General features: G+C 29.5%; 9 protein-coding genes across 11 annotated transcripts; 3 read left to right on the forward strand and 6 right to left on the reverse strand.

The window, feature by feature from the left end:
- The first annotated feature begins 637 nt into the window (after positions 1 to 637).
- Positions 638 to 14,740, forward strand: LOC126737204 (TBC1 domain family member 23). Its single transcript, XM_050441981.1, has 8 exons — positions 638 to 762; positions 828 to 936; positions 2,902 to 3,625; positions 3,686 to 3,797; positions 3,885 to 4,054; positions 4,112 to 4,387; positions 8,168 to 8,361; positions 9,408 to 14,740. Exons 1-8 carry the CDS (start codon positions 734 to 736, stop codon positions 9,795 to 9,797), a joined length of 2,004 nt encoding a protein of 667 aa, XP_050297938.1. The 5' UTR covers positions 638 to 733; the 3' UTR covers positions 9,798 to 14,740.
- Positions 14,741 to 15,134: 394 nt separating this feature from the next.
- Positions 15,135 to 15,351, reverse strand: LOC126737363 (uncharacterized). Its single transcript, XM_050442230.1, has one exon. It carries the CDS (start codon positions 15,349 to 15,351, stop codon positions 15,169 to 15,171), a length of 183 nt encoding a protein of 60 aa, XP_050298187.1. The 3' UTR covers positions 15,135 to 15,168.
- LOC126737362 (39S ribosomal protein L53, mitochondrial) lies at positions 15,135 to 18,321 on the reverse strand. Its single transcript, XM_050442229.1, has 3 exons — positions 18,084 to 18,321; positions 17,877 to 17,999; positions 15,135 to 15,506 (listed from the first exon to the last, which is right to left on the reverse strand). The coding sequence occupies exons 1-3, from the start codon at positions 18,227 to 18,229 to the stop codon at positions 15,353 to 15,355; spliced, it is 423 nt and encodes a 140-aa protein (XP_050298186.1). The 5' UTR covers positions 18,230 to 18,321; the 3' UTR covers positions 15,135 to 15,352.
- A 1,270-nt stretch (positions 18,322 to 19,591) lies between these two features.
- Positions 19,592 to 121,357, forward strand: LOC126737469 (dynein axonemal heavy chain 1-like). The gene is made up of 66 exons (XM_050442380.1): positions 19,592 to 19,901; positions 19,963 to 20,070; positions 20,235 to 20,404; positions 20,464 to 20,787; positions 21,153 to 21,288; positions 21,340 to 21,466; positions 22,597 to 22,817; positions 23,575 to 23,742; positions 23,890 to 24,105; positions 24,165 to 24,424; positions 26,263 to 26,488; positions 26,543 to 26,686; positions 26,745 to 26,987; positions 27,093 to 27,273; positions 29,919 to 30,058; positions 33,551 to 33,671; positions 37,865 to 38,056; positions 38,110 to 38,287; positions 40,694 to 40,826; positions 40,877 to 41,104; positions 44,323 to 44,515; positions 44,566 to 44,857; positions 44,916 to 45,094; positions 48,212 to 48,384; positions 48,439 to 48,571; positions 48,920 to 49,107; positions 49,194 to 49,356; positions 49,969 to 50,079; positions 51,044 to 51,135; positions 86,434 to 86,588; positions 87,682 to 87,921; positions 88,658 to 88,736; positions 88,789 to 89,002; positions 94,720 to 94,882; positions 95,826 to 95,944; positions 97,861 to 98,066; positions 98,128 to 98,290; positions 99,562 to 99,722; positions 99,813 to 100,028; positions 103,232 to 103,628; positions 103,680 to 103,849; positions 103,900 to 104,108; positions 104,185 to 104,287; positions 105,993 to 106,242; positions 107,066 to 107,196; positions 107,255 to 107,360; positions 107,973 to 108,127; positions 108,184 to 108,372; positions 108,454 to 108,764; positions 110,335 to 110,482; positions 110,541 to 110,738; positions 110,796 to 110,961; positions 111,051 to 111,195; positions 111,250 to 111,475; positions 111,772 to 111,967; positions 112,346 to 112,539; positions 112,599 to 112,753; positions 113,461 to 113,827; positions 114,530 to 114,701; positions 114,755 to 115,014; positions 115,070 to 115,222; positions 117,735 to 118,003; positions 118,067 to 118,293; positions 119,031 to 119,212; positions 119,735 to 119,864; positions 121,071 to 121,357. The coding sequence occupies exons 1-66, from the start codon at positions 19,629 to 19,631 to the stop codon at positions 121,283 to 121,285; spliced, it is 12,453 nt and encodes a 4,150-aa protein (XP_050298337.1). The 5' UTR covers positions 19,592 to 19,628; the 3' UTR covers positions 121,286 to 121,357.
- A 1,824-nt stretch (positions 121,358 to 123,181) lies between these two features.
- Positions 123,182 to 129,480, reverse strand: LOC126737832 (apoptosis inhibitor 5). Its single transcript, XM_050442890.1, has 7 exons — positions 129,250 to 129,480; positions 128,682 to 129,179; positions 127,028 to 127,231; positions 126,782 to 126,976; positions 126,329 to 126,721; positions 125,990 to 126,158; positions 123,182 to 123,692 (listed from the first exon to the last, which is right to left on the reverse strand). The coding sequence occupies exons 1-7, from the start codon at positions 129,319 to 129,321 to the stop codon at positions 123,595 to 123,597; spliced, it is 1,629 nt and encodes a 542-aa protein (XP_050298847.1). The 5' UTR covers positions 129,322 to 129,480; the 3' UTR covers positions 123,182 to 123,594.
- Positions 129,481 to 130,932: 1,452 nt separating this feature from the next.
- Positions 130,933 to 136,383, reverse strand: LOC126737662 (spondin-1). Its single transcript, XM_050442650.1, has 12 exons — positions 136,141 to 136,383; positions 133,925 to 134,177; positions 133,741 to 133,876; positions 133,541 to 133,685; positions 133,298 to 133,483; positions 133,115 to 133,245; positions 132,840 to 133,059; positions 132,604 to 132,778; positions 132,351 to 132,547; positions 131,744 to 131,998; positions 131,471 to 131,641; positions 130,933 to 131,404 (listed from the first exon to the last, which is right to left on the reverse strand). The coding sequence occupies exons 1-12, from the start codon at positions 136,310 to 136,312 to the stop codon at positions 131,136 to 131,138; spliced, it is 2,310 nt and encodes a 769-aa protein (XP_050298607.1). The 5' UTR covers positions 136,313 to 136,383; the 3' UTR covers positions 130,933 to 131,135.
- A 183-nt stretch (positions 136,384 to 136,566) lies between these two features.
- Positions 136,567 to 150,966, reverse strand: LOC126737663 (uncharacterized protein KIAA0930 homolog). Of its 2 annotated transcripts, XM_050442651.1 has the most exons (9): positions 150,705 to 150,966; positions 146,975 to 147,135; positions 146,738 to 146,917; positions 146,439 to 146,681; positions 145,204 to 145,419; positions 142,347 to 142,530; positions 141,181 to 141,993; positions 136,930 to 137,079; positions 136,567 to 136,810 (listed from the first exon to the last, which is right to left on the reverse strand). In XM_050442651.1, exons 1-9 carry the CDS (start codon positions 150,811 to 150,813, stop codon positions 136,770 to 136,772), a joined length of 2,097 nt encoding a protein of 698 aa, XP_050298608.1. In that variant the 5' UTR covers positions 150,814 to 150,966; the 3' UTR covers positions 136,567 to 136,769. The 2 variants fall into 2 exon arrangements, with proteins under 2 accessions (XP_050298608.1, XP_050298609.1); XM_050442652.1 differs by lacking the exon at positions 141,181 to 141,993.
- LOC126737664 (uncharacterized) lies at positions 137,512 to 139,827 on the forward strand. The gene is made up of 5 exons (XM_050442653.1): positions 137,512 to 137,685; positions 137,749 to 137,838; positions 138,666 to 138,806; positions 139,443 to 139,569; positions 139,630 to 139,827. Exons 1-5 carry the CDS (start codon positions 137,680 to 137,682, stop codon positions 139,773 to 139,775), a joined length of 510 nt encoding a protein of 169 aa, XP_050298610.1. The 5' UTR covers positions 137,512 to 137,679; the 3' UTR covers positions 139,776 to 139,827.
- Positions 150,967 to 158,115: 7,149 nt separating the features above from the next.
- On the reverse strand, positions 158,116 to 184,496 carry LOC126737817 (homeobox protein CHOX-CAD). 2 transcript variants are annotated; one of them, XM_050442876.1, is made up of 3 exons: positions 184,244 to 184,496; positions 181,279 to 181,730; positions 158,116 to 159,438 (listed from the first exon to the last, which is right to left on the reverse strand). In XM_050442876.1, exons 1-3 carry the CDS (start codon positions 184,264 to 184,266, stop codon positions 158,984 to 158,986), a joined length of 930 nt encoding a protein of 309 aa, XP_050298833.1. In that variant the 5' UTR covers positions 184,267 to 184,496; the 3' UTR covers positions 158,116 to 158,983. The 2 variants fall into 2 exon arrangements, with proteins under 2 accessions (XP_050298833.1, XP_050298834.1); XM_050442877.1 differs by having other exon boundaries at positions 181,279 to 181,765.
- Between the last annotated feature and the right edge of the window lie 19,452 nt (positions 184,497 to 203,948).

Here is a 203,948-nt window from a genome sequence, read left to right on the forward strand (position 1 = left end):
GATAAGTACCTACCTTAAATATTTAGGTATTGCGACATTAACCTTATTTTGTAATATAAGGCTATATTACAAAATAAGTTTTCTCTAAAGCCAAAATTTAGTATCGTCAATTGGTCTTACTCTAATAAATATCTAAATTAACTGTCGAAGTAATTTATGAAACTTTATTTTTATGCAATATTTATGATTTAAAATAAGTTCTCTAAATAAAAAGGCTTTGCTCTAAGCCAACCGTCTTTTTTTATTTATTTTTACTTAAACGTTCCACAAAATTAACTTAAATTAAAGAGTTGCGCATGTTTTACTTTTTAACTTGCGTTAGATTTATTATTACACGTTAATACATTGAGTTTCGCTCAAGACCTTAGTTACCCGAACAGGTATAGGGCTTTAAAATCTTATATCTCCTTTATAATTTAATCGAAATTTTGTGCTTTAAAGAATGGATAATAAAAAATAAAGCCATAAATCCGATTATTGCAAAAGTAATTTCTTATACCTGTATACCTCCCTTATTTTATCAGTTTTTGCGGATCTCAATTCGACAACAAAATCGTGTACGGGTTAGCGATTATATCAAGAGCGTGAAAATCCACCCTTAGAAGTGACAAGCAGCCATCTTGTCGTATTCGTCAACGAAATTTGCACCATGTCAAAAACAGCTGATGACACAATCAAAACACGAATTACCAAGAAAGTATAATTGTATTTATTTTTTAATTAATGGAAAAATATGTCTCTAAATGACGATGACAACCAGTGGTATGTAAATCAATTTACCTTTCTACGCAAGTGTTCTAACATATTTTTTTTTCATCCGAATTTAGGGTCAGTGACTTGGAAAATGCTCTGCTGGAAGAGTGTTCAGCCACTGACATTTATTGTATTTGTAAAGGAAAACCTTTGCCAGAGTCTCTTAGACCTGAAGTTTGGCAGGTAATTTTATAACCGAATATTAAAATAGTTAAGAGCTAGCTGCATATCCATATGATGTGCAATAAGCAAGAAAGTACAAAGCCCGGAAGGTATGAATGACTGTCTGATGAGTAGTCCTTGCTGACCTTGTCGATTAGTCATGATATTAAGGATGGGCAAGGAGGACCTACCAATTTTTTTTTGTGTATTTTACAAATTATATAAATTCTGGACTGATTTCTTAAAAATGTTAAATCCTCCTTTACATGATGTTGGGCCCCTATAATTTCAGAGAGCATGCTAATGACACAGTAATTTGCTTGGTAATGTGAAATATAATTTTTGTTATCTCAAAAATTTTCAGGATTAACGTTTTTTTAAAGTAAAATTTATATTTGCACAATAAACATATTCAGTTCTTTTTTCTCTTAATAAGTTTTTTCTTATGTAAGAAAATCTTGCTACAATTCTTACAGAAATTGACTTTTTTAAGAAATTTGATATGAAACTCTTCTACCTCTAAACAGCTATTGCTAATATCAGGATACATTCTACATTCCAGTATTAAGATAAGCTAAAGCAATAACAATAAACTAGGACTAGAGACTACATAGAATACAACTAGCATAACACAACAAGAGGTACAGAAAATAACTGCTCTGAAAAAAAGAATATAATTAATTAACACCTCTTTATCTTTAACAGATTTTTGTAAATAATTTGTAAGGGAGCTGCTTCATTTTAAGTGGAAATTAATTAAAATTCTAAATTGATTTTGATCTGGTTTTTTATAAATTCGAAATTTATTCTTACATTTAAGGGATGTATGTTGGAGTTACTTATAGAGTTATAATTGTATTTTGTACTGCAACATTTTTGATTAATTGAATAATTAGACTGCTAGAGTTTTATTGTAAAAAATAATCTACAAATGAATGCCCCTCTACCCTCCCCCTCATCATTCCATTTATTTTCCATTGACTAAACATTGTTGGAAAGTTTTCTTTTGTAAGAGCATTTAACAGCTCCACTGATTTTCCATAGATTCGAAATGGGCTTCTTGCAAGGTAAATTAATATTTGGAAACAGGAAGAAGATCATAGAGAGATAAACTAGGCAAGTACAGTGGAACATCAATTTAAAATATGCAAGTCTTATAGCAAGTGATGTTTTTGTTAATTGAGGCCCTTCATCAAACCTCTCATACAAAACAGAGGTAAAATTTTTCTGGTAATTTATTTATCCTTGTTCACAAGTTCAGCTGAACAATCATTTTAACATTAATCACTATTTGCGGAGTTGAAGCAGAAACATGTCGATCTGGACGTTCATCATCTTAAGTGCTGTGTTGGTCTGCTGAAAAATGTTTATACTATTCAAAAATCTGCACACAAGATAGAGAATTCTGTCTATAGGTCTGTTTAAGTATGTTATGTCACTTACTTACACTTACCTAATTCTGCATACCTTAACCTTTGCCTACCAACATAGGATTCCTTAATGCATAAAGAAGCTCTTGTTAATAATTATAGACCTCATAGAGTTTAATACTGTTGATTATAATTTATACACTTGGTTAAATTATTGAAATTTTAAAATTTATGCAATAGAATCATAAGATAGCTATGTGAGTTATATCACAAAGTGTATGCTGCACCTTTATAACTTTATTTTGAGTTTTTTAAAGTTTGTAGACTTGATTGTCCTCCAAATTGTTATCAAATATTTATTATTTGATTGAATATATGAATTTAATACATTTTCCCTTAGATGTTAAAAAGCCTTAAATTTTGACTTATGAAAATGTTGTATACTTTTCAGTATTCTATTCTTTTCATTCAGTAGGAGCATTCTGCAAAATATTGTACTCTACATTTAATTATTAAAATTGTCTACCATTAACACTTAGTTACTTTTAATTATCTGGGAGAAGGTTATAATCACAATATTTATCACCTTTATAAAATTTCTGAACTTTAATTTCAGATATGTCTTGATGTGAGAGATAAGGAGAACCAACTGGAACATTTTAATGAGGTCTACGACTTACCCAACCAAGCCTTATTGAGGGAGGATTGCAAAAATTTTGTCTCCAATTTAGGAAACGATGAAGAAGACAAAATACAAGTCATATCTGACTTAGAGTCAATTATAACATATTATTGCAAAAGTAGAAACATCACATATTCAAGAAACAATGGCTGGATTGAGATACTTCTTCCCCTTCTCACTCTTAAAGTTCCCAAGTCTGTTACTTACAACCTTTTTGAGGCTATTCGCGATACTTTTGTACCCCAGATATCCGGGAAAGATGGAAATGCTTTTCATATTTTAAGGCTTTTACTATTGTATCACGATCCTGAATTATGTTCTTTTCTGGATACTAAAAGGATAACCCCAGAAGATTACTGTCTATCATGGTTCCAGTCATTATTTGCAGCTACATGTAGTTTGCCAGTGACAATAAACATGTGGGACTTTTATTTTCAGCAGTCGGATCCCTTTTTTATCTTTTTTCTTTCCCTTATAATGATTGTAAATGCTAGAGATAAAATTATAGCGATGAAAACTGAAAGCAGAGAAAAAATAATTAGCTGTTTGTCTAATATGCCTTGTGGACTTGAGACTGATGATGTGGTTGATTTTTCATCTTTGGCACAGTATTACGCCCTAAAGACTCCGGTATCATTCAGAAATGACTTTTTGTTGAGTAAGTACAGTGGTGAATTCTGTAGGATGTAACATGATAAAATATTTATTATCTTTACAGGTCGTAGTGATTCGGGTATATCTATGGCACAAGCTTTATGCCTTCCTGTGTCCGTTCATGAACTCGTCGAAAATATTGCTAAAGAGTCGACAAATAAAGTAGATACAGTCAGGTAAAAAGTATAAACTTATCTTAACTACAAAATATACTATTTTTCTGTTTGTAATATATTTTACTATTAAGGTACGTTTTATTTTAGATTCTTTTTAGTAGATTGCCGCCCAGTCGAACACTACAACGCTGGCCATTTACCTACAGCATTTCATTTGGACTGCAATTTAATGTTACAAGAGCCCAGTTCCTTCTTGACTGCCGTACAAGGCCTTTTAAGTGCCCAAAAGCAGGCATTAGCACATAATTCGGCAGCAGGTAAATTAGTAAATAGATTCGAAGGCCTTAAATGTTATTTTAATTTTTTTGATAAAGGTGGTGAACATCTTTGTTTTCTCGGAACCGGCCGGAGCGAAGAGGATCAGTACACGCACATGATCGTGTCCTCTTTCCTACAAAAGCATACCCAGTATGTTTCGCTATTATCGGGTGGTTACATCGCTTTGCACGATTATTTATCGGAGAATTTAAACTATTTACAAGACCATCATCCGCGGGAGTGTATTGTCTGTGCACCTACTTGCGCTAAGATTGAGAGTCAAGCTAGTCAGGCCACACAAATTAAATCCACACATTCAGGCGATATTTTTGGTAAGCTGTATATTATGACTATTATCAAGACATTTTTTGATATAAACTGTACGTACGTACGAGAAACAGATACTAAAATAAGATGATTGATTGGGTTTTTTGTTGTTCTAACTAAGAATGTAATATTAGACAAATAATTCTTTCTTTATGTCAGTAAAATCACAATAAAGCTAAGTAAGCTAAAAATCGCAATAAAGCTAAGGTAGCATTTAATTTCAACTAAATTCTCTTATTTGTCTGTGTTTGCATAATAAATTAAAAATATACTTTATAAATCTATATCCCTTTAACAAATAGAATATCAAATTCTTAATAAATGAATATAGAGTTTTTGATTTTATGTTTACATATTATGATTTTGTTAAAGTCTAATGGGTGTACAATGCACTTTGCTGGAATTAACGGAAAAATCAATTTATAGTCTTTAATATCCTTATAGGTATAGAAATAGGTTTTAATATGAGGTCTATAGATGTAAAATTACCGGTAATATTACGGTAATATTGGTAATTTATTAAAAAAACAGCTTTTTAACTAATACTAGTTTTTTAATTCAAAACTGTAAAAACATTAGGAAACACAAAAAAAACGAGTCAAAATGAACTACGAAATAGAGTGGATAATGGTAAATCATCCTCATCATCCCCAACGTCTTCATCTGATTCTTCTTTCTCCTTGGTTAATTCAGTCAAGTCTATAATTTCGAAACCGAGATCTTCTTTTTCAATTTCTTCCTCAGAATCCTCAGTAGCTTTTTCTCTTCTTGAATGATCTTCGTTTAGTAAATTATAATTATGGGCAAAATAGGTTAGTTTTCCGGCTCTTTCCACGGTAAGCCTGTTTCTTCTTTGCCGATGAATAAATCCATAAGTACTAAACGTTCTTTCGGTTACGGCTGTTGACGATGGTAAATTTAAAATGTCTACAGCCAATCTACTTATTTTAGAACTGGAGCAAATTCCTGCCCACCAAACATGCCCGGACATAGATTTTTCGCTGGAAATAACGAATTCCTTAGCAAAAAGATTACCACCTCTAATTTTGTACTGTGCAAGTGCTTCCATAATAAAACCTACTTCTGAAGAATATTTTGGATGACGCCTTGCAGTTTCATAGAAGAACTCCGTCGCAGCTAAATGTTCAGCTTCAGTTAAATTGTTGCGTACGGCACGATCGTCTTTCGTCCTTGCGCCTCGCGCCAGTAAAGCCAAGTAGAGCTGGGCGAATAGCGAATAAATGAGAGTATATGTATAGAGTGAAAAAAAACCCAACATTACCAATGTTACCGGTCTTGCAGTAATATTACCAAAATTACCGGTAATATTACCCTTTACATCACTAATGAGGTCTAAAAATTATAAATCCTGTTCTAGGGTAATTCTTGAATGAATTTAATCCTTACAGGTAAGTTTTTTTCAAAAACTGCTGTTTTCTATAAAAAGTTGCAAACAATAATAATATAATGGTAACATGCAACTCGCTTCCTTGACACGTTAAAAGTAATATTGCCTGGAAAATTTGTATTAATGTTTATTAATATTATTTTGTATTAAAAATTCTTCAAAATCATTGGTCTTGATAGTCGACTGAGGTTTATTATGACGGAATTGAATTCGGCTTATTAGATTCTAAGATTCACTAGTGTTATCACAATTTAACCTTTGCGGTTCAATGTATGGCCATTGTTTTAATGGTTAATGCATATGAAAAGTAGAATTCGAAAAAAAGTTCTTAGCTACACTTAATTTTTGGGATCAAATAGAATTTCTCATAGTCCTAAATATGATGCGTAGCTTAATATAGCCAACGGAAGAAAACTCCACTTTACCTGTGTATGCTTATGTTATAGAATGAGCATTAAAAAATTTGAAATTATGTATATGCATAGAAACACTGTAATTTATGTAGTTCTGGTTATATTTAAAATGTGTGTTAAACGATGCAATTTTCTTAATTGTACTGCCTTCATGACCCATAGTCTGACCGTCTGAAAAGATAATGCCTTTTATTATTTCCCGTAAATACTTTTTTTTTCTTGTTCTTATTTGCGAAAAATCTATATTTGAATTAATACATGATGTAATAACTTATTTTTTTAGGCTTTTTATATCATATCGTCCTAGTTATATGCCACATTCAGGAATCCTCTCCTTAAGCTACAAAATGCTATATTTCATTGCAAATATCTGAAAATTTCAGCAGTGTTTTAAATAGCAATGTTAAAATGGGTTATTTTTCAATATCTATTTTTGTCTTGCATATTTGTTGACCTTCTCGTGCTCTGGATTTTTGCCAAATCGATTTTATTCACATTTAGCGAAGATTTTTTAATTAACATCTAGGTGGGGTCTTTTGTTAATTTCACTTCACATGGATTTATGTATTATTCAGAATATACGCTGTATAGATTTTTTTAACTTATAATAATGGTTCAACATTTAGGAATTCTGTTGCCATAAATATGTTACTGCTTCAAAGCTTTAGAAAAAACCTCGTTAGTTTAAAAAACTATTCCTGGATAATCCTTATATTCAATTTTCCAATAGCTCCTTAAATTTAGATTACGAAACTTACAAACGGCGATTTGTTTAACCTCTAAGGGTCAAAAGATTTAATTTCCAATATAAACAATTACAAAACATGAGGGTATGATGTAAGGAAAGTTAAGAAATAGGAATGCTTATACAAACCTAATTATATAGAGACTTACAAAATTACTTAAAAGACACTATGTCTCCAAATATAGATACCTAAACGATACCTATAATAAAAATAATAATAATAATTTATTTAGCAGATACTGCTAAAAATACCCAATGCACAATGGTATTTTAAAAATACTATGTATGCATTTCTTATCTATCCAAATTAATTAAAAAAAAAACAATTTTCAAGAAAACAATATATAAATAAAAGTGATTCAAATTAACAATAAAATAGAATTAAATTAAATTAGTGAAAAAAACAGTATGAAGAAGAAACAGTACTATATATATATCATACTAACCAAGTGACGTTATTATCGAATATACAGTCGTGTATTTTACGTTTAATTTTGTTATAGGGTTTATTTCTGAGATTTTTGTTAGGGTATATGTTAAAGTTTTTTTAACATTTAGTCTGTGTGGCCTTTGGAATAATTACATTTTTATTTAAGGCTTGCCTAGTGTTCTGATTGTGAAATATGAAATACGCAGAACCCTAACCACGGCTTTCAAGTGAATTTGATTTCCTTACGATAATTTAGCTTCTCTAAATATACCTGGCAGATAATTCCTAATAAAATATTGCTAACAAAAATGTACTACATTAACATAGGATAAATAAAAACTTAAAGCAAATTACCTTTTAGAAATGCTCCTAGGAAAAAGCATACCTCATGGAAGAACTAATTAATTCACTGATCAATCAATCAATTGATGAAGGAATCGGTATTATACTGTAAATAGAATTTGTTAAAATCTTGCATTATTTCTTTATCTGTTCTGTTATCTTCGAAAGACTGCAAGAGCTCTAATTTCTTAAAAATTTAATTAATTTGTAAAACTGAGTTAGTGCTTTGTCTTTCTTATTGGGCTAAACAGTTAGTTCTTCTTCTTAAGTAGTTTATTTTAATTTAAAACTTATTCAAACGTTTAAAATTAATTAACGAATACTTCTAGAACAAAGCATTCTTCGGAAACACTGTGGTTAGAAAGGGCAATTTACCATTACTTGAGTTAGGATTTACCTATCTGGATAGAGTTTAGATCCCTTTGAATAATAAGTCAACATTTTTAGGCAAAATATCTGCAGCAATGAAATCGAAATCAGCCGAGGTAACAGGCAAACTGATCGAATACATCGTAAACCCAAATAACAGTCCTGTACAGGAAAGGCATGTGAACAGCAACGATAAGTTAGGCAAAAGGTATAGAGATATCGCACCAGTATTTAGTATTGACGATGACCACGACAATGTGGCCAGTATTGAGGTAAGAATTCTAATTTGAGGTTTAGTAATCAAAGTTGTTAACTGCATTTTTCCATATTATTAAAACTTCCGCGACTAAATTCACATTTTAGTATATATAAGCGTGAGGTACCGCCAAGTGTATATCAATTACAACCACAATACATTAAATATCTTTAAGAAGGTATAAAATAATTGTAAAATTAAAATAAAATGCTATAATAAAAAACACACTCATATTATTTGATTATCAGTCTCAAATAACTTCTTTACACTAAAGGTCTATACCCAAATCCTTAATTTTTACGGATAATCTATTGTTGAAACAAACAGTAGATTATACATATTAATCCTTAGGGGATTTTAAGAAGAAAACTTTAAATAAAGCTATGTCTTAAACCCCTTTAAGCTACACATTTTTTCATGCAGATTTTTTTAAGTTTAACCAGTGGCGCCCTTAACTTTAAGCTACACATCACGTCCGTAAAGGAACTTAGACTAACTATTTTTTTTAAATATTTTGTACGTCACTGCTTTTCCGTAAAATAAAAACTATTTTTATAATCCCCTTTCATTTTAGGGCAAATTTGATTTTTTGTCTTTTTTTCGTCCGACTTGCGATTACCGCGGAAAAGAAATAAAAAAAATTGATGCATGGTCAATTACTATTGAATTAAAAGAACAATATGTGAACAAAAATTAAAATAGTTTAGATTAGCTGTTGAAAGTGGCCACTACAACACTCTGTAGTTTTTTTAACAGTCTGTAGCTCAATAGTTTAGAACATAGCTTTATTTGAGCATTTCTTCTTAAAAACACCCTTAAGGATCAGCACCTTATTTTATATACAAACGAATCTTTCAGAAATTTACCTCTATACTAAGGTACAGTTAAGGTTTATTTATTTACCTATTTCTTCTAAATTCTACAAACATACTAGTATGTCCGTTTACAAAATAACTTAATGTATGAAATTAATAATATGAAAATTAACCTTGTTATTTCAGTTATATATTTAATAATGGTTTTTTCAAAACCTCTTAAAAAAAAGAATTGTTATTATTATAGGAAGTAGAAAAGGACAGCGGCCACGAACTAGTCCAAATAAACGCCTACCTAAAAAAACCGGAAATAATCCAACATTTTCCTTGCCAAGAAGTGAGAATGAGTGGTTCGATGTTCAAAAGTCATCTTATGGTTACAGACAACGAATTAATTGTACTTAGAGAAATGGCCGGTAAAAAAGGAATGGCCGAGGTCATAGTAAAACGTCCTCTGTCAGCTATTGTAAAAATCACCGCAAGAAAAAGACATCCGGAGTTGATAACGTTTAAATATGGCGTGTCCGAGGGTGAAAATTTAAAAATCTCCGATATGGATAAGTTTTTGATACCGCAAGCGGATTTAGCTACGAAGGTTATTTCTGATCAGATTTTAAAGCAGTTAAAAGGGAAATAGGCGTGTTTTATATCTAGATTCTTTGTAGGCTGTATTTATTTCGAAAAGTATTTCTATTTTAAGGTTCTTTTACCATTAGGGAAATAAAGGTACCTTTAAGCTATTGCGGGCTTTACTTTAGCATCTGGAGAAACGTTCAATGAGATATATTATTGAAAGGCAAAAGATCATAAGCGCTATAATATAGTTATAGCAACTTTACTAGAGCAATTTACAATTTGATTTTAGAAAAATATCACAATATTTCTAGCAGCCATTTTAAAGAAATGTGTGAAGCATTTGGAACGATTGTCGACATTTTCTTTAGAATATGGTAGATATTTATTTATTTAAATTTAGATTTTTATATTTTGGTTGGTAATAGAGAAAATGGCAAACCATTTAAATAAAGGGCTATATTCTTAATATTTATATTATTGAGGTGTTTTATAGAAATTAATAGCAACTAATCTGTTAAAGATTTTTGCCGTTTATACCAATAAAAGTAATTAACTTCAAGGTAGTTTCAAACACCATAAAAACGTTAAAACACTTATGCATGTGAATTTATTTTTCTGAAGTAAAATACAACAAGCTCCAAGTTTTATATCTTTAAGTTAGGTAACGAGATTTGAAAATAGCTTTCTTAGACTACTTATTCTCGTATTTAAAATGCCAACGTTTCAACGCAATTTGACATCATCAACATTGCTAAAACATACATGTTAAGAAAGACAGGCAAATTATAGAACTTTTATAATTCAGTTATAACACAAGTTTGTTTAAAACGATAGAATTATATATGAAGGGTACAGGGAAAAAACCAGATATGTCATTTCTTCTCACATTAGAGTAAGTATTATGACTATGGTTTTTTGGTTTAGAAAAACTAAATACGGCTTTATTGCAAAAAAATCTGCATCACTCAGGGTTTTGCAGGAACAAAAGCAGCAATGTCACCTGAAACCGACAAAAACCAGCTGCTTTTATTTTTGAAATAAAAAAGATTTAATTTTTTGGAATTTTTAATGTTTATTTATCAACATATTATTATAAAAATGTCACGGCTTTTGGATTGCAAAATCTCAAGAGGCTCATTAGGTCGTTAAACTTAGCCTTTGGAATTGGTAATGGACCTGTACAAAAATTACAAAAATTAATACATTTCATTTTTATTTAAAACTTTCTTATAACTTACTATCGTATACCGGAACGGGCAGCAAAAATTCTCCGCATCTTAAAGCTGAATTTCGGTCAAAGCCTTTTCGTATTAATCCAGACAAAACTGGTCCATTATATGTTGAACGGTAGTAGGTAAGGCAGCTATGATCAGATGATGCCACTATTTCCTTCAAAATCTGGATTTTAAATGGGCATTTTTGTAAATAAATTGTGTCTAAAAATGATTTCCAATCCAGTATCATATTTTGTGACACACTCACTACAACAAACGGCGATGGTTTGGAGCGGGAATGCTTAATGACTTCGAACTCTTCCGGGACCTCAAAGGGGCTCTTTAAATCCCACAATCCTACATTTTTGTCACATTCCAAATAGGAGTGTCCTCTTATAGGGAATGTGATTTTTATTTCATTCAGATTATGAATTTTGTTGTTTACTGCAAAATGAATAAATCGAAAAATGGTAGTTTCTATTTTGTCCTCCGGCAGTCACAGAAGATTTGCAGTTCTTCAACATCGTCGTCTAAATAATTATTGATAAAGTGGAGAAGAAAAGATGCAACTTCGTTTGATTCTTTTTTAGCCTCTCCTTCATGATAGGTATAAAAAATAGATTGACCCGAAGAGAGGACATGTACATTAAAGGCGTACATAGACAATTGGCGTTTTAATACAGGTCGTTAGTGGCAATTTTAGGAATTAAAATATTTTTTGCAAAATCAATGCAGATGGCTTCCTTTTTGTTGCTTTTTTTGCAGCTTTTTTGGCTTGCCTTTTCCTTGACTAAAACGCCTCAGCCTTTCTTTTATGCAACTCGTTCATAACGGTTAATTCTATAATTTCATCAGTAACAGTCAAACTTTTAAACTTAATTTGAAATTCATCACACGTTGCACACGTGTCACTAGGGTATCCAAAAGCAATATTGAATTCTTTATTAAACATTGTTCTGTACGTTTCATACGAGACTTTAGCATTTAGATGCTTTTCCTTAAAGAGGTTAAACATTTTTGATTGTAAGTTCTTCTGGTAAATAGGTCTTTTTTGTATCTTTTAGATTATAGTGGCTCTGACGACCCTTAAAGCTTTTGATGTGGTCACATACCAAACCTTTTGTCAAGTCGTCCTTTCTATGAGTTGCACTATGCTTTCCACGTCTGTCCTTAGGAGCTGCACCACTTCGTTTGAGGCTTTCTTTTATATAATTTAATTTATTTTTTGTAATCCCATGAATGGAACAAAAAGCTTTGCCACACACCAATATCACGCAATATCACCATCGCGAACTCGAACCGAATACGCATAACTTGCATCATGGAAACTGGCAGTATTCTCGTTTTGACGAGGTCTTCTATGCTGGACAGGTATGACTGTAATTAAACCAGCTAAATAATAATTTTGCTCATCGTGCTCAGAGCATTAAAATGTCTCAATATTTCTGCTCTTTGCGCCTCATTAAGTACCTCAAAGCACTTTAATCTTGAGCCATCTTGAAATCCAGCTTCATGAGTGGATAACTTCAACATTTTAGAGGCCTCTGACATCCGACCTATTAACCATAATGGTTTATTATTAATCACACAGACAAACAAGAAGTCACACTTTTGCAGTTACAATAATACTGGCACGTTTTTTAAAAATGAATATTGCATCAGCCGGTTTGTTTACATGACATCGCTGGTTTTTTCCCTGGGCGTTTGGACTAAGCTGGTTTTTATTCGGTACGCTATATTTTAGATACTAATTTATGCAAGACTACGGTGGTTGTTTCCCGGTTTTAGTACTCTAAAATAAGCGTCTTCATTCGAAGAATTCAATGGCGCCTCTACCGAGATTTTCAATAAAAAGTGACATATCTGGTTTTTTCCCTGCACCCTTCATATAATGAAATGTTTGAATATACATATGCTTTACAATAAACAACAAGTAATTTATGATATGATTTATGTAAAATATTAATCTAAAAACTAATTAAAAGTTGGCTGCAATCAAAAGTTAAATAATTTAAAAACATGTAACATATGTTAATAATCCAAGGGTGCTATAATTTGCCTTTGTTAGGTTTGTTTCCCAGCAAAAATGAAAAATGAATTGTCAATTGTTGCCTAAACATGTTAGTTAAAAGAAAAAAAAATTAGGTAATCTTTTACTCAAAGGATAAATCGTAAGCGTAGTTCTTTAGACAATTCATATAAAGCAAAAAATGCATGTGGAAAATGCAGACATATATTGAAGTCTCTCTTCTCATTAACTCTCTCTTTACACACCAGATTTGAAACACAAGAAAATGGATTAATTTAATGGAGTGATCCTACTTATTGAAATATAAAGACTGACACTTCTATATAAGTATACATTCATATTGTATTGAACTATAAATGTTAGGACATAACCCATTTTGACTATAACTGGAAATTTTATTAGAACCTAGCTAACGTTATGCCCTTTTGTCTTTTTGCCATCGATATGTTAAACTAAAAAAAAATATTTTTGGTTCAGATGCTAAATATATGCCATTTGGTACAACATTAAAAATAACTTTGTCTTTATATTATTATATTGGATAAACATTTTATTGTAAAAAGTCTTTATAATTAAAATTTTATAGCTAAAGAAATACGAAACTTTTGAGATTGAGTTTCTTTACTTGAAAATTAGAAATATTTTTATATAGGTAATAATAAATGTAGTATTCATATAAGTTTTTATTTCCATCACTTCAAACAATCTATTTTATTGCCTAGCTAATTTTATTTTGATGCTTTTTACTCCAAAGAAACAATAAAAGTAATTAGATGATATAATAAAAACTTGTATTAATATAATTTAAATTTTTTAATAAACGTCATTAATTTGTGTAAAATAAGAGTAGATCATAAAAAGAGTGGTGGTTAAGAATGATATTTAATACTTTCATCCTTACATGTGAATGATTCTCGCTTCTACAAAAAAAAACTTCGGTATTTATATCGGTCATGGTAAATAAAATTATATATCAGGGACATTGGTCTCTAACGTACAATTTAATATCTATTTAGAAGATATTCGTTAAAAATCTAACCTTTATGTCTCGAAATATCAGTAAATATCTTTTTTCACACAGAGAATTTGCCTTTTTTGACTTACTGTAATCACGGTTCACTCAAGAATGGTCACAGATTAATTTAATACCTTGTTATATTTTAGGCGAATTAATGGCGTAACATGCTTAGTTATACCCTTTTTTGTAATATTTTACAAATCACTTCTCATGTATTAATCATAGAAAGATTTTTTTGAAAAAATAAATAAAAGCTTACACTTTTGGCTAACATATGATGGAGGCAAGTACATTAAATTTATCGAAGATATTCCTTAATAATAAGTAGATTATATGTCAAAATATTAAAAATGAGAAGCGCGTAAGTACATATTATTTAGTATAGGTAATTGCCAAATGAAACATCACCGTAACTTGAACCTAAAAAGAACCTGATGAAACTCCATAAATTCTAATGTTCAGTGTTCATTCATGTAGGTATAAAAATACGCATTTAAAAACACACACAATAAAAAATGTTTGTAGATAAAATTAAAATAATTTAATTAAATAAAAATCAGTTATATTTCACATATTCACTCTTTATATGAACTCATAATTTCTTAAAATTGATGACGTCTAGCTACGTTTATATAAAAAATTGCTATATTTATTATGTGTTTCATAAAATCATTTATTTTTTGCTGTAGTAATTTTAGTAGAGTACATAGATATATATGACTTGTTAATAAAATATGTTTATAGATTAGTTTTTTATTTAAAAACCTTCCCTTTCATTATGCTTATTTCATTGAAGAATAATTGCATTGTTAATATCATTTATATTATTGCTATTTAAACGGTATAAACAATTTCATTAAACTTGGTTTTTATAACCTATGCTATTTACTTACCTACCATACTTATCACCATTGCTGAAAGATTTGGAAAGTAAATTCTTGGAATTTTATATTCTGTTTCTTCTTCTAGGTAACTTTCATACTTTTACTACAAATTATTTATTAAAAATAGTGCAAAATCATAACGTACTGGACCACGCAAATTTACCATTTCAATATCTAATAAGTGATCTGCTACCATTGCTTTCATTGTCAAGTTCTTGATAAAAGGGATTAATAAATAATACTCTAAAACCTATTGACTTTACATTTTATATTAAACTTAACAAATATTATTCTACAGCTTTAATGGTTATGAATCTTGACAGAATAAAGACCACCACAATTGTTGAGCAAACAAAACAAGCCACAAAAATATAAAATGTCTCCTCATCAAATATATCTGTAAAGGCCGGTATCTGCTCATAAATTGAATGTACAATCTCTACTCTAGCTTCTCCCGACTTTTTTACCATTTTATCGTCTCGTCTTTTTGCCTCCCGCGCTACTCTTCGCTGATTTAGTTTGCAGTACTTGAACCTCTTCAACTTTCACTTTTGAACTGATGTGCTTATTTATTTGTTGTAATATCTCTAGTACTGTCAAGTTATTTGCTAAGATTTTAATGGTCCTAAAAATAAAAAAATTAAAAGTATTACGAATAGTAATTACGCACCTCTAAAAGATTCTAATCATTCTTTGTCATTCAGTTCATGTAATTATTTTGAAAATGAATTTGTAAGGGTCAGAATTACTAACATTCAAGTCCAAACTAAAAAATTTGTTGAGCCTAAGAGTTAAATGAAACAAGTCAAATGTGAATTTTGAATAATGGCGTTGTTATTATAGGGTGTCCCAATCAGAACGCACATTTTAAATTTTGAAATAAACAAATATAATTTATTTTAAACTGAGCGTTCTTTGTATTTTAATATAAAGCTACTACACTGTAATTAAACGTGAAGAATAATATCTGGCAAATGCCGCCTCTACTTTAGTGACAGACTTATTCATTTTAAAACATTTTTAATTATATTTTAACACAATTGTGGCTCCAGTAGAATTGTTGGGTTATTAGCATATAAGAGAGATGTTAAAAAATCCCAACAAAAGAAATCGCACGATCTTGCAGGCCAGTTCTGGTCTCCAATCAACAACTGAATAGCTTCGGAGCTCCTCCATGCCTCTGCTGATCTAATGAAAACTGCCCAGCATTGATTAATAAAAAATAGTTTAATTTTTAACATTGAGAAAACTAATTTTATGTGCTTTTGCACAAAACAGTAGCATCCCAGAGAAAGTATTGATTGCTGATCAAACTGTAAAATTATGAAAAAACACCAGATTTTCTGGAGTAGAAGCATAGATGCATATCAAGCCTTTATTTCAGTGGAAAAAGCAATATGAACTATGTCTAAATAACATATTTAGACAATTGGGTTTACTGGCATTAACTGAGCTCTATATATGTGAATGCTTACCATATTTGTTTCAAAACAGAAAAGTTCCAGCAATTTGAGCCATTTCACAATATTTTAACAAGATATACAGCCATCAATTTTCCCATTCATAGGCTAGTAGCTACAGAAAGTTTTGTTTTAGTGCTGCATTTTATTCTTTGTATAAGATTTAATAGATTTTAAGTGTGTTTTAGTCTTTTTCCTTTTTAATATGAAAAGTGTAATTTTTTTCCTATGTATAATATGTACACAATTAATTAATTAATAAAAGATGTTTTGATTTATCACATTGTGTCGACCAAAACTGCCATGTAATTTAAGAACTGTTCTCATAAAACATTGGACTTAGCACAACTATTTACATAATTCTTTTAATTTTTTTTTGACCTACTGAAATAAAAAAAGTGCAATTTAAAATGTGCATTCCTATTGGAACACCCTTTATAATTCTAAGTCAATCATTGGGGCAAAGATGTACTAAATCAAAAAATATATTTTTTTTAATTCAGAAATAATTAGGCACAAACTTCAAAAGCTTGAAAAACATTAAAAAAGATTATCCGAGTAGCTGAAAAACTTAAAAAATAGTTACTTTTTACCCCATAATCCAAAAAATAACTAACTATCAAAATAACATTAAAGGCATTAACAAATATTCTAAAATCTGGGTAAGTCTATAAAAGAATAAATTACTTTGCAGACATAGATAAAACACAATCCTTTTTATTACAGTTTTCCCTGTGATATCTCTATCTTAGAATTATAATATGCAAGTATTGCTGGTCGTCATTCTAAACATCTAAAATCTCACATTATGGATGTTTTCCTTAATATTCTTATACCAGGGCTAACATGTTTTTTGTGTTAAAAGAATTAATTTCCTCCTTTTATTTTTAAATTAAAATAGACCCAAATTGGTTATTGAAAGTCACCCAATGAAATAAATTTTTGGACAAACTTAACGGCTAGCCTTGTATTTCCCACTATCCTTTTTTGTTTATATGTCCTTTTTATGGAAAATCCTATTTTTCAAATGTATGAAAATCAGCATTTTCACATGTAAACCTTAAGTTGCCACTGAGAAATAATATTTTAGACTATATACTGGATCATAACCTACATTACTAAATACACAGGCAGATAATTTATAATTTATTGGGTCTATACAAGTTCACAATTCATAGCTTTGTTTGCGACTATCATAATACTTCAATGTTTATTTGTATCTTCTCTAGATCAGAGAACAAATGAACAGAAATTTTTTCTGTGTACTATAGCTAAGAATCAATCAAATTGGAGAAATACACAAAGAAAAATTGCAATATTGCAGATGTGAAGATAATGAGTTCAATTACTAACACATAAACATTCAGCAATTCGAGAGCAACTCTCTGCTAGTTTTTACAAACTAGAAATAGCTATGCATTAATGGAAGTTGTATAAACCTGGCATGAGATTCATTTAAAAGATACAATAAAAAGGAAAATCTCACACAAGCCAACTATTAGTGTAAGTACCAATAAAAATTAGTTAAAACTAACCCTGAATCCAACAAATCAATCTTGATCTCAGGTTCACTCCGGTCACAAACTACATTGGCCTTAATAAGGCAATTTAAGTTGGTGTCTTGTACGTACGGCGTGTTAATATGGTAAAGAAACTCCCTAAAATTGAGAAAAATTATAAATAGCCACAAATGAGATGGGTGGTGCCCGAAAATAGCTCAGCAGAAAAATCAATAAGCTAACCTGGCTGTAACTGCTTGAGGATGGAAAGGATCAAATTGAACTTGAATTTTTTTCACTGGTTTTAAATTGACTTGCTTCAGCTGCTTGTATAAAGCACTTATAATACCGGCAGACCTAGTAAAGGTTCCGCTGTAAGAAATCGACATGTTTTCAAATTTAAATAGGGTTTTTAAATATTTTTTAGCATGGAAACGTTTAAATATTTGTAATATTTTGATTTTTCAGTTGACATTGACAGATTCATTTGGCACTAAAATGTCAAAGTCACAATAAGAAAACCAAGGGATCCTGCTATTGTTAAGGCGCATTCAGACATAAACATGTATGCGGTAGCCATTTTACGTAAATGTTTCAGGTTAAATTAAGTCATTCTCAGGAAGAAACAGAAAGGATTTTACCTGAAAATATGATAGCTAAAAAGTAAGACTAAAATAATGTTAATGGATGATTCAAAAATTACCACTGTTATAATCGTTTCATATATACTCGTAGACTATACTGGCTAAAATTGATCAAATGAGAAACAAATTAAACGATAATTAAATTTGGAATTCCATACTTTATATACTGCCCCATTTTACATACAAAATCTCTTAAGGACTAGAGGCAAGTTAAAATATTTTTCTGTTCTAATTACATCTTTACTAGATAATTACACTTTATTAGATCCTACTGATAATCACAAGGATATTATTTCATAGAATCTATTTATAACTCGTACTTACTACCCTGTACTCTCCTTAGCTCATAATCTGATCAAAAGGAATAAGTGATAGACAGTCGAATTACTTTATCTTGAGGCTCTTTCTCTTTACCCTATATGTAAAAGACTTATCAGAACCATTTCCATTGAAACTTGATTGCCAACGATACCTCGCTTTTTTAAGTAAGGACAAAATTGGTGACTTATTTGCGCGTTCAGAAAAGTGACTGTATATAATATTGTTTTTAGGTTCCCACTAAGCAATTAATTGCTGATAATCTGAACCATTGCTCTGATAATCTTTTTATAATTTTGGCTGACAATAAATAAATATTTATTTTATTTATGTATTATTATTATTATTATTACTCTTTGTAATATGTATGATTTGTGGGATCTTTTGGTGTTACCTTCATCTTCTCTGATATTTTTTTTTTCATAAAAGTACTGTAATACAAAAGCTCGAACTTAAAAAAAAACTAGCCAATATTGCATTAGCCTAAAAAACTTTCAAAAATATCTGATAATTTCGATTTTCGAATCGTACACGGAGAACCTAGATCTATATGATGTCTAGATATATCTAGATATAACTATATCTAGATAGAAGCTATGTTTGCCTTCAGATACAGCTATGAAGTTCGCCGAAGTACGTATCAAAAATTGGGGATTTGCTAAACAGCAAAACAAAGATAACAACGGAAAAAAAAGCTTTTGTAACAAATACATGTAGTTCATTTGTGAACTTTCTTGTCATATATATTTTCACCTGAAATTCTGACATTGTCAGTTAAGACATAATTTACCAAATAATTGCCTAATTGATGACTTGCTCATGAAACATGACTAGTAATAATAAGCTTACCAAAGATCCGTCTTTTCTAAGCAAGAAAGGTAAACGAGGACGAGGTTATTACGCTGAATTGCCAACAAATTTAAATTACGTTGATCCGCTTAAGAAAGTAGTTCCGGGGGTTAACAGAAAAACATGTTTGATATGGCAAGTCAAAACGGAGCGGTATGCTCCAGTTTTAGTGGAAATGGCGCAGCCGCAAAAAAAAGTTGAATTAGCACCAGCACAAAGGTGGACAGCGTTCGATGAGGAGAAAGATATAGTAAGATTATTTTATAGTTAAACAAAAAATAGTTTTAAAAATCTTAAGTTATCTCTAACAGGTCTTCCCAGTAGATACATTTAAGCCAAAAGTACAACACCAGCATGAAGTTAATCCTAGAACACTACCTAGAAACGTTGCTATCGAAAGGCGAAGAAGACAATATCAGGTAGTTAGTTATATTATTTTATTAGTGTATCTTCATGTGATTCAACGACGTTTTAATGTTGTTTCATGCCTTAATTCAACATTTATCTTCCCATGATCTTTGAGAAAATTAAAGTTTATTATTCTATTAATTATTATTAACTGCTAAAATGTATGGATTCCCAGGGTGAAGATATTGCATCGCGATTGGAACGGATGAATATACGGCCTAGAGACCTCTTGCCTATTCCTGTGTTGTTTGAAGAAATTACTTCTAATATTGAGAGATATGGATTACAATCATGGATCCCATTTCTTCCATTAGAAATTTTTGATGATGAAGACTATGATATTAGGTATAAGCCATCATAAAACGATGTTGTTCAATTACAACATTGAAAGTATCTTTATGTAGATCACCGGAAAACTGGATAGAACATGGAATAATCGAAGGCATTCGACATCCTTTACCTGCTACAGCATTTTTACCCAACATCAACGTCACTAAAGGAAACCGATCTAGTTATACCTTAGATGAAATCTATCACTGGATAAATGTCGCCGCCCTAGATTACATACCCGAGACTAAGCTCTGGAAAGTAATGACGTTAGACGGATTGAAAAGATTGTTTTTCTTACCCAAGTTATTCTTGATGATGAAAGCAGAGGATCCAGTTAACTTCGGAAATCGAATAATAGCTGCTCTCAACCTGAGAAGATCTTCTGAAGAGTGCATAAGGTATAAAAACATTTTACATGGTTGCTAGCAAAGATACTTCAGGGAATATACCACCAAAGTTGTATTAATGTTTAAATATTCCCAAACTGAAGGTAATTCTCGCGAAACTGTCAATTTTATTTTAAAACTTTCCAAACAATAAGTTCTTGACTGTCTTATGTTTTATTATAACTAATAGTTTGGAATTTGGCTACTTTCATTTGATTATTCATATATTGGAAGAAATTTGTAAAGTGAATACATGATGACGATTTAAAATCGATGATGCCATGTTTCATTACTTGGGAGACCATGTATTCAACATACATGAACATGCATTCAACAATTTACGGAAACTCGAAATAAAACACTCTTTGCTTTTTTAGAAGCGAATTTTTTATGGACTGTATGAGTCTAACTGGCACACCGACAATGTCTGACGAGATGTTTGAAACGATACTTGCCCCTATAAGAAATACGAAAGTTGGAAAACTGATGAAGTATTCTGATTATTTTGAAAAGGTACTTTATAAGAAACTAGTTAATACATTTTACACAATTTTATATTTTCAGCTTAAGCACGAAATTTTGTTAAACCATCAAAGGACCATCGGCGAATTAGAATTTAAAAGAATACAAGCCAAGACAGATTTTAATATACTTTCTCTACAGAAGGCACCGCCAGCTCCCGTAGCGAAAAGCAAGTTGATGCTTACGTTTATTTAAAAAAAAATATAAGTAATAGTAAAGTTGGTAGTTCACAAAAAAAATTGCAAATTAAAAACGTTTTCATTTGTCAACGTTTTATTAGATCTTTTTTAGGAAGAAATTAAATTCTCTTAACTGTACATAGGCTTGCGAATTTTCTCCTTTGGGTGCTGAAATACCTATGCACTGGCATGCAACAGAACCTCACAGGCAAATGCTTAAGTTAAAGAAGATCCTCGACTTTTCGCTAAGAGGGTGAATGCAATACGCTCATATTAGTCTTGCAAGATTGTATTTAAGCTGAAATTTCTTCCGTCCACTCATTTTGCTGAAGTGAACAATATGCCAACGTGGCGACGATTCATGGAGAATCTAGGAATCAGACTTATTAATGATTATCTGTCCCTTACAGTTTATTAATAGGTCAGCTTCAGATATGATAGCTACTAATTCATTACTGCTTTGTGCTAATAGCAAAACTGCAAAATTAGAGCAAGAAACGACCAATTTAACGTACGACCAACCACTCTGCTTGAAGTGTCATGTTTGCGTTGTTCCGATTTTATAAGTTTATGTCTTTTATGTCACTAGGTTTTACAATGAAAGGTCTGTCAAAAAAATGTTGGTGAGTCACGCTTTCTCAAGGGCATTGATAGTTGATCTTTTGACTTTTACAGCTCTAGACATAAGTTGGTGATACTTTTTAAAAGAAGGAGGACGTAATTAAACAATTCATGAAGAACTGAGATGGGGAATATAATATCGGTGATTTTGACGGAAGATCTAAGAAAAAAAGAGTCAAATTGCTAAGGCCAAGCCTTGAACGATCCCTAATCCTTATTTTGGCATGATGCGCACTCATGCGACCATTTTCTACTATGAGATAAATTTAGGCTAAATTTACAATATTACATTACTTTTTAGCATGTGACTTACATAATATGTTTATTCATTAATATCCATAGCAAAACGCTCGTTACCCAGGCTTGTATCCAAAGAAAATCTAATAAAATGTTAATAAATTAACACGTTTATCATCTTCGGTTCTTTTTGCCATTACCAATTTACAATTTTGCGTAAAGTCATAACGTAACAGCATTTAATTAATGTTTTTCTTTTCAGAAAAAGTTGACACCGGTATAACTACTGATGAATTTGAAAAGAAAAAGAAATATTTCGCTTGGTATAACATTTACGTGATTCCCGAAACGTATCTGGCGATGTCGTACGTTGTTGGAGAATGTTTAAAAGTTGGTCAATTATCGCTATTTACAGCCAGTTATGGAGCGAAATATGTTACTCTTGAGGAATTTAATACCATTCAGACGCAAACTTCCACGATAGTAAGCTATTTTTATTAATAATTTAGTTTTGTTTTTTTAATTAAATTCGACTTAATTCCTGTGGAGCGTAAATTAAAGAAAAATAATAATTTAATATTGTAATTAATATTATTATTGCTGCATGGCCTGGAATCCATGAAAGTCGAATGTTATATCCGTTTTTATTAGCCATATCTATAGGGTGTCGTGTACTGCGATTACTTCTGCTTTGTAAATACTTAGCCAGTCAGGCAGCCTGGATGAAAATTTATAATCTAATTCTTTACCCTTATACTAATATGACCCTTTAAACTTATTATCAACTCTCCCTTTATTATTCCTTTTTTTCTAGAATAAATTATAATTTAATAAATAAAGGATTTCCTAGTAAAGAAGGGAATCGACAGACTTCATCGTTTTCTAGAAAAGCACAAAAGCCCTAATATTTAAACTAGCTCATAACAGCTATTCCAGGAAACTGAATTATAATTTTCATAAAGTTTACGATTGAGAAACTTCAAGAAATATTATTCATCTTAAAATTAAGGATGCTTAAAGTTAATAAAATAAAGTTATTGGATGCAATTTCTTAAACTTAGTTGGATTTCATTATTTTTTTATTTGAATTTGTACAAAAGTACGTCAAATGGATAAAATTTGAAATAAATACACGTCCAGAAAAATGTTTTTGAGAACTTGCTTTCCTCAAAAAAAAATCGAGTTTTAGATATTTTTTTTTTAAATTGATTAATTTAAAAACTTTTATTTATATTATCAGATCCTAAAGCAGTTGAGAACAAGCCACTTGGAAACGTTGGTATTTAATATCAGAATGTGTATTGGCGATTTGGGCAAAGGCTGGTTCGATATTAACGAGAGATTATTTGAAATTTACGAAATATCGAAACTTAAAAGGCTTATGGAGCTTGTGAAACATCGAATGCAGGTACGATAAAATTTTATAAAAGGTGTGAATTTTAATTTGCAATATGATACCAACAAAATTTTTGAGAAATATTAATTTGAAATAAAAAACTACTCCATGCCCTCTTTTTTTTAAACCCTACATTTAAATTTATTTACTGATTTGTAGCACACACTTAGACTACTGGTAGAAAATACTTTGCAAGTTTTTATAAATTTGGTCGAAACGCCTTGCCTACCTTGCCTTTCGGTTGAAGAAGGTTTTGCTTGGGGTGAAGACCTAATCAACAGCCCATTCATATCAGCAGTTGCGCCAATTTTTAGTTTGCAACTAAAAATGGATGAAACTGGCGCATTTTATAGCACAACACCGGAAACGTTTGCGGTACTTAATTGATTGACTTATAAAAACACTAGAGTATATAGTTTGTTTTTTTATTTTAGACGGTTTTACTTAAATTATTTGACGAAGCACTCAGGCAGACGCACCAAATCAGGCAGGTGCATCCATTACTTTTAACAAATCTAAGGTTTCCTGCGGACCTTTACTTATCGTCAGTAGGGCTGTTGGCCGATGAAGTTTGTAGAATTCGAGACAGATTTTTATTGGCATATGAAAAAGCGATAATTCCATTAAAAGCTTATGCCAAGGAGTTTGACGTGCATGTTAACTTATATACCTTGAACATATCGGATTATATCAAGTATGTTTACTTACAACATTAAAACCAGATGAATATATTCATTTTTTATGAATTACTAAAAGTAATTTATTGATTTATTGACTTGAGTATATACATATTTTCCTATACAATACTTTTCATGATGAAATGCAGATATTTACTTTATAAAGACGATAAATAGTAACTCAAGTAAAGGAGAGCTCAATAGTCACTCAGATTTTGATAATACTATTTTGAATAGAAACGATAGTTAAAAAATCGTATCGTACCAGAAGAACAACTGTGATCCATTGTAAAAATTAAATATTTTAAATTTCATTGTAGTTTTTTAGCCTCTTAAATTTAACCATTTAATTTCATAAATTTATCATTTGAGCTAAAATGTCTGGTAATAATGAATATTTTATCGACGTCATACTTTGGCATTCCACGCAACGGTGTATAAAAAATGTAAGTTCATAGACTTATAAACGGTAAGAGTGTAAAAAGGTATTTGAAAAATAAACAATTTAATGAGTTTACAGAATTTATTTTCCAAAGGAAAAAATCTAGTGGTGTTAAGTCTGGCGACCGTGCGGGCCCTTTAATTGCACTGCGCCTTCCAATTCTTGTTGATTAATTCTATGAACAGTTTATTCATGTTTATTTCCATATATTTTTACTGATAAATCGCTTCAGCCTGCATTAATTTTGTTGGCGAAATAAGATCGAAAATTGTTTTCAATTTAAAATAATGTGTTACTATATAAGGCAACCATTTGTACTAGCAAAGTTTAAGTTGATAAAATGATTTTTATTATCACACATTTTTGCGTATTATTTTCTTATACATCAACCGATTTAAATTTTTTTAGCACATTAACTCTGGTTATATGCGTCTAAGGAGTCTGCATTATCTAAAGTATTCTAAAACGTCACTACAACTAATTATTCAGCTAAAACTCAATATTTCTTATATATTAGATTAATACTATCTTGACTATACACGATGTGGTAAAAACTGAAAAAATCATGTAAGAGGTTTCTTATACAAAAGTCGTAAGAATTCACTCTATTTCTCCCTTATTTAATGAAAAAGAGGCGAAAATATAATTAATGCTGTTTCATTTATCGCATATACAAACCTAGACAACTGGCGATAAAAGAGCTATTTAATATTTATGATCAAATCAAATCAAAATAATCTTAGTTGCCTCATTTAATTTTTATAGTTTTCCAGAATATTCCATAATATACAGGATGTTATGTTAAAAAACAATAACTTGTCAGTATTTTCGTATCTAACAGTAAAATCCCAAATTTAAAGCAACCAAGGCGAATCGAGTGTTTTCCTCCAAAAAATCCAATTTAAAATTAATACTGAAGATATTAAAGGTTCTCGTAAGACCTATATCCTGGACGCAGCTTAAAACTAACGGAAGAATTATTATAAATTGTGTGTTTTCATACGTAGTTGGATAAGCCACAACAGAAAAGGACAAGTTTAGAATAATACCGAGGATATTATTGAACTGAGACAGGGATAAAAAAATTTCAGAAAAACCTCAACTCGAAAATCCACAATAAACAACAATATCATAAACTCTTTTAAGAGTACCTATCACACTCAGAATTTAAAATTCTTATAAATGTAGATAAATTTAAAAAAGATTTAATTAGAGTTACAAGTAATTACTTATGTTGCCAAATCGTCAAAAAAATATTCCGTTTTCCATAAGCATCTAACCTCCCATTAACTGTAATAAATCCTATACATATATTATTATTTCAAATTTCAAGATACATATAATCATAATCGAAATACTAATACTAATAAAGCTGTATCATAGACATTACCTAGTAGTTTTGTCGGTTTTTAGGAGTTATGAAATCGATCAAAAAACCGCAGCCGAAGTCAAAGAAGATATATCGCAGCATTTCCGTCTCAAAAGAAGTCTCGAAGAAACATTGCCAAATTTAATTTATATAGGCCCCTTTTATGTCCAAATTGAACACTTGAGAATGTTTTTAATAAATAAGCGACAAGAAATCATAAACAAGATGCTGGATCTGTTTTGTGGAAGGATGAAAATATCCATCGAGGATGTAAGTGAACTCATACATTTTTTTTGGTCACTATTAACCTTATTGGTATTTTAGCTCCTACAGGAGTATAAAAACATAATGATTAAACTGGCAATCAAACCAGAAAATATCGAACATATTTTCGAAATAAGAGATTGGATGGAGACTATTCCCATGTCTGTTAAATCATTGGACGAAACCTGTAAACGATATGTTTTGGTATAATTTAATTTCAAAAATGTTATTTTTCAAAGTTTTGACCGATTTATCGTTTCAGGAGTATGAAGTTCTTGATCATTTCTGGTACGCGTTGCCTAATGAGGACTTCGAAAATAAGTGGGAGGCAATTGGGTGGCCCTTACGGATTTATAAGCAAGTAGAGGAATCTGAAAAGTTTCTTAAAGATGAGGAGGATAAATTTTTCAAACTTCAGCTTAATGACGAGTTCACTCTTAATGATCGGATAGAGACTTTAACAACTCAGGTTGTCAATATGTCTGGTTACAGGGATATAGAAAAGGTGCTACTCTCTTATACACCGATCACAAAAAGTATTTTCGTATTAAAATAGAAATTAAGAAAAAAGTCAAAATTTTTTATTAAACTTACTGAATCTTTTTTGTAGACTCAAGAATATGCCTTGGAAATTAGAAAAGTTTGGAAAGCCATGAAGGAGGCTCAAGAGTTTGGTCAACTTTTAAACCAGAGACAAAAGTTGTTTGGTGCCCCTGTTGTACCTTTTGATACCCTTACAAGACTCATTAAGGAATTTGAACCACATAAAAATCTATGGACCACTGCGTCTGGTAAGCTTAACTAAGGAGTAATATAATTTTAATTAAATTGTAAATATTTATTTTTTTAAATTATATTTGTTTATTTAAAGCAATAAACAATAACGGAATCTTTCCTATCATCAAGCTTCTTTCTATTTAAAAATTGCGAATTATTTTCTTTCTTTGGTTTAATATTTCTTTTAATTCCTTTTTGAATTATTAAACAGTATTATAATTTTATTTATATAATTTAGAATACTGTGTTCTTTGTTACTGTACACTTTCTTTTAATTCATCTTAAAACAAAACAAAAATATTTAATTACTTCTTTACAAATAAACCTAGTTAGTTCAAGATTTAAAATTAAATATAATAAAGTGCACTCTATACCCATTTAGGTTATGCGTGTATAAGAATTATATAATACCATTTTTAAGATACTTTATGCTTTGCTGTATTTTTCTAAGATTATTTTGGATAGAGGCAAATAATGGTGTCAATTGTAAAAAAAATATTGTTGTTTTTATTTTATTTATCCATAAATATAAATATAACAAATAAATATCAAAAAACAAACTTTGTTTTACGATATTCTTTGAATTTGTATTATTATTTGACTTTTTTGAAATCAAAATAACAAATTTTTTGTATGAAAAATATTTAAGTATTAAATAAATTTTAATTACTTAATTTTTTTATTTCTATTTCTATATATTTTGTAAATTAATATTCTATATACGCTAATTAAAACTATTTTTATTTTGTATTTAATTTGAGTAAATATATTGATCCTATTTTAAATTAGTAATATTATGATGACAAGTTTCCGAATATTAATTTTTTTTTTAATTTCTTTTAAAATAATGCAGTACTTTAACAGGTAATAAATTAATAATACACCTACGACAATATAGTAATTATATTACTTTAGTACATATTAAACATACTAAAACAATTGAATATTCGTTAGAGTTAGACTATAAATTTATTTTAACAAAAACACTGTATGTTTGTCGAAAAAATTATAATTTTCAAAAAGCAATTCTATCCCATTAAAATAAATTAAAATCTTAGTACAAAATATATTTTTATTCTATTAAAATGATTTAAATATAATCTTTGGCAATAATGGAAATTACAAGCTTTTATTAGTTATTTTCATAATATTATATTTGTTTTTTCAGGTTTGTTCTTTACACTGATTTCGTTCCTTTAATTTTGGGCTATATGCCTGAAAGATTATTCGCCTGGAATTATTTTAATTTAGAATTCGTTTCCTACTTCAGTAAGTTACTCATAAGAAGATGTTTACTTCTTTCAGATAATTGCATTTAAATCTGTAAATCCGTAATCGACATTGCCTACTCGCTTAAGAAAATAAGAAATGCTTGATTTTCGAAATAGTGGCATTTTATGAGTACATTGATAAAATGCATTTCATATTTTTTTCCCTTCATAGAATGCCTTGCATATTCTCCTTCATATGCTTCCAATTTATTTATAGAACTTGCTTATAATGTCCAGGACTCTACACTGTAGAAAAAAACTGACTAAATGTAACATTTTACGGTTATTATCTCTTATTATCTGAGAAATTTTTTGAATTTAAGGAAGGTTCCGCTTGGTTGTTTGATTTTACACCCAATCTCTTGTTCTGGGTCTCAATTTTGGTTTAACGTACATCCCAGATATTTAAGTAGCATCACTTGCTAGCATCTTTTCTTTTAATTTTAAAATAATTTACTATAACTCGAAATTATTACCAACACGTAAATTAATAAAACTTTTAAATTTGTAAGAAATCTGCAAGGAAATTCTATCCTTGAGTTTTATCTCCAAAAATCATATTTTTGATTCACTCGTGTACTAATTCATTTATATTTAATATAATAAAGTTCCCTCAGTAACCAATTAAATTATGCATTAATTTATTTATTCAATATTTTATTTTTCATTAAATTCATATCAAACGAGTGTGACTTTTCGGAAATAAATGTCTCCAATTTAAAATATAATTTTTATTTATTTATTGTAATTCATAATTTTTAGACTTAATCTATGATAATTAAAGTAAACTCTTAAAAACTCTTAAGATCAATGAATAGAATAGTTATCGTTTACCCTTTTGCTAAGTCTGTATGCTTTTTAACAATTAATATAATAAAATGAGCTTCATTTCCACTTAAGTTATGCATTAATATAAGTATTTATTACAACACAATAATAGAATTACAAGCTTTGTGTTTTCACTTTTTATAAAATTAAATCTGAAAAACGTAGATATAAGGTAAACTAAGAAATTTTGTAAAAAATACTAGAACTAATAAAAAAAAATTATTTTAATTATGCATAGTTATAGTATTAATTATTTAATTAAATATGAGAATGAAATGACAGCAAAAGGTTTGCCATAGTGAAATTATTAAGACAATTTAAGAATAATAAATAAATGTTGTACAAAATATATTTTTGTATTTAATAGTGTACGCAAATTTCATAAACATATCTAAGAAGTGATTAAAGTTATGATGAGGAAACGATTTTAACACCCTATAGCTCAAAAATTAACACATAGCTTTATTCAAACTTTCTTCTTAAAATTACCTAATGATACCCCTTAGGGATAAGAATCTTTTTCTGTAAACCTTGTATATTATTAAAATATATTTTCTTAGATTGGGAACGTTCACATGAGATGTGGATGGATAATCCAATACTAAATATTGATGCAGATGCGATTGAGGGAACCGTTACTGATATATACAAAATGATGGTGCGTTTGGCAAGGGTTTTTGCAGATATAGAAGCTGTACAGGTAAAATACATTTTACAGGTTTTTTAATAGAAATATTAATAATAATTACAATTTTTAATCTAAAATCAAAAAGCAAAGAACGAATAATTTAAAAGAATGCATGAGTCAAAAACATATAAAAAAAATTAGAACCAATATTTTGTGTAACAGAACTTATGTAGGTATTTTAATATATTCATCGATTAAAGCCTTGTTAATATTTAAGAGTAAGGCGATTTTACTACAAGTATTATTGTGTAGTCTGATAATGTTGAATTGTTTTAACGTGTAATTTTTATTTTCTTTTTAATCAATTGAATTTCTTTAAAATAGTTAAGACCTTTACTTGTAGAACGTGTAAATGATGCTTGATATCTTTTAAAAGCTACCAAATTTCATTATGCACTCAGTATCTCGAAAAATTAGGCATTTGCGTACATAGGTTTATTTAGTAAACTGCTTTCATGCAGAATTCCCTTTAAAGATTGTTGCACTCATTCATCAAAAGCCTATATAAGATAGATACTTAGATATGATCCTGCTTATCGATTTTTTAGTTATTAGTTATTGTGTTCCAAGAGTAGAATGCAGTGGTGCAGATAATTTTGGTTATATATTGATGATTTTTGAGTTATAAATTAAAATTTGTTTTCTTTTTTAAACGGTACACTCTGTATATTTATAAACCGAAAACTTTTTTTTCATCGTTTCAAAAATGTATAAAGTATGCACTTTTTCTCATAAATACGCAAATAAATGACAATTTTAAAATGCATAATTTAATAGTACGTTATAAATAATACTAATAAATAATAGATTGTTAGATATTACTAATGGAGAATTGAATACCTTGTAAATAGGTATTCAATTTCAAATTATTTAAAGAGTTTGATTTATAAAAGCAACAACTGTTTTGAGGCATAAAGTAACAATATAACAAATACAAAACAATAACTTTCATTTTAAAAGATTTTTAAAGGCTCTGCTTAATATGACGACTATTTTTTTTAACACAAAATTGGCACATTTTTATAAGTCCTTGAATAGCATTAAAAAAGCATAATTAAAACTCTCTAAATAATTAAGTTCTGCCATCGTATTCTATTTTAAATATTTCATTCTGTAAATAGCCACATGAAAAAAACTAAAATTACGTTAACTGGATGCTGATTTTTTGTAAGCCAGTTTCTGAAATTGTGACAATTAAAAATGCTTGCACTTGAGAAAAAAGCATTCGTCTAATCATATAACAAGTCTTCTAAAGAAATCATTAGTTAGTACACTGTTCAAACACTATCATATAATTGCACTATCTGAAGTTTGTCTGGATGATACTTACATTTCTTTAAGATAAATGTCAGTTTTTGGCATACCAATTTCCACGTTAATTTTTCTATATGATGACGAAGGTGTCACTTCCATGTATCTCAAAACATCTATTTTTATTCTTTACCTGTTCTCTTTGTTGTACGTTTTAAGATATGGGTGAACGGTGAAAAGACTCGTGCTTAACCCAATTTTGATTCCAAAAATAAGTTTCTTTCTTTTTAGGTATCTAACAAGCATAAACTTACAATGATATTAGATATTTTCATAGTTATAATAGTTCACTTTACTTTGAAAATATAATTCTAAATCTTCTTCAATATTTTCGCTATTTCGTATAAAATATACTAGCGTATCATATTTTTCGTAAAAGAACAAAAATAAACTGGTTCTGGAAAATAGACTAATGGCCTACTATTAAGTTATGCATTTATTTTTAGAAAATTGTCATTTATTTGCGCGTTTATGAAAAAAAAAGTATCACTATTATACGTTTTTAAAATTATAAAAAAGACAGATACCCTGTATATGAAAAATACTCAAAATAATACGCCATTATTGTTTTCCTACAAAAGCAAATAATAACTCTTATGGATTCTTTAGAACTCCTCTATATTTTACAATTCCAATTGTAATAAGATATAAATTTAAAAATAAAGCGTAAACAACCAGAATCTAATAAAAAATAAAGCTTCAATGCTGCAGCTGAAGGGTTGCATTTTTGTTGACGAACAGGGATAAAGCGATAATTAGGAATAGCTCAAAAAATGTCAGTAAACGCGTGAAGGAAAAAAATGAAACACGTGTCGCTTCCACGTGCCTCACTTTAACTTACTGTGTAAGGGTCCGAATGTAAACAAATTTATTCAAAGTTAAATCTTTTGGCTCGAATGAGATTATGCGGACCTTGAAATTGCTTTAGGGTTAATTGGTATCCTAATTATTAACAAGTTAGTCGTTGACTTAAACGAACCAAAAAAATAACTTATCTGATGCTAAAATCAGAAATTAAACTTAGTAAAAGTTTTACTCTCCATAATATTAAGTATGAACTTTAATAAGGTAAAGTAAATGGTTGGTAATTCAGCACTCTTACTATATACCCATATTGGCTAAAAATATCTTGTAGACTTTCAAATGAAATTTAAAGGTCATCTATTTTAATGTTGCACTTTGGAAATTTTATATGGAGTCAGTGCTTTTAATCATATTGGTGGTTTTGTAGGTGTTAAGTTATTTAAAATTAATTTAGCCCTCTGTCAATTTTTGACTTTTTTTGACTTTCTGTTTGTTTAACATAGTAAAATTAATGCATTAAGCAAATTAAGTCTTTTTATTATTAAAATAAATAGTGATATTGGCAATTTAAAACTTATGATCGAGACGACCGGAAGACAAAGCTACGATAATGGGCTACTAGCACTGGTCTAACTCAATTCCTGTGTCACATTTTACGCTTTTATGTTTCCTTAAGTGCTTTTTAAAAGTTTTATTCATTATAAAATCCTATAAAATTAAGTTTGCATTTCCTGTTAACGAAGTATATTACGAATTTACTAGAAACGTTATTGTTTATAAGTTCTTGTAATTGAACTTTTGTGTGGCTTTACGTAAGGTATACATTTCATAATGGAAACCTATATTTTAAAAGTTGTTTAATGAGTGTTTTCCTCGTAACTTCTACAGTTTACAGTTACAGTTTGTAATTAGGAGAATCTTTGTACTAATAGAAATATTATTGGGTTATATTATAAGTAATAAATAAGCTTAATTAAATCCAAATACACTTTTTAAAATATTACTTAAAAGAGTCGATAAACCCAGATTCTAAAGTTAAATTAAAAATTGATATTTATTAATTCATCTTCTTTTCTCATTTTTCAATTTGCTATTCAACCATACCAAAAAATGTCAAACGTGAGTGAGAAGAAAATGTGTGTTATAGAATTTATCGATCTCAAATTATTTATTTTAACCAATGCTTAAAATGTGCGCCGAAATAAAAAAAAAATATAATACACAAATCTGTACATCCGCTTTCAATTAACCCTCAGAGAAAAAATAAATATAATAAGTTAAATCTGGAGATGCCCATTAAGATGCACTTAATTGTTAAAAATAGTCGTTGATTTTGACCTTAGCATATAATTAAACGCAATTTAACCAAATTAAAATATTTATTTCTAGAATGTGGCCATTACAGTTCGAAATCAAATTGACGAGTTTAAGCCACTGATTCCTCTGCTTCAGTGTATTCGAAATCCTGGAATGAGAGCCAGACATTGGGAGAAACTTGAGGAAGAAACAGGTGACTTTTAATTTATGTTTTTTGCAAAGTAATTTATTGCAGTGTAATAATAAATTAAAATATTAGAAAGTACGTATAAAGTGATAAGAAAAACTTTTCAAATGAATACTTAATGTATTTTATTTTACTTATAAATAACACAAATTCTATAGAAAAAAAATTATTTCATTAATTTGCTCCAATTTGGCACAACTACTTTAAGCAAGCATTGACAATCGCAGAAGGTGCCTTATTAAGAGTTTCTCAATAGACATCAAAGTAACTCATCTAATGTAAATTAATATCGTTCTGTTACATTAAAAAGCTTCGCCCACCTTTATTTCAACCTTGATCTTTGATCCGAAAATACATGATGTGTGCGTTGGCTGTTTACGAGGATTTTTATACCTGGTTCTAGTACTCCAAAAATAAATTTTAATAAAGGACTATGAATTTGTTAAAAGGCATTTGTCAGCCTTAATAAAGGTGACATAATAAAGTGTGGTAGTGTAAACAATTTTTTTAGTAAGATGTTAAGCAGAATATAATTAGCAAAATCATAAAATAACTACAAAAGAAATTCTGTGGTAAGAAGAATTTCGATGATGCTAGCGACAAGTTCTTAACTAATTTTACTAAAGTTGAAATAAGCAATATGGTTTAAATGCGTATACTATATTTTCACTAAATATTAACTAGCAATTTAATTAACTATTACAAGGCATTTATTAATCTTAATTTATCTTTGCTTTGTTTATGAATTCGTGTGATGAATCGGTCCGTATAATATTGTAGACAGTAATATTGTAACACTAATTAAATTCTTACAACTTAATAGAAATAAAATTGAATCAATATTTATCTTAAGAAAATTATGTCTTTTATTAATTTGTTTTCGATGCTTGTATTAAAATAATTTTTAGGTAATTTGTTATTTAACAATAAATTTCCATTATGTATTCTTTTTCTTGAAAAATTGATTCCAATTTTTGTGGTTTTAAATTTCGTTTTTCGTGCATGATAATTGTGATTTTATGCTAAAATAAACCAAAGTTTCATTGAGAGATAAGTTTGATTTGCAAGTGTTTATTTGTAACTTTTTTATGCATTTTTTTACATTTAAAATCCCTAAATATAAAAAAAATATGAACAACAAAGCAACCTAATTAAAGTAAATTATAATTTAAAATTATGATTCGTTGTTTAAATAAATTAGTAGTCATATCACATGTCTTTTATAAATCTAGTCATGAATTTTTTTTCCAATTCAGTATTTTTTTATGTGATATTTAAAGAAATTGCCACACTTAAAAGAATAAAATAAACTTTTTATTTGAAAGACCAGCTGGTCTGATGACGCTCTAATACACAAAATACGTAACCAAGAAAGTGTGTTTGGAATGTGTTGTGCCTGGAATAAGGAAATAATTTTTTATCCTAACTGCCTGGATTAATAAAGCAACTCTAGAAGCTGAAATGCAGATAGTTTAATCCAGGATTCACCTGCCTAAAAATCTATTCATAACTGTTTGGAATTAGGGAATAAATTATTGGCCCAATTGCCTAGAATAATGAAATAAGAAATGACTAAAAAAAGACTGACGCTACCCTAAAATATGAGTTGCGAGGACATTTTCTTTGAAGAGTATGACTCATGTGTCATAAGTGAAATAAAGAAATAAATTCTTAGCTTAAAATAATAAAACAACTTAATAAACTAAAATTTGGAAACGAATCCATGATTCGACTGCATAGAATTGATGATTTAACTCCCTAAAATTCACAAATGATTTTATAAATTAACGACCCGGAATTAGGACATGAATTCATAACTAAACTGCCTGGAATTAACAAATAATCCCGTAACTCAACTGCCTGCATCTCGTTAGGATACAGTCAAAATACTTAAAATTTTATCTCAACTGAGGATTAAGATAGTGAAGAGGCTTAAATGCGGAAAAATAATCTAAGCATGTATGATAAATTTATGACTTAACTTAGATCCAAGAAATCATTTATTTTCCCCAAAGTACTGGCAAAATTATTACTAAAAATCTACAGTATAATGATTCGTTAATTGGTTACGTGTTTTGTCTAGTAGAACCATAATTAAACCAGCGAAAAATTGTTATGACAACAAGTTCTTCGCTGATCTGACGACACCCTAACAGATGAAACACTTAACCAAGAAAATTTCACGCTACTGTAAATTTCAAATATGCCTCATATGCCTGAAATAAATGAATGAATTCTTTGCCTAACTGCCTGGTATAATAAAGCAACTCAATAAACAGGAATTCGGACACAAATTCATAATTATACTGCCTGGAAATAGAAAATAAATTCACAGTTCAACCGCCTGAAATTAAGGAATTAATTGTTGGCTCAATTGCCCAGAATTAAAAACACACTTTATTGTTTAAGTGCCTGGAATAATAAAACAACTCAATAAACCGGAATTTAGACATGAATCCATGATTCGACTGCATGGAATTGATGGTTCAACTGCCTGTAATTCATAATTCATTTCGTAATTTAGCGACCTAGAATTGAGACATGAATTCATAACTAAACTGCCTAAAATTGAGAAATAAATCCACAATTTAACTGCTTGGAATTAACAAACGAACAAAATCATTAAAAATGTGATCTTATTTAAGGAAGATGTACCTGAGGATTTGCGAAAGATAAGTTTAAAATAGTGTCTGATAATAAATAGTGTACGAAAAATATTATATTTATTGTTCAACTGCCTGGAATGATAAATCTACTGCTGAATTTGCTGAAAAATAAAAAACATTTATTTTTCGCAAATTACTGGTAAAATTATAATAGAATATCTACAATAGCGTAATTTTTTATATTGGTCTATTAGTACCATCATCAGACCAGCAAAAAATTGGTATGACAACAAGTTTTTCACTGCTCTGATGACACCCCAATAGACGAAACACGGAACCAAGAAAAGATTCTATAGATTTGAAATAAATAAATGAATTCTTGGCCTAACTGTCTGGAATAATTAAGCAACTCAACAAACCGGAATTTAGAGATGAATCTATGGTCTGGAATTGAGAAACATATAAACATTTTATAATTAATTAATTTATATTAAGTTGTTTATTTTTCGGATATCTTGTATTACAATTTAAACGAACAAGTATTTCGATTACTTTTATTTTATTTTCTTGTTTTTTTTTAAGGTTTTTATCTATCCAATAAAACTTCTCATTTACCTCAATCGTCCATTATTTCTGTACACTTCATACTTTTAAGGCAATATATATATTTTATTATAAAGTGTTCCGTACATTTTTCCTTCTCCAGATTGTACCTCTAATATATTTTGTCGACGAAAGTAATAAAAGAAATCGAAACCCATTGACATTTTTCTCGGGTTTGTAGTAACTTCTGCAATGACAGAAAAATACATCGGCAGCAAAAAGAAGTACATCCGTAAAGCCTTATTTGAAAAGGATAGACCTGTCCTACGACTTTGCCAATTCCTGAACAGATAACACCTCTATCCTTTTATATCTTATAGGATTTTTCAGTCTGAAAATGTTTTATTTTAGTTGATGTGACCGTAGTTATATTAAATAATCTTAGTCATCTTTTTATTTTGTTGTCTAGTCTTAAATTAATTTTTTATTATTGTTATCATAGTCAATTGATAAATTTGTAAATCTAAAGATTCTATCAAAGGAAAATTAGAAAATCTTGTAACTATATATACTTATTTGTCTTTATTGTTTAGCTTAAAAAAAGATAGATTATAATATGCTTTTTTACAATAATATATCGAATGTTGAATATCATTTATGTAGAACTAAGTCGACTGATCCACTCTTAATCAATCTACTAAAAAATACTTAAAGTGTTTTCAGTAAAATGGATTATTGTCTAGATATTTTTAATACTTTAAAACTACTAACACTATCTTATTAATTATTACTATTATCTGATTCTATCAACCACTTTTCTTAAATAACCTAATTTAATTAATTTTTGTTTTGATTTGAGGTAAATATTATTTTTCTTAAGTCTATACAATTTTTCATTTGCCCATTTTCCTATCCTATTATTATGAATGGCAATTAATTATCAATTTAGTCAATAAAAAAATTAAATTCTATTAAAAGACCTATCCAGTTAAAAATTACCATCCTATAAATCTTAAACCAAAAAATCGTTAAATATTCCACAAATTTCAGGGATTGATTTTTCATGGGGTGCCACAACTACGTTCAAGGAATTGCTGAATTTAGGAGTAGAAAACTTCGCTGAACAAATAAAAACGGTAGCGGAAATGTGTAGCAAAGAATACACAATTGAACAGACGCTAGATAAAATGATGGCCGAGTGGGCTGAAAATAAACTGGATATTCAATCCTATAAAAATACAGGTTTGTACGTTTCTAAAATAAACGTATTCCTAATAGTTGAAATATTAAATTAGGCACGTATATTATGAAAATATCCGAAGAGCAGCAACAAATGTTGGACGACCACATCGTTTTGACTCAACAAATATCGTTCAGTCCATTTAAGGGGCCGTTTGAGGAAAAGATTGACCAATGGGAAGATAAATTGAAGACTACGTCTGAGGTTATTGAAGAATGGATGGATGTTCAAAAGTATGTAACGTTAAGAATGTTCCTTAAAGATATGCTTATATTTAAAAGGGCTCACATTTTAAGCACTTCACACAAAAACAATTCTTGCACACATTTTAAGAAAACAGTTCCTTATGAGTCAATTAATTTTTAAGATTTTAATTCAGTCGTTCCATCCAGCCAGTTCTTTTAAGTCAGCTGCAAATTAGGGAAACTGGGTGTTGTACAAAAAAACTGTTATAACTTTATTATATTTTCTTTATTATATTATATTTATATACTTTATTAATATTCATTGTATGACAATGGACAATAGTAATAATAGTAGATATAGTTTTCTTACAGATGATCGATGCGTTTTCTAGAGACTCATCCTGTCTACTATACTGCATTTAAAAATGCGGTAGCCTATAGTTTTATATCTACATGCACTCAATGTTTTTTAAATTAGTGTCAAAACTCCTTTTTTATAAACCTTTAAACTTGGTTCGTCCAATGGACTGTGAGTGCTTTTTTTCCTACTATGAATATTTAAATACAGTCCAATTTTTCTTCCTGACATATGCATCGAATATAATCACAATGAATTACTGGTCCTTTGAACCGGTTTATTTTAGTTCTCACATTATACGCGTACACCATTCAAGAGTATTTTACCACATTTAAAAGTATTACTTACCAGATAATTTGTAAAGCGTGTAAAGTTCTCAGTGAATTCGAAATTTGATTGACGACTATCTATTAGGCCAATTTTATCTACCAGGATGCATTGACAGTCACTGTTTAAGCTTTTCTGAAAAAAAAAACCTACCTGAGTTGCTTGAAGATGAGTCAATTGCCTTTAGGAATGAAATGTGGCACATTTACGACAGAACTTCTGTTTATCCTGTCGTTAACACCTTTGATGTGATATTTAAATCACAAAATAGTTTTACGAACTAAAACTGGTAGTATATTGGCGAATACTGTTGACACTGTAGCTATATTTTAAGGTAAAACTTAAGAAGGGCTAAGAATTAAGCTCAAAGTTCAGTTAACAAAAATTAAAAATGATCTGGATTCATTTAAACTAAGCTTCAAAATTTCCAAAGTATATTATGTAGCATTTTCTCTTACGGTAGCAAATATACCTAATTTTAGCCATATTAAATGATAGATTTTAGAGTGATACAAACTTTGTCTTATTGAAGGCATAGTATCCATTTAAGTTATGCACAAGTCAATGTTCAACCAGCAAAATAGTAATTTCTAAAAAAAAAACAATTATATCATTAATCTCTGATATTTAAGGATAATGTTGACATAAAAAGTTCTACGGAACGTCGGGTAATTTAATATGAGAACTGACATAAAAGCACAAACGGATACATTCCTTTGAAATAAAAATGAAAATTGTCACACACAGATCGCGTTATTTCCCGGTGTCAGGCTTATTCGGTTCGACACTTTTATAATCTAAATATGGAGCGGTTAGGACAAATACAAATTTATATAATTCAAATCGTTCTAAGAAAGCCAAAACTGTACCCCACTGCAAATTTAGTTACAACATAATATCACATAACAATTCTTATATTTTCTGTAAAAATACTATGGAACAACATTTTGTTAATTATTTGGGACCAAAATTTTATAATTTGTTACTTTAGATAATTAAACGTACAGAGAATGTGTATAAATTTGTAAATTGATCTAAAGAATAATATACTCCTTAAAATTTTAATAATTGGGCTGATGTATCTCACTACATGAAATTTTGGATATTGTATATTATGAATCTTTTTATAATGCAAATTTAGAACTTTGGTAGTATTTATAGGTTTAGCAATAGCTAACGCATTTTTTGTAAATGATGTATATATTTTATTATTTAGTCACATTTATTAAATTTTTTCTAACACATACTAGTAACTGCGTATCTAGATGCCAGTATTTATTGTGTTTCTTTTTTTAAATGCTGTGTAAATTACTATATACTTTCAAAGCTTAAGTCCAAGAATCATCCCTTTTAAGGAACATCCTGAATTTCGACATTAAAAAAATTCATTTTTACAAGATGTCAACAGTATATTCAATTAATTTACTTAAATAATACAGCAATATAACACAAAGCAAGTATAAATCTTGATTAAGAAGAGCAAATTTTATTTATACTAATCGTACTAACCTGCCTTAACAGAGTAGAGCTTAAAATATAAAAGCTAAACGGAATTCGTCGAGTTATACTTTAAGTGATAAGACTTTAGACTCTTCTTTTAACGAAATAAATGATAATTTTGTTATAATGTTTGTATTTTTCTTAAACTTTTGTTCTTGGATTAAACAATTTTTTTACTTTATCAATATTTTGGTGTAGTATAAGTTGTACATTTTTTTTTGTCTTATTTCAATAATAATGAATAATACTAATTAAATTTTTTTTTCTAGGCAATGGATGTATTTGGAGCCAATATTCACAAGCGATGATATAACGAAACAACTACCAGTTGAAAGCAAAAAGTATAAATCTATGGAACGTTCATGGAGAAGAATAATGCGCAATGCCCTAGACCTTCCCAATGTTAGTATAACTTATTAATAAAATATTTTTCGCTAATGCAACATATTTAGATTATAGAATATTGTGGTGATCGAAGGCTGTTAGAAAGTCTAAAAGATGCCAATCATATTCTACAAGTGGTTCAGAAGGGATTGTCTGAATATTTGGAAACTAAAAGAACGACGTTTCCACGGCTTTACTTCCTCAGTGACGATGAACTGTTGGAGATTTTATCGCAGGCAAGGAATCCATTGGCTGTGCAGCCTCATTTAAGAAAATGTTTCGAAAATATTGCAAGGGTAAGACGTCTTTATTATACATAATTTTATTTAGTTATAATGACTCGTAATAGGCTAGTTAGGAAATAAAAAAATATATATACAGTGTCTTCTTAATTGAATACATATGTTTGAAGAATAATCTCAGAATACTATTGCATTTTATAAAATCAATTTATTTAAAGTCGAGAATAATTAATAATATACCTAGTCACTTGGCTAATGCAAATGAGAATAATGATTTTTTCGGTCAATTTTTAATATGAATTGTAATTTACATCATACAAATATAATTTTTACTTCCATATAATGAACTTACCTATTATTAATAAAATATTTTGTGGTTTAAGGTCTAAAGTTTGAATATTGATTTTAATAATATTAGACTTTCTGTTAACTCTGCGAAACTACGGTTCAAAGAACATATTCAAGATCATTAAAGTCATATTCCTTCCCAGAATGTGTCGTCTAACTTAAATTATTGTGATTTTATGTATGCTCTATTGTATTTAAAAAAAAATTAGAATGCTTTATCTTGCCTCATCAATAACTCTAGAAAATATATCATATTATATCCTATATGTTTAATTACCTAAATTGGTTAATAAAGGAAAATTGTAGATTACTTCATTAATAAATTTGTCCTCTGCGATAGATAATCTGGTAAATATTAAAAATTATAATATAATTACAATACCTTAGCATCAATGTTCCAAAAAGTTCAAAAACTTTTATGGTTTATTTATTTAAAATTACAGAGTACTATATCAATGAAAGTCTTAAAAAAACCGTATTGTAAATAAAATGCAAGCCTAAAATAGCATTTTTTCACACAAAAAGGTCACTTGAGCTTACTTTTAACGATTTTCATTCATAAGGAAATAAAGCTAGTTCTATCTTTAAATCTCAAGAGATAAAACTATAAACGGAACGGAATTTTCTAAATTAAAACATTCCAATTTTTTTCCTTTTCTTCATTATAGGATCTTTACAGTATTAGAACGGTTTCAAAATTTAATTTTATCTTTTTAATTTTATAAAGTGGTTTGGAAATTCAAGAAATGCTGTGGTTCATCATAAATTGAAATTTTTTTTACGAGGATCGAATGAAAGGCATTTGAAATGTCTCGAAATTAAATTAAAAAACAGGTGAATCCCTTCAAATTTAATTAAATTAATATTACTCAATAATATATAATACACCAAAGATATTTTCTTTATCTTCTTTATTGATTAAAAATTCTCCAATAAATTGACTTAATTACAATATAATTTTGAAATATGTCCTTGACTGTACATAACAGTTAAACTTTCTGATAAAGCTATTATTTACCTACATCTATATGGATGTATCATCCTACGTGCGAGAACTTTTAATTTGAATAATATGACCCTTAGTAATGACGATAATGATAACTGGCGTTAGTAGGTCGTCCTTTGGGTCTAATATATGAAAATTAAATTCTAGTCAGTTGTCAGTTTGAAACTCAACTTCTCTAGTTTAGATTAAAAAGGGTATCCAATAAGTGAATAATAGGTTGCAGGGAGACGAAATTAAGTTAAGATATAAATGAGTTATACTTTTATAAATGTATTAATCTTGTAACAAAATAGAGAAACGGAGGAATAATATGCTTATCATGATTTTTGTAATTATGATTATAAATAATGATAAAAAAGAAAGAAAATTTTTAATTATGGAGGAAATATTTGGAGATCATATTAGATCTTATGATACTTTATCTACATGTTCATTTCTTAAGACCTAGATATTGCTTTTTTATACATATTTAGATACATACATTACAATATTTAGAAAATTAAATATTGATAGAAATCAAATTAAACACGGTGTTAAGAAATTATGCCAAAACGTGCTGCCCAAGCAATTATTGATATTAAATTTAGATGAAATTGTTAGCAGGTATAAAACCTACAACTCAGAATATTTACCAATATAATTCCAAATTATCTGCTCCTAATCCGAATGTATCTTCTGAGCATTATTTAACAATTAACTCTAAAAACAGAATTCAAGGGGTACAAAATTCTTGTATCAGATTTGTTTATGGAATTAGAAAATATAAACATGTTTCACATAAATTACTCGAAGGGACGTGGCTACCCATGGATTCCAGAATCAAATGTATACTGTCGGTTTTTTATCACAAAATACTGTTGTCTAAATATAAGGAATTTTCTTTTTTTTATTTTACCTGTTGCATTGTAAATGATTTCAGAAAGTAAAGTCGTTATTATTAATATGGTAATTACAAAAAACTTATTACCAAAATTATTTATTCTTAGCATCACAATAGTTACAAAATCCAGATACTATTCCATGTAGTGACAAAAAGCAAAACAAGATTAGAACTAAAATTGCGTTTAAAGTAATTCGACGTTATAGTAACAGACATATTAATCAAGATATGTGGCTTTTATTCATAGAGGAGTGAGCACATTTAAAATGTATTTGGTACATGCTGTTCATAATATTTACAAAAGAATCTTGTTTCGCTCTCAAAATTAACCTTTATGCAGTATTACTTGATCTAAAAGCAATTTTAAGGTTGTTTCTTTCTACATGGCAAACACGTCTTTCGTAAAATGGTGTTTCCTATAATTTCCGTTTTTCGATTTTTGTCTTAAATGCTGCTTGCTATGTTGTGTAAAATTTTGACGATTTCAAATTCTCTCATAGAATAATGACTTAATAGGAAATTTGGATACTGAAATAATATCCTCTAATTAGACGGTTTTTATTCCTGAATAAAATATCCAGCGCAGGCATTAATGAATCTGTCTCCATTTTCATCGTAAAGAGAATTTTTGGTTACTGAGGTAGTAGTGCAGAATATCCTAAGGTTTATCCTCTTTTCTGTTCCAAATATGAGAGGTATCATTTATATTATGGCAAGGACTTTTAACGTCGAAAATTATCAATTTATCTTCCAGTTAAATGTTAGTTAATAAAATGATGCGACGAAATAGGCCGAATTTCCAACAAAAGATTAGACTATATTTTCTTATGAGGAAAATCAAGTTTAATATTGATTTATAAAATTTTGCGGTTGTTTAATCCCTTTAACTGTGTACGGTCGTAAAGGCATCAGTTCCGTGCATCTTCCTATACAAGATTTTAAATAATGACGTAATTTGTCTCTAGACCTATTATAAGATACTTTTTAAGATTTTTTTAAGCACAGAAAGATAATGCAAATGAATATTATTTTTTATAGCTTACCTTTGAAGATGACCTACGAATCACTCAAATGTTCTCTGCAGAAGAAGAATGCGTTGACCTGGAACCTCCACTATATCCAACTGGAAACGTTGAACATTGGTTACTAATCGTAGAAGGAACCATGAAAAATACCATTAGGGTTACCTTAGGTAATTCATTGAAAGATTTGGATGAAAAGGAGAGAAAAGGTGACTTATTGTATTAAATATTGTCTCATTTATAACACAGTGAATTCTAGATTGGGTTCTTTGTTGGCCCGGTCAAGTAGTCATCGCGTGTTGTCAAACTTTCTGGACTGCTGGTGTCGAAAATGGAATTCAAGAGAATAAACTCGCTTGGTTCCTGGACGAAGTGGTTATTGTTAATTTAGATGCTTTAAGAGGATTAGTGAAAGGTTCACTATCTTTCCTTCAACGAGAGATTCTTTCTGCTCTCATAGTCATCGAGGTTCATGCTAGAGATGTTACGCAAAATTTGGTGGACTTAAATATAACCAGCTGCAACGATTTTGATTGGATAAGTCAGTTAAGGTAATATAATTGAACAATGCGCTGATATATTTTCCATGTCTTTGAAATCATATTGTAGATACTATTGGGTGGAACAACAAATGAAAGTTCGAGCAGTAAATGCTGAATTCAACTATGGCTACGAGTACTTAGGCAACAGTGGCAGATTGGTGATTACGCCTTTAACGGATAGATGTTATTTAACGTTAACTGGGGCTCTTCATTTGAAATTTGGCGGTGCACCAGCTGGACCAGCAGGTAAATGATTAACAATTTAATTTCTTTTACCTGATTTATTTACTATAGAAGTTGATTTTAATTCTTACTTGAAAATCTCCATGGAATGTTTATGGTTAGATCATAAAAATTCTGATTTTCTATTGAACTGAATGAAGGACACTTAATTGTGGTGGGTTCGTTTAAAATTATGGTATTGAGCTTATGAGTACTTGATTTTTAGTTCCTATGCTGATTGCATAGTTCTTATTGATTAGCCTTATAATCTATTGATTTAGTTTATTGACTTATTAGAATCTTATGAAGAGTTGTAAGTGTTAAAATGATGTTTAAACTTTAGTATGAATAAAATAGCTAATTCAAGTATTAATTAGTGTCGAACGGTGTAGTGTATGGTAAAAAGATAAAGTCTAGAGATTCGTGCTTGTTGTGGAAACACAACCCATTTCATTTCTCTCAAATTATTAAGCCTATCTCTTAATCCTCTTTCTCGTTGATTGCTTTGTATTGTTATTGAAATAATTGTCACGCTCGCTATCGGCCCCTCCCCGAAAAATCTAAAAATACATCATAAGCACGGAAAAGATGCAGTTGCCCGCCACTTAGTGTTGTAAAAATCCGGATGAATTCAATATCCGGAAGATATTGATTCGGATGAATTGGAAATTCGGTTTTTTCATCCGGATTAATTCATCCGCTCGATGTCTCGCCCGTTCGGCAAATTATGTCATGTTTCGAGCTCGATGCTCGACCGTCCGATAAACGTTTTTTATAGCTGTTTTTCGAATATAAGGTATGCATTATGCAACTCATTAGACATTTCGTTTTTACGGATTTCTACATGATGCTAAAACTAAAATAGCTAATTATGTATGTAATAAATCAAGTATATTTTAAACGATGCAAAATATCAATACAAAAATGGTTTGTTTACAAAAAAAACTTCTGAAGGTCAGGCGACCCTTAAACAATTTGGGCGTTCTCGTATTGTCTATTATGTTTCTAAATGATTACAATAAGTATAGATAAAACAATATTTACACAAGGCGACGCGACGATATTGCCGATTGCCGGGTTATTTATCCGGACGATTCGGATTCTCTTAGCCGGTGGAACGTGGAACTTCGTGAAAGCTTTTATTTCATTGTCGGTCGAACGGACGATGGGCGGCGTGTATCCGGACGATTTAGATATCCGGATTGATTCGGAATAATTTGATATTCGGATTGAACGGACGATTATTCCGGACTCTTCGCATCACTACCGCCACTCGCTCTTCGGGTGTAATAAAAAATCTCGGTCCTTTGTCCCAGTGACACATTTTTTCTCATTTTCTCGTTTCGCTCAAACTCTCGGCAATAGACTAAATACTCATAATAAAAGCAACTAAATACTCGTAAATTTCTCGCTCTCGCTTAATCTCGAAGCTAAATCTGTAAATTAAAGTTAATCAATAATTACGGCATTGTGTGCACTGTGCAGTAATATAAACTATTAGATTATAAGCAATTCAACGCTCTTTTTATTCTTCCATTGAACCAGCGCAATCCCAGTAATGTTTACTCTCAAACAGTGCTAAAATCATGTGAGATATATTAATTGAGGTGTCCCTATTTAAGATCTTATAGGAATATAAGACGTATAGGAATTCGAAAACCACCTTGCGATAATCTTAGTTATGACTGACATACATTTTAAGGTCAACTTGCTTAATTTTCAATGGAAATTCGCTTTAGGCATTTTTTTTAATAATATCTTTTCTACAGAATATGAATACTCTTGTGATTACCTCAATGGGTATTCTCAAGATAAACTCGATTACTTTCCGGTTTATACAGAAACAAATTATTATTTCAAAAAACAAAGATGATCTGTGCGTACAAAGGTCGTCACTTGCTTAACACCTTTTATGTTAAAGCTGTAGAAAAATATTATTAAATCAATTTAGTTAGATGTGGTCATAAATTTAGACAAATTTAGACGTTCTTTTCATCTTATATTAATTGCCCTGTTAAACTTGTTATTATTTATTAATTTGTTTTTGCATGTTACTCTGCATAATTCTTGTGGATATGAATGATAAAACCATATAAATAAAACCATTTTTTCAGATATAATTAAAAATCGCGATGTATGAAAATTTAATTAACTGTATTTATTTTTGTATTTAATAAAACCTATATATATGATATTTGAATAAATTTTATATGTATTTTATAATCTATATCACAGGTTAATAAACGGGATTAAATTTCTGATTTTCAATATAATAAAAAAGTACGGATGTGCTAAATTAAAAATATACCCTTTAAACCCACTTACACTCCAAGGCTCTTTAAATAATAGATGTTTTAAAATTCCTTAATAGCAATATCTAGTTAAAACTTTAAACTTCACCACCAAAAAATCGGTGCCAGAAAATCTTCGGGTGCATATTAATTACTGACAATTATTCTCGAAATAGCACGTTTTATAGGATTAACTGGTTTACGTCAATCTTATATTTTACCCTTAAGAGATATATTAATTTATTTATTAGGTGCCGAATCTGTAGGAGTTGTTTCATAAGAAAACTTATGAATGATGAAAAATATGCTTACGTAAGTTCTAGATATAGAGAAATTTAATTATGAGTTCCATAAAGTTTAAATTAAATCATTTGGCAGTTTTATTAGTTTTGAAATGATAAAACTAGTTTTCGAACCTCAACATTAAAACGACTTTGTATTTGGACATTGATTATTAGAAAACTAAACTAACTAAAAGAAAACTAAACTAAAACACCTAATCTTTTTAGAATTTTTAAAATATTTCGCTGAACATTATGCAACCTTTCCAAAGTTGCAGTCTGAAGGAAATTTTAATTAAAAAAGCCATAATAAGTAACTTTTTCACTTATTTTCTTAATCATAAAAAACTTTAGGTTGCGTTAGTAACTACTGGTCTCAATTCAAAGTCTTTTATACTAGTTACTTGGTAATTGCGCTTTAAATAATATTAAATAGTGGATATGATTAAGAATTTCTTTGTTTTAAAAATGTATGTACTAAAATCTCAACTTTTTCTCGCCAAACCACAAATCTCTCCCATTAAAAGTGAAAATGCTGTATAATTACTAATACCATTTAAATTAAACAGGCACAGGAAAAACGGAAACAACAAAAGACTTGGCAAAAGCTTTTGCAATTCAATGTGTCGTATTCAACTGCTCCGATCAGTTAGATTTTATGGCAATGGGTAAATTTTTCAAAGGGCTCGCTAGCTCGGGAGCATGGGCCTGCTTTGACGAATTCAATCGAATTGATATTGAGGTAATTTATTTAATTTATTCAAATAGAATTGATACATTTAAAATATATTTTCAGGTATTATCAGTGGTAGCCCAACAAATTACTACAATACAAAAAGCGCAACAGGCCAGATTGGATAGATTTTTATTTGAGGGCAGTGAAATTGTTTTAAAAGAATCATGTGCGGTGTTTATAACAATGAATCCAGGTAAATATTCAATAATATATAAAGTGATTGGTAACCCACGGTTAGACGTATATATAATAAATTCAGTTGAGTCATCCATTTATTTTAAGTGCTTGTAGGACTCGTCAGAAGCAGTTGATATTTGAGTAGATATAAGCTGAATTCGGCAGAAATTATCCGTTTTCATATGTTTGCAGATTTAATCTATATCTCAAATACTAAAATTGTTTGACTGTAGTTGAGAGTAAATGAGTTGCATTATAAGGCCAAAGCTTTTGGCAATACTTTTTTTAAAGAAACAATCTTAAACGTTACTATCTGTCATCTCCGGAAATGGAAATTTATTTGTTAAATTCTTTATTACAATAGGTTATGCTGGCAGAACGGAATTACCTGACAATCTAAAAGCTTTGTTCAGACCTGTGTCTATGATGGTTCCAAATTACAGCCTAATCGCTGAAATTTCCTTATTTTCCTTTGGTTTCGGTAATGCAAAACAATTAGCGAACAAAATTACTACTACGTTTAAATTAAGTTCTGAACAATTAAGCTCTCAGGTAAGTTTTTAAAGCATCAAAAAAAGATTATTATTTTAATTTTTTGTTATAACACCTACCTAAATATATATTTTTTAAATCTACAGGATCACTATGATTTTGGCATGCGTGCTGTCAAAACCGTAATATCAGTAGCAGGCAATCTTAAACGGGAAAATCCGACAATGGATGAAAGGCAAATTTGCTTGAGAGCTTTGCGGGATGTAAACGTACCCAAGTTCCTGAAGGACGATTTGAAATTGTTTAACGGTAGGTTTGATTTAATTTTAATCGACTATATTAAATTCGCTTTGGATGATTAGGGATTGGGTAATTGGAATTTAATTAGCTAGGTTACGTTTAATAGAGCGTTTCTTATAATGAACTATATGCAACTATATAGAGGTAGTTTTTGTGTTTTAATTTTTTTTAGGGGAGCTATCGTACAACTTTAATCGTTTATTATTGGTACTCTCTTAGTTGGATACTGTTGACTGTATTTCCAAACTTGATGGGCTATTTTACTTTATGGAATTTTAACCCATCAAATGGTTCTTAGCTTAAGCCCTACCGATAAAAAAATTTATTTTAATGATCAAAATTTTAGTACATCTTTGCAATGTCTTTTATGCTATTTATTACTATCATGTTTGAAACCAAAAATTTTTTTAAGAAGAACCTGGTAAGGCCTATTGAAAAATTTAATAGAAAAACGCATAAAATATAAGTGAAGTAATTTTATATCATGCATAACTTTAATGGCTATGGTACTAGTTTACATACTTTGTTTTCAATTTTAGTTTACTTTCCTCGCTATTCAACAATATAATAATAATGTATAATCATTATCAGTTTTAATGAACTAAGTTATTAAATTTCTAGGAATAGTATCGGATTTATTTCCTAGGATGGTGGAAGAGGCGGTTGATTATGGTGCCTTGGAATTATCTATCCGAAATTCCTGTATTAAGTCGGGATTACAAGATGTTGATGGTAAATATGGCGTATTAATAGAAAATAAATTCGAAACAATTAGGTTTATATTTATTTTTTAGTTATCTTTTACAGGGTGTTTCAGAATTAATATAAAGGAACGAAGTTTTTTTTGTTTCATCTTTTCAATATAGTAAGTTTCGTATTTGCATTGCGAACAAAGTTCATTTGCTATTTTTTTGTTTTAATATTACGTTCCAAAAAGAATATATATGCTGCACAGATACTACTGGTTGAAACCTAGATGCAATTTCGATCAGAAAATTGCTATTAATATTCAGGAAATTATTACAATTAAACAAAGATATTTTTTTTGAAAAGTTTAATAGTCAGAAGCAGCTAATGGCTTGATAAGCAGGAAAAGCATATCAGAGAAAAGCCACTAAATCCTTAAATCGATTTCTTTAAACTTGACCGGTTTACCCAAACTTAATTAATATAAGAAACCGTGACCTGTTTTTGAGTTTTATCTATAGCGTGACTATATCTTGTTTTATAAACAGTTTTCTAGCAAGTTGTAAGAGAAAAATATTACTCTACTGAATTTAATATGTTTTTTTAATAAATTATTTAATAGCAGTTAAAAGTTAAATTTTTTGTTAATAACAAGAAAATATTTATACTAACTGCTAAACAATTATAATTCTAAAAAAAAGTCGTTTACTATAAGCAAAATGTATAATTCTTTTCATGCTGGCGGTAGTAATATTAATTTATTAATATATATACATAAATCTTAAAAAGATATTGTAGATATTTTAACCTCCAATACTTTTCATAGTAAAAAACTGTTTTCAACTATAAAATCGCCCAATACCGTACAGCAAAATATATTTTGCTTAAAAAAATAAATAAAACCTTAGGTAACATTTATGGTACGTTTCTATAAATTAAATGAATGAAATAATAAAAGTATCACGTTTTTTAATTACCGAAATATAAAACACCTACAATATTTTTTTAGAATATGTTAAAAAAGTCATTCAGCTGTACGAAACTACTGTGGTAAGGCATGGGTTAATGTTAGTGGGACCTACAGGTTCCGGAAAAACTAAGGTAAGTTCTGTCCTTATTAGGAATTTAATACATCCTAGTTCAATATTTATAATATTATTATTCAACAAGATCGCTTTAGTTCAGAAATCTAATAAGTTAAAGTTCCTTTTTTCTTAAACATAAATTACTGCATATAAGCCACACCAGAAAAAGCAAATACGATTGAATCGACTTGTTTGTACTTTTCTATGAATTTATGGGGGGCAGTCAAAGTCGTAAATTTCTGGTTGATTGCTTTACTTTTTATGTCGGAAAGGCGGTGGCCGGTGCAAAATTTAATAATAAAACGCATATTCTTGAAAAAGTACTCTTTATTTCCGATAATTATTTTCAACAATTATCGCCAGAAATTTGAATGTCAAATAATAATTCGACAACCTTTATTCAAGCCATGTAGTCTTGTACAGTACTAACAGTACCTAGATAGTGTTTTCTGGACTTGTAATCTTGAGCATTATGTTTCTGAACCCAACTAGGAACGACAAAAGCGTTATAGGCCTAATATAATTTGATAAAGATTTTAAAATTTAAGTTGAGGTAAATTTGATGTTGGTATTTCGGATAATTTTCTTATCCGTTGTACTAAACCTATTTAGTATAAAAAAAAGTTGAATAATTTATAGTAATGTGATAAAAAATTAGTTTTTTGTTATAAGATTAACGATATTGATTAATACAGATTTAAAGAAAATAATTCGTAACATATGATTATGCTCTACGTAAAAACCATTGACGTACATCAAAGCGATCCTTAAAAAAGAGTTGTGTCAGTCTTAATGGTACATATTATATAATCTAACATACATTATCTTAATATGAAGTAACAATTACAAATAATCAACCTCTTTCCAATTTCGAAAGATGCAGAAAACACTGGACTCTCCGTGTCTTACAGATCGTTTTAATTAATTAAAAAGGTTCAAAAATGAAATTTGTTTAAAAGTGATATATTTTTGACATACCTTACTGGGCAAAAAAGCCTACCTACGGGTTTTTTAAATTGTAGTTACAAGAAAAAGGTAACAAAAAAAATTAGTTTATATTTGGTCTATCCAGCAAAATCAAAATTTATGGAGCAATAGAAGTGAAAATTTTATTTTTGCTGCAGTAACTAAGAACATAAATTCTAATGTTATATTTAGTATTAAATCTAGAGCATCTGGCTGTGAGAACAATAATAGCACTTTAATAATTTGCTTCTCCTAATTCAAAACATTTAATTAATTTTTGGTTGCAAGAATTAGTTTTCCCTACTTGGAAATCCACCATTGTTAATCTGTTGCCAAAAATTAATCAAGCAAATGAATAAAATCAACTTCAATTCTTTCAATTATGACTTTAGTCATTATATAGTTAGTAGTAGAGTTAAAATTTCCTCTTATTAACTTAGTATTAAGAGGTTAATTTATTAACGTATTTTGAAATATTTGCTGTTGACACAAAAAGTAACACTTGATTGAAGAAGTAACATTTCGGTCTTCTTACTTTCAAGTATGCATGGCTCTTTTTTTACAATATATACCTCAAGTTGATAACTTTGTTTCACTATTTTCTGTATCATTTGTATACTAACAGGACTCACAAATTATATTTATTTAAAGTGATCCATACAGAAAATGCAAATATTAAACTTAATTTGGAATTCTATTATTATCGCTGTACAAAAATGTAATTATCATACATTATATCAACTTGCTTTGGAAAATTTTATTCTGCCCTCAATACTCTATTTTCTTAAAGGCAGAATTTATAATAACAAGCTAAAATAGAATTAAATATGGGTCTTTTGTGTCACCGCAATTTAATTTCGCAGAGACTGTTTATGGCCTTTATCCCAATGGTACACGTAAGGTGAAAAGATTTATTATACGCAGAAAGGGTCTATATTCCTATAATTCATCGGTACAACAAGAAAAGCAATTGTCCTGCTATTAATAGAATTAGAATTCATAGTGCTCTCAGGGAATACTAAAAAGTAGGGTTAAGCAGCAATTTTTTTCTCTGCATTATTGTTTATTACTGATCTGTAACGGTGAGGGTTGACTGCTTCTAATAGTCCAAAAAAAATAAAATTATACTTCCAATTAATATAGGGGTTATCATTTGATGCTTCTGAAAAGCTTTGATCATTTTATTTATTACATAGCTGTTGATATTAGCAGTGTCGATTATGAGCAACAAAAATTATTGGTCGTATGTTTGTCCAAATTATTGTTTTTCTAGCCAAGATTATATGACAGCTTTTTTCATGTAAGGTAATGATTTTAGTCAATTTTTTTTCAAGTGAAGTAAAATATAACTAGAATAAAATACTAGTCGAAGACTCAAATATTTCTCATAATAGTATCCAGTTTTCCGTTATCCATTATCAGAACCAATACGTAAAATGAAGGAATCGTTGCATTTTTTAATCTATTAGTGAAGTACAATGAATAATAATGAAAAGTAGTAACAATATCGATAGTGATAGTACTGTAACGTAATGTAACTTAATAGCACAGCCCTAAGGAGATCTAAAATCAATCGTAAACATGCATTATCTCTATAAAATATTTAATCGGACGAACAGTGAATCTCGTTAGTTGGAATTGACCAAACAAACATGTGTAAATACTTATATAGCAATAGGCGGTTTATAAAATTTTCAAAAGGTGCTTCAAATAGGTTTCGTAAATAATTAAAAAGATCATTTTTTATTGGATTAGACAAAATAATACGCTGAACTATTAGCAGAGACTCCATACTGCAGGCATTTGTAAAGATGGCGTTTAAAGTAGTAATACAAATAGTTTTTTTTTATTAAAGATGTATTCACATTATATATTAATATATATTAATATAACTCAGCAGTTAAGAACTTGTTGATTCAAATTACTGGATATCTAGACTTTTACTTCCACGGAAAGAGAAATATTCTTATTAGTAATTTTTCAATTTTTTGCCCTTTTTTATTAACAATAATTTCCGAAAAAAAGGCATAAAACAGTTTAATATAAATTTTTTAGACATACAAATTTTTTAATAAAAAAAAATTATAACGTCCACCTTATCAGAGGTTTTTAGCATATAGAAGTACATTGGCAACATTGCATTAAGCTTTTTGGCATAACTTTCATATGGAAATGTCAAATGATTATTGCTATTCCGTACTTGTAATTTATTTTCATTCCTATGAGCATTTTGAACAGATTTACCAAATAAATACAGTTAAATAATATCATTATTGATAGGATATCGCTGCCAGTTTATATGATTGACATAATAGGTTTAAAGGTTTTCATTAAATATCATGAATTATTTCAATTTTAAATCGGATTTACGGATTTAGGAGAAATAATACACTTAACTGATAACATCCAATTTTATTAATTATATATTAAAAACTAAACATGCTATTTATTTTCTTATAATTACTGAATATCTAAGATGTGTAGTTTTATGCAAGAAAATAATAGAATCCGTAAATGCTTATACCCTGATTGTCTAAATAAAATTAAAGGCTCTGGATACATTACTATAACCTTTGAAACAAATAAATTTTAGCTAATAAAAAAATTTAAATATGTTTACTTTAGGAGGTTATTTTAATTTTTTACCACTATTTTACCCAAACGTTTTCCTTGTTACTCCTTTTTTTTATTAAGCAAAAATACGAAAAGTGCAGCAGCATACTTTAACAAAACATGTTTATCAAAGTTAATAAAATCATCCGGCAAATATCTTATGAAAATTGGACGGCTAGTATGAACAGTTGTAACTAAATGTGAATTGGCACCTTTACAAGTACTACCCTATTATCGTTTCTTTTTTGGTTTCCTTTTTAATGTAATTTATCTATTTTATTAGTTTTAATTTGAATATATAATAGTTGTTTTTCGGTCTTTATGGTTCCTCCAGAATTCAAAATTGTTGATTTATACTGATCCACATCTTAACCAAGAAATTTTAACCACGTATTCTATGTCAAAAAAAAGACATTTTCATGCATGAAGAAATTTAAAATTGGTTATTACATAAATTCCATTGCGTTATTAGCAGTATTCTATTGATTCACGTAGTTCGCCATTTTAACGTCAAATTACGTTCCAATAAGAACTTGTTTTCAGAAACAGATGAACAATTTTTTCCCAAAATTTCGACAAACTTGACCGAGTAGCTATCCTGGATTGGTAATACTGGCTTGTGGTATCACATCAAATCTGCAGATCTATTATCACAAGGAATGTTACATACCTTACGATAATTACATTTGTCCAGATCTCTTTTCAATGGCCTTTAGTTAAAGTAGTAAAAGTAGTCTCTTTGACCTCTGATCCATGAAAAGTCTTGTATAAGGTGTTTCCATTTTTTCTTCTCATCATAGATTCTTCATAATTCAAATGATTTCAATATAGAGTTTAGCAATAAATAAATTATTTTTGACAGTAAATTATGAGTTTAGTCTGTTTTAGGATCATAAATACGATGCATCTCATCTAGAGTAATATGTTTCTTTTGATGGTGCGTATATTTTGCAACAAAACTCTTCATTTTCATGTAAACTGGCACAGAACTTGCAGGAGATTCATATAGACACCATGTATAGAATATGTATTGCAAATGCTATACTGGGGTTAACTAGAAATTTCTATGTGGAAATACCTAATCGATGGTGAATAACCATGGACTTTAGCGTCAATCTCAATGAAAGTATAAAATTTTATTATTATAATTCTGTAGATAAATACCTAAATAATTACCTCTGTATTTAGAGAATTAAACACAACTTTATCTTAAATTTAAAAAAAAAGTTAGGTTAGAAATTCTTTTAATCGTCCGATTAAACCACGTTCTTTGGTAGATCGTGTAAAAGATTAAGCCACAGTTTTTCCGGGGTGCATCGCAAATTTTCAAACTAAACAGCATTAATTTTATACTGAATATATTTGGATTAAATTACGCAAATTTACCATAAAAAACCATCCAAACATTTTATTTTATTATATCTCCATGTTGGGAGATAAAAAGCCACTCTGTACTTTATATAATGCTGAAATCTCTATGTTATTGGATGGACAAATACCAAACAATTTAATTGATTATGTTACTTATGAATGAAAGTTGTTGTTTCATCCGTTGTATGCTATTCATTTAATAAACATTTTATATTATGTTTAATGTAATTATTAAAAAAATTGCTCAAAAGACTAAAAGTCATTTTTTCTTTACTCTTTGTTGAATTTATTTTTTAAACACCACGTTACATATACATGCGATTTTTCTTAATAGACACTCAATAAACTTACCTATAATACATCATGTACACACATAAATATAATTAAATATTTCACAAAGTTGCTTAGAGCTAATTACTTAAAAAAAAACTTGTTTATCACACATTTTTAAATTATTTACATAAATTGACAATAAAATTCTACTATGTGCTTACATCAAAAGTTTCCTATAAGCATTTTTAAACATTTTTTTCAAGCATAATCTGAACGATTTTCCGCACATGGCGTACAGCAGAAAGTTAATGCTAAAGTTTGTGTAATAGAGTAGCTGTGCAAATAGTTGCGCACACCACAGCACATAGTCTGGTTCAACTTTCTTTCTTAGCGGTGATTCGAAGTAGGCCGTTATTCGAAGAACGTAACTGAAATTAATTTTAAGAATAAATAACAGTAAATATAAAAATAAAAAGTTATATTTATGTTAGCTGATAAGGGTTTGATATAAGTTACGTGTGGGCAATGCAAAATTAAACTAACTAATAAGGATAACTAGGCTAGGGTCTAGAGGAACTTTGAAATTTAGTAAACTTATTTATACAAGGTGATTCTTCAAAAATTCTATAGATGAATTATGGGAAAATTATAATAATGTATTTTATTTAGCATAAGCTACAAGTACAGTATAATAATTAATTACATAATACTGTTAATAGAAAGGAACATTTAAGAATAACAAGTAAGTGTGTGCATCGAGCAGTTTGAAGTCGTTTATAGTTAATTAAAAGTAAGAAAAAATTAAATAATAGAACGCATGCTTAAATTAAAAATTAAAAATAAAATAGAAGCTAAATCTAAGACATAAAAAATAAAACCTATTAAAATAAAGGACAAGTTTAAATATTAAAAAAACTTAAAACTAAAATTAAATAAAATCGAAGTGTAAAACTGTAAATATAAAAATAAACAATGAAATATCGTAAAAAGCAAGACTTAAGAAAAAAAAACAAAATCTTTAAATCAAAATTACCAAAATTATTATTCAAAATTAGCTGGTGACTTATTAATTTTAATTAATCCTCTGCAAATGATAAAGTTCAACATTTGACTAGTGTTACATCTGATATAGATAAAATTTGTACGGTTTCTAGTTCTATAATAGCGAATATCTCCCAGTATGCTTATTTTATTATAGATATACGTAGATATAAGCATTGCTTGACTTTAAAAATAAACACATTCACACTAAATATAATTATCTGGATCACGAATAAATCCCTAATATACCTAACATAGATGATGCAGGAGTATAGTGATTACATTTGATAATAATTCTCATAGCTCTATTTTGAATGACTTCAAATTGTCTTATTGATTTATATTGTGTTAAGTTAAAATTACTATTTTAGAATTAATAATGGTTATATTTTACAAACCATATATTAATTTTAAATCCTGCTGGAAACACCAACGTTCGGATACACAATATGTTTCTGTATTCCCATCTATATTTATTTTTAAAATTGAACAGGTATAAAAGAATATTTTATTTAAAGATACATATTCATAACAAAGGAAATATACTAATTCGAATATAGTTGGCAAATCTTCTTTCAATAAACTTTGTTCAGGTGTGCAATGATACGGTTAAAAACTCTTTCCGTGAAAAGTGTTTATAAGCAGATCATTTACCTACACCAGTTGCTACAGTAACGCGTGTTGTGCTTACTTGCGGTATTTCTGCTACGTGGATATGAATTTCTTATTCTTGCTCCCGAGTTAAGCACGTCGATCAATAACATTTATCTGCATATATATACAACATACTTCGCATTTTTGAGGTAAAAAACAAATTGCGTCTCGACATTATTGCTTGGCAAAAAAGTGAAAAATTAGAATTCAACAATATGATCTGAAAATTAATAACTAAAGTTTCACAGCTACTGCATTCATTTACAACCTAAAAATGCTGAAGTATTAACAATTCGTCATCTAATTAACATCAAAAATTGAGTTTTTGCTTCAATTTCAATCAAAATCCAAGCTTTTTAAAACTTTCCTTATTGCCAACGTTTCGGCCTATATTAAGCCTTTGTCAGGGTGAACAAAACTTGGATTTTAATAATCACCCTGTATCCTAATTATTAATAACGTGCGATTAATAATAATTAGGAAAATGTCGCAGGCTTTAACTTTCAAATAAAACTGATTTCATATCTCATCACTAGACATAGGCTGATTTTTAGGCAGAAATAGATCCTAACATCATCCTTTGATGTATATGTATGTTCGGGATTGAAGCATATGCTTTCTCCTTTTTTTATTAAATTAAAATTCCATATAAATATGAGTTAAACATAACATAGTAGAAACAAAAAGTTATTAGAATACCGTCATAAAGAAAATAAAACAGCCTATTTTACAGCACTGAAATATCTCAAATAAAAGCAGAAACGTCTATATTTCTTCTGAAATAAAATCAGTTTTATCTGACCTAAACTGGCGCCACTTTTTTTCCACTTCTCACTAATGGCGTTAAACTTTATTAATGATAATATGTAATAATGTATAATTCATTCTTTATAGGTAGATTAACTATTTTATATATTTCTTCTTATCAAAGGTATATAACAATAAAAATTTAAATGGATGTATTTAAATTTGAAATAAATAAATTAAAACTCAAAAAGTCATGATACTCGTATAAGGCATCAAGTGAGAAGACTGGCGGCTATTAAATTAAACTTGAATTTAAATATAATTTATATCCGCATATCAATTTAAATTTGAATTTAATTAAACCTGTGAAAACTAAATTAATATCCTAAATAAATATAACTGACGTATGAAATCCTTCTTTGTTTGAATTAATTTTTATTTTATTAGGGCAGTAATATAATATTTTTTATTGGAATTCAAGGATCCGATCAAACAAATACGTTATTCTTATATGTTATGTATCTAGTTAAAATATTTTTAAATACTTAATATAATAACTAAAACTTATACTTATATAACTTTTGATATTAAAATTTAATTAACTGCTAACCTAATAATACGCTTACCTTGGAAAGTTAAAGGCAATAAAGGCCGATGAAACCAGTAAAAGCATTTTATTTATGTTCTGTTGTATTTGTATGCTGGTCATTTGAGTTCTTCTGTGCCCTAAAATAAAAATTTTGTATATATGCAAATGCTTTTTGTTTACTTTTTATATGATACATTTTTTTGTGGATAAGTTTTTTCTTATTTCAAACACACGCTATATTTTTTTTTTAAATAAAAGTCTATAATAACTTTTACTTTCGCTTTTTTAATTTTGCCTTCTTGGTACTCTAAAGTACTTTTATAGAGAAAAAGTAATAACGATAAATAAAGTGTAGACATACTCATTTAAGTTATGCCCAAAAAATATTTTAATCAAAGCTTTGCTTAATATATTTTTGAAAATATTTAAGGTACTAAACTTAAGATAATCATATGATATTGAAATTGTATATGTGTTAATTTTTACTTAAAAATGCATAAAATAGCTGTGCGTGCTTTTATTGTATACATAGAGTGGTCCAGCAAGGACAGTTTTTACCAGTTTGAATGTGAAAACTGAAAAAATCATTGGATTCGTTTACTTTTGTTTAATAAGGATATGTTTTGATATGCGTATGTCATGTGTCGAATTTTTTTAATGGTAAAACTGTTTTTTTTTCATAATTTTTATAAGCGCTAGGTTGACGGTATTTTCCCACAAGTCTAGGTAATGTCTCCAATTAAATTTTCCGGCAAAAGAGTGGTTCATCCATGTGATCAACGAATAAACCAAGTCAAACAATTAGTTTCTGTAGATGCTATATATGAACACATGGTAGAACATCAGATTTGTGTTCGTGTATAATTAATATTCAACAATTCGGACCTTTTTTCATAACATTATACATTCTTTGCACAATGGTCTGTTACCTCATCATCAAAAGATTTTCTCGTACTTAATGTAATTTAGTACTAGTAACTTAGTTTTAGTTTTCTACTAATTTAATGCAGAAAATCTGGAAGTCTAATTTTCATTTCATGAAACTCTCAATATTCGACATTTTATTTTACATTAAACAAGGTTACTGGAATTTCGCTACTAATTTTCGAATATACATTTAATTGTATGCCTTTCATTAAACAAATTTAAAATAAACAAATACTAATTTCTTTATTTTTAAATCATAAGCAATAAAGCCGTAGAATTAAAGAGCTAAAGATAAACTCAAATTGTTAAAAATGGTCTAGTAAAATATTCAAAACTATTCCTTTCAGAATAGCACAATACAACTCTTCCCATTTGAAAAAATAAGAGTAAGTGCCACTTCTGCCAAGGGGCGAAGTAAAGGAATTTGTGTAAATATGTACTCCTAAAAATGCGTACGCAAAAACGAGAATTTTTTTATAGTCCTAAGCTTTGCATGGACTGTTTTCGATGTAGCACCAGATTCAATTTTTATTTAGAGTGTTTTCTTTAATACGAAAAATATGTTAGCTATGCTCAAAAAAGTCTTTAAATTAAATAATATATTCAGAGAAATTCATTATTACTACAAACCTTTTAGAAATCTTGAGGGACGTATAGTAAATTTTTTCCTAATAAAGTTTTTATGCTTCAAGTTTTTCTCTTTTAATATTTGCCTATTTTATAGCTTTGTATAAAGAAAGCAATATCATTTTATAAAACGTATATATACCACCCTAATTTATATAAAAACAGTATTTAAATAAAAGATTGTCTTAGGTTATATATTTTAACCCGAAATTTTCAAATTACATTGAGAAACCTATGGTTAGTGATAAATATTTAGTTTTGTCAAATTAACGATTTGTCCTTTTTAAACCTCTCTCAACTAATATTAAGTATTGTAACTACAGTTCTTTTGCGTCGCCTTTTTGGGCTCAAAATATATTTCAAAATTTTAATTTAATTTCATATCCCTTACAACTTTGTAAAAGTAATACCAAGACAATAGATAAAAAGGAACAAGACTTATTTAAGTTATGCATAAAAAGGTTGCTTTAATATTTTTCATTTTAAGCTATTACAATGAAAATACGACAATACAATTTTAGCTTTTTAAGATAAGTTACTAATATCTAAAATGTTAATTTCAATAAATAAGTAAAATTGTGAATTTTTTTGTAAAAGCTTATCTTAATATCTTAATGGTAAATCTCAATTATTTTCAAATATGTATAGGATGCAATAAAGTACTTTGGTATTAACTTGTTTCAAATGAAAAGTGTCTCAAACTTAATTAATTTTTTTTTATTTAGTTATAAAACAGCTTTATACTCATCCTCGTCTTCGTCCTTTATTTTTGCTTTTATTTACCACCTTTCTTGCCAAAGTTGCTTTCGCTTTTTCCCACTTATTTTAAATGAAAAGTTTCCCAAACTTGCTCAAAGTTATATCCATTACGTAATAAAATAGCTTTACATTTCTCCTTGCTATTAATTAAAAGAATCGCCATGTTCCTAATTATGAAGAAGAAATAAAATTTTTGTATACTTACTTCTTGACTGTCTGCTTTCGTATTTTACCCGTCGTGAAGAACTGGAATTTTCAGGGTCGGAAGTCCTAGTGGATTCACTACTCTGGAAAAAAAATTATAAAAATTGTTTGCTTGCATATATTTTAAATAAATATGGAAACAAAAGTAATGACTTAATTTTTTATCTTTTATGCCTAAAATATTAAAGTTTAAGCAGCTTAAAAATTTTTCTACCTAATAGCTTATTTAAAAGTATAGGAGTTGAACGAAAATAAATATTTGATTTGTAATATACACTAAACTTTTCACTTTAAATAACTTTTAAAAAACATTTTATCCCTAATCTTTTATTCTTAAAAATTAAAAAAAAAAAACAATAAGCAAATTCTATATGGTTTAAAGGCCCAACCATTTTATTTTTAAATATTCCAGATTAGTGTTTATGTAAGCCCTTATTCCAGTAATATATAAAAAAATTCATTTTTAGAATATCATTAAGACTTACTTTGACATACTCGCTTAATAATACAACATAAAAAAGCTTTCTGTATTTTGTTCCCATATGCTCACTCTTAGGATTACTGCTATTTATTACTAGGGTATGTTTAATTTATTTTCAAGAATACTGGCATAGATATTTTAAGCTATTTTTAATTAAAATATTTTAATAAGTAGCCATTCCCAAAATAGAAATAAAGCAGACGTATTTAGAACAAAGATATTATAGTTAAAAATTCATATAGTCTATCTCACATTAGATCCAGTAGGATTTGATGTCTCACTCGCACGTTTGTTTGCTGAATAGAGTATGACACATTAGCCTATATTCACATATAATCCCGTAGATGTGGAGTTGTCGTTAACTCGTGACCACACATGGATAGAAAATAGCTCATTTGAACTTCTCTGTGTTATTTTTATGTGTTTTGCTAATTTCGTCGGTCTATATTGTTAAATACTCTTTAAAAAGCTTGAATTATTATATAGTATTCTTCATTTTTCTGTTTATAGTTTACCCAATTTCTCCTACTAATACAACGGAAATAAAAAATGTAATACCAAAAATTCAAAATAAAAAGTCTCCTGGATCGGATAGTATTTCCATTATAATTCTACAAGTGTATTTCTCAGTAGTCCTGTGTTACCAACAATTTTAAAAATTATCTCTTTGAAGAGAAATCCAAGCCTCTCGTTAAGGTAGTGTAGTAGCAGCCGTAATTTATGATGTCGCTAAGGCTTTCGATGGCGATGTTCACGTATTACAAAATAGCAATATAAAAGTCTATTTTTACTGTAGGTGTGCCTCAAGGTTCTCTCTTAAGACCTTTATTGTTTTTAATTTTTGTTAATCCTAATTTTTAAAATCCCTGGAAAATATATTATATTTGATGAAGATACCACTGTTTTATAGAACAACACTTCAGAGGAAGTTCTATATTAATCTATCAGCTCAGATCTGGATATTCTTGAAAACTTGCTTTCACTCAACCTGTCTCCAGATTCTCAGATTTAGAACGTGTTTTTTTTAAGAAGTTATTATAGGTGGTGTACACATCTTCTGGTAAAATCTGCTGTAAAATGTAATTATTAAGCTCGAATTACTCAATTAATTTTTTTTATCTTTAAGCAAGTATTTTAAGAGGTTCTTATGCTAGCTATGAATCTAAGTCATGAAATACATTCTCCAAAATGGTAATGTAAAATATTATATCGTTTTTATTTAGTCGACAGTTTTCATAATAACTTTGGATAAATATTACATATTGTTCGTTGGAAGTACATTGCTTCTTATAAATATTTTGTCGCTAGAAATTTATCCTATTCCTTACTTTTCTTTTTGTAAATAATTTGGCTAGAAATGGCTCGTTAACAGTATTCGTTCCTACTCCATACTTATTTTTTTTCTTTAATTCACTTAGTAATTTCTTGGTATATTTTCTAATAAAAATTTTGCAGTAGGATATTCATATTGCAATATTCCTATTAACGAGGTATAAAAGTATATAAGTCCTATGAGGTTTACTTTTTCATAGTATCTTTTAAATAAGACCTTTTACTATATAAAGTTTTAAGAAGAGAGTCACATACTAGTTTTAATTTAATATATGTGTAAAAAGCCTTCTACTTTATAACAAATAATTAATTACCACAGATATAACATAATCAATTCGCTACTTACAAAAGAACTTACATGATGAAACCGCACTCTTTCGGTGGAACCTTGGTCGTCATCCTGAAGGTCCAGATGATGAGATCGAAAAACAACCTTAGCAATAATAACGTTCATTATTATGATTAGAAATACAGGTATAATAAACGTCACACAAGTATCCAGCCAATTCATTATATTTCCTAATATCATGTAGTATGGCTTGATGGTACATTCCAGTTTATCACCGGCCAGTCCAGCAACCTGAAAAAAATTCAAATTTTTTTATTAATAATAATTTCAAATTAATCTTGTTTTTAAAAGGGTGCTTAAAATTAGTCTCTTATAGTTAAGTTAAATTTCTATATTTTAAAAAGCATTTTTAATTATTAATCCATTTAGCTCCAAATTGTCACTAGTGGCAAATTGTGAATAACAAATGCTAATTATACCAATCCTATAGTTTCCATTTGTTATCCGATTACGGCCGGACCAATAGGTCATTATAATAACATTAGTTAGAGCTTACTCGTAGAGCAAATCGCGCTACTTACATACAATAAATATGTTTTAACTTCATATGTGCGTAATACACAGTTAAGGCATGCGTAATAAAACATTGTATTAATTAGGAAGTAAATTTATTATAAATGTAGAGTATTTTCATGTCAACTTTTTTATTCCACTTTAAGGGCATTTTAATATCACCTGCATCTGCTCTTTAGTTTTGTCTTTTATCGAAACCTTTTTAATGATGATAAGCTATTCTAAAAGTAGTTATACATGTTTTATACAATTTATAGTTTTTTTTCAATAAAATATTTTTTCCTTAGTTTTTCTTAATAAATGATTAAAGTTCAAAGTTTTTTTTAATACTCTAATTCTACAACCTCGAGAACTGTTCCTCTGATGATGGACGTTGATAAGCCCAAAACATGTCGGGATATTTTTAGGGACAAACTTATTGATCGTTTTTTTAACTTATTACCCCTATCGGTTTAAATTATTCCCACCTTTATTTAATCTTACGAAGTCGGTTATCTATACTTTATAGGATCATTTGAGAGAAGTAGCGTTATTATTCCTTCTTAAATATAAATTTAAAATTAAGCTTCAAATCACTCTACTGAAAGAACCCATTGAGAGTGTTTTTATTCAGAAAATAAATGTATCTTTTCAATCATCTCTCAATGCTCAATCACTATAAATTACGATCATATTTTAAAATTAGACTAATTATGGACACCTTTGTTCAATAACAGGTTTTAAATGGAATAAAATTTTAAATTTTAAAATCCCCGTTTGATTGTTATTTTATCTTTTTATTACATGGTGCTGCTGCGTAGTTATATAGAAACAATATTCAATAAAAGTTTCTAAAAATGGACTAAAAATAAAATAAATATTTTTTTATTAAAAACTAAATATAGAGAAGATAATACCTAAAAAGCAATTTAGTATTTTTAGCTTATAAAAACTAATTTTTATAACGGGTTCATATAAACAAAGAGTATAGGTATATATAGACTTCAGTATAAATATTTAATTGATTACCAATATACAAAGAATCCATAAACAAATATTTATTGTTTCATTAAATGCCATATAGTAGTGTTATACCAAATTTAGGAGTTGATCATTAAGATGGAAATCGTAAAAGATACAAGGTCGGTTAAATTATCGTTACGATAATTAAAGTTTCGTCATTTAATTTTTAATAAAATTGCGTTTATTCCGGAGATAACCAAAATTATCAAAAGTTTGAAACATGTTTTTTATCACTTTATCTTTTTTGTCACCCGATATCGTTTTCGTTTTTGTTTTCGTAGAATATACTGGGTTTAAATAGACTTAATTACTTTCTTAACGATGCCTTTTAATAAGCACTTGCTTGTTACCTAGTCCTGAGATCTTTCCACCGGTTTTACAAAGACAAGTAACTTTTAATTTCCCCACAGAAGAAAATTCAGACTTTTGATCTTGGATGGAAAGAAACCTCCTGCAGTGATACTGATGTGATCTCTGCATATGTAAGATGCAGGCTGGAAAAAATGAGTCAAATATTCTAAAACTTTTTATCCCCAAGTTTTTAATATTTTAACCAAGGTTATCAAAGAATGGTTAAGAGCAGGGATAGAGCAAATCCTTTACTCGGTAGTTTTGTCTTTCTACATAAATTAAAATTTGACAAAATTTTAAATAAATTCTTACAAAATTTGTGGTAAAAGAGTAAAATTCTAAATTTTATTACTAGTAGCACCTATTCTTCTTCTTCTAATGAAAAAGTAAATGCAGCACTCCAAGTAACTAAAAGCTTGAGATTCTGCTGATACGGTATTATAACTACCTTCAACAGTTTATAATACCATTTGTTTAAATGGCAAATTCTAAAATATAATTTGATTTATCTACTGTTTACTTACCCAGAAGAGATGCACTTGGGACAACATGGCAACCGCAATAATTCCAAACACTATGCATCTGGCCCGAGATATTGTACAAATATACTGACGTTTCAGTGGATATTTGACTGCAATGAAGCGCTCTGTAGTAAACGCCACTGTAAGCCAGACGCTTAGAAAAGCGCATACTTGGCCAAGATAGATGAAGACTTGGCAAAATCCTTCTTTGTGGTAAAGTTCAAATATTTCATTTGCACTGCAATAGACGACGAAGACGACCACTAAAAATCCAAAATCGGAAACCTAAAAAAAGTATTTATAATTAAAAAAAAAGTATTGGTCCATTCTTATAATTATAAGAGTCTCAGTTTTAAGCTACGTTTAAAATAAACATAATTATAAAGAAGCGATTCTTTATTAATTTCGCTTCTTAAATACATTACTTTAGTTTAATTAGTTATGTAAATATGTACTATGATAAAAAATCGCAATATAAAAGTTACAAATTTAATATAAGAATAAATTACCAAAGACAAGAAGAGTATCAAACTTAGGAAATATAGGGCGATTAATTACTTCTTACATAAAAGGAAGTTATCTGTTAATTTTTTTTTATATTAAATTACCCTTTTTTACAGCAAGTAATTTTAAAAGCTTTTATGTAAAACTTTGTTAACTGATAAGTACTAGAAAGAAAATTAAGGTTTTAATATTATAAAGGAAAATTTTTTACTTGTAAAAAGCTAAATTATTTTATAATGGTACGAAAAATGCCACTTTATTAATAAAATATACGTAATTAATTATAGTGTTTTAACTAAAATGAATTGATAAAAAAATTATCATTAACGACAGTGTATCTTGCTTTATTTTTATTCCTACCACTTCTTATCCTCCTACACAATTCTTATCATTCAATGAATTAAATTAGTTCTAGTTTCTCTAATCCCTTTATTTATTTTGTACTGTTCTTATAATTGAATTATATGTTAATAGTCTAAATCTCCCCTGATAAAACATTAACAATATTTGATCCTAAGCAGTAGATATGCTTTTGTAATATGCATAACATATTTTGGTCTTTTTAAAATATTTTACTCAAATATGATTCAAATATCCAAGTTATTAGCAATTTCTTCAATATCAATCTTGTTTTGCTCCATACGCTTTCCATCCTGATATTTTGGAAAAAAGGATTTTTTTTTATACAACACATTTTTGCATCAATTATTGAACTTCTGAGCGTGTTTGACCTAAATAAGATATTTTATTCATATCTCAGTAGTTAACACTATATTGTAACGGTATTGCAACACCGCAAATACCAGTCGTTCTCCGTGATTCTGAAATGATACAAGTGCACACCGCACGATGTCTTTGTAGACGAGTCGAATGTCAAAGAATTTTCCGGAATCATAGTCAGCCGAGTATATAAGGAGCCGCGTCGCCGCTAGGACAGTTGACAGTTCAGTTTAGTTCGGTTCGGAAGAGTGGCGCCATGTTTAAATCGTACATAAATTGTGGTAAATAAATTAAACTATAACTCATAGCTTAACGAACGGTAAAAACGCTACATTGGTGTCAGATGTGGGGTGTAAATTGAATGTCATTCAGCTGGAAATTGGTAAAAATAAGTCGGACAAAAATTTATAAAAATGCCTGGTGAAGTTTAAAATTCGACCTTTGCGATGAGTGCTGGATGTTCCTACTCTTTTTGAGCGGCTAATAAACACAATTTTAAATAGACTGTCCTTGATACTGTGTGGTTTACCTTGATGGCATTATTGTGGTAGGAAAATCGTCTGAGGAACAAATGAAAAAGTGTTCTACAAGACGTGGTCCTGGGGCTTCGAGGTTTTGAACTAAAGTTGAGCTCAAAGAAATATCATCTATTTCGAAGGGCTATGCAGTGTCTGCGTAACATGGTTTCCAGTCACGGCGTTAAGGTTGATAAGGTAAAGATCCAGACTAAAGATTGGCCAGTTCCCAAAGACAAGCATGAGTTATGCAGCTTCTTGAGATTATTCGCTTACTACCGATGTTATATGGAGGAATTTGCTAATTCCGTAAAACCGATAAGACTGACAGAAGGAGAAAGAAAATTCCAATGGTCCCAAAACTCTCAGGAAGCATGGAAGGTCAGCGAATCTTCCGGAATCATGGTCAGCCGAGTATATTAGTAGCCGCATCGCCACCGGGAAGCAGTTGGCAGCGCGATATTTAAATCGGACATAAATAATATTAAATAAATATTATTAGTAGCTTTAAGTGATCGTATTTAGTAGTGTGAGTGTGTAAATAAATCAGTTGAATATTTCTATGCATTATGTGTTTTAATTCACAACTTAGAGAACAGTAAAACGTATAAAACGTGTACATTATATTGTGTTTATTAGCTCAATAAAGCTCAAGGAATAAATGAAAGCGATGTTGAGGAGAGATTCACTTTAAAACATGAATGGGATAAACCGAGAATTCTATTGCATATTAACAAGATGTGCTTTTATTATAAAACAAGCCATTTTATTTCAAAAGAAACTTTCTTGAAAAAGAAACACTAAAAAAACTATATTTCGCTCAAATTATTGTACTCTAATAAAAGCACTATTAACTATAAAATAGGAAATAACGCGACCTAAAACAAATCTTACGGATCTCGTAAATTTTCAGATCATCTATCGGTTTTCAATATAACTTGGTATATTTTTTGTTCTTGTAGATAAATGTAGATATTTTTTTTTATTGCAAACTAAAATACGTATTATCTCGAATTTCTTAAAACTACTGGTATAATAAAAAAAAATTGCCGATTTTACGATTATATCTAATCGATAATTTATTTAAAAAAATTAGGGTATTTGTAGAACCTATTCTTTCTTATTTTAATTACTACTATTTCTTTTATAAACCGTGTTTCATTGTTCACGATAAATACAAAAAGCCAAAATATGTGCTGTAGAGTTATGCATAGGTTATTTAAATAGAACCATGTATTGCATTTATTCTCAATAGTAATCCCAATTCGTAAATATGGAAACTCATCCAAAACACTACAATTTTAATTTATTTCACTAGTTTCTTTAAAATTCTCATGCCTACCAAATCCTTAGTTCCACATTTTTACTCCACACAATAAATATATCAGATCAGACAATTTTTAAATATTAATAAATTTAAATTCAAGACGCGATAATTATTAAGGCCAACTATTGGATTAATTATATTTACTAACTAGCTTAATACCTAGAAATATAACAATTTACTTACCGCTAGTGCTGCCAAATAGTAACTGGAACTGCGAAGCTTTAAATGTGTGGTAGACAGTACCAAAAATGACAGTATGTTACCGACAAACCCGACAATAACTATAACCGGAATATAGTACATACTAAGGGCTTGCAAATAATTAGAGAACGGATAGCACATCTCCGCAAACCCCATTACTTGAATTATGTCGCCGCTGTTTGTAAAGGACAAGTTGATTGTAAAATCATAAACATCTTCTAATGAAAACATGCTATGCCTCGAGACATTTTCCGAAACACTAAACATACCGTGGCTTGTTTGATGGCGGAGTTGGATATTTAGTCTTAATTTCTACTGCATAGTTTTTATGACAAAAATATTCTTACCACTTCAGCCCTATAGAAGTTTAAAGTATGCATTAAACAATACAATTGCCTTACAAAAATTGTGATTGCTCGTATACCTTAATATTACTTTAGAATAATTTTTATTTAATCTTATAAATTTTTCTTTATTTCGTATAATAATATCAAAAAGTAGGTTTATAATTAATTAATTTTTTAAATTTTAACTTGCGCAACTTTGCATCACCTTTGTAGATACTCGGTATAGCTATGCATTTTATATGTATTTTTTTAAATAATTTTATTGCATTTTTGCTATATTTATATTTACAATAAATATCTACAACTTTTTATATATAGGTATATTTTTTGCCAATAATATGGTGTTAACGATAATTTATTAGCAGTTCAGAAGTTGCGCTTGATTTATGTTCCCGTAATGGCTTAACTGTCACAGTCAGGTATTTAACTTCTTTTCATGAAAATAGTTCGGGAAAATAAGTTACACTTTGGCCATAACCTCGACTCTGGGTAACACATACAGAACAATTTTGAACTATAAAGCATGTTTTAGTAGCTACATTTGATATTAATTGAATTATTAACTCATCTATCTAACGATACTAGCGATATTAATGATCTAGTTTCAAATTCTATGTTTAAATGCTTTGACATTATTCTTCAATTTTATATCATTGACTATAAAATTTCGGATGTTTTTGGATTATAATTAACTGTAAACTAATATTTTACTTTCAGAAAAAAATTGAAAGTAGTCGTCCATTTTTTCATTAGGATATTTTTTACACAAAACCCCAAGTTTGGTCAAAGTCTCAAGCTTATATTACGATTAATGATTACATGGTAATACGTGTTTCACACCTAAAGGCATCATCAGACCTAATCAACAGTTTCCAAAATTCACATTCTTGAAGACAGCAAACTTAAGACATGCACGCTACGGACAGATTACGGATACTGTAATTTTTGTTTTAGAAAAAGGGTTCTCAGAGGGTTAGTTTATTAATTTTTTAAGGCTTCGAATATTGATTTCTGAATTGTGTTTTAAAAACACCTCTTTAGTCAAGTATAGTATAAATTAAATAGGTTTGAAAAAGAGACATATGAACATTTTTTATTTGTTCTCTAGTCCAGAAATCCATAAAGTACCTTGAACTTTTCAACAGGAGACCACTACATTAATGATCTATACAGATGTCTCCAGGATAACCATCCAAAAATTTTATTATGCTGGAAAAACATGGACGAATTAGCCTTTAGTTCTGGACAGATCTGAAATGCTCAATATTGGAGGTTTCAGCTAAATAAGATTACAAAAATGGAATCTTAGAACTTTATACAGTGCTTTTCTTTGAAGTCCCCCCCCCATTTATTTTTTGAACGGGTCAAAAAAAATTTTTGAAACTTGGCATAAGTAAATTGGTCTATAGATACTATTTTTCACTGTAAACTAGGTAGTTGTAAATTCCAAGATGGCGGCTGGGCGACATCTTGAGAAAAAATTTTAAATAGAAAGGGGGGTCGTGTGGTATCTTATTTTAAAGGTCTCAATGAGTACTTTATAACCCTGAAATATTAGACCCATATCTTAACTCGTTTCAAAATGGCGGCCTAATAAAAAAGTATTTTTTTTTTATTTTAACGTTTAACATTTTTATGATTTTTGAATAGGTAAAAATCAGTGTACGAAAATAAATGCGTCACTATTTTATTTTGACATAAAAACGACAGTTCTAAATGTCAAAATAACACATAAGCGCCACTTTTAATATTTATTACATGGACTCGGTGGACTCCGTTTTGACCTGTCTAAAAGTAACAGCCAAAAAAATACACTGTTGCGATTTTATTAACGTTTTTAATAATAATATACAAATAATTTATAATTTTTGAATTTATAACTTAAATCTTTAGAAACCAAAAAGTTAATCTTTAAATCCAAAATTCAAAAATTATAAATTATTTGTATATTATTATTAAAAACGTTAATAAAATCGCAACAGTGTATTTTTTTGGCTGTTACTTTTAGACAGGTCAAAACGGAGTCCACCGAGTCCATGTAATAAATATTAAAAGTGGCGCTTATGTGTTATTTTGACATTTAGAACTGTCGTTTTTATGTCAAAATAAAATAGTGACGCATTTATTTTCGTACACTGATTTTTACCTATTCAAAAATCATAAAAATGTAAAACGTTAAAATAAAAAAAAATACTTTTTTATTAGGCCGCCATTTTGAAACGAGTTAAGATATGGGTCTAATATTTCAGGGTTATAAAGTACTCATTGAGACCTTTAAAATGAGGTACCACACGACCCCTCTTTCTATTTAAAATTTTTTCTCAAGATGTCGCCCAGCCGCCATCTTGGAATTTACAACTACCTAGTTTACAGTGAAAAATAGTATCTATAGACCAATTTACTTATGCCAAGTTTCAAAAATTTTTTTTGACCCGTTCAAAAAATAAATGGGGGGGGACTTCAAAGAAAAGCACTGTATATAGCCGGAAAACTACACAACCTAACCCAAAAAATAACCCAAATTACCGACATGGAGTCAGAATATACCTAGATAAATAACTTTTAGTATTCCAGCTTTAGGTCGAATTAATCAAAATAAGCATAATTTGATCATATGAAGCAGTTAAAAGCGCTAAACTAATCAAACCAAATGAAATTAATATACTAATGAGAGACTTTTAAGTATTCAAAAAGGTAATCCAAAAAAAAGGTAAAATCAATGTTACTATAATAAATACTAGGTACTGTTATCAAACTAGATCACGACTTAGATAAGGCCAATATTTCGCTATGTAAAAAATGAAAAATAAAAAAAAGAATTCGGAATGAGTAGAAAGGGAGCTATTGGCATTTTTTTTGGATTTTGTCTAGAATGATCCAAAAAGATTCAACATTTTTAAAAAATTGTCCAAATCGAAAAATTATGTTACCCATGTATAAGTCATACATAATTTTTTTCATTATCTTGTACATATATTAAAATAATTGGGATTAATTATTAAGATATTAAGATAAGCTTTAACTAAAGTTTTTCAATTCTACTTATTTATTCAAATAAACATTTTAAATATTAGTAACTTATCTTTAAAAGCTAAAATTGTATTGTCAATTGAAATATCCTAAACTGGAAAATATTCAAGCCACTGTATTTTAAAACCTTTTTGTGCATAACTTAAATGGGTCTGATTTTTTTTATTTATTGTCTTGATACTCTGTTACAAGGTTGTAAAGAATATGAAATTAAATAAACATTTTGAAATATATTTTGATCTTAAAAATGTGCATAGCTACAGGGTATCACAAAATATAGCGTTAGAAGGGGTTTATGTACTTCATTCTTCTTATTATTATTTGTTCTTCACGTGCTTCTTCCAACTCTTCTTTTTTGTCAATAGAATTTACACTCGAAAAAAAAGTAGCCAGATATTTAAAATATGTTGCTTATATAGCAAGCTTCATCATTATCTGGTGCACCCAGAATTTTGAATTTAAAAAATTAACTTACATCCTGCGTAGGTGTTTTATCTCTAAAAGTAAATTGAATATCGATTAGATTTTGAAGTTAGCTATAAATGTTTAGTTAACTCACGTGAAACTATCTGTCCCTTTTTATAAATGTCATGTGCATTTATTTCTTTGAATAACATTTTTAATTTTAAATAGTAAAAAGTACGTAATATGAATGAAAACACCGTAGGCGACCCACTCGAAATAACTGATTAATAAAAAATATGATTTTGTACACGTGTATCATACAATATTACAGATAGAAATAAATACCAAATTTTTTGCTGAAAAATGTTACGCTGTCGATTTATTTGCTGACAGCATATTAGACGATAGCTTCAAACATATTATTAAAAAAGGATTTCGACTTTTAAAAAATTTACAATATTCACAATCTTTATTAAAAATAAGGTACAAATGAAAACTGATATAAATAATTTCAATCAAATTCAAAATCAAATTTCTAGCAGCGCTATTTGTATTTTTGTTTGTTATTATAATTTAATTTTCCAGTTTAACGTTTCAAGCATTATACGCGCATCAAAATGGTATAGGGGATAAGGAGATTAAAAGATAATTAAATTAAAATTCGAAATATTTGGAGTTTATTTTGGATATATTGCTAAATATTTTCAAAATCACAAGAATTTATCGTACTTTACGGGGAGTATTTATTAATAATGTACGACAATTAAAACTTGAAATTGGGAAACTTAAAGAAAATTTAATAGAAAAAATAAAGTCCTTAATAGATGATTGTATAATGTTATGTTGTTAATAACAGCTCAACATCTATTTGGCATGCTCCTTATTGAATTGTGAATGTCGTTTTGCTGAATTTGTAGCCATTAATTTAATAACTGTTCCGTTACCTAAAACACTATGCATTTGTTCAAAACACGCCACAATATATTTCAAACAGTTTCAGAATCAAAAGGTTGTCTTTGCATATTTGCAATGTTGCACGAGTTTGAGTACATTTAAGTCTTTTATTTGTATGTCTTATTTGATATAATTATTATTTCATACACGTCAATGCCTTTTCTATTTTTTTCTAGACTTCTTGCCTTTTTTTCTTTTTTTGTAAATGCTGAAATTGTCTCCATTGTATAAACAGAATCGTATATGATATAAGTATATTCCACAGTTTAAGAAATATACCTTGACCATATACGGTTAATAAATATACCAAAACCAAAAATTTACTAACAAATCGTTGAATGAATATGTATTTAAAGATAATAATATAAGATGTGTACATACGTATTACGCACTAGTACCTAACAAGTTAAACTTAATTAAACCTAAATTAAACTTGAAAAGTGCGTATAGTTTTTGCCAATAGGGTATAGTTTCTCATAATATAAGGTTTTATTTTATTTTCAGAAATTGCGAAGTTCTACGCAGTTAAAGGCAATTTCGGTGTATAATGTTTAAACATTTGCTTTCCAAATCGTTTAGTATAACAGCCATTCCAGTTCACTGGATAATTTCTTGGAAAATTTGGCAGATCCTTTACATTAATTAGAGTATATAGTTTTTTAAATAATTCCAAATACGGTATTATCAAACAATAAAAGTTAATTTGATGTTTAGAAATTGGGAAGTGCTAATTTAAGCATTCGCTTTCCAAATCACTTAGTATATATACTAGATAATTTCTTGGAATATCTAACAACCGCTCTACTTTATTTAGATACATTTCAGTTTACCTGGAAATCCACTAAAACTATTAATTGAATATATACATTTATCGAGACGTTTCCCAAAATGTTAGTGATTTTAAATATTGGCAAAAAATTCTTTTATTCTTCGAGACCCTTGAAAATTAATTTGAAATTTTCTTAACTATGTAAATCCTAAAATGAATTAATTTTTTTTGATACAACTCTTGATAATTATTTCACATAAACTAAAGTATTAAAAAGTGATTGCATAAATATTTAAAATTGTCCAGCTACTGAAACCAACTATCTACGTCATCACTTAAAATTCTAAAAGGTCAAACAGTCATTTTTAATTAAAAATTCCAAAAATAGTAGAACTTACATTTTCTAATAGCACAAAAATTCCATCTCTAAAATAACATTATAAGGCAGCGGCACGAAATTTTTAAACTTTAATTATAAAATAATTAAATCTAACTTAAAAAAATATTAAGATATTTATAAGTTAGTTACTTTCTCTCAATGATAAAACGCTTATTGGTCAAAAGCATTAGAAATTAATTTCATTATATATTTTGGGGTGAAGAGGTTGAACAATTTTATAAAACAATTGCAATAGTATAACGTCATCCAAAGTTCTTCACCATAAAAAAATTATTTAAATAATAATAAGTAGTACCGGTATTTAAATTATTATAAAAGAAAATTCTTATAAGACAGTTTTAAAGAGATAGTGGTATTTAACATGTGCTTCTTATACAACTATCTTTAATTAGATTAATACTAACCATAATAACAGAATAATTAAACCAAATAAAAACTTCACTAAAAATCGCTAATTTTATAATAAAGTGAGGCTAAATATTCTTACGTACATTTATTGTGGGAATAGTAAAGTTTATTCAAGATAATTTAGAAACTCTAAAAAAAAACTCTTTTAGCAATCTATTTTTATGTCATATCATAAGCTTTAGTTTTATTTAGTTTAAGACTATGCGCAGTGGAAAGCATCAATATTATCTAAATTAATATTATGGGTAGACACTATGACATTTTTTAAAAAGAAAAATTAATTTATTTATTTGTTAATCGAGTACAATATTTTAAAGAAGATGAATAATCTAAAGTAAAAAAAATAAAAAAATACTCCAGAACACTACTTTAAATTAAGCTATTCTCTAATTGCATAAAATTAAATTTAGCAAACTATTATTAATTAAATAGGAGCAAAATTCCGGAAATAGTAACGTTGTTTGACCCAAATCCTTCAATTTCTTTTAAGACACAGTGGTCGATGGTATTCAAGGCCTTGCTATTATCAAGGAGTCACTCAACTTAATCAAAAATAACAACAATCCTATAGATTGATTTACTTTCACTTTAGCCTGACAAAACATCATAAATTGTATGTAAAAGAGTGGCTGTTTTAGTGCAGTAAGAATAAAAACCAGTTTGCGTGAATAACTCCTGTTAGTATTTAGTTTATTTTTTTATATTTCAAAAACCTTTTAGAGATGTCAGTGGTGCAGTTCCTTGTGTTGGTTTGTAAAAAATGCCTTTTGAGGTTTCATTAAACAATAATATAGCTATTAATTCTATACAATAATAGTGCTTTATCAAAGCTTCTTAAAAGAAGTTATTATTATTCAAATCCTGGAGAAGGGATTCTCTCACTGATAGACTTTGCTTTAATTCCACTTGTACAAAAGCCATAGAAGCATAAAGACGGCTGCTCGTTGAAATGCACTAATATATAAATTGGCATTGGCAATATGAAGATTAATCAGAAGCAAGTTAAATTAGTTTAATTTAATTAATGCGAATTTTACCAATATGATCAGGGACCATATTTCAACCTATGAGAAAGCTTGATTAGAAGTACGCAAAGTTGAAGTTCAAATAATTCGAATATTGTCAAAGGGTTCCTATAGTATGTGATGTTCCTTTGTTCTTTTCCGGATCAGTTTCTTGCAAATTAAATAAGTAAGTCTAGAAGCATATAAAACTTGTACCGTTTTGATTTACCGTTATTACATTTGTACTTTTTTTTATAATTTACTTTTCATTTTAATTCTTTAAATTAATATCCTTGTGTGAACAGAAGGGTTTATATTTATTTTATTATCTTTAATTATATATGAGGAGTTCTTTTACGCTTTTCTTAATAATACATCAAAAAGTTTTTTTGTGCATAATTAAATTGCAGTATTTTTGAACAAAGAAATCTTACTGCGTTTTATACCTTGTTGCTATATTTTTCATTTTGTTATGGATATTTTGTTCTTCTTTAGGATAAAATAATTGTTATTTATTTACAAATTTTGCAGCACATTATCCTGTCTATATTGCAAATTATTTGTTTTAAAAAGTGTAAAACCTATAGCAACTCGCAGTATCAGGCAAAGATATATTTACTTTATTTATGAAATGTTATATGTAATATCAGTATAGGGTCTGATTGGCTATAAATCGTATCTATCTAATATTTTATAGTTCGCTAGTTTAATTTATATTTTGTTAATATCAATTTTTGCATAGAAAAATTACATAAATTACCCGATATAAGTAAACCTAACTTAGTTCAATGTTGTTTTTTGGCCATTTGTCAATAAATATAAAACCCATATAATATATTGATGGCTAAAATTTTCCCGGGTTATAACAATTGTTTTTTTTTCAAAACTTTCATTCAATTAGGAATAATCAGTATACTTCAAGCTGTATCAAATGTTGTTTCAAAAGATTTATCTTTCATATATTTCCAAATAATTTTCAAACCGTAAATTAAGAAAGTAATTACGTGAAGCTCTTGATTGTGATGATAATTATGGCTTCTATTTGGATTAAAAAGAAGAAGTAAATGTTGTTTAAGATATTTTTTTTAGTTATATCATATTTCGTGTAAACATATTTTTTTTTATGTAAGTAAATATCGTGGGTGGCCCAGGATTAACAAAACATTCCATAACTTCTTAGCTTTTGAAGTAAAACGAATCTGTTCATTTTCTAATTTTAAATGAGTATACAATAATTTAGTTCTTAGATGATCTACATGAACTATTTTTAAAGTAAAAAAATTGAATCATTACAATAGAAAAAATACAATAAGAAAATTTCTCGAATATTGGTGACAAGTGGATGAACGGTTACGTATCCAATCTTAATACTGATATTATTCCTTATATATTTCAAATATTTTTAATATTAAACATTAAGGTGCTAAAAAACATAGTGTCTTAAACAAAAGTGAATAAGCAAAAAAAAATTAGAGCAGAAAAATTTCTAATATATTAGAAAATTCCCTAATAGAAATTCACCAACTTTAAGACATTAAATTAAAAACCGCGGCGCCATTTAGATAAGGAACAGAATATTATAAATAATAACAATCCAGATATCTATAACAGGAAAGTGAATAGTGCTTTAGCTAGGTGACATTTGCAGAAACGCAGACTTAACCTATATCATATTCAACCAGTTTAAAGGTTAAGCTAGTGACGCAAAGAAAATATCCAGACTCCATTTGTTTAATAATGAAAGTCACCTACAAGTAAAATTCAAGAAACATTCATATTTGGACAATCGAAGTTCAAGAACTACATGAGAAATCCACTTCTACTATAGGATTTTTTGCTCATCTATAGTATGAACATGACAATAAATTTATTAGACCTTATAATTTTTTCAAATTGACTAACTGGTGAATTTCATTTTAATTTAATTTAAAATATTGATACAGATATAAACTTTACAGGTATTCAATTTTAAAGTCATGGTATTTCTCCACAATTTAGTTAGTTAGAACTATAAGAGACTTTTTAAATTACCAAATTACCATTTTTTTTCCTGGTAAAACAATGGTGTTAAGGCAGAAAACGTAAAAAAAGACGAAAAATGGAGCCAAAGCCTTACGCCCTCGTAATTTATGAGTGAAAGCTTTTTATATATTTAACTGTTGTCTGGTTCAAACAAAGTTTCAAAGCTAAATTGTCTGCCATTTAGCTCCTTCTTATTAGAAAGCATTAACGGCAATTATATTAAAATGTCGTAAAGATTCGTAGATTTTTCAACTACTTTTTAATAATAAGTCCAAATATATAATTAGAAATGATAAGGTTTTAGATATGAAAAGTATCATATAAGGTTATCACAAATCAATAAAAAAACAATCATAAGAACGCAATTGCTTTAATATACAGTTATTTGGTGTTATAAATTATAGATCAGGTGTATTATTGGACGTTCACTAAACTTAGACATTGCATCAGTAATTAATATCTGGACCGTTTATACACTATATCCGTATAAGTCACCTCTTTTTTGCCACGATAATGACTGCAAATAAATAAGACTGGTCTGTAATGACTTACGTTGCTTTATTATGCTTGTGTTTTATTATGCATACGTATACTGACATGATAATGATGTATAGTGTCGCACGATATTGCTTTTGAAGCTCGGAAGTATTTTTTAGAAGATGTATCGAATATATACCTCCTTGAAGTTTACCTCACCACGACATTCTTTTGACAAGGTATTGACGTTTGAAATAACGTAAACTCTCTAGAGTATTAACGTCAGGGAACGCAATGTTGCAATCTACGAAAGAATATATGATTTAAAGAGGATTCTAACACAAGTAGTCGTGCTGTTACGCGTGCAGTTAACCTAACCATTTGAAAAGTATTTAACTCAAAGAAGGTGATCCTGCCAGATGAATTTTTTCGGTTTTGAATGTACACATATGTTGACAATGGCCAGTTCTAAAAACAAATTTTGTGAACAGACAAATTCTATTTTAATCACGAATGCATTATGAATTTGTATTACGATCTCTAAAACTAATGCCCATAAATTTTTACATCTGAGGACAGACCAGTTGATATAGAGGAGTCCACGAGTAAAGTGTTAATAGAATGACTTTACTAGGCCTTCATTAGTAAATAGGAGGACCATCTGGTATATTTACAGACTCAAATTTATATAATGAATTAAATAACAGAGTGAACACCAGACTTTTGTGATATTCGTTACAATTTTAGTTACACTGTTTTTCAAGCTTCATTAATTCCTGTGTTAAAATGCGTAGTCCTTTGAGCTGAAAAGAATGCAAAGCAAAAAGCAGGATTTCTACATTACATAATTTAACCTTAGCATCCCACTTAGTGTAGGCTAGATGGCTACTTCGTTTTAACTATAGTTTTAAAAAAAGTTCCAATTTTTTTAATTTTTTTCCTATTTAAGTTGACAATTTAAACAAAATTATTTATTTATAATTGAAAGAAGCTAATATTATCACTTAGTAATTGTTCTTCCCCTAGTCGAGTATATATTAAAATATAATACAAACTATTCAATAAAAAACTGCCACAATTAAACATAAAAACAATATATCAAAAAATATTCTAATTTCGCAAACGCGATTTATCGGTTGAATTACTGTTATACTATTTTAAATAAATGCAAATCGTGTCCATTTTGGTTATGCACTAACTTACTTATTTTAAAACTTAAAGTAGAGCGATTAGTTTAAAGTATTACTGTGACTGAAATTTCAAGTTGAGACCAAAAAATTTAAATACTAAATTATTTAATCATTGATTAAATAATGTATATTCTTCTCCATATATTATTCAGTTAACATCATGCATAAACATACATTTAGACACACGTTTTTTGTCAATAACTTAACAAATATAAAATCTATAAACTAAAATATATTCCTTATCATATTTTTATATGACTTCTATGCATCTAACTCTTAGCTATAGTTTTTGCGTATAGTTTGAATTTTAATTTATTAGCAAGAACAATTCAAATGCAAATGCAAATAATGTGTCTGACTAGTATTATCAGACCTAACATTGTCACTGTTTGGATTAATTAAAACAAGTCATACATGAATTTTGACAGAAATAAAAAAAAAGGAAACACCGAGTCGCGGTCAGAAGAAAAATTATAATAATATAATAACAGTTAAATTTAAAACAGATGGTACTACATCTAGAAAATATATATTTTTATTTTTATACTGCTTAAACTAGATTCTTAAGTAATAAATATTTGACTTGGAATTATGATATTTAGTAAGTACATTAAATTATAATTGAATATGCGGGATAATATTACTAATTAGCTAAATTCTTGGAAAATATATGGCCTATAGCTTTAGCTCCTGTGTTAGAACTTTTATATAGAATATAAAATCTGAGAGGAACATATCTAGATAATTTTGTTTTCCCGGAACTGACTGCATTTAACACTACATTTAGATATAGGAAGTTAACAATAGGCCTTTCAGAAGTAAAAATAAAATATTACGTTTAAATAGTAAAGGTACAACACATGTAACTTGTACCTTAAACTATGCTCTGTTATTTTAAATGAATATAAATCATATCCTTTTTTGTTATGCACAAATTTATCCAGTACAATTGCGTTAAGGTAAAAGCATCCCAATTAAAACTTTTAAAGTTTTTTCATCAATTTATATTTTTCTAAATACAAATTCTTTTAGAAAAATCATCTTTAAAATTAAAAGTTTTTAATTTGTGAATTAATTTAGGTGTAATTAACTTTGAATAGCAGTTTAAAGCATTTTCAAAGATTAGCTTAAGAAATGTATAAATTTACGTAACTACTACGTAACTAAAATTACGTAAATAAGTATACTTTTAAAATTAAGTTTAATGGTAATTATTTATCAATTATATATTTTTCTTAATTCCTAAAGATTTTGTTAAGTTGTTCAGAAATAGTGCAACATTAAATAGTAATTTTTGTATATTAAGTATTAAGTATTATCTATTTACATTTACTAATTTTAATTAGGTATTAAAATATAAAAAATATACCTAATATTAGTGGTAGTTTACAATATCGCTTTAGTTGTTAATTTTAAATGCTAAAGGAGTGACAATAGTCATTAATATAATAACAGTTAAAATATTTAAAGCCGTATATTTTATTCCGATTATTAAATTTAAAATACGCAAATTACTTTGGTTTTTTTGTTTTTTTTTTTAATATTATCCCTCAGTAATTATTTTCTTCCTAGTTTAGAATATGTTAAAGCATTGTTTAAACTATGCAATAAAAATTGCTACCATTAAAATTTTAAAAAATGTTTTAATTATATTATAATATTCGACTGATACTTTTTTTTGTAAAAAAATCTTATTTTACCAACGCATATCAGTTAAGAGCTTGAGATACCATTATACTATTTTAACTAAATGTAAACCATGTACATTTTTGTTATGCACTATTTTATTTATTTTAAGTCTAAAAGTGTATATGTTAAATTTATTGAATCTAAAGAACTTGAATTTATGTATTTAATACTTTTAAAAAATAAACATTTTGATTTCCTTCATTTGGAACTGGTTAAAAATTAAATATTTATGTTAAGAGTTAAACTTCCAAATGTTTAACTCTTAACATAAATAACATATCCTTTAATTGAAGACGGAAGATCTAAGAAGTTCTTTAAAAGCTCTTAAGTATAGCATTTAGTTTAAAAACTAATGTTATTTAACTGAAATAATTGAATTTTATTACATGTTCATTCAGTTAACATCATGCATAAATATACATTTGGACAGACGTATTTCGACTATTTACTAAATATTTTTAAGCTCTTTTATAAAATTTTAAATTATTAAAAAAACTTACAATTTTACGTAAATATTAAGAAAATCAATTTGCACAAAAATAAGGTTAAATATTTTCAGCTTCCTCGGGAGTTAGTGGTAAAAATATCTTATTTTATATTTAAAATTAAAAATTCGTAAAACTGAAAATAACCCACTTTTGGACGAAAACCGGCGATCTCAGCGAAGCAACAAGTTACGCGTGCCAATCGCAACTGGCCAGATTGGCGTCGCGAATGTTATAAATGTTTTGAAGTTTCATGATCACGCGCTCAAATGATTAAGGGTTAAAAGGGAGTAGACAACATTAAGGACAGTTTTAATAATTTTCCAAGGAAAAATGTTATTCGTAGGATTTAGAGTTTGAGAAATGAATATCCAGATTTATTTAAATTGTCGGAAGAGTCATCATGTACATGTATTCGCTTCTTCAGGACACTAAAATAAATATTGCATTTATTTAAAATAAAAATTAAAAATCATCAGTAAAATAAAATTATACAAATAAAAGAACCTAAATAAAATTGGTGATATTAATTTTTTATTATTCTACGTGTATATTTTGGACTTCAAGCCATCAAGCTTAATAAAAAGGTATATAAATATTTAGGTCTACCGAACGATAACAGGTAACGCATTAATATTATTATTCTAGGACGAAAATTTAGCCAATGCTGGCCATGTGTCAATCATTATATTAACCCTGATTATGGATTGGTGTGCGCTGACCTATTATAATTCATCTACATTCATGGCAAATTATTCAATGCTGATATGGCTAAAATTATCAGTAATCGGTATCGCTTCGTTTAATGTAAAGTAAAAGCAGAAGCCATAGTTGCTCTATTTTGTATCGTAATATGAGAATATGTCAAAAAGTAAGTGTTAGCGAATATCAATATGATTAACATATCATTTTGTCATCATCTATTTGAATTAAAACGTGATATTGTAGTAACTTTGTGATATGTTTATAAAAATACCCTTTTTTTGTTGAGTATTGGTGCTTCGCACAATTTTTTATGCACTCATTTTTTTATTTATTGTACTCATTACAAACGCTAACAATTATTGAAATAGAAAACATAATATGTAATTAAATTTAACAAGATACATAATAAAAACAAATAAAGGAAGATAAAAATAATACTAAAACCAAACCTAAGATTTAAGCTAGATATAAGCTAGAGGCTTTACTAAAAATTCGGCAAAGCCTTTGTAGACGTAAGCAATTAGATTAGATAAGCAATAGATGTAAATTACCAAGTAAGCAAACTGGTATTTTTCTGTTTCATGATTGTCTACCTTCAAAAACAGGAATGGTGGAGTTCGGAGGCATCGCGGTATTTTATATTTTGCAAATTAATAATAGTAAAGAAATATCAAAATATCATTTTAAACACTAGAACCCTCCGAATACGCATTACGACTTTTACGCCTTTATAATGCAATAGGCATAGCAGAATGTTTTGCTTTTTTTAATAAATATAAATCGTACCCTTTTTTGTTATGCATACTATCTATAATTTATTAGGGTTTTTCCATCGAAATAAAGATGAATTAAAATTTGTATTTATTTTTGTTTTATCTTTATATTGGGTTCTTTGCTAGATCGCATTCTTTCATTTAAAGAGAACAGTACAAAAAATTCATTTCCTCACGAAGGTTTTCTCTATTTCTAAAGAATCTCAATAGACAACTCTTATAGACTCCTTAATAACCTATTAATATAGATTTTGGTAACATTATTACGATAACAGCTGTGCGATCGTAACATGATGAAATAGAGGCATTGGGGGCACATTTACATAATTTAATTCTGATTCTCGCCTGCCTAACTTGGCTTTTAGTAGTATCGAAAGAGACGTATTTTATAAATAAAGACGTCACTTAGTATTTCAACTAAATATTTACCTTCCGTTCATATATTCAATACACAAAAAAAAATATATTTGTATTATTCTATTTCTAAAATTTTGCCACTGGGTCATAAATTCAAGAGCAGATATCAGAAGAAATCCTTATATGTAAAATATTATAAGCAACTAGGAATATAAATTTGTCTCGTCAAAAAAATGGAACTCTGAGAATCATTCGTTTCCATTCAATATTTTTCCGTAATTTATTTATTGACAATTATAAATTATTTAGCTAAATAGTAAAACTGATATGTCACTAGCAGAAATCCGAGGTCTTCTATCGTCTGTTACCAGAAATACTGATCGACAACATAAGCTTTCTTAATTAACAGATAAAGAATGCTTTACGGATATAAATGTTTTAACCCCTCTTAAGCATTTTAAAATTTAAGATTAATTATTGACTATTCTACAGATTTGGTTAATTAAAATTTTATATGTTGTTATTGATACCCATTTTCTTACAATTTATTTATAGACAACATGGACATATGAGAAAAACACACAATCTTCTACCTAGTTAGTTTTTTTAATTTAAAAAAAGCGGTCCCATATATATTATGTATCAATCAACCACTTGTCTGCACAATTTTTATTATCTTTATATCTGAATGTACCATCATATGAGCGTATTACATAAATCAAATAAAAAAGTAAATTTTAGTAAAAAATAGACATGTATTACATGTCTGGATCGAAAAAGGGCCGAATCGACTTCTTTTATCATTTTTCTAGTTTGTATACAATATTGGTTTGAAGGCATAAGTCAAGAAAAGGTAATGTCATGGAATTAGTCGAGTGTGACATAAATCTCTTTTTCAATGAATTTTAAATTATATCCACTTTAAAAATAAAACAATTTTTTAAGAGGTCCCAGTCTATTTTAATGTTTAATAAAATAAAAATATCTCCTTATATTAAAGCTAATTAAAAAAAAAACTAAAATCAAAATCAGTTCGAGATTTGTACATTATTTATTAATACATTTTGTTATATTAGGTCATGTAACAAAGTTGGTGTAAAACCTATACCGAACTTATGAGAATATGAGGACCGGTTGTCTTTTCTAGTTAGTTTTCAGGTTAAGTTAAAGATCCTGAAAAAAACTACTTTTGTTTAAAAAAGACGACCAATATTATTAAAGGAACAACATTTGTTCTTGTTTTAAAAATAAATTAAATAAAAATGATACATATACAAAGAAAGCTGACTCTTTAGCTTATTTGATTAGCTTATAAGATTAATGTTTTTTATTCTTAAACTTAGAGCATAAGTTGCACAGAAATGATTCTCAAAACAAGAAAATATTTAGGGATCATGTTTTTCTCTCTATGAACCCTTTTGTGGTGTATTGATGGTAGACTTGATATTACGAACGAAGTAAGAGCATAATATTATGCTAATAGATCAACGACACATAATTTATTTCATTATTCTGTTTAACTAGTGTAAACAATATTTCATACAACTTTGTTAATATACATAAAGCCTAATACTTAATAAAAGATTAGTAGGTTTTCTGAATCGGTCTGGTCTTTCTATCTGAATGACCGACTTTTAATTCTATAAATATGAAACTTATAGAACTCATCATAATAATGAATAAACTAAAACTATATTTTGTAAACACTTTAGTGCTACGAGACCTTAAAACTGGCCATGACCGCCCTAAAAGGGCAACCTCAGCCTAGCGGATATCCCTTTGAAGCAGTGCAAACTTACGTACTTAACCCTAAATCTATTACTATGGGACAACTGTATGGCGAATTTGATTTACAAACTCACGAATGGTAAGTAATGCTGTTTATTATATAAAATAATTGAAATTAAAACAATGGGTACATAAAATAAAAGAAATCAAGACAATATACGAGTAGGTATTATTAAAAGTGCGCTTTCACTAGTACTAGAAGACTATTAATTGAAAAAGAACGGTTTGGGTAGTGTTGTGAAGTTGTTTGGAGAATCAAAGTCAATTTATGAATGTTTATGGGACTAGAAGTGATATGACAATTGTCATATTGCTTCATGCCAGGCATATCTTTGCTATACAAAGCAGAATAATTGAAGTTTTAGTTCTGTATAGGACATGGAGGATTTCAGGCTATTTTTAATAAACTTGGTATTCTCACTCTACCCGAAATCTACATTTTAGGAAACCTGTTCTACATTAAATAAAATGTTTAATTATTTATGACTCACCAAGATATACACCGCCAATTGGTGAGTTCCTAAATCATAATTTTTATAGGTAGAATATTAAATTTTAATTTAAAGCATGCATTACGTAAATTTTAATTTGTTTTTCATGTTGACAACATATTGATACTTATTGAATTTCGTTTTAATAAGTAGTATCAATATATTCTTTTTTTGTATAAGTAAATGTTAATTTTCACTTATGAATTATTTAAACATGTTTCAAATATTTAATATTATTGGCACTAATAAGATATATTTATTAAGTGAGTCTAATAATCATTTTATGCATCGATGTAGATAACGAATTTTTAAAGTAAAATGTATAATTTTCTATTTTAGTGTTAATGATAATCCATGTTTATTAATTATGTTATTATTATGCTAAAATATCAATTGAGAGCAAGGGTGACTAAATTTGGAAACTCTATATTAAATTCTCTAATTTTGTTTGTCCAATTCAAACTGGTGAATATTGTGAATATTGTTTCAGTTGCTTAAACTATTAATTATTGTTTTCCGTTCATGGGCTTTCTATTGAATACTTACCCTAAGTCTTAGGGGTAAACGTGCCAACAAATTATATTATGTATTATGTTACATGTTTAACTAATGGGTTTTATTAAGACATATTTAATTTGACTATTTTTCAGCTATGAGTTAGCTCGTTTAATTTTTTTCTAGGACAGATGGTATATTGCCCTCGCTTGTGCGCGTAGGTATAAATGCCCCAAATAAGGATAAACGATGGTACGTCTTCGATGGACCTGTTGACGCTGTTTGGATAGAAAATATGAACACTGTGCTAGATGATAATAAAAAACTATGTCTTAGCTCTGGTGAAATTATTAAATTAAGAGATACTATGACTATGATGTTTGAGGTTGCCGATTTGGCTGTAGCATCTCCAGCTACTGTATCTAGGTAAGAAGTTAATCTTATTTTAATCGTCAATTATTGTATAGGATATAAATCTGAATAGGTAGTAAACGTTAAGTAAGATTTTGGGAAACCTAAAGGATAATTAGGGTATTCTGTTATCTTATTATAATTTTATATAAAATAACTCTTTATTTTTTATCACTTGTAGTTTCCAATAAATTCTTCCCAAAACATTGACCTATCTATCTTGTTTCAATGCACATACAAGCAATAAACTAGACTAACAAATACTATATTTAATAAAATATGCTATTACAGAGCAATATTACTTATTTAACAATAACGTTAAATTCTTAAATTCTTTACGTAACTTCATTTTATTATATTCAATTTTTTAACATAGGTTGGCAGGTGATTGTAAATCTTGCCTTTTATATAACCTAAAGAATTTTCTAACATTTTAGATTTATGTTTCTCGGAAACACAATATGGCATATCCCGTATTTTATAAATGTTCGTGTTTTCTTAACTGACATTCATGTTTCTTTATATATAAAGGGTAGTATATCATATTTAATGAAAATTGACTTTAAATAATATTAATCTTATAGTGTGCTAGATAATTCCCATTATATTAAATTAAAACATAGATACACTAAGCTATAAGCTATAATACACCTAAGCAACTCTCAAATTAAATTGATTTTAATTGAAATATCGTATAGTATGCTTAATAGAAGAGATATGTATACTTAAATCAATATAATTATTATTCCAGATGTGGCATGGTGTATCTTGAACCAGGAATTTTAGGTTTATACCCGTTTATTAACTGTTGGCTCAAGCGATTACCTCAAGTAAGTATTATTTATTTTTATAACGTTTTTATAAATAAACATTTATTTTAAGCTTGCAAAGCCCTATAGTGAAAAGCTCTTTGAGCTTTTTGAACATTATGCCTTACCGGCGATAGACCTGGTGCGAGGTAAACTGAAGGAAATATTGACATCGGTAGATTCGGCACTGTTGATGTCCTTTTTGCGCCTTATGGACTACAGATTGTTGCCTTTGTCTGGAAAAGATAACAGGCCTCCGCCCCCATCCCAATTCTTGGCCCTTATACGTAAGCTAACATATTGTTTGAATTAATCTTTGTTTTAATAAGTAGAATAGATATATTCTTAGTATGTATAACTTAAATTTTCACCTATGAATTGATCACCTATTAACTGGCTTTAAATATTTAATATTATTGGCACTAATAAGATATGCTTGATTTTAAAGTTTGTCAATAATTATTTTATGCATTGATATAGATAAGGACTTTTTAAACAAAAATGTCTCATTTTCCAATAGAGTATTAATGATAATCTATGTTTATCATCCTATCATCCAAGATCTCAATGGAAGGTAAGTATTTAATTAAATTAAAAAATTGTATGATAAATTCTCTAATTTTGTTAATCCGATTCAAACTGATGCGAAACCCTCTTCACTTCACAGCATTTTTGGGATTTTTCTAAAAAGATATATTGCACAATAAAATGTATAAGACGATTGTATGTGTTGCTCTCTCAAAGACCTTAGACAGGCCCCATTATTATATACTAAAATCATTTTGGCAGTTTAAAGTAAAGAAGAAAAAATGTCATATAACAAAACATTGATTTATTATATTTGTTAACGGCCTAAATACCCATTCTGCAACAAATTTTAAAATAATAATTAGTATTTCATTAAGATCCGCTGAGAATTTATTGGGTATATTCATCAGTAACCTGAACTCACTGAAAGAAAAACTCACAGCAAAATCAACAAAAGTCTAGAGAAGAAATAACTCTTTTCTTTTTAATTGTCATGTTGCTAACGATGGTTTTAGGGATTATCAAACCAAAAATAATCCCTCAAAAATGACCTTTATTTTTCATTAGTGAAAAAGCACTGTACATTTCGGAGGATTATTACAAGTTAATTGGGTCGATATATGACGATTTTGTTCAAAAAATCTCTTTTTAAATTAACTTATTAAAAAAATTAAAATACGAACTTTAACAATAAGTAGAATTAACTGTTAATTGCATTAAAAACAAAACTAAGTTAAAGGAAAACCATTTTATAATGGTTTATGAGCAACTATAAATTAGCAAATATAAGACTTCTAGACTTTCATTTGGACATAATTTTTATGTAAACTGTATTTCAACTCCTAGAAAAAACTTGGAGAAAAAATGTATTTATCTTTTTATTGTGTAAAAATTAGGAAAATTGCAAAAAAATTAAATGATACAAAAAAGACAAATTGGTCAGAATAGCTGAACAATAAATTAAATAAAAATTTACCCAGAATATACTTAATTAGTTTTAGGTCTAGGATTTGGGTGTATTTATTTTATTCCATCTATTTTTTTTTACGGGTTTTAATATTTCTTCTCTTTAGTGATTTTTCTTCTTCACCTTCTTAATCTATCTACTGTTGTTAATGTCTATTTATTTATATGCAATATAGAGCTCTAATATCATCAAGGTAATTAATCATTCTTTATTCTGTAATATTTTTTACTTTTAATTTATTTTACGACGAGGTTAACCGAAGATAAAATCATAAGGTTATGTAAGGTAATATAACATAAATATATTTGTCAATAACGAACTACTAAATTAATATATTAATAGATATTAACAATAAATGCAGGCTTCCAATATATAGTTAAATAGGTATATTTTAATTAAAAAATCAATAATAAATAAATAAAAAATAAATATCTCTGTATCATTTTCGCCACATATTTAATATATAAAAAAGTAATCATTTCAAAGATCAGTTCATTTTATTAAAGACTTAGCATTTGCAATTATCTTATTATAATGTCAAAATATACAAAATTAATATTTATTTGTTTAATTTAATTAATTATTTATTTTATATTAAATATTATAAGTGAAGGGAAATAAAAATACCTATGTGAAAAATATTAAAAACGGTAAAGTTCCGTAATTTTATAAGCAGAATTTTCACTATACTATTTTGCAAATTATATAAAGATTATTTAGTTATGAACTATACATAGACCCGAAATAGATTAAAATTTAATTATTTGATTAGTTTTAATTAAAAAAACAATTAAAATACTTGTGAAAATATTTTATTACTCTAAAAATGTATGCTAATTATACTATGATTACGGATAATAGATATCTTAATGTCTGTTTTAGGTTTCATCTCGAGGATGCTATTTATTATAAGAGTCAGAGCTGAGTTTTAATTAATTAGAGTTAAATTATGTAAACATTTAAAGCTTTTTGGTAATGTAGTAAATACCAAAAGAATTTTTAACTAAGGTATTTAATTTTGTAGTGAAAAAATAAGAATATTATTAAAAAAATTATATGTAAAAATAGATACACAAAGAATGAGGTGAGTTACTGAAAAAGAAAATACATGTTAGTAGTTTCGAAGAAAATTCCTCAACATAATATTCTGATATTAAAGCACTATTCGGATTAACACCTCAACAACAACTCAACAAATTAAAAATAGTTGGAAAATTTAAACCAGTTTATTAAAAATTTAAAAAAGAAGAAAAGGAATTCAGATAGTCATCTTTAAGGCACAAGTCGGGATGAGTATTTTTTAAAAATTAAAAGTATTTAAATTTTTTTTCAATAATATTGAAATGTTAAAGTCTTATAAGCATTTTATAAACTTTAAACGTAGTGATTAACAACGAACGATGTTTAATATTCAAACAGTTTATGCATGATGGGATGTAACACCCGTGCCGCCATTTTGCGCATGTACTTAAATAAAATGAATAAAAGATAGATACTACTTTCACAATTTAGGGATTTTTTATATTTGTATGTAATATGTTGAGCCGTTAGCTAATTCATTGAATTTTTCTATTTCCCATGTTTTGTAGATCTAAACCCTATTTAGGCGAAATATGTATTTACCTTTATGTGTTACATATCATACCTATGGCACTCTAGATTTTGTTTATATGTTATTGTGTTTAAAAATTGAATATTTTTGATAAATTCAAATTTAATAATACAAAATATTTCTACAATTATTGGATCACATTGTAAAATATAATAAAATAATTTACTATACAAATAAGAAAACAATCAACTTAATTAAGCTAATTAGTAATAATTACAAGGTAATAGCATAGTAATTTTTTTTTTCAAATTGGATCCTTTACATCCTTAGTTTTACCTTAATAACAGGTCCAACATAATTTACAATATTTGTTTATTTTTGATTTAAAAATTAATTGTTTACTGAAACCACTTAAATTTAATCGTTTAAAATAGACTTTTTATTTTGACAGTTTTAATAGAAACCAATTTTACTTTGCTTCTTTTCTTGCAACTTGCAATGCTTTTTATGTTTCATTTAACCATTGTATTTTATGAAGCCAATATAATAGTCAGACAAACATCGGCCAACTTACGTAAACATAAACTTTTATTTATTGATCTCTGAACCCCGGTTGATTTGTTCAACCATTCAGATAGAAATATTATCAGATCATTAAAAGGAAATATTAAAATTTTATTTTTTCAAAATAATTGCCAGCTATTTTTCTTATCCATTTTATCAATAAAGATGTTTTTTATAAGTGATTGTGGCTTCTCATAAACATCTCGTTTCCTTTATACGGATGTATATATTTTTATTATTCTTTTATTACTTAATAATAAGTTTATATATAGATACAACTAGTAGATAAAAAATTGACAAATGTTTCTAAATTTGACCATTTTTCAATACAAAATACGTAAATATTTGCTTAATTAAAATCTTTTATATTGTCAAGAACCAAATGGCCCTTAATTACAATAGACCTCATAAAAATAATTTCTTACTTGCTTTGATTATTATTTCAATTTCGGTTTAATTAAATTTTAATTAAAATTTTCGAACTTGGCGAAACCTTTACTATCGACTAGATTGATCGATGTAAGCGAATCGTTTGGAAAACGTATTTAATGAAACGATGATTAGGGCTTTTCGGTCTCTTTGATTATAACTTATTATTAACATACTTTATTTATAGACTCAGTTGTATTGCATTAAAGTGGAGAAGTTGATTAGCAGACTTTAGTGAAAAAATTTAATAAATTTATGATAGGTTAATAATATATCTTAATAATTTTCTAATGTTTTTGCATTATATACGAGAGTAATATTAATTCGAAATGAGTTATTTTGGTTGACAGAATCTATTTATAGTATGTGAACTCTACAGTTGCGTAGGTCTTAGAGCTGATAATTTTCCGTTAGGAGCGAAACACGTGTAAGTTTGTTATGAAAATGTAAATACGTTAATTATTATTATAGTTTTTGTACAGTTTTGCCCTTATCTTATAGTTGAAGGTGATTGTTGAAGTTTATTTATGCTTCTACTTAAGTATAGTTTTTTAAAATTTTTACTTTCAGTGTATAGTTTTTAGTAACGCATCTTATTTGAGGGCTCCATTTAGGCCTCAATTTAAGTTATTTTACTGTTTTACTTAAAATTTTTTAGACTGTATATTTGCTGTATTCTTCTACTGTCAAATGAATCGTCTTTGAATCGTCTCCAATAGATACAGATACAGATATTAATATACAAAGTGTTCAAAAATGCTAAAGTATATACAGGAGCCATAAAGAGGTAGTTTGAGATGGTACACCGATAGTCGGAAGAGCGCCGTTTCCAAAATACGGGGTATTGAAATTTTTCAAAAAATTGATTTTTTCCTATGTATTAAAAACGCTTACAACCATTTAAATGAAACTTTTAGGTTTTCAATAATAGGTGGTAAGGGAACTTTTTGAGAAATTTCAGGTAATTTGCAAGCCCAGGGACGGAGTTGCAGCACATGTCTGTTAATTTTTTTATAAAAAAAAGATACGCTACGAAAAATTCTCCAATTTTTTTTTTTTAATATTTTGTTCATTTTTAATAAAACAAGTCCTTTGTATTTTTGCCCTCCGACGCACCGTTTTCGTACAATACTTTTTTGTCAACGAAAATTGTAATATCATTACAATAAAAAATAAAACGGTGTATCGGACTGCAAAAATGCAACGGCTGTGTTTTGTTAGAAATAAATGAAATATTTAGATTTTTTTTAACAGAGGCGTACCCATTTTTTTATAGAAAATTTAACGTGCATGTGCTACATGTCCGTCCCTGGACATGTCAAATTACTTGCAATTCCTCAAAAAGTTGCCTCATCCCCTATTATTGAAAACATAAAAATCATTTAAATTTCTTAAAGCGTTTTTAAAATAGAGAGAAAATAACGATTTTTTTTTTAAATTTCAACATCCTGTATTTTTGAAACGAGTCGCTTTCGACCATCGATGTCCTATTTTAAACTTCTGTTTTATGGTTCCTGTATATACTGTGGTATTTTTGACTATTTGAAAGGGGGCAACCTGTAGATATAGATACAGATATAAATTCAAATACGGATACAGTTTTATTTCTTTCAGTGTGTAGTTTTTAAGTAATTGTTTCAAATATATTTTTTTAATATTTATAAATTTTGTAACTGGATTCTATGCCATGCCCAAATTTTGTAAAAAGCAAATACAAAAAATTAAAAATCTAAAAAAGGAAAATGTAAACATCGATATTTCTTATACATTTATCCGGAACACGTAAGCAGCAGTTTAACTTTATTCCTTGTTTCATGACTTCGGCTGAATTCGTTAAATATATATTTGATCCCAAGTTACAATAAAACTATTATGTTTAATTCGGTGGTTTTATTTCGGCAATTAATGAAATTAATGAAGGCAAAAAAGGTAATTTTATAACATATAATTTATTAATCTTTAAGCGGATCTATTGGTACCCTGGGTGATATTTAATACAATATGGAGCATTGGAGCCACCTGTGATAACGACAGCAGACAAATGTTTGATCAGTTTATACGGAAAAAAATGGCCGAGGCTGATCATACCCCATTATTTCCGGAAGAAAGTATTTGCTATGATTTTAAGTAAGTTAAATTAACTTATACGATAAAGTAAGTAGCAAATTTAACTCAGGCATTTAGTAAGGCTTTTCTGAGTTTTTGACTCACGGTGCATGGAATTAAAAGATATCTTTAAAATTCCGTGACTATCGATCAGGAATCCAGGAGTACACCTTGACCAACCCAATATCCAGAAAAATAGTTATATATCTACAACCAAATATTTAGATCAAAATTAGCAGTTTTGTGGCAAGTAAAAGAAACAATAAAAACTGTTGGAAATTATTACGTCTTATCGGTCTTGGATTTTCATGTGACCAAAACTGCATATTGTGTGTTTTGATTTTAGGAATTTCGTATCAAATTACCTTTGTCGCATAAATTTAAAGAAACTAAGTTTCGGTTGCCAATTACCTGTTCACAGAATTTAAAAAAACTTTACCAAAAAATCTTGACCTGAATATTGTTCTTACTTGTTGAATTAATATCTTCTAGAATATTTCAAAAATAATTTATAACAAAATATGTTTTTTTTTACATAAAAAGAAATTACGATTTAATATTTTAAAGATGCTTCGAAAAAAAATCGTCCCGTGTCTATTTGCCATAGGATTCTATGTCATTAAGTGTTAAAATTACAATTAAAGATGTTTTTCGGCATAACGAAAAAAAGCTTGTCAATCATGCTTGTCATATAAGCACCCATCCGTATATTTGAATCAGATACAAAATATCATATCAAAAACAGCCTTAGAAATTGATTTAATAGGCCACTAAACAGAAAATTGTTTTTACGGCTTCTATACGTAACTGATTTATTTTGTTTTTCTAATAAATGTCTGGTTTTTGTTCTTTAGCCTTTGCGTAATTTATTTTGAGGATGCACAGACTTAGATGTCTTGATAGTGGGCGTAAAAGTGCTTTTTTTTCAGTAATCATTCGATACAAATAAGTCGATATATTTTAGTTTACACGACGGTGGATTCACTGACCCAACTGCAGACGGAGATCCGGCTCCCGCGACATGGCGCAGCTGGATGGAAAACATTCCGGAATATAAAATAACAGTCGACATGAAATATTCTGGTAAGGGTTGGAAAAACGATAAATGTTCATTTATGTTGTATATGGAGCCGACAATTTAAAATATTTGCTCACAAGACCTTCGGCTCTACTACAAAAAAAACCCTTTATGACTGAAGAATTCATAAGTATAAAAGAAATCATTTTCCACTAATGATTTTTCAGGTTTTTCAGGGAAGTGTTCTGAATTGTTTGGAAATGGCAAAAAATTCATTGTTATTATATATTTATGTTTCAAACCTATTTTGAACTCGATTAGTTTTTGATGGAAAGGTGAAATAATGGGAAAAGAAATAAAACTTGCTACTAACTAACGTTTTCTTGATGGATATCTTATGAGACTGTAATATCAATTTCATTGGTACCTATTCTTTTAAACTACAACTACAGGATTACCTTTAGATTCTTGCCATCATATTTGAACAAAAATAGCTTTTTCTCAAAACCCAAGTGTCATGTAGTTAAAGTAAGATATGTACTAAAATTATTTTTTTACTTTATTATGCAGCGTGTAAGACTGGTAGGAATGTTTTAGAAACTGGTAAGTTTTTTTTTGAAGCAGTCCATCCCTGGAAAGCAAATTTAATCAAAATTTCTTCTAATAAGTTCATTTTTAGCAAGCCTTACTAGTAATTCTTATACTAAAATTTGATGAAATTATATGAAGTATCTATTTTAAAAAAATATTATTCTCAGAGACGTCTTCTCAGGGCTTCTAGCTCTGTAGAAAGGGGAGAATTTTCGAAAATGAGAGATTTTCCACATATTCTGGGTCCTGTATTTTTGAGTGTCTCATACTCCATTATGCCTAAAAAACTAGTGCACTATAACTTCTTAACTATCGGTTTAACCCTAATTAAATTAGACCTTACTAATCGTACTCAATTTGTCTACGTTAACAACAAAAAATCACAAACTTTAGTCTTTAACATTATAAACTACCACAGACTTTAGTTCTGTGTCCTCTTTTGTTCCGAACCTATATTAAAAATCTGTCAAGTTGCCAAAGCAGTGGCATGCTCATTCTTTTTGCATTTAAAACAATTACAAATCACTTCAGTAATCCGTTGATTCAAGATGTGATTCAAAACTATAACTTGCACTCCATTATCCACCAGAACAATCCTGATCAGTCCTGTGACTCATATATTAAGTTTCTCGGAGTTATTCTTAATCCTAGCCTTACTTGAAAGGAGCATGCTAATCAAATGAGTGAAAGATCATCAAGAATTATTTACCTTAGTAAAGCATTATATTTTTCCCTACTCGTATGTTGGCCTATCCTGCATTTTTGAACTGGGATTATAATTATCATGCAAGAAATATTATTGCATGATAATTATGGAAATAATTACGGAGGAGATATGTGCAAATACTCGCCGAGCTTTAATGTAAGAACTGATACTATCAGTATTTTGCTATCTTTTATACCTACCATTATCTTGCTATATAAACACGTTCCACTTCTCCTTACAAGAAAGTCTTCATAAATACTTCATAGTGTTGATGATCACTAACTCGTAACTGCAATGATACACCCTGAGTTAAGCAGTGCTGAATGCATTGCATAAATATTTTAAAATTTTATAACTTCATGCTCCCTTTTGTTATAAAGGGGTTGTCATTATTTTTAAAATTTATGTATTTACTGTGTACTTAGAATTGTATTTTTCTATATACTCTGTAACCTATTTGTTTTCCTCATTAACTTGTAATACATTTTTTCATATGCTTTGCATCAATAAATATTTGCATTTGTATTTGTATAATTATGCTGATTTTATTTTACAAAGCTGCTCAATTTTTAATTTTTGATTGAGTCATAATTTTTTTATTGAACATTTTTTGCCATCATTTAGTTTGTATAAGATTCCTAATTTCAAATAAAAATATATTGAATAGATATCTTGGATTTATAGATATCGAAATTCCAACAATAGATAACGTAAGAAACGCAGAACTTCTCGGTAATTTGCTTGTTAATGAGGACAACGTCCTTTGCGTTGGACCAACGGGTACTGGAAAAACGTTGACCGTAATCGGAAAACTTAGTAAGAACATGCATAAGAAGTTTATCTGCGATTTTGTAAGCTTTTCGGCTCGAACCACCGCCAATCAAACCCAAGTATGTAACATATAAGTTGGTCAAAAACTTTTTAAAAATTTGATTCGATGATTGGTTTTAGGATCTAATTGATGGAAAATTAGATAGACGACGAAAAGGCGTATTTGGGCCCCCTGTCTTAAAAAGGCAGGTATTTTTTGTTGACGATTTTAATATGCCCGCATTAGAAGTATACGGTGCACAACCACCGATAGAACTTATAAGGCAATGGATGGATTTCGGAGGTAAGTAAGGTACTTTGATTAATAATTTTATAGTTGGATGTTCACATTTAATATTTATTTTTTAACGAAATTCTATTGTACAATTTAAATTTAAAGTAAATTTTTAGTTTATTTCTTTTTTAAAGAGGATAGTAGCATAACCTAAATGGGCATGGCATTTCGTTATTTAAATCCGCTGTAAGAAGTAGTGCAAAAATACAGTAAAGGATTCGTAGTAAATTTTCATAGTAATTCGTTTTACTTCCTTAACCGAAGAAAGAGAGAATGAAACGCATGTTTGACGTCAATACCATATATAACGTTAAAACTCGATTACGCAAATTAGTCCTATTTTACCGACTGTACCATGTGTTTAATAACGTATACTATATTTTAAAAATAGTTAATTTTTTTTGATGAGAAAATCAGTGGTGGTAAATTCTCTTATGGCTTATTAGAAGAAACTTGACCTATTTAATTTAGGTCTTTCTAGGTAAATTGAATAAATACTACCAAATTTACCAAATACTACTATTATTGTACATCTGTTTCGATACTTATTGATCCTTATAATATTTGAACTTTAGTTTAATTATTTTGATCCAAAAATAATAAATCAAATTAATTATAAAATTTTTCAAAGCTTTAAAATACTCTTCATTCATTCTACCGGAGAAAATTAAAGTATGTGAGAGGTAGGAGTGTATAAGGTGTAAACTGGATTACATAAAGTATCGGACAAAATATATAATCCTAAGAAGCATTACGATTACACTTAACTAATCAAAGGATTTTAACTTTTTTCAACTTAAGACAACTTCATTCCCTCATAACTACTTATAGTCTTTAGGCGACTTTTTCATATCGTGGATAAGCGACTACGAAATTTATTAAAAATATTTGACGTTCGTTAAGACCGTAAAACCTAAAACTTGCATGAAAACTTGATTACGAATAATAGGTCTATCCTACCGACTGCGCAAATTATGTATTTTATGATGCAGAGTAAAATTTAGCAACATTTTATTGACGAAAAGAAATTAAAAGTTATTTAGTACAATAAATAATGCTTTATGCTACAAGAACATTTCAATTTATGCACAAAAGCTAAATTCGAATATATAAAATCTATAAATGTCAATTTTGAGGGAACTGCAGAAAGAAAAGAAAAAATTAGGAGTTAGTACCAAACTAACAAAATACATTTTAACAACATGTCGTAAACATGAATTTTACTTACGAAACTGCAATATGATAATATAGTGATTTCATTTCAATTTTGGTGCTCTTAGGTTGGTACGATCGAAAGAATATTGGAGATTTCCGTACCATTATCGATGTAAACTTTGTTGCTGCAATGGGTCCGCCTGGCGGAGGACGAAACCCGGTTACAGCCAGACTTTTAAGGCATTTTCATTATTTGGCGTTTATAGAAATGGAAGATAGCAGTAAGGTAATTAATGCTTATTTTGTTCCTAAATATTACTCTAATAAAGTTTTACAGTTCTCAAATAATATTACTAATTTTAAAATATCTTTATAGCGTAAAATATTTGGCACAATATTAAAGTTCTGGTTAGGAAGGGCGAATGATTTAGAAGAATATCACGATTCAATTCTCGAGTCAACCCTCATTATGTATGGGAAAATCCTAAAAGAGTTACTCCCGACCCCCGCAAAGACTCATTATACGTTTAATTTGAGAGACTTAAGTAAAGTTTTTCAAGGCATATTGATGTTTGAACCTGCGAATTTAAAAGTAAGTATGTCACCTACTCCTTATGTTAAATAATATTTATATACAGAAAAAAGTCTTTTAAATTGTGAAATAATCAGGGATTTAATTTTAATTGGTACTAAATAAGAATCTACTAAAAAGCATTTAAAATCCACTATAGGTAGGCATAGTCACTATTGTAAATATAGCTCAAAAAAAACGCTACAAATACAAAAAAATATATATCTATTTAAATTTTAATATGCTTTAGCTTCAAAGTTAGTTCCTCCTTTTTTCCCGGATTAGCATCTTACTCTGAAACACCTATAAGATCAATAAAATATCTGGTATATCTAAAATAACTTAATTATTTCGATTTTGTCTTCTATTCCATATTTACAATCAACATCTTGTTATCCCAACGTAATACAGAAATTCCTGTGATAGGTCACAAAGCAAACACAAATTTAGAACAAATTTGGTTAATCAGTGCCATAGCCATTAAGGTTATGCATGATACAAAAATTGCTTTTCTTATATTTTATGCGTTTTCTTATTAAATTTCAGATTATATTTCTTATTTTTGTGAATTAGTGATTAAAAATTGTAAATTACACATGCTATTTTGTAGAACGCGTCTAATTTATTCTTTCTATTGATTTTATGAGTGGAGATTGGAAGGAATATTTTTTAGTAGTCAGGAAGGTTTAATATTTCTTATTTTTTATTTATATAAAGTACTAACAAATCATATATTATATTTAGTGCTTTTACCCACTTATTTAGTCTGTGATTTATATATAGTTTCCTAAAAATGGCTGTATTTCGGAAAGTAATGCTGGAAATTATTTTTAATTTTTAGAATAGACGCTAGTTTAATTAAAAAATTCCTAGATGTTATAAATGGTAATACGAATATTGACATCATAATTTTTGGGAAATGTTATATATATATTTATTATAGTTTTTGGTTGAACCATTTTGTCCTAGTAAAATAAAGTAGTGAGAAAAGGTAAGATCTGTTCTTATTAAACTTTTAGGCGTTTCTTCGAAAAATATAAATGCAATATGCTTAATTTAAGTTTATAGTAAAAGTTTAAAAGGTCAGTGAAAAGCACATCTTGATATCCTTGTTCAAACCAAAGATATTGAGAAACATTACATTAGGAGATATGGGACTATGAATTGTCAAACTGAATACAAAAAATACCTAAACAATCTTACTAAAAAATAAATTTTAATAACCAAATAAATGCTGGAACACTTATTATCTTTAAACCGTCGCTGTTGGAGCGTTTGGTATGATATACATTAATAAATAATTCATCCATACCAACTTGTCCAATGTCTCAAGTAGTATATGAAATTCCATTAATTTTGTATGTCCCCAGGACTAAAATCCAATGGAATTAGTTCGAGTGATAGAGGAGACCCACTAAATCATTTATAGTTCATTTCCTTTTATCCCAAGAGTTGGGAAGTTGACGTTTAAATAATTACGTGCATTGTGTGTATAATGTGGAGAAAAATAGCTTTTATTTTATAGTTTTGGATCATCTTTTATATTATTTGTAAAAGCTGGTTACATATCACAATTTCCAGGGAAAAAATTGACTTCCTGACAAAAACTACCCGCCTATGGTTAATGTTTTTTGTATTTTAGTATAGTGCAGTGTAATCTCAAATATATTTAACAGAAGCAGCAATTCCATCTTTAAAATAAACCTAACCAGTAGCTGTATAAATAAATTTGATTTATATTTTAGGTTTTTTAAAGTGAACTTTGTCGAATTTCCGAAACCTCAATATATTGTTCTTTATCATTTGATTCAAATATAACTCCTGTAAATAATCTAATAAAATAAACTAACCATTTTACAATGAATTATTTGTATTAAAATCAAACTTTTGAGATTTAATTTTTGAATTTAATTCAAGACGATTTTTTAGCTCTAAACTTACCAATTTCTGTTAGGTTCTACTATATTGGAAAATTTAAAGCATGTTAAATGTTACGTATGGTGGTTTTCTTTGATAGTTATTGTGTAGGATGAATAAACATAAAGCCAATTACAATCCTATTTATTTGAAAAGCATGGTCGTTTAATTTGATTTCTATTTAAAGGTTCACTCTTTCAACAAGTTTGTAACCTCTTTGATGATCATTAATTATTCAAACCGGCATTATATTAATGACTATTTACGAATAAATTATTGGACCGCATTATTAACTTTACGAAGTATAACAATGGTGTTATTAGTTAATTATAACAAATGATGTGTAAAATACTATTAACTGCTTTATTTTAATGCATCTGCGGCTTATTTAGAGAATAAGTATTTGGAATGCTGTATATAATTATTAATTAAATTCATATAAAAACAAAAGCTAACATAATAAATTGGGCAATTAAACCGCATTAATTAGAGTAAGGGGCGGTGGTTCTCCATCAGATTCTCTAATTATCCTCTTGTATTTAGCATTTTTAAAAATATAATTTATTATAGAAAACTAGTTAAATTAATGATAAAACGATGAAAATTGGAATAAAAAAAAATTATAAAAATTAAAAATTTCCTAAAGATGTCTGAAGGCCATAAAGCCCTATCAGAATGAGATCAACTTCTAGAGGCCACTATAAAAATTAGTAGTCACAGCTGCATAGGTCTCTTAAAGCATTCCTACTAAGTATTTCTAGCGACTCCAAAAGTTTTGTCATCTACATAAAGTACAAACTTGGTACCCTCGAATCAAATGTTTATTCCCTGGTTAATCAATATTTAAGAGCTATTTTAAAAACAAGCCATCCTTCCTGATATCGATAAAATGCAAGCAATAAGTAGTATTAGATCCAACGCAGATCTTCTAATAAGGCGTGAATATAAAGACCAAGCAACTTGTATGCAATTTTTAAATCCTCTTACTACTTAAAAATAAATCCAAAATGCCAGTCAGTAATTTGAAAGATGTGTTAATGAGTCAGACTCTCATATCGTATATTTACGTAGCGAATTTCTGAAAGTACTGGTTTTAGACTTTTAATTACGATGGGTACTTTTTATAACCATATTCTCATCATGGATTTATAGGGTTCATGTTAAAAAGATTTAATGCTCGAGTAGTTTTGTTTAGCCTTATCATTTTCCAAGTAAGAAATTGCATGATGTAAATCTCACTTTTCTATAAAATGCTAAAATTAATTTATTTGAAGTAACTGAACATTCAAGAACAACATTCTTTGTAGTGTATCGAAGACATTCTTCGATTATGGTACCACGAATGCTGTCGAGTCTTCCAAGACCGATTGGTAAACGATGAGGATCGCTCATGGTTTGGTGATCTTCTCAAACAACAAATATCGACTTTTTATCAAATCGACCCAGATGAAGCACTCGGTCCTCAACCTATTCTGTTTGGCGATTTCATCGATCCTCAAGTAGATATTGGACCGTATGCTCAGTTTACCGATTTTCCGAGATTAGAAGAATCACTTGGTTACTATTTGTTCGAGTATAATCAACAAAGTACCAAACCCATGAAGTTAGTTCTTTTCCTGGATGCTATATCGCATGTTTGCCGAATTGCACGTATTATTAGACAACCGTTGGGAAACGCTTTGTTATTGGGGATGGGTGGATCAGGTAGAGAATGATCCAGATGATGCTTACAGATTTAACATAATATTATTTTAGGACGACAAAGCTTAACAAGACTTTCTGCGTTTATGGCCGAGTTTACTTGTTTCCAAATAGAATTAACTAAATCATATGGTAACTATGACTGGAGGGAGGACGTTAAGAAACTTATGCTAAATGCTGGTTTGCAAAGACGAGAAACTGTGTTCCTCTTTTCTGATACACAGGTAATATTTTATCATAGGAAATCTTTTGTGATCAATAAAATATATTTCAGATAAAATCAGAGTCCTTTTTGGAAGATCTGAATAATATTTTAAACTCTGGTGATGTGCCAAACATTTATGCACCTGACGAGTTGGACAAAATCTACCAGGGTATGAAGGGAACTGTTCAAGAACTCGGCTTACCATCGACAAAGTCAATACTTTTTTCAGTATATCAGAAACAAGTAAGATCTAATTTGCATAGTGTAATTACAATGAGGTAAGTTTGTAAAAATATCCTTTCCACATCTTCTATAGGTTTAAAACTAAGCCATTTTAATTTAATTGTTTTTTAGCCCTATAGGAGAAATATTTAGAGCTAGATTAAGACAATTTCCAGCATTGGTCAACTGTTGTACTATTGATTGGTTTAGTCCTTGGCCAGATACAGCCCTACAGGTAAAGAATATGTTTAGTTAGGTATAGATAACATTTCTTATCGCAGTCATATATACTAAAGTCTTGTTACGCTTTTGATTTAGTTACAGTTGTTGCAAATTAGAATATTGGAGATACAAGGAGCATATAAAAATCGAAACGATATCTGACGATTTTGACAATCACAAAAAAGCTTTACAAAAATAAGAAGAATAGATAAGCTAGACCTCATCATCTGCAATAAAACAATTTCTTCATAAAATCAGGTCCTTTAGAGTTAAATCGACAGGGAGAAGTCATATCCGCGTAACTATATGATATTTTTGCATTAAAACAGCCTGATATTCGCATTTCTATTGCAAGTACGTTTTACTTCAATTAATCTTGTTTATTGGATATTAATTGAAAAACCCGGATTTGCTAAGTCACTTAGAGAACAACAAAAATATATTCCAATTTCCGATGATTGTTTCATACATCACCGAGATCTAAACGAGAAATTTTACGAATATTTACGCAATTACCACTTTCAGCCAGTAAGGTTCAATAAATTCAATTCTGGCACTATAGGCACTTGAAATGCTGAAAAATATTGAACCTCTTTATAAAAATATTCCAATCTCAATAAAAGAATAATAACAATAATAATATGAATAAAAATAATATTAGGTACCAAAAAAATTAGTTATTATTCGCCAAAACTAAATGATTTGCAAACAAGATCTTGCTATATTATAAATACAGATCAAACGCTAAAGATCAGATTTTGAATGTCAATTGTTTGCTCAAAAGCTACTCTATTGAGATACCGTAAGCAACAGAGAAAAAAACGAAAATATTTTGCTTCCTATTAGGTGCTGTAACTTGTATTCATTCCACTTACCAGGGGATTAATCAATTATTGCGAACTGTAGACATGCAGGTTTTGAAGTAAAAGCTTCCCTCTTTAAATGGACAATTATAAAAGCACAGGAATGATCTAGAAATTATTAATTTTCATAGAATAAAGGATGTGAAATTGACTAGGGGATTTAAACTGAATTAAAGAAAAAAAGGAATCTAAATTATATTGAAGAAACTCGAAATAGAAGAAAAAATATTTAGCTACTTTCACAGGGCATTATAATTAATGCAATCTTAGATTAAATTAAAACTTTCCTCTAAAGCAGCAAATGTAGAAGTTGTAAGTGATAATGAATAAAATGAAGACGTGATAAGTAAAGATATTATTCTCAATAAAATTCTAGAAAAAAATATTTAAATATTGTATGTACCATTGAAGAATATATTAGCATTTTAGTTTTTGTAGTACTTATAGAAACAAAATATCTAATTATATAGCTATATATAAAGAATGATAAAAATATAATTAACATCATTTAATTTTTTTAGCTCATTTTGATGCATCTTATCAAAGTCTTAATATTTGATCTGTATATGAACATTTTTACGTAAATTACAGTTCTTGTGGTAAATAAAATAAAAAATTTATTCTTCTTTTTAATTTTTAAATAACTTTTACATTTTTATCTGTCTTAATTTCATATTTGTTAGAATGGTTTTTCTTTTGATACTGATAATTTTACATCTTACAGCTTTGAGTTCGAGCATAGTATCAACAGTTTACATTTTCAAATCTACTAACCGTAAATCATGTTGTTAGGCTTGAATTTAGATGGCGCCACCAGATAATTATACCGAAATCGTAATATAATGTTTTTTTTAGTCTGTTGCCCTACAATTTCTCAAAGACGTTGAAGATTTGAACGTTTCCGAAAAAATTCTACAAGGGATCGTGCAGGTGTTTCAGTATATGCACGCCAGCGTGGTTGAAGCAAGCGATCGCTTCTTGCAAGAACTTTCTAGGCATAATTACGTCACACCTACGTCTTATTTAGAGCTACTGTCTAGTTACACTGAACTGATCAACAAGAAGAAGGGATCTCTAACGGAAGGAGTGGGAAGATTAAGATTAGGTACTTATATAGAAAAAGTCAGATAGATTCAAATATAATAAAGTATATAGTTAATTTAGCTTTTCGAAATAAATATTTTATAAGAACATTGAAAATAAATAAAGTCTAAAAAGATCTTGCTAAAACTGAAGACATTGTGACGTTATAAATATATACCGGTCGGGCCAACAGAGGTCTTAAGTGCGAAAGTCAATGTATTTTCATTGTTTAGGTGTTCAGCTGGGTGCACACTATCTATAAAAGGTTGAAAGAAAAATAGAGTTTAATATAGTTATTATCTAACAAATAAATGAAATATGCAATTAATTAGAGCATATAAAAGGTCTGCTTAATATCCAGATTATAAAATCTTAACTCAGTTAAGTTTGAAATAAGATTAATATCATAAACGTTTTAGCTGTTTTTATAATGTTTTATACCAGGCTTTATGGGACGCAGATTTCGACACTGCTTAAATTAATGTTATTGGCTTCTTAACATGATAAGTGACGATCGCGGTTTTTTGGATAAAGTGCTATACAGACGAAGCCTTATTTACCAGCAATCGTACAGTAAACTAGTGTGATAATCTTCACTGGATGTGTGATTTTAATTCTTTTCATATCATAGTATCCACGAGTCATAACTTAAATCCATGGGCTTTGAATTATTTTAAACTATTAAGGGATTTTGCCTATTCTTCATAAAACTTAGTAAAGGCAAGCTTAGTAAAGGCGCTAAACTAAATATTCTTATTATTTGGAATATAAAGTACTCAAATTATATCCCAAATTATTTCTCTCTCTTTTTATTCTCACCTAATGTAATTAATTTAAATTTATAGGTTTATCAAAACTGCAAAGTACTTCAGAAGAGGTTAAAATATTACAAGTTCAACTAAAAGAAATGAAACCGGCTCTAGAAGTTGCTGCCAGGGATGCTGATGAAATGATCAAAATTATTGCTGCAGATACTGTATGGGAGTTCATTATATTATAATAATTTAATTGATAGAGTCGGTTATCTATTACAGCAAATTGCTGAAGAGACAAAAGAAATCGTCGAAAGGGAGGAACAAGAAGCTGTTAAAAAAGCAGCGGAAACCCAAACAATTGCTGATGATGCTCAAAAGGACTTAGGTAATTAATTACACATTAAAGTAATTAGGATAATATGCACAGTGTTTATCAATTTACGAAAAATATTGGAAAATTAAATATATTTTTGTTTTATTCTATGTTGCCGAATATTGTTTTTAAAATAATATAAATCAGATTTTACTAACTACTTAAATACGCTTATTTATGTAGTGATAAATACAGTAATTGTTTTCTCTGATATTCCTATTATTTTCTTCTATTCGTTGTTATACGAGGAAACATGTAATTATGTAGGTGGTTAATATTTGTATAAATGTCAAACCAATTGAGTTGGAAATAGTGTCCTCAGGAGTTATTAAAATAACTTATAAACATTTGATAATTATCGTCATTCATTACTATGGATTTTAGAGATACGAATATAATTCTGTTTCATTAAAAGCATAAACTTTTGCTTAAACTTTTTTTGTCTGTTATAAAGACAGAAGTTGGCTAGAGAAAAATTTGGATTTTTCATCACATTAAAAGACCTTCTCATAAAAAACTTATTGTCATTAATTACATTTATTTAGGAAAATTGATAAACATATAAACCTAAATAAATGACCCTTTCACAATGAGAGATAATCCATCGAATTAATATTTTTTTAGATGAAGCTATGCCGGCTTTACTTGCTGCAGAGCAAAGTTTAAAATCTTTGAATAAAAATGACATCATTGAAGTACGATCGATGAAAAGACCTCCGGCTGGCGTGGTATATGTTATAGAAGCTATTTGCATTGTTAAGAATATTAAGCCCAATAAGGTACATCTAAATATTAAATCAGTTATTTAGAATAACCTCTAAGATTATTCTTGTAGATTCCAGGAATGAGACCTGGAGAAAAGATCCTGGACTACTGGGAGCCTGGCAGGAATATGCTATCTGATCCCGGATTATTCTTATCGTCCCTAATGAACTTTGATAAAGATTCAATTACTGAAGAAATGATTGACAAACTGGAAAAGTATGTGGATGATCCCGACTTTACGCCTGCAAAAATTGCCAAGGTTTTATTGGATATCTCAACTCTCCTGTTTAGGAGGGTTGAATCTGACTGAATTATAGTTATTAATAATTGTATTTTCCAGATATCAAAAGCCTGTACATCTTTGTGCATGTGGGTACATGCAATGTACAAATATTACTTCGTTAATAAAGCCGTCGCTCCCAAGAAAGCCGCTCTTAAAAACGCAAAGGAAGACCTAGAGAAGACAGAAAGAGCTTTGGCCGCTGCTAAGGCAAAAATGAAAGAAGTAATGGATAGATTGGAGATACTTCAGACACAACTTAATGCTAAAATTGCATATAGAGAAGAAAAAGAACAAAGCATATCCATTTGCGAAGAAAGAATGAACAGGGCTGTTAGGTTAATCACAGGGTTGGCAGACGAAAGGATTAGGTAAGCAGTATTATGAGTTCTCTATAAATATAAATAGAATTTAATGAAACTTTAATAAGAACGTGAATTTTTAAGAAAAGTTGTTGATAAGGAGCCAGAAAAATAAAAGAAATCGGGTTGATATAACATAACGTTTCATCTTTTATCCTCCATCATTAACTTTTTTATATACACCATATTACATTATACTAGATTTAAATATTCTCTTTAATTATTGTCTCAACGATGTATTGCACTTCTATAAATACAAAAATTATCTACCCACTTTTTCCTTGCTCAAAGAAGTCTTATAGAAAGTACCCGAAATAATCGTTAAATATAATTATAAGGTTTCCATAAGTCTTTTTGAAACCTAATAATAATAATGATAATATTATTAATAAAATTTAATTAAATTAAATCAATAAACAAAAATTGAAGCAAACGCTGAACCTAGTGAAAGAATTCTTTAACGACATTGGCATGCAGCTTGGTCTGGACAGTTGCCGTATCCCCAATATATTCAGAGGACAAATACAACCAAGGGGGTACCATATGGAGTATTGATAGAAGATTGAGGCAATGGGTACTGCCTAATTTTACAAATATCTAGATATCAAGCAGTAAAGAAAAAACGAACCACAAAGTCCATTAGAAGGGTCAGATGGGTATTACGAACCTATCTTATCAGCAAAAATATCTTACCAAATCTGTGGAGACCGCAGACCCTTCTCACACTTTGCAAAATACTTACGTCAATAATTTTAGGTAAGATTTTATAAATAAGACTTGCTGGACCAAGAACAAAAAGGATGTCGCAGAAGTTCTATAGGATGTAAAGAACAATTAATCATGGATCAGGTGATAACAGAACATGATAGAAAAAATTCCAAGAAATAGTCCATCTTTACTGTGCGGTATGCTATCAAACGCCTTTTAATAATCAATATATGTAACGGTCTTTTTTCTATCATCAAATAGTAATGAAATAAACTCTAAGTCACAGGTCTCAAAAAGTAATAAAAAGAACGAAAAAAGAAGTAGAGAACAACACTACATGATACAAGTAAAGGGTAGTCAATTTTAACCTAATTTCTACTCTTGACTTGTATCATGTAGTGTTGTTCTCTACTTCTTTCTTCGTTCTTTTTATTAGTGAATACACAAGTGGATTTGATGATGCGGTATATGAGTATGGGCGAAACACGTGTAATCCTCTGACTTTAATTTAATAAATTTGAGAATTCTAACTTAGAGTTTATTTCATTACTATTTGATGATAGAAAAAAGACCGTTACATATATTGATTATCAAAAGGCGTTTGATAGCATACCGCACACGCGGCTTGTTGAAGTATTGAAGTTGTAGAAGCTTGAAGAAACACATCATTAAATTCATCAGCCATGTAATTCACGTGGTGAACTAAGCTCCAACTTAACATCTCTAAAAACCAAAGAACACCGGCATAATAAAAATTGAGATAATGATATATAAGTGAGAATTCAAAATTTCCTCCCATTTCTGCATCACCCTTTGGTTTTCTTAATAGTGTTTTGATCATTTGAAAATAGTGTTTTTCTCCTTTAACTAGATGGAAAGAGACAATCAACAACATAGAGGCAAACGTGGTTAACGTAACTGGTGACATTTTAATAAGCTCGGGCTGTGTAGCTTACATGACCCCATTCACAGATCAGTACAGACGGAATTTGTTTACTGGCTGGATTCAACGTATTGAGGTACTATTACTTAAATAGATCGATGTTGCTTGGGTAATTTAACCTGAAAATACTTTAGGACTTAGAAATACCATTTACCAAAAACTCCAATGTAGTAACCATTTTGGGTGAACCGGTGCAAATAAGACTTTGGCAATTAGATGGGTTGCCTAGGGATTATTTATCAACAGAAAATGCTGTTTTGATATCGTGCTCGAGGAGATGGCCGCTGTTTATTGACCCACAAGGTCAGGCCAATAAATGGGTTAAAAATATGGTAACTTTAATGAGGTAATCTAGCTAAGGTAATTTTTATTAAATTAATTATTTTTAGGGTAAAACTCAAGGTTTATCCATATGCAAGCTTTCAGATAGAGACCTTATGCGAACAATGGAGTCTGCCATAAGATTTGGGAAACCAGTTTTGATAGAAAATGTAGGGGTTGAATTGGATCCAGCACTTGATCCAATACTTATGAGACAAACCTATAACCAAAGTGGTATGTATTCATCTTATCCTTCTCCTTCTTGCTTGGGTTTACTGAGATCGTCTGAATACTATTAACGTTTACTAAAAAGAGTTTTTTAGGAACTATCGTTATTAAACTGGGAGATGTGGTGGTCCCATACGATAACAACTTTAAGCTATTTATTACCACCAAATTGCCAAATCCCCATTACACCCCCGAGGTATCGATTAAAGTCTTACTAGTGAACTTTACGGTTGTCTCAACGTGTGTTTAAATAATCCTATTGAAATCTTTTTAACTTACTTATAAATTTTACAGGGGCTTACAAGATCAACTATTAGCTTTGGTCGTAATGCAAGAACGTCCAGATTTGGAAGAGCAAAGGAGTCAAATCGTTGTAAGCGTGGCACAAATGAAACACGAACTCAAAGAGATTCAAGACCGAATTCTGATGAAATTGAGTACTTCTGAGGGTTCACCACTTGATGATCTTGATTTTATCATCACGTTGGAGGCTTCTAAAGTTAAGAGTGAGGATATCAAGGTAAGTTTATAATTAATTAAAAAAATTGAACTTACCCATGATTTCAAAAGATATTACATTATTTGGATTACCCCATGAAAGTTTTCAGTCACAGTCACAGCCATGTTGTAAGTTATTTTCGGAAAATATATTTGTGCTCTGCGTTATCTTTGCAAATCCAAAAAGAGTCTGCAATCTGGTTATCCCATGATTCGCATGTAATAAAAAACATATTTATTACTTTACTAAATATTGAAAATTCAATAGTTTAAGAAAGACTCTTTGGTGACTTATAATTTAGTTTAATTTAACTTTAGAATAAAGTCGAATCTGCCGAAATAACCCAGATCGACATCGACAACACCAGAGCCCTCTACATCCCAGTAGCAAATAGATCACAGATTCTGTTCTTTTGCTTAGCGGACCTTTCAAACGTTGACCCAATGTATCAATACTCATTGGAATGGTTTATTAATATTTTTATTTCTACCATGGCTGAATCTGAAAAGAGCGGTAAGATACAAATTAATATTTTTTAGCATAATAGGACTTTGATTATTCCATATTTATTTAAAAATCTAAATCATCAGTTACAATATCTTTTAAAAGACTTGTAACTAAATACTTTTTTTGACATGTGTTGTTTTTCGTATTGATGCTGCTGTACTGAGAAACTACTTAGCTACAGTCAGTAAACCCTTGTAGGATCGGTGAGATTTCCAAATACATAAAAAGTTGTTATTTTTGTTATAATAGGTGATTAGAATTTTATAATGCCAAAAATCTGTTAAACTTATAAGCCATAATCAAAAATTGTATTTTTTTTAGCGTAAAGTAACATAGGGCTTTTTGACACAAAAAAATTTACAAAAATCCTCTTTTTGATTTCAGAGGACATCAATCAACGAGTATCGACAATAAACGACAATTTTACATTTAACTTATTCAGCAATGTATGCCGGAGTCTGTTTGAAAAGCACAAATTGCACTTTGCGTTCCTGATGAGCATTCGAATTTTGATGGATATGAATAAAATCGATCCACAGGAATGGCAGCATTTTCTTGCTGGAGGATCGCCATTAAGAGTATTTATAACAATTTTTGTCACATAAACGTTTATTAAAGGATTTTCTTATTGGTTTAGGATGCACCAAATCCAGCACCAAACTGGCTTTCTAGTAAAGCGTGGCAAGAGATTTTAGCTTTAGAAGTGTTGCCAACTTTTAAGCCGTTTGTAGACACATTTAGTAAAAATGTTTTATATTATAAGGAGTTATTTGATAGTGCTGATCCGCACAGGTAGTATAAATATTTGTATTTATTAATTGAGCTTTATACATATAGTATAAGAAACATTTTACCTTGTTTTTTTTTTAAATATCGTTTGTTACATATTAAGACGTATTTTGTCAAACTGACTTAGGTAAATTAGTTGTCTTGCTTCTGTTATTAAAATTAAAATTCTAAAATAGTTAATCGATTTTTATCGGATATCGGTGTATGAAAAATAGGATTTCTTTACCTGTTTTTCAGTAAGGACTTTTGTGTCCAAATGCTCTATATTCAACGTTAAATAAATGTATATAATGTTAAAGAAAAAGGCAATGACATGGCAACCCCGCTTGATGCCATTGTTGATGCCACTGACGCAAAGAATTACCACCAGTGACGTTGCAAAAAAATATTTATTAGTAATAGGGTATGCTTTAAATATAAGTAATATTATCGTTTATAAACTATTTATGTGTTTTTTTAATGCATTTTTAATATGGTTCCAATTGAAGGGTTTTTTATATCAAATGATTATGGGGGTCAAATCCCGGAATCCATTGTTCATCCTCTAGACCATTTTGACGTGTGAATCTTGATACCTTTTCATCTGAAAATTCATCCCAAAAACCTTATAAAGTTAGTTAATACTCTATAAAGTTGCATCATAAAAAGTTTTAGTACTATTATAGTACTAAAAGTCTTTATGCGTGCACAATAAACATCTTTTATTGTAGAGAGAGTTTACCCTACCCCTTCAACAAACAATTAGACGACTTCCAGAAAATGGTGGTTTTGAAAAGTCTCAGACCCGATAAAGTGACAAACGCGATGCAAGATTTTCTCGCCGAAAACCTGGGACAGCAATTTATCGAGCCGCAATCGTCCGACTTGTCCGAAATGTTTAAAGAGTCCGGTCCTGTTGTGCCGCTGATTTTTGTCCTGTCCACCGGCACTGATCCGGCTGCGGATCTTTACAAATTTGCCGACCGGATGCGAATGGGCAAACGATTGTTTTCGATTTCTTTGGGACAAGGTCAGGGACCCATAGCCGAGAAGATGATCAAAGAGGCCATTGAACAAGGATCTTGGGTTTTCTTTCAGGTATTTATATCAGTTTTCATCAATTACAAAATCTCAACTTCGCCAAGACACCAACATAGAAAATTGACGGAAACAAAGAAACACACAGTCGTTTATAGTATGTTGTGGGATCTAGTATGTAATTTCATGATATTCTTTCAGTAGTAGGTAATGCGGTTTCATCAAGCTTCTCAGGGTTCTGGTTTGGTGGTTTAAATTTCGACTTCATTAATACCACAAAAATAAATCAGGTGATCTCGCCGGCCACTCAATACCACCCCTTCTCCCAATCCATTTACTCAAAAGAGTTTTATTTGGAAACTGCCTTACCTATTCTGAATAAAACGCTGGAGAAGCACTCCGTCTTACTGAAATATCAGATTTTTCGGGTTTTTCGGGTTCAAATTTTACGGGGATTCAGACAACATCTGAATCCCCGTATATCCTCATTGGATTAATTTTAGACCGAGACATTTTATGATGATTAATAGATAGTAGTGATAGTATCGTTGAAAAAAAAAGAATGTACGTCTGAGATGTACTTTATTAAAGAGGTAGTTGGGAATATTTAGAATTATAACGGTCATGCCATCGTCAGTCAATTCTTAAAGAACTTGACTTTTATTTGGGAACCATTTATAATCTTTATACGGTGGTTTGCGAGACTACTGTTACGTCAAAACTATACCCAGAACAGCTATATATATAAACATTCTTTTGTAGAACTGCCATTTGGCTCCTAGTTGGATGCCATCTCTGGAACGCATCATAGAAACAATTCCTCCAGAAGTGGTACATCGAGACTTTCGAGTATGGCTCACGTCAACCCCCTCGCCGTATTTCCCCGTATCTATATTGCAAAATGGTAGCAAAATGACCGTCGAACCTCCCTCGGGTTAGCTAAATAATTTTACAGCACACAATTTGTTACCTTTTCCCATTTTTTAGGAATAAAAGCGAATATTTTACGAGCCTACATAAATCAAGTATCGGATTTTGCTGACTTTTTACAGACGGAATCCCAAAAATCACACGATTTTAAATTTTTGACATTTTCGCTTTGTCTGTTTCATGGCATTTTGCTTGAAAGGCGCAAATTTGGACCACTGGGTTTTAATATACCTTACGAGTTCACCGATGGAGACTTAAAGATTTGCTTGTCCCAGTTATATATGTTTTTGATGGAATACGAAGACATTCCATTTAAGGTAAGCATTTATTTTACTCAGCATCTCATAATATTTCCCATTGGTTCATCATTAGGTATTAACCTATACAGCTGGACAGATAAATTACGGAGGAAGAGTTACTGATGACTGGGACAGACGGTGCCTTATGAATCAACTGGGTGATTACTACAAGCCACAGATACTAAAAGAAGGATACGTTTTTGATAAAAACAAATTTTATTGTCAGGTAAATCTATTTTTAAATTATGCTTGAGTACTTAATCGTTTATCATTAATTTATAAAACTTACTTTAAATATTCGATTTATAACAGAATATTTTAGTATTATTGGGATTCTCTACTGGAATTTCACTACTCATAGAAAAATTGACAACGAAAAGAGGTTTCACATTTTACTACACTATCTGGGCTGCAATAAATTCCTTAAAGAGAATTTAATGTAAAATCAACTCATACAAATCAGTTGATGAACCCATAAATCGTGAACACGCCCTTTCATGAAAAAATATCAAAATCTACATTAGGAAGATAACTTTGCTTATACAGGAGGCATAACAATAGTAGTAGAGACAAAGTTACTTTTTTTTTAATGGAATGGGATATTTTTGATGCATTTTTCAATTCTACGCAAAATGTTGACACAACTTCATGTAACATATGCTAGGCATCATGGTCAGTGGAGTAAGTTGACAGTTTAGTCGAAGTTTGGTCGTAATACTGGCGCGAAATTTAAATCGGACATAAATAGGGTGAAAATAAATATTTCTTGTAGTCATAAGTGATCGTTTTTAGTAGTGCGAGTGTGTAAATGAATTAGTTGACTATTTTCGTGGATCGATTTTTTTTAATTTACACCTTAACGAACAAGAAAAACACTTCAATAATGTGGTTTCTTGAGAAATGAAATAAGAAGTGGAATTTTTACTTTGACAGAATTGGAAATTTCGGTCAAGAGTATTTATTTCCACCTACTCTTTTTTAAACATTTTCTCCTTTCTTGCATCTATTGGTATATTCGGAATTGGATTTATTAAAATTAAGGTCTAGATTACTACAAGTAAATATATATTCACTCTACACTTTTACTAACTTTTCTCTGTACCTTAAGTTCACTTTATTAATTTAGTCTCTGCATTGGACTTTTAATGGAAAAGCTTCCGTTATTTTTCGATTGAAATACTAATGAATATGTTATTTATTTTCTGACTTATGGCCTCGCACGCATTTGAGTGGTTTTTGATAATATTTACATTGAGGGCTTAAACCAATCAATATCGGTTTAGTTTATAAAATACGTATTTTGAAAAAACGAACGTTAACCAAATAATAATTAAATTTTTAATTGGTTTAACCGCTTATTCGGTACACAGCTATTTCCCTTGCTGATGACGTTATTCTTTAATAACTCATAACAGCTTTAATAAGCATTTTTATATATTTTATTTAAAAAAAAGTTTTATTGATATTACGTTAGTCAGAAATCAAGGAAAAAAATTAGATGATACTTGCCGGTACGTGTTTCTGCATATTGGCTTCCTTAATGCAAGAAAACCAGAAAGTACATATAGTTCCATAAATAATATACAGGATGTTTGTAAAACTCTTTACAAAAAGCAACCATATATTCTTCAGACCAAAAAGAGCCGATTTAGCAAAACTTACTTATAGATGGAGAGCGCATGACCAAAAAACCTTTCATACTTCAACTCGAATGAGAATTTTTGTTTTTACTTTGATCTTAAATAAATTGAAAATTGCCGAACTGGTTTAGCAACAACGGTTCATCTTATGCAAAAGCATAAGTTTACTTACTTCAGATCGGTTGGCTTTTATGCATTTCCTTCGTAATAGTGTCAATAGATAATATATACCAAAAGTCAGCCCATTTTGGTGGTCCTATCATATAAAAAAAATTAAGAACGTCATTCTCGTAAGTAAGAACGAGACAGAGTTGCGTGAATATGGACGCGCGAGATAGAGCGTATATTGTCGTTCGTGTGAATAGTCAGTTTCTTGGCATGTACTTGACAAAATGATTTAATAAGGTTCCTTCATGAGAAAATTACATTACAGTTACATCTTTTTATTGAAAAAGTAAAAAAATCATTAATGGGTTGTGTTGGGTTGAGCGTAAAAGGTTAGCGAATCTTCCGAATTCATCGTCAGCCGAGTAAATAAGGACCCACGTCGTCGCCTGCTATTTTTCCATTATTTTAAAGATTCGAGTTAATATGGTATTCATATTGTATACATAAGTCCGATAAGCGCTTATTGATACTCAATTCTTCAATATTTGAATTTAGGAATAACACGAACATATATCTCCTAGATGAAGGACCAAGAGATACCCAAAATAGGGATTTATACAAATATATAACTAACATAACTATACTTAAAGCATAGTAACAAATATTCAACTCTTATTTATCTTGACAAAATTAAATTTTAACAGACGAAAAAATCTGAAATGCCTTTATTTTTTCATGACTTTCTTGGCGTATAAGAAAGTACAGGCTGGCAATGGCGTATTCCGTTTCTACGTAAAGTGCAAAGTAATTATTATAAACTTCAAGCCACTTGCATAATATCTGGTGATTAATTGTGATACAGGGACATTAAGAAAGAAGTACAAAAACGGGAAAAGAAAACTTTGGTACTTTTATTATATAAATAAAAATCAGTAATAACTTTATGCTAAGAAAATATATTAAAACTAATAAAATGTCGATCTTTTTTAGCTTCCTCTCACCGCTTTATACATCGACTACATGGATTACATAAAATCGTTTCCCATTAATGACGATCCCGAATTGTTTGGACTACACCCGAACGCTGATATAACTTTTGCTCAATCACAAACATACAAGTGCCTGTCCACGTTATTGCTTTTGCAACCGAAAACTGTAGGTGGAGCTGCGGCTAGCCAAGAAGAGGTCACTACAAACTTAGCTAGAAATATATTGGATCAGTTACCGAAAATGTTTGATTTGGAAGCAATATCGGAACGGTCGGTTATTTGAGAAGGTATATTATATTAAACCCGTGAAATACAAATATTATTTTACCACAGATATCCAGTGCTTTATGAGGAATCCCTTAATACAGTACTCATACAAGAGGCTATCAGATACAACAGACTATTGGTGGTAATTAAAGTGTCCCTAAACGATTTGCTTAAAGCCTTGAAGGGTCTTGTGGTCATGTCAGAGGCCCTAGAGAAAATGTCCTTAAGTCTCTTTACTAATAAAGTACCAGAGATGTGGGCCAATAAAGCTTATCCGTCATTAAAACCCTTGGGTAATAAACGTCCACCGAATAATTTTAAAATAATACAGAGCGTTATTTAACATTGCAACACAACAACATCCAGGGACGTATTCGTTCGATGATAGTAAGCAAAAAAGTGCATTTTAACGCCTTAAATTTTGGAATACATGTTAGAAAAGTTGTAGGAAGAACATCGATAATTTATTGTCCCTGCTTTTTCCTATAATAAAAAATATTTTTCAATCTATTATTCAATCAAATATGCTGAAGTGGAAATGGAAAAATGACTATATATAGTCTCTTAGTGTTTTTTCGTTCATGCCTGGTATTTTAATAAAAAAAGTAATTTTTTGCTCCTGCATTCTTTTCGTAATACAGTTAATTTTTAAGCGACAAAATAAAATACGCAATTTTCTATTAATTATTTGGTCCAGAAATGCTTCACTTTGCTATCGACAAAAATGGTCGATAGTTTTTTATTTGACAAAGACGAAACGAGTGAAAAAAAGACCAAAACAACAGATGTACTATAAGCTTACCGTTTTCCCTTTCAAAATATTCAATTCAAAGCCTACATAAACGCGAAATATGAAACATTTGAATTATGTATTGGAAAATAGCTCTGGATGCGTAGTATTTTGCGTACTCATTTTCGGAAATTATTAATTAATTAAATTAAACTTTTTGCTTGATTTGATCGAAGGAACACGAAGCTGGATTTTGTCCATATATTGAAATATGAGCCTGTATATTGAAAGTAATTTTAGGTTCTTGGGTTTCCGACCTGAACGCTCGATGCGAATTTTTAAACAAATGGGTTATTAATGGTATTCCGCCAGTATTCTGGATCTCGGGCTTTTATTTCCCACAAGCTTTCCTGACTGGAACTCTACAGAATTATGCCAGAAAATATGTAGTTTCCATTGATTCTATTAATTTTTCATTTGAGGTAGGTATAATAAGTTATGAAATTGGGTGAATGAGAAAATGCATATTAAGCCGATGACAATTTAAAGTCAGTATTATTATTTTTTGTCTTCTATTTTATTTTTCAATACTTATTTTACTTTGTACAATTATTTCAAAAATTGAGCTAGTGTTTTATCTATCGACCTCTGACTTAGTTTCTTCTCTTAAGATCTTACCTAACTTTATTTAATTGTTTTTCTTCTCATTTAAAAAAGATTAATTATTCATAATTTACCTAATGCGAAAATATTACGAATAAACCGTTATATTTCATATATATTCACGTCACTCATCCACCTCGAATCCTTAATTGAGATCACGTTTTGCCTTATTTATTAATCATCATCAGATCAAAGACAACAATCAACATATAACAAAATATAATTATCGCAAGAAAACGAGATATGTCATCTCAATTATTCGAGATAATTAACTGTATCTATTGATTTACCCTCGTTAACCATACAAAAGGGTTTCTATTTGACAATTATCTGAATTCTAGGTATTGGATTCTTTTCCCAAAATCCGCCCCAAGGATGGTTGTTGTATTTGGGGATTGTTCCTGGAAGGAGCTAGATGGAATGGAAATAAGGGAATATTGGATGAATCGAATCCTAAAGAACTATATACAGGTAATAAATGGTGTTATATTTTTTTTCCGCCATAATAAAAAATCGAAGATCATTAGAACTAAGATAAAAAATATAAAGTACTGACTCAGGGAGCCTCTATATTTTTTTAAATTATTTTATTATTCACTTATAAAACATCGATCGCTTATAAACCGAATCTTTGAGATTCGGATTTATTATGATTTTTTTTAAAATAGCCTATCTAAGTTAATACAACGATATCATTAACCAATTTAAAGCTGACTATTGACTATAGGCATATTGACTTAAGGTAATGATAGGAATTCGAATTCAAAAATAATATCAAGTATTCTTTTCGTTATATAAGAATTTAAAAAAATCCACGACGGCTTTTTTTAATTATAGCAATTTCTATAGGTAATATATGCTGGCAAATATTTAATAATAAAGCATTTTTATTTTCATATAAAAACTCTTCAATAAACGAACCAAAAAAGATTTAACACCTTTCTTTGATTTAAATATCTCCACATCAGTTCTTTTTAGTAACAAATTTCCCATTCATCCCTGACCATGTATTTATTTCAATAAAGATTTCACTTATATTCTATACATATTTTGTAGTTATAAGAATATATAATTCTACATAAATAAATAAATCAGACAAAACAAAGTGAACTTTGAAACTTAGATATTAATTATAATTTGCGCTGTATTTTCGATTAATTGTGAAATTTGGTTTTTTATGTTAAAATTAGGGCGTCAAGAGTTTTTTTGAAAATATATTTTATAAACAGAAGTTGCCTAAAAATTTTCCACATCAAAAGTAAAAAACCTTGTTTACTTATTTTAACCATCTGTTGCCATCATTAGTTATAAACGAATATTTTATAAATACAAATTATTGGCTTTCATTCACCCACCCAAAATAAGTAACAAAGACTGTTTATCACGATTTCTAATTTTAAACTATAGTCCATAACAATAATCATAAAAACAACGTTATAAACAACTAATAAAAAAGTTTACTTTATTATTGTTTGAAGAATCTGAAAAAAACCATTTGGAAAAAAGTCAGGTCCCCACAAGCAAAATCCCTGATAACGATTATCCCTACGTCCAATTGCTATATTTTTATGAAAAAAATTAAAACGGTTTATCTTCATGACTATTAAATATGATCCAAGACATTTTAAATCTTTACTAAAGACTCTAAATAGTAAAACATGCATATTATTTTTTTAGAGATGCCCGTAATTTGGTTAAAACCTGAAGAGAACCACGTCAGACCTCCAGGTGTTTACGAATGTCCCGTTTATAAGACTTTAACGAGAGCAGGAACTTTATCTACCACGGGACATTCAACCAATTATGTACTCGCAATTGAGGTTCCATGTGAGAAACCGGAGCCTCACTGGATCAAACGTGGCGTTGCATTGATATGCGCTTTGGATTATTAGTTTTTAAGGAATTGAACTGTGATAATTATTTTATATTTGAAGAAAAATAAAATATATTTTAAATAATATAAACTTAAAGAGAAAATATTTCAAATATGTATTGTAGAACGGAGGATAAATCAGTCAAAGGTCAAGGTAATGAAGCAAAAAAGTAGTAGCTCCTCCTGAAATAGGGCGTCGGGTAAGTAATATACCTGCTCTTATTCAAGATTTGTCCTTAAAGTATGATCTCAACCTATTGGTAACATACGTACCATTAAAGAAAGTTCATTTCTGGAGCTTTATCAGGAAGAACCACTGTTCAAATTCAGCGTAGCATTAATTGTAAGTTTTTGATTGACTCTTAAGTATATAGTAAGTTTTCGACCTCTTGAATTGAGTGTTATGAACATAGACTTATACCCAAGGTTATAAGTCTAGGGTTATTATTCTGTGCGTAAAAATTGGAACAAATATCATACGGCATTCAAATCGCCACCGAACCGAACCGAAAATCACCGATGATTTTTAGATGTATTTAATTCCAAATTATGATCTCTGGAAAAACTCGCGTATATCATCTAGAACATGATTGAATTGCCCTTCTATTACCCGAGGGATTTGACGTAAAAATGAGGTAATGATTACGAAACATCCATCATTACCATACAAATAACACTAATGTTAACTATGAGGGTTACAAGAGGCTGAGAAATTTGTTAATATTATCAGTTCTAAATATCATTTCTTAACATATCTATTTGGAGACAGTGTAGCTTTGTCCAAGCAATTTGGATGCAAATTTTTGAGTTCTCAGATACACTGTAAATTTAAAAGTAATGCTGCTTCTGCTGATAATTTTATTGGTAAATATATAGATCTGCTTGTGCCACATTTGTTACCTCAAATAACTTTTATCGTAAATAAATAAATGCTTTTCTACTCATAAATTTCTAAAACAGTGATTCCATGAAACTTTCTTATTTTAGACCTATTACTCTCCTTCCATTTCTTTCAGTTATTGGAAAGGAATATTTCTCAAAGCAAACCAATCAGTCTTTAGACCTCTGCATAGTACCACTACTGTCCTGGTCTATATATCTAGTTCTCCCAAAAGTTTTATAAAATTATGGGCACTGTATATTCATAAAATGTTATCAACTCGAATTAAAATAAAACTGTGTGATTGTCTCATTATATCATTATTGTGGTGTGGTTTATTGTCCTGCTTAAGATTTTGTTGTGGTCTACGTAAATTTGATTATGTCTCTGAGTGTTTATATTTAAATACTCTTGTTTATAAGTTAATCAAAAATGAACAACCAGTATATGATATGATCGACGTATTCGTCATTCTACTAAGTTTATGATACCAAAGCATAAAACTTTTCTCTATGAAAGGTCGATTAGCTATATTGCAGCAAAATATTTCAATGCTCTTCCCAATGAGCTTCTGTCCACAACTTCAAGGGGCATTTACGTACATTTGTTTTTTTCTTTTCTTTTTGTACATTTTCTTTCTTTTAACACATATTCTTTTTTAATTCTATATTACAGCAGTCTCCACTATTAATGCATATATTTCAAATTCTTTTTTACGTTTTAATTCCTTTCTATTTGCAGTATTTTTGTCTTTATTTTCAAGGGGTGGTTAGGTACAGGAGTAGCTTTAAGCTAGACCTCGGCACTAAATTTAATTTCTCTTAGTTTATAATATTTTAAATATGTAAATAAACGCCGTTTATTAATATTAGATATTAATACAGAGGTAAAGAATTTCACTGCATCATTAGAAAAACCAAAATAATGTAGTTTTTCAAATAACAGTTCGCTGTCGAGTGTATCGAAATTTCGATTAAAATCTTTCGTTTAGTAGGGCAATGTAGGTAGATTACAAAATATAATAAAAAATGATACTTACTTTCAGTTAAATTTATTAAAGACTGAAACGCAACACATTTCACAAAAGTAAATCAACGAAATCTTCAAAGAAACTATTTCCATCTGTTAAATCCTGATTAAAGCAATTTCGGAAGGTCAAAGTTCATAAACCAAAAAAAAAAAAATATACTAGTCATCAAATAGCTTAAATGTATTTTTGAAATATTACTGATGCGTGAATTTGCAATATATTCAGGATCGTTTTTTTAGGACTAGCTATTAAAAGGAAGACATGATATTAATAGCATGAATCAATTGAAAGGAATTTAATTTTAATGCCATGAAAATGGTTAGTTTAAAATGAATAAAATAAAAAAGAAAAGAACTTGACCTCCGGATAATACCTACCGTGCTATTGAATATTTAAAAAAAACGGGTAGAAAACAAAATTAGTTCCTCCAAGATCGTCCTCCGCCGCCTCCACTTCTGAAACCTCTTTGGCCACGGCTGCTGCCTCTCCAGCTTCCTCCACGTGTACCCGTCCTTCCTACAATTTTAACTTTAATATTAAGACTGCAGGTATATAGAGAAATAAACAAAAGTGTATAGGAGAACCATAATTAATTGGATATAGGTTATTGAATGGTACCTCAAAATGAAGAGAGGCGTTCGCAACATTTTAATTACTGATAAATTGTAAAAAACTAGTCGATTCCTATGTAGCCTTATGCTAAACAACAAACTTGCCGGGTAAAATGTTAAGGTGCCGGGGCCGTGTAATTAATTATTACTTTGCGTACCTTGTGCTACATTGCGTACGGATATGAGATTTTGGGGGATTGTTACTGAGACTTTTCAACAACAATTGGCATATACTTGCCAGAAGAACAAACCCAAATAGATTCAACTTTTTTGTCGCCTGGGTATTTTTATTCGATGTAATATGTGTGTTAATGTTGATTGAAGTATTTTACTACATAAAACTTTGAAAGAAAAGAGGAGAAAAGAATCCTTTTCCATTAAAAATATATTCATACAGGATCAACGGGGTTACGCGTCAGCGTCAGTAACTGACACAAAATGACAAAGTTGAACTTTCGCAGTACACCATTTATTGAATCTTAAATCTAATGTTTTTCGTAGCATGTTCTCAAGTTATTCACCACTATTTCAATTCACAATCTCAAACATCAAGCATTTTCGGACCCACGTTTAAATGAATTTTTCTATTTAAAGTCGGTCCAGGAATACCCATATATATTGAAATTAGGATATACCATTATTTAAATTTTATTAAAACTTATGAATGTGTATATGCATGTTAGGGTTTTACTTTTAGATGCCATAGAACTAAAAAATATATGGATTCTTGTTTATTTTTCTCAAAAACCTTCTGACAGAGGCAACAGCTAAGACTATTGACAATAAGGAGCAGTTAGATGTGATCATGACGGACTGTGAAAAAGCTTTTGATAAGGTTGATCACGGTCTGCTAATCACTAAACTGGGTAAATTCGGTTTTTCTCTGTCCGTATGTAAATTTATTGCTTCCTATCTAAAGAAAAGAATTCAACGGTTAAGATGGGTAGGTAATTAACAATGCCGCTTTTCTAACCGTCAGAGAACAGATGCGACTTCGCCTTACGACAGTAGAAATGCGACGGCATTGTAGGGCATGTATAAGAGCCAGGGGAGCGCAGTTCCAACAAAATTTATAATTTTGAAATAAATACATAAAATTTAAAAAATATTTTTTTTTTACTTTATTTTCCTTTAAAGTCATGAATTGTGGCAAGTTAGTCGGCTTTGTGTTACACATCGTATATCATTGAAAAGAGTATTAACTGGAGATGTTTTTAAAACTACCTGAACATTTTGATAGATTTTAGTTTTTTTTTTGTGTCTTTCTTCTTTTTAAAGTTACCTTTCATAACTTTTTTTGCTACTTGTATTAACTTTTTGAGCTCAAAACGAATTATTTCGGTATTATTTGTACTTGATATTGATTTTTTTAGATTCAGGATACATTACAGACTAAATACAAATATAAAAAAAAACGTGAAAAATATGCTGAAAAAATTTAAAGATGTCAAAAGGCATAATTTTTTGAAAATCCTAAAAATAACACAAAATCAATGATATAAAAAAACCCGAGACTTTTAGAACAAAAGTTTATTAGGGAAATATCTTCTATGTGAGCCTATCTATATGCCACCTAGTTTGGCTAACCCTCCGCCAAACACCCTGTATATACTACCTATATCTAAATGTCCTTTGCTTTTTTATACCTATAGAGTAACTTGTTTTTATATGCTTTAAAATTTATTTTTAAATTTTTTTTGGACTAAAATACATAGTTGAGAAAAGTTAAAACCTTTATTCTACATAGAATGAGAAACATTGAAAAATTGTTATCTTATGATTATTATTGAAATAACTTACAATCCAAGAAGACTTCATAGCTTTGGGTTATGAGAATCCTAGATTAAAAGTTTATTTAAAAAATTAATACTTGATACCATTTTTTGGGCATATTGAAAATCGGTGCTAGCAATACCCTTTATTTTATTTGTTTTTAAATTTTCGTCATCATTTGGTTTTAACCCAAACTAAATTAAAATAAGAATTGTTCACGATTATGCACGGCTTTAAACACTTGGGTCGGTAACGTCAATCCGGAAGAAATTTCCCAACCAAAAAGTTGATCCTTTAATATAAAAGAAAGATTCACATAATCGTCAAAAAAACATACATTTCATTATCCTTCTTCACGTTAATAGAAAAATCACTTAAAAAACTTATATTGTGAAGTTTCTTAGCACTTAAACAAAAAAGTTGGCTTACCGAAGTTGTTACTAAATTTACCACTGGGAGGTTGGTAAGTTGTTTGTGTTGGTTTCCTGGAATCACCACCTTTAGTAGATTTTATTTGTTTTGCACCTGCTGTACCATTGCTTGAATCAAAGGTTATGGGAGCGTGTCTTTTTTGTGAAGTGGGCGATTTTAGTGAAGACTGAAACAAAAATAAGTGATATTTAAAATGTAACAAAAAAAATCCATACACATTTTTCTATATAATTAGAAAAATGAAAACCTTATAGTCAGATACAAAAAGTATGTATTTGATTGATATAGAGGTTTTTAAACACATGTTTGATTGATTTGAATAAATAACCACCTTACCAATTTTTCCTTGTTCTTCTCCTCTTCCTTGAATGATAATGTTACATTGCATTTATATAGTGGTGGTTGATAAAACAAATCCTTTATAATGGAGTTGATATTATTCAGCAATAGCGGTGCCAGTTCAATGATAAGTTGTTGAATATGAAATTCTTCACCTTGAGGTTTCGGGTTTGCTTTCTTTTCTAATCCCCTTTTGCATCCCTGCACACCTCGAGAAAAATACTGAAGTCTTGCACGGAAATCTTTTAAACGTTCTTGATCGCCGGTCAAAAACTCTGGAATCTTCCTGGTCAGTCTGTGAAAAGTATAAAGTAGGCATTCTACTGACGTGAAGTCTAACTGTGGAACGTTGTTTAGGTCAACATCTTCTGGGGGCAGGGGCATATATTCCTTTAAAAATAATTCACACATTTAGGAAGATGATAAATGCAAAAATAGTAGAACTTTTACCTTAAGTTTGTCAAAAACACTTTGCACAATTTCTGTGATGTTTTCAACATTTCCACAATGAACGCTTAGCAATGCTAATTGTCTCAGTAGTTTCAACTGCAACTTTTCACTATCTTTAATATTTCTTATCTTTTCAAGATTGGGTAAGACTTGAGTGCAATAATAAATAACAAACTGAGTGGACTCCAAAGTAGCCTAGAAATGTAACAGTAAATACTTGCACCAATCGTCTTTTGAACAACTTACACTAAACAATGGTAAAATACAATCAACACATAATATTAGTCGACTAACGTTATCAGTTCCTTCTTCGGTGGGTTCAAATTTCTCTTTTAGCTCAATTTTTTCAGCCACAGTATTAATGAGTTCTTGTTGTCCTTGTAATGTTTTTGAAAGGTTGGATTTTAGCAAAAACTGCATTATAATAATAAATTCCTCTGAAGTACAATCCTAAAATATTCAATATATTATTATATTTTGTAGCAATAGAGAAGCTTCAGTTCATGAAACTCAAAGGAACATTGATAAAGTTGGATTAAAAAAATAAGATGACATCAAACAACATGACTTTTACAGTACTTTCTCTGTTGCCTATTTCAGTAGTTTTTATTTGGTGTTTTAAAAAAAACCTCATTAATGTTCAGTACAAGTTTTCCAATACTGAATATTAAATAGTGTACTCTGACCATCATTCTGCAATTTACTTATATTGTGTACTTTTCTTAATTCCCGGCATATAAGCAAACATTTAGGCAATAAATGAAAAATATGATTTGTTGAAAGACCAAATATGACAGGTATGGCATTCATAGAGCATTCTTCCATACTACCCAAAACACCACAATTTCAAAAAGTCTGTTCTATAGAATATATTTATACTTAAATTTAGTACAAAATTACTTGTCACTGACAAGTATCAAAGATTTTTATTTAGTTCTGAAGGTTGAAAGAGTTGTATTGTGTAAAAGAAAAGAATGAATTGTTTATTAGGTGGAACAGATCAATATTTAATTACTGCACTGTCAAAAAAGAGAAAGAACTTCTAAATTCAGTAGTTTGATGCAGAGGAAGTTCAAATTTGATAAAATCTCTAAGGTTTAGATTATGTAGGTCTTGTCTAACTTTATAGGGGTCAAACCAATAGCAGGGCATTCATACTTGTATACCCTGTTTGCAAATAAGTCACAGGTTAAGTGTTTATAATAAAGTACATTGCAATAGTGGAGCTGTGGTAAAATGAGGGATTCAATTAACATAAGTTAAGTTCTTGCAGGCAATATAAACTTAAAGGAATACAGACATTTTAGCTTAAAGTATACTGTTGACAGTTTTGTTTTGATATGAGGTTGAAAACTTAGGTTCAGGAGAGAAGCAATACATTGCTTATGCGTACTGTAAAATTATACAAGAAAACTTTATTAATAGCCATATTCGAACCAACCAGCTTAAAGTTACTTTTAAGAACAAGACCATGATTATTAAACCATTCAAATATACTAAACAAATCATTGTTGATCCATTGGAGTCCTCCAGTCAATATTGAAGTACAATTTTGGTGTCATAAGCATAGAAGTGAATAGAGCCATGCTTTACTTGTGTTGGAAATTTAGTCATATATATTAAAAATAACATCCAAATTTCCCTGATCCCAAATTACTACCATAAGACATACTCGAGAGTTATAGATAGACTTCTGACAGTGGCAAAACTGTAAAATTTTTGCAGGATAATGATATTTATTCTAATATTTAATTTATGTTATAATATAATTGAATTTGATCTTAGAAATGGTATGGCTCTGATGGCAGCATAACTCTTTAATATTTTTGGCACATGTCTGCTTTTCTAATTATTCAATTCAGAATAAAAAACTAAAATAATTTTTTTAATACTTCATTACCTGGATTATCTTCTTGCCCTCTTCAACAAGAAGGGGTGGCAATTCTGGGTTCTTGCTAAGAGGTTGAATATCCGGTAAATAAACCAGCTTTGTAAATAAAAATACAACTGCCTTTTCCCGGAAAGATTCATCGTCCGATGATTGTATACTATTTAGAATTCCCTTAGTTGCACCAACTGGATCTTGCTTATAGATACTGCATAATGAATTACAAGCGACAGTATAATCTAGGTCCTCTAGTTGCAATAACTGTCCCAATATGCTCGCAATATTTCCTACCAATTCTGCATTATCTTTGGCTAGGTTGGGCAAAACTTTCATGGCACATATACGGATATCGCTATCATCATCCTCACACAAATTTATGATGGCATTGAGTGCTTGCTCTTGTAAGGTGGGAAAATGCTTGAAGAATTTCGAAATGATTTGTGCTGCCAATTTCTTTTCTTTAGGACCGCCAGTCGTTCCGTTTATGCATTCAGTATACTCGACATACTTCTGCAAGCGGTAAATAGGAAAATATTTACATAAAATAGAAACAAGTAAAAAAAAACTAAAGAATGCTAACCTCAGATATTTTGTCTTTAGCACTGGAAAGGATTTCGTATTTGTCGTAAAGTTCTTGCAATAAATCGGCCATTGTTTAAATTCTGGACAACACGCGATTCATGAAAATTTATAAAACTCACTTTTTAACTGAAAAAGTGCTAAAAATACCGGGAAACACGAAAAAGCATGAGAAATTAAACTTTACAGTCTGCGTCAAACGAGAATACAAATTACAATTCGGGATTGGGGAAAATAGGAATCTGTCATGTCAACTGTAAATCTCGTTGACAATTGACAAACTGTCAATGTCATAAAATCTCAGATTATTATGGCAAATGAGACAGAACTAAAGGTGAATCTATTGATGATAATTGCGACAAAAACGCTAGCCGTAACGGCGATATATTGAAACAGCTCACAGTTTATTTATCGACAAGAAAACCCCACTAACAGATTACAAATATATATGTTAGAAAAATCAATTTAGAAATTACTGTCTCACACGTTAAAAAATTAAATACCCGACGTAATACCCAATAAAATAAGTAACTCAATATGAATTCGTCAGAACAATACAGATTTAACTTAGAATATGTTATGTAACACTTGAAATTACTGTTACTTAATTATATTATAAGATATGATATGCCAATACGAAAACTTTCTAGATGATGCTGATTTATAATTACAATCCTTGCATATCTATTCTGAGAAAAATATATATTAAATTAAATATATATTATATTATTCCTTGACGCAATGTCGATGTTTCAAAGTGTAATTAAATCTAGAAACTCTTTTACCATTAGCTAAGTTGTATAGACATTTTAATCTAGCGCAAACCCTGCCCACTTCTAAAGGTGGCAGATTCAGTTGACTTTCTATTTCTCTGTACACATGATCTACTATGATCAAATCAAATTTATATGAACAATCTCGCAAGAATTTATACGGAACGCTTTTTGTCAAGATGCTACATGTGCATCATACGGAGGCCAAATCACTGACACTTACTCTAATCTACACGTAACTGAGAAATAATAAATATTTTTAAGTGTATACACAGAAAAATTCTTGCGGTTCCTAAATATAAAGCTTAGCATGTTTGATGATCTTACTAACTTTATTAATAAGTTCAACAAAAGATAATTTTTCATCAGAAATGCCTAGATCCTTGATTCTGGAGACATACTTCAGAGTTACCCCTTGCAAAGAGTAAGTACTTTCTCGAGTGTCTATCCTAATAATTTAAGAAGAAATATGAATAATATACGTTTATATAACTATCAGTGAGTCTGAGTTTTGAGTCAAGATGAATTCTGCTAGATGTGTATGTTTTCTACATAAAGTAATAAAAGTTTTTGTGGACTCTCTCTAGATTTCCTTATCAATAATATCAAACAGCGTATAACTTTTGAAATACCATTGCACCACACTAATCATATCATGAATAAACCAACTACACGAGTGACCTACACTTATGACACTTATGAGTAACTACACTTATGACCTGCCACGATAAATAAATCTGTTATTTGATTCTAAATTTAGTAGGTACTTTAAAATTAAGACAAATTTTGTAAATGGACTTTCTGACTTAAATAGAACAGGTTAGAAAAGGCACATCTGAAAGCTGATATTCTGGAAAGATCCAAGACTTTCTTAGAAGATTCAAGGAGAAAGTATAGTTTAGACAAATAGCTTGGGAACACTCTTTAATATATTTATAAAATAATTGTCTATAAAATCATATACAATGTTACTATTATCAAACAAAATATAGGAAATATATAATCCATTATTTGAAATTCATATATTTCTATTTATGAACTAATCTGTTATAAAAATATATTACATATCATCAATTATTAAGCATAAATAAAATCATTATAAATATATATATCTCTAATAACAAGGAACGGGTCCATAGCATCTTCGTTTCTTTTTTAAATTGGTGGGGCAAGGTTTCCCACCCTGAGCCGCTGGTCGTTTTATCATTCTGAATCTCTCTTCCACGCCGATTCCACAGGTTGCGCTGCACCTGCTCCATGAACTCCATGGAGTAATCATGCAGTCGACTGGTTGACTTCCGGGACTGACATTGACATTTTGTTGGTTTGTACGAGGCTGATTAAAGTTTGCTGAACTTGGAGGTTGATTTCCGGTTAAAGCATCTAAAAGAAAGAAATAAGCTTCATTATAAGCAATCATGGGTCTAATAGTACTAAAGATCAACTTACCTCTTACAATGCTACATGTATTCATACATTCTTCAAATGTCAAAAAATTATTTTGATTTCCTCTACAGCCACCATATATGAATTGAATACACATGGCTTTGGTGCTATCAAAGTACCATCGGTTATAATAACCCTGGCAAGGACCTTGATCACTAGACTGCATACATACCACTAAAATTTGCCAAAATCCAATTTAAGTATCGAGTACTTTAATAAAAATAGAGATTGGTCGTAAAGAAGTGATGACATAAATACATTTTTAGGCCGTTATACCTTTAGCTGTCGCCATATCCAAAGTACATTCAGGAGTATCCATACAGGGTTGCTGTTGCAAAAGTTCCACTCTACTCTGGCATTTTTGTTGGAGCTCTGGAGCAACCAGCAGTAGTCTCTGTCGGAACTTAACACCTTTGCCGCAAGAGGCGCTACACGGACTCCAATCACTCCAGTCAGTTGTGGGACACATTGGATCCTGAACTTCTTGAACTTGCGACGTGCAAGGAGGACCCATACATTTTTCCTTCTCAACTAAAAATAAAGTTTTGATAAAAATCTGCACAGCAACCATTTAATAGGCTCTCATTTTTTTGGGTTTAAATTTTTTCTTTTTAATTTTTTTTATAATTGACCTAGCATGTAACCAGTGTGCTTCCCTAATTAATATTAACATAGAGGAAAGGTTCCAAAGCCCCACACTATCCCAGGCCGGCCTGGAGTGTCTGTTCGATAAAATATTAATTTTTATGTAGTTATTAGAAATCTTTAACATTACATTCTAAATCGACTTACTTTATCGATTTTTTTTACGTAAATGAAGCAGAATCATGTTTTATCTACATATCCAAAATGTCGAAAATTTTGCTCATAGTAAGAACGTTACCTGTGGAAATGTGTGGACACTTTTTCCTTCCCATATCATCAACAAAGAACCTTGTTCTCATTTTAAAACCAATTCCACAGGTTTCAGAGCAAGTTGACCAAGCACCCCAGGGACTCGTGCTGCATACACCTCCTGCTGAGGCAGGCGGTAAGCTATCAATTGGCAATTCATCTTCACTTGAATCATCTTTAGATCCCCTATTAATAATCGTTTATATAAAAGTTAATACACTTTTCTATATAAAATAACTAACCCTTCGCATTCGGGAATGGCTGCTACACACATTTCTTTAGAAATTAATTGTCGATTACATTGGAACATTTGTGCTTTTTGTGGCATCACGTACTGTCTTGTTCTCATTCTTAACCCCTTTCCACAACTTACTGAACAGTCACTCCATGCAGAATATTCAGTTACAGCACACTCAGCTATACAAGAAAATAATGGAATTATTTGGGAAAATGTTTATATTTGATTGAAGATACCTACCCCTATCGGTATCTTCAGTGTTTTCACTAACATCCAGTTGAGCATTCAAAAAATTCTCGTCACAATTTTTCGGGATTAGCTTTTCCCTCTTTAGATACAATCTTGCCAGAGGATTCATTTCGCTTTTAGAGGGATCATAAAATGGTGCCCTAGGATCTTCTGGATAAGTTGTAGTAATCCGGTACATCTTTTCCCTTGGGTTAGTTTCAGCATTTGGTGACTATCAAATTAAAAAATATATAATAAGCCAGCCACATGATACTAAAATTGCTTACCATATAAGTAATGCCACTGTCAGTTCCAGCATCATAAGGATATAAATCTATTGTCATATCTTGAATCCAAGAGCAGTTCTTAAGGCATAAGTTTAGTCCATTCAAACCAACAACCCAATCAGGAGATGGCCCTGAAAATAAACAAATTTTCACACTTTTTCTATTGTTTAAAAATATTCTTACCAAACATAGATGCAACTGATATTAAATGATGTCTTCTATCAACTTTGAAATTCGTAGATGTATTTGTATTAACATTGGGATGCCAAAGTCCGGCTGCCTTAATAATGGTCCTTAAATATTTTGCTTTTGCTCGTAGCTCTGTTTCTAGCATCCTTGGAGAACCCCATTCTGCTAAGCTTCTAAAACCTAAAATGGTGTATTACATGTCGACTATATTGCACATATTAATTATGCTTGAGTAACCTTCTGAAGCTATCTGCCCTTCACCCCAAAAAGAGAAGTTTCGTTCGTGAGATGCTCCAATAACATCAGAAAAGTGAGTGAGCCAAAGTGAGAATGGATAGTCTTTAGGGTGGGTTTTTTTTGACCAAATTCCTTCAAATATAAGCTGAAATATATATAATTATTAAAAAAAAATGCAAGATAAAGGAGTAGTGACTTACGCTGTATTTAGCTTCATCACATGCACAACAGTCGTTTTCATCAAATTTGATGTCTTTGTCAGTTTGTTCGCAGAACGTTTTACTAAGACCTCCATCGTCTGCATACCAATGCTGGGCATCTTCTAACACCATTGCTCTAGAATTTAAATAATTATCCGAGAATTATATGAAAATGTTTCTATACCTGAAAGTGACGCATCCAGAGCCTGGAGGAGGTGCTGCCCACATAAAAAAGACCTCAGTTTTAGGAGCTGAACTTTTCTCTGAGATCGTGTTTACACACTCTTCATTAAATGTAGTCTGATTATCTCCATACAATTGAAAGCTGCCCACTTTTTGGGGTGACAAGTCATCTGGACGATCAGCAGATTCAACATTAATTATAAACCTTTGGAATTGCTGCAGTTGGTTTATTGATTTTTGACCCATAAGATATACTGAAATAGAGAAAAATGCATTAAATAAACAGCAAAGATTTGCAATATTTCTAATAGAGTACAACATGCATATATGAAAATCAAAAAGCTCTTCATGAAGGACATATTACTGTGAAGAAGTAAAAAGTACTTCTAAATTAATGTAATATATATTACGAACTTTGTATGACACAAATTATAAATAAAATTATGAAAAAACTCTTTCAGAAAGTATCGTTAAGGAACATATACGTGATAGTGCACTCTGAACAAGTGAAACTTTAGATGACATGAAGATACTTTACAAATAGTCTTTTCTTCATTTATTATGATAACGAGAATTTAATACCAAAATGAGAAAACAAATTCAATTAGTTCTAAATATAATTACAAAAATACAGAAGAATAAAACTGAAGATTAGTTTTCACAAAGGTCCAAGTTAAATTGGAGACCCTGGGATGCTTAATACTAAGGAATGGGGAACTGAGTAAAAGAATGGTAGTAGAAGTAAAATTTGTTGAAAGAGAAATTACTTTTACATAATTATTAGTTTTGCAAATTTCAGAACAAGCTGTAACTATCATGGAGCCATAAAATTAACGACAGAGCATCTATAACAGAGAATCTACAGTAACAGCTAACTTATTTTGAAGGAGTTTAAAATAATTTGAATGATCTGAGGAAAAGACATTAGAAATAAGATTGGACACATGAATCTCAGTTTCTTTACTGCATTTTAATTGAATTTAACCAGAAAATGATAGAAATATAAATTGACGCTATTGGGTTTACCAATGATAAGGTTAAGGCTGATTACTTAAAAATAAAAAGTTAAAAGACATGTCATTCCTTTGGAATCTAACGAAAAGTGGGTTAGTTGCAGAAGTTCATTATTATTTCATCATGATTATTTTGTCGTTTCAGGCAATGGATTAACAAATATATTCCTTTTTTCCAGGCAAACAAACCATTAAATATTTTTAATTTTCCAAGCATTTTTATTGTAACGTTATGTCTATTTTAATATTTCAGGCAATAAAATTAAAAAATGTTTCCTTTATTCAGGGCACTTAAATCATAATTATTCGTAAATTTTTTCTTTTTAATTTATACAGTTCAGCTTGTGCTATTTCTTTATACAGTTAAATGAAAATTCTTTGTTGATTTATTCAAAAAATACTGAAAAAACTGGATATTCTTAAATTCTGTCATCTAAATCAGCAGAATAATTTTTCAGCGATTTCAGTAATTTTTAGGTGTTCAATTTGAGTCTCATTTCTTTGTATACTCACTTGTTTTGACTGTCAGTAATCGCCTATATTTATTGGTCAAAATTCGTTCAAATATTATAGAGAGCCAATTTTGTTATTTATCTGGAAAACAAGTCATTAAGTAGAGAGTCAGCGTGAGTAATTTCAATGTATTCTAATCGGAATTAAATAAAGGTGTAAAGGTAGTGAGCAATGATTCCATTAAGTCGGTTAATTTTGTTCTGTATCTGTAAAATGAATGAAAAGCAGAGACTCAAATAAATAACTTAATTTTCTAACTAGAAGCTTTGAGTAAACTAGCAAGCAGTGTTCCTTTTGGTCCATTCCGTTGGCATCGAAATTAAATCAACTGAAAGATCTTTAGTATATATTATTTTAACTAAAAGCAACGGAAGATGAACACACTTATCCTAATGAAGCTTCTACGAGAATTGAGATCTGAAACACAAAAGACATGACCAAAGTAAAAATATCAACATAAATAATCACGCAAAAACTATAATGATTTCATTGACTATTGTGTACACGGGACCAAAACCTAATATTGAGAAGTAAAAACCACGGACATTAATTCGTGGATAGATAGACAATATTTGATGGCTTAATACAGTGGTTAATGAGAAAATACCTATTTCTTAAAGAATTATAAATATTTTATACATACTTCAGGCACTAGGAATATTCTATGTTTTTTTAATTAAGTTATACTTACAGGTATATAATTTCCCTGGAACATACTTCTCAGGGTTTTCATTGATTTTAATATGATATCCGTTATCTCCTGGAAGTTTATCATATCTGGAATGATATATGCTTGGTACCCGCGGACAATCGCCCAGTACATAAAACACCATCAAACACCAACACACTATATACTTGATCATAGTTTTATGTTACAACTGACCACTAGTATAGAGGAAATGTTACTTACAACAAATGAATATGAGATGTGTATTTTTGAAATTTTATCAGAGAAGTGACCCTATTATCGAGGTCGCCGTGCGGCTATCTCAAGTTGATAGTGCTGGAATTACTATAGAGGAATCACTGTGATAATTTTATATGAAGGCCACATTACGGAAAAAACTTTACACAGGGTAATTTTATATTTAAACCCTTTTCGAATAAAATACAAACACTTCTAAAAATCGTTCGTTCCGTTTAATGAAATAATAAATATTTGACAGCACTTAGTAATTAAGCCTTATTTAATAAGAACATTTTTAAACCTAAGTATATAATTATTTATAAAAAATGTAAAATTAATTTAAATAATTAAAATATAAAAATTACTTTAAAACACACTTATGACATATCGTTTCTTCGTTTCCTTTGCAACTACTAGAAAGTTAGTATAGGGTTTTCTCTGTGATCTAAAATATCTAAAAAAGAAAATTGAATTACTAATTAGTGATTTTATAAACACTCTTTAAGGCACTAATTAAGCTTATTCTTTGTTATGTCTTTTAATTTAGTGAATTTTCGAATATTTTTTAATCACCTTTTGCTATACTCCACCAAGGCAACGTAACATATGTTAGGAAGGCGTTTAATGGAACAGACTGTGCCCTTTTATTTTCTTTCCAAAAGTGAAACGTCTGAGTGAAACCTCTCATCGTCCATAGCGGATTGTAGGCACCGTCTCCCAGTTCTGCAAAAGAAAATCCTAATAAAGTAAAACAAAATAACGAAATTTCAACAATAAAACATTTACGTTGGCAGCACTAGCTCCAGTGACGCTATGAACGAGTCGCAGGTGGACTTTTTTGTCGTTTTTACGGGCTTAATTGCGGCTTTTAGGTTTTTGTTAGTGTGACGCGACAACGTGGTGCAAATGCGTTTAAAAACTTTTAAGGCGGTTTAATATTAAAAAAATATAGAAAAAAGAATAGCATAGAAGAATATATGGTTTAATATTTTATATTACAACAGATTTAAACTGGAGAAATGAAAACAACTGAATAAGTCAAAAGATGCTCTTATAACTGTTCTATCAATTTACCAAATTTCATTTGCTTATCTTGAAAAAATAAGTTTTTCCTGTATTACTCAGTATAGTACTTAAAAAATCCTACACTCTTATTTAAAAAAACCTTTCCCTCCCATCTTGCCTAAAAATTTCACAGTTTATATACATGCACTAGCAAAACTTTCATGTACTTTTAAAATAAACATTAATCTAAAATTAAACGCGTTTTAAGTTTTATTCAAAACGTAATATTGGATACGTTCATTCATGTAAAATTTAGATATGCAGGTAGGTATCTCTAGAGGCCAACATTTTTTAATAGATTTTGTTTTATAACTTAATTAACTGCAGATTCACTTTATTCTAAATGCAATGTTTGAAAAGTTTCTATTTTGCTGGAAGCATAAAATCAGTGCAGTATTAATGGCATGTACATCACTGGTAAGTTCGTTTAAGTAAACACTGGGATAGGCAAATATATCTTTTTACTAAAATGACGAATATTTAAACATAATTTTCATGATTAAAATTTATTTATGCATATAGTTAGATCATTTTTTTCCAGATCCATATAACAAGAATTTTTTTCTTTTTATTTTAACTTGTGTTAAGTATAGTTGGATTTAATAAGGAATTATTTGTGGCTGACGTCTGTGTGACCATTAGGTGGCCAGCACAATCTTACCATATATATATTAAACTACATATATATAGTCTTTGCTATATAATAAACAAGCTATGGATTAAATAACTACCAACAACAGAACCGCAGATACGACTCACATAAAGCATAAATCTCCAACTTAGTTTGAGCAAGATATTGGCCACAGGCTGGTGCAGCAGAAGAGGATCGATAATATGCAACTAATATTCAGGAAATGTGCTAGATCTTTGACACAAAGCAAGAAGAGATTAAACGCAGAAGCAAACCCCTAGAGTTTTCCAAATTTATACGATATCTGATTTATACGATAAGCATTTAAATGCATAGAAGATACATTGACGATTATATTACACGTGCCACTAGTTTTTTTAGGTTATTGGTAATTATGAGAGCAGTGACATTAATCTGAATTTAGATAGGATACCTACTTATATTTGTAAAATTAAAATAAACTTTCTGCACCACAAAACTTTACTTCAATATCAAGATTAATACATTTTTATCTATACAGTAATCCGAAAAGTTGTGACTGTCTTGAACACTTTTTTAGATAGTGCTGTCACAATATTAAGCCATCTTAGGTTATTAATATATATCTTTTTAGATACTGGGCATAACAGGGACTATATACTTTTCCTTAAAAAAGTACCATATTACAGAGCCAACATCTATTGCTAGTAACTTCTTGGTAATTTCCATATTCCATATCATTGTCAGTTTAGTGCTTATGTCTGGAATCATATGGGTTTGTAGTTTCTTTTTTAATAATATTTAAAGGGCAGTAGGCCAATGTGATCTAAGTGCCATGTTATGTTTATACCGAAAATCTAATTTGAAATAATAAAAACTCAAAAGTACAAGTACAAGTAAATATGTATTCTCTACAAGGTAGGACTCCTAGCTGGTAATAATTAATTAAATATACAAAACTCAGGTTGTAAAAATGTTTGGTTAGTGTATCCTTTATTAAGAAATGTAGTTGTAGATAGTACTTGACATATTTTTTAAGTGCAATATTGCTATAACTCTTCTTATTTCAAACTGCCTATGTAAAATACGACTTTTCTCTTATTCGTGCTTCACTTTCCCCTTTTCTAGAATGCTTCTCTTCTAAAATTTCATAATTAAAAAATACTTGAAACTCATTTTCCTACACAAAAATCCTAAAATTTAGTAGCGACGTAGAATGTGATAATCATAGTTTTGGCATTTTGATCAGTTTAATTTAAAAGGTGTTAGTAAAATGCACGGATCATAAATAGGCATATAATTATTACTATCGCACATAGATCACATTACTGAGACCAAATTCGTGTTTTTTATACTTAGATCACTTTGCCCGGCCATTCTTTATGTGTTTTATTATTTTCATGTATTTTAGGAAAGTCCCATTCTGATTCTCGCGTACGAGTTTATTCATATATCAGTCCTAATTAGCTTACTAGTTTTCGTAATGGTCAGCAGTAAAAAGAATTATTTATTTTGGATTGTTTTGGCAATCGCATCATGTAAGTATGTATACATCTGTGTAATATTTATTTATTTATTCCTCGCAATTGTGATTTCAGATGTTTTAGTTTATTGGATGCTTTGTATTCACTTATTCTATAGGCAGCTTGGACTCAAAGTGAAAAGTTCAATAAAGTATGTCGACAGGGATGTCTATAGTGTATGTAATAAGTTGTATGTCAATAGAGATGCTTGTAAATTTTAAATTTTTCAGATTGTACTTGACAAATTGACAAAAATAGAGATATTTTTTACAAGTTTTATTTGTTATTGATTATTGTTGTATACATGCTTGATAATAAGAAATTTTGTGCTAGAGACTTTTTAAATCGTTCAAATTATTCGCCATTAAGGACTACTACTAATTATTCATTATTATTTAAATGGAAAATTTATTTAATCGAATTTGAACTACCCACCTTCTATTTGAACGTTTTAAGTTTTTTCTATTAAAGTGAGCTTTAACTTAAAAAAAAATCATATTTTGCAGCTAGGAATCAATAAATATATTGAATGGTTTTTTGAGGCTGTACTTAGAAGACACCTATAAAATTCACCTGGACTTATATAAGATTATTTTCAGCTCCGAACTTTACTAGTCTATCTGCTTGTTCATTTTCTTTAAATACGGTATCCATACTAGGGAGATTATGTTCTTATCAGACAAAATCTTTAAACCTAACTGTTCTCAGTTCTATTTTGTAAGCTTTTTTAATTTTGACCCTGGGCTTGTAAGTTGTAGTAGTATTGCTTATCTGTTTTCTAAATACACAAGATCTGATGATGCCTAGTACAGGCGAAACATGTATCATCTTTTGACTTTGTATTCGATATATGTTGGACCTTATTTATTACTGTTTGACTTATTAGTGCTTTATTTGGGCCGGTTTCTTTGAAAAAAAAATGGACTATTTCTTTGAGTTCTTTACAGGCTCACATAGCTTCGGATATGCGCGTGTTAGAATCTAGCGCTTTTAGTGCTACTTCACTATCTGAGAACATTTATATTTCCGTGTTTTAATTATTGCTCTCAGCCATCTTGTATAAATCGATGTTCACCTTCTTCGTTTTTACTGAAGCTATTGGACTTCTTTTGCTTTTCAACTATAGAATTTGATTGATAGGAACTTTTATAATTTTCATACAATAGGAAAAAGTTTAAAAAAAAATATTCAAAAGATGTAAATGAAAATTCAAGTGGTATTATTAGAACAGATAATTTTTAAAATATACAATTGATAATTGAATTGATTAATTAAAAAAAATATTTGTATATGGTGTATAATAAAATATGGTGTAAATAAGAAAAAAAACCTGATCAAAAAAGGTGCTAAAAGATAAACTATCGTATCATCAATTTTAGGTCATCATTATAAACGGCAAAAAAGCGGCTTAGACAAAAGTCACATATTTTCCTCTAAAGCTTGAAATAACGTTAGATTTTTTATTATCTTGCATTGTCCTTATTCAATTAAAAAAAAATAACAGAAATACGTGCAACGAAAAACATGTTGTCCTATATAACTAAAGCATTTAATCCTATAAAGCCTAAACATTATTTAAATATAAATTAATAAATTCATTACAATAAAGTTTCTAATTTTTCTTACCACTTAGTTGTTTCCTATTGATATCGCACCAATAATAAATACTAGTACCATCCGGAGTAACTCTCTTAGGCGGCATATAATTCTTAAGCAAAACGGATTTATGCTGATTGCTTTTATTTGTACCTTTTTTAACATTTTTCGGAAGAGTACAGTAACTATAAATCTCCTTGACAGTTAATTTATTATAATTCCCATCGAAATTTCTGTTTTTCTTATTATTGGACTGTTCATTATTGCTCTTAACACCATTTATTAATGGAACGGTTACGCTAGCATTGTCGTTTTTAATATTGTCTTCAGTTCTCTCAATATGAACTTTATTTAGTACCGAATTATCAGATATGCGATTCTTTTTCATCTCTTGCACGCACGGCAATTCTTCTTTACCATTCACAGTGATATAAGGGTTTTCTGTAGTGCATCTCTCAAGAGACGTATTGCTTTTTATAGAGGCTCTACTTGGTGGCCTATCATCTGGAAGATCGTTGCTTAAATTGGTGGCATCATCAGCAAACTCAAATTCGGAATTGTATTTACTAGGTTTCGATGTATCTTTAATTAGGAGTCTAGTTTTCGATTTCTTTTTCTTTTCCTTTCCGACCTCGAATTCTGACTGATTAAGTAAAATGTTTACGTTATCGCTACATACTGAATTATGTTCATGAGGTCCTAAGGGCGCCTTTAGGGCACATTTACTTGGATTCAGGCAAGGCGGTCTTTTATAGATTTCGAGAAGCGTTATTGAATCTCGTTTTCTTCTTTGAAAGCATCCACAACAGGTTGGTTTGATGTTAGAAGCAGGACCAGTCTGGCCTACAACAAATAAAAAGTTTTTATTTAAGTTTATTTTTAAAAGCAACTAAGTATATCTCTAGCTATAACTCGTGTATATATTAGTACATATTATTGTATAAAACTACTTTAGGTAGTGAAAGGAAAATAGCCTACGGTCCTGCTTCTACGAATACTAACCAATACTTTGTGAAAACTATTTTTATAGAAATTTCGTTTATTTTATAATTAAAAATACGTTTTAAATACAGACACACATGGCTGTCTCTAAAGACTCTTTTATTATTTTATTGGTAATTACCGTTTTTCTTGGTTGATGGCACACATACTATAAGTATACCATGCAAAGTACTTTGCATTTTCATTGTACTTACCATCACGTAAGTCACCGGCCTCTATCTCACTTATTCCATTATCCCAATTGTCTAATCCTTCACTTTCCGATCTCGCTTTTACATCGAGTTTCGTTCTCCATCCTCCTCTGACGAAACTGTTAATGTTTGCACTTGGATCGCTCAATCTTCTTCTTGATTTGTAAACGCAATACTCCTGATCATCCTAGTAAAGCAAAATACAATTTATAGTTTTATAAAGAAAGAATTTATCATCATGTGATCAGAAGTTAATATCCTAAATGAGAAAAATCATATGTAACTTCTGATAACTTTACCGTTAATAAGCTTAAGGAGTGGAAGAGCATGAAAAGAAATTTAGACTCTCATGGATATATCATAATTTCTACCTAATTTTTCAAAATTAAAACTAGTAAGGAAAAAACTATTTAAAAAAAAATTAAAAAGGTATAGGTCGGTGGAAAAATCAATTATCTATTATATCCGGTATAATTTTTACTACACAGGAATAATTTCTATGATTTTCGGCCAATTTGATCATGGATCAGAGCATTGTGATGTATCATGAGTTTTCTTTGACGATAATGACAAGGGAAATACTGATTTGGGATTAAATTAACTCTGAAGGATTCCTATATACAAAACCTTTATCTAAGCTTATACTGTGCAAAATAGTATTTAATTGGTCAGCAGACAGTGAAAAAACATTTAAAGGACTAAAAAGAAAACTGCAAAAAATTGAAAATTTAAGGAAATTATTATGTGACTAGGTAAACTATTGACAGTAGTAAAAACTATTAAACGTTTTCATAAATATTTAAATGGTCAACGATTCATTATTAAGACTGATCATAGTTCTCTGCAAATTATTGTTTTAGTTCAAAAACCCTGAAGGACAAATAGCAAGATGCCTACAATGGCTAAAAAAATATCGCTTTAGAACTGAACACAATAAGAACGAAGATCGTTGCAATGCTGATGCTTTGTTCAGAATACATGTCAAAATTGCTTTAAAAAATGAAATTAGAAATATTTGGTTCTCGTCTTGTTGGCATGATCAGTACTGAAGAGTAAGATGCAGCTTGTGTATTTCAGAATTAACCATGATCCAGGTCTTATTTGTGAATTAAACTTTACTACAATATATGTCAAGAGTGTGCATATACCGCAGTTTACTCAAGAAAATAAGTTATTGATAATGTATCCATGTTTAAAAAGATAACTGGTAAGAAAAGCAAATTTTCAAGATAATTCTGTTGAGTTATCATTTACACTTGAAGAGCTCAGTTTTCCAAATAAAATTAAGGAACTTTAAGAACTGTAAGATGCTGAGTATACTGAGGAAACAGAAAATACTTTTTTAAAGTAACATGTAGGTTTGATGCACCTGAAAGCTTTTAACATTCCAACTTAGAACCATTTTTATTGGTGACTTTTCTAATAATTGAATGACAACTTGAAAAATTTATCAAAGGACCAAAAGTTTTTACTTATATAATTACGATAATTATTACTTTGTATTTAAGGAATAAAAGAGAAAATATTTATCAATCTTTTGTTTCAAATTGACAGAATTTTGTTGATTTCTGGTATCAATGAATTTGTCTGAAACTTCAGTGGATATTAATACGAAGAAAACTCCTGTTTAAAGACATTTTTTGCAGTCATCATTCATCATAAAGATATCGCGTAATAAGAGTAATAAAAAACCTTTTGTACAACTAATGTTTTGGTTAATAACCAGTAAGACTATAAGAAGCCAGTAGCGGTTTATGGCGAAATGGTGCAATGTTTGTCCTTTTGGAAGTCCTTTGTTAGAGAAGTTCGAACATTGGTGACGCAGCTACAGCGATCTTTTGTAATTTTTCCTAAGCATTTGATTGCATGAATCACAGAGTATTACTCGTTTGCTATTATTTAGAAAATATTGCTTTAGAATCATTCTTCTGATAGAAGGCCAATCGTTAGGTTGATGAATGACTCATTTGCTATAAGCCCAATAGATCATGAAGTCCAGGGTTCCGTGCTTGGCCCTATTTTATTCCTTTTCTATATCAATGACCTTGCATTTCTTCATATAAGAAATCGTCACGATGTGTTCAGATGATACCGACATTCTATATAGACTCATGAAGATCATGAGTCTAGAGATCATTAATGGAAATTACAGCGGGGAATTTAAGTAGGGTAAACAATGGTGTGATTCGAAAAATCCATCCATTATCCCAAAGATGCTGGTCATACACTTTTATAAAATCATCACAAATTTGTGATGCTGTAGATTTCGTCTTTTTACCTTTTATAAAAAAAAAATGGTGTGATTATTGGAAACAATGTACTTTAGGTAGAAAAAATTAAAATTGCGTCTTAAAAGCGATAAATATAGAAAGGAAGAAATAGAATGGAAGGGAAAAGAATAGGAATAGAAGAAAAATATTAGGAATATATCAAGGCATATATAACAATTAGATTGGTAAATATCCAATAAGCTTTTAGTCAAATAATAAATAGTCTTTTCTCATAGTTCCCTTACCCTTTTTATCAATGCTTAAGTAGCTTATTGGTACCTGATAAATAGAACAGAGAGAAGGAAAGTCTGATATAGCCTTTCAAATCCAAATTTCCAATGCAAAAATCCTCGTTCATAGTAAGTGCTCTGGATTTTTATAAGATTAGAGACCCATTTAGAGAGACTAAATAAAATGCACAACTAACTTTCTGATAATAAAAGTGTTTTTAATAAGCAAACAGTACTCTTAAAGGTGCCAGTGAAGTAAATCCATAAAAGAATATTATATTTGCAATAAAATTGAACATATAACTAATGCAGAAAATAGAAAATAAATGCTTTTTTATTCAAAACCATTAGAATAATTACCTCCCAATCTGAATCATCCCACATATCAGTAGCACAAAATCCTGGCTCTGAAGTGGGCGTTTCGACCCCTGACCCTTTCGGTTTCGTTACGGCCATCTCAGCGTGACCTTTGCCTTGAGGGCCCTTCATCCTTACGAACTCACATCGTTGCGATGCTGCGTTGGAAAATAACCCGAAGGTCATCTTTTGTGCCATCTTTGTACTGAGACTTGATTGCTAAAAAATATTTTTAATATGATATATAAGCTTTAAGGATATTTACAGTATCAGGTATCATATAAACATAACACACTTTCATTAGGACAGAACGTATAATAATAATTATTTTACAATCTCATCAGGAAAACGAATTTTAAACTAAAAAAATCTAATTCAAATTTCCTTTTTAATATGTAGTTTGTTGTATTGTATTATTAGAGGCGATTTTAATTTAATGAAATCATTGGAATCACTTAAATTAATCAATGAGTGATCTGAATATTATCCTACTTTCAAAATATATATTGAAAGGGTGGCAAAATTGTGTTACTCCTGAAAGCTAATCTACATGATTGCATTCTTTCATTCAGCCTAAATAGAATTTTTAAGGCGCATTTTTAAGCAGAAGAACCCTTTGAAAATTAAATTTATTGTTTAAAAAAGAAAGGATAGGCTACTGTTACAACGTCACTATATTACAGTATATTATGGTATCGATGGTATACCCCAAGCCTAAAAAAATTTTTGAATCATACGAATCATATTCTAAAATATGGCTCTTAAGTTTCTTATGTATTATCAAATTTTTGAGGATCTTAAAAACAACTTAACATATATGATATTACAAAAATGTAATAAAGTATACAATGTTCCATTTAAATTAACGAACTTGAAGACTCGGATATGCCAAAACTACCAAAATATTTTAATTATGTGTCCAATTTATTGTTTTTCTATAATTTATCAAACCACCCTGTATAGAGCTTATTTTGACGATATAAGTAATGTAAATGAAATTGAATGTTTCAAAACTGTTATTTGAAAAGCATATATATTATAATTATAAAATCTTTTTGCAAATAAAAGCGGATTAAATTATGTATTTTGTTATGGGATTTATGTGATATAACAAAATAAATACTTTTGACATCCTTAATATTTATTTAAGTTATCTATTTTCTTTCTTTCAGATATAAGAAGACAACAACATATTATGCAAAAATAACCGCTAAATATTTATTTTCTGTTATATTTACCCTTGCATCATAAACTTTTTTTAAAGCATCATATCTAATTGACCCCAAGAAAATAACTCCTTGCACAGTTCCAACCTTATCAGCCGCAACTAGTTCTACACAAACCATTTCCCCATCCCTAACTAGAATATCCTGAAACACCTCGTCAAAGTTATCAACCATAAAGCAGATATGTGGATAAGTCATTTCCTCGACGTCACCTTTTGTGTCCATTCTTCTTCTGCTCGGTGAGGCAAACACTTTCTAAAACAGAATATAATTAAATATATTAATTTTTTATTCTGTATTGAATTTCATACTTGCGAATGCCTTTTTAACACTTGTAGCTCCTTAGGGCTTGTGCGAGTACAAATAGCTAAAGTAAGGGTGTACTCAAACTGATGGATTACCAAATTCAGGTACACCGTTTCTTCCCAATCGATATCGGGGTCTCCTATCGGTAACTTTTTACTGTCTTTACGGAATACATCTACTTCAGTCTAAAATAATATGTATAATTAAATACTGTACTAGACGTTCGAAGATGGTAAGTTTACCTCAAATTTCGGCAGATATCTGGGAGAACCTTTGACGTGTTTTTTTCGAACGAAGAAGAGCAAATCATCACAGTCGATGGTTAGATCATTTTGAAAAAGAAAGTGTCGTACAAATAAATCTGTCCAATATGTGGTGCCTTGAAGCATTACAAATCCTGATTCTAAAAGGGTAAGGAACAGTAATTTGTTTAATATTGATACTTTTAGTTTATATTGATGTTTATGCATTTTAATTAGTGAACATACAAATATATATTATAATTAATGCGGTATTAAAATTTATAAAGAATAAATAATTTATTCAATGATATAATGTAAAGTATTAATGGCCTTAAAATTATACGCAATAATAATTATGTTTTGTAGGCTTACAAAATTCGGGATTAAGTGTATCACATTATATTTTTTAGAAGAAATAGATCACAATTTAAAAACACAATAAAGTCTAATTCTAGTTAAAGTCATAATTAAATGTGTTTAATATATACTACAAAAAAAAATAAGCCCGTGCATAATACTATTCCTCCAAAAAACTTCAATAGAAATAAATTGATAGCTTTACAAAGAGTTAAAAATATTAAAGAATAAAGAAACAAAAGAAAGACGAAGAATAAGAAAGAGAAATGAATTTTCCAATATAGAATAGTAAGTACACAGTAAATAACAATTATACTTTAAATAAAAAAGATGAGTTGCTTAATTATCAAGACATTGTAAAAAAAAACTTATCTAGAATATAAGTCGAAACTTATCTAGTCACACATTCAAAATTGTAAAAAATTTCTTTACTTCTCAACCAATTGTTTAATCAACCTGTTTTGAAGTGGCCAGCTCAAAGTCCGGACCTCAACCCTATTGAGAACTTGGGGGAGCACCAAGAGAGAAAAATTCTAATAAATTCCATAATAAATGTGATCTATTCCAAGTCTTGGAAGAAGCATGGAATGGAATGTCTGAAGATGTTACTCACAGTCTTTTTGTATCCATGCCAAGACGATGTGCTGAGGTTATAAGGAATAAAGGTTATGCCACAAAGTACTGAGGTTTTTTTTTAATTTTTTTATATAATAGTGTGAAATATAGCATGAAACCCAAAAATTTCGCCATTTTTCTCCTTAAAGTAAAACATTTTATTTGTAAGATTGACAATACATTTTTTTTTTGTAAAATTCGTTTTTTATTTAATTTGGTCAGATTTATTGGTCAGTTCATAAATAATATTTAAAATGACATCAATAAGAAAAAAATAAAAAAACGAAAAGTTTTTCCACTTAGGGCCAACAGTGATTTATTTACATAGTTATACTATTAAACACGATCACTTACGACTACTAGAAGTATTTATTTACTACTATTTATATCCGATTTAAATATCACGCCAATATTCCGAATTCCACTGCCTGCGCCGATGCGGCTCCTTATATACTCAGCTGACCATGATTCCGGAAGATTCTGTTACGTTCAATGCATCTTTAGAGATGTCGTGTGATGTGCTCGTTTGCCAATATCGTTACAATAAGTTTGGTTTTACGAAACACAAGAACTAGGCATTTTGGATTTCATTGCAGATATAATTAAGCCTTTCTAGGAAGGCTATTACTAGTTAAATCATTGAAAAGGCGGTTTGTTTCTGTGATTTAAGTAATAATCCTACTGGTGGTAAGTTAAAAAAGTATGGGTTTCCTACAAGCAGAAAGAGTATTACATATTCGGAGGAAAATCCATTTTTTAAATTTCAAAAATCATTTGCTCAATATTTATCAACAGGTGAGGTACACTCTTTTTGCCAATGATACGACGAGGTCAAAGTCTATGAAGCCGAGGTCCTTGAGGCTTTAGAATAAGCAGGTATAGAAGAAAATTAAAAGATAGTGGTTGTAAGTAAACGTCTCCTTAATGATGAAGTAAGATAGTCTTAAGCGTGGTTTTCCAATGCAAAGTTTGAAGGGTGCCATGAATATTCTAGCTAGGTACTTGTGGGCTATCTTTGATCCAAGACTCCTCTATTTCATCTATTTTAAGTGTCTATAACGACAATAAAAAATACACCTCGATAAATCTAACACTCTTTTATAAATGTCTAGTCCATGTCAAATTTCTGTCATTATTTTAATGGTTCGTAGAGTCCTAAGGATGATATCAAAGTGATCGACCAATATATCGATCGGAAAAATATCAGTTTGATCATCTTAAAATAAAGCTCTTAGATCTCGACCCAAATCTAACAAAGTGGTAAAACCAAATTCAAACTAAGGTCATAAAATGTCATTTAATTTAAAAAATCTGAATAATGTAACAGATTTTAAATAAGACATAACTTACGCAAGTAGAGCACCTTAGGAGCAATGTGGAGCTTAAAGGTTAGCTCTTAAAAATCTAAATAAGAGGAGCGGCAATTCAGCTTCAACTGGGTTTTTGATGCTGGATCTAAGCCATTCCGGATCTAAGTCTTTTATCGTGGTTCTATTCACAATGAATAACCCGATCTAAGGGGAACCAGAGATTCATTCTCAGAACCCACTTAGACAATTTTTAGCAGCACGTCGGTACGGTGGATCTAGCAGAAGTGGCAACCGATGATTTAAAAACGTAAATCAAAAGGGAAAGATTTGTCTCTATAGTCCTGTAAGACAACTGATCTAGAGTAAAAAAAACCTCAAGTCAGTTCCCTATCATTTGAAAAACTTAACAATTAACTAAAAGCCTCAGATTATATGAAAAACGACAGGAGTATGAATAGTCAAGGAATCAAAGTAATAATGGAAGAAATAACACAAGAGCTACTTAACCTAGGAGTCAAAGAAGAAAAGATCAGATATAGAAATGATTAACAATTATGTACATATAGGAAGGATAAAAACGAGCGTCTCGATCAATATATACAAAAACTGTAGGGATAAAGTAATCGACTTCCAGTCTATCAACGAAAATCGGTTAATACTACTGTAAATCAAAAACTAGCGACAATCCTTGGACAATATCTGATGACGAACCGCCACCAAAAAAGAATGAATTTTTTATACAGGCCATTGATGAACATAATAATTATATTATTTGGTGATCTGAATAGTAGAATTGTTCGGAGAATTAACGGCTTCGTAGTAGGCCCATTCGGAGATATTAATACCAACGACAATGGTGAGAGACTGATATAAATATGTCAACAACTTCTATTAAGAATAACAAATAGATATTGGACAGTGGATCAACAGAAGAAAGTATAAGTTGGGCATCGGGCAACGACGAAAGACGTTTTGAAATTGATATACATAACTCCGGATCTAAGCTTAGTTATATATAACCAATTTAATTAACATTATACTGAGACACTGATGCATATTTTAAGACTACTGGATTTACTTATTTATTTATTTATTTGTCATCCATCACTACAATAAGAAAACTAATGATTCAATTAACTAGATTCTAGCAGACCCATCCTATTTAATTTAGATTAAAATTTTTCTCTGCTGTATTTGTTCTAAAACCTCACCAATCCGAGTTAAGTCTTTGATCTGCGTCAATAGTGCTGAAAGTAACGCAACTTCATGATCGGATAAAATAATTCTCAAGTCGTTCGCTTGGACGTATCCATATGTCAATATGTTTTTACTTACTAACATTAGTTTGACGCATTTCTCCGTTAATCTTTCTTATCTTAAGGTTCAACAACATCAATAAAACGTTAATAAAGATTTAAAATTTCTACAAAAAATTTTTTTTAACATACCGTCTTTTAATAGCTGCCTCATTTCTTTTGTCCTTTGAAAATTGATTTCTTCTAAAAGCTGTTCCAGGGCAGTAGGAGTTTTTAACGAAGAACTGTTTGCAAAAGCCATTTTTTTTTAAATTTCGCAAATAATAGATAATTTAACACATAATTTAAGACTAATTTAACTTAAGTAACTAAATACTAATATAAAATATTAAATGAAGATTAAATATAGCGGGGTGCACCCCAATAAAATAGTCTGACTCACGTAAAAAACATTTACCATACTACGCCTTGATGAAAATTAAGGAAAGCGATCGATGACTCACGTAGGTTTGTTATATCGCTTGCGCTGTATGTATTAGAGCTTTTTGGCAAAGGCTCAATTTATCGATAACAAGTCAGAAGGATTAGTATCCTCCATTTGGCATAGGTGGCGCAAAATACTAGCATACATCTTTAATTTAGAGAGTGTTTCACTAAGGGTGCTATATCTCACAGACATAAATAGTCCTGTCAGTAGAGTAACGCAATTAGGACTGCTTAAATCGAGAATAACGACTATTTCATGCACTCCTCGGCAATTCTTTACCTTTTATTTAATCCTAGTATAGCTATGTAGCAACTTATCAATATTTGTCGTGCAAAAACCAAAATCCACAATGTATTAAACTGCTAATGACTTCAATAGTCATTTCTTAGGGATGGGTTGGGTTGGTTTCACAGTTGCCAAACTAAAACACTGTTCAGGTTTGTTCTCAATTCCTATACCAAACACTGTGCCTTTGCATTCTCTGATAATGCTTTGATTAAGGTTCGTGACATAATTTCCAGTTTAAAAAATAAAAACACGGACATCTTGCTATGGACGGGGCTAAATGTCAAAATTTTAAAGTCTTTAAAAAATTAAATCTCTTCTTCACTGAGCAGCCTAATAAACTTGTGAATGTATTAAAGAAGTTTGTTTCCCGCGCAATTAAAGGAAGCTCTTATTATCCCAATATTTGATAGATAGATATGTATTTCCAATTATTACACAAGGTGCTTTTGCACGTCAAAAATTTATAAAATAATACAATTTTAATACTAATTATGGTCTTAAAACTCAATAGAATATTACGCAAACATATTTTATACCAATAAATATAAACATAACAATAAACAAATAGTGTACAGGACATTAGAATCCTTAAAGGTAATTAAAATTGGTACTAAGATACTCCTTAAGAGAATAAAATGACTTCGCAATGAGATAATTTTTAATTTTCTTTATTAAGAGTCTTTCTGATAGTTTCCTTACATAGAGTGGAAGAACATTGTAAAGCTATACAACGTAGTAGTCAGTGCTTCTGTAAAAAAGCTTATAAAGTTATATTTGTTAACATTCAGAGATAAATGATTATTGTGTGATCACTCTACAAATATATCAAGATTTGACTGCCAAGCTCTTCTCATATCTTCCGCTAATTTTATTATTTTCCAAAGTTTTACATGTGATTAAGGCTTTGCTTAAATCATTAAGAAAGATTAAACAACAAAGGCGATAGATTATCACATTAAGGTACTTCAATATTTTTTGAACAAAATTGCCCAACTTAGACCCTTGCATTCCTGTTAACAGGTTTTCAGAGAGTCCAGCAGATTTTAATTTAGCAATCAGTAGTCTGTTGGTCAACTCTATCAAATGCCTTGAAGAAATCGGTATAAATAGATCGAGAGCTTATCGTTGCAGAAGAACGAGAGTGGCTTAATGTCTCACAAGAAAACAAATTGTACATTTTATCAAATCTATGTCTAATCGTATGAGAAATGTTATTAGGACAAGAGAAGGCTTTTACTTAGGTATTATTCAAAATGAAGTGTAAAGTTTTACGTTGTTTAAATCTATTTATGTTAATTAAAAAAAGCATAATATGCTTATTGCATTAATTTCTATATAAGTTTTTATACATTTATACTCCCATTAAAACATTAAATTGTCTATTAAACAGCATATTTATTTTTTTTCATCTGATGAATAATTTTAAAAAAATTGTTGAAGTAAAAATTTTCAATCTGCCGATGGACATCCATGCAAGTGTAGGAAGTAAGTTTAATTGTTGGTCTTCTTGCATAATTTTCAGGTATTCTCCTTCTTCCATGCAATTTATTAAAATCATTTACTTGAAGTTGATCAAATATTTTTATTTTTTTCCAGCAAGTAAATTAATTTTTTTAAGTTAGTTTTTCGCCTTTTTTTCAAAAAGTTAAATTAATTTGACTGCTGTAGATTGATTTGACTTTGGTTTTAGCACAGCTGTCTCATATACAAGAAGATTACTGGAAAACTGTGGATCGGCCGGGGACAAACCCATGTTGGTTATCAGAAATAAACTCTCTTCCTTTCCTCTCGATAGTTTTTTTTTAAATAAGTTTACTATAAAATACCTATTCTCACATGTGAGTTCAAATAACCCAAACCAAATATTAATACTTTAATACACTTAATATTGTTTGTGCTATTAACTTGATATATATGTCCTGCTTTGATGTTCTGAAATATTGAAAAACATCAAAAGATGATAAAAGGATTAGTGTAATCTAACCCCCTTTGTCGGCTAGATATTACTCAATTCGATAACCCATTTCATATACATAGATCTATGGCAGTTTTCAAATATTTTTTTTAACTGAATATGACAAATCCAAAATATATTTCCCACTAGGTCATAATTAAAATTAAAAGGTTTATATTAGTATTCCTTGTAAGGGAAAAACACACTCTTTACTGTTTTGCTAAATCCTGATTCTAACTAGTCAAATAATATTTAATTTAGCTTCATTCTTTCCAAGCGCGTCAATAATAATAATAATCAAGCGTACTATATATTCTATTTCAATGTAGACCTACTCAAACCCCGTAAGAAAAGTGTGAAACATATATTAGTTAAATATTTAATTATTTACATAAGATATAAAACGATGTTTACTTTTGTGTTCCTTTTGAGATAAAAACGACGTTGTACTCATATAACGTGTAGAACAAGGCTAAGTGACATAAAAAGATCCTTGTTTACTTCATATACAGCGGATTTACTTACGTGCATGCTATAGAGGGGATATATTTTTATTTTGATATTTTTTTTATTTATGTGAGCACTAATCTTTTTGCTCTATCTAGTCTTATGTTAATCATTTTTAGGTTTTATTTATATAGACACATCAAAATCGCCTAAAAGTATTAGCACATAAAGTAGTTAAAAGCAACTAATATACATTATATTCTATATAAATGATTTGTCTTCAAATCTCTGTCATAATTGTCCTATATTTATAGCTTCTCTGATAACTCGTGGCTAAATTTCACGATCAAGATGTTGCTTTTTTATATTGCCCGCACACTTAAAATAAATTTTCACTATACTAAGAGTAAAAACTGTACTGAATAAATTTTTTTTGCCTAAAAATTAAACAGCTTTTTCTCCTACGCCATTTTGATGTATCTTTTTTGACCTTCAAATAAAAAAAGAAAACAATAAAATTGGTTGAAATGAAAAAGGACTGAAAAACTGCTCAAGGTTCTGTAAAAATTTCCATGGAGGCTGTAGTCTGAAATAAAAGCCCAAAAAAGGATTATCACAATATGACTGGAAAGTGAATGTAACTATAGAACCACTAAATTTTTAAGTAAGTTTAAACTCGACAATATAAACTGATAACTGTTTAAAAGATTAACAAAAAAGATGTAGTCTACAGTCATGGACCCACATAATTCACTGTAGAATACACAGTTTTAAGAAATATCCCAAAAAAGATATGAAGGTCTATAAAGTGCATTCGAAAATGTGAACAGTATACTAATGTCTTACAAAGACCACAGTGGGCAAGTGAATTCTTTTTATAAATATACCAATTGCAAAGGAAACATTCAATAACATAATGGATTTCAGATTTAAAACGTAAATACAATAAATATTTTTTTAGTTTTTGTATTGTTTTGCTCGTATTTTGAGTTACGTTGATTACTAAAGTTTATTTAGTGTCCTAGATACCATAAAAAATAACAATTTACCTTAAAACTCAACTAATTTAATAGATAAATTAAGAATCTATTTACTTTTATATATTTCACTATATCAAGTTTAAGTGAAATATATAAAATGGTATATATCAAATCCATTTAAGTTATGCATACGCATTTGCGTTCTCGAGGAAATTACATATTTAGAATATTTCGGGTTCTGTCAGTGTTTTTTTGATTTCCATTCTATTCTATTTTATCTCAAAAAGAGCATTTTGTGTCAGAAAAAAAACAATATAACTATAGAAAAAAATTTGAATTGGCAATTTTTTTAAATATGGTTAAAACTATGCTATAAATTTAAATTAATACTTACAAGTTCTTTGGTAAGCGAGTATCTAAGGGCTTTATTATATACGTAAATTTTCACAAGTCCTCAATAAAAAATTAATGCATTTAAGCCTAAGCATAAACCCTTGGGTTTTAGGGGAAATTCAACATTTAAATTATCTCGAGTTATGAATTTTACTCTAGAAGTAAAATGTTAAATTTTCAATGCTTTCTTGAGCTTAAATTATTTTGATAAGTAGTAAAAAATAATAACAATTAATAAACATAACAAATTTTTGAGTAGATTTATTGTATATTCGACACCTTTAAAAGATTTATGGTTTCTTTCTCAATGATCTTTTTTCTCCTTTAGAATAAAAGGAGATTTTTACTGGTACTGGAATATAAAGTAGTCTCAGTTTTCACACAAAAGCAACACAGTATACGTACCTTTAAACCAAAATGTCACAGGCATCAAAAGAAAATAGTTGACCGAAAATATTTTTATACCTTTTGTCAAATTGTGTAGATCAAAATAATTACTTTTCTACAGAAACTTAAAATATTATAAAAAAAATAAATATAATAATAAATTAAATGTATTGCTTTTCAAAAATACAAAGAATATGATTAACCAATAGCAATATAGAATATATAATATGAGGAAGACAAAATGCCATGTTGTTTGATACGTCAAAAATATAGGCTACACAATAATACAAACACAGACTACAAAAAACAACCAATTAAATTTAAAGGAAGTAGTCCATACTTGCAGTGGAGTTAATAAGTCAAAGAGTAACTAAAATTGTTTCTGTCATCCTCCACTAAATTTATTTAAAAATCATCTATCCTACATGTTTCGGACATATAAGATGTCCATCTTCAGGGATCTATAAAGAACCGAGGAAACTTATAAGCTAAGGAGTATTGTAAGTTAATTTTAATACCTTTTATTTTAACACTTTTTATCCTTAGCTTATAAGTTTCCTCGGTTCTTTATAGATCCCTGAAGATAGACATCTTATATGTCCGAAACATGTAGGATAGATGATTTTTAAATAAATTTAGTGGAGGATGACAGAAACAATTTTAGTTACCCTTTAACCAATTAAATGATTAAACATTTTAAAAGGTTCTAGGACTAATAATAAAAACGACTGGTAACAAATCTTCGTTTATAAGATTTCTATAGATATTATCATAAATATACACATACCCAAGCAGAGAGCTAGACTAAGCATAAATTGCCATGATGAAACCATAAATGATTTTCATTGAGTTTAGAGTAAGTATTTTTTAAGTCTTTACTTAAAGACACAACAGAACAGATCCCATGAGTTTATTTTTAAAATAATTTAACACGTCAGCAAAGTTTTATTTCACGGATCCTTTAAAAAGTTTTCTGCGTATGTAAGCCTGCGTTTTTAATTTTATGAGAAATTCGATTTCTTCTCCGGATACCAAAAATACGTAACCAGGAATTTTGCACATTTTGAATGTGTTTAGATTCATTTTGATTGAAGCTACCATAAACTACGTTGCAATAGTTGATTCTACTGTTGAATCTATTGATATCTCTGACTATAGGTGAGTCTTAGTACACCATAATATGCTCTTTTTAATTTTAAAGTCACATAATCAGAGAAACATGGGTCAGAGTCTACAATTATGCTATAATAAAAACCATACGATAAAAAAATCCATTTAAGTTATGCATTGTAATTTTTCAACTCTGGTGAACTTACATTTTCAAGTGTTCGACACTCTTAAAAGATTTCTTTGTTCCGTTCTCAAAAATTTTTTCTCTTGTATTCCAAAGAGAGAGAGAGAGAATTTTTTGTGAGAAAAAAATAAGAAGAAGTTTAACTGTAGAAAAACATTTTATTTAGCAAGTTACATAAACATGGTAATAACTACGCCTAAGTTAATCATTAGATGTTTTTCTGATTCATAATAAATTTAACAATGCAAAAAATTACGTCAAAAACAATGAACGATGCAATGAATTAATAGATTTTAATTCAATTAATTACCATTATTCAATAACTGGAATGCAAAGTAGTCTCAGTTATCACAAATTAAGAAATACAAGGCATACATACCTTTTACTTAAAAAGCCACAGCAACTAAGAGAAAATAACTTATAATAAATAAATCATAATATAATAAATTTAAAAACCATAGAAGTAGCAAACGCGTATAAAATATTTAGGTATGCTTTGTGGTTTTTTCATCACAATTATTATATATCAAAACTTACTTATATGCTTATGCTATGATTAACAACGATGCCAAATAATGTATTTATAAATTTAGTGGTTAGTGAGTATTTATTGTAAAATGAATTTAATTAATGTATGTGGTATTTTTAAAACCTTTTACCAAATCGTATTGATTAAAATCTTTACATTGTTTTTGAACTTTTGTATATTAAAAAAAATACGTAACTAACAAAGTCTCTCTGTATGTACACTATAATGGTATAAATATTTAAAGATTTAAAAAATATTAGATTTTTTATAAAAAATACAGAAAACTTAACTTTCTTAATAAATAATTTAAAACTGATCTTACTTAAAGATAAAACTTTTATTTATGCAAGTTTGCAATGTAACTTACAATATTTAAATATCAATTTAGATTTTTTTTTGTAATTCTTCTTGTACGGGAGCTTAAGAAACAGATACTAATTCTTAAAAGTGATAAAAGAAATTAAGACCTTTTAAAAAACTATTTGTTCTAAAAATTAAACATGATTTAATTTAAAAGTTGAGACGTTTATTTGAATGTTTTTCTCTTAATCACCTATAAATTCACACCCTTAAAAATGTTATTATAAAACACCCTGTATACTAAAAGGATTTTTGTGTCAGAAAAAAAAAGCAAATATAAGTTTAACTGTAGAAAAACATTTTATTCAGCAAGTTATTTAAACGCGACAACTGTGCTATATGAATTGAAATAAATTGTTAAATCCCTATGTACAAATTTTAAAAATAATTCAACTCACCAAAAAATATTTTATAAACATTAAACTGGATTGAAAAGAATTAATAGATAAAACATTAATTTATATGGAAAGTTTTTTTTTCAATAACTATAATAATAAGTAGTGTCAGTTAATTATAATAAAACCATTAAAGGATTACGTACCTTTTAACAAGAAAGTCACAGCAATTAAAAGAAAATAGCTTCAATAAATAGCTAATGATATGATAATATTAATAATAATAAAAGTAACAAACGCATAAATAATATTCACGTGCGTCTTGTTAACTTTTCATCACAATTATTAATTTTTCTCCATCCATTACTTACACTATAATATACAAAAATCTATATTAAACGATACCAAATAACATATATACATGTTTCCTTATATATTATTTAGTAGCGTAATAAATAATAAAATATACATTGCACAGACAAATTTTTACATTATTGCACTAAATTAAAATAGGCAGGACCGGAGAATTAAAAAAAATTTAATCTTCGAAAAAGCCTTCACATATTACATAGCTGGTATGTACCAAGGACATTTAAATAAAGACTTTTTCATCCTTAAGGATTTTCTAGACTAGCGGTATTTACAAGTGACATAGAAGCAACATGAATTTTTAATATTCTCTGTGCCAAATGAAAATCGAAGATGGTGAAAATGAAGTAACCTAAGCTGATGAAATCAGAAAAGTAAACATTTTAAAGGCTATTTACAAAAATTATTTTTTGTTTGTTTTTTAATCTCTTAAATCATAATTGCACTTGTAATTATAATAGATACAAAGTAGTAAATATCATTTAAATCATTTAAACTGTCTACCTTTCAGCATGCTCTTAATCAAATACATCATTGAATTGTTATTTGTACACCCAAAAATAATCTCAAACTTATCAATGATGTCATACAACTTACAATAAATGTCACAAAATATACCTTAAAGAAAATGCAATTATATTTTTATGGTTAACCCATTTGTTCACTGTTATCCGTCTCTAATTTCATCGCTTGGTCTTGTAGGAACCTTTGCATTACAGATGTAGACGGCGGTACTGTCGTTGGGAGCACATTATCATGGTGCTGCTGCTCTATTCCATTGTTGATATGGGTATGGTTCATCACCCCATTAGAAGGATTTTGCTGGGAGAGCATCCCGTTCGGCACCTGCTGCATGTTGATATTGCTATATAGTTCGATCTGGTTTTTTTCTTCGACCCTTTTCTTGTTTTGTTTCCTTTCTTTAGCGCGTCTGTTCTGGAACCAAATTTTCACTTGACGCTCTGACAAACCCAGCGTGGCGGCTAACTCAGCCTTTCTGCGAATGGTGATGTATCTGTTTACGAAAGTGAATTCTTTTTCCAATTCAATACGCTGATGGTCTGTGTAAACGACACGGTATTTGTCTTTTGTTCTCGTCTTACCTGAAACAATTAAAGAAAAAAGGTTAGCAACTTCAGAAATTACAGATTCTCAAAGAAACTCAATAAACTTTATAGAGTTATAAGGTGTTAATTAAAGAAAATGAAAACCTATTAAAGAATCCTTCTTTGTCTGAATTGGAAATTGTTGAAAGTATTGTTCATTTTCTTTGTAAATTAAGACTTAAATTCTAAATTATTTGTCCAACACTTTTTTATGGCAACCGTCGTATTATTTTAATTTCTTTAAAATAAAAAAAGGTAAATAAGCAATTAAAAGATAACAATAATATCCATTTATGTTATGCCTTAATAAACCTTCAACAAAATGTTTATTAATTTACTAAACCTTGATAACTCAGTATACAAATTTGGAGTGAAATGGAGAAAAAATAATCTTTATTTATTTTAAGTTTTATTCACCATGTTTTTGTGAAAAGCAAATTTTATTTTTTGGTATTTAAAATTTTTCTCTATTTCTATTTAATATTTATTAAATATACTTATTTGTTTTATTCATTTCTATGAATTTTGCTGATACCATTTATAACAATTAAACTTACGAAAAGTGGAGCGTATCTGGTGGAAAAAAATAATGAGATTTTAGTATTTATTGACCAAAATACCATCAATAGTTTTCAAATGATTTTCAGAAAACGTTACTATATACAATTATTAATAGGTGTTCTTTTACATAATCCGTTTTTATTAACGATTATATATTACAAGGATATTTACTTACAAAGTCTTTGTCAATCCGGCAAATAATGCATAACCTTAAAATATATCATTATTAGTTAAGTCATAAAAGTTTTAGGAACAAAAATTGAAATTAAATAAAAATGTTTTAAATATAATTTAAAACAATATCCAATAGGATAATTGACGGGAAAATAATATCAGGCTTTTCTAATAAGTAAACTTGTAAGATTTTTCAATCTTGTCAGCCTGTAGTCGCGACCATGAAATCTGTATTTATTTTCTTCATAAACTAAGATCTAAATTACAATTTATTTAGCCAACAACACTTTTACGATAACCACCCGAATATTTAATTTTTTTTAAAACACCAAATTTTTTATTCAAAGTAGTTTTCTTGACACCAAATTTTTATTTTATAAGTTGCTATTTCTATTATTTAATTCTAAAATTATTTTTAGGTTTTATTTTTCTTTATAGTGGAGCATTATTTTTTATGGAAATTGCTAACTAAGGCATTAAATAAAATGGTAACAACAATATCCATTTATGTTATGCCTTATTAAACCTTAAATAAAATGTTTAATCATTCATTAACGTCTTTAGTTACTTTAATTATTTACAATGTTTTTGTCAAAAGCAAATTTAGGTTTTTGATAAAAGCAAGAAAGTCACAAGTAAGTATTTTAAATTTTGGTCTATTTCTAGCTATCAACCATCAAATATACTTCGTTCGTTTTATTCCTTTCTGAATCTGCCTAGTAACATTTAAAAAAAATTAACTTACGACATGTATAGCACAACTAGTGGAAAAAATTGTTGCAGAGATTGCAGTATTTATTGTCCAAAATATCAATAATTTTCAGATAATTGTGAGAAAATTTAACCACCATCAATAAAAGTATGAATATGGGCAGCTCAAGCATAATACATGAAAAAGTACAACTGGTCAATTCTAAATGGTTTTGAGATATTGGTGGAAAAATCGCATACGTGTATCTTTTCACGTCATAATACACTAGACATTGCATATATTTACTTCAGCCAAGCAAAATAATTAAAAATAATCCTAGATAAGAAGCTTAATTGGAATGAACGCATTAGTCAGGTTATTTTCAAATTTGAAAGAGAAAACACATTAACTTGACACAATATTCTGACCTTTGAGTACCCACAGTTCACAAAACAGCTGGTTCAAATTCGAAACGCTAGATGGCCCACTCATTATAAAATATACATTGCATAGAAATTTTAGCATCTTTGCAAGTGAAGCACTTAATGTTGTATTGTAATGGAATGCCTATACTAATCATCGATCTAGTGATATGACGATAATAATATAACATATGTTATTTACCAAATAGAATGATATTTGTATGCTACCTAAGATATCTTTATATTATTAGCATAAAGACCTAAATATGTCCAGGCATCTTAAAACTACTATAATTATAATGATATTCGGACATGCCAGTGGGTCATCTTAAGAAAATAAAAGAGTTTATGCTTAACCTGCAATATTATAGGCAACTCTAATGATGATTATCATGATTGTGACAAATATATTCTAGCAATACAGGTGTTATTTTTGAATCTTAAAAATCATAGCAGAATAAAAGTACTTTTAATATCATGCATTTACTTCCTATTAATAACAGAAATTTTTGTAAATGTCTAATTAATTATTTAAAGAGTTATTTTTTAGTTATCGAGCTTAAATTATACTTGAAACTACAAAAACTTTCTTTTTTATCCCCATCTATATTATCCTATAAATATATCTGTGGTGTACTCCCTTGTTAATTAATTATATAGTAATTGTACATTAAAGCAAATTAAAATGTCTTATGGCACAACTCTTTAAAAGATCGGTGAAGGATGTCCTAGGGCCATTTCTTCTTCATGTTAATGACCTTTCGTTGCTCCCCATTAAGAGTACTATGTTTCCAGATGACTTCACCATCATTTGTCATGAAAAACCCATTGACTAATTGAAAATGTTTCTGGATACTGACTCGCTTATTAAGGAATAAGGAATAGTGTAATGCAAATCGACATTGTTTTAACATGTCGAAAACAAATCTGTTAAATGTTCAATGAATTCTGTCGCTATCAATAAAGATCCAATTTCAACTCAACAGTCTAATAAGTTTTTAGGATTGACAATTGATTGCAGACTTAAATGCCACGAACACGTAATTTAGGTGTGTAGTAGGGTGTCATCAGGTTGCTAGGCCCTTAGCGTAATATCTAAGAACTTAGACTTTTACATGGCAAAAATGCTTATCATGTCCTTGTGGAGTCGCATCTTCGTTATGAGATTTGGCTGCAAAAAAGAGCAATTAGAGCCCTTTGTGAAATCTTGACCCTTTGTATTGCTTGAAACAATAAGTATGCTCTTCAAAAAACACAAGTAGGAAATTGTAGGAGGCAGTTCGATTGGAACTCGTTTTACATACACCCTTCGGTTGCCCATTTCTCATTCAGAGCAAGCGAGAAGTTTTTTATTTACATGGGAAAAGGAATATTCAATCACTTTCTTCTTCGAATAAGAAAATTTAACTCATATTACATTATTAGTTACTAAGACATATTTATGCCTTTGTATGTGTGATTTAGGAAAAAAAATTACGAGTTTTAAATTTTACTGACTTAGATTGAATAAGGCTTTGTCACCAACTATGTTTATGGCAATAAAGCAACTCTTTGAGTTTAAATTAAAACTGTTTCTAGTATAAATCAGTTGCTCCCTAAATTATGCCCAAATAAACAAATTTAGCAAGATAAAAACTAAACAAAACATCCCGACCAAAAACATATTACAAACCGGTATAAGGTTTTAGAGTAAGCAGAGGGTCGTCGAATATAGTTGCCGCCACAGAGACTTGAAACGACACAGGGTAATAGCGCCAATGGAGCCCTAGGGACGCATAACCTCAAACTGCGGGGGCTGGGCCGCACCATAGCAATTACACAGCGATACAGGATCGCTGAACGCTGCCGCCTGGCGCCAACTTTCCGCTATTCTCTTTCCCGTTAACCGCTAACTGTCGTGAAAAATTGCTCCGTTTAATAGGGCCAACTGTTCTGATTTTAACGGGGATTTGTGTGATTCGGTGTCTTGTGATTGCGAGAGATTTATTGGTTTGTTTTAGGTTGCTTTTCTTTATTTTGTTGACGGAACAAGGATGAGTCGACTAAGTGTTATGGAAAAAAAGAAAATGTTTTTTTATTTTGGCACAGACGAAGAAAAATAATTTTTCAACATGTTTAGTGTAACGAAAGTCAATTTCCCGAATGGTTTATGCTCTCTAGGAATGTGTTCTTTAATGAACTTAATTATTTATCAAAATTTGCTAATTATAGCTTATCTTGGTCTCTAGGATGCGCAGATTAAAAAATGGAAGAGCCACTCTTGTGAGGCCTTCAACATCAAAAAACAACGAATTTCTTCTCAAAAGTACGCATTTTGTATATGTCAAGCAATTATCGAATATCGATATGGGTTTGCAAATAGACGAATCCTCATTACAGAACATTTCTGTACGAGTACACAGACAATTATTTTGGTTTATGTGAATGTTTATCAGTTTATGAGATTGTCTTTTCCATTAGGAAGTGAATTTGTCAGCAGACTTGGATTAACAAGTACTAGATACTGTGGTAAGGGTTCCAACTAACAGGGTACGTCGAATCTGTAGACAAGTTGGAGTACCGCGAATGACTGTTATGGCTTATATCCGTATCATTATCGTAAGGTACAAGATTTGCTTGAGGCCGATCACCATGTTTGCTTATTAGACCAATTTAAGCCTTATTTAAATGTAATATGAGCATAACTTAAATGGATATGATGACATTTATTTTAAATTAAGTGTTACGAGGATATTTTACCAATTTATTCTAAAGGTTTGTTTTCTTTTTGTAATTTCTTATAAAATGTAGGTGCCTACATTTTACTGTAATTTTTTACAAAAGTAACATCTGACACTCAGTGGCGGCTCATTGTTTTATTTGTCAAATTAATAACGATAACATTTAAAGTGCTAAAAATCTATTGTGTTTGCATATTTTAAATTGAGTAATTGGAATTGTATCTTTTATATCTGTATGTATCTCTTTTATTAGTAATTTCCCGCCTTTAATAGTAATATTGTTTGCCTTTATTTTAAATACTTCCAGAAATAGAAAATAATTTTCCAGAGGGATACTTCCTCTGACCTTAAGACCCCAGTTCTGCTGCATTTTATTATAGTGAATCAGATTAAGATCAGTTGAGTCATGCAACGAATACGCACATCCTGTAAAAAACTTTCAAATATTTAAATACTTTTACATTATTATTTAATCTAATTTTAAATATGTACTAATAAATAAAAAACCCAGTGTGCACAATACATAAATTATTAAGTTCACTCGTTTATTGGTAAGCGTCAAAAAATCCCCTCTAAATGGTGTAATAAAACGTTAAATATTAAGATAACGTCATAAACCTAAAGGGTATAAGGTTCTTCCATCTTGTTCACGTATTATTTACAAATTTAAATCATTGATTGATAAAACAACATTAGTATTTATTGCAGATACGGCATTAAGCCTCAAAAGATCCAGAATTATATTTTTATTATTATATACGTGTATTTGTGAATGGTGTAATAAAATCGTAACATCGCAACGTAAATATAAATAATAGAAAGTGCAACCTACGATTTTTTCATTTCAAGCATTACAAACATTTTCTTACTTTACAAATTTGGTTTTTATGTTTATTATATATAACTAATTTTATTGTATCCATAGTTTTAATATTATTTGGTTATATTACTAATAATTTTTGCCTTTGTTTTATAATCACTACATCGTTTAATATTTTTTAATACTAACCAATTAGAAAATATTATTTAATAAAATTAGACAAATGTTCGTAAGAAAACTTATTAAGTTATTAATGAAAAACAATAATTAAACAGGAAGAGATCATTACGAAGTTTACTAACGGAGTCTAGTTATTAGATTAAATAATTTATTTAAAGGCCGAATGTATTTTTTTGTATGTTTTATTTGTAAAAATTATTATTTTTCATGTATATTTTATTTTTGACCATTTTAATCAAAAATTTAATAAAAAATTAACTTTTTTGAAAATCCTATAAATTTATTGCAAAAATCTTTTTTTTTCCTTTTCTCGTTCAATAATTCAAAATGGGAGCATCAAATTTAACTATCATTAATTTAATAATTATTTTTATTTAATTTGATAAGAAAAACTGGATTTCTTTTATAATATAGGCCAAGGCTTTTTTTGCAATATATTACACTTAAAGTTTACAAATATACTAACTACTACCTTAAAGAAAAAGAAAATTAATAATTTAGTTTATAAATAAAAAGAGCAGGAATATCCTACCAATATTAATGTATACAAGAAGATATTTTTCTTTATTATTTAAAACGTTTGAGTCAAACTTAGCAATTTTAATTTAAAAACTTTATCAATTTAGGAACAACCTATATATTTAATACTTTTTAAGCAATTAAATAAAACAGAATATAATAATTAATTTAAAAAAAAGTACTAAAGTACAAAGTACTATTATTGGACTCAGAACAGTAATATAAACAAAAATGTATATTTGACTTTTCTTACTTAGCTAAGTACCTTGCATATCATTTTTTTAATTTGTAATTTCAATTAAAATGTGAAGAAAAAGTTTATATTTATTTATGGAAATTAGCAAGATATAAATTTAAACCCATTATTGCGAATCAAATAATAGTAATAGTACAGTACTTTGTAATTCTCTAAATGTTTTTTTTAGATAGGACGCTACTACATGAAAAATACTTTATTTTATTTATTGTGACTAATAAAACAATAATATTCAAATTAAAACAATAAAAAAATAAGTAGCAAGAATGTTTCCGGCTTAATATAACTAAAAATTATACCAGCGATTTTTTGCAGTTAATTAGAAATTCTATTCAAACTGCTCCCTAAAATGTAAAAAATCACGAATCACCTAAAGAGCTTAATAAAATAACAAGTCACTTTTAATATTGTCTATTTTTAAGGATTGTAAGGAGCATTAATTAGGATTTTGCTGTTGAGATACACTCTGTATAGCAAGTTACAAAGTCACTTATTAGTCCTATTCTAACCCTCTAAAGAAATAATCCTTTGTAGCGAATTTCTAATAAAATAGTTACGATCTATTATCTACCTGTTTTAGGGCTCACGAAAAATAATAAAATTTTCTAAAAGAAATAAAACGTCCATTAAAGCAAAATCACAGGCAACAATAAAATAGAAACTTTTTCGTTTTAATAGATTTTGTGTTTGTTGAAATAACTCTTATTTTGTGTGTTTTTAAATGACATTTTTATTTTTTACTTTATTATTCTTAAAACCTTTAATGGATTTTAGGTAAATTATTGATTTCCTAGTAACGACTTCAGTTTTAAAGGACAAAATCGGCCATTTTTGTTGTCATTGTAATTAATAACTTTTGTGTAGTTAATTCATGTTTACTCCGTATATTTGACATAAAAAATTAAACATATTCTTGCGCATGACGTCGATATTTATAGAAAGCTTTAATTTTGCGTTTACCACCATAAATCATCTTTAATAAATCAATCAACAATTTATAAATCAATCTCGTTTGTATTCAACGTATTTTGTTGAATCAAGTATTCAACTCATTGTGGGGTGAATGAATGGGTTTTTTTGTTATTAGATTAAAACTGCACTAAGTCGTTATTTTTTTGGATGTATGATTCACGATGTAAATAAGGAGAACCTTTTTTGCTATGACTTGAAAAAGACCTCTAATTAAAGCGCAAAATACCAGAAGACAAAAATAGTGATTTATTGAATAAAAGTGAGTAATATAGCCTCTGGATAACCATAAAATCCAAATAGACATTAAGATGACTTGGAGCGGGAGCCATAAAGCCGTTTTCGTTGGCCCTTTATGACGCTCGTTCGGACCAATCTCGCCGCGTCTGATGCCATACGCGGTCAACAATTTTATAGCTTATACATTAAGATTCTTTTTATTATTATATTTTTTTTACTAAAATGTTTAATGAAGGAGGAGTGGTCGGCACGACTAAAGCTTTTGTTAAAACGTTTTGGAATTTTTAACACGTATAATTGGAAGATAACTCAATTTTTGTTGATAGTAATGGGTAAACAAGATCGCCCGGATTTATTATAATACTTCAAAGGTGCCAAATATTTTTTTAACTGCCAAAAGCTATTTGAGAGTTGTCTAGTGAGTACCGTAGTCGTACATTAAAGAATGCCTTTTTTACCGATGTTTCTATTTGTATATATTCCATCTTCAAGTGTGTTTATTTATACAAACTTTCTATTTATTACTATTGTTTTCAATTTTATATATAATACAAAATTGAAAACAATAGTAATAAATAGAGGGTTTTTGATATATAATCAAACCCTGGGGCATGTGCCTGTTACCAATTTTAAACCTTTTACCCCCTGATGATGGACACCACTGTGTCCGAAACATGTAGGGAATTTTAAGCTAACTAAATGTTTAATAAATAGGTGGAGGGAGACTGGAGGATTTTCATTTTACCTTAACCTACCAGTCCACTGCAAGTATGGACTATTTCTTTACCATTTAGTTGTACTTAATTATAACATTTAAAAAATATAAAGTAATTTAAAATTATTGTCTAAAAAATAGGGCAATAATACTTATTTTGTTTTTAAAGACTAGTTTATAATCTTGGAAATCGCGATACGCTAATTGCGTATAATGTTCTTAATTGTTTTGTTAAGTACTGTTAAATACGTCAAAATCAGCGCAATTATCCGCAATTCTTGTGTCTAATTTCGCAAGTGTATGAAGTGACCTTAAGGATTCTCGTATGGTAGGTTGCCTAATAATTGATGTGGAACCATGTTGGTTTAGAGATGATATGGCGGCAAAATTTGAACTTAGTAGGCCATAAAATAAAACAAATCAAAAACTATTAGACTTAGAGCAAATAGCATTTTTAATGTAAAAATATTTATCCGTCGTATTTTGACATTTAAAAGTTTTTTACAAATTTAAATTCAGAATTTTCTTGACGAACTTCCTTTAAATTTTGATTCCCTAATATTCTAGCAAGATATAGCACCTCCACATAACATTAACATGGTCCTAAATTATTTAAGGAAATGATTTTGACAAAATTGGTTAGGCACCAATGGTCTAATAAGATGGCTAACAAGATTACTGGATCTTACCGCACAGATAAAAAATATTATTAAAGCTACAATATAAAGGATTCAAATATATAAGAATAATGGTGGTCAACATTTTGAACATTTACTGTGAGAACAACGTCTATTCTGATTTTGGTTATATTACTGTTATTGTTTCTATATATAATTTAGGTTCTTTGTTTTGCTTTTTGTGTTAATTTTTATTAGTTTACTTTACAGAATTTATTTAATATTAATATAAAATTGTCAGCTTGAATATGCTTTTTACTTAGAAACTAGAAAAGTACATTCGTATCTGTCAGGTAGAGCACGCCAGGTCTGAACAGTGGACTATTATACCGATCCGACGTTAAAATATTGCAACAGAAAACAAGAAAAAAAGTTATGATCACTTCTAGTTAAACCGTTACAGAAAATATTCTGTTAAAGTAAATTAAGCAGAATACAAATGTTTAAAATCCAAAATTAAAAAAAATATTCAAACCTCAAAAAAAATTAGAGCCTGTTATATGGTTGGTGTGCCACCCGGTATATTCTTTGAAATTTCGATTCTACGTCAAATTCTAGATACATTTTATGTGTAATATCATATACCTAAATATTACCGTTTTTGGCATATTGATTGTCGAAATGTGACCAATTTGCACATCTAACACTCTATAAGATTGAAGATCTGGATAAAGATACAGAGTGTTTTGAAGAATACCTTAAAAACATAAACTGTCAACCCCATTATAAAGGAGTCTCACTACAATACATCGATTATTACTTACTAACTGTGAGTATTACTTCGTAATAAAAAATGGTGTATTTAACGCAACAACAATAAACTCACAGACAAATACGTATGCCTTCAGTACATTTAAAGAAGAATTAGTAAAATATAATATACTCTTTTATCTAGAGTGTATATTCTTTAGAGATTATAAAACTACATAATTACTTTAATATAAGTTGGACAAAAATTTATTAAAATCATCCTTCAATTTCTGCTTCGGATGCTTCGCCAATATAATAGTAACTAATCAACAATTTATTAGAGAAACTGTGAATAAGATTTCTGGGCAGCATAGCAGGATATTAATCTTGGACTGTATATTCAGTTGTGTAACCTCTTTGCAGCATATCGTGTCCCAAATCATCAATTTGGCGCCCAACACTAATGCAAATGATTTTTACATTTCAGGTATTGCAAAATTTCGAAATGAATCAGAAGGCATTTCTTCAGGTTTTGAAATTAAATTATGTGTATATTAAAAAATAACATTCTTGGGCAGTTCGCAACGTCACCGGGCTTTTGTGCGGGTCCGTTGTTAACTCAGAAAGTACTCCTTAACTACAAACTTCTCTTTAAATTCAGTGGTAGTGCATATTCATCAATAAAATTTATTGACCATAAACCTTTTTACATTTACTTTAATTGACACTTCGTAAACCTTTGGGTGGTTTGAGGATACGAGAATCATTTAAGGCTTTTTACCCTTAGTGACCAAAAAACGATATAAACTATGTCATATTTAAATAATAAAGCAAAGATAAATATTCCAAACTAACTTCCTCTTTAATGGTATATCAAAATGGCTATAACTATACACTTACAACAAACTAAGATCCGAATTTACCCCATACTTCGTAGCGGGATGTTTACACACTGTTCTAGTCCTATTAGGACAATACACACGTTGTCAGGTGCTTGGAAGGGTCGTTATCTCCCTCTACAAACATTTGCCGACATTTTTCATCTCGCCGCCCGCTAATCCCGTAATCGTCGCTATCGACTCTTATCAAAAGTAAATGATGAAGTCTAGCTTGCCGCGCTTTCGAGTGCATCCAACCATGCGAAAACTTTTTATTTATTACTATAGAAGTCTTATAAATTTTTTAAAACTTAAAGTAGAAGTGTACTTATGATAATTGCAAGTACGGATTAGGTTAGTTAAAAATACAAGCGATTTGATAACGAACTAAAGCATTAAGGGTTAACAGAAATCAGTAATTAAAATTTTCAATTTCAAGATAAAAAATGTTAATCTTAATTTCTGCTAAATATGATATTTGTACTGGTATGATTTAAGTCGTGGCAGGATCATTTCTGAGAATTTTGATTAAACCATTTACTACGACAGTTCGTCAAATAGATGGGCAACATGAAATTCAGGTACTGATTCCAACAACGTCAGTTGAAATACAGTTCCATCAACAGTATTCATTATGGATCATTACATGGTCCAGGAGGGTCTTTATGGTCTTCAGCTACGATAGTTCTACCCCTACTCATAATTGCTTTAGATCTCAGTGTTGGTGTTAAGAAATGATATTAGAAGATATTATAGGAAAACAGGAAATATAATGAGGATTAATGATATAAATGCTTTAAGAATAAGAAACATCACTTTCAATGCAGTAAGTGACCATTTGGAAGACTCTGTGGAAAATTAAAGACTAATTTAACTTTCTGAAGGCAGAAAAATATTATACAATGTCTTTGAAGAATAATGACGATAAATGATGCTCTATCATTTGATAAACTTAGACGAGCAACTTAATGTTCTTTTTAAATTTTTTTAATTTTAATAAATATATCTGTTCAAAGCTCTGGTGTACAGCATATTTCATATAACGTATATATTTTTTTATTTTCGCGATATATATGACGCGATAAACTAAATTTACAGCTTAATATAAATAATAAAGCTTCTTTTTAGTTCTGAGCTGTATCAGCACCATTCTATTCCATACTAATTATGATTTGTAAGTATTTTGAATAATCTATTAACGGCTTTCTAACTAATTAATTTTTAAGTAATTAAGTTGGAAAACTTAACTAAACATTTATTCCATTTAGTTAAAGGCTACGTAACAAATAAAAAATAATTAATTAAAATGAGAGTCGTGAAGAATGTGTTTTTATATGGAGACTTATAAGAACAAATTCCAGAAGCAACTTAATACTTTTATCATTGATAAATAAATTCCTTAATATATTTCCAAAAATTTTTATCCAAGTATTTTAGATCATGATAACTTGTGGATCAGTTTAAAAATTCATTAAAGGAACTGATTATTATTGTAGAAATACTAATCTGGATTTTTAAATAATTTAAAACAGCCTTGAAGTATATCTATCTGGATCTTTTCCTACGAAACTTTCAGAAATGAGAATGATCTTAAAACCTCCTGAACCATCTTGAAACATCATATAGCATTCTTATGGGAAGGTTATAGAAATTCTTTAAACATCCTGGTAGATAATAGATAAGGTATCGCCTTAAAACAGAGTGAGTGTAGCGATCTATTGTACGTGTAAACTTCCTGACTGAACAAATAAATTTTCGTGTTTAAGAAACGCCAGTGCTCCATATTTTTAGCAAATTTACTTTTGTGTTCACAGAGGTCGACAAATATTTACCTTATTTAAAAAATGTATTGGAAAATTTGCCATCGGAAACTACCGGAGAAGGTAAAACAAGTTTGCAAAAGGTGATATTCTATAGGCTACAGTATTTATATAGGAATATAGTAGAAGGTACCATTTTGTGTATTAAGGTTGCTCTAGTTCTTGCTTGGTAATACTTGCTATGAAAATATAATATTAATGAAAAACTGCGATAATTTGATGATTATTTTAATTTAAAGCTAATAATTTTGTTTTCATTGTCAAAAAATTTATATATGGCAATTTTTAAACAAAAATATAAAATAACTATGATTTAGTTTTATGGTATACCTTTTAATAAAATATTTTTGTTTTTGACGACTTTTTTTTCAAATTGCTTTAATTTTCTTAGTTATTTCTTTTAATTTATTATTATATAAATAACAAAAATACTAAGTTTAATAAATATGTTAAAAACGAAGAAAAAAGTTACATACTGATTATGTAAAAGTACCTTAATATATACAACAGGATAAGATATGCTGATCATACGATACTAATGGCCGACACAGACGTTAAGTTTCAGAATATGATTGATAATGTTCAAAGAGCATGCTCACACTATAGAATGAAGATCAACATCAAGAAAATGGAGACGAATAGTAATTAGCAAAAATCGTAATTAGCAAATATCGGTAAATCGTTTTAAATTATCCTGGATTGAAAGAGACCCAAACCTCTATACCGAAATAAGGACTTATTGAGCAAGCCCGCCAAGGATTTGCGATATAAGCGACTCCTCCTCTGATTCATACTTGAACTTAAATGACCTGAAGGAATAAGGGGTTTGGAGAAGAAAGAGACTGTCCTGGATGCAAAACATCAAAGACTGAACTGTCCTGAACTTTAAGCAAGTCCTTAGAATGGCACAAGATATGTATTTGTCATTGTGAACGCCAACCTTTATCAAAGACGGTACGGAATGAAGAAGTATAATATATTATATATTAAGCGTTGAATGTGTAGAATTTCACACCTAGGTAAGAAGCTGACTTTCTCACGCCATATCTTCTCTACTTTTCCTAAGGTTACATTATCTACTTATTGTTTTTTTTGTGTACTATTTTATATGGGTACTGAAAAACGTTTTCACCCACGTGTAAAATGTAATTTTCTACAAACACCATATACCAGTAGATTAAAAACCATAAAATAATTAACCAGAATTTTTAATATAATTTTAAAATATTCGACAACCTAAAATAAGAAAGTTACCCACACAAAAAACTATGATCCAGTGCCAAAGGACTTGCTGAAATCCAATAATACTAATGGTACTAAACAAGTATTTAATCCTCTTCTAAGACCTGTAAAAAATATTTTGATTTTATTAAATTTGTCTGTGGGTAGGTCTAAAACCAGATTGTGTAAGATTATTTTCTGAATGAAAATCAGAAAATTGAAAAGCAACAATTCTTTTTAGAATCTTTGATACTATGAAAAGAAAACTTGCAAGTTTATAATGAGCAGTTTCAGATATCTGGATATAGTTTAGTGGTGAGACATAAATTAAAAATCTAAGTAAAACCTTCTATCAATCCTGGAAAGATAAATGCAAGCATTTTCAGATTTATATTGCCAGACAGTTTATTGTTTTGATCTTTATCAGAAGTCAAGGAAGGTACTCTACAGGTATTATTTTAGAATCATTTTTTTATTAAGAAAAGCCCTTTTTTCAGACTTTCTACACTTGTAAGTAAAATTTCTCATCTCTTATTGTCATATTTCCGCAGATTTCAATTTGTGTTTAAAATTAAGAAATGCCCTATCCGTTTGTTTCATTATTAGCCTAAGGTTCATCATTAATTAAAAAAAAAACTGGCCTCATATTATTTTGTGTAACTCAGTGAGAAACCTTTCAGTATCAAAGTTTGGAAAATCTCTATATACTTTAAGCATTGAAATAAATTTCTCTTTTTTAACGTGAATATTACAAGATATATCAGATCTGAATATTACTAACGAAGTATGAAGTTGATGTCATCATTAAGTTAATTAAAGTTTAAAATGCTCTTTTCTTCTGTAATTCTGTAATTTTTACCTTTTTTTTAATACTCATAATCCTACAAAGGAAAAAATCATTTTATGATGAACCAGACATTTTTTAGCAAATAAAAAGCGTATTTCAGTCAAAGGAAAGAGATTAATAGTTTGATATATTGCTGCTAAAAGTACTGCAGATCTATTTTGGTTAAGTTTATCACTGCATAGGAGTCTAATCACCAAATTTATATAAATATGTTGAACTTGGAAAACTCCTGCCTCTTTAAGCAGGTCATATTTTCTAGACGTTTCCACAGAACACCATGAGGCACGGTATTAAAGGCCTTTGCTAAATCAATAAATATGTATACATATACAGGGTGGTCCAGTTTACACGTCATTAATTTTAATACGTGGTAAAGAATTTAAAAAGACATAGACTTTCATTTTAAAATTTTTCTCAGAAATGTTTAACAACAAAGATACCGGGTGTTAAAGTTAACAATAATTAATTGTTTATTTATCATAACTTTTAAACTACCAGCTCAATTTTAATTAAATTTCGCATTTAGGTTATTGTAGTGAATTAACGATTAGTGATAAATCCAATTTTTAAAAAAGTTGCCAGTGGCGTAACATACGGAGGGACTTGGCATTTTTTGTCTCAAATCTGCGAGGTGATAAAATATTTTTTATAAGAAGTCAACTGTTAGATTCTCCATTTAATTTGGAAAAAAAGTTATTCCTGCAAAATTATGATTTAAGGCACTGTTTTTAAAATATCCTAGTTTAATTGTACAGAAACGCCCATTTCTTTTTCGAAAGTCTATTTCGTTTTCAATTCTCTATCACTTATTAAAATTAATGACTTTTGAACTGGACCACCCTGTATATGTATACATACATATGTATGTATACATACATATATATATATATATATATATACATATGTATGTATACATTTCATGCTTTTGTTCAAAATCAGAGACAATGCACTTAGTTACTTTTAGAAGAACATACTCCATGCTACTAATAAATTTTCAATTATTAATTTACTTATAGATGGTTTCTAATATATTCAAATTAAGGACTTTTAAATGGAAAAATTAATTAAACGTTCAAGTCCGGCTTGGTTGCTTTAATTAAACCAATGTAAAAATTTAAAAAAATTAGCTGAATAAAAGACAAGCAATTCATGTTCACAACAAAATGGCCCCCCGACTTATTTAACCTGACTCGTTTTGTTATATAATATTTATTATAGCTGGTCAATTTGCTGGGCGGTGAATTCTGGACGAAATGCCTGTGGTCTCTCAGAACCCCTAATCTAACCAATATGGATTCATGATCAGTTATAATTATACAGCTTTTTAAAAAATGTAATTTAATTTAATGTATGTTTTTTTATGTTCCTGAAATGGGAATGGAGTCAAAAATTAAAAATAGATCACACTAGTGAATTTTAAATAATTACGAGTGAAAATATTCATAGTTATTTATGTAACAAGTGTTTAAAATGATCCTTTTTTTATAAACGATAATTCCCATGAATAAAAAAAGAGAATTTTATACACGTGTAACATACAAATTTTTCTACTACCGAAGAAAACATTAAAAGAACCAAATTACTTTACGCAATTAGTGCGTGAGAAAACTTCAAAAAAATTTTTAAGAAATTAAAAAATGAATGTAAATAAACGTCAAATTACTTTTTACGCACTATTAAAAACTTTTTTCAATATAAAGCATAAAAGCATTTTAACAACCTTTATGTAACTCGTTTTAATTATAGTATTTGCAATTAGTCACATTTATATAATAAAATTAGAATAAATTTTCTTATTTGTTTTCAGAGAATTCCCATGTAATAAACTAAATTTCCATCTTATAAAGATAATACCTTAGGCGCCCGCCTTACTTCAGATACGTTTTATTTTTTTACTAGACCAGTCGGTACAGGTCAAACGGACTTTTTAAACGACACTATAACTGACCCGGCACAATTTGGGTAAATTTTATGATGTCTTCATTCCAAACAATAAGAAGATTCATAGAAACTGTACGTATTTTATTGCATCTCTGGGTGCTGATTTGCTCCCAAAAACCGAAAAGATCGTCTCCATTGTTCGCATATCCTTTTCGGCAACATCAGATGGAAGGCGGTCAATGGTAAATACAACTTTATTTAGGTATGTTTACGCCTTATTTTGACTTTACTGTGGGGAAATATCTGTTTAAAACCCGAAAAGGGCAATAAAATAGAGCCGTGATCTGCATAAAGGTCGGCTCAGTTTCTTTACCTGATGACGGAGGGATTTTCGAGAGTTGATGAATTGATTTGTGCCGACCAAGTGCTAAAAGCCAAAACTAATTGATAGAGACGACAAATTTTGTTTGCTTTAAAATACGCTACTTGTCAATTAAGTCATTATGAGCACGTCTGTCAACTTTCTTTTAGTAATTACACAAAGTAACATTAGTGTTTTTCTATTCATTTAAAATACTTATTTTTACGCTAATCTAATTCAACTGGATCATATAAGCATATCTTCAAGATTATTTTAAAAGAATTAAATATTAGGTAATTGAAACAGTTTTATTGGCATCGTAAGTCTAAGAAGACTAATATTAACTAAGCAAATAAAACTTAATATATTGTTGTAAACGAGCATACGTGCTTAGCAACTTCATAAAACAATAAAGTTTATGAACTAAATAATTTATCACTGCAACTTTTCTCAATTTTCATTTCAAATATGTAGACTTGTTATTGTAAGGTGCCAGGCTTAGTTTATTGATAAACAGTTTTCACTATATAAACTAATTTTATTATTGTTATTTAAAAAGGATTTCGGTTTAAAGTGCAATTTTGTAATTTAATTGTGTTGTTTAATATTACAGGGTTTATTTAAAGGTTATATTATTTAAATATTATTCTTGTCAGAAATTTGATTTTTAGATTGAATAAAATAAATGAATTAACAAATTCTATATAAAAAGGAAAATGAAGCATAATGACATGAATGGGTCTCACAGAGATGTTAGCTGCTAGTGGGGAAGTTTTTCATTAAAAAACTCGAAAAACACTCAAAAGCCCTTCCAAAAAAAAGCAATAGCCTTTTTAGATTTCATAGATCTATTTAGTTTTAATTCATATTGACTTGTATAGTTTACCTTTTGGATTGTGCATACCCTAATTTGTGTTTCAAAGTGCTACCGCTAGGTAACGCGACGGTGTAAAACAGGACACTTATTTGTTTGAATGGCCTATCTCCCGATTATTTTATTGAAGCATCTCTGTAGATACAAAGATATTTTGAATTTATTTTTTTAAAAGCGATTGCCTGTAGGTCTGGGTCTTTCGTACTGCCTTTATGCAGATAAATTCTGCATTCTTTGGACACAAATCGAGACAATCCTAGTATATGTATTGGCTCGATGTGCAAAGGATTTAGAGTTTGTGCACCTGTAATTGTAGTGTTAATACCAGGTGAATGTTAAAAAGAAGAAAGAGAGAAGCACAATTCAAAAAACAGACAGGCTTCTAGAGATTTGGTGATTGATTGACTCAATGACGGGCTCAAAAACGAGGTCAAAAAATTACTTTTTTCCGATTTTTCAAAGTTCTCTCATTCCTTTAGTTCTGCTCGAATCCCATTACAACCCGGTATTTTCGTGATGTAGATGATGAAAGCAAGCCGTTGGTATAGTTAGTTCGATTTCGAAAAAAATCAATTTTTGGAGAAAAAATTCAATACGGGGGTATACCAGAAGAATGAAAAATCTCAAACTTCAGTCTCAAACGAGGTCGATATATCGGCTTCTATGGACAATATCGGAAAAATTCCAACGGATTTTATTAAGTTTAGCTAAGTCCTCTCATTCCTTTAGTTCTGCTAGAATCCCGTTATAACCCAAAAAAAAAGGTGTTTTTATAATGTAGGTGATGGGAGCAAGCCGCCGAAGAAACACATAAATTGTCTACAATTATAGATTACATTAGGTGCAGACGTAACGATAACGCAAATAGAGAACATACCCAACTTTATGCATTAAAAAAAAGAATAATCCTACCCATGTAGCACGATTAACTTTAAAGACAAACATTAACAAACAAGATGTCTAAAACCGTTAAATGACATCATTTGAGGTCTTTAGAGGCCTTATGGTATAAAATGCCATCGTTTGGCTTTAACGTTTTAATAAAGAACCGTTTTTATTGGTTATTTATTGAAAATCTTGTTGTATCACTTAAAATTAAATATTTTTTTAATCTTTATATATATTATATGCTTTAACAACCTTCTAAGACCTTTATATGATACCGTAATGTGGGGCTACTTGCCCACCCCGGGGTAACTTGCACACCACGTGTATTTTTGATTACTTTTTTTTTAGGTTATGTTAAGCCAACGTTATGCCAAGCGGTAGATGCAGTAAATGCGGGTATGTCGAGGAAATTAGCAGCCGAAACTTTCAAAGTAGAACGGACTATGAAGACTTCTTGGTGCACACTCGAAATCAGTTGGTCGTCCAGGGGTTTTAAGTGATCAAGAAGAGGCTCTCATTTCAAAGAAATTGGGTGTTGTAGCAAATTGTGGACTTCCTCTCACAAAAGTTGATATTCGTGACGTAATAAAAAATTCTTGGACAAACAAGGAAAAAATGTTCGAATATTCAAAAATAACTTTCCTGGACCTGATTTCTTACAATTATTTATAAAAAGGAACCATTTAAGCGTTAGAATGGCTTCAAACATAAAGAGATCCAGAGCATCAGTGGATCGTAATGAAATTTCTTTAAAAATATTAACTTAGCAATTAGAGAAGTGAAAAGCTCAAATTTGTATAACTATGATGAAACCAACGTTACAGATGATCCTGGGTCCAGGAAGGTGGTAGTGCCAAGGAACACGAAGAGAGTGGAAAGAGTTCAGGAGGATTCCCGGGCTACGATCAGTTTAATGGTTTGTGGAAATGCCAATGAAGACCTTTTACCACCAATGGTTGCATATAAAGCTTTGAATCTTTATGACAACTGGGCGCAAGGTGGACCACAAGGAACAAAATATGCGAGCAGTGCGAGCGGATGGTTCGACATGAACTTATTCGAAATGTGGTTCTTCCAGCTTTTCCTGCCTCACGTCGAATCCACCAGAGAAAATAACGACCAGATGATTCTCGTTGGTGACAACCTGGCAAGCCACTTTTCACCACAGGTGATAGAGGCATGTGGTACAAATAACATCTACATAACTCCCTTCCCAGCCAATGCCACACATTTAATGCAGCCCCTTGATGTGGCCGTATATGCGCCTATGAAAAGAAAATGGAGAGAGATTCTCGATCAGTGGAGAAAGGAGTCGCGGTTCCAAGGCTGTATCCCGAAAGAACAATTTCCGAACCTACTGGACAGATTGTGGAAAGGGGCAAGTCAAAATGTAGCAGAGAATCTCAAATCAAGATTTAGAGCAACTGGTTTGCATCCTGCAAATCCCGACGAAGTGTTGAAGCGCATTCCTGGTGGACTAGAAGATGCAGACATCGAAAGAGTCTTAGACAACAGCTTGGTTGATTTGTTGAAAGAGCACCGTGGAACAGGGGTTGAGAAAAAACTTTTTCTATTTCTGAAAATCCTCTAACTGTTCCTGAGGAATTTCGAACTACAGCCGAAGAACCAGGACCCTCTTCATCTAGCGTTTTGCCTTTGCCATACACTCAGCAACTCCCTACCAGCAAAATCAAGAGAGAAAGAAAGACTAATAACTCCCAGTGTGGTATCTGCAAGATTAATTGGAAAGACTACAGAGGCGCAATTGATTGGATACAATGCACGAAGTGTCGAGCTTGGATTTGTGGACCCTGTAATAAATACAGCAAAGACCCTTATTTTGAATGCGAATGGTGATGTGAGGATTCTGAAGACAATGAATCTCCAGTCACTTCAGGACTTCCTAGTTGACAATAATAATTAGCCAATGTTTTGTTTTTGTTACACTTGTGATTTTTTCAAAGAATATGCTTTATTTTACCAAAGTTTTACTAGATAAAGTTTGTTTATTTTTTAATAACTTCTTATTAATATTTCTAAGCATTTATCGATACAGAATTTGTTTTTAAGTTTCATATTTTTAAGGGGTAAAATGCACAGAATATGCTTTAGAATGCAATTTATAAAATTTTTTTCATGGATGTGCAAGTTGCCCCAACCATGGGGTAACTTGCACGCCCCACAAACAATTTTTTTTTGGGACCAATGGCTGTATTCTTCCAATTTTTATACCAGCCATGGGTAGCCCTTAAACAGGTCGGTACAATGTAATTTTTGCAAAGTTGTAAAGTTACAATGTATGGGGGTACATTGAAAAATGTGCTGAAAACGTGTGCAAGTAGCCCCAGTTTACGGTATATATATTTAGGACCAATAAAAATAAATTAAGGATATACATTTTTGACGTGATACTTCTACGTCAGTTTAAGGCCATTAAGGCGTCAGATAATACAAAAATGACAATTGTTGACATACTTATCTATAGGTTTCTACTTTTTTCAAAAATGCAATTTACAGTGAAATCAAATTATTTTGAATATGATTTACTCTATAAAGTCCAAATGGACTAAATTACATCTATTTGGTAAATGAAGATATTTATTTTAATGCATAAGCTAGTTTCTCAAAGAAGAAAATAATATTTTAGCTTGAACTACCCTAACATCATTTTTAAACTCGCACATTAAGTGTCGTATCAACCATTGAAAAGTTCTTACTATTTATTTAAATTACTAAGTAACATTTCATCAATGATATCAGAACCTAATTATAAATTCAAAGAACAATACGATTTTGTTTGCCTAACTAGTCGTTTTTGTTTGTCTATGTGGACTTAACGCGTTCATAAAGTCTAAGTGAAGTAGTCAGCATTATGTGCATGTAACTTGTAAAGTGATTTTTGATATCCAGATTCTGTGGGAATTCGTAGAAAAATATCTAAAATATAAATTACCGCGAAATATCGAAAATAACGCTTTTTGAAAGTGTGCGAAGATCATTTTACATTACTGAAGCTAAAGAGTCCGCATGCATTGAAATTTAAAAAATTCAATTCTTGTTACATTACCAATTTTTTAACGTTTTTAACCAATGATAGCTTTAAAGATCAATATCCTATTTTGGAATTACTATTTGTATATCAAAAAGAACTATGCTTAATCAACTTTTCGTCATGAGGAAAAGCTTCTTTTTCAATGAAAAATGTGAAGTCAAGCCAAATTTATTATCGCACTTTGCGACGGAAAACTATGGTAGTGATTAAAATGTAAAGCAGTAAAATGTAAATGAATTACTTATTACTAGTAAAGATCGCAATTATATATAACAAATATATCCTCATAAGCGTTCAATCTGATCACTTTTTTTTGAAAAAATGATAAGGCTTTAGAAGTTTCACATTCTCAGCCAAGCCTTAAATTACTACGACACTTACCAGGATTTGGTTGTGATTGATAACTGGTTTTCTTAATCCATTCATACGGACTTCTAGCCGGCGGTGGTCTCGGATTACCACCTAAAGCCTGCGGTGGCGAAATATTCCCACTTTGTCCTCCAGGACTTGACAATTCACTACTACCAGAAAGCGTAATCGGAGGTGAAGGAAGCTGATGTTCCGGATCAGCGTGTGGTTGTAAAGGCGGAATACCCGTGTGCACAAAATCCGGAAACTCGTTATGAGGAAATATGCCGTGCCCGTGCTGATGATGCCACATTTGCGGTTCTTCCTGTGGCAGATAAGCGGCGGGAGGCGCGTTTATTTGGGCACCCTGGTGATACCCCGCGGGATACCAGGAGTGCATATGATTGTTTCCTTGATGGAAGTGCCCGTTGGGCGCAGGTTGTTGCCGATACATTGAATTATAATATGAAACCATCCTCAAAAGTCTACAAAACAAAACATTCACTTAAGCACTCCGAAACTAAAAAAGTTTTTTTTTCACTATTTAAATCCGTAATTATATTTTGGAAAATAGTAAAGACACTTGGAAACAAATCAAAAATATCGATACGGTACGATGATGCTTCATTGCCCGATGCGTCAACAACAAATGACAAGGAATTATTCTGAAATCTCACTAGACAGGCTTTAAGGTACATCGAAAGATAAGAGCGACTAAACAGTAAGGGGCGTGACGGAAGGGTGGGAGCACCAATTAGAAGCGTTAGTTTGGAACATGGCAGATATGCATGCTTTGGGCCAGCAAAACAGGCGGTCCTTCGAGCCGGTGTTACAACTTTATTATTGGGAAATGTTTAATTAATCAAAAGGTGTATTATAATGATAATCTTTTTTTTGTGTGAATGGTGCTTTTATATTACCGAAAGGTGTCAATTCTAAGAGGCCAAGGTCTGAAAAACCAAGTAAATTTTTCGTTTTTTTTTATGTCGTATTTCTTTAAACGACCGATAAAATTTTTATGTCACCACCTTCTTTGTAAGTTTGTCCAAACAGATTTAATGTGTTTTTTATAATAATGGATAAAACGGTAAAAATACACGCATAGTAAGTCACAAAGTCTAGCTAGGTATACTAAAGTAAAATATAAGTTCATATCGGTTCAAAATAGGCAAGAAACAGCTCTATCAGGCTCTCAGGTAGTTATTATTAAGTCATATTTGTATGCTGTTAAAATTATTTAATAATTCTTTAGATAAATATTGTAAATTTTTACAAGCAATTCAAATAAGTTCTTATATCTGGACTTAGACGCAACTGTATGCGAAAAAAAATAATTTATTTTTGTTTTAATTTCGTTTAAGCCCACACTGGTAAGTGCACAAAATTTACCAATAATTGTAGTATAAATCAGATTTCTATAATCTATATATAATATAAAAATGACTACGTTATTCAATAATAACATCGTGCCACTCTAACTTTACTTAAAATAATTCCCGTTAAAACTGCAATGACTAAAAGAGAGCAAAACTAATAAATATAACCTCCATTAATTTATGATTCAGGGGCACTATTGGTAATGGAAAACGGCAACGAATAAGAAGAACCTAAGCAAAACTAAAATCCTCCTCAACTATCGATGATTTAATAAAGGTACAGAGTATGTCCTCATATATTGAACCCCCTCTACAAGGGTCAGATGAAAACAAAAAAAATTATACAAAACTTTTAGGGCTTGACTTTTTTTTAAATGTCAAATTTTGATAGATGGTTAGTTTTTTCTTATGGAACACCCTATATATGACCTCATAGTTAAAAAGAGCCAAATTTTCTAATTTCACATATATATAGTTTAGTATAGTTATATAGTTTTTTTTTATATTGGTTAGGTACTTTTATAATTAGATCGTTCTGGAAATATCGGGCTCCAAACTTTAAAAAAAATATCACATTGATTATTTTCAATTTTGACAAAAATTAAAGAGATGTGAAAAATAAGGCAAAAATAATTTGTTAAATATTTAACTAGTAGAATTAATATTTGACAAATTAGCAAATAAAAATGACAACAAAATTCAAAATAAATCAAAAAATGTTGTTGAATATTGCAAATAATTACTTGTGTTACCTTTATAACAAAAGTTATAGAATATTTTTTAAAAATCCTATTAATTCCATTATTAGTTATAATGGAGAGAGTGAATCATTATATTATTATAGTTAATAAGTTTTAAAAGTTTTTGCTTCATCAAGAATAGCCGTATTATTTAATAGAGAGAGATGATGAATTATTATAATAAATATTCTTATAATGAATATTCTAATAAATATTCACAAATTCTTATGGCAGTAATTAATCTGCATATTAAAGCATTAAGAACTATTTAAAGTACATATAGCATTAAAAAAACATCATATAAATTGGATTTAAAATTAAAAACGTTTATTATAAAGATATATTTAATTAATTAAAAAAACAACAGAATATAAGAAAAATGACCAAATAAATATCTATTATTGGGCAAAAATTAATAACTTGCTATAAAGGTTGCTATTTTTGGTTCGATTTTTTCACGTTTTCTTCGTTTTTCCATAATATTTAAAAATAATCAATTACAATAAATTATATTGAATTTTATTTAATCCTATGTTAAGGCATAAAAAAATATTAAAATCATCAAAAATTAGGTTAAAATATGAAAAAAATATAGCTCCTAGAAAATACATAATGTAATTTTTAAGAAATTCTTACAAAAAAATTAATTAAAATTCGTGGGTCGATAAACTCATCCCTATTTCAGTTCTGATTCAAAGTTGTCATTTGTTGTACCATTGGACTCATTTATATAATCGTCGATATATTGTATTAACTATTATATTTACTAGACAAATCTCTGTGTCTCGTAAAGGAGAAAAAAAAAACTTGATTACTTTTAGGATTTGTTTCCAACTGCACTTTAAAGTTAATAAATAACATTGACATAAAACATGTACTTACAATTCACTTATCAATTCGCTCATATCCTTAACGACTGTTATTTTATTAGGTGCAATAAAGGCAACATAATTTTGTCAAATCCTGCCATCACGCATAAAATACCAAAATCCCGCCTAAGATTAACGAATAATCTAGCTTTAAGCAAACATAATATGTATATTATTTTATTAGTGCTAATTATTACGTATAAATAATATTAAACAAGAAATATACACCGTTTTAAACAGTGACGTTCTTACTACTAATTTTCTCTACTAAGAATGTCCTTTTGCGACTTTTTTGAATGTATGACCTTTGAAATTGGTATGCCGTTAATATTTTAATTCTTTGAAGTATGTTTGGTTTGTTTAGGATAGTTTTAACGCAAAATTTGTACATGGTTTAATACAAAAGTGCTCGATGCCATTTATGTTAAATAATAGTAATACTTTTTTGATATTCATAGGTACTTTTTATTAGGTACAATATTATTTTTATAATATGGTATGAATTAATATATAATCTAATTAACCAGAAGGCTTTTTAACTTCAAATATAAAAGTGGATAAAACAAACTTACTAGAGAAATGACTTTTAACCTGCAGTTCCCTTACTTAATAATAATTTAAAAATTTGAGGCCATTTTTTTTAATTGTAGTTAATTTATTTACAGAAGTATTTTTACAATGTTCCGAGAATCTCCTAAAATCGCATTGGCCATCTAATCTGCATATGATACTAATAACTCATTCACATGCATGCTTAATAATACGTTAATATAATATGGTATAGAAAAGTACCAAATCCAAAACTGTTCTTTGTAGAATGCCAGTTTTAATTTCTTAGCTTAGCCATATTTAGCCATGGTAAATAGGTCAAAAAACCGCAACTTCATATCTGCCTAGTATATTAAGAAATTTTTTATAAGTCACAGTATCAAGAGCTTTTGCAAGATCTAGGAATATCGCCAAACATTTTCTGCTTTAATTTAAGTTATTTATCATTTCAGTTATTATTATCATGACTTCTTCTTTACTAGACACCTCAAAAGCTCCATACTGATTTACGAATAAAACGTTGTTTTTAAAAAGTCCATTAATCCCATCCGTATTCATTTTTGAGAGGCCTGAGTATCATTTAAGTGATATTTGATTTAAAATTGTTATGATTATTACTTATAATTTAAATTAGCTTGAAGGATTTTATTGATTGTGTTCTTAGTTTGTATTGAATTATTGTAAAAGGTGTAGATCTTACATACCTGTTGTCCATAAGTTTTCAAATTACATTTCTTTTTTTTTCAGTGTCAATATTTATTCTCTAGATATGCCCTAATGATCCTTAATGTTTTCAAATACCATTGGATATTTAAATTGACCGATGCTAATATTTAATACTTAGATATCGGTACTTTTTCTTTGTTGACTACTATTTTACCGAAAGGTAACAAAACCTAATAAAAATACTATAAATAAGGGTCCGTTTTATTAGAGGCGGACGCTACCTTTTGCGCCAAATCTGTAATAATACCCAAATTGCAATGGTTTATTGTGTCTGCAGACCCTGGTGCTAATCCCGTTTTCAATTGTAAACCATCCATTTTGGCAAATTTACTAAATTCTTTAATAATTTTATGCAAAGCCACGTTAAGCCCTAGTGACGCCAATTATAACCATAAAAGGGAACTTGGTGTCTGGGCATAACTATCCAGGTATTGTACCTTCTATTTAAATTAGATGGATATTAGGAATTTTCTACTCCTTTATTTATACCCCTAATTGAGTGATAAGATATTTTATTATTCTATTACAAACATTAGCCATCAGCCTTTTTGCAAATATTGATATTATCATTAGATTCATACTCTTCCCTAGCTCAATCACAAGAGACTCAATCACTAGAGACCACCTTCCTAATGAATTTCTTCTATAATCTTTTAATTACTAAATAAATACTAAACAATTAAAAGCACAATATTTTGAGTCAATGTCCAAGTTGTATGATTTCCAAAAGATTCTGTCTAAATTATACAACTGGTATTTTAATAAGAACGTAAGATTTGAATTGCGCGCCATGTTTGACAATCATAATTTTACGTGATTATGACGTGACAGATCGAAAGTTGACTGATGGGAGTTAGTAAACTTGAGGCATTACACGGTAGTACAACCTGTCCTGATTGCCAAAAATTATTATCAAAATGGTGAAAGTTTAAATCCCAATATTTGTAAAGTGCATGTTCCGTAGAAATAATGTTCATAATTATTCATCTACTGTGAAAAGAATTATCAAGAAATTCGGAAGTTCTGATTCGGTTAGTGATGTGAAAATATTTAATACGAGCTTATAGATATAGAGGAAGGACCAGAGACGTTATTTCATCATCAGGAACAAGAATTGGACATTTTAGCAGGCAAACAGCGATTCAGTTCAATTCTATTATTCAATTTAATATTATTCAATTCAAATTCATTCAATTATATGTTCTCACTAAAGATTTACAGCTGCATTTCTACAAAATCCAACTAACTTAACAACTTCTGCCAGCAGACCTTGAATAGCGAAGAGAATTCACTCATTAGATTCTAAGCAAGCTGCTGATTTTGCAAACAAAATCATTTTCAGTGATGAGGGTCATTTTCACCTAGATGGCTTTTGGCAAAACTGTCACTTTTGGGGCTGAGAAAAATCGACGAATGATTTATCAGGAAGCAATGCATCTACAACGTGTAACTGTGTGGCTTATATTATGGTCTGTAGGAATAATTACATTGTTTTCCTTCGAAAACGAAGAAGGTAATGCAGTTACACTGAATGGCAAACGTTATTGTACTATGACAACAGTTTCCTATGCCTCATTTGGAGGCTATTTATCTTGAAGAAATTGGGTTTCAACAGCCAGTGAGATATTGACGATCTTGCACGAGTTTGCTCCTGGTCATATCACTGTCACCATCGAAGCATTAAAATTTTCGATACAAATTCGATATTTTTTACAGAGAACCAACCACATTTTATTGAACATTAAAATCTTGCTCTCTTATTGAAACACCCTTTAAATTTACTCCAAACTAACTTCGTAAAGAAAATATCAGTACCGAATTATTTTGGGTTCCAATACAGACCAAATACGTGGCCATCATTGAACGAGCTTGCCACGTCATCGAAAAAACTGGAAAATTGTAAAAATGTAGCAACATTTGAGAATCTGAAATGGGCGATAAGCACATTTGAACCTTAGAAATAAAGGAAAATGTTCTATCAAGAATGCATCTAATAAATAAGTGATTGAGATGACGAGGGGCAACCTAGCTTAGGGTTTATGGTAATAAATTATACATATATTATATCGGTGAGTCAGTCACGGTAGCATTTATTCTCAAAGCTGGAAAAACAGACCACTCTCCTTTTGACCAATCAGTCTGATGTCGTTTACTCTAAAGACACTCGAAAAACTTATATACAAAGCGTGTTTGACAATACATTATTTGTATCTATTGGTAACTTGGAGTTGTTTCAACGAAACCCAAATGGATCAATTGCATGATCAAAAGCAGATTACTAAACAACCAATGATAAGTAAACAAATCATGATAATGAACGCTACTCTTAGAAATTAAGGAGGAATCTTGCATCGTTAGAATACTCGAATGTGTGAGAGGAAATATTAGAGGAGCTAGTTAAATAACAATCAAATCCTAAAAATTGCGCGAGTTATCTTCTTACCTTCAGAAGGGTCAAGCTTAGAACAAATTTACAACTGCAAATGAAATACATAGGAATCATAAATAGGGAAATAGTGAAATATACATAGAATTGTAATGTACAACTAAGATCTGATCTGTTATATTTACAAAAAGGAACCAGGAACTATCACACACTAGAGCCAGAATAACTAAATATCACATATTTATTTTTTGTCAAAAGAAATAAAAACTTACAAGGGCACTCCATTAACGTTGACTTAGAGCACAATAATAGTGCACATTATATTAAAAAATATACCATTGTAATCAAATCACAAATTGGAAGATTTTTGCTATATGGGTTGAAGTGTAGTCCGGCTTCTAGTAATATTGTATTATGGGGAAAATGAAATGGTAAAAACAGGTAACTTTTATCTGCAATATTTCTCTATCAGTGTAAAAATTTAGGAGAATAATAAAACACCATCATTTTTATCTCAAAAATTAAATGATTTGCCATATTAAAGACAAAGATAAAATATAAAAATAGCCAGTTGTTTGTTTATTTTTAACAGTGTGGTCCACATATTCATTCACCGGAGCATTTGGTATTTAATAGTTTTATTTAAATTTCGCAAGATGTTCCAGGGATGCTCAACAAATTTCTTTCAAACTTAGTTTATAAACCATCAAAAAAAAGCAATGACTTTGCCAGCCATCACAAGATTAATGTGAGTCTACATCTAATTTATGCGAGCGTACATCTGATTGACGTGAGTCTACTTTGTGCTTTTGTCACTTGAATAAAAACTCCGAAGAATTTTATTTTATCGAAAAGAATTTTGGTTATTTCCTTTAATAAACCATAATGAGGACATATCATCCAACATCGTTAACGAACGTACAATATCAGCGCCCATAGTTCGTAAATGTAGGATGTAGAATTTTTGCAGACAAGAAGATATGTTGATGATAGGCCTCAATTTATTGAATAAATGGGTCAAAATAAGTAGAGATCTTAAACTATCAAATAATTTTTCACGATTTTATTAACACTGAATGATACACCGGCAAGTGGATGGAAAATTTGTCTTGGCCAGTTTAACTCCTGATTTGATATCTCTCAAGTTTTTTTATTAAGAAAATATGGTTAAAAGCATATTTTCTTATATATTTTATTATTTGCATGTACTTCATGTTTCTGAAGAGACGAATAAACATAAACAAATATCAGCAAGTTACTAGTCAAATATATACCACATATGTTACTAGTCTCTCAGACTCTTTTTATATGTTTTCAAATGTTTTATTGTTTAACAATTTTGCCCATAAAAATGAGGAAAATATTAGTTGTTTTATTGAACCAGCAGACCCTCATAGTAAATAAGATTTCAATGGTAATGCAAAACATGCCTTTGTACCTTTTTGGCTTTTCGCCGAATTCATCGTAAACCCTAATGACGCCTGTTGCAATAATAAAAGGAGACACCTAGTCACCTTTGCCCAACATATTTTAATCTATTAAACGTTGCTATAAGATGTTGCATTGGTGGAAATTCAAAACAACTCGGTAGTTCCTTCTACATTTGTTAAATTTGGAACCATCAAAAAAAAATCAGGATAGAATTTGCTAAGCTTTGGTAATATTTTTAGAGGTATATCTGCATCTACTTCTTGTTTACTAGGAGAAAAATACCGACTACAAATTTAGACATATTCCTATTTGCTAAAAAACTTACAGTTTCTTTTAAGAATATGCTTACAAGATAACTGTTATGCAAAAAAATATTGTAACAACGATATATTAATTTAAAGAAAAAAAATATATTTGAGAATTAGAAAAGGAAAAATTTTAAAAAATTAATATATGATTTGTTTTTTTTTAACACTGGTTCAAAACCGCATTAACTATTTGCACTTTATTTATTAAATACTCAATAAAAACGTTGAGAAAATCGCAATAAAATGCTTAAAATATCTACCATTTACCTCTATGTGTAGAGAAAAAATAAGTGCTATAAAAATACAAAGAAGCACTAATTAAGCTCTTATGCAAAATTACAAATAACTCCAGTCTGATTTCTTCAATTGATTCAAATCCGGTATCTATATAATGAGTAGCCCCATTTAGGTCACTTTGTCATATCCCCTAAAAAAACGCGTACATTCAATTCATTCAATTATATATCTTAAGTTTACAAAATCTTTGAACATTTGCACCTCCTGATTTGATACCCATGTTTTTAATTATTTTTTAAAATTTTGTTAGTTTTGGGATATCTTTTATTTGGCAAGAGAGTTCCTGAGTTAAAATTTGCTAAACAAATTAAGCAAAAAGACATTGACAATTTAATTAGGAGTATGCTAAGCAGATGTCAAGCTGTTATTAACAATAGGCGTTAACAATATTTTGATGTATGTATAATATTGTAACAATATTGCAATCATTTGGGAATGACGCAAGCAGGTACATCGTAAGCCATCTCTGGAGACGCGTCAAAGGTTCGCGAATCTTCCGCAACCATGGTCCGCTAAGTATATAAGGAGCCTAAGCTTTCTAATTTCATTGACAATATACTTAGTTTAAACCTACTGTATTAAATGTTTTGAACAGATCTCAAGAGACATACTTATTTGCGGCATCCTGTATTGATTTACATTATTTTAACACACAATCATCTTCTTCAATATTCTTGTTGCAATTTATTGCGGAAGCGAAACAGGCTTATAATTTTTCAAGAGTTTAAAAAGGTCAGTTTTCAAATACTTTAGAAAAAATCTCTTTTAGAAATACAGATTTATTAAAATTAATATTTAAATCTTTACAAAACAATAAAATGGTTATCATTACAATAACACTTCTTAGGAACATGAAATTAAAAGGGGGAAATATTGACCATAAAGACCATAAGACCATATCGGAAGTACTAAATAAACGTGCTGTATAGTGTTTAGGCATATATTCTTTGTGGCATAAACCCCAACCTAATACAACCTTAAGACGTTGGTATTAGATGTTTTATATAAGTGCGCCCTTTGACTGGCCGCAGGTAAGACTCCAAATATATATCCAATAAACCATATTTTATGATTTATTGAATATTTCATTCACAAAATGCGGGGATAATATTACTTCTGTAATTAGTGTGCTTATAAATGATCTTGTCAATAGTGATCTTTGTGTACTGCCGCTGCGTTTATTTATGAGGCTAAAACCGTTTTTGAATGTTCTTCTGGTTATTGTTTTGAGAAATTTAAATTGTACTTTTTATTGTACCATTTTTCTTTTGTAATGAAACACTTTGTATATATAGCTACTAAAAATCTAAACTACCTACATACAAATTAGTTATTTGTGAAGCCGTATCTTTTTTCTTTGTTTGCAATAATGTAAAATCATACAAAATATAGTTCAATTCTGTAAATAAAGCAACGATAATAAACTCCTTAATGAGAGTAATACTTTGATATGGGATCAATATTGTTAGCAAAAGTAAGTGTTAAGGCATTCCTTTATGGAGGATATTAGAAGGTAGCTTGTTAAGGCATCTGCAAAGCACAAAAATTTGACAAACATAAATTAGTTCGAAATATCATTGATAGATAATACAAATAGCAAAGGTTTTAGGTGGGATCTTGTAACACTCCAGGAGGGTTTAGAATATTTTTTGATATGTAATTGTTGAACTTTACTATTTCACAACTATACATGCTGAAAATGACTCCTTCTGCTAAAGGTTTTTAATTTATTAAGAAGAATTTTGTGGAGTTCCCTGTCGAAAGCCTTGAAGATTTGTATTTTTTATTTGAAGAAAAGTCTGTGTAGATTGAACGAATTTCCACACTGCTTCTATTAACAAATCCAAACTGTAATTCGATTACTATTAAACCTATTACCGCTATAATTAGATATATCAGTTCTAATGCCAGATTTAAAGATACGCCGGAGATAACTTTTCAATATTCTCTACTTATATTAATAGAGCAAACTATTAGATCTAGAAATTTCTCAGTGTCTATAAGTTTCTAGGACTTAAAAGCCTTTTTTTGTAAATTTGAGCTAATAATTGCTAGTTATCCTCTGCTACTTACTCCTTTACGCGTAAAATTGAAGGAACATCCAAAAGTTTAAATCAATATAATTCTAAACTAAATGGTGGCTTAGTTTAACTCGAGTTTTTATCAATTTGCATAAACCTTCTTATCTTTCTTGCACTCCTGAAATATTATGGCACTTTAATTCAATTGAAATTAAAAAATTGTAAATCATACCTCGATTGTCGGCCTAGGTCCAATACAAAATGACCTTTAGAGTAAGGGATACTTCAAGCCCGTACCGCCTTTCCCTAGACCCAAAGATACTATTGTGTCTTCCAATTTTGTTTATTTAGACGGTCATAAAGATTTATAATTTTATGAATTTAACATCCGTAATATGAATACCCTTTTAACGGTGCCGGTATTCTCTTCTTTAAAAAAATATTTCTGCAACTTCCCTTTTTTTTGCCGAAACTTTTATGAGTCTTTAAATATATTTTTAAAAAGCGTAATTACATTTCTAAAAAAGAACGGAAATTATTTATTTAATAATTAATAAGATGAGCATTAATATTACTCTATATATAGATACTATAATAATATTTGAAAATTTAGTCATACGATTTTATTTTAGCAATGTAGAAGCTGTGATAAAATGGTACTTTTCTTATGTGCAAGATTGAAGTATGCGTTGGTAGTAGTCACACTTAAAGACCTTGGAGCAGTATATATTAATTAAGTATATTTGATAATATTGTTCAAAAGTATACAAGATATTATATTCGTATTAATTAATTCGTTAATTACATTATAATTTAACTCCTTATATTTTAGATTATTTTAATTACCAATGTAAGTGTTAAATAATCTGTTAAATTTTCATGAAAAAACCTCTCAGAAGTCCTAGAAAAGTCTGCTAGAAGTGCTCCTCAACTTATAGGTTTTCATGGAATAAAGTTAGTTTCTATGATTAAAAGAATTAGAATCAGATATCTTTAGTATTAGTTGCAAACATCAAATCTAAAAATCTATAAAGCCATTGAAAAAAAAAACTTTTCTATTCATAGTCTTTAAGAAAAATAAAAAAAGTAAGAAGAAAAAAAAGTACTGAAGAAGTGATTCCCGGTTCTCCCCGTTTTTTAAATAAAACCCAGCCATTTTTTTTAGTATTTATTTGTCAGTCCCATTAAGACTACTTAAGAAAGTAGTGCATTTTTTTAAATCATTAATGTTAATAAATATTAATTCTTAGCCGTAATCCTTTTTTATTAATTTTTTATTATCTATTCACATTTAGCACTGTTATAAACTGATTATAAGGTCAAGAAAACTGATATTTTCACAAAAAAGTTTAGCGTTATAGTTTTACAGAGAATGAACATATTTTCCTTCTTCTTAATCTTCTTCTTCCTGGATTTCCTTCGTATACTATCTTGATCAGTCAGTCATTAAGTTCTTTTTGTCAAGGTCTTAGATTTCTGCATTCTTTCTAATCTTCACAAGATATTGGACACCATTTTCTTAATAATCATATGTTATTGAAGACAATTTATAACCAGCAAGTAAGTAACAGAATTTCCTGGATAACTGTTTGTAATTGTTTCCATCGCAATGCAGTGACATAATTACAACGTTTCTGCAAACTTAAGAAGTTTATTCAATGTAGCCTCTAGATTGATTCAACAATACTCGCTTACCTATTAGTATAATGCAAATCAATCATAAAGTTCATCATCACCAGAATCTCTTCTCAGCAAAATCACCCAAATAATTATAACGTGAGGAATATTAGAGGCAAGTTTAGCTTACATACCTGTATTTTACTAAATACTCTGTAAAACATTATAAAAACTTTTTCACTCTGATCTTAACAGTTCTACAATTCAAGCATTGTTTTTTCAAAATCATTTTGCAGATACTTCCATTGCATAAATGGCGCTTCTCTTATCATGGTCGAGTTTGTATTGAAATCTAACAGCAATAAATTCCTTACTTTTAAAAACAATAAGTTCCAGCTTTGAAACTCTCTTAACACGTCTTCATTACTGGATTGCCTTGTACTGATATTTATCAGAAGGCAAGAATATTTCAAAGATGTTAAAAATAAAATGTCTTCTGTATGCTTATAAAAATCATCATATACTTTGACCACATAAGCCAGAAAGGAAATATAGCGATTGAGTTATCTAAAACCCACAGAACTTTAATTTTAGTCAATTACTATCCACCTCTGTTGTACAGCCTTTGACACACATATAAGGGTTTTCGACATCATATTCCACCACCGCAAGACAGTTGCCGCCTAAGAAGGTATCTTCTAATAAATATAAAAGGTTTAATTTGTAAGACTATATTTACAATTTTGGTCAGGACCCATATACGTGCATTTAGCGCAACAAAGTAAGATCCAAACTCTTAAAAAGCCGCCCTGACCCCTCGTTATCTATGCAAATATAATAAACGTATGGTAAATATAAAGACGCTAAACGGTCTTCAACACCTTGCAAACACATAGGGTCTCATTATGCCATAAAGTGCCACGGGGGTGCTCTTTCAGACCATCCCGAAATGGCTACTTAAATATAACATGAGACTATTATAATCACTGTGTTTTGACAATAAGCAGACAATTGACAGACGTTCAAGAGGCGTGAAACGAGATGGGTGGTATAGGTAGTTTTCGAAAAATGAACAATCTTGGGTTTATGCATTACAAGTTTAGCATTACATCAAAAAGGTATTTAGGATAATTGAAAAGCGGCGAATTTATGCTTATTATACGATATATTAATTATTGGTTTTTTCTCTGCATATTTAACTGCTTGGCTGGTAATTTAAATGAGAATGAAGTGCATGAAATACTTACAATAAAAAATATTGCCTATCAAGAGACTTTTTTCATGTAAAAACAACTAATTTTATTAAGTAGTATTTTGAAGCATTGAACAAATCTTGACCGCTAACTAATTTGAAAATTTGTGTAACAATTTTAACCATCTTAGTTACGTATGAAGTTTCTTTATTAAAAAGATTATTTAAGCTTTCTTGTAAATAGAGCAGTTTTGGAATTATTATTCAATGGGTTACAAAATCCTAAATATTTTTAAAAATCATACATCGATACCGACAAAAGTTGATATAGTTAATAGCCAAGAAGAATTTCGGGTAACTTTTCGAAATTTTTGAAACGAAATTTTAAGTAAAAGTAAAGTAAACAAATGACATAACTTAGCTGTGATTCCATCGTGATTAATTTAGGTTGAAATAACTTATGACTGATGTATACTTTATTTTAGTATTAGCAAATAGTGAAAGCTTGAAACTGAAAACTTGAACAATAGTGAAGTCTCTGCGAGAATAATGAATGAATATTTCCTATAAAAGCAGAGCCCAAGCTCTACTTTTATTATTGTAGAAATAAAATATCTTAAGATTAAGACAGCACCATGTCTCAGAAAATAGTATCTCAATATTAATAACAAGAATGGTTACAACAAACTCAGTGTGCTATATCTATAGTTAAACTAGCGTTTGTTCGTTGATTTCTAAGAAACTTAATGGTGTTTTTAGTTATTCGAAACATGCACTCGTCCTTATATCCGATTATATTGTTTTTTTTTTGAGACCAAGGCAGTCTCTCCGACTTTTGGTTTTTCGGTCTCAATTTAAGGCCCATTTAAGCAATATAGGTGGATTTTTTAGGTCAAAATTTATGCTTTTCAGGCAGTTAAAAGAAGTTCTTTACTTTCCATCTCCTCGACAAAGGTTGGATATCATCAAGGCAATACATGCTGTTCTAAACGATTGATTTGATGTTAATCCAAACCAGCCTCGTAAGTTCTTGTGCCAAGATGATCGCCTTCCTTGGCTCCTTTTTTCTTTAATTTGTTTCATATGTCGGTCCTTTTACTAGATGCTCAAAGTATTTGAGTTTTCTCTTTGTTGATCCAAGTCTTAGTTCAAGCGTTTGCAAATCTTTGAGGGTCTATTTTTACAACGGCGATATCTTCAAATGGCATGTTTAATAAGGCTTGCCCAGTAATTGATATTTTTACCTTAAAACCTTCCTATCGTTAGAGCTTCTCGAAAAATTTGTTTACTGTATAAATTGAACAGGAGTGAGGAAATTATACAACTCGGGTACTCACTCCTCAGAATCTTCATTTCCTACGAAAACTTATTTTCATTTTAGTTTAAGACGTTCATATTTATCGAATGCCTTTTCGAAATTATCCTAATTTGGATCCATGCCTCTCCTAAAGCCTACTCATTGAATGTCGCTTATGTCAGTATCCACTTTAGCAAGAATTCTGTTACAAATAAAGATCTTAAGAAAGCTTTCAGAGTATGGCACCATAAGTTCATGGTCAGATGGTCAGAACATTATTTTGCATTTAGTTTTTAAAGCAGACTAACGAATGTTGATAATAGCCTTTTTGTTAGTATAGTTCCTGTTGAATAGATAAGAATGAAGAAGTGTATTTAAATATTTATGCCAGTATCGGCTATGAGTTCAAGAATCGGTAGTTCATGTGAACCATTTACTGTATCTCCGTTTGTTTGATTAATTGAGTAGAGAATTTTTTCCTGCAAAATTGGTCCAGCCAGTTTATTCAAGATATCAAAAAAAAAATAATTTAATATACTCAGAGCAACAAACGAGCGATTGCTTCATAGTTCATCATTTTAATTTTAAATTTCAACATATTTTAAATATGGACGAGACAAATTTATCAGGAGATGATATTATGAACATTCATAATGAATAATTTTTAGTCCGTCAAAATCACAGCATTTGGGTGTGATTTTCGTTGGTTGTAAATTATTGGTTACTTTTCAATAAAGGCTGTATAAAACCACGTTTAAATAACATTCCTAGACATGGAAATATGGAATCTTGTAATATTGAGGATTATCGAACAAGCAAAGCTAATATTTTATTTTTTTTTCAATTAAAAATGAAAAATCACCATGATTGTAATTCACGAAATTTCAATAACTTAAAAATAAATATTCAAGATAATTAGGAGTGAATGTATATGAGATTATATTGTAAACACCGAGAAATTAGTTGATTTTCCGGAATGCCATAAGTGACACACCGCACGATGTCTTGAAGGTTGGCGAGATCTTCCGGAACAGCGTTCTGCCGAGTATATAAGGAGCCGCATCGCCGATGGGAGTCAGTTCAATGAAATAAAGTTTACCATATTGGCGCGAGATTTAAATCAGATATAAGTAAACTTTGTCAGATTGTAAATACATAGTGAAAATAAATATTTCGAGTAGTAGTAATTGATTCTGTTTCGGAGTGTAAGTGTGTAAATAAATGAGTCGACTATTTTTTTGTTTGTTTTAATTCATGTCTAACGAATGGGGAAAAACGCTATATTATTCATCTTTTGCATACCTTATGCTTTGATACCAGTGAATCTTACTATATATCTAAACAAATAAAATCGTCGAAAAAATTGTCCTAAACAAAACCATGACAAAAGCGTCAATTACAATTATAATAACAAAACCCTTAATTGTCGTAAAATATATCATTTAAACACTTAATTTTGTTTCTCAACACTCAATTATCTGAAAGCAAATCATTTAAAATATCTTTTTCGTTATTTCAATGGGGGGTCATGTTTCCGTCGGTAAATCCGGCCGAAACAAATTGCTACATAATGGGTTAAGCCACTTTTCGGAAAATTTATCACAACTACCCGTCGCGAAGGTTTTGTTAGGTCAACTGAAATCTATTTATTGATACAACAGCCATCACTACTGTTTGAATATACATTGTTATTTAGAATGTAGCCCTCTGAGGTGGCACTTTTCAACGAAAAGCCGCTTATTACGATACATTTGTGAATTTTAAACATATTTGTCGTTATTCTTTGACCTGTAATTCATTAAAGGGCTTGAGGGTTATAGCTGAAAGCCTATTTTACCTATTTCCTTACATGAATTTAAAATCCTTTTAATAACACATAATAAGGCATTACAGGGATATTCCACCAAATGACCTGTAAATGAATGAATGTTTGGATCGGTTATTGGTTTATTTTTTGTTTAAATCTGTTTCTTATTTTATTGTTTCCGATGTTAAATATGTGAGTCTCCTCTTTTTTGGCCTTCTTGCTCAGTGGTAATCGATTTAACCTTACAGGCATTTGAACACATTTTTTATTTCTTGAGAGTACATTTTTACAAAAAAAAGAGTGAAATTGGTATTTGGGTCATATCAATTTTTTACTTTAGCTAAATCTAGAAACATAAATCATAGAGTTAAATATTAAATTAAGGTAGTTTAAGGCACAATATTATGTAAATATTTTAAAATAATAACAGGATTTTTCCAGTTTCTTCCAAGCAAGCATTAATTTTTTTAATCTTTTGGCTTAATGAGAACTTTCATCTTTTAAGTTATAAAATATTCACATTTAAATTTATAGTTTATATATTTCTTTAACTAGTTTAAAGGACAATTTCACACTAATCAAATAAATCTCAGAGTATTCATTCTCGTCCTCGTTTCAAATTTAGTACCTGTACCGCCATCTAAGAGTCGTGTTTCAAAACATAAATTAAGGTCACTGGTTCTGAAGAGATAAACCTTTCAGAGAAATAATGTGGCGTTTTTACTTTAAAATCGTGGTGCCATATAACAGTCACGTTTTAAAAGATAAATTAAAGTATCTAGAGCGCTGCTAATATCTAATCAAGTTAAGGTAACTAAGAATCAAAATAACTACCTATCTACTTGACAATGTTAAAAATTGTTAATTTCATCGGCATACCTAAGACAAACAGGAATAACGCTACCATGGGTATCACAAATACTGAGATCCCTTAAAAAGTTCTAGTTTTCCTAGTTTAATCTAATTTGGTTAATATAGTATATGCCTTTAGGTATTAATGTTGTTTTTTTAAGGTCTAGCCTTCTCAGTTTTCAGCTAAATTACAATAAATACTTGTTCAAGTTCAAGTCATTCATGGACCCTTCTTCTTTATATGCTTATAGGTGCAGTTTTTTTTTGCAGCATAAGTACCACAAATAATAATTAGACATTCATAAATTTACCTTTACTTTAGCATTTATAGTTGCTAAATAAAATATTGTATAAGAAGGGATTTCCCATAAGCTATGGTTGGAATGTATATTTAAGACATAAATATCTTGTAATGCCTCATAAGTTAATGTGACTTTAAATAACCAAAAAAATAACTTCGTCTGAAAGAATAGGAAAATAAAATTTTCAGGAAGGAAAATTAAGTTTTAAATGGCAAATGAGCGCCACTTTGCAAAATACATAATTTTAGGTCATGTAATATTTGATCCCTTAGGACTATTACTATTGGGATCCACAAAAAAAATTTTATAAATGTAAAGGTTGAAAATTCGTTACTATTTAATATTAAAAAAATATATATGTTATTGTTATTTTACAAAGATTTTTTTCATCTTTATTATTTTAACAGAAATTTTTATATATGATGGCGGATTTAAAACGTCGCCTAATGCCACAAAGAATAAAGAGATAAAGTTTATGCTCAGATAAACGGCGAGTTTGAAACAAGCCGACACAATTACTTTTATCTAAACAGATTTAGCGCTATGTAGATAAGAGGAAATTGTTGTAAATCAAACATTAAAAAGGTTACGATAAGGGGAAATGGAATCAGAAAAAAGGTGTTTTCAACAGTTTCCTTAAAATTATCGTAAGGAAGGAAATTTATTAGGCATGATTACTAGGATATTGCATGGAACATTTAGGCCTTGCATAAAAGAAAGCAGAAACTATAAAAGTGAAAATGTTTCTTTGGTTTTTAATTAAATGTGGGTTTTAATTGAGTTATTAAATTTTTTAAAGGCAATATCTGGACTCCTCAATTTTGGTCTTAGCTTTTAATTAATTTAATTTTCACTTAATTTTTTTTTATACTGAAATGTTTTAAAATTGGTTTTAATAGATTTGAAAAATTCAAATTTTGCTGATGGGTCTTCATATGGTCCAGATGATTAATTTTTCCCATTCAGATGTAAAATTAATTATTTTTTTTAGGCTGCTGAACGAAATACAAATACAAAGAGTTTATTTATGTTAATACAAAAATCAGTTTACACATTTCTAAAAAAAAATTATATATTAAATTCATATATGCTGCTGTACTCTGATGGTATTTGCCTCGATGCACCTCTCCAAAGCCTCTTGGTAATTATTTGCAGTGTGGAAAATGGTTGTGTCATCAGCGAATAGCGGATACTCAACACTGGCATCACTCAGTGGCAACTCCTTTAAAAAAATAAGTAATAAAATAGGACCAAGCAAAGATCCTTATGGAACACCAATATTAATGACACTAACCGCCGATGTTACCCCAGACCAGCGGACAATGTAATGCTGACGAGGTTCAAGATATGATTTTATGAATTTAATACTAGGGGCGGTGAAGTTTTTTAAGAGCCATGAACTTTTCAAAGATCTTAGACACTATAGGCAAAAGGAATATAGAGGTCTGTAGCTTTCCAGCAGAGTGGGATCTGCTTTTTTGAAAACAGGATTTACTACTGGTTTTTTTAGTTTGGCTAGAAATATGCTTTGCTTAAAATAGAGATTTATTAAAGGTATGAATAGCTGATTTTTTTTACTGATTTTGCTATTTTACTACGTGTATTTGCTTGTTTTTAGGATTATTAACTATATCCCTTAGGGAAGTTATTCCAGGCATTTGCAGCTATTGTTAATTTTTTTCCAGAAATAAACTTAATTTTGTCTTTACTAATTTAATCTTTTTATAGAATTTTATTGTTTTTCCAGGTTTTCGACAAAAGTCATAAAGAACAGGATATGTTTATTTCCTCAGTCTTTTCAACAATCAAAGGAATTTTTTAGGCGTTCCTTATTTTTTCTAAATAAAACACTTTAATATCTTATCATGTTTAAGCATATCAATGCAAATATATATTTTTGGGTGTTAAAATTCCCAAGCGCTCCAGAAATCCTCACAGAGTGTATATTATATTTTAGAGATATGATCGGCTTAAGTTTATGCTATAAGAGCAGATTAATAATTTTTTCCAAATTTTCAGTCAACTTTTACACAGTCACACGCTTTACTCAGGTCATGAAATACAAGTACTGAATTGCATCTGATGAAAACAGTCCGGTTTATACGACAATAAGGTCAAAATGGTAACTGAACGCTGTAGGAGGAAGGAACTGTAACGCTGAGAGATATATTTTTTTTTTCGTTACTTACCTGCTGCCCACTGCATTTTTTCACTATTTTAGAGTTTATTGCTGTCGTTGTGAGGAGACTGATATCGATATAGTAGAACGTACCAAATGGATGTGAATAGTTAATAGATAGTTAAAAGCGCAAGATTAAGAAATAGAACAAGTTTTTTGAGAAGAAAATGTATCATGTATTCAAGTATAGATCTCAACAATATAAGAAAATGAGTCTATATGAATTCACGCACTAAAATTTGAGTACCTCTCCTGTTTCGTTAAATCAAGTTATATTTCAAGTTGTATAACATATAAAAAAAGGTTTGACAACTGTTCTTTATAAATTAGTTCTAATTAAATCGTTCTTTAATTCTTATTTATTTAAAACATGAAACTAGTACACTATGAACTCTATTTTTACGTTATTACGCACACTTATAATACAACCATTGGGGAAACAAGCCAAGGAAAATTCAAGATTATGCAGTGAAAATGGTGATTTATTCTAAAGCCCAAATCCATTATTATCCTTCTCGGCAGTTTTGCTTCTTCTGATAAATGATTGTAATCATCCAGAACATTTTCATCTATTAAAGCATTAAAAAAGCGAGAATGACTTAATATTCATGCGACATGGCGAGAATCAGGAGTGCGTTTTCGAGCCACAACGGAGAAATAAATCAAGCGATGCCGACAACAGACCCTAAGCGATCCTTAGGGAGACATTTCGGTATTCAGCAAGCAGTTTGATCGAATGACGCTAGGCAACTATAGCTCAATAAAGATATATGCGACATTTTTCCATTTGTTTTTATTTTTTAGCTTTATTTTTGAGTTTTCTGCCTACAAAACATGAGATTTAAATAATGGGCTTCAAGGGTTTTAATCTATGAAATCATAGCATCTCTTAAAAGAGGCTATGATGAGACTTGCAGCGGTATCCTGCTGGTACAGAACGTTCAAAGAACATACAGCCAAGGTTTTATCAATGTTTGATTGTTGTTGAGAGATTTTTTGATTGTAGAAAATATCTTGCGGAAATAATGAAAATATTCTTAAAAGGGTTTTCTGGGCAAAGCTCAACATAGCGACCCTCCAATACCATTCATTTACCTACCATCTTACTTGTATTTAAGGAACAAGAGCCACTTTATTTAATGCTTCAAAACGTATTTTGCAAAATTAAGTTTTATAATATTTCTTTAGAATGATATTAGTAGACGAGCATTTTACTGATGGTACAAAGAATTTATATATTATAAAAGTATAATTTTGGGACAAGGATGTTAATTTGTTAACGATTAGAAAATGGCTTGAAAAACAGGTGTATAAACGTGGGAACGAAATAAGAGAACCTTTTATATGTCAGTGTGATTTTTAAATTAAAATCCGCTAAGCGCTTTCGGTCTGTTATACCATCTTCAGAGCCAACTAACAACAAGGAAAAACATATTTAACAATTAAAAACTGAAAATGGGAGGCTAACAATTCACATAGGCATTGGTAGACAATATAAAAGTAAATACAAACCAGGATAAAATTGGAATATTTGAGCTAAATTACAAGGGAGTAGAATTATTATTCCATACATTTCTACATCTAAAAATATCTGATGTTAAGAAAATTGCTATAAGGTTGATACAAGATAATCTTAGTTCAGATTGCCTAATATACAAAAGGCACAAATATTTGATACATAAGTAAGTTTGCATATAAGATACATACTTAAGTTTGCCTGACTTGGCAAATTCATCAACAATTCCACATACAAATTTTATTGTGAGCAAAGCCTATGAAAGATATTTTTTGTGGAGACATATACAGGGGTCTGTACGTCGTAAAAGACAATCCAATGTTTCCTCTAAAACTTATCTCCAGATATATTCGTTAGATATTCTCAGAGCAGCATGTTTTTCTTTTCCAAATGGAGTTCTGGTGTTTAAAATATTAAATAGTCTATCGATTCTTGATATAAAATTCTCTGTGGCTTCACTATCATTGAAATATTATGCATCTACTGCTAAATACATCAGATACATTTTGAGATAGGGTTCGGGGTGCTAAAGTTGACTAAAATAAGTATTAGTATAATACTGTTCGTTTTAGCATTATAAAAACATCGATAGTTTAGTTGAAAAAATCAATGTCTTTTGGATAATTTGTTTCAAAATTTTAAGGTTTCTTATTCTTGGATGCTGTGGAGTTTAGTGATATAACTCCATTTATTATAATTTCTATTTGCATCTTTGATTATTCCCAAATGTACCTTCCAAGGTTATTTCTCAATAATTTAAGCATGCGACATATGCATCCAGAATACTAAGCATTTTTATTCCTTTTTAGTGGCAACATCAAGGGATAGTTTTGAATCTGGTTTTTATGGAAAATTAAAAAAACAACAATGTATATTTCTTATCAAAACCAAATGATAAGGTTAAACTTTTGTCAAATTAAAATTGAATAAAAATAGGGCTGCATATAAAATTTTTTTAAATTAAGTTTTTTTTTGAGTGGGACATTTTTTGCAGTTTATTAAGCTGATAAGCTCCAACATTAAAAACTAAAAAAAAAATTTAGATCAACTCTGAAATTGATGGGTATGTAATTTTAAAATTCACTTTATATATGACTTTTTAATATAAATATCTCAAAAAAAATACAGAAACACATGGGATATTATGATAAAAAACTATACAAATGGCGGCCATGGTCATTAGACAATCAGCCCCTTCTTCCCAGATATGAGAAAGGCATTCTAATCCATTGGTGTAA

Source organism: Anthonomus grandis, chromosome 6 (assembly GCF_022605725.1).
Source record: "Anthonomus grandis grandis chromosome 6, icAntGran1.3, whole genome shotgun sequence".
Classification (NCBI taxonomy): Eukaryota; Metazoa; Arthropoda; class Insecta; order Coleoptera; family Curculionidae; genus Anthonomus; species Anthonomus grandis.

What these genes read in the sequence shown, in the direction of transcription:
- LOC126737663 (XM_050442651.1), bottom strand. Translation starts at nt 150,813, where the DNA reads ATGGCTTTTGCAAACAGTTCTTCGTTAAAAACTCCTACTGCCCTGGAA. An exon ending in TGTTAAAAAGGCATTCGCAA is followed by an intron (nt 146,682 to 146,737) that starts GTATGAAATTCA and finishes ATTCTGTTTTAG; the next exon opens with AAAGTGTTTGCCTCACCGAG. An exon ending in GGGATGATTCAGATTGGGAG is followed by an intron (nt 142,531 to 145,203) that starts GTAATTATTCTA and finishes TTGCTTTACTAG; the next exon opens with GATGATCAGGAGTATTGCGT.
- LOC126737362 (XM_050442229.1), bottom strand. Translation starts at nt 18,229, where the DNA reads ATGTCGATTTCTTACAGCGGAACCTTTACTAGGTCTGCCGGTATTATA. An exon ending in CCTCAAGCAGTTACAGCCAG is followed by an intron (nt 18,000 to 18,083) that starts GTTAGCTTATTG and finishes TCTCAATTTTAG; the next exon opens with GGAGTTTCTTTACCATATTA. An exon ending in ATTGATTTGTTGGATTCAGG is followed by an intron (nt 15,507 to 17,876) that starts GTTAGTTTTAAC and finishes TTTTATTTTTAG; the next exon opens with GACCATTAAAATCTTAGCAA.
- LOC126737469 (XM_050442380.1), top strand. Translation starts at nt 19,629, where the DNA reads ATGACTAGTAATAATAAGCTTACCAAAGATCCGTCTTTTCTAAGCAAG. An exon ending in GCTGGATTCAACGTATTGAG is followed by an intron (nt 110,483 to 110,540) that starts GTACTATTACTT and finishes AAAATACTTTAG; the next exon opens with GACTTAGAAATACCATTTAC. An exon ending in CTGGAGGATCGCCATTAAGA is followed by an intron (nt 112,540 to 112,598) that starts GTATTTATAACA and finishes TTATTGGTTTAG; the next exon opens with GATGCACCAAATCCAGCACC.
- LOC126737664 (XM_050442653.1), top strand. An exon ending in TAATGGCATGTACATCACTG is followed by an intron (nt 137,839 to 138,665) that starts GTAAGTTCGTTT and finishes ATATCTTTTTAG; the next exon opens with ATACTGGGCATAACAGGGAC. An exon ending in TTATGTCTGGAATCATATGG is followed by an intron (nt 138,807 to 139,442) that starts GTTTGTAGTTTC and finishes CATGTATTTTAG; the next exon opens with GAAAGTCCCATTCTGATTCT.
- LOC126737817 (XM_050442876.1), bottom strand. Translation starts at nt 184,266, where the DNA reads ATGAGCGAATTGATAAGTGAATT. An exon ending in AGCGAATTGATAAGTGAATT is followed by an intron (nt 181,731 to 184,243) that starts GTAAGTACATGT and finishes TTTGTTTTGTAG; the next exon opens with ACTTTTGAGGATGGTTTCAT. An exon ending in TCAATCACAACCAAATCCTG is followed by an intron (nt 159,439 to 181,278) that starts GTAAGTGTCGTA and finishes TAATTGTTTCAG; the next exon opens with GTAAGACGAGAACAAAAGAC.
- LOC126737204 (XM_050441981.1), top strand. Translation starts at nt 734, where the DNA reads ATGTCTCTAAATGACGATGACAACCAGTG. An exon ending in AATAAAGTAGATACAGTCAG is followed by an intron (nt 3,798 to 3,884) that starts GTAAAAAGTATA and finishes GTTTTATTTTAG; the next exon opens with ATTCTTTTTAGTAGATTGCC. An exon ending in ACAATGTGGCCAGTATTGAG is followed by an intron (nt 8,362 to 9,407) that starts GTAAGAATTCTA and finishes TTATTATTATAG; the next exon opens with GAAGTAGAAAAGGACAGCGG.
- LOC126737363 (XM_050442230.1), bottom strand. Translation starts at nt 15,351, where the DNA reads ATGGTAAAAAAGTCGGGAGAAGCTAGAGTAGAGATTGTACATTCAATT.
- LOC126737832 (XM_050442890.1), bottom strand. Translation starts at nt 129,321, where the DNA reads ATGGCCGATTTATTGCAAGAACTTTACGACAAATACGAAATCCTTTCC. An exon ending in AGGGCAAGAAGATAATCCAG is followed by an intron (nt 127,232 to 128,681) that starts GTAATGAAGTAT and finishes TGAATATTTTAG; the next exon opens with GATTGTACTTCAGAGGAATT. An exon ending in TAAATTTAGTAACAACTTCG is followed by an intron (nt 123,693 to 125,989) that starts GTAAGCCAACTT and finishes TTAAAATTGTAG; the next exon opens with GAAGGACGGGTACACGTGGA.
- LOC126737662 (XM_050442650.1), bottom strand. Translation starts at nt 136,312, where the DNA reads ATGATCAAGTATATAGTGTGTTGGTGTTTGATGGTGTTTTATGTACTG. An exon ending in ATCAGTTGCATCTATGTTTG is followed by an intron (nt 133,246 to 133,297) that starts GTAAGAATATTT and finishes GTTTATTTTCAG; the next exon opens with GGCCATCTCCTGATTGGGTT. An exon ending in GCCATTCCCGAATGCGAAGG is followed by an intron (nt 132,548 to 132,603) that starts GTTAGTTATTTT and finishes GATTATTAATAG; the next exon opens with GGGATCTAAAGATGATTCAA.